Below are 268,971 nucleotides of genomic sequence, written 5' to 3' on the forward strand. Positions count from 1 at the left end.
AGCATGATATATTTGCAAAGCAAGTGGATTCAGCTATGGTGGAAAAAAAAGCTGCTTTAGGGTTTACCCATCTGCACAATAAAAATTATTAAATTATTCACAGAGTATTTAAATCTAACTTTATCTGTACAAAATACATAACCAGTTCCATATTGTCTGCGCCATTGTTTACTAATAGAAACTCATGAAAAGCTAAGTACACCCTGTAACTTAACAGCTTGCATAAACATCTGAAGGAACCTTTCCATCTTTACTTTAATGACCCAGTTTGGCTGAAGCTTCAGCTGGCTTCATTGTACTTTGCAGAGAAGGTCTTCATCTACCTGTTCACAGCAAGTTCTCCAGGAGCTGGGGCTGCTTAAACAAGACCCCACCATCATCCCTCTACCGCCATGCTTTTCAGTTGTTGCGATATACTATATTTGGTGGTCAGCAAACATATTGATGTGCCTTATGGCCAAACATCTCTATCTTGGTCTCATTTGTCTGAATTAATTTTATTTCATGGTTCATTCAGATGCAGCTTTGCAAAAATAATATTTTTTTAAAAAGAAAAGACACTCTCTTGACAAATCTTCCAAATAATCTGTCTTATCAGTTATTCTAGTTGCCATGTCCTCAACTTGTTTAGAATCAGAATTTTTGCTGTTTTTTTTAAGTTTCTCTGAGCTAAATGTGGAGGTCCCCTCCTTAGGTCTGTCTGAAAATGTTTACTAGAAACGTCTTCATATCCTGTCCCTGAAACATTGGCACAAACAATAGCTTTCTCCATTACAGATGTTATTCTGATATCCTGTAGTCAATATCGCACCATAACCGCACACAAACAATAGAGAGTGTTGGCCTAGTGGGTTAGAGCAGTGTGCTTATTCTCTGAGAAGGTTGCAAGTAACTGGTTCGATCCCCACCGCCTCCACTCTGGGTTTCTGTGCTAAACCCTTAACCCCTGATTGCTCCCTGGGTGCTGCACAAAATTTCAAAATGCAGAAAATGAATTTCCCCTATGTGGGATTTATATTAGATTATATAATGCACATCTGCATGGTACAAAACCTATATACTGTAGAGGTAGTAGCAATGATTATGATCAATTAATGAAGTGTGTTCTGATAGAAACACTTGGCTGATAATGTTAAATGTTTATCCGATTTTATAATCTGGTCGTTAAATTCTCCTGCAGTAGAACTGAAAGGTTCCTTCCTCCAGGTGAAGATAATTCGCCTCTTGTATTTTTGCGACACCCCTCAGGACTCACACCGACGTCAACACAGACGATTGCTCACACGTCTTCCACGTCTCCCTTTGTGTTTGTTGCCATAGCAGATCCTCTTTGCGACACCAGGCTGAGGCCCTTCTTTGAAACCAAACATCCGCCTGCAGATCGGTTCTCTGTCCCCGCTGAGCAAACATGCTTAGCTGTGCTGAAGTTACTGTGATCAAGAATGAAGAAAAAAAAACTTGTCATGTTGTTGTTTTGTTATTTTTCCAATGACGCCCAATGACTTTGCTCTTTGTATTGACTTGACAATGTAATCTATTGGTGTTGACTAAAATGCCCTGGTAGCTTGTGGATTGCTAAAGTGGTCAGATAAATGTACTGTATAGCTGTACAAAGAGTGATAAAAGATGTTTTGAACCTTTCTTTTTTCTGTGGGTACAGCACTGTTAAAAAAAAAATCAAAGTGGTTTTAGCCCTTGCCTGTTTTAACTTATCATTTTGTGATGGTCTGTATAACTTCTATTGTTATTTATATTATTTGGGTTGTTGCCTCTCCTGCACTGATAAGAGACTGTAGCTCTGTGCAGGGGTTTGTACTGTAAACCTGTGTGAAGCTTTGTATTTTCCCTCTCTGGTTTTGGACTCAGTGAAAGTGTGATGTTTACATGTACAGTTTTTCAGAATATTTTGCGTTTTCTGTTCGTTTTCATTTTTGCATCCTATTCTTTCCCCCCCCTCCTCTCATCTCTCTCCCCTCCCTGATCTGTGTTCATTCCGTTAGAGATTTTTGCTTTCTGTTGTTTCACTGCAGCGGTTGCAGACGTGACCTCTTTGACTTGGTCACAGGGTCAGAGTGTGCCATGACGACCGGATGCGGTCGCCTTGGTGTTGTGGTGGCTTCCAGCATTTAAAATGGGAATATTTAAGGAAAAAAAAAACAAGGGGGAGCTTCACAACTTCTCAAAGTGGACCAGCAAAGATTTATTAAGGATTAAGATGACTTAAATGGTTTTAAACCCTGTTGTGGCCTAAACAGACTGAGCAGAGAATGAAATGCTCATAATGACTTAGTATCCTGGTGTGTTGTCAGGAAAAACTCCTCGTCCTTAATCCGACTGGTGCCCTGAAAGGTACACTTTGACCTGTTGTAGTATCTCCTGGTAACATAAAAGCCATTCCCCTCTTCTGGCCTTTAAAGGGGAACCCATAAACCTCAGGAAATACTGATTCTCTGACTTTAGTTTTATCCACTACTTTCTTCTGAAGTGAGATTCAAGTCTCTTAGCTTAAAAAAAAAAGAAAAAAAATTACATTTATATGAGATGTCTATTGTTTTGTACATTTATCATTGTGATTTAAAGGTGGAGCTTTTTTCCAGTACCTGTGACTTAATATTTTGTTTTCTTTTCGAGTGTTTATTGGTATTGATATTTATTAATATATGTAAAACTACAAAAAAAAAAGACAAAAGAAAAGGTTGAACCTTTTTTTCATTGGTATGTTTCATGCAAAACTGTCCAGGTGAGATTTTCTCTGCCTCTTACATATCACTAACGAGGGACCTGTGTTCGTTTGGAAATAGCGCTTTTTTCAGTGTTGCATCAACGCTATGAAAAACTAAAAACAAACAAAAAAAAGGATAAAAACAAAAACATAAAAAAAAATTACAGCAAGAAAAACAGTGGTTTACCAACTGCGGAGCTGCAAAGCTCTCGTCTTCTCCTGAGATGTCAGTAATTGAATAAAACAGTGCGATGAGCTATCAAACTGAGATTATGTGTCCTGGTTTTCCTTTTTTTATTGTGTGGAAATATGACTGCCTCTCTGAAGGAAATACAGGTGCTGGTCATAAAATTAGAATATCATGAATAAGTAGATTGATTTCAGTAATTCCATTTAAAAAGTGAAACTTGTATATTATATTCATACATTACATACAAACTCATATATTTCAGATGTTTATTTTGTTTAATTTTGATGATTACAAATGACAACAAATGAAAATCTCAAATTCATCATATCAGAAAATTAGAATATTGTGAAAAGGTTCAAAATTGATGGCCCCTGGTGCCACACTCTAATCAGCTAATTAACTCAAACCACCTGCAAAAGCCTTTAAATGGTCTTTCAGTCTAGTTCTATAGGCTACACAATCATGGGGAAGACTGCTGACTTGACAGTTGTCCAAAAGACGACCATCGACACCTTGCACAAGGAGGGCAAGACACAAAAGGTCATCGCTAAAGAGGCTGGCTGTTCACAGAGCTCAGTGTCCAAGCACATTAATAGAGAGGCGAAGGGAAGGAAAAGATGTGGTCGAAAAAAGTGTACAAGCAAGAGAGATAACCGCACCCTGGAGAGGATTGTGAAACAAAACCCCTTCAAAAATGTGGGGGAGATTCACAAAGAGTGGACTGCAGCTGGAGTGAGTGCTTCAAGAACCACCACACACAGACGTATGAAAGACATGGGTTTCTGCTGTCGCATTCCTTGTGTCAAGCCACTCTTGAACCACAGACAGCGTCAGAAGCGTCTAAAGAGAAACAGGACTGGACTGCTGGTGAGTGGTCCAAAGTCATGTTCTCTGATGAAAGTAAATTTTGCATTTCCTTTGGAAATCAAGGTCCCAGAGTCTGGAGGAAAAGAAGAGAGGCACTTCATCCACGTTGCTTGAAGTCCAGTGTAAAGTTTCCACAGTCAGTGATGGTTTGGGGTGCCATGTCATCTGCTGGTGTTGGTCCATTGTGTTTTCTGAGGTCCAGGGTCAACGCAGCCACATACCAGGAAGTTTTAGAGCACTTCATGCTTCCTGCAGCTGACCAACTTTTTGGAGATGCAGATTTCATTTTCCAACAGGACTTGGCACCTGCACACAGTGCCAAAGCTACCAGTACCTGGTTGAAGGACCATGGTATCCCTGTTCTTAATTGGCCAGCAAACTCTCCTGACCTTAACCCCATAGAAAATCTATGGGGTATTGTGAAGAAGAAGATGCAATACACCAGACCCAACAATTCAGAAGAGCTAAAAGCCACTATTAGAGCAACCTGGGCTATCATAACACCTGAGCAGTGCCACAGACTGATCGACTCCATGCCACGCCGCATTGCTGCAGTAATACAGGCCAAAGGAGGCCCAATTAAATACTGAGTGCTGTACATGCTCATACTTTTCATGTTCATACTTTTCAGTTGGCCAACATTTCTATAAATCCTTTGTTTTTATTGGTCTTCAGTAATATTCTAATTTTCTGATATGATGAATTTGAGATTTTCATTTGTTGTCATTTGTAATCATCAAAATTAAACAAAATAAACATCTGAAATATATGAGTTTGTATGTAATGTATGAATATAATATACAAGTTTCACTTTTTAAATGGAATTACTGAAATCAATCTACTTTTTCATGATATTCTAATTTTATGACCAGCACCTGTACTCTGCTTCCTCAGCGATCATCTACTGTGCAATGCATTCTGTGCTTCATTCACAAGAGGGCGGCAGAGTCACAATTTACAAAATCAAGCAATATCTTTGAGACTTAAATGAACTCATTATTGTCAGGTAACACTTTATATACAGAAAAGTAAAGGGTAAGCCTTTATTTTCTGAAATATTTTTCTTTTTATATCATTTGAAACTTTTTGCATTTTTGTCATGCTAAAAGTACTTCATTTCTTGTAGAGGACTTTTATCTTAGATACCTATGAAATAAAATCCAGTGCAACCACCTGCGTCGAAAAGTCAATTATCTAGTCATTATAATCCCACTTTTTCAATTTAATCTCAGTATTAATCCAGTATTGATCCAGTGGTTTTGTCAAGATTTGTTAGAGAAATCCAGCTAACAAACAGCCAAAGGCGACAAGAGTACCCATTTCTTTTTTCTACAGTTAAAATAGCACTAATTTAATACTTTTCTACTTAAGTAAAAGTTCAGAGTAGTCTTCCAAGAAATTGCTTAAGTAAGAGTAAGAAAGTAGTTGTTAAGATAGCTACTCAAGTACAAATAAACTGTTGGATGTTTAAAATGTCATCAGACAGAGAGTTATGTGAATTTAAAGTATAAATTAGAAGAAGAAATGCTGATAAAATGATTTCAAAATAACAAATTCAGACAGAAAGAAAGCTTTCTGTGTCAAAATTCTCAGCATAAAATTAAAAATACCAAGCTCTGTGGTAGATAGAGCAAAACTTTGTGATGAAAAGAAAAAAAATAAACATTGAGCTACAAAGTCTACTGTTTACTGTATTTCTACCTGACCTTGAATAGCTCAGGTTTCTCCTGGTGGGTAGAGTTACCAGATATTTTACTTAAGAAACAGTAGTGATTCTTTCACAAGAATATCACTTAAGTAAAACAAAAAAGTACAGTGAACTAAACTCCTACTAAAAGTGTTTTTTGGTTTTGTTTTTTTAAGTATGCAAGTAAATGTAGCTGTAAATGTCTCCATGATGCTCTGCAAAGAACACAGCAAATAAGTTGAGGAGAACGGTGTTAAGACGTTTAAGGCAGGTAAATGGCATGTACTTATATAGCACCTTTATTCAAGTTAGGAGACTTGACCAAAGCACTTTACACTACATTCATTCACCCATTCATGGTGGTAAGCTACATTGTAGCCACAGCTGCCCTGGGGCTCACTGACAGAAGCAGGGCTGCCGTACACTGGCGCCACCGGGCCCTCTGACCACCATCAGTAGACAATGCAGGTGAAGTGTCTTGCCCAAGGACACAACAACACTGAAAGTCGGAGTCGGGGCTTGAACCGTCAATCCTTCGGTTTCAGGGCAAACTCCTACATCCAACACCACTGTCGCCCCTAGGCTAAGGTCTAGGTGGACAACGACAAACCTTCATCACTAAGAGGGCAGACAAGTGGAGCATTAAGCAAACATTTAATGCACAACAAAGAATTATAATTGGCAGAATTATGATGTGGGGAGGCAAGGACAGAGAATTTGGTTTCAGTACAATTAAGGATGAATAAACAAAATCACTTAGAATCTAAAAGAAATGGCTTCATACAGGAGATGAGGTTCACGTCAGCCAATGATGGATGGCTTAGATGCAAACAAATTCATGTGTAAAAATAAAAAAATGTCACAGTCCAGACCTTGAGAGATTTATCTAATTTAAATAATGATTAAAAAAAATATCAGTGGCTGGAGTTTGGAACAAGATACCCAGAAGGACTTGCAGTTGTAAAAGCCATGAAAGGAGGTTCAATAAGGGGCTAAAATACGAATGCTTCTCATACTTCTCAGATTTCTATTTGTAAACAAATTATGAAAACCATGCATAATTTTTATCACCTCTTTATAGTTATGATTTTCTGTCTATTGGTCTGTTAGGGTGGGGTTATAAAATGATAAAAAGTACAAGAAGTTACATAGAGTATGAAAACTTACCTGGGATTGATTGGCACACTGTATAGGATGTACCCTGGCTTTGCCTAATGACTACTGCAGATAGACTGATTTTTTTTTTTCAAGTTAACTATGTTGCTGGAAAGGTGTAACTGATGTATCTTGGAAATAATTAGCATCATTACAAAAAAAAGTAATTGTTCTACACCCTGAAAAAAGGAAAAATATCCTGCAATATCAACTTGTTACACTACAGGGATTTTTTGTCGATATGTTTTTCTTTAAAAGTTATAGCAAAGTAGGAAACTCCACGTATTATAGAACATCTAATTCTAGTTTTTCTCTGTTTTATTTCTTCTCGAAAAATGTGTTAATGTGACCAAAACAAAGTCTGGCAGGATTCACATGGGATTCTGCAAACAGAGCTTTGTGTGAAACTGGACATCTTGTTTCCTCAGACTGATGTCAGCTTTCTTGTACCAGCTGTGACCTCAATCATGTATTATGTTTATTTAAGTACACTGTATTCCTATTTCATGTAGTTTTTGCAGTTTGCAGCTTTCGTTTTCAGACTTAAGAGAATAAACAGTGGGATGCTAGTTGGATTCTGACTTTTATGTTATCATTATTAGGCAGAAGTAATAGAAACCGACAATAAAAATGGTTGATTCTGCAACAGATGAATCTAAAATACAAACAAGTTTAATGTTTATTCATCATGTGCAGTGGATTTAAAAATGCAAAACACTCTAAAAATCTTATATATTTAAAGTGCTGTTTTATTATACATTGGTGGATTTTTTTTCCTAGAAAAACTAGATTTACTCTTAGAGTAATTTAACCACATATTATCTATATTTACAAATTACCATTTAGTTACAACGGATTAATGTTAAGTGGTGTCGGAGGAAAAAGGTGAATAAAAAGATGAACAAACACTTTTTAGATTCTTATTCTTTAAAATAAAAAATAAAAAAATGAAGGCCATGTAAAAAATTTTTCCAAACCACATAAAGTCCAAATACAGTTCCCTGTATGTATATTAGTACGATGAAATGCATACAGATTCAGTATTTCATCTTAGGGCAAAAATACAGAATAAACTACCCATTTTTTAGTAGCTAGTCATATACTTATAGTGAAAAATGCAAAAAGATTGGTCATTTGGGAAAAAGGAGCTGTCATTTTAATCATTTATTTTTATTTATAATCCATCCTTTATCCTCTATATTTCAACATTTTCTGAAAAAACAAAACAAAACCTAGATAGATGTTGACCTTAACAAAGCATTAACATTATTTGTAACCTTTTCTTAGCAGAATGATTGTTATCCTTTTTCTTCTTATCTTGCTGCATAACCAAACCTTTTGCTTTAGAATCAGCACAATTTAGCATGTCGCATTAAGTTAGACTTTCAGCTGGATCACATTTTGAGAAATGAGCTTCTGCTATAGTTCTCTTCAATGCTGCAGATTTAGTAATCAGGTGGTGTTGAAATATGTTTTTGGTATATTTTAGACCTTCAAACTTGGCCCTCAGAAGGGAACACAAACAAAAAACACAAACACGCCGGAGTGGTCTGGGAAGATAAAAGGTCCAGGAGGGACTTTACCAGCATGTTATTTTTCATTTTTTTGTTGATGCAGAAAGTCCCTCAGTGACACGTGGTCTCTAAAGTCCAGTGGTCCATGCACCGGGCTCGTGCTGCTGATCAAATACAAACCTAAAACAGGAGTACACTTTAGACCCCGGAAACAGAATGAACCCCTTTACCTAAGCTTAAAATATATAATGAGTCACAGTGTCTGGTAATGCTGTGTACACGTTGTCTCTTTCCTCTCAGCTTATCTTTACTGGCTAAACTTTGGTGTCTTCTGTGTCCTGTATGTTGGATCGATTGGCTGAGTCCGATACCTTTGCCCCAGATTCCCTGTTTCTATTTCAGCCGACTTATGTGCACAACTGGTGCGTGGTCTAACAAGCTGTCCATGCCTGTTACAATAGCAGAGGCAGACAAAGACAAAAGCATGTAAAAAAAAAAAACTAATTAAATTCATTTATATCAGATAATACATTCCAGCTGAAAAGTTTTTATTATAATTTGTTCTCTTCTGCATCCAACATTTTGTTGCAAATTGCAATGAAATGTTTTGTGCAGATTCTCAGTAAATTATAATGAAAATGGAAATGATTATAGCTTAATGGATACATTTATGGCTTAAATGTATCCAGATGAACTAATTTTGGTTACTCTTTGCAAATCGAGTCTTAGAATTTCTGACCAATCACTTCTATTGGTTCCTTTTCACAGGTTTTCACTCAGAACACAGCGGTAGTTTGAACTAGTCTAGAAACCCGTTTCCATTTCAAGTGGGTTTTTTTTTTTCTTTTAGATTTTATGATGTTACAACTACACACATGAACATTTATTGTTGAAGTTTTGTCCATAAGATCAACACAAAGTTAGTCTTAACTCACATGTTTGTCATATATTTCCCATCTTGGGTTTGTAGAAACTGTAGCGTTAGCTGTGGGTCTTTTTGGGTATTTCTTCACATAGTTTGCACAGTTTCAAAATCAGGGTCTTGCCCAATTGTCTTTCCGTATCAGTTTTTGGACATGAAAGTCCAGACCTAAAGTCATTTCAGATTGAGTTTAGATCTGGACTTTAAGTTTGCCACATCAACAAATAAATATGCTTTGCACCTTTGCAACCTTATGAAGTGTTTTGCTCCTTCTACAAGGTTTGTGCCTCATTTAGATCAATCCATTTTACCAACAGGTTTCCCTCTCTTCACTACGGGAAATCGTTCACACAGCAAGTGCACTAAGGCCACAAAGACCAATATCATCTCATCTGACCAGAATATCTGCTTTTTTTTTTCTGTCATGCCCTCCTGGCTTGTTTCAACGTCTTCTGAGTCATATCCTCTTATGCAATGATGACTTTTTTTTTTGCTGATCTTCCATAAAGGGGGTTTTATGTACGCTAACCAAAGATTGGCAGTTTTCCTGTTGCCAGATTCCACCACCAGAGCTGCTGATCTTTGCAGCTCCCCCAGAGATAATAGCGGCATCTCTGATGCTCTGCTGATTCACAGGGAGTTGGGGCTAATTTTAGCACACTGCTAATGTCGTGGGAAAGCTTCAAGTTTCTTAGTCCAAATCCCAATGACTGGGCTCTACAAAGTGGTGGCCCACCACTCTCTGAGGGATAGGTTAGAGGCAGAGCACTAATTTTATGGAAAGGCAATTTTAAATGGTAAAATAAAGGAATTTCATTACTCCTGTTGCCAGTGGCAGTCCTATATGAAATTTACAAAAGGGGTCAGGGTGGGACCATTGTTTTTGATTGGATCACAGGACAGAAGAATAAAACATAGGTGCAAAAAATGGGGAAGAGTACATCTTGCAGTATGTCAAGTCTTAAAATTAATTTGAGCAAGTAAATAAGATAAATAAGATAATTACACATTATGCACATCAAGTTAGATAATAAACTTCATCCATCCATTTTCTAGCACGCTCATCCTGAGTGCGGTCGCGAGGGGTGTTGGTGCCTATCTCCAGCAGTCAACGGGCGAGAGGTGGGGTACACCCTGGACAGGTTGCCAGTCCATCGCAGTAGATAATTGACTTGTTTCTGATTATTATAAAAATTAATCATCTTATTCTATTGGCTAATTTTCTTAACTACCAACTCAAATCGAGTAAACCAGTTATTTCAAACATTGACTGACTTACATTTTCATTTTTTCCCCGTATAATGTCAGAAAAATGGCCATAAAGGGGCACAGTACCACCTCTACTGGGGCACTGGCCCCTGTTGGCCCCTGTAGGCCCCTGTTCAGAACCGCCACCATGCCTGCAACTCTTCCTTCAGAGTCTGCAGATTAAGCACAGATTCATGTCTGGTTGGTTTGCACTAAGGCCGCACAAAATCGTAAAACCTGAGATGGTGATCATACAATCAAAATTGTGATGACATTATGTTTGCCTATTTCCCTTTTTCCTGTCTTTCTCATCTATTCTTCCGTTACACTTTGACCTTTAGCCTTTTGCATCATTTTGGGGCCCGGGACTCTGTCCAGCAGGCTAAATATGACATTACTCTGCATCGCTCAAGTTCATAACACTAAGAATATATTAATCGACAATAATTTCACTCTAAACTGACTTTTTTTTTATATGAGTATTACATGCTGATATTGCAATAATGGTATATTTGTGGAACATTGTGTAGGCCTACTTTGCAATTGTGACTCTTTTTATTGTCTGATAATGCATTGAACAGAGCTCTGTCAATGTTTTAATTACCTAAATCTGCTTTAAACGTCCAAAACAACTTGATCCCTGACCTGTGTGCTGTGTAACAAACCTCTGAGGCCTTCACCTGTAACTATATTTATACTGACACATTGATGGAATATTATTTAGCATTTATTTAGGGGGTGTCAAATAAAGCATGTCCCAATCTGAAGCATTTTACTTATAAAATGGGGTTGTAAGCATTTTCCTTTATCTCTCTTAGCCTGGCACGTGGATGAATGATCTCTCCTACCAGAGCAAGTGCTGTTTGCTTTCCTTGTTTGAGCAGACAGGTTATCGTCCAACTGGACTTGAGTCAGTCTATTCTTAGGTATCAATGTTCGATTCTAGTAAAACATTTACTGTTTGTCTTATTTCTCAGAATCGTATATTCTGATAACCAGTGCTTCCACCAATTTCGTTCGGATGCTAGTTTGACAAGATTACGTTTCTAAGTTTTAGACATTACACAACACTACCTTGTATAACGACATTTGAAGACGGAGTCCAACTGCAACCTCCACAATTTGTCAATCTAACCCTATGGCTTCCAGCGGAACTGGTTGCTTAAGCAATAGTTTTTTTCTGCCAATTCCAGAATAAGTCATTCAATATTTTAGTAACAACAGCGTCTAAAAGTTATAGATATTAAATCAGTTCTTGAATTAGAGATGAGTTTTAGCACAGTCTCACATCTAAATGTATTTTAACAGTTTATCCCAAAATTGTCCAAACCACCAGCATAGGTCATGCCAAGTAGGTTTGCACTTATAAGAATTTTGACTTGGTGTTGATGATGCAGATAAAAAAAAAAAAATTATATATATATATGTATATATATATATATATATATATATATATATATATATATATATATATATATATATATATATATATATATATATATATATATATATATATATATATATATATATATATATAGAATATATAGCTATATACAATATAAACCATACAATATACTAAATGCAATATATAGTACATAGTTACAGTATATACTAAATACACAGTGGGCTGTACACTGTGCGTTAATGTATGTCTGGAGATGCTACGTTCATGTAGATTGTAGGTCCTGAACGGACCTACAGTGTCAGTGTCACAGAGGGCTGTGGGCCTTTGATAAGGCTGGTAGCAGATGGGAAGAAACTGTTCTAGTGGCATGAGGTTTTGGTCCTGATAAACCGCAGCCTCCTGCCAGAGAGAAGCGACTGAACTAGTTTGTGACTGAGATGCAAGGGATCAGCCACAATCTTCTCTGCAGGGGACGGAAACGTTATTTATTAATCTTTTGTTAAAAATTGATAATGTGAAAATTATTATTAACAGAGAAAGCGTTTTGTTGGCATTACATGGATCACAGCCTTTTTTGCAGTCCGACAACATGGCGTTCCTGTTAGGAATCCAGTCTGTGTGGGTTGTGTTTTTGTGTTTTCCCCCTCCACCACCAGGTGGCGCCCTGTGCCCGTTGGTTCTCCCACACACCTGCGGCTGGTTGGCTCATTACTGAGGACTTCTTAATCGGCGGACTGTCACTACTTTGACGCCAGAGTGTTTGCCAGTTTTGGGTACTCTAGGCAAGCTGAGTTTAGCCGAGTCTAACTGAGTCTTTGTTTCTCTGATTCTAACATGATTTTTGTCTTTTGCCTTTCGGCAGGAAGTCATCCTGCATACTGAATGTTTGGCCTTCTCCCCCTGGAAGGATTGTTTGAGCTTCACACTGAGCAGAGGATTAATCTCCCCACGTCCCGTTCAAGTTCTCCAGGAAATCTAAGTGGCAGTCCGCTCCATCGCTCCTCAGGAACCAACCAAACCAAAACCTGTCCGCCCTCCAACGAGCCCCTTTATCTCTGGACAAACCCATACCGACTGGATTCTGGGAAGAAACCTTTCTCCGTAATCGTGAGTCCCATTTATCTCTGTTTTTACAAGACGTTGTTCAAAGTTCCCACAGACCCTTAACTAACCTCTGTGAACTTTCCTTCTCAATTCCAGTTCCGGTTCACCTGCTCTCTGAGTTCCCCTGAATCCAACCCATTTGAACTCCTCAATAAACCTGTTAAACTTTTACTCTGGTTTTCTCTGAGTGGTTTTTCTGCATGTGGGTCAGATCTCTTAAATAAATCATGACAGTTCCCCAAACCGTGTTTGACAGGTGGGGGAGTGTTCTTCTAACTGAAAGCTTAACCTTGACCGTTATTGGGACCTAATGACCAAAAAACATTACTCAAGATAACATTTGGTAGCTGCCATTTTTACCTGAGCTTGAAGGGGAGCATGGGGCTAATTCTTCCTCTCAATGAACCAAAGATCCTGTACAGCAGGGGTGTCAAACTGGTTTCAGAAAGGGCCGTGTGGCTGCTAGTTTTCTTTCCTCCCAAACAGTAGCACACCAGATTCCAGTCATCCCAAAGCAGATTAGAATTATTTCTTTAACCTAAACCTTACTAACCAACTTGAGGTGGATGTATGCAAACTCTACATTGCAAAAGGTACTAACTCACTCTAAACACAGAGGAATTTAAGCATCATCCTCTTTATAATTCGAAGTTTGTTTCACTTCAAATTATTCTTTCAGAATTGCATCTGCAGGGTCAGAACCTAGTGCTGGACAAGACAAAGTGGGTCACAGTTTTTACTGCATGGTTTAGTAAAGATGAATTAGTCACTCGTGATCTTCAACATCGATATGTTTAAGGTTCTCACTCTCTGCATGGGCCCACAGTTGTGTTCGAACAGAAAGGCCTCATCCTCATACTTTCCATACAGAACTGGAAGTTCTGTATGAAACTGGAAGTTGAGCCCAACTCCTGAATAAAAGCCTTCCCACCATATTTCCCAACACAAAGAAGCTGAAATTTAGCAGTCAGCAGGATTTCTTGACAGAGAGGCATGCTTCGCCACTCTAATGGTGTCCTGTGGCAGCTCAATTTAAACCACAGGATCTGCTCCTCTGCATTGCATGGAGAGGTTTATAGCTTGCCCAAGGTCTACACACATTTGGAGACCTGTATGTTTTGACAGTGCAGAAAGCTGAAAACTTCAACAACCCAGTATCCTCTGACCTCTCTCTGTGATTTTGAGTTATCTACCAAATTCAAAAACAGGCCTAAATCAGAGGCGACCGGACTTTCGCTCAGTTTTCAAATGAACCCCTATCCAGGAGTCTTCGTCATTAAAGCAGTTTGAAGTTTAGGTGCTGATGATTTGAATCACCATGGAGGTCCACCCTCCCAAGCACAGGTCAGATGCAAATTAAAGACCCAACCATCGTTTTCCTAGGTCATGGAAGTCGTAATCTTTGGCCATTTTAATCACAATGAGGGCACTTTTGTAACCTTTTCGGTGTGACTTCCAGGACCGAAGTGTAGATTCTGAGAAGCTAAAACCACAATAATCCCCTTATAGTTTAGTGGGGTGAAAGTCTGGTTGCTCCTACATTAACCCGATTTTGTGGTTGCAATCAAAGTGCCATTTCTCAGCTGTTTCTCTGTTGTTACTTTTACTGTTAATCTCTTTCACTGTGGTGTAGAATGTTGAGGTATGTCATTTTCAGTCACAGGCTCCAAAGGAAGGCCAGGAGAGATAATGATAAAGTGGTTGTAGCTCACTCAGCCTCCCTCATGGCATGAACAGGAGGACGACTGTTCTGAGAAGTTCCATCTGCCCAGTGGAAGATGTATTAACCTAACAGGAAATTTCCTTGGTGGGGTGGAGAGTGTGTGTTGGGAATAACCAATATTCACGTGTAAGAAAGTTCTTTATATGCAGGGATGAAAAGCCACCCCAGTCAGCGCTTTTTCTCTCCGTCTGCAGATGTAAAATAAATATGTTCTTCCTTGCAAGAATTGCCTTAGTCTCACTTTTCTACAACTCCACAACTTCTTCAGAAAACCTAAGCTTGTTGACTGTTTCATGGCTGGATTTATTCCACCGGTAGAATCCTAAAACGGTGACGCTGGAATTCATTAGGCTCCTAAAAGCAACCTGTTGATTTATAAATGCTTGTAGAAACATCCTGCAGGCCTAAGTGCTGTTTTTTACCCACTTGCATTCCATAGAAGACAAAACACTATAGGGGAGTAGAGGTTTCTTGGAATAAAGTACGTAAGCCTCCCTGTTTAAATTGAAAGTTTCAAACTTAATCTGTCTTGTTTTCTTTTTTTTTAAGAGCAAGGAGGTCATTGGTGTTATCAACAGTATTATGTGCTTTCATAGCATGACATTAATTAAACATCCATCCGTAATATGATTGTACATGAACCTCTAACCCCGACTGTGAGCCCAATAAGTGGAAACCAAATTAATTGATAACACCTTATTCATTTTAAATGACTAATTCCCTTGACTTCATCCACAGGCTTCTGACCCACATTAAAGTCGAACCAAGACATTACATAAACAGCATTACCACCTGATTAATGGTTTCTAATCACGTCAACGTTATAAAGAGATTAAGTCCATTGTTAAGTCGGCTGTGTTCTCTCTGTAGGTTATATAAAGCTGCAGCTCATCTGGGTTCATCATGTTGATTAAGACAACACTAAATATGGGAAACTGTTTACATAAAACAATGTTGTTGGGTCATAATTATGTCAAGGTTTGAAATGAAGATAAATATGAGCCAAATGTGGTGACTAAATTCATTTTAATAATATCAGTTGTAATTCATTACAACAAATACAAAAAAATTCACATAAATTTTTTTTTATAACTTTTGGTCATGATATAAACACACTATATACAGGCAATAAAACAAATAAGATATTCAACTAAAGGTAATAAAACACCATCACCGCTACCACCATCCTACATCTCCACTGGTGGACTATGTTAGTAGTGGCAGGTGGATGGTGAGTAAGGTGCAAAGGAAGAAAGGGGGGGGTTAGACAATTAGGTACTGAGGACTAGGAAGATGTTGGTGGAGGGGACGTGGGTTCATATTTTCCATTTTCGCTGCTTTCGCTGAGTTGTCTGGTCCTAACCATTTCCTTGGCGATGCAGGTCACCTGCCCATTGGACACTGTTAAGGATCCATTCCTACAATACAAATCAAGCTTTAGTTTAACATCTATCTCAAAGCATAAATATTCCCACATGGTGGTTTTATCCACATGTTAGCCCACTCACCTCTGATCAGAGCCATTTTGCATAGTGAGCTGGTTCTGCTTTGCAAAGAAGAACGAAGTCCACCAGTGACCAGAGTCTTGCCTTGGAAGTGCTACAAGAAACACATGTTATATTAACCTCCTTTGTGATGCAGGGGGATGCAATTTCATTTATATGTTGCAGTAATAAACTTGGCTCCTTTCCATACCTGGATGGTGTGGAATAACCTCCCCAGTGTACTCGGAGCTCCCACAAGAGCTGCTACTGGAGTTGGACCCGAGACGTCCTAAGAGAAAGAAACCGTTATGTTAACATTTTGTAGACTTCTCCAGAAAAAAAAAAAGGTTTCATTTAATAATTATGCCCTATAAGTCGTGCGTTACTTACTTCTATAGTAGTCATGTGTGGCGATAAGAGAGCCACTTGATGGGATTGCGGCCATTTTGTCCTGCGTTTGAAAACCACTCAAAGAGGGTGAATAGTAACCTATGGGAACACCAACATATTAGGATGGTCAGTATAATAAAATAAGATAAATTAAACAACAAAACAAATAAAATACATGAACTAATTTCCCATCTGGTGGTCCATTAAGTCAAAGTCAATACTTCTGTTGAACTCTCTTGCTTGCCAGCCAAGTAGTCCAGAACAAAAATAAAGCCATTATTGTTCTCTTGGCTACTACATGGGGTTAAAATCAGTAGCAGCTGGCTGTCAGTGTCAGGTTTCTCCAAACTTCAATGATAGGAATGCGTTGGGAGAACGTGCCCACATGTGTACCAGGGTGAGGTGCATGCACTGGCTGCATGGCACACTTGAGAACATTTGGTCATCCTCATAATCATAGAGGAAGTGAGATTAGACTCCACTTCCAATATAATATATATATTTTTTAAATATACCTCATGAATCAAATAATGGGTTTCATTTTGTTCTGAGATTTAGGCAACATGCTCTCAGCCTGCAGAACCAGTTTAAAGCTGTTCAGCTTAACTCTAAATAGCAGACGGATTTGGGGATTTCACTGAGACAAACCTGTATAAACACTTTGTGGCCTATAATCTCAGCCAATGCACAAACACACAGTTTGAAAGAATTTAATTTATCTTCAGATACATAAAAAAAAAACAAAAAACAAATCCATGATAACATTTTGTTTATTACCAATTGATGCAAAAAGAATACAGTTAAAGATTATTCAGAATGTTTTTCATGCAAAACTGTTTTAAGGGATTTTGAAAATTGAGATAAAAAAAATAAAAATAAAATTAATCTATGGTTTGTTATTTCTAATCATTTTTGATGGAGCAAAGGCTGTATATCTGACTTACCTACAGAGAGGGTGGATGGTTTGTAGTAGAAGCGAGGGTAGCTGTTGGATGACTATGGTTCGTCTGTGGACCGATAACCTGTAAGGACTGCTGTGGATCACTGCAATGCTGTGGTCACACAGGCTGCCTCACCGGAGGCTTTTATAGCAGAACAGCGGTCGTCTTCAGCTTGTGGGCGGAGCCGTGTGGGGAGCTTCAGAGCAGGAACGTGCTACGTGTGCTCCGTGACATGCATTAAGTGGCCACGGTGACACCAGCTGAGGAGAGCATTTTTAGGAAGCTTACAGGAGCTTTACTTAACCCGGTGGCAAGGAGCCATGAATGTGTCCTGTAGTCTATCAGCCTATCAGATAGTCATTGACAGAGATGGCACATTTTCAGGGAGAAATACCCTGAAAGTGTTTTTTTCAAGAAAACAATGTGACCATCATCCTATCTGGAAACCAAATACATCGCACAGACGACCACAAAAACCAACTGTGTAGCGTTCAAATAAATCGGACTGTGGTGAAAACACAAACTCCCTGGTGGTCTAGTGGTTAGGATTCGGCGCTCTCACCGCCGCGGCCCGGGTTCGATTCCCGGTCAGGGAACATATCTTTTGCCAAGTTTTTCTCAGTTACATGGGATAGATGTGTGTAACACCATATCAACGTAGCATTGTTTGATATTTATATTAATTAAAACTTTATTGTAGTTTGCATAGGCTATGTTGTTCTGAATATCAATAAGACATCTGAAATAAAAACGAAATCTTTGGCGCCATCAAAAGGAACAAATGTGCCTTTGCAAATTCTATACAGCAAAACCGGTATAAATCGGACACAACCAGACTTTCGCTCAATCTTAAACCGGTCCTGCCTGGTTCTGAACTTATCCATTTTGGTTGTGTACGATTTAAAGCTAATTTATGGTTTACAAATATAATCATATGTAACATTTCTCAAATACATGAAATAAATAAAAGGGAGTAGCAGATTTACAGTTAAGATTAATATGAACACTGTTAATGTCAAGTATGAAGTATTGTATGCCAAACATTTTCTGTTTGTATTATTATATATATAACATTTGTATTTGTAATAATATTAAAAAACAGATTAAAATTATGATTACTGTTAGGTAATTTTATTATCCATTTTTTCAAGTCATCAGTAAAAGGAAAACACCTCTATCTCCCTCTTGTTGGATTTTATATGAAATAGAAGAAACTGGGTGTAAATGTGTGTAGTAGGTCACTTTAACAATTTCTATTTTTCTCTTTGTTCTGTAATATGAAGCAGTTACTTGGCAACAATAAGTACATTGGACTGAGCGTATGCTAATGCCTTTACTTGGAAAATCTAATATTACAAAAATACTTTGTAATACTTCAAAAGACAGATAGAAGCACATCAAAAACAGCATGTTAACATGAACACATTTCATCGTAATATGAAACTTTCAAAGTATTAAAATTTTTACACAGTACTTTTATTACTGATATCCAAATAATTTGACTTAAACGCTTAATATTGCACATTCTATCTCTTAATCTGCAAAGAAACTCCAGAGAGCAGTAGAAGACGTCACATTGATGAGGGAAAGTGATAACATTTTGTATTTTGGAGAAGATCAGTTTATTTCAGGTTTGGTTGGTTGTGTAAAGATCTTTTTTCGAATCCAGAGGTCCCTTCATTGCTTGATACCCCTCCAGTCACTTTATCCTTGGGATATAAGATACAATTAATCAGAACCCACATCATAGAAACTGTTGTTTTTTTATTTGTCTTTGTAAAACTCTCACCTTAACACTGCCAACGATTTCTTCAATGGACTTGAATGTAGAGGAATGTCTTCAGATAAACATGAAGATGGCATAAACATTTAGAGTTCCACATTAATTATCATCCATAAAGTGGAAAATAAATAATTTTCTCTTTACTATTTTGAGTTGTTTTACCTCATGGATGGCACACTTATAGTGTGGCTCAGGGTGCTGAGTGAAACAAACATGAGTTTAGTTAATGCTTTTAGGCAGAATGCTAACAAATCTGATATCTTTCTTAATTAAATTCTGAATATTAAGAGTGTAAACAGCTTGGATCTTACCGTGGTGAGCTCGGGAGAGGCAGGGCTCTGTTGAGTTTGCAGCATTAATAAAAAAGGAAAAAAGTAGATATAACATAGGATAAAGGGGGTGGACTCAGGTTTCAGCTCTCAAAAACCAATGCAGTTTCTCTCATTTCAACCTCCCACCCCCATGCAGGGGACAAAACATCTCGCCTGGGCAGCCAAGCAAGCAATTCCCCCTCACAACCCCCTTTCAGAGGCATAGACCAGTACTGAGTATTACAGGTAAACAAAGAACCCAAAACGACTCCCCATCTCCCCTTTCCTCAGGAGCGGACCCATTCTTCTGGTTCAATTTGCATGTTTTCTAAGCTAAAACAAGTTTTTGGGTTACTATATAAAGCTTTGAACTCAACGCTAAATCTGGCATTTTGAACTGAAAAGCGTCCTGGATGGGAAGAAAAACATCTTCAAACTCGGAAACCAAGTCCAGTGGATTGTTTTTTAACTTTTTTGGATAAACATAGGATACGGTACATTTTCTCCTATCCTGATAAAATCCTGATATCCAGCTCCATCTGACAAAAAAACAGAAATCTGGGTACATGATTATATTAGATCTATGGCTTTCTTAATATGTGTCGTTGTTAGAGAAGAGCCTGAATACACAGACATCATCTTTTATTTTTAAAGTACCTTAAGTTTGAACATATTTACTTTTTCCTCAAAACCTGCCACATTTTGTTTGTCTGTTTTTTGAATACTATTTTCCTTAATAAAATCTGTGGCAGCACCTTTAGTCTAAGCTTATTAGTTATCTGGGAAGGTTTTCAGTAAGCCTATCAGTAATTTACACTTAGACAAACTATTAACATTTTGTATACACTCTGTGTGTACAAAAAAAAGCGATGCATACAGCTTTTCAACGAATGAGCAGCTTACAGCATTGAAATGAACATTTCCATTTATAATGTGCAGCAGTGATCAAAATGTAAACAGTGTAGGAGAAAAGGCAAACCAGTCTTAAGGCATGGTGCAAAAGGCATTTATATGGAAGGTTCAGAACATTGCAAAAATGAATAAATAAATATGGTGCGAAATGCAGTAGAACACTAAGATTAGTTCTATTTAAAGGGATTTGAAAATTTGTGCAAATATGGTGTTTACAGTAGAGGCTCGATTTGTGGCTTGATTGGAGCTGTTACAAAACTTGCTGGACCTGCATCGAATGCTGCAAAGCCTCTTCCAAGGGGGGCAGCAGGGAGAACAGTCCATGCTGGGGTTGTGAGGGGTCATTAATGATGTTAAGGGCTCGGGAAATACAGCGCTTCGATGAAATGTCTTTAATGGGATTCTTCCAGTCTGAGGAGCTGCAGCCTCCACAACACACAGTCAGACAACTGATCAGAATGCTCTCTTTGGTGCTTCTGTAGAAGGTTGTGTAATTTAATTTTGTTGTGATCCATTGTGAGCTATGTCCAGACATCCAAAGCCTGGTCCCAAATGAGCCAAACTGCTTTTTTTTTTTACTGCCTTAAGTGTCCATTGTTTGATTGAACTGAAGAAAGCTGACCTTTGTGCTGGCCGTAGCTCACTGGATAATTTAATGGTTGTGAGTGAGACTCAGGTTTCTCCCAACATGTCAAAGTAGTCACAACAAACAACTTTATTACCTATCTGTTTCAATGAGATTTGCAGTGCTAAAAAAAATGTGCGGTAAGATTTGTGTTTTAGATCCACCCACTTACATTCTATGACTTCACTAATCTAAATGTTATTTGATGCTGATGGGTAACTCCACTGTCATTCAAAGCCTTAAAAATATTTTCTTTAAAATTAAACATAGTAAGACAGAACTTCTTTAGGCTTAACATATATTAACACACATTTGATAAATTACTGGTTTTGTTTAGTGTAGATAAAAGCATTTTAATGTTTTTTTTTTTTTCCAGTAATCAGGTTGTAATTCTTAGTGGTAACTGAGGCTAGACTTTACTGCAGGAACACCATGCTGAGTTCAAATTCTTTCTACATGGAGTTTGCATATTCTCCTTATGCATGATGGGATTTCTCTCCAGGTACTCCATTTTCCTCTCACAGTCTAAAAAATGATAAGGGTTTGGTCATTTTGTCTCTCTAAATTGCCATTATTTATGAGTGTGTGCCTGTGCATGGCTGTCTCTGTGTTGCCCTGTGTTGGACTGGCGCCCTCTACAGGTCAAACTCCACCTCTCTCGCCCAATGGCTCCTGGTACACACAATGAACGAATAAGAGTAACTTGTTGAACAGGTATTGTTTTTCTGGAAGGCATTTTATATATATATTTTTTGTCTTTTATTGTTTAATTAACCATTAACCAGATTTTTAATTATGTGTTTCAGTCACATAAAAGAGAAAACTTGTTCTTAAAAAAACAACTTACACAATATATGTCATTTAACGTAAAACAAAATCTATTTATTGTTTATTGTGCAGTGGAAGGAAGCAATTAGCTTAATTAGCAGTAATATATTCTGGCATTTGTATAGATATAGATAAAATTAGTAGCAAAATATGAATATGCCTTTATATTAAATTTGTATGTTTTCTAAGCCAAACAAGGCTTTGTTTTTTGGTCCACTCTATAAAGCCTTGAAATCAACGCTAACTCTGACATTTTGTGTTGAAAAAGCTTCCTGGATGGGAAGCGAAACGTCTTCAAACTTGGAAACAAAGTCCAGTGGATTGCTTTTTAACTTTTTTAGAATATTTTTGCTCAAAGCTTTTTTCCCTGTTTTCATGTGGCCCGATTAAAACTGGAAAACGTGCAGGACAAAGTTGGACCAACTATGGCTGTACCTCATCTGTGCCAGTCTTCTGGTGATGGCCACGCCCACATTGGACAGGGCAGCAGATGTCACCTGGCCTGCTTGAGACAGACCATCTCGTGTCCTCAAAATTCTGCAGATAATAGATAAAATTAAAAAAAGCAGTTAAAGTGGGTGTCTGATCAAACAAAGCTCTGCGCGTTTCTGTGTGTTATGTAACAGAGTCCAGTGAGCACATACAATAGACAAAGGAACAAAATGACATGTAAACAACAATAAGCTTATGTGCGTCAGTCGTCACACTCCATCTGGCTGCAGCAGATCCCTTGCTTACTCTTTGAAACAAACACTTGAGGCTTGTCATGGTGTGACTTTGTAAAGTCACGGCCTCCTGTGCTAAGTCAGTCTGTGGGGCTATTATCAGGGCGCCAATCCTATTTGACATGGAAAATCCCATCACTTGATTCTCAGAAGGGAGCTCACTTTAGGAAACATGAACAGGGAGAAATGTTGACGAGATCCAAATGTTTTTTAAAGTATATACATTTATGCACAAATAATGATTACAAAGACTCACACGTTGGACTTGCTGATGTCCTCCAGAGTCGCAGAGGCTGTGAGATATCTGAAATGACAAAACATGCATAGGTTGACAGATTAGTGAGCTGACCTAAAAGGACAGCCTCGATCATTGTCAGTTTCCCTCTTTTGTTTATGTAACCATATCAAACAATCAAAGTGAGGATAAAATGTTATGTGACATGACAGTACATTAAGTTAAACTGCACCAGTATTTTGCAGAAATCTTTGCATGTGAATGTGTGTATGTGTTTGTGAATGTCTGAGTGCACCCACGGAGCTGAGGTCTGGACTTCCTGCCAACCTTTGGACAGATTCTGTTTCATGCAGCTGAGGGGACTCATTCCAAGCTGCCTCCTGATATCTGCTGCATATTTTTCTTTTGCCAAAAGAACCTGCCTCAACGTCTGAATCTCATCCTCTGTCTATGCGAGTGGAAACAAAACATTGCATTCAGAAGAAAATATCCTTTCAGCTTGCTTTTTAAACACATTGCACCAAACAGAGAACTACCTTTGTAAGCTCAAAGCGTAGACTGTCCAGGTCTTCTTCTCCTAGACTTGTGTGAGAGCATCCATTACCTGTAGTCCTTGTGGAAAAGTTCAGTGACGAAGACGTCCCATTAAATGCTTTGAAACAGAGACAAGAGAAATATTAAATTTAGAAGATGAGATTGACAAACCAGGAGGGAAAAGAAGAGAAAACATTGTAAGGGACATCTATGAGAATTACTGTGTTTTAGCATAAGTATAATTGTTTGACAAGGTTTTTGAGTGATAAAAAAATCTCATTTGGAACCTACATAATACTTAGCTTCTAGGCAGGCTGTCAAATAATAATAGTGAGTAAAAGAGAGATATACTTGTTCTTTACACCATATCCATCTGTATTATTGTTAATAAGTCTTGATTTATATCATTTAGATTAAGATCAGTAGTATACAAATTGCTTAAATAAGTGAAGCAATAAGCTAAAAAATTTGTAAAGCAGATAACCAAACGATAATTATCAGTCAACTTAAACTCTGCAGTTCTAAATCTGTACTATAATTCACTTCTTTTAAAAGAAGTACATTCAAAAAAATCTTAATTAGTATATTTTATTAGTCTTATTCTTGGTATTTAAATGTGCGGTTGAAATCTTAAAATAACTCACAATTAAATTGATTTCTAAATTAACTTGTTTGTTTAGCCCTATTTATCTTTAAAATATTCCGAATTTACTAAACAAGTACAAATGAGAAGGGGGAAAAAAAGACAATCTAAGAAATATGCAAATTTATAAGAACAATAAAACTACAAGTTCAAGGATGAGAAATAACAGAACTTACATAAACAAGTTGTTCAATGCATTTGTTTGTTGTGTTGTTCCTGATTTTATATACAGGTGCTGGTCATAAAATTAGAATATCATGAAAAAGTAGATTGATTTCAGTAATTCCATTTAAAAAGTGAAACTTGTATATTATATTCATACATTACATACAAACTCATATATTTCAGATGTTTATTTTGTTTAATTTTGATGATTACAAATGACAACAAATGAAAATCCCAAATTCATCATATCAGAAAATTAGAATATTACTGAAGACCAATAAAAACAAAGGATTTATAGAAATGTTGGCCAACTGAAAAGTATGAACATGAAAAGTATGAGCATGTACAGCACTCAGTATTTAGTTGGGCCTCCTTTGGCCTGTATTACTGCAGCAATGCGGCGTGGCATGGAGTCGATCAGTCTGTGGCACTGCTCAGGTGTTATGATAGCCCAGGTTGCTCTAATAGTGGCTTTTAGCTCTTCTGAATTGTTGGGTCTGGTGTATTGCATCTTCTTCTTCACAATACCCCATAGATTTTCTATGGGGTTAAGGTCAGGAGAGTTTGCTGGCCAATTAAGAACAGGGATACCATGGTCCTTCAACCAGGTACTGGTAGCTTTGGCACTGTGTGCAGGTGCCAAGTCCTGTTGGAAAATGAAATCTGCATCTCCAAAAAGTTGGTCAGCTGCAGGAAGCATGAAGTGCTCTAAAACTTCCTGGTATGTGGCTGCGTTGACCCTGGACCTCAGAAAACACAATGGACCAACACCAGCAGATGACATGGCACCCCAAACCATCACTGACTGTGGAAACTTACACTGGACTTCAAGCAACGTGGATGAAGTGCCTTTCTTCTTTTCCTCCAGACTCTGGGACCTTGATTTCCAAAGGAAATGCAAAATTTACTTTCATCAGAGAACATGACTTTGGACCACTCACCAGCAGTCCAGTCCTGTTTCTCTTTAGCCCAGGCAAGACGCTTCTGACGCTGTCTGTGGTTCAAGAGTGGCTTGACACAAGGAATGCGACAGCAGAAACCCATGTCTTTCATACGTCTGTGTGTGGTGGTTCTTGAAGCACTCACTCCAGCTGCAGTCCACTCTTTGTGAATCTCCCCCACATTTTTGAATGGGTTTTGTTTCACAATCCTCTCCAGGGTGCGGTTATCTCTTGCTTGTACACTTTTTTCGACCACATCTTTTCCTTCCCTTCGCCTCTCTATTAATGTGCTTGGACACTGAGCTCTGTGAACAGCCAGCCTCTTTAGCGATGACCTTTTGTGTCTTGCCCTCCTTGTGCAAGGTGTCGATGGTCGTCTTTTGGACAACTGTCAAGTCAGCAGTCTTCCCCATGATTGTGTAGCCTATAGAACTAGACTGAAAGACCATTTAAAGGCTTTTGCAGGTGGTTTGAGTTAATTAGCTGATTAGAGTGTGGCACCAGGGGCCATCAATTTTGAACCTTTTCACAATATTCTAATTTTATGATATGATGAATTTGAGATTTTCATTTGTTGTCATTTGTAATCATCAAAATTAAACAAAATAAACATCTGAAATATATGAGTTTGTATGTAATGTATGAATATAATATACAAGTTTCACTTTTTAAATGGAATTACTGAAATCAATCTACTTTTTCATGATATTCTAATTTTATGACCAGCACCTGTATAAGGCTTACATATTTTTGTGCACACACTGTTGAATTAGGTAGTTTCAAACACCTAGGTGTTACCGCTTCGTTCTTTTCACAGTTCAATTTTCTTTGATCACACAAAAAGCAATCTTTTGATGTTACATGAGCGACTGAGTGCTTATTTTAATGTTTAATCAGATTGATACAACGCTGCAAGGCAAAAGAGGCTTTTACAGTTTCAAATATAAATGAAAGATAGAAGAAAAGGAAAACAATAAAACAAAACAACTTAGTTATAAACCTTATTCAGATCAACGCATCAAAAAATCTAAAAAGTTTTGTTTACTTAAAGTATAGAAAATATAAAAAGAAATTATTTTGATTCAATTTGTTTAGTCATAAATTAATAAAACACATAAATAAAAACATACAGATTGTTTTTCATAAATGTAGATAAAATATAATTTTCTGTGTTTATCAACAAAATTTTTCGTCTGTAGTTTAAATGTAAACGTCTGTGGTATGAGAAATTTTAGACTTAAATTTTTAGCTTCATTTCAGCAAACCTGAACTACTTTCTTCTATCAGAAATTAGCATTTAGAAAGGTTAAGACAAACATGTTGAATTGCAACTTCTAATTTCCAATTTTTTTAAAGAAAGCAGAAGAATATTGTCCTGTTTTTCCCCCTGTAATCTGTTGGAGCTGTCCGCGGTCCTGAAGTCATTCCTTCGCAGACTATCAAGCTAACAGGCTAACTTGTTGCGTGCGGTGCAAACGTCAGCATAAAGTCACCAAAACAAGCAAGCAACACAAAAAAAAGTAATTTACCTAAAAAAAAGTAAAGAAATAACTTCGTATATCAAACACACAACAACCTATAAACAATATGAGTTGGTCTTACCTTGTCGGTTCATCGCTGCTTTGTTCACTTGGAAGTGTTTTGATTAGCTAACTGCTGCCAAGTGTCTCCATCCAGTTAGCTGAGCTCAGAATATAGCAGGGAGCAATCTGATCACTGAGGCTATTATTGGGTCCACTCTCTCACACACTCGGTAATCTCAGTAAACGACAACAGCGGGATATAATGAGGAACACAGAGATACTCATGCCAGCTTCAGGCATCTCTATCTTCTTTCTTAATCTTTGCAAGCGTAAATAGTGTGCCCACAAAAATATACACAGCAAGAAATGTCTAAACTGGATAGATGCCTTCAAAAATAAATAAATAAACAGCGAAGAAACAACAACAATAGCCTTTTATTGTGACTGAGTGAGCAGAGCACAGAGAAAACCCAAAAACCAGTCCAGCAGAAAATTATTTTAGAAAAATGACAAACACAGAGAAAAGAGAACAGTAGAATATGGCTTTATCTGAGAGAAAGATAGTTAAATGTTGCAGAGGAAAGCAAATGGGACTAAAGAAAGGAAGAAAAAGCAGTAACTTTAGTTATGTATTCAGTAGAATCATAATAGCCTTCTTAAAAAGAAAGATACATTTCTAGTTTATTTGTATACTGCTTGACTACCAAAATATTGATTGATAAATCTTCTAAATTCAAATATTCTTCTTATCTCATTGTGTGTTGATTCTTATGCTTTTTATTCCCTTTACTTTTAATCTATGTCCTGCTTTTCTTAAGAGTATTCCTAAGTAAATTTAGCTTGGTTCCATAACTTTATGTATAATATGATAGGAAAAGAAAGAAATTGACGCGTACTCGTTGAATTTGGTACAAAAACAAAATTCAGCATTGTGGCAAATAAAATAGAGTCAGACTAGTCAGAGAACTTCACTCTTAATTGAATTGCTGTATATTTGTCTCCACCTGGTGGTAGAAATCAAAACTACGTCCACACGATGAGCAGCCACTTGCGTGTAAAAAATACAGTATTTTTTATTATAATTAACCATAATAATAATAATACTAATAAAAACTGCATGGATAAAATATTACACCTTTATAATCAATTGACTGGTTTCCATAGATTTTTCTACATGTCTAAGTTTTGGTACAATATTCTTCAAAAATAATTATTGAGTACAATAACCTCATCACCACATAAATAAAACCTTGGTCATTAGAAATAAAATATGAAGACAGGAGTCAAAATGTTGAGGAACATTTATTCAACAGCAAATTAGATCAATGATGCACTTGTTTTCTTCCAGACACACAGTTACCATGCTAGAACATAAATGTCAAGGTTTATACTTTATATGGGCCAAGTGTATTTACCGGCAGCTTCAACCATTAAACCATCCTTGGCTGGATTTAATGGTTACATTACGACACCATACCATTTAAAATGACCAGAAATCCAGCTTTAAAACATGACAGAATATGAAATAAAATAAACTCTTCAAAATTCATCATATAACCATTTCACTATAGTTACACAATATAGTATTTTTTTGGAGTCATTTCCTGATCCATTAGATTTTTTTTCAACACATGGTGCATTCAGCTGAGAACGTTTACAGTAGCATTTTTCAGTATTTCGATGAAAAAGCCATGACAGGAACATCTATGTTGCATCGAGGGGTTACAGGAAACATCATACTAGGGCCACAGAGGTCAACATCCATACCATTAATAGCAGAGGGGTGGGCTACGGGGGCTCACCATTTGTAAACCATTTAAACACATCAGTTGCTGTCATGAAGCAGCAAAAATAGCAAAGATGTACACGGGGGAAAAATAAAGTAATATATAGAAAATATTTCTTTCCCTTAGAGATGCAAATGGCATGTTTTAAAAGTCAACGATGATAAACAATCACAGCATCAGACAAAAGATCAGGTTTATTAGATTTAAAATAAAATTCAGGAAGAGAGCGATGTTTAGTCTTCGGGTTTTCTAATAGACAAAAAAAAAAAAAAAAAAAGCTTGCTAGAAGTGCAGCTGAACAATGTTGGGCTCCTTGACTTGATGCAATGAAATAATTAAAACAGCTGGGATGAGATGAAGCTTTAAAGAATTGAGATTATTGATGCAGAATGAAATAAAATAAGATAAACTCATTGTGCTTAATATAACAAAATCAGAAAAATGTTTGCATCATGTGCAGATGGAAAAACTGGAGTTCCTTGGCTTAATGCAGAGTAATAAAAATCAAATTAAACTGAATGAGGTGCAGCTTTGCAAAGACGGACCTACTGCTAAACAAAGAAATAACAGAACAGTTACAACCAGCTCTGATGGGGATGGTTTTAAAATACTTAAGCTTCGTGAAGAAAAAGGTTTTGTTTGAGAGTTTTTCAGATTTTTGCATCCAAGGTTAATGTCACTGTTAAGCTGCTGATATGACAAAATAAGGATGGGATGCAAAATACGGGATTTTTAATGTGAAATGGACCAAATCTATTACAGTAGTTTGCACCAGAATAAAAATGACAGCCTGCTGCGGTGAGGCACAGAAGGCTGTCTGTGCCCTTTCTGCTGTGATTGAACATGAAGCTGATGATAAATAAATATCTAAAGCATAAAGGTTTTCCACGCAGGTATTCATGAACAGCTTAGGGGCAACATAGAAGAGACAAAGAAAATAAATGTCAAAGCTTGCTCTGTGCTGAAAAAAATACCAATCACAAATCAAAAAAGTGCAAATCTGGGGATATATCAGTTCTATAAAGTTTAATGATGGCACTGAGCACCTGAATCTTTATGTATATTTCTTACCAGCACTTCCCTGATGAGCCAGAGCTCCCTGTTCCTCCTGCATAAAAAAAATCTATCACCCTCTACCTCCTCCTTCTGGTAAGCTGTGCTCATTTTAACATCTCTGCACATGTGTCATGAGTCTTGTTAATAAGTAAAACGGTTGCCAAGGAGTAAAAAAAATATAGGAACAATGCTTTTTTTTCACACAGTGCATGCTACACTATGATGCAAACAATAGGAGAGGGGGAAGCAGGGTGGGGGACCTGTGTGGTTAAAGTGCAAAAGAAGAAACCAAAGGTTTTAGTTGTTTCACTTTCCTTCCTGCACATTGGAAAGGTACGATCAGGGAAGGATGGGAGGGGATGTGACTTCATTAGTTCCTCTGAAAAGGCCATGCTGACAAGTCCACTTTCCTCTGCATGGCTGTTCTTCTCACATGGAAGGATGAATTTGCCTTTTTCTTTCATCTCACTGAGGTGGAGCAGGGAAGCAGGCGGGAACCTGGACTGGGACGGGTGGGAGCGGAGGGATTAGTTGAAGCCGGTATCGGTGTGGTAGGAGTAATGCCCATCTGATGTTAGCTGGGTTGTCTCTGTTGCCGATGGCTGCAGCACTATGGGCTCACCAGCAGCCTCTGTTTGGGAAACAGGAACCACATTTCAATACCTGCTCCTATCTCTCTAACAAGACATTTAACTCGTATATTTTGGCTTACCTCTTTCATCAGACTGCAGCTGAGCCTCCAGGTCCTCGGGGGACACATAGAAGTCCTGCTCCTGGCCCTCTCGAGGCCGGGGTTTACATCGTCCACAGCAGCAGTTACAGCAGCAGCACAGGCAGCAGCAGAAGTAGCATCCAGTGGCCAGACCACAGAATACAAACAGTGCCTAGAAACAAGCAGATCCAAACTAAAAATGCATCTGAAAACATGTAATATAATCAACAAATTTAAATTGTTTCAGAAAAGAAATTATAGACTATGTAGAGTCATACACAGTCAGATTTATGACTTCCGGCTAATAATAACCAAGAGTTACATTCAACAAAAAGTTAGAATATTACAAAAGACCAATAAAAATGTTTTTTCTATAGATTTTCTCTAACTTTTATAGCTTATCTGTGGGGTTTAGGTCAGGCCAGTCAGCTACCTGAATCGAACACTGGTTCAATTGTCATTTAATATGTTGCTGATAGTTGGTAGTAGCACTGTGGGCAGGTGCCAATCACTGCTCAATAAGGGAGATCTGCATCTAAATAAAACTCGTAAGCAAGATCAGGGCAGCTTGGAGTATTTTCAACACTAACTTCTAAAACAAAGTGTATTGTGAGTTGATGACACGGCTCCAAAAATCACTGAATGAGGGAAACTTCCCACTGAACTGCAAACAGCTTGCGTTCTGTGCATCTCCAGTTCACCTTCAGACTCTGGGATATTCATTCCAAATTAAAAAATGAAGTTGTATAAGAAAAAAAGGTCAATTTTCTCTTCTTAGCTCAGAGGAAATACATCTGTTTCACAAATGGCTCAATACAGTAATTGTCACAGTTGCAGCCCATATCCTGGATATCTCCATGTGTGATTGCTCTTGAAACCAGAACAGGCTTTTCTACTATCTGAGATTGTTGCTTGTGCATTGTTCTTCTATCAGTCTTTTTTTCATCCACCAAACTTTCCACTGAAATTATTTGACGATCTGTGAACAATTAGCATATTTAGCCATGACCTTTTACTCTAAACAAGTGTCAGCTGGTCAACTGTCAAATCAACCTCTCCCATGATTTAGGAAGCCATAAAATACTGATTAAATCTGTATCCAAGAAACTTTTTATTGGTCCTTTGCAATATATATATGTTAATTTTCCTAAATATAAAGCTATGGTAATTATTTTCTTACCTTTGCCCACCAGCTTGAAAGCACAAAGTAAGTATTAACATTCTCCTCCCCAAACTGCTCAGCCACATACAGTCCCAGAGAGCCGTATTTATCATAAATATTACGCTTTGTGGGGTCATTCAGGATAGCATGGGCGTTGTTGATCTCTTTGAATTTATCTGCTGCCTCTGGATTGTCCGGGTTCTTGTCAGGGTGGAACTTTAGCGCCAGTTTCCTGATGTAAAAGGCAGGTAGAAAATCACTTAATGACAGCAGAGGGGAGCAGCTTCTGTGACTGGACAAAAGCAGAGCTTGGCCTCACCTGTAGGACCTCTTGATGTCATCAGACGTGGCCACCTTTTCAACTCCAAGCACATGATAGAGAGACTCCCCAGCGGTGGACAGAGAACGCTGCCTCTGTTGCTCAGCCATGATGCCTCACAGGCTGGACACAGAAACAAGAACAGAGAATTGGAGATAGATCTATTTCATCAGAACAATCAGAGAAAATACTGAGGCTGGCAGCTCCAAAAGCAGCAGGGAACAGCTGGTAGGATAAACACATGTGTCCCGACACACAGATCTGCACTATATAGAATGAAATTAAAGCTGTTTGGGTCCAGATGATGGACTGATTACTTTCACCTGCATTTATCTTAGTTTTTTCTGCAGGATAATACGTTGTTGGAGCAGATCACTGACAGAATTACATCTTGGCAGGTCCACTGCTCTTAGTAAATTACAAGCTGACATCCCTGCAGGCTAACAAGCTACAATAGAGCAGAATGATAAAAAAAAAAAAAAAATATATATATATATATATATATATATATATATATATATATATATATATATATATATATATATATATATATATATATATATGCCTCACAAAAAAATAAATAAAATGTAATTTTTTGAGTCTTAAAAAAAACAGGCTGCATCCAAATGGGTGTTAACTACACAAATGAATACCTACTGGTCTATATTTGAAGCCTTTTTCATTTTATCTTCGGGTTTTCACGGGAGTCTAATCAATCTGAGAGATGTTTTCTATATATTCTCCCTCTATGAATCGCATCAGTCAGTAAATTTTCGGTAGCGAGGATTATAAACTACGAGTACGATACTGGGGGCATAATCTCTGATCAGGAGTCATCAGCTGCACGGCCACAGCGCGCAGCATCCATGTTGGTTCGCTTCCAGGCCTGTTCTGGAGGCAAAGGCAGGGATGGATCGTCAGGAGGGATTTTTCAAGGGCAAGAGGCAGCGTCACAGAAAAATAAGGAGAACATATTAAAGCAAAAATGATGCTCACCTTTTAGTCGGCTCTGATGCTCTCTAAGAATAGCGATCCGGAAGGGTTCTGGTCTTTACAGGGCGCAGCGTGACTATGGCAGCATCTCGCACGAATCCAGAACCTCTTTGGCTCACACTACCATGGACAGCTGCAGCAACTCGCTGACTCCGCCCCCTTTGGTACCCCACGGAGGACCCTACGTGCGCGTGCACTGATGAAATTCTGACGGAATGGGCGCGTGGTGAGAAAAGCTCATGGATTGCTATTAAATAAAGAAAATTTAATTTTGAGCTATTAGTTACTATTATATCATATGATATTATATGTTATATATGTATATATGTATATATCTGTATGGTATATACATATATATGGTATATAGGCTACGTATATATATATATATATATATATATATATATATATATATATATATATATATATATATATATATATATATATATATATATATATATATATATATATATATATATATATATATATATATATATATGTATATATATATATATATATATATATATATATGTATATATATATATAAATATATATATATATATACATATATACATATATGTATATATGTATCTATATATGTATTTATATATATATATATATAAATAAATATATAGTCTATATATGTGTATTATATACAGAAGTTGCAATATGTTGCAAAATTGCAACATATATATATATATATATATATATATATATATATATATATATATATATATATATATATATATATATATATATATATATATATATATATATATAAATAGATATAAATAGATATATAGTCTATATATGTGTATTATATACAGAAGTTGCAATATGTAAGGAGAGCCTGCCTTAGAAGCCTGCAGTAGAAAAGAAGAAGTTAAAAGAAAAAGACTCAAGGATCCGTTTTCCATTAAGTTGATGTGAAAAGATTTTTTTAAAACTGCTTTAGTCTGGTGGACTGGTGACCTGTCCAGGATCTACCTCATCTGTCACATAGCGAGTGTTGAAGATAGGTTCCAGCCACACCTTAGCCCTGCAAGGAGACGGTTAATGCATGCTGCAGTATTTGCATAAAATAATGCAATTGCAAAGTCCTTCAAGAATTACATTTATTTTTATAAGTAAGTTTTTTACATCTTCATATGTTAATTTGGTTAAAGAGAATTGATCCCTTGTAACTTACCAGTGATTAAACAACAGCACTTTCAAGTGAGTCTCAATAAGATGTAAGGGAAAAGGGTTAAAATGTTAATAATTTACCTTGAGCTGAGGCTAAATAATACCTTTTATTTCTTTGCTTTGTAAAAAGTAGCATTAGTCATACACAAGACAAACAGACATGTTGGTGAACATTTCCCAAGCAATAATCTTTTTGTTTTGCTCTTTATTGATATGATGAAATAAAAAGCCAATTCTTTAAAGAAACAATAAGATGGCTTGTGACTTACATTCTGTGCAGAGAAGGGATAATACTTTTTAAATCATTATAGCTTATCTTAAAGAGAGGGTTAGATTCTAATGTCTCCAAAAGAAAACAAAAAGGTAAAAATTGACATTCCTGCAGATGACAAAAAAAAATCATACATTTAAACTTAGAAAAACATGCTGCTGTTATGTATAAATTACATCAGTGGTTTGCACTGCTGTCTCACAGCAGAAATCTTTGCCCTGAATCTCAGCTTCGACTCCTCCGTGAGCCTTCCTATGCATGCATTTTTTGGTAACATTTTGGGTCCCAGTTAATTGTAGTTTAAACACAACAGACTGCCTGAGTGTAGTCGTTGGCCATCTCCATTCCTTTATGACCGCACTGCCCATCTTCTGATAGCTTTTGTTTAGCAGAATAATAAACCGGTCTCATGCCAGTATGAATGAATGTAGTTCTTAAAGGTACAAAAACCCGTAAACAATTAGATGTGGAACATATTTTTAAATCCCATATTTTATCATTCCCCTTTATTTAAATGCTGGATACACTTTTCTTTACTTTAGCTCAAATAGTAAAATAAATGAAGCTGTATATCTAATCAACACGGAGAAGAGAATTGATACAGATTTGCAATAGTGAGAGCAGATTGACAGGATGGTTAGATAGTTAAGTCAAAAACCAATGCTAATTGAGGTAATATTGGTGTGTTCATAAATCTATTCTGGGAAGAAAAAATATTTAATTAGGCCTAGTAATGTATTTATTTTTTATTTTATTTTATTTTTCACTGTCCTGTCTGGCAATGTGGCAATAAGAATAATTGTCTTGATGCCAAAAAGAGCCCAACAGATTTTACTTTCACAAGTGTAGCAGTAGGGCAATTGCCATATTGCTCCACTTGTTTCATGCATATAAATTGCTTTATTATGCAGGGAGTTTTACAGTTTACATGGACACTGCAATGTAAATATAGCAGAAAAAAAGGAAAAAAGAAAAAAAAAGAGAAAAGATGAAAGAAAGAGAAGACAGAAAGGCTAGAAAGCCTAGTAATTTAACTGCAAACTATAAAACTATTTAAAGAACCATAAAGGTCATAGAGTATATTAGGAAAAAAAAACACAAAGCAATCATGGGATTTAAATGATCTGATCTAGAGGAAAGAGCCACTACATCAACGCATTAATCTACACTTAATAATCATAAATATGAAAATTTCCCAAACTGAAATAAGAAATATAAAAAAAAGAAGAGATGATAAATCGGCTAAAAAGTGAAAAAATAAATAAAATCATAACGTCAAAATACAAAAAGCTATGCATCTATTATTTTATTTTGTATTATTTTCTTTAAATTTATAAGAAATGTACAAGTGTATTGATATTATGCAAAACGTTCCTAAATTTAAAGATACAGCCTTTAGTACAATAAAACTCAAATTTTAAACAAAACATTATATGTTGGTTAATTAATGTACAGGTGCTGGTCATAAAATTAGAATATCATGAAAAAGTAGATTGATTTCAGTAATTCCATTTAAAAAGTGAAACTTGTATATTATATTCATACATTACATACAAACTCATATATTTCAGATGTTTATTTTGTTTAATTTTGATGATTACAAATGACAACAAATGAAAATCCCAAATTCATCATATCAGAAAATTAGAATATTACTGAAGACCAATAAAAACAAAGGATTTATAGAAATGTTGGCCAACTGAAAAGTATGAACATGAAAAGTATGAGCATGTACAGCACTCAGTATTTAGTTGGGCCTCCTTTGGCCTGTATTACTGCAGCAATGCGGCGTGGCATGGAGTCGATCAGTCTGTGGCACTGCTCAGGTGTTATGATAGCCCAGGTTGCTCTAATAGTGGCTTTTAGCTCTTCTGAATTGTTGGGTCTGGTGTATTGCATCTTCTTCTTCACAATACCCCATAGATTTTCTATGGGGTTAAGGTCAGGAGAGTTTGCTGGCCAATTAAGAACAGGGATACCATGGTCCTTCAACCAGGTACTGGTAGCTTTGGCACTGTGTGCAGGTGCCAAGTCCTGTTGGAAAATGAAATCTGCATCTCCAAAAAGTTGGTCAGCTGCAGGAAGCATGAAGTGCTCTAAAACTTCCTGGTATGTGGCTGCGTTGACCCTGGACCTCAGAAAACACAATGGACCAACACCAGCAGATGACATGGCACCCCAAACCATCACTGACTGTGGAAACTTTACACTGGACTTCAAGCAACGTGGATGAAGTGCCTTTCTTCTTTTCCTCCAGACTCTGGGACCTTGATTTCCAAAGGAAATGCAAAATTTACTTTCATCAGAGAACATGACTTTGGACCACTCACCAGCAGTCCAGTCCTGTTTCTCTTTAGCCCAGGCAAGACGCTTCTGACGCTGTCTGTGGTTCAAGAGTGGCTTGACACAAGGAATGCGACAGCAGAAACCCATGTCTTTCATACGTCTGTGTGTGGTGGTTCTTGAAGCACTCACTCCAGCTGCAGTCCACTCTTTGTGAATCTCCCCCACATTTTTGAATGGGTTTTGTTTCACAATCCTCTCCAGGGTGCGGTTATCTCTTGCTTGTACACTTTTTTCGACCACATCTTTTCCTTCCCTTCGCCTCTCTATTAATGTGCTTGGACACTGAGCTCTGTGAACAGCCAGCCTCTTTAGCGATGACCTTTTGTGTCTTGCCCTCCTTGTGCAAGGTGTCGATGGTCGTCTTTTGGACAACTGTCAAGTCAGCAGTCTTCCCCATGATTGTGTAGCCTATAGAACTAGACTGAAAGACCATTTAAAGGCTTTTGCAGGTGGTTTGAGTTAATTAGCTGATTAGAGTGTGGCACCAGGGGCCATCAATTTTGAACCTTTTCACAATATTCTAATTTTCTGATATGATGAATTTGAGATTTTCATTTGTTGTCATTTGTAATCATCAAAATTAAACAAAATAAACATCTGAAATATATGAGTTTGTATGTAATGTATGAATATAATATACAAGTTTCACTTTTTAAATGGAATTACTGAAATCAATCTACTTTTTCATGATATTCTAATTTTATGACCAGCACCTGTAGTTTTTGTTCACTCGCTCAGATGAACCTCCCTGTGCCTCAGCAACCGTGACGTCAAAGACCTGACCAATCGGGGACCTCGCAGTTCTCTCGTACCTATCGCGAGATTATCAAATTAGCCTGGTTAGTTTGCTAGAGGCCGAAGCTGCGCTCTGTGCAAGTGGCTTACGGTTTATTTCCCTAACGGTATCAAGAAGACTTCACTGAGGGGATTTATTAACCGTTTAATTCTCCTGCTTGAGAGGAAACTCGGTGGACCTTGGGTTTCACGGTAAATTGTGAAAGCGCACGTAGCATGCTAATTAGCTTGGGCTCATCCTGTGGAGGAAGCGGGTTTGTTTTGATCGCGTCGGTGAATGTGATTGCATTTTTTATAAATAAGTGTAGGTTTTTATTTACATTTCGAATCGAATAAGTAGAGCTTTATGTGTCTGACACGTCTCGCACTGTGGTTTCCAAATCCCCTTTATGTGTTTGATTTCTAACTGGTTAGATTGTTTATACGTACTTGTTCTTGCAGATACACATTGTGACCAAGCTGTGTCAGTCTTGCTCACGATTCCCCTCATCTTCAGGTTCCCAATGATGAGTTATGCTGAAAAGCCAGATGACATAACAAAAGAGGAGTGGATGGACAAATTAAACAATGTTCACATTCAGAGGGCGGACATGAATCGGCTCATCATGAATTACCTGGTGACAGGTGAGAAATTCTGGTGTTACACAATTTAATGGTGCATCTCACTAAATTAGATAATTGGAAACTTTTTCATTTTAAGTTCTTTAACTTAACAATGGAAACTTATATAGGCACCTTACAAACAGTGATAAATGCCGTGGGGTTTTCTGCTCATAGTGATGGTTATGCCTGACAGCCAGCTGAGTAAAATCCCATAACTAACCTTGTAATGTCAGGTAGACCAGTTGCAGTGATACCATGGTCAAAACCAGACATTGTATGTTTTTTGGGAACTAAAACTTAGCATATCTTTAAAGCTATTTAACAAAGGAAAGCATGAAGTGTATGATTTTCTAGACTTGATAAACCACTCTTTGAACATCAGTAGTAGACCCCCTAGCTCCCAAGTTACCATTGACCATTGGAAGCTACATGCTAAATCTTAAACAGCTTGATTTCTGTTCACCTTCTCTCTTTTTCTCTACCGTCTAAGAACTTCATTTACAAATGAAAGGCAAACCTTATTGACCAGGAGGCTTTAAGGCCAATTTATGCCGCTGGCGCATAGCCTCTGCAACCGTCAAATCTGTCTCTGTCTCAAAAAATCCTGACTATGCGTCAGATGGTCGCAAACCCACACAGACCTCAAGCAGAAGTGCACAGACAAAAAGCAGCTGTGATTTGTCCTTGGTATGCATTTCCAGCTGTCTGTGTGGTCTTGATTCAGTGCCTGGGTGCACAATTTTTAAAAACCGAGGAACAACTACAATGGACAACTACAATGAAAGGTTTATCGAGGAGGTTCCATCCTTGTCCTTTACCGCTTAGCATAGGTTCCACATTCCTAATGCCATTTCTGTCCCAGAAGTGGCTTAGCACCTGGAATGTGACAGTTTTAACCACACTAAATGCAATGTGAATAACCCCCAAACTAAATTGGCTTTGCCTTTGAATCCACTTAATGCTGTGAATATCTTCATGACTCAGGCACCTTTTTCTACAACATCTTTTCCTTTCACTCAACTTTCCCTGCCAAGTTTGCCTGCCAACTTACTGCCGAGTTCTAAATCTATAGTTTTTTCCAGGCTTATCTTTATTGTGGAGGCTGTCAGTGACTATATGCTGTTAAACTGTCAAATCAAATATTTAAAGTAACATTAGACACTAAATATCAAAACAGGTCAAGGGTTTTTTATTATCTGTGAGTAGATATAAATAGATATAAAAAATTAACACTTGAAGTATATAATGTGGGTAACAGATCTGTATTTTACGATTCATAATATTTTCAAGAAAGTACTAAGATACAGAAACATTTTCATGATGTTTTGATTTATTGAGGTGCACCACTGCAATGTATTATTAGTAAATTCTTTGCCTCTGTCTGTCTATATTTGAAGAGGGCTTCAAAGAGGCAGCGGAAAAGTTTCGGATGGAGTCTGGAATTGAGCCCAGTGTGGATTTGGACTCTTTGGATGAAAGAATTAAGATCAGAGAGATGATCCTGAAGGGACAGATACAGGAAGCCATTGCACTCATTAACAGCTTACACCCAGAGTTACTGGACACCAACCGATACTTGTATTTCCATCTGCAGGTACTGTTGAGACACATGAGATTATTTAATTTTGTTGAGTCTCTGATATTTGCTGCCATTACTAAATACAAAGTTAATATAAACAATGTTCTGTATGGTTAAATTTGAATCTTTGTTATGGACTTTAAATATTTGTTGTTATCTATCCTGAAAAATAAACTATATTCCAGTTCATGGTAATGTTTTATATTTTTTGAATAAACCATCTTAAACAGTTATGAACTTTGGCAAGACCTAACTTCCACATCAACGTTACTGACTCTCATGTCTCTCCTGCAGCAGCAGCATTTGATTGAGTTAATCAGGCTAAGAGAGACTGAGTCAGCCCTGGAGTTTGCTCAGACACAGCTTGCAGAACAAGGGGAGGAGAGCCGAGAGTGTCTGACAGAGATGGAGCGAACGCTCGCCCTTTTGGCCTTCGACAACCCGGAGGAGTCACCCTTCGGAGACCTGCTCAACATGATGCAGCGGCAAAAGGTTGGCTCCCCTGATTGTGTTTGTAACATTTGAACCATCGTAAACTGTAATTGTGGTAAATCCCTTTGCAACATGGTTCTTTAAATTTTATCTTGAGGAGAAAAATTTTTGTACTGTTTGAATTAGGGCTGCAACAACGAATCGATAAAATCGATAAAAATCGACTTTTAAAAGCGTTGGCAACGAATTTCATCATCGATTAGTCGTGTCGCGCGATTATTGCGTCATCCGCTGCGCCGTCATCACTGCCTCTTGACTGAAAGAGGAAGGAAAAAAAATACGGCAGAGCGAGTCAGCGCCGCAGGAGCAGTGTTGCCAACTCCGCGACTTTTCAGACCCCTCCAGCGACTATTTTTCAAAAAAGCGACTAGCGACAAATCTGGCGACTTTTTTCGGTGTCACTGGCGGCTTTTGGAGACTCTTACGTGAAAGCATGTATCATTCCTACTCTGCCGTGGGGCGCCTCCCCCACCCCAACCGCGTTTTCCCGCAGGAGTCCCTCTCAGTCAGAGCCTCAGCGCCCAGACTGCAAATGAAGCGCGCATGCACCGGGATTGACGGCGCAAATTGATCACAATAATTAAAATAGCCTGCGCTTTGTAAAGTGAAAAAAGTGATAACATGCAACTTTTTTCAAAAGAAATTAACATGGCACGGAACCACCATGTTTGTTTGGTTTTAAAGTGGGGAAACGTTACGTTAGTTTCTCAGGTAGCTCATCTGATGCTTTCCTTACCTTGTTAGTAGGTTACATACAGTGATAAGGTTGGCTACTTATTTTACTTTAAATTTCATTTGAACTAGCTTAAGCAGCGTTTATATTTACTTTATAAATAAATTAACTTGCAAATTATGAGGGCAAGACTTTTAAAGTTTAAATCTGGCAAAGATAAAGTAAAGAAGATCCTGCAATTTATGGAAGTAAAGCAGAATAAAATCCAGCAAGATCAGTAATATGTCAATTAATTATATGCCACATTCCCATGTAAATATCTGTCTTTGGAGGATGTGTTTTTTAGCACCCCTAGTTCTCTCATTTTTATTCCAAATACAATTTATAATTTGAATCACAGGGCTATTTTTATCTCTATGGTTCAGTATTTTCTCAAGTAGCAACTTTAACTGCTATACTTTCCTGTCTTAAAAGGCAGAACTCTTCTAGTCTAAAAAAAACTCATTTGTTGAAATGGGGGGGCCTATTGTTTGAACCCCTTAGAGGCTTTTAAAAACAAAAATGTCTTTTTTTGCGCTTTATGAAACAAAGTACCCTATATTTTGTGGATGTACATCTACATTTCTCATGTAAGTTTGCGTAGTTTTAACACAAACATTTATTTTTCATATTGCACCAGTACAGTTAATGAGCAACCTGTACTTGTGTGCTTGTTTGTTCTGTCTATAATGTTTATTTTGGAATAAAGAGGTTAATATAAAAAATATTTTTTGTCCGATTCATCGATTAATCGAAAAAATAATCGTCCGATTCATCGATTTTTAAAATAATCGTTAGTTGCAGCCATAGTTTGAATCAACAACAAGATAATCCTAAACCTAAGAGGAATGGAGTCCTCAAGTAGGACTGGGTGATTAATTGCATTTGCAATATAATTGCAATCTACCAAAATACAATTTTCAAATTGTAGAGGCACTCAATTGTAGTCACATTACATATAACAAGAGTAAGACGTTGCATTTCTCTCTCCAGGCTTTAAGGTGGAGGTAATACACTTAAAGTGGGTTTTCCCACCACACAAACAGTAAGAGAGAGTTACAGCTAGCATGCAGATCCATACTTGATGGTAGAAGTCAGAAATTTTTCCTGCTAAGGTTACAGAAAAATCCTGAAGAAATGGACAATGAACGGATATATCTACATGTTTGTGCTTGGTGAAAAGGAAAATTGAAATAACATTGGTTGAAAGTTCTCATGGTATTGTTGTTTTCACCTTTGTTATATTACTACTTCTGAAAGAGAAATATACATCTTTGACTGGCATATAGTGTAAGTTCCTCAGGTTCTAAAAGATATTTTAATACATTTTTTTCATATTGTTTTCGTATGGGTCCAAATTTTCCACAGAACAAAAACCGATCTGCTATATGCTCCAACCAGAACTCCTCAAGGGAAAAATTTTTAGTTTCAGTTTACTTTCTTAAAATGGCTTCTTTTAGGAGCCTTTTGCAATCTGATTATTAATCAATTAATCTAAAAAATTATCAACAGATTCATTGATTTGCAAAAAAAAAATCGTTAGTTGCAGCCCTTCTAGTTCTGCTTTAAAAACTATTTAGAGCGAATTCCCTATTTTTCTTCTAAACACATTATAAATGTATTCTTCCACGCATGTTAAAATGGCAATAGATTTAAAACTGGATTTCAAATCATGTATTTTCAGTGTGGCCTCATGTCGTCATGAGCCTTCAGCATAGGCCGGGCCCTTCTGGTCCAGCAGTATAAAAGCGAACAGTGAAGCTGCTATTTTTGCTTTCGCTGTATAGCCCTGTATGTAGCTATAAGCCCCATTTTAAACCATAAAACTATAACGCAATAAGCTGACCAGCGGAACAAAATGGATTCTTGTGTGTTTGTTTAGCAAGGTTAGCGATTATTTGCACCTGACTTTATTTTAGGGGTGAAATTACACTGCTTTGTATTAGGCATAAAGTCATATAAATATAAAGTCATATTATATGACTATTAGTCATCCGGGGAGGACTCAGAGTAGAGCCGCTGCTCCTCCACATCGAGAGTAGTCAGTTGAGGTGGCTTGGGCATCTGGATGCCTCCTGGACATCTCGCTGCTGAGCTGTTCCAGGCACGTCCCGCTGGGAGGAGACCCAGGACACGTTGGAGGGACTGTGTTTCTCAGCTGGCCTGGGAGCGCCTTGGGCTTCCCCCAGAGGAGCTACCAAGTGGCTGGGGAGAGGGAAGTCTGGGCTTCCCTACTGAAGCTGCTTACCCACGACCTGACCCCGGATAAGCAGAAGAAGATGGAAGGATGGATAAATAATTAAATTCAATTTATTTATATAGCGCCAATTCACGTTATCTCAAGGCACTTTACAGAGACAATTCAATCAGATCATACAGTCAGATTGGTTTAAAGTTTTCTATCTGAGGAAAACCAGTTGATTGCATCGACTCATTGACTGGAAGGCAATCCCTCACACCAAGCATGCTTTTAAAGGCAGAAAATGGTAATTAATAGTAATAGCACCATTTTTAACAAGTAATGATGAAGGTTTGGGTCATGTTTTCATTTTGCATCCACATAATGGGCTGATTAATCATATTAATGTTATGGATCGATGTATTGTACACCTATAAAGTTTATATAAGTTTGATAGTTTTGAGAAAAGGTGTTGGATGTGGCAGTCTGTTTGTAATTGCTTGTTTTTTACATTTTAGAGAGCACAAGACAATAGATCTAAATTAAGAAGGGCTTTTTTCCCCCCAAAGTAACGTCTTATTGTTATTATTATTATTTATTTTGGTTTCATAGATTTCTTTTAATTTTGGCAGGTTTGGAGTGAGGTGAACCAAGCTGTGCTGGACTATGAAAACAGGGAGTCGACACCTAAACTGGCTAAACTCCTGAAGTTACTACTGTGGGCTCAAAATGAGTTGGACCAGAAGAAGGTGAAATATCCTAAAATGACAGACCTCAGCACGGGCACCATCGAGGACCCCAAGTGAACGCTGAAAAGAGAAATCACCAACACATCTACTTGATTTATAACCATTCAGTGACTGCCAGGTTTCATATGCGCGTAAACATATGTACAGTTTTAATCTTTTCACGTCATGTACAAGAGTCGGTTCACCGTGCAAACAAACGTTTCCGTTTAGATACAGATTCTGGGTTTTACAAAAATGAAATTGCTGATATATATTTTGAATATTCAAGCCTTTGCTGTTGTGTTGCAGTGACCACTTTCTGAAAAACCGTTTATTTTGCAGTGAAAGAGGATTGGATGTATGAATGAATAATGCTGACGCCGTGTCTGTTGGGGGTTTCTTTCTTATTAAGAAGACGAGTCAGAATGAGCTGGTTGGTGGTTCCAAAAATTAACAAAATGTGAATATTTTTTCCAAATAAACAGAAAAACTTTATTATTGTAATATAGTTTTAATTAATGCAGTATTTTAAGGTTTTATTTATCTTAATCTGTGGAAGTTTCTTATAAATCGGCCACACACTTTTGAAATGTTGAAGTTTAATGCACATTAGTAGTAAATATATGGGAGGAATTGTCCTTTAAATTCTTTTTTTTTATTTTATTTTTTTTTATGTCCATTGACTGTTGAAACCAGAGAGGGTTTTTCTTTCAGAGCTGAGCCCTATTGGCCTTTTTTTGAGTGAGGGCAAAACTCCCAACATTCTCCATGTGATTACATCTGGTTTTATGTTTCGGGGGTTTGAAGTTAAAGTAAAGTTTTGGAAATTCCCGTGACAGATGTAGAATTTATACGCTGCAGCAGACAAAGAGACGCTTTGATAAATGTAGGTCATTAAAATCCATATGATCTTCAGGCTAAAGCTATATTTATTGTCACAGCCTTTTATTTTATTATTTATTCTGACAACTCCTAACATGTAATTTTTTGGTGCATCTTTTTGTTTTTGTTAGGATTTTTCCCTTTTTCTGCATGTCTGTATTTACCTTTTCCAAGAGGAAGGTGCTTGTTTATTTTATTAGATTTTGTATTAAAGAAAAAACTTGTGACTCATTGTTCTACAGTGGTTCAGCTTAAGGCTCTGTCTTTTTTTTAAATCAATTTATCTTGTTATCAGACTCAAACTACACTGCAAAAAAATCAAAATCTAGACTAGTCAGTTTTTTCTTAAAATAAGCGCATTTGTTCTTGAATTGAGGAGGTAAAAGAAATTCTGCCAATGGAACAAGACAATTTACACTTAAAATAAGAAAACAACACAATTGCATTGTCTTATTTCAAGTGGATATTATCTAATTATCTTATTTTAAGAGTAAAATTACTCATTCCATTGGCCAACTATCTCATTTACCTTCTCAAATTAAGGGTGAATACACTTAATTTAGGAAATTTTTACTTATTTCTAGATCGTTTTTGCAGTATATTTTTCTTTATCTTACATTTGGTATCATACTGTTTTTAAAACATTTTGTAATTTATTCAAACAACTTATTTCCTGGGAGGAGGAGTTATGAGGCTAGGCTATTTTATTGCCTGGTATATTTCGGTGGCTGATTGGTTGGTCCTTCATACAACTGCACCGTGTGTGATGCAATCTCCAAAACATGCAAAAAAAATACAAAAAACAAAGAAAGAAAGAAACAAGCTGCATTGAGGTGCAAACGATGAAACAAGCTGCATAAAGGTGTTCTGCAAACTCCAAAACACTAAAAACAAATCCAGACAATAAAAGCTGTATCCACATATGGAATGCTGTAACCATTGTTTTGGAATTTGCATCACACGTTTTTTGCAGATCATTCTTTAATTACTGCGTGTTCGAACTGTTGACCGTCGTGCACAACAATTCAAAGTGCATACAGGAATTAAACTTTAAAATTTTAAGAAAAGTACATTGCTGCAAATTAAATAAACTCGAGTAGAAAAACTAATTTTACCCGCAAACTTAAACTAATGTTTAATTAGAAGATACACACTGAAGTAGAAATTTTACAATCTAATGTTAAAAGATAAACTTTTCTTTGTCCGTCGGGTAGTTTTCTTTTATTTGGCTTCACTGCATCATGGTGGCCATAGGAGCTACAGATAAAAATAAGTTTTACATCTTATAAGTGCTGCCCATAAGGTGTTTAGTCTGCTTTGATTTCAGACATTTAAAAGCTATTTTTATTTGACTAAATGTTTGATTTGTAATTGCAAATCAGTCTTTCTACCTATTTGTCTTAGTTGATATCAAATTAAAGTTTATAAGTTGACCAATTGTTTGTTTGTACGTTGTGCTGCAGAAAGTATCTCATCCAGGACGCCATTGATTCTAGAGGCGCAAATACAACCGTTACTGTTAGAAAAATGTCTCTTGTTAAGTTGGACATTAAACACTTTTTATTATAAAATTTCACCACTCTTTCTGGCAGGAATGGTAATATTAGTTAATATGGGTTGTTTTCTTGATAAATAACTTTCTTTAGGCTTAAATCACAAACTTTAATGGGGTAGAAGTAAATAAAACTTTGGCCATACTGTAAAGGACCTAGCCAGATAGAAAGTGTCCCACAATTGACTATTACAGCATCCAAAAATCTACAAATAAAAACTGGAAAAAATGATTAGAATGTGAATTTCAATGAAAGCTCAAAGAGTTTCTTTCTTGGTCAGTTTCTTGGTTAAACTTGTTTCACTAGTTCACACATTTTCCATTGCCTTTTTCTGATGAAGGTTGCTTACTTTAAATGGTTGAAACGTTTGGGAAAAGTAATTGTTTCAACAAAGCAGTTATTTCGGTTTTAATGAGGCTGGTTTTGGAAGGGATAAGGAATTTAGCATCTGGAATGGCACAGATCAAAACACTCTCTCCCCAAAGTTTGTGTTCTCATCAACCAGTTTAGATTAAAACTTCTTTCCTATTTCACTGGGGAAATATTTTTTTTAACATGTTTACAAAACTCTAAACACAAAAAGTGTCTAGTTTATCTGGAACTTGCTCAGGAACTATTGAATGTGCACGCATAAAAAAAAAACAATACACTGGACTGTGTTTCAAAGTTTGAATACGTTTTGCTTCCCATCCAGGAAGCTTTTTCAATTCAAAATGTCAGAATTAGCGTTGAGTTCCCAGACCAAATATGAGTGGAGTGGTGTATTTTTTAGTTTTTATTGGAAGGATCCCCATTAGCTACAGCTATGCTGCAGCTATTCTTCAAAGCAAAGAATACAACAAATAAATGAAAGGAAAAGAAAATAAACACATATACAAAGACATATACAATATATACACATATCAACACACATATGTACCCTCATGCTGGCATAAAATATACACAAATGTAAAAACACATTCTACACTTACACCTGTAAACATTATATGCAGTTCAATGCAGTGAGGAATGCTCTGATCCTTATATTAGAGAACCAAAACAATCTTTCTACAGATGCGTGGCCCAACACAGAACAGCGACCTCCTCTGGAAAAGACACTGCAGCACGTCTGGTTTATTATGTTCTAAAAGGTATTGGCATGCATGGTTCATGTTTTCTTTACTCACTGTCTCCAAGGAAGTTATATCAGTTTGTTTTTTGTTTAAAACAAAACTAGAAAGCTTCAGAAGTAACAATTTTGACATAAATGTTAGTAGGTTCATATACAGTCATATTCTTGAATATTTTTTTCTGATTAAGCTTATTGTAGCTCACATTTCTATACTGGCATTTTCTTTTTCTTGGTTTGATTTTGATATTCTAATATTAAATGTTAAATTTCCTTTTCTTTAGTTGATTACTTTATTTGGATACTTTTTTTTCTAGATGTGGATATGTGTGAAACCTACAAGACAACCCAGTAACCTGGTAAAAAAAAAATAAAAAGCACCATTGATACACGCCTTTGTCCTTTCATGGAGAGTCTATATGTAAATTTTCCTCCCTGTGAAACCACCACTTAGACATCTGCTGTCGGGAATGGAAATCACTTCCAGTTGCTGACAGGCACCAGTGTCAACAAGTCTGATCAGTTTAGCCGGTTTAAGCAGAGGATGTGAGGAGGATCATTTGTCAGCACAGAAGAGCTGCACCAACCACAGAGAAGACGCCGGTGTGGGTGAATGGCTGAAAACCACACAGCAGAACAGTTCAGGGACTTAAAGCCTTCTTTGGATCTTAACAACTTTAGACCCGATGAACCAGTGGAGGAGTTGGAGAACCAGAATATATGGCCCAGGTGAGAAACTTTGTTTTTAGCTGAGAAAGGGAGCTGAAGGAGGTTTAATATAGTGCCGGTCTCTAGCATAACTACATTTTCTGATGTGATTTACGCAGGCTAAAGTAGCCTATTATATTTCAATAAAAATATATAAATGTTATTAAAACTCCCAAAGTTTAAAAGACACTTGATTCTATATTAACAAAAATTTTTCACAATTTGAAAGAAGAGGTGTTTTTTTTTTCTTTTTGGCATCTGTTTCTTTGGTGAAACACTTTCATTATCCACATGTCTCCACTTGCTGCACTGCAACTTAGGAGTTATGCAACTATAATTTTCAAGACCCCCCCCCCCCCCCCCCCCCCCGCCCCTAAACTATTTGCTCTAAGGTACGCTTTGACGTGGAAGGAGAAAAAAACATGCTAGGACATTTTTATGATTTACAAAATCACCTCAGCTAACAGGACCGACTTAAAAGAAAAGATTATCAAAAAGAAACTTTTGACACAAGTTGGCTTAACTTGAATTCTCCTTAAAGACCAAAAAACGATATTAAAACAACAAAGCTGTTGAACCATACCAAGGAAATTACAGTCTTCATGGATTACTGGGTTTCACACACCTGCTGCAAAAATCAATTTTTCTTTCTTATTCATATCTTCATTGTGGTAACAACAACAGTGCTGCAGACCTCAAGTCTAACTGTCTTGGTCTAAAGCCTCTGCATGTTAGAGACACGACATGCAATTGAATGTCTAAAAGACCAACAGAGGCGTCTCTACAGTGTGAAGTAGGTAACAGTGGCACGCTAACAGAAAGTGAAGAAGACTGCTCTACATTTGCTGCTTTGTTTGGGATCATTCTCTCGTTGCAAAGCTTGATTTCTGCTGAGGTTTGGCTGTTTTACAGATGATATCACAATGGAATGAAGAATAGCTGGTATACACAGGACTTTATAGGCTAGTGGCTGTGAACAGGCCCAGATCATGACCCCTCTACCATCATGCTTGACAGTTTCTTTGAGATGTTGGTGGCGATATGTTTTATTTTTATTTTTTTACTAAATGTGGCACAGTGTATCTAAAAAAAAACCTCAAGATTAGTGTCTGTCTAAAGTGTCTACGTAAATGCTAAAGGATAATTAAGTCAGGACTTTGTTAACTAAAACTTTAAGCCTTTTTAGACAATCCAACCATATCACACTGTCTGATCCCCATATCAGACAGTTTGATCTTTTTTTTTTTACTTTTAACCATCCATATCATGGAAGAGTTTCTACTGTTTTAAAGGTAAAAAAAAAAAAAACCTGTCTGTGAAATCACGGACTAAAAATAGTCTGAAACTTATTTTCCCATATTGATGCACAGCAGCATAGCTCGTGTTTGTCTATATTTGTGTTTAATTACTAAATTACCGTAGTTAAGGTTTTTAAAGTGCAACCGATAAACCGATCCTACTCCTTATAATCTAAAAATAAGGTGCTTATTAATGTGAAATCTTTTCCTGTCATGTAGACACCAATGAGCTGAGCTTTATCCAAGACTTCACCTCTGAAAGTTGCAGATGCAAATTTGCATCTCATTCAAAATACTGACAAATGTGGAGCTCCACTGTTCTGTTTATGATTGTTAATGGTGTCAAATTTCTAGGCCTTAAATGTCAATGTCTTTTACATAGATGCAGGTTTTCAATAGAGAAGCTATCCATGACATGGATGGTAGAATCCATGACAAGTAGGGAAAATTGAACTTTTTTTTAACCACTCTGAAAAGTGTGGAAAGCATTTGTATTTGGACTGCTTGAGCCAGTGGCGTTTAGAACTGTTCCTAACTAGAAACAGAGATTTTTAGAACATGGCTTTGGAGTTTGTTGTGGCTTCTTACTTGTCTTCTTCCAACATTGCATCATATTTAGATCAATCCATCACCCAATAAAACTAACCAGATGGCCCGCAGCCTAATGCTGCCACCACCGTTTTTCAGAGTTGGGAGGGAGTATTTAAAGATGTCATTTAATACTTCTAAACACATTTGTCATGTTTAACATTTGGACTTGGCTGACCAGAGCACACTCTTCCGTATGGCCACTATACTGCTTCCAACCAGGGCCGGCGATTGCTACAGGCGAGCTAGGCAATTGCCTAGGGCGACAAATGTGTTGGGGGCGCCCTCTATAGTGTCGCCCTTAGGCTTACTTCCCATTGATCATAGAATTAGAAAAAAAAGCGAATTAAACCAGTTATGAAGCGTCCGTCAGTTTGACTTAACCTTACGTATATATAAATAGCAAAATATGAACAAATAAATATACCACCGTTTTTTTATTTATTTTTTCACATTTAAGAGAAAATCGGAAAAGATTCTGATCACTTTTCAAGCGCCCTCCAACCCGGAAGTCGTGACGTCAATCACTGCAGCATGTACACCAATATTTTGGAATGAAATTGTAAGCAAACAGATATTAAAAGTAAAACAAGTGAAGTCTGGCAGACTCGAGAATGGCTGAACGGAAAAGACTCCTCCTCCTCCTCCAGCTGCTGCCGCAGTCGGCCCGTCTTAATCATCCACTCAGAGTACCACTGGTAAGCGCACACAGACTTTGTAGCTTGTCCGGTCAGTTAAAAATATTAATTGTGAAATCCGTCTTGTAATCGGAAGCATACAAGCTAGTTAGCTTGAAAAGTAAATAAAGTTTCAGACGTGCTGCGTGATGATGTGTTCAGATTGGCTCAGTAAAATGACAATTAGGTTATCATGATGCGTTCAAGTGTAACGTAAAGAAAACGGGAAATTTTGTTTTTGGCGAGAAACATGAGTAATACAGTGGTATATTGCTCTATATATAATTAAACTACTGATGCCAACATTTATTAAAAATTACATTTAATTTAAAATACAATTATTTATTTGTTAAATATTTTCCTAATCACTAAAAACATGATGAAAAGTGACAGTAGACAATACATTAACCAACAATTGTGAAAATATATTCTAGTTAGTTTTATGTAATTTCGAAGTGGCCTATTACATTAGCCATGTTTATTGAAGGCTAGAAACGTTTTTGTTATGCTCACTTGTTAAGCAATAGAAGCAATACCAGTTCTGTTAATAAAATTTTGTTGCATCGTCTTTCCACCAAATAACAGAAAAGTATCGATAGTGGTATCGATATCAATACATTTTAACGATCCCCATCCCTAATGTTGACATCATTTTTTTCTCAGAATTATGTGCTATATTATTAGCTTGAGAATGGGTAGAAGATACTAATATAAATAAAATATTTTGTAGTGATTATCTGCATTGAGTATTCAAAAGGGATGTACAAATAATCATCAAAATATATGAAGTTATGGCTGTTCATCATAGAATATGAACAAAAAAAAACAACAACTTCAAACTTTTAATTTTGTAATGGTATTCATAAAAGCACTTTTGTTTGTAGAGGGTTAATCCTTTCTTTAATCACTAATCAATGTCAGAAATCAGGGTAAATATACCTGATATATTTTATTTAGAGGAAAATTTTGTTTATCTCATTTCTATTTATGTTCAAATGATTTAATTGAACTGGAACAGAAAATTTAATTTAATGTTTATCAATTACTTTTTTATGTAGTCCTGTATGTATTTTTTATTGTCATTTGGTAATTTCTGAAATTGATTTATTTAATATTTGTTTAATGTGTGTTAAATTTGTTAATTGTCTGAAATAAATTCATTCAATGATTCAATCCAGTTTTTTTGTTATACTTTACCTAAGTGTCCTTACAGATGGTTAAAAGTGTTTTTGCACAGTCCTAACTTTGAGTGTGTAATAAATTATTTAAAATAATAAAAAAGAAAAGGTACTGAAACCTATTCTGGTATTTGTCTATGCATCACTCCATGCTAAGTTACAGTTTTTTCTGTATGCTTAAACACAACCTTGATTCTTATAGCACAATTTCTAAAACTATTAATACTTATACCAAATCCACTCACTGAGTTCACAAAACTAAAAGAACAAACACTGCTTTGCACTCAATTTGCAATTTTGTAACACACACTTTGCACAACTGTAGGCACAATTCACCGCACAGCACTCTTTGTGGAACTGTAAACACAACTCAATGAAGCACTAAACAGATGCTGAAAACAGTACTGGTATTTCGCACGGCAAAAGTGTGGGGGGGGGCGCAAAACTCAATCTCGCCTAGGGCAACCAAAGGGCTAGAACCGGCCCTGCTTCCAACAAACTATAAAAAATAGCAGTCTGCATTGCTTTCAACAGTTTAATAATCCTGGGACTCTGTGAAGGGCACAAATAGTAGTTGTCCTGTGTCTCAGCAGCTCTCAGCAGTTACCTTATATGTCTAAGATGTGTCCTATGATAAATCCTATCCCAACCAGCCTGTTAGATTGGGTAGACTTACCATAACTGGACAGATTAGCGGTCATGTCACCCTCATGTTAACTGAGTGGTGCCCTATGCAGTTTTATGCAGTAAAATGAAAGGAAATTATTTGGGCTAGCTTTTTTAAGGGGTATCAAAAAAAAAAAAGGAGGTGGACTCCCATGCAAGAAATATTCAACTATGTATGATGTACACATGTATAGAGGTGCAGCTGGTACTGTGTTACCTCAAAGGAAAAAAGTTTAATGTTCGGACCCATATTCTTATTACGCATACATCGTTTCTGTCTGGCTTTTCTGACTTCCTCTTACTGACTGAAAACATTACTGTTAGGGGAATTGGCATTCTAAATTTCCTTTTGGTATGCTTGTATGTGTGTGCATGATTATCTGTCATGTTTCTGTGTGGAGACCTGACCAGGTGTGTACCCAGTGTCTCACAAAATGACTGCTGAGAAGCGGTTTATACAGTTTATACAGTGGATGGATCAATCGTTTACATTCATCCCACAGTCATCCCCTACTTGGTATCAGCTGATCACTTTATAGCTATATTAAATAAACTGAATCAGCATTTGCAAAGGCCATTTTTAGTCACAATAAATGCATTTAACTCAAGTATCATGTTTGAATTTAGGTTTATCTGGTGATGTAATGAATCATGCTTCATGCAAAACCATTTCTTTTTCGCCCCATGCAAATTAAGATGCATGCCATTAAACTGGAGTTACTTGCAGATCACTGGCTCGAAAATGGATGGCGATGCTGTTTTTGGGCACCTGTCTCCTGTACTGTGCCAGGATGACGGCGCCGGTCTGTGCTGTCTCAATGGCAGCCACCTTCCACTGGAGTAAAATCGACTCTGGCCTTGTCCTGGGTGGTTTCTTCTGGGGCTACTGTTTCACCCAGATCCTGGGAGGACACGTCAGTGACAAGTAAGCTATTCATTCAGAGATGTACGCATGGCTTCACTTAAACAATGACTTGGTTAAATTCACATCCTGATATTTTAAAGTAAGGTTTAAAGTTTCAGGATTTCCTCCTGGTAATATTTACTGCTCTGCAGAGTGGGGGGAGAGCGTGTCCTGATCACCTCTGCAGCTTCATGGGCGCTGATCACCGCTGGGACCCCTTTGCTAGCTCACCTGGGCTCTCACACCCTCGCTTTGATGACGTTGGCAAGAATCCTGATGGGACTGCTCCAGGGTAAGAACTGATAGCTGTTAGTCTAATTTAAGAGCTTACAGAAGCCTTCAGGGAATGTATAAAGTTAATATTCAAAGCAAAAGTCATGCATAGGCACTTATTCTCACCATACAGATCTGATACTACTTCACTTTGGGGCAAATGTATCATCTGATCAGTGATAACTGGAAAAGGGATGGTGGGGAAAGTTTGCATAGAGAAACAGAGAGTTTAAAGTATGGCAAAATCTTTTTCTAGGCTCGTAACTTCCCTACAAAACAAACCATGAAAAAGATTTCTCCCTGCTGCAGCTAAAATGCTGAAGCTCATAAAACGAACCGTGACTCCAGCTGTGTGATGTCTCGCAGGTGTTTTTTTCCCGTCTTTGGCCAGCCTCTGCTCACAGCGTGTTGTGGAAGCTGAGAGAGGGTTCTTGATGAGCACCATGCACAGCGGCACTCACCTCGGGTGGGTTCTGCACACATCTATACATTGCTTTACATTCATTACTGAGAGCAACATTAATGTTTCTAGCCTATGTTTTTATTCAGCACGCTGTTGGCGGGTGGAATGGGATCCATGATGCTCGACAGGTACGGCTGGGAAAGCATGTTCTACTGCACTGGGTTCTTAGCTGGACTGTGGGCCGTTACAGTGTGGTATTACTTATCAAGAGGTAAATCTGGCTTCTTTTCATCATGATATCTTAAATACTTTCATGACAGCATTGCCACTGAGTATTTCTGATCTAAAAGTTAATTTTTGTTCTATGTTGGTTTAGTGTACTTCTTGAAGTTATGTTTTTTTTTTGCTTTAGGAATAAAATAATAAAAAGAAAGAATCTCAACAAAGATGACACAAACCAGGATCACTTTTAATTTATCAAATAATAGCATAAGGTGCCTCTCAGCAGGAGAAAGAGAAGTGATACAAAATACCATACAAATATAAAGAGATTAACACATTTTAAGTTTAGTAACTGTTTTGAATGTATTAAGGGATAGAACAAGTGAGAACTGGAGAAAACAGGTGAATTAAAATGAACATAGTTAGAGAGAGAAGAAAAACATATTCTATTACTTATCAAGACTTAGATTTTATTTTATTTATCCCTTGGAAAAACTCCTTCAGGGAAATTCTGGTAATCTTTTATTAAATAATAACTTTGATAGGAAATTGGTAAATTAAAAACTAAAATCAAAACATAAAAAAGACACAGAGAGGAAAAAAGAGCAAAGGAAAGAGTAGAATATTATAAAAATGAAACAATATACAATTACGAAATATAGAAAACAAAGAAATATAATATGTGTAATCCAATAAATATGATATAACGGTCAAAGATAAATTTCAAAACAAAGCCAATTCCATAGAACATCTAATAGCAACACCATACAATAATCTATTGTTTCAAACAGTAAAACGAATAATAAATACTGAAAAGTAAAAGCTGAAAAATGTGTAAAACAAGTTTAAAATGGTGTATTGAATTAAACAAATATGAAATAATAAATAAGACAATAATATTTAGATGAACATAACTGATTTTCAGTAAATAACATGGTAAAATATAATAAAAAGTAAATCAAGTAAAGCAGTTCAAAATGTAAAGCAACCAAGAAAATGGACAGATGTACTATGTTAATTAACAAATGCACAGATAAGCTAAAACAAAATATCAAAAATACCAAATGAGAGATAGTGTTTTTTTTTAATCTCATGAAAATGTATTCCACTATATGTAAAAACATAAAAAAAAAAATTTTAAATGCCATTTCTGAGATGTTTAATGTCTGATTTGTGTTTATAATGAAGCTCAAAACAGATGTTTTGATATAATCTTCAATGTGCTGTTCAGGTGATGTTATAATGCAGCAAACAGGAACGAAGAGCCACCTCCAAGCAAGTTTGTCCCTGAAACGCTGGCTTTACATTTTCAAAAAGCCTCCTGTTTGGTACAGCTATTAAAATTTATCATTTCTGTTTGTTTGACAGTTAAAAGATGAACATTTTGACCCGACTCCCTCTGTTATTTCCTTTCTCAGGGCCATGGTCCTTACTCACATGTGTGCATGCAGCACATCCTACACTCTGTTATCTTGGCTGCCGACATACTTTAAAGAATCATTTCCTCATGCAACGGTAGCTCCTTCACATGTTGATTTTTGTCCTATGAATCTAACTTAATGATTTCATGCTCTAATAAAGACGTCTTTACTATGATTTGAATTTATTCTTGCAGCCTTGGGTGTATAATGTGGTTCCATGGTTAACAGCGATTCCATCAGCTCTTGGTGGAGGATTTGTGTCTGATTTCCTCATTACCAAAGGTAAAAGAAAATGTGCAATGGTTCCTAAAGTTGTCTGTCATCTGGGAAAATCTGATAAACACCTTTTATTTTTATTCTGTAGGATACGGTGTTGCATCTGTGCGAAAAATAATGCAAGTAAGTATAAGATTTTTACTGTGATGTTTAAAAAAACGAAACATTTATAATGTATTATGTGTGCTTTCTGTTTCTAATACCTAATGATTGGAAGCATTTTATTAAGGGAATTTACACTCACCGGCCACTTTATTAGGTACCCCATTCTAGTAACGGGTTGGACCCCCTTTTGCCTTCAGAACTGCCTCAATTCTTCGTGGCATAGATTCAACAAGGTGCTGTAAGCATTCCTCAGGGAGTTTGGTCCATATTGACATGATGGCATCACACAGTTGCCGCAGATTTGTCGGCTGCACATCCATGATGCAAATCTCCCGTTCCACCACATCCCAAAGATGCTCTATTGGATTGAGATCTGGTGACTGTGGAGGCCATTTGAGTACAGTGAACTCATTGTCATGTTCAAGAAACCAGTCTGAGATGATTCCAGCTTTATGACATGGCGCATTATCCTGCTGAAAGTAGCCATCAGAAGTTGGGTACATTGTGGTCATAAAGGGATGGACATGGTCAGCAACAATACTCAGGTAGGCTGTGGCGTTGCAACGATGCTCAATTGGTACCAAGGGGCCCAAAGAGTGCCAAGAAAATATTCCCCACACCATGACACCATCACCACCAGCCTGAACCGTTGATACAAGGCAGGATGGATCCATGCTTTCATGTTGTAGACGCCAAATTCTGACCCTACCATCCGAATGTCGCAGTAGAAATCGAGACTCATCAGACCATGCAACGTTTTTCCAATCTTCTATTGTCCAATTTCGATGAGCTTGTGCAAATTGTAGCCTCAGTTTCCTGTTCTTAGCTGAAAGGAGTGGCACCCGGTGTGGTCTTCTGCTGCTGTAGCCCATCTGCCTCAAAGTTCGACGTACTGTGCGTTCAGAGATGCTCTTCTGCCCACCTTGGTTGTAATGGGTGGTTATTTGAGTCACTGTTGCCCTTCTATCAGCTGGAACCAGTCTGGCCATTCTCCTCTGACCTCTGGCATCAACAAGGCATTTCCGCCCACAGAACTGCCGCTCACTGGATGTTTTTTCTTTTTCGGACCATTCTCTGTAAACCCTAGAGATGGTTGTGCGTGAAAATCCCAGTAGATCAGCAGTTTCTGAAATACTCAGACCAGCCCTTCTGGCACCAACAATCATGCCACGTTCAAAGTCACTCAAATCACCTTTCTTCCCCATACTGATGCTCGGTTTGAACTGCAGGAGATTGTCTTGACCATGTCTACATGCCTAAATGCACTGAGTTGCCGCCATGTGATTGGCTGCTTAGAAATTAAGTGTTAACGAGCAGTTGGACAAGTGTACCTAATAAAGTGGCCAGTGAGCGTATATTGAAAAGTCTGCCTTTAATTTTCTGCAAACTCCACCTCCGGATCTTTTTCTGCAGGTTGGTGCCATGGGCCTTTCCAGCATGTTTATCTTGCCTTTGTCTGGAGCTGTCCACTTTACTTCTGCTGTGGTTTTCCTTTCTGCTGCAGTCGGGTTGACCACCTTCACCGGAGGGTACGTTATTTGAGCTACCATCACTTGCAGTGAGGAAAGTATAAAAATGAAGTCTAATCCATGGAAAGTATAACTTTATCCACCATTACATGAATGTGGTCATGTGTTTATTGCTGTTTTATGCTTTTCAGTGGTGTGTCTGTAAATGTGCAGGATCTCACCCCATCATGTGCTGGTGCCCTCTATGGTGAGGTTCTATTTTTAAAACTCCTTTTTGTCATTCAGATATTTGTTAATTCATTCATAATTTCTTGTTGGGTAATATTTTCCTAATTTCTTCCTTTTTTATTAGGATTTATGAATATGATGGGAGCTTTAATGGGTATGTAACCAGATCTAAAATCTACTGATACTGATGAAAAGTACTTCTCTAAGTTTGGTCACTGATGTGGAGTTTCTGCTGTGTGTTGAGCAGGTCTGGTTCTGGTGTCCTTCTCTGGCTACATAATCGAGGTCACTTTGTCCTGGGCCACAGTTTTCTCCCTCATCACCTTAATAAATATCACAGGCCTTGGGATCTTCCTCATCTTTGGAGATGCTCAACGTGTCGACCTGCAGGAGAATTGCACAATCATTGTGGTTTAATACCGAGAACTTATATTTATTTTTATTCAAATTCTATTAATCCCAAAGGGAAATAAATAAATAAAACTGTGCAAGATTTTTAAAAGAGTTGCAAATTGCGACGCTGTGGGCTTGACAGGTCTTTCTTCGAGGTCAGTATTACAATGGTTCTAAAGAATTGTCTAACTGAAGACACTGTTGCTGTATGACAGTCTGTTGAAGAGGATTCTTGTGACTAATGTTCTTTTTATGAATATTCCTTCTTTGCACAATCATCTGCAGAGAGAGAACAAAGTCAGCACTATTTACCAGCTTTTTAAGCTTTTTAAGTCACTGATTTACATCACTGAAACCTCATAGATGCTTTATATATATCAAAGATAACATATCTGCTAAATTTCCAAAAAGGCAACTGAGGAAATGTATGAATTGATAACAACAGAACTCCAACCTATTTGGTCAACTGAGAGATGAAGATAGTATGAACTTACTGACATCAGACCCTGAGGAAATGCTCTGATTTGGACCCAGTTTGCTACACAGAGAGCAGCAATGCAAATGTAAATGACAGGATTTACATTGAGCTACATTGTTTAACACAAACTCCTGAGAGTATGAGTGCTAAGGTTAGGTGAGGACAATACAACATAATCTGGAAGAGAAGAACACATAGAAACATACGCAAAGGTAAAACACTATGATAGAGGTTTTTATTGACATATTTTGTAGAACAGCTGCAAAAAATTCAACATGATCTTGTAGAAAGCTACCAAGTGTTCCCTAGATTCGGCCAAGTGCTTGTGCGGGTGCACCAATTGATCCACTGGCCAATTAATTGGCCCTAATTTCTTAAATTTTGAGAGCTCTTTGATCAGCTCTGTGATTAGATGAGAAATAAATCTTTTCCTTTGGTCTTATCTACCTCTCTAACGGTCTGGACATCGTACACAGTCAGTGCTCTGAACTTTGATTTATATGACAGCAGTTGTTTACAAAGCTTTTATTTATTTATTGTTCTTTTTAAAGCTCAGGATTGGTGATCGACCAGGAACCTACAATCTGTGCACCCCTACTTGTATTACTGTGTAATGTGTTTAAAAAACATCCCCGCTGACTGTCCCTCACTGTTTAGCTGACTATTGGATGCCTCAGTAACTGCCTGCCTCTCATTTGCAATCTAAATTAATTCACATTTATTTGCCTACCAGATTAAATCAACATTACACTTTTGCCTCTGGTTGCTTCATTTTTGTCTCTGAGTCTACTGTATTATTCCATCCAACTCATAGAATATCATCTTTTACACTGTTCCACTGCTAATTGTCTTCACTGTGGCCAAACATTTAGCTAATAATCTTATCCAGGCATTGATGCATTAATTGCGACCTGCAACAAAAAAACTGTAATTATGTCCTAGCCTGATAGTAAAATAGGATTATTATTCAATAAATATAAATAAAACTTAAACATTTCTAAAAAATTATTATTATTTGTTTTTACATTTAATGGCTGGTTTCCTCCCCAATCATATTTACTGTAAAATTGTTCTCTAGAATTTACAGTTCTAACTCTAGTTTCTTAAATGCTACTCAGGACATTACATTAACATTAGAACCAGTGTCTTTATCTTGATTTGTCTTTGTCACAAGAAGATGTGAAAAAGATTCAATTAGGTGCAAACATGTTTTGTCTGTTTGATGAACTATGGGTTAATTATTTTTGCTGTCAAGTTGTGTGAATCCTTGTTACATTGTATTTAACTATATAAATGTGTGTTTTTTTAATATGGTATTTATTATATGAGGAAGCCAATGGTTCGTGTTTTCCTTTAATTGCTATGGGGTTTTTTTAAACAGTGAAATAAGCTTAAACCACCCTGCATTTTTTTTTTTCTACAACTCCAATTTCAACATCCAATCTTATACGGTACAACTTTTCACATAGGTGTAGTTAGCTATAACATTTAATCTCATAGCTTTTCATTGCAGTTTAAATATCCTAAATCTGAACACGGTATTTGAGGCTCCATATTCAACCAATTCCAAGTCCACTTATCATGAGTCTAGAATGAAAAGATGGAGACTAATTTATGTCTGTTGCAACATTTATAAGAATGCAGCCTCATATTTCTATTATCCACAAATCACCTTTAAACTTGTAAACTGGCAAACTTTAATAATTATGTTTTATAATATGACAGTCATTATTGTACAAGAATAAATAAAAAAACGATAATAATAAGTATAAAGCATTACTTAACTCTGCATCTTTGAAATATATTTTCCAGCTTGCATTGTAAAACCACATTAAAAACATATAAAACGTCCTTCTCTAAGAGAGGGGTTTTTAGAAGCTTCCAGGACCTTAGGGAAAAGTTTGGACTTACACTGCATGAAAAAAAGAAAAATCGCCTAATTTTTATATATATATATATATATATATATATATATATATATATATATATATATATATATATATATATATATATATATATATATATATATATATATATATATATATATATATATATAAATTAGGCGATATTTTGGAAGCTTTACAGAATGCATTTCAGATTGTTTATGAAGACACTCCATACCAAAAAACTATCTCAAAGTTTTATCTGACAAGGTGGAAAACAGGGCAAATTAGTATATTTTTGTGTTTGAAAGATTACATACCCTTCCATTAAAGACTGAAAATAATCAGCTGCCAGTAAAAGAAATTGAAATTGAAAAAAGTAATAATAAATAAAAATGATATAAAATGTATATATATATATATATATATATATATATATATATATATATATATATATATATATATATATATATATATGGGTGTGTGTGTGTGTATTAATAAATAAAACAAGCCCGATGGACCTTAATAACTAAAATTTGGTTGAGCAACACTTTGAGGCAATCACTGAAATCACGTGTTTTCTGTAATAAAGTGTTCTGTACCTGTTGACAGGTATGTTGGTTCACTGTTCCTAAGCAAGGTACTTTAATTTGTATGCAACAGTTTATTTTTAGAATTATTGTTTTAAATGAAAAATCTAAATCAATATTTCATTTCACCAAATTATCATTTAGTAAATTTGTATTTATTATGATTTTTTATTTGAGTTTTGTTTTATTTGAATTGCTAGTGTGAATTTATCATTTTCTTTATGGGAGGGTATGTAAACTTTCAAGCACAACCATATTTAATAGAGGACTTTGACGGAATCTGTAAACAACCGTGATGGACAACATTAGGTGTCACATATTGAAGGAGAGTCAGCTTGAAAAACTTGATTCAAGATATGGGTACTCCAGCTTAGACATCAAAATACTCTGATTTAGACAACTGCTGGAGATAATGTGGTCAAATACACACTGAAAAAATAATGCAACTGGCATTTACTTAATCACATTTAGTTACTTTAACACAAATGTTTCATGTTAGCAGGTAGGGTAGGACATAAAAAAATTGTGTTAAAGTAACTAAATGTGATTAAATGCCTAAATTATTTTATTTTTTTCAGTGCAGGCTGACCGCTTCCATATTTTTTGGAGTAGTCCCTCTGTGGATCCTTTTTGGGGAGAGGTTTTGGAAGAGGTCTTTAAAAGGAAAAATAAGATACAACTGTTGTACAATGTATTTTGTTGGTTTGAAGTAGTGGCTGCAAAAGAATATGTTATAACAAACAATAAAAAAATAAAAATGGTTGAGTTAAAAACACCCTAATAAAATTAGCGGACATTTTCACCGGTTAAAGTGGTCGAAATTCATCAGCAAAAAGGCCCGATTTTGTACTGTTGTTTAGTTTCAAGATGTCTTTGTATTTAACAATAAATAATGAAAAATAAATTACAAGCAAACAAACACGTAAAACAAATCTTTATAACTTAATGAACCAAAGGTATAGTATGGGGCAATCCAACTGAACAGAAGTTGTTATTCACTTGTTCTCTGTTGGAATTCTCAGTTTCAGGACCCTGGTCAGCGCAGCTCAGGTCGGCGCTGATTGAGCAACGCGTCCATCCCATCGTTCCGTCAGCAGGGGGGTTTAGACGGACGACTGAATGCACGTCATGACGTCACAGCTTCAGCTGTGAGGAAAGGCCGGGACGATCTTTAACATGGAGAAACGCATTATATACCGAATTAGGGTTGGACTCAAGATCATCTAATGGTCAAAATGGGAGACAAGCCGATTATCTTCCCAATGGAAACAGGACCGGACATCATCTGCAGGTCTGCTCGCTTCAACAAAACGAACAACCGTCCGGCCTCCCCCCCTTCCCCTCCTCACCTTGACATACATCATCTATTTAAACATTCAGCACACATATACCGACTATGGAGAGGCTCACATAGGCCGCGTTTGGGGACAAGCCGTCCTTTATGATGTCATCTACTCCAACTTTGGTCGGAGATGACCAGGAGCAGGACCAGAGCGATGCGCTGCGGCGCTCAACGTCACACTTGATGGGAAACACAGGCCGCATTAATGTGGCGGTCAGGGATACCGGATTGCCGCTCCTCGTGTTCACGGCGGACCTTGATTTATTACCCATACAATTAAGGCACGCGGTGAATGCCAAGAGAGGAATCACGCGCAGCAGACGGCATCCGTTCTGGAGCCGAGGAGATTTCAAAGACCTGCAGAGAGACAAGTCGCCTGGCAGGTGTTTAAAGGATCCAACACTTTTTAGTAAAATCTAATTTAATGCTTTGATTTTACGGCTCCATTACGTTTAGTTAATTTAAAACCACTTTGCCTTATGATACATTACTGCCAGATATGTGCAGTATTGTTAATGATCCACTGTCTTTATTCAATTGTCTTTTTTTTTTTTTTATTCTGTGTAGTGTCTGATTGCTAGGTCCTTTCTTGTCTTTTTCTTATCAACTTGCCAGGGACTACAGAAGTAAAGTAGCCTTTGAGCTAATTATGTGATATTTATATTTAAATATTCATGAACATGTACTTTCCCTTTTAAATAAACCAACAAGAATGGAAAGAAATGAAAACTGATTTGCTCTGACTATTCGTTTTTTTTTTACACATCTTTATTGACAATTTCAAGTTAAGTTGTTTCACTTTTATCTTTAGTCCTCTATTTGCTGCTAGATCTGATGATTTCAGGGCTGCAAATGGCTCTTTGGTTCACTTAAATTAAATCAAACTTTGTAAAATCAAACTATCATGTTAGGAAGCAATACTGTTTGACAATCTATTTCACATGCTGTAAATGGAATAGACAATCGGTGGAAATTCTTGGCCATTAGCAAGACACACTCAATTAGGGAGTGGCTCTGCAGGTAGGGACCACAGAGACCACTTCTCAGTACTTATGCTTTCTGGTTGATGTCAGCAAAGTGTCCAGAGGCTGGGGGCGTAACAAGGAGATGTGGAAGAGGCTGTAGGAGGGCAACAATCCAGCAGCAGGACCGCTACTTCTGGGTTTGTGCAAAGGGGGAACAGGAGGAGCCCTGTGAGAACTCACTCAACTTACTTCCAGCAGGCCATAAATGTGCATATGTCTGCACAAACGTCTAGAAACCAACTCCATGAGGATGGTATGAGGGCCCGACGTCCACAGATGGGGGTTGTGCTGACAGCCCAACACCATCCAGGATGCTTTGCATTTGCTAGAGAACATGACTGGCAAATTCACCACTGGCACACAGTGCTCTTAACAACCCTCCATGTGCTCACCAGAGGTTGTGACTGCTATCAGGTAGATCCTCAAACCCCTTGTGAGACCATATGCTGGTGCAGTAGTCCCGGAGTTCCCCCTAATGCAGGACATTGCTAGACCTCATGTGGCTGGAGTGTGTGACCAGTTCCTGCAAGATGAAGGCATTGAAGCTATGGACTAACCCTGCCCGTTCCACAGACCTGAATGCGATCGCATAAATCTGGAACATCTTGTCTCGCTCCATCCAAAGTCGTCACATTTCACCACAGACTGTCCAGGAGTTGGTTGATGCTTTCATCTAGGTCTGGGAGATCCCTTAGGAGACCTTCTGTCCGCTCATCAGCAGCCTGCCCAGGCATTGTAGGGAGGTTACACAGAATAGCCTACTTAACCTCATTTTGACCTGTTCTAAGAACATTACAAAGTTAGATCAGCCTGTAATGTGATTTCTACTTTAAGTTTGTGTGACTCTAAATCCAGGGCTCCAAAGGTTAATATATTTGATTTCCACTGATGATTTTATTGATTTTTGTTGTTGGCACATTCAACTTTGTACAGAACAAAGTATTCAAACAGAAAATTTAATTCATTCATTCAGATCTAGAAAGTATTATTTCAGAGTTCCCTTTATTTTTAGCAGTCTGTTTTCCAAATAAGGGGAGTGGATTAATTTGATGTTGGATCTCCAAAATAAAATAAAAAATTCTAGAGATGAAGCTTCAGTGGGTTTTGATGACAGGTATGGGATAGTACAACTAGTTCCCTAACTGGGTTAAAAGCTGTTAAAAGCTGAAAATTTCACCCTGATTAAGCAAAGTGCCATGGTCTCAACACAAGGAAAAATATTTACCAATCAAATAAGGAAAAAGTGCAGAACTATTGGTTAATCAATTTTTATTGGTTAATCAGCTTTTAATGCTGTTTTTGGAGGCGGAATATAGACGTCTACAGGTGCTGGTCATAAAATTAGAATATCATGAAAAAGTAGATTGATTTCAGTAATTCCATTTAAAAAGTGAAACTTGTATATTATATTCATACATTACATACAAACTCATATATTTCAGATGTTTATTTTGTTTAATTTTGATGATTACAAATGACAACAAATGAAAATCTCAAATTCATCATATCAGAAAATTAGAATATTGTGAAAAGGTTCAAAATTGATGGCCCCTGGTGCCACACTCTAATCAGCTAATTAACTCAAACCACCTGCAAAAGCCTTTAAATGGTCTTTCAGTCTAGTTCTATAGGCTACACAATCATGGGGAAGACTGCTGACTTGACAGTTGTCCAAAAGACGACCATCGACACCTTGCACAAGGAGGGCAAGACACAAAAGGTCATCGCTAAAGAGGCTGGCTGTTCACAGAGCTCAGTGTCCAAGCACATTAATAGAGAGGCGAAGGGAAGGAAAAGATGTGGTAGAAAAAAGTGTACAAGCAAGAGAGATAACCGCACCCTGGAGAGGATTGTGAAACAAAACCCATTCAAAAATGTGGGGGAGATTCACAAAGAGTGGACTGCAGCTGGAGTGAGTGCTTCAAGAACCACCACACACAGACGTATGAAAGACATGGGTTTCTGCTGTCGCATTCCTTGTGTCAAGCCACTCTTGAACCACAGACAGCGTCAGAAGCGTCTTGCCTGGGCTAAAGAGAAACAGGACTGGACTGCTGGTGAGTGGTCCAAAGTCATGTTCTCTGATGAAAGTAAATTTTGCATTTCCTTTGGAAATCAAGGTCCCAGAGTCTGGAGGAAAAGAAGAGAGGCACTTCATCCACGTTGCTTGAAGTCCAGTGTAAAGTTTCCACAGTCAGTGATGGTTTGGGGTGCCATGTCATCTGCTGGTGTTGGTCCATTGTGTTTTCTGAGGTCCAGGGTCAACGCAGCCACATACCAGGAAGTTTTAGAGCACTTCATGCTTCCTGCAGCTGACCAACTTTTTGGAGATGCAGATTTCATTTTCCAACAGGACTTGGCACCTGCACACAGTGCCAAAGCTACCAGTACCTGGTTGAAGGACCATGGTATCCCTGTTCTTAATTGGCCAGCAAACTCTCCTGACCTTAACCCCATAGAAAATCTATGGGGTATTGTGAAGAAGAAGATGCAATACACCAGACCCAACAATTCAGAAGAGCTAAAAGCCACTATTAGAGCAACCTGGGCTATCATAACACCTGAGCAGTGCCACAGACTGATCGACTCCATGCCACGCCGCATTGCTGCAGTAATACAGGCCAAAGGAGGCCCAACTAAATACTGAGTGCTGTACATGCTCATACTTTTCATGTTCATACTTTTCAGTTGGCCAACATTTCTATAAATCCTTTGTTTTTATTGGTCTTCAGTAATATTCTAATTTTCTGATATGATGAATTTGAGATTTTCATTTGTTGTCATTTGTAATCATCGAAATTAAACAAAATAAACATCTGAAATATATGAGTTTGTATGTAATGTATGAATATAATATACAAGTTTCACTTTTTAAATGGAATTACTGAAATCAATCTACTTTTTCATGATATTCTAATTTTATGACCAGCACCTGTATATTTTTTAAACTACTTATTTTTGTTCGGTTTCTTAGTCCGTTATGAAAATCTGATGACCTGAACCTTTTAGTACAAAAAAAAAAAAAAAATAGCTCTAAATTTAGGATGACACATTTTCACAGCACAGTGTGCGTTTAACTGCAATGGTTACCATCTTGATCAAAGTATACTGATAGTTTAAAATATTACATTTGGTAAAATAATCTAAAAAAATAACCAAAATTGTAGCATGTCTTCTATTTAGGCATTTTAATTTAGTCAACATAGTTTTTTTTTTTTAAACAGCATTGCCACAACCGTCAATTTCATTGCCCAATAAAACCAACACAAACAACATATAAGTATATCTTTAATAACGATCATGATCAAATCTAAGAATGTGATAGTGACCTCTGATACAATAGATATTTAATCCAAGGGTGAAATAAAATTTTTGCATAAATCTTCTATAATCCATTAACATTATACAGTATAGCTGATTCCCCCTGCTTTCTGCCACACTTGCACACACGCACAATACAGCAAGCAGTATTAAAAAAACAAAAAACAAAAACAAAAAAAAGTCACAAACATTTACCACACAGGCTAGTCTCTGGGTTTCCATACACTTGACAAATAATCGGTCAATAATAATGCTACAGCTTAACATTTTGAGGCGATTTCTGTTAGAAATGTTGGTACATTAAAGCTTCTGAGAATGGAGTGAAAACCTATAAAGATTAAAATGATGTTAAGAGAAAGAAAACTAAATCTGGCTTAAATCGAAGAAGCATATCGAAAAAAAAATAAACGTATTAATTTTTACTAAACTTGTAAATTAGATTGTAAGTTTCATTACTTAAATAACAGATCGGGTTAAACAAAGAAAATATTTCCCTGAATCTCTCTGAAAATGAAACGTTTTTCCCATCTCGCTTTGCTGAACAGAATTATAAGGCTTCATTATACCTCAAACTTTACCCCCCAAAAATGATGCTAAACCTTATAGCAGATTCACTTATAGATATATTTGTTAAGATTTATGGTTTAATTTCCTACAGCCTCCAACATAAACGTCAATGCAAACAGAAACCTTCGATTTTCCTTTGAAGTAAAAATTTCCTACAATGGAAAATGGACTTTTTCTTCCTTGGATATCAACGATGATGATGATATAAACACAAGTGGCCACACACACAGAGCAGTGTTCTCCACTCATTTAGATTAACCAACACGAGCACTTAACATCTCTTCCAACACACAAACCACAATGTGAACAGTCACTGAATATCAGCAGCATGTTGTCGGTCAGACGTGCAGATATATAGTTTATTTCATTTTTTTTTTTTTTTACTTAGCCGAGTAAACTTTGAGGATAAAAAAAAAGTTTACTGATGTTATTAAAATAACTTCTCATGGTGACTTTTTGTTTCATCCCTGCACGTGTTACAAAGTCAAGGGAAACATGGGCCCAAGTTGTTAATAAATAGAAAACAATTATATTTTCTTTCTTTTTTGTTACGTTTGTGTTCTCATTGCCATTTTATTATGTTCGCCCAAGCAAAGTGTTGATCAACCTTTCAGAGGCCAGCTTCTACAGTTCACTTCTGACGATCCTAGAAACAAAGAAAGAAAGCAAAGATTAAGCACCCATGAGTACCTTCATTCAACCTCAAGTTTGAAACAATTTGTTTAAAGGTATAGAGGACGATCTTTTATTTCCGAGTGGATCATCTATACAAGAGGTCTTCTGTACCTTTAAACAAATAGTTTAAAAGGTATAGTGGAGGATGTTCTTTTTCTGGGTGGATCATCTAAATAAGTGGTCCTCCTAATTGTCAATCATTCCGGTGATATGTTTACGTAAGGCCGTCCTACGTTTCCCGTTCTGTTAGTTAACTTTTTCTGCGCATGCGCACTTTCAGGCGTATATTTATGGTGAGCTACGGTTACAGACAGTCATTGAAGTTCACCTTTCTCACCAAGGTTCTTTGAAAATGGCTGTAAGAGAAGAAGTGTATGAGAAGAAAAGAAAGACATCAGAAGAGGCAGATATACTTTGAATGATTTGCGCAGAGAGCTCTCCTCGCAAAGCATTATGGGATTTGCTGTCACAGCTAAGGGCTTAAATCACATCGATCATGGCGATTCCATTCAGTATTAATTTCCTGACCCAACAATTCAATTATTTCCGATACTTAAGAACACAGCACGACACGATTTGATTTATTGGTTAATTTCTTTTTTACCTTACATGCTAGACAATGTTTCAAATTTGAAATAAATCAATGAAAGCTGTAATATCGTTATGTATTTTATTTCAGAAACAGCAAATAACAGAAGTAGCAAAGTTGTACTCCACCTAGGCCTATGAAAACCTCATTCACTGAAAAATAATAATGCCTCTGTGTTATAGATTCTGAAAGGCCTTGCATCAAGAAATACTGCAAGCAGAAAGCGGGTAGTGGCTAAAGGAAGCGAGGTAGAAGGGCAAAATAAGTTTAGCGCCACCGCAGCACGGAAGTCAGAATTACGTCCAGGAGCAAATGGGCAAAAACAGACCGGAGGAAAAAACCCAAAACATGAATCGATACTCTTGCGGACGTGTCAATGCATCGGATCGTTGGCTGTTGGATCGATGCATCGATACAAAACTATTATTACTTACACCCCTAGTCACAGCGGCCAGCTGTCGCTACCAGACAGTGGCAAATAAAAACAACGATGGTACAGGCACAGCGCGGTGGAGGAGGGGCTACTTCACCAACGGGGAGCGAAAACTACTGATCATTTGTCCGAACGGTAAGTTAAGAGTTTGTATAAAGTCCACTATATAGTCCTCGCTCTATATAGTGAGTGAGGGATTTATGGGTTATGGCGGACGTTTGGACACAGTAAGCTTGTATGAGCAACTTTTAAACAGAGCGTGCACGAGCCCATTTCACCTTGTGCACGCTCTGTTTAAAACGTGTTAAATAGGCGTTCCATCTCAGGAGTGGGTACAGGGTTTTTGTATTTGTTTTTTTTTTTAAGTGGAAAGGGCGGGTGTTCAAGAAAAATCCTCCACGATACCTTTAAACATTTTCAGCTTCAAATCTCATCTACATCTAGAACTATACAATCAAAAATAAACAAAATAAATGTGAAAATATTAAGACGACACTAAAAATTACAACTCCTGTCACCTAAATATCAGTCGTATTAATTTAAAATCCCGTTTGAACCAAACAAAGTATAGTAGTGTTGTCTTGACCCCTGCTTTGGAGGATAAAATGGGAGCAGTTCCAGTGCTAAACCAGAGTGGATGCTACGGTCATTTCCTACCTGGTGGTATCTAATCAAAAATATATATTATTTTCTTTATCTGCTTTTTTGTTTTGGGAAAAAAAGTTAAAAGAAAAGGTTAAAGCCTCTATGTGACCGTTCATATCCGCAATGTCATTTCTGAAGGATCCTCTCTCAAAACAAAGTATTTAACGTTTAGGCTATTAAAAGTCTGATATTAAGTAATTTAGGAGGGCAATTCCAATGGACCTTAATATTCAAAATATTTTATTTTGACCTCATATCAGAAAGTGGGCTCAACCTATTAAGAGTACAGAGCAGCTATCCTGTGGCTTTGTTATAATTCAGTTATTTGCTTTTGGAGCACTTTACATCAATTGACTGACTAGACCAGGGGTCTTAAACGTTTTCCAGGACAAGGACCCCAAAACTGATGGCAAGATGGAGCGGGGTCCCCCTAATTATATATATTGAATGAAAATGTGTTATATCAAACTGGCCCTATAGTCACTCTATTACAGATGGAGTAATGTAACTAAAGTAATTTCTCCCTGGGATTATTAAAGTATTTCTGATTCTGATTTGTATTTGATGGAACAGGTGTTGTGAATGAAACGGTGCCCAGCTTAAAAGAGCTCCTGTGTGTCGCTGAATGTGTGCATTGATGACTGGAAGACATCTTCTGCCTCCATTTATCTGTTGAATACAGTGTGTTTAATTTATGTTTATGTGTATTTAAAGACTTTTCAATTAGTGGAAAAATTGCAGGGGGAATATTAAAAAAAGAGTGTTATCAACCAAAACTCTTGCGACCCCCATGGAGTATCTCTGTGGACCCCCTAGGGGTCACGGACCCCCGGTTGAAGACCTACGGACTAGACTATTTTTCTGCATAAGAAAATGAGATAGGCATGTAGGTGAAACCCTGCGGGTGCAAAAAGGAGGCTGCGGTAAATCAATATAAAATATAGTTAATCAGCTAAGGTCCAGCCGTTATGTTTAACCTTTACCTACTGAATAACACCGCATTCGTTGGCTTTCTTAAACCGATACAGGCATTTAATATTATGTATGAAGCTAAATGTTGGTTCATGACCAAATGTGAACAAGAGCAGGTATGCAGCTGAAATGACTATTTATAGAAAGATGTTTCATTAAAAAGGAAAACCTAAGAAGCATTAAAATTAAAATTATATCCTTTATTTAGTGAAGTGGTAAATGCGATTCACAATTATGCTTCCAATTATACCTGGAAACCCCAAAATATACCAAAAGATATTGTTTGAATCTTTTCAATGTGAAACCAACTAATTTATTGCTTTCTTTTTTTTTATTCATATTTTTTAGTTGTGGCAAAGGCAAGCTGCAAATCTGCGTGGCCATGTTTTCATTCCCTTTTGGGGACGATTTCCAAGGATTTTGCTACATTTTGGGGACATAAAAAAAAAATTACTGTATAAATGTTTTTGCTTGTCAAGCTTTCCTTTTTGCAAAGCTCCGTTTTAATGTGTAACTGAACAAAACTTCAGCAGTTCAATAATCAACAAGGAAAAAATATTTTCTGATTTCTTCAAGCCCCGTCTGTAGGGCTGCAACTTGTGATTATTTTGCAAATAGATTCATCTGTTGATTATTTTTTGGATAATCAATTATAATCAGAGAGTAAAATGTTCCTTAGAGATTACTTTTTATGAAATCAAACCAGGTTAAACTAAAACCTTTTCCCCTTGAGGAGTTCAGGATAGAGCATATTTACAGACAAAAACGTTTTATCCTAAATGCAAAAATGTTTACATATTTTTGTTGTTGTTGCAATTATTGGTACAACTGCAATTCTAAATGAGTTTCTCTGTCAGCTAAAGGCATGTTTTAGTCTCAAGATTCCAGTAAACGATTAATCGATACTAAATTAGTTGACGATTATTTAAATAAGTGATAAATGTGAGTAATTGCTTCAGGCCCACCTGTCTGCATTTGAACCAATGTGTCCTGCCCAGCAGGATGGGACACTCTCCACTCCACCTACGGACTAATCTGAGGATGTATATAATTACCCATCGACTTCACGTCCATCTCAGTTGTGCTGTAATAATTTAACATTACAGGCCTTCAGCATAAAAACAAAGTTCAGCCTTTGTCTTTGTGTCATATGAGCGACCTGTGCCTGTAATATTGAGATAAATGACTGAGTGAAACCAGAATTATCAGCAAATCTTATTGCATGGAACATTATGAATGCTTGCTCTCTGACATCTATAGGCCCCCATGTAAAGGACATGCCATATCTGATGCTTTACTGCCTCAGTTCAGATAATCAACATGTTTTGCTACCGAACAAATAAGGTTCATGAAGTAACCCGTCTAACAACAGCTATGAGCCTTTCTGAAAGAAAATCCTGGGAATGAGTTCTGAGCTTTCTGGGGTTATTCTGATTCCACATAAATGTCAGGTTCAAACTGTCTTGCATGTGGAGTTCTTCAAGGGTCTGTTTTAGAAGCAGCCATCTTTTTACTATCAATAATTCTTCTGAGTTAGATGATAAATTTCGAATTATAAACATCTATGATTTTGTTTCTTGTCTACTGGATTACTGCAACACTTTTTACTTGCTTTAACCAGGGTTTATATATAGGAATAAGTAACTGTAATTTAATGATTTTTAATGCTCTTTTAATGCTCTTAGAAACAATTTTAATGCCATTTACAAGTACGCATGACTCTCATATATATGTAAGACACGGCAAAATCCTTCGTCATCTTTACCCTCGACAGACTGCAGCCATGTCACGAATTCCTCGTTTTCCAGCCACTTTTGTTGAAATTTGCATTTTCAGATTCTGTAGCTTTTTCTCCGCCTCAAGCTTCTTTTCCGAACTTACATCTTTAGGAGCAACTAGAAGCTATTCCATGCAAACACGCGGAAACAGTTATATCTGATAGATCTGACAAAATGGTTTTTATAATTTTTTTTTTTTTCCAATAAAGCATTTTTAACGCCAAAATTGAATTAAAATTATCTAGCCTACTTTTTCAGAGCTACTTGATCTCTGCAGGTAAAACTCATGTTTGTGACGATTTGGCTTTTAAGATTGAGTAATTTTTAAATTTGGCTGATGACGGCACCATTCCAGCAGATTTTAGTGCTGCGCTCGTTTCTGGATATAAAGTTATTGCGTAACATCACGTGTCAATCCTGTGCTAGCATGGAATATAACAGTGGGCATGTTAACCTTATTTAGTGGCTGGAATGATTTAATATTTGGTAAATCATCAGCCTCCCAGACTCTTCAGTTTGGACCCAACATCACAGACTGCTGCTAAATTGTTCTCTATTAACAACTTTTGAATCAAATTGGAGAGCATCCATTTTTCCCACAGAAAAAGCCCCAGAAACACAAAAAGAGTCCAGTTTGCTTCATCTAGAGCTGCGTCTGGATGACGGTCCGATTCGGCAGTACCTCACTGTAAATCTACCCATGCAGAAAGCACTGATGCTGTGCAGTGGGCAGCGACAGACTGGGGTCTGTGCTGGAGTTAATCCACTGCCCTCGCCACGGACACAGCGCTCGATCTAAATCCACCTTTAGACTCCCGGCACTCCTGTCAACCTCCTATGAAGACCAAACCAAAACCAAACTCTGATTTCTCTCGTCCAGATGGTCGGAAACCCCGTTGATGGCGAGGCAGATTATATACCGACTTCTATTACCGTATTTTCACGACTATAAGGCGCACTTAAACGTCTTTTTTTCCCCTCAAAATGTGCAGTGCGCCCTATGGTGCGGTGCGCCTTATGTGTGTTGTAACTGCGACTTTTGAGACCACCTCATTTAGGAGATGATGAAAGAGTGGCTGAATGTAAGGAGACCAGGTGTTTTTTTCCACTCATCACCATCGCTGTTAATATGTAACTCCATGCGTGCCCATCTCACAGCTGATGTGAAAAACATGGGGAAACAAATTAACCCTGTGCTCGCTGTTCAACCGCTGGACATCGGTGTGAACCGGACCCAGCAGGTGCAGCAGAAGCAGCGAGTTTACATGCAAAGTCAATGGTTGACGCGCGTATAGGTGCAGCAAAAGGTCCTGCAGCGCGTTTTGAGCTGCAGGTGCAGCGCGTCGGGAGCGCGCCGCCAACGCGCTGCTGCTGCTCGAGATGGAAAAATTGAAGTTTTGCTGCTGGACGCGCCGCATCAACCAATCAGAGAAGCTGATCTGGGAGCTGACAGCGAGACAGACACAGCGCTCTGATGACATATGATATTAACGCAAATGAAACGGGCTGGGGAGATGATGAAAGGCAGGTGTATGTGAGGAGACCAGGTGCTTTTTTCCACGCATCACCATCGCTGCGTGCCCATCTCACAGCCGATGTGAAAAAAAAAGATGAATCAAATGAACGCTGTGCTCGCCGTTATCCCGGGGGGTCTGACAAAGGAACTTCAACCGCTCGACATCGGTGTGAAAGCGGCCGTTCAAAGTAAGGCTGTGAGCGGCGTGGGAGCGATGGATGACAGACGGAGAGCACAGTTTCAGGATAAGTGGAAGGCAGCGCCGGGCAAGTTACGCCACCGTTTGCGGATGGATTGTAGATGCTTGGACTAAAGTGTCTGCTGGCTCTGTTGTTCAAGCTTTCGCAAAAGCCGGCATTATTTCTGAGGAGCCGCGCTGCACGGAAAGTGACTGACAGCGAAGAAGGGGAAACTGGCATGTCTGATTTAGCGCAGCTGTTTTATTCAGAAACAGAGGAGGATGACTTTGATGGGTTTGATTAATACTTTGTAATAAATACATGAATAAAGCACAAACATACTCAGTTTTGCTCCCGCTCTATTTTTCTACCTGAAAACTTAATTCAACAGCAGCCTCTGGGCGCGTCTCCTCCTCTTCAGCGCGGTGGCTGGCAGGTGTTTTTTCATCTAAATAATCTAAATCTTGCAGCTATATTTGCTGTGATCAGTGGGAATAAAGTAGTTTTAATATGTTTTTAAGTGAGAAAGGCCACCTGAAAACTTAATTGCAGTCAGTTCATCCAGATTATCTATTTCTGTTGGAGGCGCTCAGACCCCCACATACCAGCGGTGCACCGACAGTAAATCCCTTCAACAGCAGCCTCACACGGCGGCTGGCAGGTGTTTTTCATCTAAATAATTTACAGTGCAGGCACCAGGATACCGGCAATAAAAGCGAACATATTCCGTCGGCAGGTTTTAGGATTTTAAGTTAATTTAGGAGTAATCACAGCGCTGTGTCATCTGCGATGTGTCTGTCTCATGGCCAGCACGCAGGTTTGATTAATTTGTAATAAATACATGAATAAAGCACAGTCATACTCAGTTTTGGGCCCGCTGTATTTTTAAATACGCAGTAGAGGTATTTAAAGGTAGTAGAGGACATGTACCTGTATATAAAAAACGCGCCCTATAGTCCGGTGTGCCTTATGTGTGTGTTAAATACAGAAATGGGACACATAACTGAGACTGCGCCTTTTAGTACGGTGCGCCTTATGGTCGTGAAAATACGGTACTTATATATCATGTCTAATTTAACAATGCAACATTAGTAAACACAGTTTAAAAATATGATTTAGTGTGAAAAACATCATTCTAAAATAGTGTTTTATGGTGCTGTTAAACGATCTAAACTTGTGAACAATGTTCCAATTTGGAACTCAAGATAAATTTATTGACAACGGTTGGATCTAAATGCATTGGGATCCCAAGATAAAGTCATTTCTAAGTTTAATACCATGCTTCCTTATCAATATCTTGAGGCAACCCAGGCGGAGTCTGAAACAGAATCGGATAGTCTGTGAAAGGAGCAAAAGAATAGACTGAGGTAAGGAGGCCTTCCAAACTTAAAAATATGGAGGTGAGTTGTCAAAATACCAGTAAAAACACGTAAAAAGGGTTTGATGGATGTAATGGAAAGATTTTTGATAAAAAATTAAGGTTAAAAATAATTTAACACACCATTTTGCTAACTCTTTTCTTACAATTGATACCCTTTAATAATAGGCAGGAAGCTTTTTTAGTGAGCATGGCTCTGTGATTCATTTGGTCTCATTCACTAACAGCTAATATTAAAACTGGGATTATGCTTTTTCATTGCTAATCCAACGTTTTTAATATTGAATCTTAATTTAGTCATTTTTTAAAATACTTATTCCATTTCCCCTAGTTTATTATATATCCAATATGTGTACCGATATGAATAAGGGACATAAACCTGGTCAATTACGATGATTATGAGTCTTAATGTATCACATTAGCTTATATTTAATGATCCGTTGTCCTTTATAAGACTAACAGTACACCGATTTGTTTGGTGATGGGGCTCATAGCTAAAAACTGATGATGGGGGGGGGGGGAAATATCACTGATTTAGCACTGGAAGCAGTTTAAATATGAAGAAAAACTCCAAACAAAACAAAATGTTAATAACACTCACTATTAAGTAAACATTCATTATTAATGAGACTAATAGTATTTTCTATAACTGTCCCATAAAACCCAAATTGAATTTACCTGATCAACTCTGGGCCGACTCTGTATTGAGACAGGCTCATAGCTCTGGTTGAGGAAAAAAACAAAAACATAAACCAAAGACAACGGGCAAAATCCTGTAAACAATGCGCTACAATAGAAAAACAGAAAAATCTAAGACATAAGTTATCTTAAATTTCATCTTAGATTCCATATAATCTGATACAGCCTTGCTTTAAAATATGTATTCCTGGTTTCAGGTTTACAATTTATGTGCAGATTTCCAAAAAGGAACAAAAGGCACAGAGGCTCTAAAAGCTTCACAATAACCTGGTTGCATTCATGTGTGGACTATAAAACTAAAGCCTGGTTCAAGGAGATTTTGATTCATGCTCATAATTCAGCCTTTTAAAAAAAAAAATCAGGGATCAAGCCTGCAAAACTTTACCTCCCCTTTACCTCTCAAAAGCTTTTAAACTGAATACCTTGGTGTCGATAGCTCTTTTTAGGTGAATCTGAATGGTTTTAGTGAGGTTTGGTTCATTTCTTATCACAATGCAAAACAATTAGAAGAGCAGAGGTCAGAAGCTACTGTTATTTTGAGTAGTCAAATATGTAATTCAAGCATATAGAATTCACTCCTTTGGATAATGCTTTCACCACCGTGCTTAAAAGGGTTTGTTAATTATTTGTGCCAAACATGCCTTTTGTAAAAATGTCCTTTTTAGTTTTATCCGATCATAATATAACCTACCACAGGGAAATTAGGAGGATCGGATAAAACTGGATTGTTGCATCTCTAACATTAGTTAATCAATTTTTCATTCTTCGATCTTAATTCTTAACTGATAAAGTAGCTCACTGTGTGACAACACTAGCTGAAAACATTTAGTGTGTTGGATTTTCATACAACATGTTTATTTTAAGAGTTCAATTCACAGCTTGAATCCTGCTGCACTTTAAATCAAGGTCTCGTCTCAAAGGGGATGATGGAAACAAAAACTAGTTTTTGAAAGTAATATATTTCAATTATGATTTGTTATTGATATTATCAAAGGGAAAAAAAGATGAATTGTATTTGTTAGAGAAAAAGAAAGAAATACGATTTTTAAGCCATAATTGCCCTGCTCTACTTTGGGTGTTTTGCAACAGTTGTATGAACAACATGAGTTTGTCATACCATGTAAAAAAAAATATATATATATATATAGATCGATCTATCTACCTATCTATCTATGTAGATATATATTTTTTTATTCCTTTTTTTGTCGTTTTTTTTTTACATGAAATACCCTGAAAAAATACATGCTTCAACTTTATGAATCGTTTTATGTTTTTCCTCATCTTATACGCTAAAACTACTGATTGTTTAAGATAGCAACATATTTCCTTTTGCGGTCATTTAACAATTTGTTAATTGTTTGTGTTTTATTAAAAAAGTCATTTAAATGACTGTTACTTAGCTGGATTCTGCAAATGGCTCCATGGATAAGAAAGGTTGCAGACCACCGGACTAGAAGGTAGGTCTGCAACCAACAAGAATTACCAAAATAAAGTTGAATCTAAAAGCTTTCAGCAAAGTATCAGAATCAGGATATGCAACCAGGTTATTGCAGCTTTTTTTTTTTAAACATCCTCCCCAATAAATAGTTTTTCCATTTAATTGGCCAGAATAAATCATCGCTTTATATGCAGTGTTACAATTATTTAACATTAAAATAATTTTAAAATAATCCTCTGCAGTTTGAATGAAAACTACACACGGAAGAAATTGGTAATTGTATAAGCTTAATAAAATACATTTCAATAGTTTTAAATATTGACTGTATCACATGCATAAATGCAAATGTGTCTAAATATAAAAGCTCTAGATTTTCCATAAGCAGCTTTTACTTTAAAGGGTTTAGTTTAAACTCGATAGTTACCTTTTTCACCACGTCCTCTTCCTCCTGCTTCTTCTCATAGTGGGAAAAGTCATCAAAGATGGAGGTGGTGTGTTTGTATTGGGCGATGATCTTGAGCACCTGCTTGGCCTTTTCCAGAGGAACCTCCTGAGTGTCCCGCGAGTTGGTGACTGGCTTGTTGTCGTTGTTCTCCAGGCGGATGTGACGCAGCTGGCTGTTAGGCACGTCTTTAACAAACAACCAGTTCACGTCGAACTTGCCCTTCCACTTGTCCTGGGCCCAAACTCCAGCGCTGGTGCCGTAGTCCACGGGGGAGCGCATCTCTGCGACGCCGCAGAAGTGACCACTGCCGTTGACGCTAAACAACAGGTAGACGGGACCTTTGGAGTTCATGGCTCTGAAGGCCGCGTCCAGCCGCTTGTTCCCATGCTCCGTGCTGCACCAGATGGAGTACTTGATGGAGCGGTGGATGTCGTCCTCGGAGTAGCTCTTGATGATGAACACGCGGCCGTTCTTTAGGTTCCAGTCAAAGTCCTTGGGGTTGTAGCTGTGCGCCGCTCGCAGCTTCTCCAGAAGGGGATGGGGCTCTGATCCCGGATCGGCAGGAATAAATCCCGCCACCCCTCCGTTCCCTACGCTGCCACCGCCGTTGGAGGAGCCGCTGCTGTCCAGGCTTCCGCCACTGTAGCAGAGATTGCGGTTTCGTGGCGCCACCCATCTTGTTTGGGGTGCTGGAGCTTGGTTGTGGTTCTGGTAAGACTGCGGAGGACCTGGTGGGTGAGCTGGCATGGTCATCTGCTGTACGAGGGACTGGACAGACTGCAGGGACTGATGTAGAGGGGGTATGAGGCTGGCAGTATGGGAGTGAAGATGGGGTGGGTGCTGCTGATGGTGGTGGGATAACAGTGGGCCCATCTTGGCAGCGGTGGCTTTATTATCCCATGTATCGATGTCCATACTGTGTTTGATGGGAGGTGGAGGCAGCACTCCTGCAGCAAGAGGGATTCCAGGCTTGTTCTTCGCCTTTTGCTGCTGCTGCTTGGCAGGTTTACTGGCAATAGCCGCCCACGACGTGGGCTTCTGTGGGGGCATTCCTACTGGTGTGCCGCTGTTGCCCGCAGCAACAGCTGCAGCCACACCGCCACCTATCACAGAGGCTGCGCTCTTCACACCTGAGCCACTTCCGGTCACATCGCCCCCTATTTTTAGCCCCAGCATGCCCTGCTCCAGGCTGTTCATGCCTGGAGCTTTGCTAAGGGTGTCGCTATGGAAACCTGTCTGGCCATCAGGGATTAATGTGCCCCCCAAAGAGCTAGGAGGGTAGCTGTAGCTTCCCCCGTAGGCTGAGCTCTGAGTCTGCTGGCCCTGAGAGCCACTGGTGCCCCAGGCTGAGAACGCTGGGTTCTCTGGGAAAAAATTAAACCTGTGAGGGTAAATGCTGCTGCTGAGCCCACCAGGCTGCCCAAACACTGTGTCGGGCATGAAGTGGTGGTCTCCATTACTGAGGGGGGCATAGGGGGCCAGGTAAGGAATCGGTGGGTCACCTCCTGTAGACCAAGGAGCCTCATTGACAGGGTAAGGAAATCCAATAGAGGGGGCATAGTAGCTGGAGAGGTAAGGGTCCGTCATGGATTGATAGCTGTTATTCTATTAGAAAGAAGAAAAAAAAAGAAGATTTTAGATAAATTGTGAGACAAAACAAGTTTTGCAGTTAATTCTTAAAATATCCCTCTGTAATTCATACCTGACTGGACTGGCTAGTGAGATACGGCTCAAAGTCATTATCATGCACAGAGTCCTTCTGGTGGAGGGAACCATTCTGCACTGAAACTGGAAAGGCTGCAATAAAATCAAACTGATGTCAAAACTGCACATCATCATTTACATAAACTTCCAACCAGGCAAATGAGGCCGTGTTTATTATGAGGCCATCCATGGCTGATCATGGTGCATGATGGAAACACAACACTGACTCCTCTTGACATCAACTGCATTAAAGCTCAACACCAGGAAATTTGGACTTCACAATTGAGGATTGCTCAACTATCCACTGTGCAACAACCTCCGTGTTTAAAGATGACCATAAAGAGGCAAAACAAGATGGCAGTTGGAGGAAATAAAAACCTGTTTTTTATCCTGCTTACAAATATTCAGACATCTATGCCTCTAACAATTTAGGAAAGAACAAATGATGAAATGTCAGTGCCATGTGAGGTTCTAGAAGACTAATTCACAAATTGTATTATAAATGAAGCCCTCTGTGGGTGTTTTAAAGGAGACACCTCAAATACACTGCTTCTTTAGTTTGACATCACAAAAAACTCCAAGAAATTTACTAAGATTAAGCACATCCAAAACTCTGTTAAATATGCCATATTTAACAAATATCATTTGTTGTCATTCTTCAACACAACAGCAATGGAAGAGTCACTCCTCATACTGTTCAGGACATGTCATTTTCCCAGAGAGGAGAGGAGTTTGGTTTACAAACCCAGAAAATCTCCACTATCAACAGGGATCACAATTCTAAAGCTAAAATAAAGAAAAAAAAAACAGTTTTTCTCAACACAAATGTACAAATCCTTAGCTTTTATAGAGATACCCAGCAGTGCAATGAAACATAAATCACATTTGACCATAATGACCATCATTATATGTAGATTAAAAGGGGATCTCTGAGAACAGTCTCCCAACTTTGAAGTACAGTGGTGGAGGTATTATTTTGTATGAATATGTTGCTGTAGGAGGGACTGGTGCATTTCAGTAAATAGATGGCATGAGTTTAGAGCAATATGAGATCTGACCTAAGTTTCCTCTGAGAATTATACTGAAGTTTAAAAACATCCGAGCGACTTGACGCCTGTCTACTACAGGCAAGATCATTTTAACTTATAACTAAAAACAAAAGGTGAAGTCTGAAAACATGCATGTATTCATGTCCATCGCTTTAATTCAGTGTCATATTGTGATTTATGTTTTTGGTTTGTTGCCTGTTATAAACTCTTCCCACCTCCTGCTTTCCAAAATATCTGCACAGCCCTGGTCAGGAGGCAGTGTGAATAGTGAATGTGTGAAGTATTTACACTGAGAAACACCTGCAGTGAACATTAATCTCTTACCTTTGCTTGCATCTTGTCCTTTCGATGTCTTCACGATAATATAAGAAAGAAAACACAGACACATATTGTTTTTAGATCATGCCTGCACTTTTTTACAAGCTTCAAATCCACTTAAACGTAATATATCATATGTATTACGAGAGGAATATCAAAGGCAAGAGCGATAAGCTGTCAGATGCCAACTGAAAGCTGGGGTCCAGGCCTTGGTGGGTTCAAAGGAGATGATTTTAGCAGCTAACATCTCCTCTCTCTATGCTAACTAGCTTCCTAGCCGTGGTTCCACAGGGAACCCGCAGTCAGATAACCTTCCCACGCATAAGAGTAAAAAATAAATAAAAAAGTGAGGTTATATTTTCTGTTCTTACCTGAGGGTCAATGCTAGCGGCAGACATCATTCATCCACCAGGTGTTTTATTAGATTAAAGCCCGGACAGGTCGAGCGGTTTGAGAGCTAAGGAGCTTTTTCTCTGTCTTGCTAGCAGCAGCTGTTAGCCGGACTGTTGACTACGCTGGTCTGCGCTGGTTGTGGCCCTGCTGGCAGGTCGCACCGCCCTGTCCACATTAATCCAGCCGGGCTTCAGTTCGCTCCAAGGCGACTCAAAGCTAAATCTGACCAGCTACTGTGGCCTCGCAGCTCATTTGGCCCCTAAAACAGCAGCTTCTTCCAGTGGCTAGAAAGCGGAAATGACGCTACTCAGTCACATGACTGCGCATCGACAAAATCAAAAGAAAAGGGTCAAATATTGTTTTTCTGTTTTGTTTTTATATGTTTATATATATTAATATATATATATATATATATATATATATATATATATATATATATATATATATATATATATATATATTGCCTGAATATTTTGAATGAAAAATGAATATTTTGAATGATTTCCTGAGAATATGGAATGAAACTTGAATATTTTGAATGATTTCCTGAGAATATGGAATGAAAGTGGAATATTTTGAATGATATGCTCTGTGCTCTCTGTATGCACCTTGATGCTCTATCTCTCTGCTTCTTTTTCTTGAAAAGAGAACACTCGGGACAAACTCTTTAAATAACACGGTAACAGGTTCTGATAGAAACTTTAATCTTACTTACTGTAGATCAGAGAAGTTGCTTAGAATGTACAGAAGGCAGCTGCTCACCTCCGGACTCACCTTTCAGGAATTGTGCCCGATTAACAGTTAAAAAGGCATTTTATACATATCCAGTCTGCCACATCCTCTTATTTTACATCATACACGTTAGCAGTTGATTAGATATCCATGGCTTCAGTCGTATCAAAATATTGCACTTCGTTCTTTATTTAACTGTAATTTAACTGTATATCCGGACAGAGGAATTGTCCTAGTTAGATTAAAACAGCAGTTCTGACACGCAACAGGCAGCCAATACCAAGGTGTAATAAACTCATACATCTTCAGTGATAATTATCCTAACAATATATATCTATAATCTATATCTTTATTTTTGCCAAGTTAAATTCCAAGAAAGAAAATGGAGTTAGTGTCTTTGATTTCTATCAAAGCGTACAGTGGGAAGAGGCTAACAAGGGAACTAGTGTCAATTGTAAAACAGGAAATATGTTTTCCTAACTTGCAACTTTAGAAAATCCCAATATTTCCCCCTTAAAATTAATACAGATTACAGAGTTTGCACAGTTTAGTTGGTCCCTGCCATTAATTTCCTTTTCTGATTTGTTTTTTATTTTATTTATAATACATTGACTAATATCTATAATCTATATCTTTGTTTTTGCCAAGTTAAATTCCAAGAAAGAAAACGGAGTTAGTGTCTTTGATTTCTATCAAAGCGTACAGTGGGAAGAGGCTAACAAGGGAACTAGTGTCAATTGTAAAACAGGAAATATGTTTTCCTAACTTGCAACTTTAGAAAATCCCAATATTTCACCTCAAAATGAATACAGATTACAGAGTTTGCACAGTTTAATTGGTCCCTGCCATTAATTTCCTTTTCTGATTTGTTTTTTATTTTATTTATAATACATTGCTTTTGGCATTTCATTTATTATCTCATATATAAATGGGAAAACATGAATATTCTGCATCTCATGTTTAATTTCTCATTTATATTTTTACATAAGGGCTTTTTGTTAAACTTCTTTCTGCATATTTCTTTTGCTTTTTGAAATAATCACTAAAATCGCCCTGTTTTTAAGAGTTCTTTTATCACAAGTTGTCATTCAAAAACAGAACAGAGCTGGAAACCAGTTAGAGCTTTTTTATTATAGTTATAACAGGACTCTTATTACCTTATTGTACAACACTGGATGGATAAATCCCAGCATGAACTTATTTGATTGAGGGGTTTTAGTTTTTACATCTGTAAAAGGCTAAAATAAATAATTTGATGGATGTATTTTAATGCAATTGTTTATGCCTTCAAACGATTCTTTGAAATCTAAGTTTGTTATTATGATGTGAGTGAGAACCATAAATGTGGAACCCAGGAATCTAGATTGTCTTGTAGTTGAAGGGCCTAAAGACTTAAGGAAACCTTTGAAGAACAAAAAACTCCAAACATCTGTAAAAAGCATTCACATGGGCTGGTTGACTTCTCGTTTTATTTGCAGGATTTCAGTGATATAACTTTAAGTCTGACACTAAAACAAATAAAAAAAAAACAAGAATGAGAAACAAATAAGAATACAAAACGTTCAAAATAAGCAAAATAGCACTGAACATATCAGACGTATGTTTTTACCCATTGGGTACAAATTTTATTCGATAACTTCTCTAAAATTTATCAAGGGAATCAAATCTAACCTTCAAAACAATTTAAATCAACATTTTCGTACAGGTTGCTTATAATGTAAACACAATATGACATTCTACATTATTTTGCTGATGCATGGTACATTTTTAGGAAAATTTTCAGACCAGACAAAGACAAAATAGTATTTTATCAGGTCTGTAGTCTGCTTTTACAAAAGCAGAGATAAGCTCATCTCTCGTTTTGTAAAAGCAGGTTACATGTAAATAAAAACTAAAGACGTTGGATTTCAATATGATTTTAATACCAATCTGCACTCAGCAGATTGATATATATATATTTATTTATATATATATATATATATATATATATATATATATATATATATATATATATATATATCCATCCATCCATCCATCTTCCTCCGCTTATCCGGGGTCGGGTCGCGGGGGCAGCAGCTTAAGAAGGGAGGCCCAGACTTCCCTCTCCCCAGCCACTTCTTCCAGCTCTTCAGGAGGAACCCCAAGGCGTTCCCAGGCCAGCCGAGAAACATAGTCTCTCCAGCGTGTCCTGGGTCTTCCCCGGGGCCTCCCCCCGGTGGGACGTGCCCGGAACACCTCACCAGGGAGGCGTCCAGGAGGCATCCTAAACAGATGCCCAAGCCACCTCAACTGGCTCCTCTCGACGTGGAGGAGCAGCGGCTCTACTCCGAGTCCCTCCCGGATGACCGAGCTTCTCACCCTATCTCTAAGGGAGAGCCCAGCCACCCTACGGAGGAAACCCATTTCGGCCGCTTGTATCCACGATCTCGTTCTTTCGGTCATGACTCAGAGTTCATGACCATAGATGAGGGTAGGAACGTAGATCAACCGGTAAATCGAGAGCTTCGCTTTTTGACTCAGCTCTCTCTTCACCACGACGGACCGGTACAGCGCCCGCTTCACGGCAGACGCTGCACCAATCCGCCTGTCGACCTCCCGCTCCCTTCTTCCCTCATTCGTGAACAAGATCCCAAGATACTTAAACTCCTCCACTTGGGGCAGGACACCCCCCCTGACCCGGAGAAGGCACTCTACCCTTTTCCGGCTCAAGACCATGGCCTCGGATTTGGAGGCACTGATCCCCATCCCGGCCGCTTCACACTCGGCTGCGAACCGATCCAGCGAGAGCTGCAGATCACAACCTGATGAAGCCAATAGGACCACATCATCTGCAAAAAGCAGAGACGCAATCCTAAGGCCACCAAAACGGATCCCCTCAACACCTTGGCTGCGCCTAGAAATTCTGTCCATGAAGGTAATGAACAGAATCGGTGACAAAGGGCAGCCCTGGCGGAGTCCAACTCTCACTGGAAACGAGCCCGACTTACTGCCGGAAATGCGGACCAGACTCTGACTCCGGTCATACAGGGACCTGACAGCCCATATCAAAGGGCCCGGCACTCCGTACTCCCGGAGAACCCCCCACAGGGCCCCCCGAGGGACACGGTCGAACGCCTTCTCCAAGTCCACAAAGCACAAGTAGACTGGTTGGGCGAACTCCCATGCACCCTCCAGGACCCTGCTGAGGGTGTAGAGCTGGTCCAGCGTTCCACGACCAGGACGGAAACCACAGTGCTCTTCCTGAATCCGAGGTTCGACTATCCGACGGACCCTCCTCTCCAGCACCCCCGAATAGACCTTGCCAGGGAGGCTTAAGAGTGTGACTCCCCTGTAATTGGAGCACACCCTCCGGTCCCCCTTTTTGAATAGGGGGACCACCACCCCAGTCTGCCAATCCAGGGGGACTGCCCCCGATGTCCATGCAATGTTGAAGAGTCGTGTCAGCCAACACAACCCCACAACATCCAGGACCTTCAGGAACTCCGGGCGGATCTCATCCACCCCCGGGGCCCTGCCACCGAGGAGCTTTTTAACCACCTCGGCAACCTCGCCCACAGAGATTGGAGAGCCCAGTCCAGAGTCCCCAGGCCCAGCTTCCTCAATGGAAGACATGTTGGTGGGATTGAGGAGGTCTTCGAAGTATTCCGCCCACCGACCCACAACGTCCCGAGTCGAGGTCAGCAGCACACCATCCCCACTATAAACAGTGTTGGTGCTGCACCGCTTCCCCCTCCTGAGACGTCGGATGGCGGACCAGAATCGCTTCGGAGCCGTGTGGAAGTCTTTCTCCATGGCCTCCATGTATATATATATATATATATATATATATATACATACATATGTATTAGGGCTGCAGCTGAGGCTGACACTAAAATGTTCCCACTTGTGGAGTTTTGAATAGAGGATATTGATAGACGAAATTTTTTTTTGTTTTTATCTTAAATGCATAATCCTTACATGTATTTTTTTTTAAGTTTTCACATAATTACTGCTCTAAGTAGGTCGCTCTGTCAGCAAAAGGCATGTTTTATAGTCCAGTCTATACTCCATTTAACGATACTAAATTAGTTGACGATTATTTCAATAAAGGTCACGATTAATCTGATGAATTGTTTATATATATATATATATATTTATATGTATGTGTATATATATAAAAACTCTGTCGAGCAAGAAAAAAAATATACGTATATATCTATATATATGTATATATATATATATATAGATATATACGTATATATCTATATATATGTATATATCTATATATATATATATATATATATATATATATATATAGATTTTTTTTTCTTGCTCCGCAGAGTTTTTATAAAAGTACACTACATTTAACATTGGAAGATAAATTTTACTGTTATCTTTTAGTTCATTTTAAATGCTAAACATACATACGAGTATGCATGAAAATAAAGATTGAGACTAATTAATAACAAATTAATTATGCCTTTATCACAAATTCCATCCATAAACAGTGTTCCTTATATGAGTTTAGCACAGACAAACACATGACGATGATGATGATTACAATGATGATGATGATGTTGATGACTGGGTCTTAAAGGGCTCTGGATCCTTTCAGGATTATTGAAGAGGTACTTTGGGTTCATTTGTAATCTGAAAAACAAGACAAAAAAACAAAAAAACAATAACTATCATAGAGACTTTCAACTTTTATTCTCAGGTGGATGCTACAGACTAATTAAATGAGCAGGCAACACAGAGACAGCTTTTTCCCAATCTGAAGAACAGTCAAATTACCCAGTTCCATACCACGCTTATTTGCTTAAAACTACACACATCTACCTCTTTCGAAAAAAATGAATTATAATGGAATTTATAAGTAAAATGTTTTCATTTCCTTTTTTGCATAAGCAAGCAAAGTGGTTCTTAAGGGAAATTCCTTGTTTTATGCACCAATTCTGATTGCGAAGTGTTCATTACAGGTAGCAGACGTAACACAACAAAAACCCAATATGAAAACAAATGGGAATACTCTTCAAACAGTCAAAGGTTCTGTAGCAACTCTAGAGAGATTAACACCTCATCAGTAAGAATCTGTTGAAGGACAACTATTAACTGTGCATGACACAGATCTTATCTTAATGGAAGAGTAGCAAGAAGAAGAAATAGTGTTAGAAGAAAATACATGTATTTGTAATGATAGTTGCAGGGCATGGAGGTGCTGTGGTCAGATGAAACCAAAAGAGAAGATGGGTGGAAATAAAAAGGTTGTGATCATGGAAGAAAAGCTGTTAGAGTTTGTAAAAGACATCCAGAGGAAGACTGCTCACAGTATAAGTTAGAATGGCCTAGTCAAAGCCTAGACCTAAGTCTTTAGAATCTGGAGTAATTTAATGCTTTTGACTGATTAAGTCTACCTGAGCTTGGAAACCATTTTACATGTGTCTAGCTGCAAAATCACAATAAAATATATTGTTTGAAAAACAAATTCAAAAGGAAATCGTATTTTTAGAAATAAAGTCTGCTTTTGTTGATGAGAATACCCCCATGATGGGAAACATACTAAATTGAAGTAATTTAAGATCCATCCTTCTCACGAACAAAATTAATCTTGAAATACTGTAGAAAAAAATAATCAAAACCAAAAAAAAAGAGCAGAACCAGAAACCACCTACAAATTCAAACTCCTGCTCCATTTAAATGACTACCTTTAAAATATTTCAGTAGCTCTTAATTGACCACTTAAGTGTGGTTTTAAGTTTAGCAACTAGCTAACATTGCACGGCCTCACAATAATGTGTGTAGGAGGATTATTTCTATGCTGTACATGCATTCTGCATCAGGACGGGAGGACAGAGCTTCTGACCTTGAAGCATAACTGGTGGGGCTGAAAAGAACCAACCAGAAGCTGACAGCAGCTGCCCAATAAATCCAGAGTCCTGTAAGATGCATGGCAGCGATAGGCCACCCATATGGGTAGGATATGCTATAGATGCACCATATTGCTCAAAGTGTCGCCTCACACTGCCATATACCACAATAGCTCTAATGGTTGCATGTGCACCCTGCTTGGTGTGGAGAAACCTGAGTGGCCTGAGCAGATTTCAACTTAACCTTATATTACATCTGTGGGACAAATTACGGTAAAGCTGCAAACCTGGTTTTCTTATCTAAGTATGAACACTCCAAATTCTTATAGAAGATAGATAGACCTGATAGAATAGATAAAGATGCTATTATTGGGAATAGGGAACATCAACAACAACATCAACAAATTGGACCCTACAGGTTGAGAAAACGATGACATGGTTGCTCATGTGCAAAAAAAAAAGCAGACCAATGCTTCGGGTGATTTCACACATCTAATCTGTTGCCTGATTACATTGGAGACTCCGTGTGTGAAAGAATCAGTTCTAGTAAAAAAAAAAAAAAAAAAAACAAGATAAAAAAAAGATAAATCAAAAACAGAAGAACACAATGACCAGACTTTAGAGATGTCCTTGATGCTGTTTTATCTTCCGTTTCACCAGCAGCAGTTAATACTTAATATGAAAGAACTGCAAAGACAATGTTAAAGGAAACTCACTTTAAAATGAAGAACACAGCAGGTAACAGGAACATATTATACAAACTGCTATTAATTTATGAATTACATATTATAATAATGCTGTTAAAGGTGTTTTTTTACTTACAGCTCTCTTCCCCTGAAAATATGCTGACAACATAGCAGGAATAGACTATTGCCAGGAGCTGTGAGAACAGAAACAAAAGAAACGTTAAAGAACAAATGGCTTTTATTTCCAGAATTTAAAAACTAAAATCACAACTTAAAAGGTTTCCAGAAATTCATACATTTTCTTAATTTCTCTGTGAATTCCAATGTTCTTATCTGAATATGATAAAAACAAAATTGTGCTACACATCTGTTTTGAATTGTGATCTAATATTTGAAGTTATCATCCGATTTAGGTTTATTTGTGCAAGTATTTTTTTCAAAGATCGTTTGTTTGGTTTAATTAAAGCCTTAAAGTTTGCAGTTAGTTGATTTATAACTTTTTATAATTTTTTTTTCTGCACACAAAGATTATCTCTAAGATATCAAATGTTAGGAAGGCACGTTTCATGATGCATCTTTTGAATTTGACTTATACAATTCTAATTTTCAGGTTTCAATCTGTCGACATGATCTTGCATTTGAACTTCTTTTTGTTAGAATTCATCTGATTTTCATCTTTAGTACAGTCAATTAAAATTTTGATATGTTAATTTTTTTACTTTAATTTCACACTCTATAATGTTATATTATCTTTTTTTGACTTATATTGTGTTAAAAAGTTATATAGTGATATATATTTTTAAATACAGTAAAATCATATTTATTATCATATATTGTGCCCTATTATTATTATTATTATTATAACCATGACTATGAATAGCATTATCACGAGTATACTTTGTTTATTTTATTTTTATTAATATTATTATCATCAGTATTATTTTAAAATAATATAGTAATAAACACTGAGCACCTATGGGAAATCTGAAGCTTTTTGTTATCTTTTACAGTCAGGGAACCAATATTTAATATTTATTACATACTCAATATGCTTCTGAGCTTTAATTAAAAAATCTTAGGGGCATTTTACTGTCAGTTTTACCTTTAATAATTTAATGCTTAACAAAAAAAGACTCACAGAGAGAAGGAGCTGTGTGGTACTGTGCAGAACCTCTATGTACTGGTATTGGAGCCAGCAGCTGAGCACTGTGGTCAGCTTGGGGTTCTGGTGATCCTGCCACCCGTCAGAGGGAAGGTTTGGACTTTGACACCCAGGCCCGTTGCTCTTCCACCAGGAGGAATGTGAGGACACTCCCAGGGAGAGGATGTTGCTGCCCTGAGAGGGAGAAAACATGGAGCATTTAAACTAAAGTCCTGAATACATTTATATGCAGATGATGAGTCAAAGAGAAATAGACATAGCTGAAAGGAATGAAAGATCAGTTTTTTATCATGATATAATTCAACCTGTTTATTCCTGGATCATGAAACTTATTTTGTCACCGAGTAAACTGTAGAATATTATGAAATGCAACCTCGTTCTCTCAAAATATGACATTATAAAAACTGTTTTACTGCAGATTATATAAACCAGGGGTCTGCAACCTTTTATCCCTGTTCGGCTATATAAAAGTCACTTAGTGCTGCAAATATAACATGACCTTTTAAGAAAACACAACCTATTATTATTGTTAAATATTCACCATAGGGAATCAGCTTCCATCTTAAATCATCAACTGTTTATTTGTATTTTCAGCTAAAACGACTCATAAAGATGAAGCTTGGATTCTCTTCTATTCTCTTCTGTTCTTCTATATAATAAGAATCTGATGATATATACCAACTTTAAAGCTCTTGTTTTTCACCTTTTAACAATGATTCGTCTTTTGAGAAGTTAGTGACATCATTCCAGTTGAACACTGAGTTAATTAGAGACCCCCAGAGACTGCAGGCATCTCTAATTATCCAGCCTAAATGACCAAGAGCCATACCTTTGAAAGGCCTCCCATATCCAGGTAGAGACAGCTCACAAAGACATTCCAACCAACCCAGATAAACATCCACAGCAGGTACTGAGAAACCAGTGACACAGTGGAAATTATTTATCACACAAACACAAGAAATCAAGCCAAATTGATTAATAAACAAGTTAAACTCTTCACCATGATGACGTAGCGCGATTGGTACTGGACGGCCCCAAACAGGCCCAGGATGACCATGATGATGTGAAAGAAGTTGACCATGATGGGGGCCCACTGGTAGCCCAGGAAGTCAAACACCTGCCTCTCCATGGCGGTTATCTGTTGCATCAGAAGAGGCGGAGATAAGAGACAACGCAGACTTTAATAAAACTAAGTGTGGGGCTGCTACAGCCCATCATCATCACTTTTATGTTGTTGTCAGGGCAACAAGGCCACGGGGGATAAAACATGTAGCGGGTGCAGCGGGAAGTCCTCCGAGGTCGTTGAGGAAGGGGGGCAGGGTGGGAAACAGGGACGAGGGGAGAGAGTGGGGGACAAAGAGGGTGTAGTCCTTTATTGTGTTATTGTGTTCATTGTAGGCAGGTAAACTCTGCAGCAGAAGGAATACGTTTCTAATAAATCGAAAAACTGTCTCCTCAGGAGCATTTTAATCAGATAAAACAAACTCAAACCAATTTAAAAACTTGAATCTTCAACCTGGCTTTTAGATTTGAATTATTTTTATTCTTTTTTTTTTTTTTATCAAAATCTTTATCAATGATTGTAAAAAAAAAAAATGCCTTTCAACATTTTAGGCCTTAAAAACATATACTGCTATCTATATTAAATCACACCTGTTGTTTCTACTTTTAATCTGATTTTCATGTTTTCAGTATAATTTATTTAGTAATGTAAGTTAATTATCTCTGCTTTATACTTAATCTTAACTCAAATGGATCCTTTATTCTATTTTTTTTCTGTCCTTGTTTCTAATCTCTGAAAGAACTATGTTGATTGTGTGAAACAAAGGTCTTAGAAAAAAGATAACAGATTCATGTCTTTTAAAAAAAAACTGCATTTAGAATTATTTGAACGCACTTTGCAAACCAGTAAATATTTTAGGCCCAAACGAACGACAAACAAATCCACATTTGAGCTTAAGTCTTCATATTCATATAGTATCTATAACTAATGCATGAAACTATAGAAACTATAGAGTAAATTCAAAAATCATTTAAACATCAAATTTTTAATTAGCATCTACCGGTAATAGTTTATATGTAATCTAACAGTTTTTGTAACAGTCTAAGCTAAATATATTTTTTCACATAATTAAACAAATTCCAATAGGAGGTTTAGTTGCTTTTGTTTAACATTTTCTCCAGGCTGTGACCTGTCATTAAAGAGTTAAGAGTTGACAATATGATAAGCAAAAAGTGCAACAGGTTTAATATTAGATAGGAATGTATCAGGTTTTAAATATTTGATTAGATAAAATAAACATTCTTGTGTTGAATTGTTTTTTTTTCTGTATATTATATATTTTTTTAGAAAGTAAACAGCTGGTTTGATCTGTTTTTATTGGAGAATAAGAAATGAAAATAACTTACCAACTGCACACAGCACAGCAGGGCCAGCATGCATCTTCCAGAGCAGCACCCCATCTTTCTCTGCTCTAATCAGTTGGATGGTGACAGTGATAACAATAGCAGATTTCCAGTTCTTCTTAAGCAGAAGCAACAACACATTGGCTTGGTAAATCCATGACCAGACATATGAGTGAAGCACACAGTGCAGTTTAACCTCTGGAGGAAAACACAGGAGGCTGTCCCTGCATGAGAACTATGGAGAAGGGGGAGGGGAATCAGATGTATGAGGGCTGATTCATGCCATGGCGAGGAAGAAAATTGGACTAATATCAACCTCAGGTTGTTAGAAGGGAGATATATATTTGAAATATGTTTAAACCCTAAAAAGTTTGAATTAGCATCTATGAAGTTAAGATAATTAGCAGGGTTAATGCTTCGAAAAATTATTTCCACCCCTTTACAGCTCAATCTCAAATACATAAAGTGGATCACTTATGGTGATAAATCAACCTTAATTTTGAAGTTGAAGAAAAAGAATGCAAATTTTATAAATAAAAAACTGAAAAGTGTGGCCTGCGTTTGCATTTAGTCCTTCTGAAGGAACATTTTGGGATATCAGCTTTTCCTGCAGTTACAGCTGTGGGAATTTTGACCTCTGTTTCTGTCAGCTTTTTGCATTAAGAGATTGAAATTTCTGCAATTTCTTGCTTGCAGTTCCAGCTGAAGAGCATGTGTGAAGATACTATGGGTTTTTAAGTCATGCTACTAGATGCAGGTCCAGACTGCTTGGATTTAACACATAAACATCCTTTTTCTAAACCCTTTCACTCTTGCACTAGCTGTGTGTATGACATTTTTTTTTCCAAAAGTGCTGCTCCATCTATTTGCCCTTCAATGTTTCACATGCAGGTCTAAAAGTTTTTACTTTTTACTTCTTGTTTTTAGGTGTCCTTTCATCCACTGTTATAAGATTTTATCAATCCAAACCGCTTCTATAGGTTTGGGCTGTGGTCTTACCCTAAAGGGCTAGTATAAGATTGTGACTTAAAAGTCCAAATTGGTCAATTAAAAGGATAAATTGATCATTGAAGAATAACAGCACCTTAGAAATAAACTGCTGAAATAAACATTTTCTGCAGGGTGACTCTGCATAGAGAAAATTTTTATTATCAACAGGATATTTTAGGTAGACTAGACAACTTTGCTGCATTAACCAGTCTCAGGAAACAACTCAAGGAATATTTAGAAAAAATATGATTTACGGTAGGAAACAGAAAGCTTCCAATGCTACAATTAATGAACATAACTTGTAGGGTGATTTATTTTGCAGCAGATGTAAGCAGATCTATATGTATGCAGAGCACAAACTGTAGGTTAAGTACTTTCTTGGCAGGACAATGGATTCCAGACCTTCAAAAGACCTCTCCATCATTATCTCTGTTTCCTTTGGAGGTGGCATGGATCAACCCTCATACAGCAACACGGTCCTCTGCTTCTGATAGGTGGCTGCTCATCTTCAGTGCTCTGAAGGCTCCAGCAGGTGGTGGCAGTGGTGGAGCGAAATAATGTTTAAAGGTGTTAAAAACTAAACTAAACCAAAGGAAAATACACCTCAGGTCAAAAAGAAGCTGTTAAGTTTCTCTGGTTAAACAATGGGTGTGAGTAAAATAAAATAAAAAGGGGGGGGGGGTGTTGTTCTATAACAGTTCATTTTAGCAGTTCAAAAACTCACTATATATTTTTCACATTCGCTTATCACTGAGGTTTACACAGAATTCAAAGAAAAAATACAGAAAATATCAAATTAAAGGCAATCCAAACAGATTATGAGTCCCCTTTGTCATGTATCAACAGAATAGATAGTGATGTAAAATGAGGCAGGGAATATTTTTTGCCTCACTTTAGGCCCTGTACCAGCAGATCAGTGTTAGAATATCACTAAGATGCTGAGCATGTTTATTCCTCCTGATAGCTACATCCAATTGGATCATACAAAAGCTCAGATCATCTGAAAATAATTTCTTTAACATGTTCCCTGCAATCGAGTAGGCGCTGCAGTCGATAAAATTTAAACCAACAGAACACTTGTGGATGTGATAAAAGGAGATTTCATTTATGCACATTGAGCTGATCGATATTTAGCAACTCTATGATGCTGTCACGCAAATGAGACATCTGCCACCAAGAATAAAGGAATTCTAAAGGTAAGGATGTTGATGAGTTTAATTATTGGTTTTTGTGTCAATAACCATGCAATACAGGCCTCACTATGACTTGCATGTTATTAACAGGAGAGCAAGGTCTGCTTTGTTCTTTAGCTTTAGCCTCTGGAGCCCTGACCTACAATACAAGGTTTATTCTACATGAAGAATAAAAGGAGTTATGTTCTTGAGCTAAGCTATTAACTGAGCTATCTCTACAGTTATGCTGCTATAGGCTCAGACTTCTGGAGGACATAGGGACCTCTATTTCATCATTTTGCTTCATACTATCTCTATTCCTCCACTATGCAGAATCTGTTACTTTGATCTCTAACTTTATGCTCTCTCTGTCTTTTCTCATAGTAGCTTAGCCTTATCTGTTCCTGGTTGGCTGTGCCAACACCATCCTGGAGAGAAATATGAGCTGTGCTGCTGCCATCAACACCTTTGTTTATAGATGTTGGAGATCGGCCTGTTTTTCCAGTGTAGTCCTGTTTCTCTGACTGTGACTTGCTGGATGTGCTCTCTTTATCCTCTGACAAGGGAGCTGGCTCGGAGCTCATGTGCCTGGCTGTGTGTTTCCTGGACCGGGCCGCCTTTTACAGTTGCTTTTTCTATGTCTTCTTCTGTCTGCTTGAACCCCAGTCAGCCTCAGTAGATGGCCGCTCACACTGAGCCTGGTTCTGCTGGAGGTTTCTTCCTGTTAAAAGGGAGTTTTTTCTCTCCACTGTTGCTGCAAGCATGCTTAGTGTGAGGGATTGCATCCGAATTAATGAGGCGATGCAATCAACTGGTTTTCCTTAGATAGAAAACTTTGAATCAGTTTGAGTGGATGATCTGGTGAACTGTAAAGCGCTTTGAGATGATGTGTGTTGTGAATTGGCTCTATAGAAATAAACTGAATTGAACTGAAGTGTTTATCTATCCATCCATCCATTTTCTGAACTGTTTATAATATCTTAATATAGGCTCCTTCTGAACTTTTAAAGATTGAGTCAACCCTTGGTCCTCTAATTGCACTTCCATAAATTTCCGGGGGGTGGCGCTGGAAACGAAAAGGCAGGTTAATAATTTGGGGTCTCCAGCTCTGCCTGTGTCACATGGAAGCAAGGCAGCTGAGCTGAGGGGATGTGAGCAGAGATGGAGGGGGCTTAAGGGACCGAGGCAGCCGCAGATCATTTTGGAGACGCATCAGGATCTTTATTTTTTATCATCATCAGTAGCCGGATAAAGAAAAAAAGGGGCAGGTTGAGCTCTTCCCAGCCTCTCCTCTTGGCTGGGGGTGCGCGGACAGGGCGCATGAAGGATGCCACATGAACTATGCTGCATCCTCATCCTACAGTGAAGAAGCCCAGCTGTTGGTTTTGCTGTGATTATGTTCGCATGGAGCTTTTGGTCTGATGGGAAGCAGAAACTGAAGGAAGCGACAGGAGCCGATGCTGCGCCTCCCCAGACCTCTGAGCTGAGTGAGTACAGGGGGGCTGCTATAGCGCAAAGCTGAGTGTGACAGGCTGGAGGGAGGCAGAGAGGGGGAGGAGGAGGAGGAAGAGGAGGAGGGGGTCATTCATGACTATATAGATTCAGCTCGATAAGCATCTTTTATTCTTCTAGGAAACGCAAGCTGTGTCTCTTTGTGCTGCTTTGTGTTTTCTCCATCTGCTCAAACATCCAACACAAACGCACGTGCGCAGTCCCCTCAGCATCACCGCATCGCCTTTATTTTGGGATTTAATCCGCATTCATCAGATAATAATAACTCCATTGTGTTTTGATGAGAAGGGGACAATTAGGGCACTTTTTTGTTTGTAAATTTGATATAAATAATAATAATAATAAATAACACATTAACCTTCACTTAAAAAAATGTCCCCTCACGCCTCCCTCACCCCCATCGCGGCTGATTAATTGGGGGTGTGGAGAGGATCTGGCTTTGTCGCGTTAGTTAGCAGCTGACCTCGGGGACACAGCATCCCATCCTCACTTTGATCTGGAAATGAATCGGAAACGCTTTGATGATTAGGAGGAGGCAGTGAAAGGACCTGGGCTGCAGGCTCCAGAAAGCAAATCCCTGAAAATAAGCCACTGCATCAGAGTCTGTGTCTTTCTACGTTTTTTTATTGTAACGCCTAAAGCACCCAGAGAGCAGGAAGACCCCCCCGCCCCGCACGGAGGCCGGTGTCAGTCGGCATCAGAGGAGTCGTGGTTTGTAACCTGTTGTCAGCAGCATTGCTGCAGCTTGAGCCCAGAGGCGCGGCGAGCCGCGGCCAGCCAGCAGTCTGAGTGTGATTGATGCGTGCTGAGCTGTTACCATCATGAGCCAGCCTCCCTGGACACGCACACACACAGAAGCCCTTCATGCATGAATATCTTTATTTTAGCAAATGAAAAAAAAAAAGGGAACTCTGTAAAACCATGGTGCTGATCAGGGGCGTTGGTAGAGCAAAGAGGACAGTGGAAGCACAAGTTTGGATTAATTAGTGCATTTTCTGCAACAAATCAGCTAAATACCACAACAATCAATCAGTGATGTTGGTGAAAATGATTTAGCATAACTAGAAAAAAATGCCTTGTTGATGTCAAAGGTCAGGGAATATTAGGAAGACTATTTCCGTTTCTTAGAACAGGGCAGAATAGCAGCTCTGAAAGGACATGCTGAACCTTGAAGCAGATTGGCCACTATAGCAGGAGACGACACCAGGATTCACTACTGTCAGCTCAAAGCAGGAAAGTGAGGCTCAGCAAATTATATTAACAGATTGAAAAATCATTTTCTGGTTGGATGCAGGGATACTTTTAGAAAATGTATAGCGGTGGCCAGGCAGGGGCCAATTTGTGCTGAGAGGTGACTGGGAACTGCTAGGTGCCTGCAGTTCAGCGTGAATCTATACTGATCACAATGAAGCAACAGGAAAATTAATGAAGCAGCTATATTTTCCAAACCACTGGATTTTCATGAGACAATAGCTACTAAAGCAATGCACATATAATGCTGGATAAATACCTTTATCTTTCTACAATATTTTTATATTTAAATGGGTTGAGCAGGTGTTCTTTATCTTTAACTACTTGGAAGACTCCTAGATGTATGCAGGGAAAACATTTACCCCAAAAATCATAAAAACATATTCTTAGTTCTCTTTAATTGTAAGATATTGTTACGAAAAAGTAAATGCGGTATTTTCATAATTAAGTTTAAAATGTCATAGTAGGACATTCCATGTGGTATCACTTCTGCCACCCTCTGATTTAGAAGAGAACTGCTTGTTCCAGAGGTGGTGAATTGCATCCCAGTGGGAACAACAAATCACCTGTGTGGCCAATGAATGGGTAGGGGGTGGCTTTAGCATCCCCCACTCCCCTGATCTGCCCCACGGTTGGATCAGACATAGATCCATTCTGTTTTGGATCAGACTGTTGGTCGTTAAATACTGTGGATATATCAGCACCACTCTTTGGGCGTATTAGTACCAGCCAAAAGCCAGAGCTATAGGTGATGACCATGCAGATTAATTTACCATGTTCTGATGGTTAACAGTGCACCATGTTATAAAGCTTATATAATCTCAAACTGGTTTCTTGGAAGATGAAAATAATGCAAGAGTAGTCTGAGGGGCTCCAGATATTAATCCAATGAAAAAAGCAAGTCCAGCTCTTTGCACGTTCCCACTGGTATTTAGGGATTTATTTGCTGATCTCTGAGGTTGGAAGGCCATCTTCTTAGAACCCTAATCTTTAGCTCCCTCAGGTCCTTTGGTTTATCTGTTTCTTGGATTGCACTCTTCTGGAAACAGCTCTCACAGGTTGTCCTTACAATCTGCTGTAGTCACTCCTCCAGTTTCAGGATCAATTGATGACAACTTCCATCACCGAGGCTAAACCCACAGCGGTGGGTAGTTACTAGTTACATTTGCCTGAATAAAATCTTGAAATAAGTGTATTTTTAGGAGAACTTTACTTCTTACTTTTACATTAGTAATATATTCGAGAAACATGGCTACTCCGTCTTTGAACACCAGGTGAATATACGGTAAAGAGTCAATGTTACCCGTAGAAGTTCGTTATTCTCATCTAAAGAATTACTTTAATATGAAAATTCTTTTCTGCTTAAGTTTTTCATTTTTTTAATCTTTCTTTATTGTATTTTTCATTTATTTGAATCACTAAAAGACCAGAATGTGTACATAATCCTTTCTTGCTTTATTTTTAATCATTAAATTTAGAGATATCGCCCAGTATTCAACTCGTCTTTTTACCAAATACTCTTTTACTGTTATCTGAGTAATTCTACTTTTTTAATAAAATAAGAAACCGTTGAATCAGTGCTACTCTTACTTGAGTACAACTCTTGGGCATTTTACCCACCTCTGCTGACCACAACATCTCTTTTTCCTCTTTGTGCCTGTAGTACTTTTGAGCTTCTGTGTCTCTTCTTGATGTTGCTATCACTTGAAAACACAGCTCCTCTATATCCACCACTTTGATGTCCAGTTTTTCGGTCTGGAAATATACTGAAGGATAATTCTCAACCACTCTTGGTGATGTTTTCACACTTTGCTTTTGGGACATTCAGCCAGTGCACAGGTGTGTTTATGCTATTCTAGGGTTTAGACTTAGGAACATCCGTCCACAGCCTGCATATTTTGTCCTCTTTGAAACGATAGACCTCAGCCACTACTGCTCTTGCACCAGGAGCCCTTTCCTCTGCGGCTGCGCTATCCACGTACCCACCTTCTCTGGGTATTGATAGGACATTGTGACTAGTACACACCCTACCGATGCTCTTCCTGGTCTTTTTCTTACATTCTGGGTTCCTCCTGGCAGAGACATTTAGCAGTTTATGACTTGAGCTCATATTGGAGATGTATTGCTAAATCTTTGCTGTTTCTTTCCAAGTTGGGCTTCGGTACTCTCTGGACATTGGCCTTCTTCCCTCTGCATGGTATAGATGGCCGGATGCCTCTGTGCATTGTGAGGGGCGTCCTTGTCCGAATCGATGCATAATTCACCAGTTAGGATTGTCCTTTTAAAACAAGCAGGACAGCTGCTATTAAAGGTATACTATGCAACCGGTGTTGATTTTCCAGCGAGGCTCCCCCCAGAGGGCGAAAGTAAAAGTGCACTTTCGTAAATATGCTCAGCTGTTCTCCTGGTTTCTCCGTCAAGCCAGGCGCGGTTGTTTTGAGCTTAGCAGATATGCGAACGCAACAAATCCCCGTGTCTACTGCGGTAAGTGACTATTTTGTTCCAATTTTCGAGTTTGAAAATTTCGCTGTTTTCTCGCTGGTTCCGCCATGATAACTGCACAAATATCGCCACTGCGCTAGCAACGAGCATGCCTTTCACTGGGCGCGTCTAGCAGTTCTCGCCGTAAAGTAAGATCAACTCTCGCGATGCACAAGACTTCTGAGCCTGTGGGTGCGGGCCGAGGGCTCCTGCAATTGCAAGTACGGTATTTCCCCTACAGACCACTAGCCTGACGTAGTCCGACTCAATTCTAGTTCGAATATGAGTCTGATACTGCTCCATAGAGCTGTGATTATGGGGAGTGTTTCGAACGAACCAGGAAAAAAAATAATAATAAGAGCAACGGAGTGCGTGACGTATGTTAAGTGAGGAATAGTTGTTGTCCACAAAAATCAAAGTGTGCAGTTGCACGCCTATAATAAGAAGATGAGACTTGATCGCGTTTCTCTGTTCCTCTTTTAAAATTAATTTGCTGTCGATATCTTCTAGAACAGACCTAATAGCAGAATCTACTCACCTAAACTCTCCAGCGGCAGCCATTATTGTTGTCACCCAAGCGCGCATTGGTCACGTGGTTGATTACGTTACTGTTGGTCATCTGTCCATCATCGTATAAAGTCCGCCCTGACAATTTGATTGGATCGCCTGACAGTGGGCGATAATACTCGCGCTACTATGGAGCAGAGCCAGACCGAACTTCCCAACCTCAAACTTTGTGGGCGGGACTAAGTTCGGAATGGCACCCAGGCTAACAGACCACCAGGGCGGCCGAGAAAACCTTTGTTCGACCTGAAATGACTCATTTAATCATCCAAAACGTTATGGAACACATTAATTAACTGAAAAATGTTTTGCATAGTATTGTCCTGTGTGTCTCTGTGTTGCCCTGCGATGGACTGGCGACCTGTCCAGAGTGTACCCCGCCTCTCGCCCATTGACTGCTGGAGATAGGCACCAGGACCCCTCGCGACCCCACTCGGGACAAGCGTGTAAGAAAATGGATGGATGGATGGATGGATGTTGCATAGTATGCCTTTAAGGAGTTTGGCACCCTTGGTACAGGCTCCTAAGGATGTTCTGTTGGCTTGGGATTGGGTGACTTTGTAGGCCAAGGAGTACAGTGTACCCATTATTCATAAACCAGTTTGGGCTTGTACTTCTAGTAGATTCAAAGTGGGGCTAACTGGGAGCACTGGGTCTATGATTAGTCCATTTTTTAAAAAATCAAAATTTAGTTACTTAAAATTTCTCTAGTGGAAATATTATTTGGATTTCTGTTTGTTTCTTTTGGATATCATTGATAGTTCCTGTATCTTCCTGAAAACAACGTAGTGTTTTCACAAGCAATAGAAACACATTGATATGGCATTAAAAAAATTAAAATGCCATCACAAACTCCTATCACACAAATTTTGGGAAGTCATTGGAAGCAGATTTTTTTTAAAGTGTAGTTTCTTTGAGGCGGGTTTAAATAATGATTTACCCCCAATAAAAATAGAAAATCCAACTGTGAAACGTTGTTCTGTAATGGAAAGAAAACTCTATCACTCTATAGGTCAGTGTGATGGATATAACATAAAATATCTTACTTGTAGCTTTAATTTCTAAGAGGCCTACACATATGTTTTTCTTTGTGCTGATGATGTTTATTTGAGCAGAAGCGTTGTAAATACTAGACCCTCTTTACACATTTAGGCTTCAGCTTTCTTCCTCACAGGGGCATGGTTAATCTTTGCAAGCAAAACATTTGACCTAATTCACATTCTCACACAATAGCATACTCCCCTCACTCTCTCTCCCTTCCTCCACCTAGTACACACACACACACAGACACACACACACCCAAACGTGTTCCTGTTATTTGTGTCACATGGAGGGTGAGGATTTTGCTCCACATGAACTCCCAGGTGGTTTATCAAAACCTGAGCAGACTGACATAGCTGGGCCACTCCTGGCTGGTGCGCCCTGATTCCAAAGGGACTCTAGTTTTATCAATAATGAAAACACATGTGAATGCACGACCTGTTCCTGGAAAATTAAACTTTCACTGACTGTAATCAGGACTAGCTGTGTTCCCAGAAGTGTCTTTTCCATGAAGCTTACACCCTAAATGCTCGTCTGCCTTTTAGACCTTGCTTGTTATTTTGCACAAAAACATTAAACATTCAGCTAAAGGAGATTATGGTGACCTTTAAATGTGATATAAAATGTTTGCAGTCAAGCAAATGTGCTGTCTGGCATGCTTCAGACTTCTTCCTTAGGCTCTCAGATGCTGAAACAGATCCAAGTCTACAGGTGAACCGGAAAAAATAGATTCCTTTATGATTAAAGGATTAAATTTCAAAGTCGATACACTGCAAAGAAATCTCACACATACTTTATTCTGGTGTTTGATTTCCTCTTTCTGTTTAGAAAAATCCAATACATTAATTTCTTGCAATATGACTGGAATAAAATGTCAAACTTTTGTAACATTTTAATGGAAATACGTTTTTTGTGTTGTTAATTTAAACATCAATAAATCTTATTGTTTTTTTCAATGTGTGAAAGACCAACATGATTAAGTTTCTTAATGTAAAGTAGAAGAATATGGCTTAATTTTGTTTTTTCATGAATGAACATCTGAAAAGTTGCATGCATTTGAGTAAAGCTGTTTGAGTCCTTCTACATGATTTGGTCATCAAGAAAATGGTAATTTTTACCCATTCTTCTTTGTAAATGGTCCCCGTTCTAACTCAGATGATTGTCTGTCAATGTCAAAGTTCATATCTTGACACAGATTCTCAATGAAATTTAGATCTTAGTCATTTTGAAGTGACAATATTTAGATCTAAAGCCTTCTATTGTAGCTCTGATTGTATTTTTAGGATCTGTAATCAGTTTCCTTTGCTGCCTCTAATGGGATGTCTTCCAGGATTGTCCCATATTTAGCTCGATCCAGCGACTCTGACCATCTGACCCTGCTAAACAATCATCTCTCCACAACATAATGCTGTCATCACCTTGTTTTAGTGTCAAAGTAGTGTTTTTCAGAATGATATTTCAAGTTGGTAAACTGTTTTGGATGTGGACCAAAAGCTTTGCAGCGTCTTTAACATGACTTGTCATTGGCATGAAAGTTGCTTTCAAAAAGGACATCCTTCCTGTCAGTTTACCACAAATTCTTCACTTGTAGAGTGCAAGGCTAACATGCATTCACTGCAGCTCCACTAGAGTTATGATGGACATCATGGCTGTACTTTTAAATGTGTTGTGGATGATTTTTAAAAAGACCCGCCCTCTCCTCTTAAAAAAAAAAGTTCAAGAGCATGCACGGGCCCATTCATCCTCGTGCACGCTCTGTTTCAAATGTGCTGTTCTCTTAGCTCATACAAGCTTACTGTGTCCACATACAGCGGGGACTATATAGTGGACTTTATAGCAACCACAGTTAACTGACTGTTCGGGCAGATGATCACTGCTTTTTTCTCTGTTGTGGTGCCTGCACCACCTTTGTTATTAGTCGTCACTGTCTGGTAGCGACAGCCTATGGCGACAGCGGGCCGCTGTGACAGCAAATCCCATAATGCTTTGCGAGGAGAGCTCTCTGCACAAAGCATCCTTGGATATATCTGCCTCTTCTGAGGCCTTTCTTTTCTTCTCATACACTTCGTAGACACTTTTTCTCTTACGACCCTCGGCCATTTTCACAGAACCGCTTTGAGAAAGGTGAGCTTCAATGAATGTCTGAAACCGTAGCTCACCACACATATGTGGCAGAAAGTGCGCATGTGCAGAAAAAGATAACGGGGCGAGCACGTAGAACGGCGTTACATTAACGTACCACCAGAATGATTGACAATTAGTAGGACCACTTATTTAGATGATCCACCAAGCAATGAAAGTTATACCTTTAATTGTAGGCTGGCCTGTCAGCTTTTAGTCTAGCATGTGTTACTTTTCCCCCCCCTTTTTGAGATGATAAATTTAACAGAGCTGTTTGAGATTTGCAATTGTTTTTTTAGCTCTACAAACTCAGCTTAAGTCTCCTCCATCATTGTTCCTCAAAGCTGTCTGTTCTATCTTGATATTTGTTCACTTATTCTCTAACAAATGTCTTAGACCTTCAAAGATGAGCTGGATGTTTAACAACCGAAAAATTTAGGGGTTTTAGAGTATAGAAAAGTCGTTACAGTTGGAAGTCCAACTTTTTTAGATTTTTATTAGTAATATGTACTGAAAACCTTACATCCTCTTCCTTCTGCTTCAGGATTATGCACTACTCACTGTTGTTCTGTCACATAAACCTTACCTATTACATAAATTTGCTGTAGACAGGCCCTACAAAATGCAATAAAGAAACAGGAGATATTTTTTTTTAGAATTAAAAGACCAAACATTGAATTAATTGTAAAAGAAAAAAAGTGTTCAAATTCCTGAGTAGTTGAAGATACAGAAAAAGAGCAGAGAATTTATTGATATGATGAAAATAAACTCTCAAAGGTATCTTTTCTGTGGACTTGGGAGGCTTAAATACCAATAAAAAACTAAAAATTTAAGATGAAGTTTAAGACCAATGGTAGTGATCAGTGATGCTCTACTTTCTGCACCACATGCAGCTTTGGCCTCAGTGAATAGTACCTTGTTAATCTGAACCACAGGGGGAGCAATGATAGTTTGTGCTGAGCACACAGAGCTCTACATGCAGAAATGGGGGCTCTCTGTGTTTAGTAGAAAGGTAAGACAGAGGAGAGCTATTTCCTCCGACTGTTGTTAGCACTCTGTCCAATTGGTTGGTACAGATGGACGAAGGAACTCTAAGGCCGGAGATTAGACCGCAGTGCTGAGGCGACACTCTGATTAAACACCGCTGGCTCAGGTAGGGGGATAGAGGGAGAATAAGAGAATAATGCTGGAGAAGGTGTGTAAGTTATGGACTTTGACTTGGGAAAACACAGGTACAGGAAATATGGGGTGCAAAGAAAAAAGGAAATATGATTGGAAAAGGAAAAAAATGAAAGGAAAAGAAAGAACTGGGAAGTAACGCAAGGTCAATGTAGAAAAATAAAAAGGAATGTAAAAAAAAAGAAGAAAGGATGGGAAATTAAAGAAACAAAGGAAAAGTGATAAGGGGAGTATTGAAAAGGAGGATCCAAAGGAATGAAAAGAAACCAGAAAGTTATTTAAAGAAGAAAAAAGGAAAGTGAAGAACATAAAATTAAAGGAAAAAAAGGAAAGGAATCCTGTTTGGAAATGTGACATCTTGTTCTCATCATCTTCTTTCCGCATCTTCAAACACCTGCCACACAACTCCCACGCGTGTCTTCCTTCCTCCTCTCTTCTTTCTTTTCCTCCACACCTACACCTTTCCCCTTTCTTCTCTCTCATTACGCTCTCTATCTCTGCCGCTCAGCTCTGTTGTCAAATGAGCAAAGATACAATTATCCTGACACAGTGGCAGTCGAGAAAAGATGCATATTGTTCTTCAGATCCATCCTGATATTTCACATTTTTCATGATCCTTGGATGATGGATTCTTTCCTGTGACATTTAAAGCAGGCCACAGACAGCTACAGCTATTAAAACAAGTTTGATAGACACACCAGGGAAACATATTCACTGCTGCACTTTAACTAGACATCCTAAAAGAAGAAATTATAATTATAATGCTGCAGAAAAGCCACATATTCATGGTCATGGATGTTAATACTATTAGAATCTGAGCGATTTAAAACAGATGACAAAGCTGTTGTGTTAGCATTGTCAGGACTCCCCAAACAAAGCAATGTTCCTCAAACCAGGGTACAAAGAATAACTGAAAAGGCCCGAATGTAACATTTGGTGCAAATTAGATGTCATGCTGGTAACAGTTGGGTTCTTGTCTGGATGTCTACTGAAGGAAATGCAAATTACCAAAAAGTCTGCAAAACTTTAACAGCAGGATGCAGAGCAAACTTCCGCCATCTCTTTAATGCATTTAATATGTTACCATAAAACTGCTTTTGTTATATGATCCATGAGTTCTGATGAAATACATGCAAAGAAACAATACTGTGTAAAGCTACATCCGAAAAACTGATGTGGTGTTTCTTCTTACCTGTGCTGCTAATAAAAAGGTATGTGAGGACAGATTTATCATTTGAATACTACATATTTTATTAGCTGCTCTAGTAATAACATCTCCAGCTTGATATCCACGCTTGCATGTTGCCTGCATCCTCTGGAATAAATAACTCCCTGCTCAGTCACTGGGAGACATTTATTCCAAAATGGTTCTGTGTGATGCTGGCTGCTCCAGTTCAGGCTGAAATACAATCACAATTCATTATTTAAATGTTACACTTACTGTACACCATTGGGTGAACATTGCTACAATAAGAAAATAGATGGTTACAATCTGAATTATAGAAGACGGGACTAGGTCTTCATAAAGCATTAGAATATGAAGTTTTGATCTGAGAATGTCTTAAAATCTATCTGAACCCCTGTGTATTGTTTGGGTCTGTGGGACATGGATACCTTTTTATAAAAAGAAAATGTATGGAATAATTTTTTTCTTGGTGCATTTTCTGTCAAAATAAAATAAAAACAATGCATCAATCAGGAAAAAAAAATGTGATAAACACCCAGTGTGTACATTCCCAAGCAAATTTATGTTACATCCAGGATGTTTAGGTGTTTGGACCAGCCCATATATAGGTGTGAACACTCATTCTTTCCTTCTACCTCAACTCAACTCAAACTTTATTTATAAAGCACATTTAAAACAACTGGGGTTGACCAAAGTGCTGGACAGGAATCACAGTTAAAGCTACAGTGTGTAATTTTCAGCGACATCTAACGTCCAGACTGCAGACCGCAGCAACATGAACATCTCCCCCCAACCGCTTCTCCCCCCCAACAGTACGGCGAGCGTTACGGGACAAAATGTCTTCCACGACGTCGCATCAGCTACCTTCTCAAGTGATGAGGTTTGTTTACATAGATGATTTTAATACTGCCATCTATTGTTCAGTACCGTCTCAGTTCATCTCTCTCAACTTGCCGTAGTTACTTTCGAGCGTAATGGGCGATCTCGCAATCACTAGTTTGTTGACTCTGCGCTGCCGTAGCGCAAAGATGTCTGCCTCCATAGCTGCGAGACCCGCTCCTATGTAATTATAAATAACGAATTCTAAGCCATCGCAAATATTAAGGTTAAGAGGCTGAGCTCGTAGATGATGATAAATAACATAGTTATGTCTAAGATATTACATTTCTTACTGTATATCCCTGTAATTATTACACATTGTAGCTTTAATGCCTCCAACTGAGTCTCCTGGAGTTTCTTATGTGCACCAGGTATAAAAAAGCTGCCACTTTTCCTTCTTGTTATTTAAAGATTTATTTTTCTCAGAAAATTTCCTGACAAGGCAACAAAAACATTTGTTAGTAAGATTTGCATTTTAAATGGCCAAAACGTGTTAGATAGACAGTTTGGGGCAGAGCCACTTTTAGGCCTTTCCAGAGACGTTTAATTGGCTTTAGATCCAGATTGTACAGTAGGTGGACTCACAGAAATCTCCTAAATCTCTACTTTGTCATATTAGCTGGGTACTTTATGTACATGTTGTATTAGACCATGGCTAAACACTGAATTGGAATCAACTTTAATGGCCAAGTTTGTGTGCACAAATAAGGATTTGAGCTCAGTTTTCTATTGCTCACTGCATAATCAAACGTACAAGCTACAGTCACACACTATACTGTGTATAAAGTTTGTCGATATACGCTATAGTCAGAATTCTAGTCCGGTATGGAGCTAGTTTTCTTAAGAAATCCCCCATATTGGGTTGTAGTTATAGTACCCTGTATGTTGTCTAGATGACCAGTTCCTGCCGAAGAACAACACCTCCACAGCTTGATGCTGCCACCACCATGCTCAACAGAAGGGATGTTTTCACAAAGGTCAAGAGTAGTGCACATGGGTATTACAGTTTTTTTGGTTTCATCAGAGCAAAACTGAATCTTAAAGGCCTTACTGGTGAATTGCGTTTATCTTCTAGATGGTCTTCCTCTATGGAAATGTTAGAGCTACACTATGACTGTTGTTTTTTTGTATCTCTGACCAAGTTTCTTTACTTTATTATTTTTTAGCAAAATAGGCAGATCCAGGGATTTCAAACTTCTTCTATTTTTCAAATTCTTAAGGCTGTAGTATTTTTGGCTGATTTAATGCTGCCTGAAATTAATGTCATTTTTATCCTGCTGCAGATTTGTGCTTTGACAAAGAGGCTACAGACAATTCCTTCAACTTAATTGCTTGGTTGTTGCTCTAATAGCCACCATCATCTGTGAGACCTTACTCAGAAAACATGTTTCCTTTCAGACACTGTTCTGTCAGACAAACAACACAGGTTGCCTCCAGTTAATTTAAAACATGGATATTAACTTAGAGCAGTTAGAATTGGATGTACCACAATTTCTAGCTGTCAAACAAAATAACATGATTTCACTCTAGGAACTAAAAGCATCCCTTACGGCAGTGGTTCTCAAACTTTTTCTGTCATTCCCCACTTTGGACAAGGGGGAATTTTCAAGCCCCACCTGTCCCCATCGCCCCAACACAATGGTAATGAAATATGCAACAATCTTAAAATGTTCCAATTCTATTGAACAAGTAGTATCTAAATACAAACTATCTACATCAAAAGCCAGCAAGCTCAAAAATAAAGAAAATAAAAATGCAGCTGTGTCAAAATTTGTATCAAGCTCAAAGATAGAAAAAATTAAAGTTCCACTCTGCAATCTGTTAATAAAAGAAAAGAAGTGAAATCCATCTGGCAAGACAGGTCTATTTATCCCTGCATTAGTGGCTGCAATGAGCCTGTTTTGCATTGCACAGTTTCTCAAAACGGGGTTGCAGGCTTGATACTGCCACTCTCAAGTCATGCTCAATGTTCAGCTGAGATCTGTATTTTGTTTTCAGTGAAGCAACAGCTGAAAAGCCCATCTCACAGAGATATGATGTGGCAAAGGGAAGAAGAATGCACACAGCTCTCTGCCCGATGAGTGGATACTCCCTCTCCACTCCAAACCAGAATTCACTATGAGTCTGAGCATTAAACCTGAGCCTCAGGGTGGAGTCAGACGTCATTTCAATAAACTGGTCCTATTTATTTAAGATAAAATATTTCAAATTCAGTTAATTATGATCAACCTGCGCCGTCAATCCCGGCGCCTGTGCGCTTTATTTGCAGTCTGGACGCTGTGGTGTGTCTGACTGCAGCGCTGAGAGGGACTCCTGCGATAGCGGGGGAGAATGGGGTGGGGATGGGGGAGGCGCCCCACGGCAGCACCTGCCGCTGGAGGACAAGAAAAGGAACGATACGTGCTTTCACGTAAGAGTCTCCAAAAGTCGCTAGATTTGTCGCTAGTCGCTTTTTTGAAAAAGAGTCGCTGGAGGGATCTGAAATATAGCGACAAAGTTGGCAACACTGGGGCGCGAAAGTTTATTCCGTTACAAATAATATGCCGACGTCACGTCAATCATTATTTTGGCACTTCAGTTCCAGGTGAAATTTTTCTCATATCTAATGTTCTTTTAATTAGACTGCATGTAGGCTAGTAAGGATTACTTTGTGGGTTTGATTGGTCTAAAAAGCGGCAACATACAGCTATAAGGACAGTTTGCTCTCACAAGTTCTACATTTATAGTCACACGACACACACACACACACCGGAACTTGGCGCGCCCCACCTGTCACGTCTCAATTCCCCACCAGTGGGTCGCGCCACACACTTTGAGAACCGCGGCCTTACGGGGTGCCTCCACATGCCACCATGTTGAGTATTCCATAAAATGTTCTGGTAATAAAATATTTGGAGAAGACTATCATTATCTTTCTATGTCATCTGTATATGGCATATATGATATATACGAATTCAAAGCCTTTCCATTATTGTTAATGTGAAAGTGCTGCATGTAAATGAAGACAGCCTTGATAATGACACAGACATGATTAGAATTACCTCAAATAATCGTGATTAAATGGTTATTTGCAACCGTAGCAGGCCTGGGAGGAAATGAGGAGGTGTTACTGGTTGTCAGACAACATCAAACACCAGCAGAGAGTTTTGTCCGGTTTAGTCTGGAAAATCTTTAATTTTGATTAAAAAAAATGTTTCTCATCTGATAAATGGGAATACAGAAAGTAAGCATGAACTAATATTTGAATTTACAGAGTTAAGTCCAAATCCCCATTTACTAATGGGGACATCTGTCCACCTATCCATAGTATTTACCTCATACTTTGTATTAAAGCTGCACTTTATATCTCAGATTTATCCCCATCATATCATATTATAGAAAGTTTGGACAGCAGTTATTATTAGCTAGTATATTCCATCTGTAATGAACTTATATTTTACAGAGTAATGGAATATTTAGCCAGTTGGACAGAGTTTTATGGCAGCTGATGCAGAAACTCACAAATGACTTTGCGAAAACCCTAAAGCAGGGGTAACCAATTAAAAACCAGCTGGGTCCAAATAAAGAATATCAACAACCAGTAAAAGTCCAGAGACATTTTAATTAATTATAATCTTTTACTTTAAACAGAATTTAACACTGAAATAAAATGAGGTGTTTATGCATCCATGTTATACATTGACTAGTTCAGTATTTAGATATATTCCTGATTCACATATTTTATAAAACACCTGAATAGACCGTTTGTTTTTTTTTGTTTTTTTTTTATGGCTTAATGAGAGCAGTGGGCTTTAGGCTGCCCTGCAAGGCTTTAAACCAGGGTTTGAATGGAGCAAATCCAATCTCAAGCACATATCAAGGTGCTCATTTTGAGCCTGGATCCATATTTATTTTTGATTCTGTTCATGGTGGAGAATCCTGCTTCACAGCAGCAGGTTGAGCCAAACATATTCAAAATGTTCAGGGTCATGTTTGAACACGCCATTTCACTTTTCTGTCACCGGTTCATCACAGTTCTTTCCAGCAGTCCACACTTTCTTTCACTTTTTTTCATCGTCTTCTCCTTCTTTCCCATTGCCCGGCTCGCCACAGGTTTGCCTGCTGTGTCTAAAAGTAGCAGCAGCAGCAACCCAGACTGACAGCAGCTCATTGGCTGATTTATGTCATGTGTAGCCTGGTGCCGGTCGCTTTGGAGTGCTTTACCGTACAAACAGGAGAAGCGGCGCAAATTAGAAACTGCTCTCGGACAACTTGCAGTAATTTATTAATGTTTTAGATCACGTTGGGATTTGCCAGCAGGTGGGTGCGGATCAGGACCGCAATCTGCTAATCCGTGACCTCTGCCCTTAAGGTTACAGAGTTCCAAGGCACAAATCAGTAAGAGAGCAAAATAGAAAAAAAAAAACATATAGTGCAAGTGAATTTGCTCATTGCAAATGTTTTGTATTGTGCATCACTACTTTGCAATTCTTTAAGTCTAATGGACTTATGTCGTCTCCTGACAAGTATCACATGTTGAAGCATGCAGTGAGCGGACTCTTTATCTAAGTAGAAATTAGCCTTGGGGACTTTCTTATGTTCTCTTTAGATTATTCCACAGATTCAGGTTTGGGAAATGAGAAATAAGTTAACTTTCTAAATGGTGAATCATATCTTTGTTGACTTGGATATTTGGATGTTTGCTTTGTTTACTAACCAAATGCTCCTGGCAGAGCACCCGAATTGTTTTTAAGATTTCCTAGTAGTTGACATGCCCATTCAACAAGGACGGAAAAGGGGGACAAGAGTTTATGTTTAAACTACAGGATTCTACCTGGAAAGGTCTATGGTAGAATCAGAGATGGAAGAGTCTGGCTGATTGTTGAACCTTGTCTTCAGGACAATCAGTGTGGTTTTCATCGCAGCTCTGGAACAGTGGACTAGCTCTTGTAGTGTGCTTAAGGGTTCATTAGTGTTTACCCAAACGGACCTGTGGACCTGGAGAAGGGATTTGACTTGTCCCTCGTGGTGCTCTGAGGCTGACACTCCAGGAGTAAGGAGTTAAGGGCCATCTACTAGAGGGTGAAGACTAGAAGGGGTCTGGTCTGTATTACCAAAGTAGACCTGTTTCCTTTGCATGTTGGACTCGGACAGGGCTTGGCTCTGTCACTGATGCTTTTCATGGCTTTTATGGACAGATTTTCTAGGTGCAGCTCAGGGGGCCTGGTTAGGAGAACAGTGGATTGCGTCTATGAATTTTTGCAGATGACTTTGTTCTGTTGGCCTCCTCTGGCCAAGTAAAGCATGTGCTTGGGCATTATTGAGATCAGCTTCTCTAAGTGTGAGTCCATGGTTCTCAAACAGGAAAAGGTGGCTTGGCCTCTTCAGATACGTTTGTTTTTAAGATGGATAGTGAAACGGATTATTTAATATCAGTTTAACTATTCCCCAATATGTGCTCAGGATATTTTTGAGCCAAATCTGGAAGCTGCCATGCTTTCTTCCTCAACTTACATGATAAATAATATACAATAATACAAAAGGCATCAGGCATCATAGGCTAGAAATGTCTTAAAAGCATAATCAAAAAAATGCCTCTATGTGATTGGTTTAAAAAATGCTTTAGCATTAACATTTTGTCCTTTTCTTTTTTTAAATCTAAATATATTGTTCAGATTAAAAAAACAACAACTTATTATTTATCTTCAGTTTAAATAAAATACGTTTTTAAACAAACTTTATGAATCTAACTTAGCTCAACAGAACATTTAGAGAAGCGACAAAGCAAGCACTGCACATGATCTCAATGCATGGCAATGCACTAATGAATCGACCAACGCGTGCATGTATAAACTGATACTGCTACCAAAAATAACCTGCTAACATCGGCTAAAAATACCGCCTGGACCATTGAGCAAGGAATATGTCTCTCAGCTGACCCAGGAATGACTAAGCCTTCTCCCAGAGGAGCTACAGGAGATGTCTGGGGAAAGTCTGGGCATCTTTGCTGAGACTTCTGTCCCTGCGACACGTATGAGACCTAGTGTTTCAGAGAATATATCCCACCATGCAGTCTGGCAAAGTTTTGCATCCTGTTAAAAGGAAAACATCTGCAAATCACAAATGTTACCCATTTATAACAGTGGGCATGGGGAGCTTTTTCACATAATCTTTTATTAACTCCAGACACTCCTGCATTTGTTGCAGATAAGGCTTCATCTCATCCCATCTAGGGCTCAAATTAAAGTCTCTAAAAACTTTAACAAACTTTAGATGTTTAAGTTTGTGATGACAGGACAAAAAAAGGACCTTTGCTGGCATCACTGTAAATAAAAACAATTCCCTCTTAAATGCTGTCGTGACTCTAGATTTCAACAACAGTCTGCTATATACTTCTCTAGGACCCATTACCCGACTGTTCAAAAGTTACAAATGTTCTTTAGTTTAATGGCCTCTTTTCTTATAATCTGCATGTTGAAGAACTTTTTTGAAAAGCTTACATACCTTTCCATTAAAAACAGAGAAAATCAGCTAACAGTGAAATAAATTGAAATTGACCGAAGTCATAAATAAAAATTATGAAAAATGGAAATAGTGACATTGATTTTAAATCTGAATGTATATAAAACAAGTAAACATGCCTGATGCAGCTCCTGAGCTAACATTTTGTTGAGCAACACTTTGAGGAAACCACTGAAATTAGCTGTTCTATGTAATGTTCCTGAGATGTGCAGTCAGACTTCTGCAGGTGTTGACAAGTATGTTGGTGCACTGTTCATGAGCAAGATCCTTTAATTTTTGTGGGACATGTTTTTTCTTTTTCTTTTTTGATGTTAGTTACAGTTAGAGAACCAGGACTACACTGGAAAACAGGCTATTCTTGAACATCGGTAAACAAAGGTGTTGATTGCAGCTGCACAGCCGACACCCCTCTCTCGGATGATGTCACAGCCAAACAGTAACAGACCAGATGCAGCTACTATAAGATCGAGCAGAGAGATTTAACAAAAAAAATACTGCAGAATGGGAAAATATAGATAGAATGAAGCTGAAAAAATGTAAAGTGGTCCCTATGTCCTCCAGCAGTCTGATGCTTGGTTTATACTCATTGAACAGGGCAAGAAGATGCGGGCATCCTCACCCGGAGCACAGACCTTGCGCACACCCTCCGCGCTGGGCTGTGCACATCCTTACAGTTTGAAGTCACAAATACTGCAGAATGGGAGAATAGAGATAGAATGAAAGAGAATGATATAAAGGGGTCCCTATGTCCTCCAGAAGTCGAATCCTATAGCAGCATAACTATAGAGATAGCTCAGGATGACATGGGCTATTCTAACTATTACCTTTATTAAAAAGGAAAGTTTTAAGCCTAGCCTTAAAAGTAGACAGGGAGTCTGCCTTACTGACTAAATGGGTAGTTGTTCCACTATAAATGATTTTGATAGAAGTTTGGTGGAAAAGGACAAAAGGCAAATTTAAATTCACAACAGAAATATTCAAAAGATAAAGAAGCCAAGCAATTCAGTCTGAAGCAAAATAAGGAGAAAACAGTCCTCATGGAGAGCACAGCCGTCTTGGCTGAGACGGACAAGTGAGAAATACATGAAAACACAGTGTCATGGTAGACAGATGGCATGATTTGACAGAGATCAGACTTGTTTGCTTGGTATTTTGCTGCATCTCTGCGTTTTTTGTTGTTTATTTATGACATATTATGCTGCCAGAAGAAATTATGTGGCAGGGGGCGATGAGGAAAAGGGGGGGGGGGGGGGGGGTATGTTTTTTGTATGCTCATTTTGCTTTCACACTCGTTAGTGTTTCAGGTTCCTCTGCCTGCTGGCATGTTCAGCTCAGCTCTGACTCACTGCGGCTCCAAAGCATGTTTGTTGGTTCTACAGTGGGGAGAATGTGAAAAAAAAAAATGAAATAGCCATACGAATCAACAGTTGTGTGACAAACAGATCTACTCTCCAATCCTTTTCTTGCACTGATCTACAGTAAGCAATAAAAAGTAATGTTAATGTTGTGAGGAGTTGTGCTGTTGATGCATGTGTAAACATGACACATTCATCCTTAAACATGCTAAAGCAGAAGCAGGAGCTTCAGGCAGGGTGTCTGGTCATACTGCTCCTGTGCTGGATGGAAATCAAGACCGTTCTCCTCCTTCCTTCAGCAGTGGGGAATATTCGTCTTCCAGTTCTGCAGCTTTTTAACCTTTTGAATATTTCAGAAAGGTTAGATAATGTTGTAATTAAGCTCTTCTTTGTGTCTGCAGATTCCAGTGAGACCGTGGCACCTCCCTGCGTGCATGAGTGTAAGGGTGTGAGTGTGTGTGTGTGTGAGAGCAAGTGAGCGCCAGCGCTCCCACATGGCCTCCATGCAGGACGGGCTGAACTTCACGGCTCCTCCCTACGGCAAGGTCCTGCTGCTGGGTGCTATCGCTGCTGCCTCAGCCTTTGTTGTTACCATCCTTATAGTGGTGCTCTGTGTGGGCTGCCAGAGGTGAGAGCAACACTGCATGCGCCACAGAACATCTTTCTGCATTTGAACTTTTGAGGGTATATTCTCTTTTTTGCAAAAAGAAAAAAAAAGTACAGATGGTGGGAAAAGTTGTCAAAATCTTGAAAAGATGTAGTTGTAGTGACTTTTTAAAATAGTATATCTAGAGTGTTTAAAAATTAAGATTTTTTTTATCTTTTCTTTTATTTATCACTGAAAATATTTTAGAAGAAAAAATTTATTTTTTAAACAATGATTTCACCTATTAGCGAAACCCAAAAGGGTTCAATGTCAAATCATGACTAAATGTGATAAGTAGCGTTGGTTCGGTTTACTTAAAGCAGCCACAGGCAGGCCAGACACCTCTAACAATTTCAGAATAAGAAGTCACCCAAACAGAACCTTTCTAACGATGTGAAGTTGGCTCGCAGGTCTCAAAAAGGCAACATATTATTTCTCAAACTAAATAATTAATATCGAGAAAAAAAAAACTTGCTCATAGAGGTCTATTAGCATGGAAAGAGTCTCAAAGCTGTATAAGGGTTTGGAACTCCAGTAAACTAAACTACTAATTTGCATACATAAAATCATACCCCATGCTAGTACAGGGGAACCGTTTAAGAGAACGTTTATGAATGTTGTCAGACTGAACCCGCACAGGAACAGAAAGCCAACTCCATACAAAAAGACTGAGATTTAAACCCAGGAGAGAAAGGGGACAGTGAAACCACTTGCAAAATTGTTCAGTCCAGAAATTAAAAACAAGATGGATTTATCAATCAAGACTTGTTCTCCGTTTTACAGCCAAGCGCAGGTGTGGAGGTTGATGAGTGACGCTATGCAAGCAATTTAAATAAGTCCATCGTTTATTAAAAAAGCACAAAATTTATTTATTAAATATATAAATAACTATTTAGTGGTGTTGCACCGATACCGATACCAGTATCGGACGGGGCCCCGATACTGCCCTAAAATGGTGGTATCGATATCGGCGAGTACCAACAAATAGGGCACAGATACCATTCTGAGAGCCATAAGTTATTTCAACTATTGTCACCCACTCCTGGTAGGCAATAAAAAGTTCTACTGGATTCACTTAGTATTAGATTTTTTTCCTGCTTCACAAAAGTAGGTAGCAGCTTGACAAAGCCATGATGGCAATTATTTTACATTATTATGGTATCGGTATCGGCCGATACTGCATAGCCAGGTATCGGGTATCGGGGCCAAAAAATGGCATTGGTGCAAAACTACTATTTAGTACTAGTTGAATATATTTAGTTAATTTTAAGAAGTGAATATATTTATTTCATGATTTAATAAATCCTTTCATGTTCCGGCGCTGAAACACACCATTAATTAATTTAAACTGTCACAAATCCATCAAAGTAGAAGAGGCGGGACTATGAGGCGCTTCCCTAGAACCCCCTAAAATCTGATTGGGTGCTTCTCACTGACCAAAATACGAAATCTTCTTTCTCATTTTGTTTTACTCTAATGTAAACACTTGGGTGAGCAATTGGGTAAGCAACTTCAGCCTCTATATATATAGTTTGATCTCTAAAAAGTTAATAAGACAATGTGAGCTGGTGTTAGCTAGTGGGCGGGGCTAACTTTGAATCTGCTGAAGGTTCTGGAAGCTTATTAGATTTACTTTAGACCAAATTATGGATATAGAGGCTGCATTTATTCACTCATTGCGCTGTTAATAAATTTAAACACCTTTCTGAAGTAATTTTAGCCTTTTCCAGAGATAATATCGACTTTAGAGTAACAGAAAATCAGGAAGAATTTGTTATCTTGTGTCGGGTTCATAAAATGTAGGTTTTTTCTTAAGAAAAACTGAAATACCCGATTTATCGATATAATTCCTGCAGGAAGGAGAGACAGTTGAACCCCAGACTCAAACGCACTGTCTCCCACTGGACCCCCTCTGCAGAGCGTTTATTAACAGAACATGACGCATGGTTACAAACAGAGTATTGTTCTGACAGAACTGATCAGTTCATGAAGACAGAATCCATCAGAATGACAAGGCAGGATGGTCTCCTGACTGGATCATGAGACAGGAGTGGAGCATCCCCTTTCAAAAATGTTTCATAAGCACACATTAATTTTGTAATCATCATTGAATAATCCTGACATCTTGCCTAAATAGAAGCGACTAATCAGATATCAGGGATTCTGTGGGAGCAGCCTTAGTCCCGCCTCCTTGACCTTGATGGTTGTGTGACAGTTTGAATTAATTCATGGAATGCTTCAGGCACATCTAATAATTTATTGAATCATAAAATAATTATTTTTACTTCATTAAACAAATTACAAAATTTAACTGAGGCCTGTATCATTAATCATATATTTATTAAATAAATTCTGTATTTACTCCCAATTTTGATAAATTAATAACAAATCTAGATGATAATTTCATCATAGATATTTATTTATTGAATTGTGGCATATATCAGGATCTTAAAGGATCTTAAATCGGTTTTAGAAAATAAGGCTTTCACAAAACTAAACTTCTCACAAAAAATTATATTTGAGCTTTATTCTGATGATCCAAGGTAAATCCTTCTAAGTTTGCCCTTTAAGTTTATGATTATTTAATATTTGTTTTATTATTACGATATTTAACCTAAGTGGTATGAGGTGGTAATGATGGAGTAATAAGAAATAGAAAAAAAAAACAGAGTAAAGAAGATGCAAGTTAGGGTGTGTTTGAGTCACCTGCCAGGGCTATAGTTAACTACCGTAAAAAGAAAAATAAAGTAATACTGATTTAAAGGAATATTTTTTGTTAACTAAAAAGAAAACCTCCAGAACATGGTCCTCTCATGCTCCTGCATGCTCCTGCATGCTCCTGCATAAAACAAATATTGCTGTGGAGGGCAGCCAAGCATGTCCGGTTATTATATATGGAGAATCAAGTCAGGTTAACACAAAAACAAACAAAGCTGCTCAGAAAAGTTATGCTTACCAGACTGATAATGAAATAGAGCTGTATCATTCATGTGAGAACACGTTTCTTAAAATCTTTTCCTTTGCTGCTGTTTAATTTATTACAAGTCCAAAAATATTAACTATTTATTGTCTTACAAATCCTAACTTTCTCTGTAAAGTTTAATTTATTTCTCCGTACTGTAAATGAAATGTCACTTTACTCAACGACAGAAATATTTTTGTGAGTTAACAGTCATTTCGTCTTTGCACATGCATTCAGTTCTTGGCATTAATGCACCACAAGCAGGCAGATGTGCAAACACGAATCAGTGTTGTTCCCTTGTATGCAGTCACACAATGACTCAGCTTTGTACAAAAAGTGACTCAGGCACAAACGCTGCACAGTATCAGTGCATCAGGTTTGCATCCTATATGACGGCCTGCTGTGTGTTTTATCGCAGGAAGGGGAAGACACACAATGTCCCCGGTGAAGGTGGAAAACACCGCCTCATGGACGTGGTAGGTATCAAGAAATCAAACATGTTAATATCTTGATTTGACCTAAACCAACCATTGAAGTGTATCACAAAAAATATGGACAATTTGTATCCATTGTTTCTTTATTGTAGAAAATAAATGCTTCTCACTAAAAGCATATTGTCTTTAAATGGTGCCACAGTTGTGAAAAAAATGCATTTCTCAGCTTAACCTCACAGTTGGGTATGTTGGTTGTACCCATAAAACAAATTAGCTAGATCCTTTCTTTTAACTCCTAGCAGCTTATTTAGCTGTTTTATACTTTTGGTTTTAATGAAATAATAAAAAAGACATGTTGACCATTTAGAAAAATGATTAACAGGGACAAACAGGGAAATCCGTATTGCTTCATTTGCATCTTATTACTGTAGGTAGAATCTTGACTAATTGCTGGACAAAATGCTGCAAATAGCTCTGCGCTGGTTGTGCTTTAACTCTTGGCAGCCTTCCAAGCCTGGTTCTGATTAGTTTGTTCTGAGTTTTCTGGGCCGAGCTGATAGCTTCTCCAAACCTTTATCTGTAGAGGGCTGCCTCAGTGCTGACAGGGTTGGGGGGACGGTATTGTGGTGCGATGTTCCTGTGATATTATATTCGCTCCCTGTCTAAAGTCTCAATTGAAGCTTTGATATTTAAGGTAGCAGCATCCAGGCTCTAACAATGTGCTACCTTTGGACATCTGACCATCAGTACTTCGGGTTCTACATGTTCAGAACAAGACGAAGCTGTTGAGTTTTTCATCATTGTAATAAAGGTCCTTGAAATCCTTTTTAACAACCCGAGTAAAGATTAAACAAACTCGGTCGTAAAAAATATATGTTCTTTATTAAACAAAAAAAATATTTTCCTCTCTTTCTACAACACTGATGGATTAAGGTAGACAATATAATATTTGAACTCAAACCCGCACTACCAGAGGTACAGTAAGGTTTCACAACAATAAGGTGAAAAACAACCACTGAACACTGCAAACGATCAGATATAATATTGTCTACCAGCTCACAGTATGCTTGGCGGAGTGACCAAGGAAAAAAAAAAAACAAATCAATGGAAAAAAGATAAGAAAAAAACAAACAGTTAGTCCTCCCTCACAAGCGAACAATGGGACCAAAGACACCAAATAGGGGCGGACTAACTAAAAAACAACAACACATAAACTGAAGGAGAGCAGGAGCAACAAAAAACATCTCTGTAAACAAACAGAAAACATCAAATAAAATAAAAAAAATGCAATCAATGTATAGTTTTAATTACTACCTTAAAAGCACTAAAAAAAATACCTGCGTATCGTGTACATCACCCTCATCTGCCCGCATACACAGCCTGGTCTAAAAAACCTGCAGGGCCTCCTAATCAAGGAAACAAAAACGGTTAAAATATACATTTGTCCTAATAAAAATTCATATATTCTTGACGAATGTATAACATGCGTGGAACCAAGAGGCGTCCTGGCATCCCACAGATACCTTCCAAGAAATGCTCACAGCTTCCGCTTTTATACTGCCTGGACAACGCCCACCATACCACCTGTAACACCTTGAAGGATTTTGTGAATTTGAAAAAAAAAACCTTCAAGGTCCTGGATGGTTTGTACACAGCCTTAAATCATCACCTCCCTTAAATGTCCTTGTTCACGTTTTATCATTTTTGGTTTGTGTGTTTTTTTCCCTTGTATGTAGTCAGGGTAGTGAACATGTGCCTAAACAGCAGTGGAGTTTACATTCTTTTTTCAGGTGAATTGAGGAACCACGTTGTCATGGAGTCATTGTGATCTAGTGCCATGTAGCGGTTCCCAAACTTTCCTTGCTGGGCCGCTTTTGTTCACAAAGAAGTTTACGGGCCGCCTAAATCTTTAATGTGGTCTCAACCTTTTCAACAATTAAATAGAGAAAAGTCAAAAGCAGTAAATAAAAAAATTGCAATAAAATAAACTACAGTCTCTTTAAAAAGCGCTTAACTAGACTCACTGCAAAAAATGTAAATCTAAATAAGTAATTATTTCTTAAAATAAGTGCATTTTATCCTGATTTCAGTAGATAAATGAGACACTTTGCCAATGGAACAAGACAATTTACATTTGAAATAAGAAAAAACAATAGCATTGTCTTATTTCAAGTGCATTTTATCTAATTATCTTATTTTAGGTGTAAAAATACTCATCCCATTGGCAAACTATCTTATTTACCTGCTCAAATTAAGGGTAAATACACTTGATTTAAGATTTTTTTTACTTGATTTCAGATTGTTTTTGCAGTGCTTATGTTAAAATTATTTGTTAACTGTTTATTGTAGTGTGTAACAGAATACACTGGAAAAAATTTAAATCTAGATAAGTCGTTATTTCTTAAAATAAGTGCAATTTTTCTTGGATTGAGGAGGAAAAAGATCCACTTTGCCAATGGAACAAGACAAATTACATTTAAAATAAGAAAACACGTTCGCATCGTCTTATTTCAAGTGCATTTTATTTAAATATCTTATTTTAAGAGTAAAAGCATTCATTCCATTGGCAAACTATCTCACTTACCTACTCAAATTAAGGTTAAATGCACGTAGTTTGAAAAATTTTGACTTATTTCTGGGTTGTTTTTCCAGTGTATAACACAGACACACGCATTTGTTCTGCTATATGTAGAGAGGACCATGTGTTAACTCCCATTGTCTTCCATTAATTTTCAATCATTTACAACCCATTCTGTGCCCTAACCCTAAAACTAACCATTAGCAAAATAGCTTGTGAGGACCAGCAAAATGTCCTTACTTTACAACAACCGGTCCTCATTGTCATGGTGAAATAAGAGAAAATAAATGTAAAGACGCCTGTCAAACTAGGTCATGTATTTAATTCATTTCTACCACACCCATGCAGGGTCATGGTTTGCATAGGGACCATAGGGACATGTCCCAACCACAATTTTGTGAATAACATGCTTATAATTTACAATCCAGCGTTGTTACAGCAGTCCCTTCTTTTCTCACAACTTGTATATTGAAGTCGATATTTTAAATGCTCAGTGTCAGTTCCTCTTATAGTTCCCACACCCATGTAAATACAATAACTATATTTGCAGTCCCTTCAATATGTTATTTTGCTTTTTTTTTACAATACAGAGAATATCAGTATATCAGATTTAAAAAAAAAACATAAGAGTGGGTTTTACCTCTGTATATTACCTGTAGAAAACACCGGATAAATACAACAGAAATATTTAGACTATATTTGGTTAAAAAGGCACATATTTACCCTCCGTCTTAGTCCCTGGTAAGTCCAAATGTAACCTTATTCAGAGTGTAAGGTTGTCTCAATTTTACACACTGGAAAAAAATAGAAATCTAGAGAAGTAATTTTTTCTTAAAATAAGTTAATTTGTTCTTGGATTGAGGAGGTAAAAGATACATTTTGCCAATGGAACAAGAAAATTTACATTTAAAATAAGGAAACAAAATTGCATTGTCTTATTTCAAGTGCATGTTATCTAATTATCTTATTTTAAGAGTAAAAATACTCATTCCTTTGGCAAACTCTTTCATTTACCTTCTCAAATTAAGGGCAAATACACTTAATTTAGGACATTTTTACTTATTTCTAGATCATTTTTCCGAGCCACTGTTGCTTCAAACATTGATAAACAGCATCGTGTGTGTATTCCTTATAACATTTGTATAAATGTAGCAAAAAATGCTGTTTTATCTTTAAACGAAATGTGCCCTGATGCTTACGTAGAGCATAAAAAAAAAAAAAAATAGGAGCATGCATAATGCGTAGGACCAATGACATCAAACCAATTCAACTTAAGACCAATAGTGTCCCTACCAAAGTTGAGATCCAACCTACGCCCTTGTACAGGGTGCAACCGGCAATTTAGAAACCATTCTAAGCTGTAGGAGTAGTTAAATGCCTCTCCTGAGGAAACTGGTCCTGGAAAGTCCTTGAAAGGTCCTGATATTTGAAGTTAAGCAGGGTTTGTGAAAGCTGAATGCATTCTTTTTACAAATGTGGTACAACTTAGTGGAAATCTAAAGGTAGTTTCATGGTATAAATGTTACAAAATAAAATAATCAACCCAACAAAAGTGTCATTATTTTGTCTTTAATTTAATCTGACTTGTTTAAACACAAAGCAAGATAGTCATGTAATAACCATTAACAATCATCTAAGTCACTTCCTTATTAATACATGTGTGCGTTTTCAGGGTATACTCAAACAGTCAAAGCTGCGGTCCATCAGTAAATCTGATACCGAGATGAACAAGATGAACTGCAATGGCAAAAGTGAGTGCTTCCTTTGCATTTAAGTCTTGTTGTGTGCTCCTGTAAAGTGTACCTCGTGGTCGTCATGGAGAAACTGTTGTTGTTCTTTTCACTGCATGACAAAATAATTTCTGTGTCATTCAAGTTGATTTTTGGGACATGAACGCAAAGCATCGGGGTATGATCTGTAAGTATGATTTACTTGTAAGCATAAAAAAAAAAGCAAAGCTTGAGTTTGAAGGTCATTGCAGTGTTTACTGGACACATTAATATATGTTCGGGACCAAATTATCTCAAAATGAGATGAAATCTGAGGACATAAGATGACAAATTAAACCGCAAACAGAATTCACATCATATTGAAGATTTAGCTTTATTTAATTAAGTCTTTTCAAAAACCTAATTTATGAGCATGGATCTCTTTCTCTAAGAGACACCAATCAGAGTGCCAAGACGACTCCTGGAGCGCCTTCACTCAGAGTCACCAGAGAGCTGCGTTTCTGGGCACGGAGACAGTCACCCAGGAGGTTTTGAAAAATAGAAACATATGTCCTGCCTCATACTTGTCCCGCTTCCACTGCAATGTGTTGAAGCCAGTTTGGATCCAAATCCTCAAACATCTATGTCAGTTCCCAATTCCCTGTCACTTTCAGATTTTCCTTCATCCCACGTTCAGAAACTCTTAGTTAAATGAGGGATGTGAATTCTGTTTCCTGAAGGGCATCAGCTGTAGAGGGAGTATAACAACAGGCAGTTGCCATGCAGAGGCATAAAATAAGATACGTCCAGCCAGCATGGACCTTCTGCTGCTGCCCAGCCGCTGGTCTAACTCTGACCTTCGTTCTCAAGGCAGGCAGCTTCCCCAGATCCCCTCTGGGACTGGAGAGGACAGCGAGCACACTTATTCAGAAGTGGGCCAACGTTCCTCCACTACACGTACTGACGATGCCCTCTACGCCATGGTAGGCAGGGCCGGGCAGACGGACACTCCGGCCCCTCCGGCCGTTCCAGCCAACACCCCGGCGCCCCCTGACCCAGATGGCGAGGTGGACGGAGGGCTCCCTGAACCCGAGGCGCCGGTCATGTCTCCCCCGCACCCTCCAGAGACGGCGGAGTACGCCTGCGTCAGGAAACTGAGGAAGGCTGAAAAGGCGCCTCAGAAGAGGGACAGTGGGACGGATATGGCGGAGCCACCAGCGCCGCCTCTACGCCACGGGCCGCCTTCGCATCCTGCCCCTCCACCGCCACACCCCCACAGCACAAAGTTGCCTCGTAGAAACATTGAGGCCTTCAATGTCCCATCATTTCCAAAGGTTCGTACAATTTAATATTTTGTCATATCTTTTTAGTCTGTATTTGGAAAACAGACATTTATAAAGTTAAAAACTGCAGATATCTTAAGATGCCTTCCTGCAGACAACAATATAAAAGTTCCTCACAAAAGTAAACCCAGCCTTTATATTTTTATGTATATTTCTTCATGGAAAAGTTGCTGTAACTATGAACATGGCGTTTATTAAAGTTTTTTTTTCCACTAGAATAATCTTTCCTCCCTCATGATGAAACTCGTAGGATTGGTGGGTGTTAGAGACATCACACTCCTAGTGTTAATGTTTAAAGACTTGCTTAGCACCTTTACTTTCAGTTACGTTAGTAATTAAATTCAATTCAGTTTGTTTATATAGCGGCAACTCACAACACATCCTCTCAAGGCACTTTACAGTTCAACCAGATCATACAGTCAAATTGATTCAAAGTTTTCTATCTAAGGAAAACCAGTTGATTGCATCGACTCATTGACTCAAATACAATCCCTCACACTAAGCATGCTTGTAGCGACAGTGGAGAGGACAAACTCCCTTTTAACAGGAAGAAAACCTCCAGCAGAACCAGGCTTAGTGTGAGCGGCCATCTGCCGAGGCCGACTGGGGTTCAAGGAGACAGAAGCGGAGACACAAAAAGCAGCTCCGAGCCAGCTCCCATGCCAGAGGACGAAGAGAGCACATCCAGCCAGTCACAGTCAGAGAAACAGGACTACACTGGAAAACAGGCAGATCTCCAGCATCTATAAACAAGGGTGTTGATGGAAGCAGCACAGCTGATGTTTCTTTCCAGGATGGCGTCACAGCCAAACAGGAACAGACGAGGCAAAGCTAATCTGAGGAAAAGCAGAGAGAGCAGAACGTTAGAGATTAAACTAACAGATTCTGCAGAATAGGAGAATAGAGAGAGAATGAAGCAGAATGATGAAATAGGGGTCCCTATGTCCTCCAAAAGTCAAAGCCTATAGCAGCATAACTATAGAGATAGCTCAGGATAACCTGAGCCACTCTAACCATAAGCTTTATCAAAAAGGAAAGTTTTAAGCCTAGCCTTAAAACTAGACAGTGTTCATCTGGTCAGTGTTTTATTTCGGTCATTGTTGTGCTGGAATATTGCCTTCTGGCCCACTTTCCTAAAGGGACAGGATCCTGGTCCGAGCACATGGTTCAGCCCTGGTTCATTCATGGTTCAGATATTACAACCACCATTCTTCACTGTAGGCATTTGCTTCACGCCGTCTTGCCACTACGAACACTTCACACCATTTAAACCATCTGAATCACCAGCTGCTTCTTTTTTTACTTTAATTTGTCAGGCAGATGGATTTTGATGTGCTGTTTTTTTCTAGTGACCATGAAAAACCGCAATAGCTGATGTTTTAAACACTCTTACTGTTCTCTTGAAAAAGGAATTGTACATTTTGACATATGTGATGGCAGCAAATACACGTGCATCCTCCTGCAAGAATTTATCTCGCAGGGAATAATACGAACACGTAGGTAGATTTGAAAGCTTCTTTAGTTCTTCATAAATCAAATCAACAACAGGAAATTAGATTTTGTATTTAGTCATCTTATATTTGTTTGGTTTCAGTAGATGATGATTTATCTTAAACATTTAAGAGCACTAAAAAGCAAAAGGATGCAAGCAAATTTACTCCTAGTGCCACATGTTCATCTCACCGTTCCCCGCTCCTCTTTAACCCTCTTTTACTTTGCCTTTTTCTTGACGTCTTTAGCCCCAAGCACCTTATCTGATTAAGCGGGTGAAGATTCTCAGTCATCCAGGTCATAGTTATTCCAGGCTAACAAAATAAGCCAAACAACCCCGTTTCTATTTTCATGTTTTCAAAACAAAAACAAGGTTTTGATGGGTTACTGTAAAAAACCTCGAACTCAACACTATTCCTGACATTTTGAATTGAAAATCTTCCTGGATGGGAAGCGAAACATCTTCAAACTTGGAAACAAACTCTTCTTTTTTTGGCTTATCTGATTAACATACCTGCCTCTCCAGGTTTTTGACTTCCAGCTTCCTACTTTCCCCACAGATCAGAGCCACATCTGCAAGTATCATAATAAACGGAAACTGCTGCCTGACCTGAATGGCAACTTCCAACAAGGATCTTAGAGATTACCATGTTTCAGGGGGATCTGTAAATGAGAAAAACGCAAAACATTTTAACAGTGCTGCACAAATTAAATGAAAACAAGCATTTAATAAATCCGTTGTGATAACCTTGTTACTGAAGTTTACACCATCCTAAACACTCGGTTTGAATTGAGAAAGCTTCCTGGAGAGGTGGCTAAACGTCTTCAAATCTTGGAAACCAAGTCCAGTGGATATTTTTTGAATTTTTACGGAATGACTATGACCTGGATGACTGGGAACCTTCATCAGCACACTCGGTAGAAGCAGCTCCTTCTTGGCCCAGTTTTATGTGTGCAGCATCTCTAGCTTTCCTGCAAACACTTCAGCGTTTTACAACTTTTAATCATTTTAAAATAAACCCAGAGTATGATGCTGCCACCACCATATCTCATCGTGGGCATGGTTTTATTTTGGTCTTGAACATTGAATCAGAAAATGGCTTCATTTGACCATTCTTCCACAAGGTTTAACATATTTTAGTCAGATTAGTTAGTTTTCTTCAGAGGAAACTGATTCCTTCATGAAACCCTATAGTCTAGGAGAATATGATTCACAGGTAGGAAACCATAATTACTTAAGTCCTCAATTAGTTTATGTCTATCGATGGCTATAGCCATATGATGCAAGTAAGCGAAACTCAAGGAGCACAAATTCAGTGTTAATAAATTCACTATAATTAATAGGTGTGAGCTCCAAAAGACCACATGCTGTGAGTAAATTGAAATGGGCTTTACAGCAATATAATAAGGATATGCACATTTATCCATTACTTTTATGGAGTGCATATGATTATTTTTTTGTCTTTTTACCTTCCTAACAAATGTTTTTGTTTTTTAAGGGAGGTTGAAATGTAGAGAAGGTTTGCAACACATATACATTTATAATTTCCTATGGTTAAAAGGCATTTTAACGGGGGTGCAGAAAGCAAAACAAGGTTAAAAATCAATGATCACCTCTTTTAATTTTGTGTGAGAAATGCTTTTTTTTCTTTGGAGTTTGAAGCGCATCAATCAATTTCTGGAGTCTCTGTGAGATTTTTCTCTAAATTCTGTGGAGGACCTGCAGGGCTGTAATTCTGCCAGTGATAGTTTCCCTTGGCCCTCGGCTGTTCGGATGCGCTGGCACTTCTGTAAAAATCTCTTTGAAGTCCAGGCAAGGAGCTTGTTTATTGGTCATAAGGTTTTTACTGATTGTTGGGATGTTTCTGCCTTCAACTGTGTCACCTCCTCCATATGTTTGCAGCAGCTGGACTGCAGGTTGTCTGACTCTTTGCTCCCCTCCAGATGACACCATTTGTTGCCCCATTTGAGGTCAGGAAGGTTACGCTATCTGCTGTGACCAGGGTTCATTTACACGCACAGTTCACAGGCTTACATGAGAACGCCGTCTGATCAAAGGTCTGTTTGCCACAGATTTTCTTGTGGATGATGCAACTCAGTGAAATAGAGTCATCTACAATAGAGGCACCTGCTTCTTCACAGGCTCCACCTTTTAGGGAAAATCTCTTCAGCGCTCTATGAAATCCATTTAACACGACTCCAGCAATGTACCTATTCTTAAGAAGGGTTAATTTGTCATCCATGAGCCCGTTTCAAATTGCACTTTTTACAGTCAAAGAGGTCCTCCCATCTCTGCAGCCACATTCCTTAACATGCGAGAAACTTTGTCCTAACGTATGATTAAATGCTTTGTTAACAGGAAGTGATGTTTATGGGAAACGGAGAGCAGTACATCTGGAAGCCTCCAGAGGAGGATGACATGCTGATGCTCCAGAATAAAGCTCTGGGTCCACTGGGAGCTCATACAATGGAGAATTTACAACCATCTGCAGCAGTGGTGAGTGACGAAGACTTATAATGGGATTAAAACAGTCTGTCATGCCCAGAATACAATATAAAATTTTTAAATCTTAGTTTATTTGCATTCATCTAAAAGAAAGTATTCATTCCCCTCAACCTTTTCCAGATATTTCCCCACCAGAAAAACTGGTTTGTCCCCTAAAACGAATGGCCACATTTAAGTATTGTCAAATTTTGAAGTAGAATAAGTGGGTTCAGAGTTTGTATCGAGTTTCCAATATCTTGTAAGAACACTTTCTGTTGCAATGAAATGTGTAAGTCTGGAGGTGCATGTCTTTTTTTTTTTTTTGCATGTCTTTAAGCGTGGATGGAAAGTGACATTGAGTCCGAAGCTAAATATCTGTTTTCCAACATATTTAGATCTGGGGGAGGGGGGTGGGCTTGTAGAACAAATTTTATCTTTTTAATCAACCTATTGATAGCAATTTTGAATCTTGTTACATGTTAAGATAAACAGGTGAAAAATAAACAGCTCACTTACTAAAATATGTAATTTACTAAAGTTGACTTTGTTCGTTCAACTGGTTTACTGTTGTATAAGCTGGAGTTGGTCCTAGAGAGAAATATTAGGGAATTAATGTCTTAATATTTCTATTGTTTAATAAAGAGGATTAAGGCCACTGAAAAAAAAAAGTAAACTTTTTTTTAAAATTTCATTTCAGTATAATATGAGAAAATATGACTTTTTCCCTCAGAATTCTGACTTTAATCTCAGAATTCTGACTGAATATTGACAGCTAACAAACATGTTAGCATCAAGCTGTAGCCATGTCTGTTTTAGAAATTAAACTAGCTCTCGTTTTAATCACCTTCTGCTCCTCCATTAATGAAATAGCATCACCGGGGATGCCTCGGACACGTAAAAAGTTGCCTAATTCCGCCATTTTCCACCAATGTGTTACTCTCCTCCCAAACAACTCACATCTTTGTCAGTGAAGCTGAGCGCTCCCACATCTCTTCCTACATGGTGCCCATCTACATTAAGATCCAACATTCCGAGATTTAAGTCAGAATTCTGAGATTAAAGTCAGAATTCTGACCTTTTCCCATATTAATCTGAAATAATATTTAAAAATCAGTTCCCCTTTTTTTTCCAGTGGCCCTAATCCTCTTCCATTCAGCCCTAAGATTGAGAAAGGAGTTTTTTATGTATAATAATATATGGAAAGTTATACAATCACAGTTAAAATATCTAACTTCTAAGTATATGTTTCATAAATCTTAATAAAACAAATACTGATACTATAAATACAACTACAAAAACAGTTTTACCTTAAGCCCTTATAAACGCTACTAAAATAGATCAAGTTTGTTTCAAGGTGTTTGTAAAGGTTTTGGACTCTGATGAAAACACAGTTGGTATAAAAACCTTTGTTTCTGTGGTGTATTTCAAATAAAGCTGAAAACAAATCAGGGAGGTCCTTCCTTTTCTGCCTTTACTTGATTAAATGTTTATTTGGTTGCTACTAGTGATACGATTTAAAGTGAGGATGTTTCTTCGTTTCCTAAGCTTGTGATTACTTTTAATGAAGGTCATATCTGTGCAGTGTTTTATTTTAGCTCCCTGAAGCACTTTTCACTTCATTGCTCAGTAGACGGATTGAATAACATTTGTACTATTGTGCAGAAAGAAAAACAAACTTCTATATATACCAAACACTTTGCTTCACGACCTGGATTAAAAACAACTCTACAGTGCACATCTAGCAGGCAGCATTTCATCAAGCAATAATTTGATGGTCTTCTTCAGTCAGATGTTCTGATCTGGTCTACAACATGCCTGTCAGCTTTCATGTATTTTCATTGCTCCCAGTTGCTCTTTAGGCATTGGTTATTCTAGTTTTCACAGTGCGGAGATGATCGTTTGCTGCTGATTGCATAATTAGTTAGATGATATAAGAGGAGATACCAAAAAGTACCTGAGATTCATGGGGGGATAAAACACAGAGCAAAAAGCTCATAATCCAGTCACTACATTATTATCCCCAAGCAAAAGACACCTATTTACTGTCAAATACCAATATCAAGCAATCATTTCTGTGCCACGCTCCGCTGATGCATTCAGTCTAGTTTATCTTATGTAATATGCTGATTGTCTTAGAAACTAATATTTGTAATTTCTATTATTTGTTTGCCATAATCATCTAAATTAAATATGTTTAGGTTTGAAGAAAGAAGTTCCTTATTCTGCAATTAATCTATGTAATATTTATGTTTCCCTTTCTGAAATGATTGACAACAGATATTCGAAGAATTTTATGATATCCGCTATTTAAATGTACCTGTAATCAAGCAAGTACTGTCTAGATTGTAGTTATCTAGATAATAATTTTCTAGTTTTGAGATCAGCTAAGTATAAGTTTGTAACTTGAATTTTTAGTTGCTTTTCCATCTTTTCTTTAGTACTTATCGTTTTAAATCTAGCTGGTCTTTTAAGGTTTAAAATTGTTAGTCATTGAACAATCAAGAAATAATCTTCAGCAAGAGCAATGAACAAAGAGATCAGGGTTAAAAAGTGTTAGGTCATCAAAACAATAAACTCGTCTTTTCATACCTCACGTAACTGTTTAATCGATCATTCTGAAAGCAGAGAGAGGGGCACAGCACAAAACCTACAAAGACATTGCAATCTACTTAATGTTTACCTCCAGGCTAGGATAACATTAATCATGTTACCTCTGGAGGAGCTGCAGAAATCAAACCTCAGGATTTCAGGAAAAAATTGATTTTAATCTGTGCCAGGAAAAAAAAAGTTGTTAAAAGAAAAACTGTGAAGTAAAACTAATGCTGAAAATAAATCTGAAAACGTCACCGTCTTCATGAAACATACAAGAGGCGCTTCAGAGGGAATGTTTCGATCAAAGAACATTTAAGTGATAGAATGGTTTAAAGTCAAGACCTGAAATCTAAGAGGATCTTTGACCTGAAAATCTTTATAAAAGAATTAAAAGCTATTAGGGTTGTATAAATGCAAATTTTTTTGAAAGAGGACTTTGTCAGCAGTAAAGAGAGATCATTTAAACAAAATTAACAGTTTTAAGGTAAGACTAGCCTAACAAGTGTCCATCTTTAAAGGACAAAATCCCTAAACAAGTTTTTAAGTCTCTGAATAAAGAAATTCAACATTTTTTCTGTGTTTCCAGGTGGCTGAGATGTACTCCAAAGTCTGCAAACCTGGCAAGAAGAAGAGAGCGATACCAGGGTCTCCACCAGCCAACCTTGGCTTCCGGACCTTAGGTCGAGGCGACTGGGACCGGGATCGAGACGGTGGATTCAGTGTGGTGGTCAAACCTCAGACATGGGCCCCTCAAGAAGGCAAAGCAGCTGGGGGATCCCTGGACGACCACTGCTACGAGTCCATCGGCACGGAGGAGTGCGATCAAGCGTACGATAACCTGGAAGGTGGAGGCGCATGGAAAAGGGAGAGGCCTCCGAACACATGTGCCACCCTTCGACCAAGGAGGAAGAAAGCCCAGCAGCCACTGCAGCAGCAGCATCCTCCTCCGCCGCCGCCCACGCAGCAGACCCCCAAGTTACAACACCTGCCTGCCAAAGCCCTGCTGCTGCCGGGAGAGAACCTGTATGAGAGCATCGGTGACCTGAAGCAGGGCTCCGCCACATCCAGCACCACCACCATCTTCACCTTTAACGACGGCATGGAGATGTATGTTACAGGGCTCTGAGGCAGCGGCTGCACTGTGACCCCCATCGACACCTCGAGGAGTGACTGCTGGGTCCCTGTCATGCTCACCCACACATACTGTTTACATTTAAGTAACATCAGGCCTTTCACAGGCTCCAGAGGCCTTGGGTGGTAATGTTGATCTGTTATGACCTGGGCTGAATACAAAGTCCTGTCTGCAAACCTTAAAAGAATCCAAAGGTAGTAAATAATAAATGAGCACAAGACCATCACAGAGCAATCTGTAGGCAAACAGTAGCACTTCAGTTTTACTGATACGTCTGTGCAAAGCACAATAAAGTTAGAAGCCTAAATTCTTCCTCAATTGTTGCGGGTAAAAATAGTCCTTTATTCGGTCCGAGCCGGACCTCTAATTGGGGAATTATTTTAGTAGCACTTCCCTGTATATTTGACCAGATGTGATTTAGGATAGAATTTAAATGAAACATAAATAAAAAACTCTTGAAAGCTCAGGGATCAAGAATTATATAACCAAGTATTTTAATAAAAAAATTAATTGCACACATATTGCATTCCTCCTAAACGCTTTGACAAATTAAGACCATTTCACCTTAACAAAAAAAAACAAAACAAAAGCCAATCAGATACTTCCCTCCATGAAGTTTCACCCGACATGGATTGAACACTGTCTCCACTGCTGTCTGTATATGAGGTGTTTTACTTTGTTGATCCTGTTCTTGCACTTTGCCTGCTACGAGATGCATGCCTAAAAAAAAAAAGAGAAAAACAAAAAAAAAATAATTGAAAAAAACTAAAAAAAAACAAGCTCTGTATGTGGTTTCTCTATATAAATGTTTTTATTTTCATCCGTAGTTGTTTACCTTTTTTTTTTTCCTGTTTTTTTTAACCGTGTTGCTTTATTACTCTGTGGAGCCGGTTTGATGAAGGATGTGTTTGGCTTAGTGGAGATCTGAGCAGCCGAGGAGAGCGTCTAAATCCTCTGCTGTGCCTACGATAAACACACGAGCTCAAATGAATCCAGGAGAACTGTTCGAGTCCTAAACGTGGAGACCACCCACCCCCTCCAACCGCCCCTTCCTTAACACGCCCCTGTCTGCTCAGTCACATCTGTGGATCATCAGAAAATTGTGTTAGCAATTGTCATGTCTCAACATCACTCCATTGAGGAAAACTCTGTTATCGGTGTTAAAATATATCGCAGGAAAGAAAAAAAAAAAGACATAGCAAAAGAGCATCAACCGCCCCCTTTTTGGATAAAACCGTTAAGTTTACATCCAAAACCTGAATAATAACAGAAACGTCACTCAACCAAATATTCCCAAAACAAACAATGTGATACTGTATGTTGATGCAACGTGTATGTACATGACAAAAAGAAAAAGAATAATAAATATAACATCAGTGTCAAGAAATCTATCTTTTTCTATTATGTTCAGTTGTGTTTTTTGGAATGACTTATATTGTGACACAAAACTACAAAACAGCTGCATTGTAAAAAAAAAAAAAAATTATTCCGTGTTAATCTCTCTGTTTGTTGTTTTATCGAAGCCATGAAGCTCTGTTGTGTTCTTGGAAAAAGCCCTGCTAAGTTTTAAATGTGGCAGCTAATGTTGTGTGTTTGCTATCCAGACTACAGGGTCTTGTATTCGAAAAAGCGTGTAATTTAAGTGCTAAAGTGCAAAAGATTGTAATGTTTTATATCAAGAATACTATTCATGAAATGTCAAGTCAAGTTTATACTTTTGTAATAAAGTGGCACTTTAAAAAGAAAAAGTTTTATCTCATAGTTTCGCTCATTAAAGTTGAGGGAAATAAGCAAGAAGCTTTTCTGATGTTAGAAGCTGCCTGAGGATTTTTATTTTTAGCCTAAAAATAAAAGAAAGAAAAGTATTTGCATACTTTTCTGTCTCTATTTCTGGCTTCATTTTAGATCTGAAGCTTGTGGTAGTTCAGGAGTTTTGAAGGAAGGTTCTGTTTAAAGGTTATATGCAGTCAATATCTTACTCTATATTTATGCCTCGTTTGATTTGTGAACAGATGTCGGATCTCAGGATGAAATCTCACCCATGCTGAGCTTGTTATATAAGCATGTCAGAAAAACTGGGGGATTTGCTAATTGTTTTGGCGGCAACTATTATTAGCAAAACAGGCGGAAAGGAATGATTCCCCTCTTTTTAATGAACTAAAAAGGAAGTAGCACACAGACAGAAATGGCAGGGCTGCATTTAGTAATTGAGTGACAGAGGGGGTAAGATGTGGTCGTCTGTTTCGCTCATTAGGGAATTTGTAATCCGTCCCCTCTACAACGATCCCTCTGCCAACCAGGCATGTCGGGGGGCTCTACAGGAGTCTTTGTACTGGGTGGTCGTATTGCTAGGGGCACTTGATCCGGGGCTTGACCTTCGCGGCTGGATTTGGAGGTGTTGCTAAGTTAGGTGGGGTTCAGTACCCATCCCACCCTGTGCATGGGTAGGACCCATCATTTCTATGCTTCAATGATGACCTTCCTCAGTGTGGGACGCATGCTGCCCTATAGTGATGCCTTGTGTCTGTCTGAGTGTAATTGATCCAGTTTAAACACAAGTCACTATTGCATCCATGCAACCTGCCAACTTTGAGGCAGGATCATCTCCTGATTAAATTAATTTAACATTTTATTAGGATATCGTCAACAGATTTTATTTTTTCAGTGGAACAAACTTCCTTGATACTTGCATAAAACAGGCATCTTAATATGGTTTATTAAAAAGGCTTATTAGTCCCAGAGGGTTAAGTTAACAGCTGGTGTAAGCGGGGCTATGACCAAAAGAAAACTTTAAACAGAGATCACATATTTAGGAAGGAAGTAAAAGCAGGAGGCAGCTCTGCACCATTAGTCCTCTTCCTGTGTAAAACCTGCTTTGTAAACAAAACCACAAAAACTATATCTAATTAGAGCCACTTCTGAATAGAAAAGTAAGGCTGTATGATATTTAGGCTTCCCTGTAGCTTTGTTACCAGTCTCAGTACGCGTTTCAGGATTATCCTTAGATGCGCACTAACTCTATTCCAATTCATAAAAATATATGTGCAATAAGCATTTAAAACATGCAGCTGAAACCAGGAATACTTTCCCCCCCATGTAACATGTAAAAAAAGCAGAAATATATATCTTCCCTGCAGGTTAATAAAAGAACATGTTTTAAAAAAGATTGTTCAATACAATTAGATTCGTTACATTCACTTCATTTTCAATGAGACACAATTTTTCTACGTGAAACACATACAGAGAAAAAAAAAACAGGCACAATAAATGATTTCAAGCAAAGTAACCTCCTGGTACAGCGATGCATTAAAACTGAAAGTCATTGGTTGAGCTACAGTAAACTTTTGAACCGACCAGCTGAGAGGATCTACCAAAACATCTCAGAAAAGAAAGTGAGGATGGGAAAGGTTTCACAGACCAATTTTAGAAACTAGTAAATGGCTCCAAGAAGTTTTCTACTGATTAAATGTTACCCAGTTAGCAGAGGTGTCATAACCTGACTCCGCCAGATGGATTTGCTACGCATATCCATCTGGAAACCTTCCGTTGAAGTAATTTTGGGAAGGGGCGGAAATACTGGTTAGTTGATTGGCCTATGTTGGTGATAGACGGGCCAAATAAACCAATCAGATCAACGAAGCATATGACGTAACAGAGCGACGACGAAGAGGAGCCAATTGATCGATCAAACTCTTGCCGAAACCAGTCGGGAGAAGAGCAAAAACATCTTTTCCTCTGAGAAAAGCCTCCAGAGCAGTGTTTTGCTCTTCTTTTAGTGAAGAAATACTCTGTAATTTCGATAAAACTTGCTCGATAGCCACGCTAACGCTAGTTTCATCGGCTGAAGCCGGCATGTTCTTTAGACTGAACTGTCGCGCTTCTCGTTGCGTCACACCTCAACCCGCCTCAAAGCCAACGCTGATTGGACGTTCGTTTGGTGAACGGCTCCAAATTTTCTTTAACGGAGAGTCTCCAGACTGATTAGCGAGTGAAATCTTGAAAGCTTGCGAGATCAGGATGGTCTCACGAGGCTAGAGGTGTCAAGTAACGAAATACAAATACGTTTTTTACTGTACTTAAATACACTTTTTAGGCATCTATACTCCATTATCTATTTATCTTCCTACTTGTGACTACTTTTTCACACTAGTATCTGTACTTTCTATTCCTTTCATTTTAAAAACAAGCGCTACTCGTTACTCTTGGCTTCGGTTTAATGTTTATAAATATTTATTTCATGTCATGTGCGCCATCCAATGCAGATCATTGGCGCCATCCACATATAGTGAAAACTAGTGTGATTGGATGAGTCATATAACGCAAACACCCATTGGTTAGCTAAAGGAAATCATCAGAAGCAAGCAGGTGTTCTTCAAACTGCAAACGTGAATTGTCTATGCCATGCTACGATGTTGGATTCAGAAAAAGATGTTGAAATGTCTGAAAGACCTCCCTTATCCTTGGTCCTATCTCAAAGAATGTTTTGAAATAGTCGAAAAATTGAGCTTTCAGTTCATATAGTGGCATCTGGCTGTTTTTTTAAAGGTTACTTTATACTTTTATACTTTAAGTAGTTTTTGGAGCACATACTTTTTCACTTTTGCTTGAGTAAAGAGGTCAAGTTGATGCTTCAACTTTTACCAGAGTGTTTTTAAGCTCTACTCAAGTAACAAATGTGTGTACTTTTGACACCGCTGCCAGTTGGGTTAAGGCTGGATATTAGGGAGATGTCAGCAAGATAACATATTTTCTTCTCTTTAAAGGAAAGTAAAGGAAAAAAGTTCAGAAATCACTGAAATACGAGATTCAAAACAGATATAAGAACATTTGTTAATATAGATCTAATTGTTTCATAGCGGTGACCCAATTTTTTCAAATTACTTTATAACCTTTTTTTTTTTTAAGCTTCAAACATCTCAACCCATCCCTTAAACCCAACAATTCACAACAATCTGTTTGAGTAGAGCTCCTTTGTGATTTATTTTTCTATATCTATGAACATACACGTGTGTTAGTAGTGGGGTCTGCGTCTGTGTATGGCTGCGGATGAAGGGGGGAGGAAGGAGAAAAAAAAATAGGTCACCCCTTAAAACAAAAAGCTTCCTGTCAACATCGTAACCGTCTGCTGACTTCTCATTGGCTGGCCTGTCTCCATGGTAACAGGTTAAACTTGAGGCAGTGGTCACATGGGCGAGCAAGTCTTCTGCTGTCTTGGAGGATACAGAATACGTCGTGTGACATCCCTGATCGTGGTGCCAGCCAGTCACGGTGGGTTGGAGAAAAGAAAAACACACACACACACTCACAGGCCAAATAAAACAAAACACGCAGGGAGCCCATCAAACCGGAGGTGTGAAGATGACACAACATTCACAGCTCGAGTGATGTGCTATAATCTCACTGTGTGCAGTGTGAATGGCTGAATGGATACATGAATGAGGAGCAGAGACCTCAATGGAGGTGCGAGAGGGGATCACAGACAGACAGAGAGGGGAGATCATGCTTTAAACTGGGAGATTACACCATAATGGGGGAGAATCACCAGGGTGGGTTTGATCAAGAGGCGTGAAAAACAGTGGTTAAAAACAAAACCCCTAACATCCTTTAAATCAAACATTTTTACAGTCAGTGAAGAAACACAGAACATTTTAAATCTTCAAACTAATTCAACCAAATAAGGCTACATTTGTAAATAAACGACCAAATGTTTAGATGTAATAAAGGTGATCCAGTGTATCTCAAAATATCAGGCAGAGCAGGGGGAATCTCTCTGGAAAGGAGGCTTAATGTGAGAGACACTGACCTCTGCAGGCCACACAGGGTAACACAGGCGGGGAGAGCTCAGCGGCCTGTGTGTGAACCCTGAGAGTCTGAGAAGCGTTTGAAATATTCAGCTGCCAGCCTGTGACCGTCCATGACCTCAGATAGGTGCTTCTGAATTCAAGCAGTGGCTTCAAGTAATGCGTGTGCAGAGAAAACTGAATTCAGACTCACCTCTCTCTCTTAGATCCTAACAGAATAAAAGATCAAATCATATTTGGAGTACCGCATATTTTTTATTCATTACCGAATGAAATTATGATATTTAAAGTATGTAAAATATAAAGAGAGAAATATTATATAAATAGTAATAACTACACCCTAATGTAAGTTTTTTCTACCATGAAACAGGAAACCACAACTTGCAATTTCTTTTAAATAATCTAATTAACCCACACTTACCTCACTAATTGCTTTTTTTTTTTTACATAACTTTTATGTTTTTCAAAACTGATGTCACTGGCTTTATGGTCTCCAAAATTTGTAAATAAATTTGGGGATGAAGGCAAGTGGAAATCCATCACAAATGGAAGCATATGGGTCCTGAAATATGTATATAACCCAAAATATAATACATAAAAGCAATCCAATGTGAGTCAGATATTATACTTTTGTTTCTCTTGTACTCATTGATTTTAACTTTCTTTTTTTCTAGACGGACCTAATTCTATTTTAAATGGACAGAAACTTCATAAGTTTGCCTGTTCTTGCCATTTCTGAATGGAAATCTTCAGGCAGATGGAGGACTACTACTAACATGTAAGACAGGCTCCACACTGGAAAAACAATCTACAGGTGCTGGTCATAAAATTAGAATATCATGAAAAAGTAGATTGATTTCAGTAATTCCATTTAAAAAGTGAAACTTGTATATTATATTCATACATTACATACAAACTCATATATTTCAGATGTTTATTTTGTTTAATTTTGATGATTACAAATGACAACAAATGAAAATCTCAAATTCATCATATCAGAAAATTAGAATATTACTGAAGACCAATAAAAACAAAGGATTTATAGAAATGTTGGCCAACTGAAAAGTATGAACATGAAAAGTATGAGCATGTACAGCACTCAGTATTTAGTTGGGCCTCCTTTGGCCTGTATTACTGCAGCAATGCGGCGTGGCATGGAGTCGATCAGTCTGTGGCACTGCTCAGGTGTTATGATAGCCCAGGTTGCTCTAATAGTGGCTTTTAGCTCTTCTGAATTGTTGGGTCTGGTGTATTGCATCTTCTTCTTCACAATACCCCATAGATTTTCTATGGGGTTAAGGTCAGGAGAGTTTGCTGGCCAATTAAGAACAGGGATACCATGGTCCTTCAACCAGGTACTGGTAGCTTTGGCACTGTGTGCAGGTGCCAAGTCCTGTTGGAAAATGAAATCTGCATCTCCAAAAAGTTGGTCAGCTGCAGGAAGCATGAAGTGCTCTAAAACTTCCTGGTATGTGGCTGCGTTGACCCTGGACCTCAGAAAACACAATGGACCAACACCAGCAGATGACATGGCACCCCAAACCATCACTGACTGTGGAAACTTTACACTGGACTTCAAGCAACGTGGATGAAGTGCCTCTCTTCTTTTCCTCCAGACTCTGGGACCTTGATTTCCAAAGGAAATGCAAAATTTACTTTCATCAGAGAACATGACTTTGGACAACTCACCAGCAGTCCAGTCCTGTTTCTCTTTAGCCCAGGCAAGACGCTTCTGACGCTGTCTGTGGTTCAAGAGTGGCTTGACACAAGGAATGCGACAGCAGAAACCCATGTCTTTCATACGTCTGTGTGTGGTGGTTCTTGAAGCACTCACTCCAGCTGCAGTCCACTCTTTGTGAATCTCCCCCACATTTTTGAATGGGTTTTGTTTCACAATCCTCTCCAGGGTGCGGTTATCTCTCTTGCTTGTACACTTTTTTCGACCACATCTTTTCCTTCCCTTCGCCTCTCTATTAATGTGCTTGGACACTGAGCTCTGTGAACAGCCAGCCTCTTTAGCGATGACCTTTTGTGTCTTGCCCTCCTTGTGCAAGGTGTCGATGGTCGTCTTTTGGACAACTGTCAAGTCAGCAGTCTTCCCCATGATTGTGTAGCCTATACAACTAGACTGAAAGACCATTTAAAGGCTTTTGCAGGTGGTTTGAGTTAATTAGCTGATTAGAGTGTGGCACCAGGGGCCATCAATTTTGAACCTTTTCACAATATTCTAATTTTCTGATATGATGAATTTGAGATTTTCATTTGTTGTCATTTGTAATCATCAAAATTAAACAAAATAAACATCTGAAATATATGAGTTTGTATGTAATGTATGAATATAATATACAAGTTACACTTTTTAAATGGAATTACTGAAATCAATCTACTTTTTCATGATATTCTAATTTTATGACCAGCACCTGTAGAAATAAGTCAAAATTTTTCAAATTACGTGCATTTACCCTTAATTTGAGTAGGTAAGTGAGATAGTTTGCCAATGGAAAGAATGCTTTTACTCTTAAAATAAGATATTTAGATAAAATGCACTTGAAATAAGACGATGCAATTGTGTTTTCTTATTTTAAATGTAATTTGTCTTGTTCCATGGCAAAGTGGATCTTTTTCCTCCTCAATCCAAGAAAAATTGCACTTATTTTAAGAAATAATGACTTATCTAGGTTTAGATTTTTTCAAGTGCAGCAGCACCTTCCCACCTGATCTCAAAGAAATTAAGAGGGAAGAAATCAGATGGATAATTTGTCTGAGCTTAAAGGAATAGTACACCCAAAACATGATTAGCCTTCATTTTCTACTCACCCCCATGCTGAACAACACTCTGGAGTACTTTTTTGATATCTCAAATGCATCTGGAGATCTGGGAGGCTTCTTGCTGTCTGCTGACATTCAAATAATGGAGGTCTATGGTGCCCGAGACAGAAAGGTCCATAAAAGTCCACAAAAAACGTGTCAATATTCCTCCATACTGCTCGTCCAATGTATTCCAAGTGTCCTGAGTGGGTAGCATCCAGAATTTACTCGAAACGAAGTTATTTAGAATGTTTTTAGAGCATAAACAGTAGTGTATAGGATTTCCTGAAAGCGCGCACATGCGCGTTCACGAGCCTACGGAAGCCGGCAGACCAAACCAGCGCATTCAGCTCGGCAAAGAACTCATGCTCTTCCTCAACACTGAAGTCCTCAGACATTTTTCTTTCGTTGTTTCTTTCTTTGCACAGGTAAACAGCACATTTCTTCTTCTACGCTTGCATTATTGGCAGAGCAGACACTGAATGCGCACTTTCATCTGGTTTGGTCTGCCGGCTTCCGTAGGCTCGTGAACGCGCATGTGCGCGCTTTCAGGAAATCCTATACACTACTGTTTATGCTCTAAAAACATTCTAAATGACTTCGTTTCGAGTAAATTCTGGATGCTACCCACTCAGGACACTTGGAATACATTGGACGAGCAGTGTGGAGGAATATTGACACGTTTTTTGTGGACTTTTATGGAGCTTTCTGTCTCGGACACCATAGACCTCCATTATTTGAATGACAGCAGACAGCAAGAAGGCTCCCAGATCTCCAGATGCATTTGAGATATCAAAAAAGTACTCCAGAGTGTTGTTCAGCATGGGGGTGGGTAGAAAATGAAGGCTAATCATGTTTTGGGTGTACTATTCCTTTAAAGAGCAGGGAGGCAATTCTGGCCATGACGGTAATTATTCATTTTAGGCAAAAATTGTATTCCTTATGTAATTAGCCTGATTTTTCAACTATATGACATGTTTATTGCTTCAATTTAGATCATTTAGCCCAGATAACTGTCGTAAGCCAAGAGCTACTTCGCTAAAGGTCAAAATATAGATGTTTTTTCTTTATCATTTAAGTAAAAATAATATTTAAAAAAATAATTCTCCAAATGTGTTCACTGTAATTGTTGTCTGATAAATTTGATGAACATAAATTTGAGGACATTTACAGACAAGGGATCTGCAACCTGTTCCTATGGGGCCACATGTGGCTCCTCAGGCACTTCAGTATAGCTTCTAGATTTTTTCCCCGCACATAATAGTAATAAAAAGGGATATTCTCTATCGAAATTATGCAATATCTCCGTAGATATTTCACAACAGAAATACACTAAGAGCCATTTTGTGTTTGATCTTATTTACACTATATTTCTTTCTGGATTAAAGGGAGAAAGTATTATTTCATCCCAGGTTTGACTAATATAATTGCTGTGCTTCCAAAGAAACTATAAAAAAAATAATTTTATAATTTCTTCTAAAAACAGAATAAAGGTTTCAAAAACTACAAATGATGTTTTATGGAATCTCCGATCAGTGTAGAATGATCTGGTTTAACTCTGACGAGTCTAAACATGGAAGATCTTGAACAAGAAAAGTTCCTTTTAATCAAGAATCCTGAAAAGAAACATCAAAATGCCCCACTAAATGAAAGCAGCACCATAAGAATATGAATCAGTTTACCAAATCCTGGTGTAAAGAAGTAATTTATTGCAAGTCATACAAAGTGGCCACCACCAGGAGAAAACCTGGCTTTAATAATGCCTCATGGTTTAAGGCTTATTTACACCCACCTAATTTTAAGTAATCCTTGCCAAATATAGAAGAAAATAACTAAGGAACTGTAAGCCCAAATTACATGTGTGATACATAATTTGAAAGCTAACACACATAAACGCTAGTTTATGAAAATATAAATGGAAATAGTGTGACTAAAATTAAGCCCAAACTGCAGAAGATAAAACATGACTAAAAGTTGTCTTGTTCTTCCAAAAAATAATAGACCTTCCTTGAATAGCAGTAACAAATACATGTTTGACAATAGGCATGTTTCATTGTATTACATTTATTCTGCATTATGTCAACCACAGCTGTGGAAAATCTCCGATCTCTAGGTATAACAGTTCCAGAGCTATGAGACTTTTAACCTCTAGAGTCACCAGCGTCTCCAAACCTCTCCAAATGTGCCAAATTATTCCAAATTGTCCTTATTGCTTTTACACAACAATGTTACCCCATAAATCACACTGAAGCATTTTGATGGCTACAAAGTTTTTTTGAAAGAAATATTTTTCAATTTTCCATCTAATTTTCTAACAGATTGCAATGATCCAGTCACTAGTCTGCCTGTGTGCCGTTTATGCCTTGCAATATCTCTGGGCTGCACAATTCAAATTAGCCATGCTTACCCTTGTTTTAAAGGTAATTTAATTAGCTCTAGTGCCAAACATTGCCTGTAGACTTAACCAATAGCAACCGGACTTTATGAGGATAATATGAGGGGAAGCATGCGTAAAGAAGGCGACTAAGAGGGAGCGCTTGTTACACTTCGAGGGCTGCCCCGGCATCAAATCTAAAAAAATAATTGACAGGGACACTTTTTATTTGAAGGCTGAAAGGTGATAACAACAAACATACCAAAGATCAACCAAGAAATGTTTTTGAGAAGCTACGGTAATTAGCAAGATGGTTAGCATTAGTTATAAGGATATAACTTTTCTAAAGGAAAAAAAATGATTTTATGTGTCCATTTTCTCATCATGAAATGTTTTTATTACTAATATACTGGTTTAGTATGTATTGGTGGACTTTAACGGAAAAATTGAATATAAACAATCTGCGATTGGATTAATAACACGGCCTGAGGATAACTTCAAAGGTAGAATGAAGAAGGTTTGCTTTAAAAATTCTGATTTATCAATCTGCTATATCTTTCTTAATTGTGCTTTTATGCTCATGGTGTCTATAAAATTAATTTGGCAGTTGAATTGTGGAGAATCTGAGCTTTCTGAAGATGTATAACAGGTCTATAATGGTAAAAGTTTAACCAGTGTTATTTTCAAGCACAATGCTGCATTTAATGTAAATATACAAAACAGGTCGCCGGCGACCAGGTTGATGTTATTAATGTTTTAAAGAGTAACTACTCTGAAAGGAACCGCACTGTTCATTCTGGAGCCTTATCTGCAGGAGAGGATTGTCATTTGCTTAATTTCAGCTTTGAGCAGAAACTGAAAGGCTGTTATCATAGATGATTTCATGATTGAAATGCTGCAAGGATCAGACTTTCATTGTTTTTGTGTCCTTGGGCCAGACTTTTTTACCTAAATTGCCTACTGATAGTGGTCAGAGGGCCTAGTAGCGCCAGTGTACAGCAGCCTTGCTTCTTTCTGTCAGTGAGTCTCAGGGCAGCTGTGGCTACAATCTAGCTTGCCACCATCAGTGTATGTGTGAATGGGTGAATGAAAAGCGCTTTGGTCATGTCCTCTGACTTGAAAAAGGGCTATATAAGTACATGCAATTTACAATTTACATTTACTTTCATCAAAGTTAAACTGCTGTGGAAAGGATCCACGCCTGTGCAGAACAGAATTAAGGAAGAGAAACAATAAATGTGAAAAATATTGTCTATTCTGCACTGAACCCGATTGATTCTGAGAAAGATTCAGTGCGAACAACATTTTTATTCACTCTGATGTAAAACTGGAGCTTTTTTAAAAGAAAAGATGTCAAACATTAAACCCCACGGCCAGATTTAGCTAACAATATTGTCAGGGTGTCATTTACTTTTGATATCGTAAAAACTTCCAAAGGCTTTGTTTTTTGCATAGATTTTTAAATGTGAAAAAAATTCTATTTTTTTTTAAAAGGCAGCTGCAGCATTTCTTAGAACAGAAGGCTTTTATCAGCCTAAGATGCTAAATAAAATAACAGATGAATGTCACAGTGTCTCTATATCTCAACCTGTTAATTTAAGACAAAGAAAAATTTAAGAAAAAAAATAAATAAATAAACAGTCCAAGTTAATGCACAGCTGAATTTCAAGGTGATGGCACTGTGTCTCCTCTATCACAAGTCCTTAGACAAAGTAAATCATAATTACTATATTTTTATAGTACGAAACATGGTTTATAGAGTATAAAACAAATATAAGAACATGTTTGCAGTCTATGTCTGAATCAGAGTTCTCTGGTACCATGTTTTTCACATGATTTTGAGTCACAATGAAAGCTGTTCCTGGTCCTCATCATCACAGCAGCTGATTGACCCATCTGTCCCAAAGTACCGGTCCCCAAAGTCTCCTGTAAACACACAACAATAAACTCATGGCAGCCAGAGTTACTGATAATGTCAATAAGGAGAGGTATTTAATGAATAACAGGATATCAGAAGAGGCAGAGCACAGAGGCAATTTAAAATAAATAGATATACTAATGATTTGGATTGCTCTAAATTAAAAGAGACTACCAAAGCAAAGGTCTTTATGATGTTCTAACATAGTAATAATCTTGAAAAAATATCCTGGTTTTACTTTATGAGTTGACATTCATGAAAATACCTATCTTTACCAAATGTGGTATAAAAACAGCATTATGTTAAAAAAGAAAAAAGCAACAGGCAGGGCTCCTTTAATTTCCTTAATCTGACCACTTTTTGCAACTGGGAATAGTTAATAATAATAATAATTCATTTAATTTATACTGCACTTTTCACCAAAAGGCCTCAACGTGCTACAAAAAAAGCATTTAAAAAATAAATACATAGAAATAAAAGAAATAAAATAATAAATAATAATCAAAGCTGTTTTAAAAGAGAAAAAAAGAAACATCTAAGTTTCATCTTTCATGAGCAAGTAAAAGAGTCAGTAGCCTGCTTTTAGTTAACAGACCATCAGTGTGCAAAATGCTTTGAATTTGATTAAAATAGTTATCTCTTAATATTAGGAATGTTTCAAATATTTCAAGATTTAGTCGACAACGACTGAAGGTCTCACACTGCAAAAAAAAAATAAAAAATCTAATTAAGTCAATTTTTTCTTCAAATAAGAGCATTTCTTCTGGAATTCAGCAGGTAAGTAAGACACTTTGCCAATGGAATAAGGCAATTTACATTTAGAATAAGAAAAACTAAGTGCAGTCTCTTGTTTTAATTGCATAATATCTGATTTATCTTATTTTAAGGGTAAAAGTACTCATTCTATGGATGGATCCAACCATCTCAAGTTAAATAGGCTAGTTTTAGACTTAAAAGAATTATTATTCAAAGCCTTAAAAATATGTATTAAAATGATAATTTAATGCCAAGTATGAAACAAGGTGGTATTACATTATTACCCAAACAAGGTAAAGACAAAAGATATATCGATAATCCAAGGCCAATAACTTTAAAGAATGTAGATTATTATTATTATGTATTATTCACCCTTATCTTCTCCAATCTATAGGAAACTGCTCATTTTGAAAAGGAAAAAATGTATTTCACATATTAAAAATACCTTATTCAGACAAACTAATAAATATCTGAATGGCCTGCCATAGCCTGTATTTATCACCATAACATTACAGGGGAAATCTATTTCACTGGTTGAGGATAAAGGATTTCTCATTAAGTGAAATCTCAGAGAAGCGCATCTGTCAGCAGGTGAAGATGAAGCACAAAAAAAGGTAGGACCTGTGTATCTTCTCATGGGGTTCCTCCTCAACTGATTTCCTTCTTCCATTACACAGTAAATACTAAGTGGCTGTATCACTGCCCAGTTGTTTCCATAATGCTATTATCACACTGTGCCCAAATTTCACATCAATGTTCACTCACAGATATCAAGTTCTGATATTTTCTGAATATACAGCACACTATACGCAGTCTGAGAACCCTCTCTATATTTAATTATATATGAATTAATGCAGTTCATTGTTTGATTGGATACTCAAAAGGACATGCTTTCAACACCTTATGTCTTTAACGGACCTACTGACTGATTTTCTTTTTATTGTTTGCTCAAAATTAGAATAGGACTCAGCTGACTAAATTAGAAAATAAAACAATCTTTGGTTTTAAGGAGGGCGAAGACCGAGGATGCAGAGTTTATTGAGGAAAACCTGCTGCTGAGCAAGTTAGCTGATGGAGAATGTTACTACGGTAACAGAAACAGGGGTCCAGGAAACTATCTTTGTGAAACGAAAAACTCAGAGTTTTCCTGATTTGAGGTTTAGAAAACTTAGAGTTTTCAGAAAACCTGCTCCTGGAAACGGGTCTCAGCATATGTTCTACATATTCAGGATGGCTTGATGGTTAGTGTCCTCTATTTTGCTAATGTTACAGATTCAATGCTGTATGTGCCCTGCTTTTTAGATCAGCTTTACTCAAACCATGAGATTTGCAGGTGTTGTGCAAGCAAACCCTGATTAAATCAGGTTTTTTTTTAAGGGTTTATACATAAATGAGTAACTCTTATTTAATTTATTTTTAATGCTCTTAGAAATAATCTTAATGCCATCAACAAGTACCCATGACTTAAATATATATATATATATATATATATATAGTATACGAAGCCATATAAGTGCCAGTTTGTTCAATGAGTCAAAAGTGAGATCTAGTTGTGGCCCCTGCTGTTGTCCGAAATTGCTTTTAAAATTGCTTAAAAAAATTATTAAAATAGCATTTTCAATATGTTTCTTTTTTTCAGTATCTATTGTTGCAAGGCTCTGAAATGCATAGATTTCTGACTTTTAAAGGGAAACAACCAACTTCAGCTCCATTATTCTGACTGAAAGCTGAACCCTTAATCAACTACAAATGTTGTCGATTGACATTACAACTAATGTCGAAGCCACATTTTGATTTAATCCTTGAATCTTGCCTTAATTAATATTGCGCTTCATATTGGTAACGGTAACTGATATGACAAAAACTTACTTTCCCTTACTTTCATTTTTGAGATAATGTTAGGTTGAAAAATGTTTATTTTTTATTTGGGTATTGAACACATACTATGTGCTGTTTTAGCTTGTTCGTATCCTATTCAGAGAGTGTAACACATAACAAGGGAAAAATGAATGAAAAACAGCCTTTTGACCTCTTTTGCTAGATGTAAATTATGTGTACTGTATATACGTCATTCTAAACAAGCCTAAAAAGAAATTGTTTTTTTTTAAGGGTTTATACATAAATGAGTAACTCTTATTTAATTTATTTTTAATGCTCTTTTAATGCTCTTAGAAATAATCTTAATGCCATCAACAAGTACCCATGACTTAAATATATATATATATATATATATACGGCAAAATCCTTCATCATCTTCACCGTGGACAGGCTGCAGCCATGTCCCGAGTTCCTCATTTTCCCGCCACTTTGGTTCAAATTTGCATTTTTCCCATTCTCTAGCCTTTTCTCCCCCTCAAGCTTATTTTACGAAGCCATTTTAATGCCACGATTATCAAATTTAATGAATTTTAATGCCAATTAAATCCTTAATTTAAAAAAGAATAATTTAATGACTTTTAATGATTTTTAATGACCCACTGTTTTTGCAAGTCTCACATTTCACAATATAATCAGTCTGGGTTTTACTTAAAGGAATAGTACACCAAAAACAGGATTAGCCTTCATTTTCTACTCACCCACATGCTGAACAACACTCTGGAGTACTTTTTTGATATCTCAAATGCATCTGGAGATCTGGGAGGCTTCTTGCTGTCTGCTGACATTCAAATAATGGAGGTCCATAGCGCCCGAGGCAGAAAGGTCCATAAAAGTCCACAAAAAACGTGTCAATGTCCTGAGTGGGTAGCGTCCATAATTTACTCGAAACAAAGTCATTTAGCATGTTTTTAGAGCATAAAGAGTAGTGTATAGGATTTCCTGAAAGCGCGCGCCTGCGCGTTCAGGACTCTACGGAAACAGCGGCAGACCAAACCAGATCAAAGTGCGCATTCAGTTGGCAAAGAACTCATGCTCTTCCTCAACACTGAAGTCCTCAGACATTTTTCTTTCGTTGTTTCTTTCTTTGCACAGGTAAACAGCACATTTCTTCTTCTACGCTTGCATTATTGGCAGAGCAGACGCTGAATGCGCACTTTCATCTGGTTTGGTCTGCCGCGGTTTCCGTAGACTCGTGAACGCGCTTTTAGGAAATCCTATACACTACTGTTTATGCTCTAAAAACATTCTAAATGACTTTGTTTCGAGTAAATTATGGACGCTACCCACTTAGGACACTTGGAATACATTGGACGAGCAGTATGGAGGAATATTGACATGTTTTTTGTGGACTTTTATGGACCTTTCTGTCTCGGGCGCTATGGACCTCCATTATTTGAATGTCAGCATACAGCAAGAAGCCTCCCAGATCTCCAGATTCATTTGAGATATCAAAAAAGTACTCCAGAGTGTTGTTCAGCATGGGGGTGAGTAGAAAATGAAGGCTAATCATGCTTTGGGTATACTATTCCATTACTTAAGAGAGTTAAACTAAAGTGCCATGATGCCTCGCATCCTCAATGAGTCCATTTATAGTTAAGCTTTGTCACAAAATCTTGCTTTGCATGAATAATTAACTAAGATCTAAGACACAGGGTGGATGAAGGGAAATGCAGGAACATTGTATCTGCTGTCAAATGCTTTATTTGGCTCAGGAAGAAAGAAACGGCAGCAGCTGAAGCCAATTAGTGCAGCTTAACATACAGAGCTGACATTCAGAAGGTGCTATTTTTTATTTAACGTAATAAATGTTCATCAGCAGATTCTTTATATAGATATAAAAGAGAAAATGCTTTAGAAGAAAAGCTTTTCTTACCTGATAAACTTCATACATGAGTAAATATCTGTATTTACTTTATTGTGTTACTAAAAAAAAAATCAAACAAAAAACTTAATGCTGACAAACAACACCCACAGTCACCTCTGTGGTCTGGCTGTTGACTTCTATCTATTCAATGTGTGGCATTAACTGCTGTATGAGACCTCACCCCTTTTAAGCTTTAGTTTATTACACTTAATGCAGGATTCTCTATATTTTCACAATCTTGGGGCAGAAAAATATGTTTTACTGCAAGGGGAGCCTTGTTTTTCACACATATTATTGTTGCAATTTAAGTGCCAGTTTGTTCAATGAGTCAAAAGTGAGATCTAGTTGTGGCCCCTGCTGTTGTCCGAAATTGCTTTTAAAATTGCTTAAAAAAATTATTAAAATAGCATTTTCAATATGTTTCTTTTTTTCAGTATCTATTGTTGCAAGGCTCTGAAATGCATAGATTTCTGACTTTTAAAGGGAAACAACCAACTTCAGCTCCATTATTCTGACTGAAAGCTGAACCCTTAATCAACTACAAATGTTGTCGATTGACATTACAACTAATGTCGAAGCCACATTTTGATTTAATCCTTGAATCTTGCCTTAATTAATATTGCGCTTCATATTGGTAACGGTAACTGATATGACAAAAACTTACTTTCCCTTACTTTCATTTTTGAGATAATGTTAGGTTGAAAAATGTTTATTTTTTATTTGGGTATTGAACACATACTATGTGCTGTTTTAGCTTGTTCGTATCCTATTCAGAGAGTGTAACACATAACAAGGGAAAAATGAATGAAAAACAGCCTTTTGACCTCTTTTGCTAGATGTAAATTATGTGTACTGTATATACATCATTCTAAACAAGCCTAAAAAGAAATTGTTTGACTTTATCTGAGATCATTAGGGTGAAGATACCTCACCTGGCAGAAATATGTATACTTGGTATATATCCAAAGAACTGTACTGTCACTCCAAACAAGTCAACTTTAATTGATTTTTTTACTCCTGCATAAGGAGGATGATAGCTCTGTCCTAGAGAAAAATGGATGTGCCCTAGATGCATATGTGGATAAAGGAGATGGCATCATGTGTTATGTTGAAAAGACTGACTTATATAACCAGGGGAAGAGTTTGAGACTGTATACAATTAATAAAGTTTTTTTAAACGTCAAAGTGCTCAGACAACTCAAAACTGCTGCACTGATATGCTTTGTTGACAGCTTGTGTTTTATTAAGTTTTATTTACTTTGTTAAATGTGTGAAGTATGTGAATATTTTCTGGAAATTGTTTCTGTTCATTTAATGGATGTTATTGCTTTGATTACTGTCTCTTTGTACAAGTAAAATATATTTATAAAACTCAATAAAAATATAGTTGAAAAAAAACAGCCTAAAACTAGAAATAAATATATGAACAGAGCAGTAATTAAAAGTGTAGTTGCTTACCGATACCAGGAATGACGTGGAAGAATTGGTCCAGGTCCTTGTCCACAGCAGTGGTAATGATCTTAACCTTCGGGAAGGCGTACGCCACAGAGTGCACCCCAAGTTCAGCCATCAGCAGGGACACCAACATGATGTTGTCTTCCTGTACCTCGTGATCCTGCTCAGCCACACGCATTACAGATATATAATGTCAGTGGCTTATTTGTAATTATTATTAAAGACCCTTCTAGTGAGGAATATCTGATATTATATTTCTAAAATTCATCAAGTAAGAATAAAAACACTTAATAATTGCACAGAAAAGCAATAATTTAGGTCTCACTGCTGCCTAAATCAGGGAGGACAAAGCAAAGCTTATCTTCACCCACCAACAGGACTCGCACCGCCATCATGGCTGCGGCGCCCGTGGAGACTGTGCTGTCCATTAGGATGACGTGATCCTCGCTGATGTCTTTAGGCAAGCGCAAGTAGTGCAACTGGCCGGGCCAGACCAGAGGAGGCCGGTTACCATGGTTACAGGCACAGGACAGGTAGTTTCCACGGAGACAAGCATCACGAGGAAGAACATTTTTTAAGAACAATGGTGGAGGTCATTTTGAGACACTGTGTTGAATAGCAAAGAGGGCCAGGTTGGGTCGAGGCGTCTGATACCTCTGGCTCGCCTGAGTCCAGGTTGGTCTGAATGAGGATTTTCCCGATGCGGACGTCCTTGCACACGGCCCTCAGCGCCGGCTCCATGGTCTCTCCTGCCCTTAGGATGGACACGCCGGTAATCTGTGGAGACGAGGGGAGGGAGTGATTGTAATGAGAGGTAACAGTCAACATGGGGCTAACAGAACATTACTCACTCCTTTCCCATTGTAGCTGCGGCCCTCGTACTCTGAGCCCTGTGGAGTCTGAACCACACAAGGCTGCAAAAAAAAAGAAAACATATGTAATTTTTTTGGCTGACACTAGTAATGTTCAGACATTTATTATGTACCCCAAGTAAGCCTCTAAAGTGGTTTTTTACTCAAGATGTCTTCCAGTTTTTTAAAGATCTTTCACAATTTCTGGGGGCTTCGATGCCTTTTCTTTTTTGTGTGGAAAATTCGACAAAACAGACTTACTTTAACTTGATGCAACAGGTCTTATCCATGAATGACATCCACACTGACTAGGTCTCGGTAAAAAAATCGATTTAATTGATTTTGATTCGAAAATGGATTTCTAGGGAATTAGACTAGAATTATGAGCAGGAAAGATGCTCTCAAGATGACTTCAAGCCAGACATCTGCAAATATAGCCATTAGGTTGACTGAAGACATTAACAAATGGGTGCTGACCAGAAAACACCCTGTAGTTGTTACAGAAAACGCAGCAAATATTGTTTGTGCAGTGGAGATAATGCAGCTCATGCATGTCTGCTGTGTCCCCGCTGTGTCACGTCTGCTTGCTTGATTGAGGCTTCCGTTTTTCACTCTTCACAAACAAGTTTGCATTTCAGAAACAGTTTTGTTCACATCACAAGTTTGCACTTTGTGTTTTATGTGACAGGGAAAAAAATTAAAAACATGAGCATTTTGAAACACAGTTGTACCACTTTCATTATTGTAAAAACAGTTCGAATCACATTAATCGATTTAGAACTGTATGAATCAAAATCGAGTCGATTCAGGACTTTGGCGAAAATACCCAGCCCTAACGCTGACAGGACTGGACTTGCTGAAGAAAAGAATATTCATCACTTTTCTTTGTTTATGCACTTTCTTTAGGTCTGCTCGCAATATTTAAGCTCATTTCGACCTGCTGCTGTTCTTCAGATCAGTACTCTGTTGATGACCAAATTTGGGTCAAGATTCAGCTGACGAACAGATCCAAAAAAATTAAGTTTACAAAAATCAACTTGCTGAAAAGAAGGTATTAAAGGAATAGTACACCCAAAACATGATTAGCCTTCATTTTCTACTCACCCCCATGCTGAACAACACTCTGGAGTACTTTTTTGATATCTCAAATGCATCTGGAGATCTGGGAGGCTTCTTGCTGTCTGCTGACATTCAAATATTGGAGGTCCATAGCGCCCTAGGCAGAAAGGTCCATAAAAGTCCACAAAAAACGTGTCAATATTCCTCCATACTACTCGTCCAATGTATTCCAATTGTCCTGAGTGGGTAGCATCCAGAATTTACTCGAAACGAAGTCATTTAGAATGTTTTTAGAGCATAAACAGTAGTGTATAGGATTTCCTGAAAGCGCGCACCTGCGAGTTCACGACTCTATGGAAACCGCGGCAGACCAAACCAGACGAAAGTGCGCATTCAGCGTCTGCTCTGCCGATAATGCAAGCGTAGAAGAAGAAATGTGCTCTTTACCTGTGCAAAGAAAGAAACAACGAAAGAAAAATGTCTGAGGACTTCAGTGTTGAGGAAGATGATGAGTTCTTTGCCGAGCTGAATGCGCACTTTCATCTGGTTTGGTCTGCCGCTGTTTCCGTAGAGTCGTGAACTCGCAGGCGCGCGTTTTAGGAAATCCTACACACTACTGTTTAGGCTCTGAAAAAAACATTCTAAATGACTTCGGTTCGAGTAAATTATGGACTCTACCCACTCAGGACACTTGGAATACATTGGACGAGCAGTATGGAGGAATATTGACACGTTTTTTGTGGACTTTTATGGACCTTTCTGCCACGGGCGCTATGGACCTCCAATATTTGAATGTCAGCAGACAGCAAGAAGCCTCCCAGATCTCCAGATGCATTTGAGATATCAAAAAAGTACTCCAGAGTTTTGTTCAGCATGGGGGTGAGTAGAAAATGAAGGCTAATCATGTTTTGGGTGTACTATTCCTTTAAGAGGTAGTCAACTTTGACTTACCTGAGAAGGTAGAAATGTCAGCGCATACTCGATAAGAAGACGCATTAATCTCTTTGAGTAGAAGATGAATTCATCACGGCTGGTCTCCTTGTTCCTGCGGTGGAGCAACATTAAATGTCTTTAGACCTTTACAGGCACAGTAGGAAGGATTTCAGGCTTCATATGACTGCATGTTTTACTACCTGATGATGGTGTGAAGGCCTCGGACCTGTGGCGTGCTTTCCAGCACACTAAGAGTCTGAGGCAGCGGCTGAGTCTGTTGAACAGAGGCCAGTAGTGCTCTGAGAGGGAAAAAAAGGTAATGTTAGACAATCCAACTCCAGCTACAGGTTTGGGCTTCAATATGGCTTCTTAGTGATTGATTTCTTGATTTTTTTCCAAGGGTGAAAAGATCAATCAAGATCAATGAACCTTTAAGGCATGAAACTGGCGTTAAAAGAACTCTTTTGTTTTCTGAATAATACAAGCACAATTTGCAAAATGCTCACAGGATTCGGACCAGGACTTTAGAAAGGCCATTCCAGAAAGTTAACAGCAGCATTTTAAAATTAGTTTTTAAACTACTACTATTTGCAAATTTATAGGTATAATATATCTTGAAGAGGTTCCAGCTGTCTGAAGGAGATTGAGTTGGATGTTCAGAAGCAACCAAGTCCCTCAGAAGAAAAACATTAAGGGTCGGACAAAATAAAAACTGTGATATTTATAGATGCTGGAGATCGGCCTGTTTTCCAGTGTAGTCCTGTTTCTCTGACCGTAACTGGCTGGATGTGCTCTCTTCATCCTCTGGCATGGGAGCCGGCTCGGAGCTCGACTGCCTGGCTGTGTGTCTCCTGGATGGGGCCGCCTTTTACAGCTGCTTTTTGTGTCTCTGCTTCTGTCTCCTTGAACCCCAGTCGGCCTCAGCAGATGGTCGCTCACACTGAGCCTGGTTCTGCTGGAGGTTTCTTCCTGTTCAAAGGGAGTTTTTCCTCTCCACTGTCGCTACAAGCATGCTTAGTGTGAGGGATTGCTGAAGAGTCAATGAGTCGATGCAATCAACTGGTTTTCCTTAGATAGAAAACTTTGTATCAATTTGACTGTATGATCTGGTTGAACTGTAAAGTGCCTTGAGATGACATGTGTTGTGAATTTGGCTCTATATAAATAAACTGAATTGAATATTGGGTGAAACTTTCAAATTTAAAAACAACATCATTACAAACAATATAGCAGCTTTTAAATATGGAAGCATTTGCATCAATCAGGAGGACTGTAAGGGAAGAAGAAAAAAGGACTGACCAAGAAGTAGGAATAAAAGACTCTTAAAACCTGGTTTTAGAGAATAAAAGCGACATCAAGTTTCTGCAAGGGCCTTTTCTTAGTCCTACCATCAATACTACTGAAAGTTTAGAAACTATGCATAAAGTCTGTGCCTTTAAAATCGATACATTTAAATAAGCGTTAAAAATTCTGATATTACAGGATGAAGGCACAACTTGCAAAGGGGAATTTAAGAAAATACTACTATACAGAGAATAATACTATAATACAGAGAGGAGTCAAGTTTTGGGTTGTTGGGGATTTTAAAATAGGTATCAGCGTACCTGACACTGAGCTCACGCTGCACAAAGAGAAAAGAAATCAATTGAAAAGAACAAGAAAGTTGAGAAAGGGAAGAAAAGACTTTGTTAGGCCTTTTTATGTTTCCTTCCCTCAAAAATCCATAGTTAATACATACCTTTATAAGACGCCTAAAGACATGTTGAATATATTAAAAAGAACAAGTCTAATTCTGATGAAGGGAAACTTTCTCAGTCTAAACTTCAGATTGTTTGTATTCATACTAATAAAGGAAAATTCTGTCAGTTCTAAATAGTTTTGTTTTTATTTATATAGAGAAAGCTAAACCATCATTTGAATATTTTTTGTTGAATATATTCTGTTTTTCTCTTAATTCATTTACTGACATGAAAACTCTTTCATTTAATTAGCAGCAAGCTTTAGTATTTTTAAAGCGTAAAACAATAAAGTACAAAAAATATATAGACAGGTCCTGAACTTTTAGGAAAACCCATCTGAAAGTTGAAGGTGATCTTTTTTATTTTGCATACTTGTACATAATATCAATTGCTGATATAGTCTAATGAACTATAAATGTTTGATACATAAACTACTGTATATATGTATAGTACATAAATATAATCCTGTGATCTGGATCACCACAAAACAGGCTTACATCAAAGGCAACAAGGCCTTCACTCAGTTTTTCCTGAAAACGTTTCGACACCTATCCTGAAAAAAAATAAATAAAATTTATGTAAACTGAGTTCAAATCTGTTTTGTGGTTACATAAATAAATATCTATTTAATTTTTGTTATTATATAAAGTAGTCTGTGTTAATTCTGCTTATTTGCCACTGATTCATAATTTACATTTTCTGTTCTAGAGTGACGCTTTCCATTCGCTTCTATTAAAATCCCTCAAAAAAAATCTAAGTTTAATTGCTTCATGTGTAAAAAAAATAATAATTTCCATCTAGTCCATAGCAAAATCTACAAATTTCCACTTTCACAATGAAGAAAAAAAATCAACTATTTAAATGTCATTTTAATCATTTTGATTTTACTTTACACAGAAATAAAAGTTTAAAAACAGAATTTCTGCCAAATTTATGAACAGAATTCGATAATACACCCATTTAAATAAAAGAAATGACATAAAAAGGATTTGCAAAAATCAAAACTAGCCTTTTAGAAGCTCTGTAAATAAATATTTCTAGAGGTTGCTAAGGACTGAAGTTAATAATAGTAAAACATAAGTTGATACTCAATAACTAAATGGGAATATTTAAAATAACTTTTTTTTTTTCCATTTTAGAGTCACATGTTATAAAAGTGAAATAAATAATATAAAATTATATATAAGCCTGTAAATTACATCTATTGAACACAAGGTGGGGCCACATACTAACCTCCTCCAGCTGGCTGTGGACGTGCTGAACTATCAGATCAATGGCCACCATGTTCCCACCACCTTTAGATAGAGCAAATTAAGATAAATATGGCATCAAGGTGTTTCCTGCTCAGAGGGTCTGCAGCGTTGCTCACCTCGAGGTACGACGATGTCAGCCAGCCTCATGGTCGGCTCGATGTACTGCTCAAAGGCAGGCTTCACAAACTTATTGTACTGCTTGATGACGCCTTCAATGTCCCGGCCGCGCTCTGTGATGTCCCTGCGGAGCCGGCGGACGAGTCGAATGTCTGAGTCTGTGTCGACAAAGATTTTCATATCCAAGAGCTGCAGACGGGGGGAGAACAAGAACCCAATGAGGGCTTCAATCAAGTCAAGTTCAGCAGAGCGGCTGCACTACACAACAGCTTCTGATTACTTCAAAAAAATCTTCAGATGTGGAGGAATGAAAGATCTGCTGCCGTACCTGAAGAAGCTCTTTGTCTGCAAAAGACATAATTCCCTCAAATATGATAACACTGGCCCCATACACATTTTTCTGAAGAAAGAGAAGAAGAAAAAAGTCTGAGGAAAAGATAAAAGCAGCAGTGGGTCTCTGTAGGAAAGCTAGTAATTTCAATTTACTTCTTTAATATTCATTTTGATATTTTAGCCTTCCACCCAGCAGGCTCTACTTTATTTCTCTTAAACCCATAAAAAGCATACTAAATCTAGTTGTTATACCCAAAATTATGCTTTAACGAGTAATCAAGGCTAACATGTACCCAGTCTTTCTGTCTCCTGTGTGTGGTGAAATCGTACACTGGAATCTTCACGCTCTTTCCCTGCTTGAGCTTTCGCAGGGTGGACACCAGCAGCTCGAAGTCGAACGCCCCAGGGTGGTCAAAGTTGTAGTCGTTCTTTGCTGCCAGGAGCTGCTTCTCTGGAGATAAGACCTGGAGCGGACACAGCATGTGGCATCAGAAAAATTTCTGACTCAGAGGAGGCTTTTATCATACGCTGTGAGGTCTCATAACGATAAGTAGCTGCTTTAATTTGTAAATAACTTCTTGCTTTTGGATAAATTCAGCATCTCAGCCTTTTCTGTCATGGCCTCTCAGTAGAGCGTTGGTTAATTATTTATAAATCTCGAACCTTTCTGCATTGTCACAAAATGGATTTGGATCGGATCTCATGTCATAAATCAACACTAAATAATGTACATTAAGGGGCAGAAGAAAAATGTAACGCTGTGGAAAAACCTTTCAATGCAACAAGTCACATAGTATATTTGTAGCATATCTCCAGTAGTTCTAGCCCATTATTATTTTCAAAATTCCTGAAACAAAGTAGCGAAAAAATCATCTGCAAACAGCATTTGTCAAATTTTGTCATGAATAATGTTGGGATTTAGGTCTGAACTTTGACTTGGCCATTCTAACACAAAAGCATGCCTGGATTCAATCTAGGGCGGAAACAATCAATCAGATTAATCGTGATTAATCGATTATTGAAATAATCATCAATTAATTAAGTAATCGATGGAATGGAATATAGACAATCTAAAAAATGCCTTTTGCTGACAGAGCAACCCATTTAGAGCACTAATTATACCAAAACGTACAAAATTTGCATTTGCATTTAAAATAAAACATTTTCATCTGTCAGTATGCTCTATCCAGGACTCCACACATGGAAAAGTTTTACTTTCACCTGATTTAATTTCTTAAGCAGTCTTCTTTAAGGAACCTTTGGCTGTCATAGTACTGATCGATTCATCCAAAAAATTATCAACAGATTAATCAGTCTGCAAAATAACCGTTAGTTGCAGCCCTAATCCAAACCATTCCTCTTTTTCTCTGGCAGTATATGTTTCGTCGCTCTGTTATAAATTGAACTTCTGCTAATGTTTGGAGTCTTTTTCTTCTTTCATTATTTAGCCTCATCTGTATTCCAGTCAACCGTGACAAACTTTGCTGTTTGTTTAGAAGATAAGCACCCCCACAGGGTAATGCTACCACTACCATGTTAATAGCTGTGCATTTTGGCCAGCAATACTCAAACTGAATCAGACTGTCATTGTGTTTAACTGAAAAGGAGATTTCTAATGAGTTATACTTTTCATTCTTCCTTATGGCCCAGATTACTGATTGATTGATTGATTGATTGATTGATTGATTGATTGATTGATTGATTGATTGATTGATTGATTGATCTCACAGTGGAGAAATTTACTCATTACATCAGCTCAAATAGTCAAAGGAGAAGAATGTGCAAAAGGAAGAAAGATGGATGGGATATGTTGGAGCCGTTTTGCATCTCTTTAGATTTTTTTCTTCTGAATTTATTATGAACTTATTCGCATTCTAATTCTCCTGATTTAGTTTTGAATCTTTAGTTGGAAATATGTCTGTTTTCGTTCTGATTTGTTTATTTGCTCTCTTCCTGTCTGTGGGCGTGACGTTGAGCTGATTTGATTAATAGGTGCTGTCACCTGCCGCTCAGGTAGAGTGGAAGGGACAAACAGTTTTTCAACCGCGTGATGCGGGAGCGCTTTTGTTTTGTACGTTAGTGAAAGACAAATAAATGCCTCAATTTTTCGAAGACGCGCGTTGGATCTGATCTATATTTCCACTCTGAAGCGGTGGCTCCGAAGTTGCCACTACAGGATATATATACAGTATATACAGTGCATCCATATATGACAACCTTTTTTTTATTATAGTAAGATAATTATATAGTTTTATTGCAAAGGGTGTTAACATGGGATTTTATTGTATATAGATGGATGTCAAATATAGAGAAACAGGTTATTGGACAGGGTATCAAATAGTAATTGCACATTATACATTGCAAAAGTTATTTATTTTTTTAGTGTTGTATTACAGAGTCTGGATTAAATGCAAATTAAGTCTCTAATTTAGTCTGGATCTAGATTAGAGTCTCATCACCACACAGATGGTCTAATTAGGTGACTTCTGGAAGAGGTTGGTATCCATGGATTTTATTTTTGGATATTACTTTAAAAGCAGCTGATAACCGGTGCATACTTTTCAGAGCAAAATACTTTTAAAACCTCTTCACAATTTAGCATGACTTTGTGTTGATCTATCACACAAAAAAAAAAGAAACAATAGTATGGATGGTTTTCTAATTCTCATGTTCAGACAGCCCTCACACCTAAATGAACATGTTTTTTTTTTATTTTTGCAATCTCTACTAGAGTAATAATGAACGATAGCAGAATGGTATTCATCTGTATTTATTGAGCCCCTTTAGAGTTCATAAACTATTTATAGTTAATTGGTTTCAGCTACATTAAAACTGTACAGAAGAAAAGAAAATCATGACATAGGTTTAATGGTTTGTTCCTGTCTAAATTTCAAAAGGAGGATTGTCTTGTTTTGTGCTCAAAAGCTGGAAGATTAATAAAATGTCTCCTTATAGAAATTATAGAAATTAAAAGCAAAAGAAAAAATAAGCGTGCATGGTAAACTCACCTTGTAGAAAGAGTCCATAGACAGCAGCACAACCCAAGGCACATCCAGGGCCTCAATGATTTTATTGGCTACGGTGGTTTTCCCTGAGGCACTTCCCCCACACAGCCCTGCAGACAGAAATTCAAATACATAGAATCTGTGTACCTAGAGTAGAGTATCCAATGTCTGGTGGTACTGTATGCATGAGTGAATGTTTTTAAGTGTTCATGATATAAAGAGGGAAGGTACAAAGAGATGGATCCTGCAGATCAGAGCAACAACATGACCTGAATATAGAGAAAACAAACATTGTCATACCAATGACAAAGGCCTCCTTTGACTGAGCTCCATGCTCGTCATACCAGGGAGGGCGGCCGGCGGTGTAAATGGTGCGCGTGCCTGTGCGGAGCAGAGGGGGCTCTGTTTTACTCAGCGTGGTGGTGCTCTTCCTGCGGGGGGCCCCGGCATGAGGCAGGAGCCGGTCCAACGAGTCCTCCCCACTCCCACTGCAACACAGCAAACCGCCGGGCAGGTCACAGCCTGATGCAGACATGATGCACAAGGAGCTGAAACACTCCTGTTTACCAGATCAAATCAGCACCAGGGCTAACATCTTCACAATCGATGGGAGAATTTATGAAATGTGTTATGAGAGGTTTGCTTCTGCACAGCTTTGACTTTTTTTTTTAACATTTTACTTCATCCAAACATTTCATGAAATTATAAAGTGAGCTTTTATCATTTCTATGGCTCCTGATATGGGGACATCGCAGCTAGAATAGAAATTATCAGATCCAGATGCTTTTATCAGGGAAATCAAGGATGGAGGAGTTTGCAGGATATAACTGCTACTCAGGGTAAAAGAGTCAAAGCCTATAAAAAAAAATGATTCAACTAATTTGCTTCCCAAAGCAGACAGAGACACCAGCATTCCTTTATAGGCCTGTAATTTCTCTCCTAGCTGCTGTGACATCATTTTATCTAATTTCCTCTTCAGTTTCCTGCAATAGATGTTTCTGTTTTCACATAAGAAGATCTTCTCTAATGACTTCTGCTCGTTGTAACCCCAGCTTGTTATTTGCATCATGTCAGAATTATTTTTTTTTTCAGAAATAGACCAATCCACACAGAATCCAATAGAGACTGAAATTAAGACTTTTAAGCTGCTTGTTCTTCCTATGAGCTTCATAAAATGCTTTTTAATTGATGCCTCTTTAAAAAGAAAAGCTTATATCTATGTATGATATTTGCATAAAACAGATCCTTAGACTTATTTTCTATTCTGGTAAGAAGGATTTTACAAATACAAATATTTTTTTCCACGATTATCCAAACCTGGAAATGCTGCAGTAAATTTCCAGTCGGAACTCTGCGCTCTACATAGATAGATTTGAGGACTCCTCGGGTCGCAGCTACACATTCTATATGTGCATACAGAATGAGGCAAGACGTGAATGGAAATGAGGACTAATGACTGTTTTCAATCAGTAACTCTGATGCAGAGCCAAATTATAGCAGCTCTCTCACCCAAATCCCTGCAAACCAAACCAGATCCTGCACTTCCCCTGACCTCTGAACACACCCCGCTTAGAAACTATTTAAAGCCCACATGCATACACAACCACAGTGGGTATATAAAAAAAAAAAAAACTCAGGGAAGCATTCCTCCCACCTGTGATGAGTAACAGCAATGATCAGTCAGATCTTACCTGCGGTCAGTTCTCAGTGACCAACACCCGGAAATTCTGGCTCCAGTGCAATCAAGCAGAGTCATATCTGATCCGCATGACATCCTGCTACCTTTTCGCTTGGCCAGTAACCGTGGTAACCTTTCTGAAACAACAATAGGTGGACCCAATGCTGTGGTGGAACTGGTATACTCTGTGTGTGAGCTACAGGTCTGTTTGTTGCCGGCTTTCACTCATGTGTATCTGTGAAGCCTGAACTATCACCTGTAAGCCTGCTCCACGCTGCTGCCAAAGCGTGGGACACTAAGAGGATCACACCATCGGCAAAGAGCCGCTTGGCTGGTATTAATAGAGACACCTGTAGACACAAGGACGACGAGATGCACTTTACCCATTGATCCGCACTCTGTGCTCAATAATCTGTTGCACAGAAAACTTCATTACAAAGGCAAATTTTCAAAAACCGCTCCGCATCTCAACAATGGAGCTGGAGTAATTTGGTTTTTAATTTCACAGTGCAAACAATCCAGCAACCTCTCTATAATTTACACTTGGAGATTATAGAAAGGCTCTCCACAACTTTCCTCCCAGGAACCAAAGCACAAAACCCTCAGAATATGCTTCCTCTCAATAACAAGCTAAAACACAAGCCATTGTATGAAGAAGGAACACAAACAGTAGAGCAGTGACGCGTACAAATATAGATTGTTTTAAGAGGTTTGTTTACAAATATAGATGCAGAGCTGTTAAAGAATAATTCTGAAAATAAACAACAGCCACACTTCTCGATGTAGCTACATATAGTTGTGTCTACTATATCATGATCTGAATGGTATACACATATTTATATATAAGCTTATGTCAAAATCCACCAGCAGAACATGTATTTTATTTCACCTATTAACCACAACACCCTGTGTGATGCTACCTCCACTGTTTATATGTAACAAACTGCAAAGCTTACAGATTTCTACCATTTACTTTGTTAAATATCAACTCCTTAATCACTTCCGTGTCCAAACATACCTTGTTTTAACATGTTCACCATATGATGTCCTAAACAATAGGTCTGCAACTTTTAAAATCTAAAAAACTATTTCTGCCTTCGGTCCAGCTGAGAAAATGAGTTTGGGGCTGTTACTGTTTATTTGCTTCAACACCTTTTTTTTATCTTCACTTGATTTTATTCTGCTTTTTATCTTCCTTCTATGTATTTTTAGCACTTTGAAATGCACTGAATTGGGCTGTATGAATAAACTTACCTTGCCATTAAGAAAGCACACATGAAAGATAGGTCTAATAAAATATTACTTTTATTTTGGCAATCATTGGAGGACATAGGGACCCCTATTTCATCACTCTGCTTTATTCTATCTCTATTCTCCCACTCTGCAGAATCTATTAGTTCAATCTCTAACGTTATGCTCTCTCTGCTTTTTCTCATAGTAGCTTCACCTCGTCTATTCCTGTTTAGCTGTGACTCCACCCTGGAGAGAAATATCAGCTGTGCTGCTGCCATAGACACCTTCGTTTATACATATTCGAGATAGGCCTGTTTTTCAGTGTAGTCCTGTTTCTCTGTCTGTGACTGCCTGGATGTGCTCTCTTCATCCTCTGACATGGGAGCTGGCTCAGAGCTCATCTGTGTGACTCTTTGTTTCCTGGCCTTTTACAGTTGCCTTTTTGTATCTCTGCTTCTGTCTCCTCGAACCCCCGTCACTGAGCCTGGTTCTGCTGAAAGTTTCTTCCTGTTAAAAGGGAGGTTTTCCTCTCCACTGTCGCTGCAAGCATGCTTAGTGTGAGGGATTGCTGAAGAGTCGATGCAATCAACTGGTTTTCCTTAGACAGAAAACTTTTATTAAATTTGACTGTATGATCTGGTGAACTGTAAAGGGCCTTGATATGACATGTGTTGTAAACTGGCGCTATAGAAATAAACTGAATTGATTTGTGGCAATTTAATGCAATTTTTCCTTTTAATAATAAAATACTATATGTAAAAACTGCTAAAATCAGAAATGGCTATTTAAAAAAAGGCTGTTTCTTCTTTTTCAATAAAAAATGTAGGTTTGAAAACCGTGAAAGCTGAAATAGTCAGCTAAAGCCTCTTAGAGCGATCTAGAGGTTTCCTAATAATCTATGTGCTGATGAAGGTTCTCAACAAAACAATCCCTTAAAGCACTGCAGAAATATGCAATATGAACAGAAATATTTTTCATAATCTTGGAGATGTTCCACTATATTAGTCCATGCAACATACTATGAAGATTTTTATTATAGGAAAAAAAAACTTTTAGCTGACTAAAAATTTATTATGAGAACATTCAACTAAACAGAAATGTTTCCTATGCGGACCTTCAAACCAAAAGAACAAAGTATCTTCCTATCCCATCTTCTGGTAATCTGTTTTTATGCAGGAAGATGCAGTAGAAACTGAATTATAAGGGCAGGGTGTGAAGAAAACTGCTCTGTTTTAAGAAAAGGGTTCCTGAATTGTAAATGTGCCTTTACATGATCTCTTTAATTTAATAATCTATGACGTAGACGGTGACGCCATACATCACCTACTTTTGATTAACTACATGCTTAACACATAATTGCGCTGTTAAACGAACCCAAAATGATACACTTATTTATTTACAGCAATAATTACGTTTAGGGAAATATTTGTATTTACTTTGTTTAGATACAGAGCAGTTAGCGAGCACGTCACGAGCGCTCAGGGTTATATGACTGGGTAAACAGCCCGCTGCGGCATGGGTCCAAATAATAAACAACCAACGCTTTTTTTTCTGCCTACGCAGTTTAAAAACAGGTAAAAACACTGGTAGTATGGAGTACCTGTCCGAACGGGACGTCATTATTTGCAACCCCTCTGCATCCGCCGGAGTCCTGCATCGGCTGTAGTCTTGAATGGAGTCTTGCTCTGACCCGTAGGGGATTGTGGGTAATGTAGTCATTATGTCTGCCCCCTTCCAGATCTCTCCAAACTCTCACAAAAAAGGCGCTTATATTTCAATAGTTTAATTTAATAATTAAATGTTGACATAAAAAAATGTTTAGACAGTCACGAAATAACATTTTGACATGAATATAACAACCAAGCAGATAAACAGTACAATGCTGAATAAGATTGTCATGAGGCATTTTCATCACAGTCTGTAAAGGTTTTGTTTCCTTCATGTGTTGTCGATGGTCCTGATAAATAACATTATTCTGGATTCACTGCGAGATGGATGGATTTATTCCACAAGTTTGATTCAGCTTCAATGAGCTTCGATGGTCCAGAAAGTCCAGTTCTTTTCTGTTAAGATATCCTTCCAAATGTACCTAAAGTGGAAAAACAGAAATAAACTAAATTTAGAACAGTCAGGTTTTGTTTATCTTTCAAGCATCAAATAAGACCAACATCCCTCTGTCTCCCAGACAGCTGCTCCTTATTTCTTCCAGGCAGAATGACTGGAAACAGCTGGGATGGCTTCATGCACAAAGGAATATCCAAAAGAACAAGGCTTTTAACATGTTAGAGCTCGCTGGGAAAAAAAAAAAACTGTGTCAAAACAAAAGAATAAAAACAACAATTTGCTGTCATCGAAAAAGAGAGCCGGCTTCTCGGGAGTTGCCAGGGAACAGACAGAAGACAATTCAGCTCATTATCTTTATTAAGAGATTCAATAAAGCCAGAGAATGAAAAGTGAGCTCTATTAACTGTTCTCTTTTTACAAAATTGGCTTGTTTTCATTGTACTAGTTATATCCAGCTAAGCTAAACTGACCAAGTATTTTTAATCAAAAGAGTGTTCAGGTTGTGTTGTTTTCCTGGCTAGTCCATGCATTAAAGAGATCATGTAAAGGCACATTTACAATTCAGGAACCCTTTTCTTAAAACAGAGCAGTTTTCTTCACACCCTGCCCTTATAATTCAGTTTCTACTGCATCTTCCTGCATAAAAACAGATTACCAGAAGATGGGATAGGAAGATACTTTGTTCTTTTGGTTTGAAGGTCCGCATAGGAAACATTTCTGTTTAGTTGAATGTTCTCATAATAAATTTTTAGTCAGCTAAAAGTTTTTTTTTCCTATAATAAAAATCTTCATAGTATGTTGCATGGACTAATATAGTGGAACATCTCCAAGATTATGAAAAATATTTCTGTTCATATTGCATATTTCTGCAGTGCTTTAAGGGATTGTTTTGTTTCAGAATTTAGCTTCTATGCAGGAAAGAAAAAACTCTATCATAGGGTAGTGGGCTGTAAAGAAGATATGCTCTTAACCAAAGATTGGAATTAACGAAGTACAAATACTTCGTTACTGTACTCAAGTAGATTTTTCTGATATTTTACTTTACTTTACTACTTATTTTTATGGCGACTTTTTACTTCTACTCCTTACATTTTAACACAAATATCTGTACTTTCTACTCCTTACATTTAAAAAAAAACTTGGCTCGTTACTTTAGTTTTGAATAATTTCAATGGAGTTACCGTTATTATTTTTCACGTCATCAATACCAAATTCAATCTAATTGGATGGGAATCTACGTTGCATTTGACGCACCACTACAAGATGAATCGACAGATTCGGCGGTATTCATTCATGGCAAATCATTGCAGCTTGGTGGCGGTGGCGTTAGCATCGTAGTATGGACGACGAGATGATTGAAAATGAACACAACGGAGATCTAGTCCTATTGGCAGACATCCATTTAAAATGTAGGCAACGGCATGAAAAAAGTGGTTTTTACTTTTACTTTAAGTAAATTTACAAGCCTGTACTTTGTTACTTTTACTTGAGTAAAGAAGTTTAATCAGTACTTCCACTTTTACCAAAGTATTTTTTAACCCAAGTATCTGTACTTTTACTCAAGTACGGAAAGTGAGTACTTTTGCCATCTCTGCTCTTAACTCTTCAGCTGCATTCACTTTGCACTAAATAAAACACAGTGGATCAACATCAGAAAGTCATCACCAACAGTGGAAATAGACTTAATCTGAAAAAACATAGCATTTCAGAGAACTTTGGGATAGACAAGACATAGCATGATTTTTTTTTATGAGTGCCTTTATACAAAGAGCAGAGCAGTTGCAGCCTGAATATATGGCTCTGGTACCTCAGACAGTTCCCGTTTTAACCCTTTTAAGCCTGATCCAAGAAAAACACAAAATAGAAAATTACTTTTTTTTTGTTTGAATTCCTTATTTGGCCTTTTAACAAAATATATAAAAAGAAAAAACAGAGATAAATTTTTGATAGTAATAATTTATTACTATGCGATAAGTCAAGATTATTTTTTGTGTAGTCTTCTACTGGCTGTTATCAGATATATCTGATTGTGTACAATAGGATTTTGGGCAAAGTTTTTACCATTAAATTATGCAAAAGGTGTCAGACCGAAACATTTCAGAAACCGTATGTATCAAATATGATACATTTGGCATTATGGGGTTAATTTTGCCTAATATCTGGAATGGGCTTTGTTATTTTTGTTATTTCCATAACTGTGCTTGGCTTAAAAACACAGATAAAAGCCATTTAAGCAGCAACCTTTTTTTGGCCCATATTCCTTGCAGAGTGTGACTCTGTAATAAAAGGATTCTTTAAGTTTATTGTGTAAACAACAGCTTAATTACAACATTTCTGCAAAAAAAGTATGTTTCTATGACTCTAATGTAATATAATACCATTTTTATGAAAAACCATAATATTAAAAATTTACAGAACAAATCTTTATATATCTTTATCAGAGGTTTCAAGCAACAAAATACAAATACTTTGTTACCTTACTTAATTAGAATTTTGGCCATCTATGCTTTACTGGAGCAATTATTTTTTACACTACTTTTTATTTCTACTCCTTACATTTCTTTGCAATTGTCTCTACTTTCTACTACTTACATTTCAAACATTTCCGTTATGGCCTTTAGGTATTTAAGGAAATTTAAAAAAACATCAAAATAAGTTGTTTCATCCAGACAATTAATTTCTTTGTGCTTGGACTCTGTGCTGCACCAACTTGTTGTTCTCCACATACCAAAATATCTTTTTCAAGATTCTGCATAATTAAATGTGATACTTACCATTAGTTGTAAAAAAAAAAAAAAAGTATAATGAAGTTATCATCCTGAATTATAGAAACATTTTCCTTTAAAAGGGTTGTGCAGTAAAGCATATTTTCCTGCATGTTTTAAAAATGGTACTTTTACACTTTTAGCTCAGTAAAAAGCTCAACTTGATACTCTAACTTCCACAAAAGTATATTTAAACAGTAAGATTTATAGTTCTACTTGAGTAATAAAGATTAATACTTTTGACACCTTTGTTTTTTAGAAACAAAACGTAATAACAAATCTCAACATCAAGATGTTAAGACATACCTGCAGTTTTAGGCTGTTTTGAATTCTAGGGATAGACATTTTTTCCTGTTCTCTCTTCAAAACTTGGCAGTGCTGTTCAAGTCTTACTGGAAAAAGGCAGACTTGGAAAATGAGGGGGATATAGGTTCAATAAACTAAATGTTTTTTGTCATATTAAAAGTTTGAACAAACAAAAATAAAAAGCATTCTGTCAAAAAATTCATCATTTTAAAAACGTTGAGCACAATGTAAACGCAATTCAAAGGAGATGATGTGTTTAAAGTGCGGTGTGCATCTGGTAAAATAAGAAGATATCATTAAAGCCCATTAGACTTTCAACACCTTCAAACAATTCAAAACACGTCAGCTTTGTTGACTGAGTCAGATAAGATGGGAAAAAGAAAGTCAAAATGTACAAAGAGTAAAGATGAGAAAAAAGATCAGAGTCTGGAGTTATTTTTTCAGGTTTTGTCAGGATTTTTCTTCAGTCGCTGTTTAGTCTTGTTCTTCACAGCAGGGGTCTGTGGTGAAGCTGAGCTCTCACCGCCGGAGACCATATTGGATAGCTTAAGGGGGAGTTATCCAGAAGGGGGAGGTAAAGTCAACGGAAAGACAAATGAAGTCAAAATTCCTTTTTTATTGTAGAAAATGCCTAAAATAGACAGCCTAATGATAATTGTATCTTCTTATTAAATGCTTGTTTAGATACTAAATCACACAGTATCCGATTGTGTGATGTTCTTGTGATTTTAACCAAGAATCTGTCTGTAGATCCACCCCTCTCTTGGATAACCAAAAGTGTTGTGAATACAGTTGTAAATCACTCTGAAGCCCAGCCTGCTTACCTCTGCTGAGTAGCTGCAGGTTACGTCCCTCCTCCTGCAACTGGAGCTGCAGCACTTGTTGCAGCAGCTCCTGCCGAAGCGTCTCCTGCACCAAACCCATCCTCTCCAGCTTCTCCCTATTTAGACGCAACAATGCACGACCTGCAAGATGAAAGCGCAGAAACATAGAAATATGATTTTAGTCCACATTTGCCTTAGATATTTGAAATGTCCAGCTAAAACCATGTATCTAAATACACCATTTGAAGACAACTATTAAAAGTATATCATTTAACGCTTTTCACACATTCAATAATAATAAGAATCTTAGTGTATGTCAACTTCTGAATTTTCTAAAGCCAATAGAAATATTTGCAGCAATTCTAACATATATATATATATATATATATATATATATATATATATATATATATATATATATATATATATATATAAACATAGATGTTTAAATGGGAGGGTGGGGTCAACCTGTAATGGCGTGCTGCGAGAATGCTTCTACGTAGGTCAGGTAGTTGTGCGGACAATGTTTCTTCAGCCATTTACAGACGTCCTGCTGTGACCACAACACAACGGGGCGGATCAGACTGGGCTGCGTCGGGCTTGTGTGATATATACCGTAATTATCACTGGAGCGGTACTGCAGAAAAAAGACAACAAGGAAAACTTTTAGGACAAAAAACAATTATAAAAGGTAAATTAAAGCAACTGCTACATGTTTTGCTTTGGTCTTTCGCTTTGTTAAAAAAAACCATTGCAGTTTTCCTGAGCTCCAGACTTTAACCAACCAGAAATATAATATATGTTATTTGCATTAAAAAAATGCCCACTGACTGAAAAAGGAGTTCTAGATAAAGTAAGAACTTTCCTATTCAGGTTTCCACAAAATAAACTTTTTTTTTTTCAAAGGAAAAACAGCTAATTCTTTTTAGTGTATATTTTGGTCAATGAAATCATGAGAGGTAGAAATTGAGTCAATCAGCTTGGATCAGTAAATACAATGACAGATTTCTTTTTTGTCAGCAATAAAAATACCGAAGGGTTACTTTTCATTAGTAAATTCTTGCTGTATTAAAAAAAAAATAATATTAATTAATTTAGTAAATTCTTATAAAACAGAAAAGTGTAGTTATTAAAGACATTTTCTCTGTGTTGTAGCCAACAGCTTTCCTTGTAAATATATTTTATGTGTATTTTTGGCCTCTATCTGAGTGAACCTCCTGTTGCAGCAGGACTAATAAGTATATTTCTCTAATTGCAGTCAGGTCACACAGAATTAGTGCAGTGACTGTAAAGTGTGCACACGCCGCCCTTTGAGCATCTCTAGCTTTTGGCTTTGAAACAGAGTTTAACTCTGATGACCTTTTATAGCAGATTTGCATTAGTAATTCCTAAAAAAGTGAAATAGGACCATTCCAGTCTTCTCTGGTCTTCTTTATAAAACATTTCCTGTGTGTTTTATTATCCAACATATTGCTGCTGCCATGCCCTTAAGTATACAGTATATGATGCAAGAACTTAATTAGCAAAAGTCAATATAAAGGGAAAAACAACAAACTATATTTAAACAAAACTCAAGACAATAGTTTTGTTATGCCCTATGTTTTTCACCAGGGAAATGTGCCTGCAGAGGCTTGCTTCCAAAAAATAAAACAAAAGCAAAACTGATGATAAGACTTTTTTTGTTTTTTTTTATCCCCAAACAACTTCTAAAATATGTTTGAGTGAGTTTGCACTCAAACCTATTTTACCAGCTAAGTCTGGTAGCTTCAAAGATGTACTGGGTGTAAAACTGAAGAACAGCAACTCTGTTTTAAAGGTTTTAAATGTCAGCTTTTCTCCAACTCAGATTTTCTGATGCCTGATACAAAGATCGTACCTACTATTGCAGGGGATTTTCTCTATATTCTCTATATGACCTCCATGGAAAAAAAACCTTCTGTTAAATAATACAACAACTAACATAGATAAACTATTGGAACAGATGCAAGTGGGGGAAAAAAACAAGTTTAACAGGAAGGTTACTCCACTGTATGTTAATTTAAGTGCAATTAGAGGGAGGGGGGTATAAAAAATAAATTTTACTTCTTCATACACATTTTCAGACAATTTACATTAATCGATGTCACTTCTCTGGCTTTATATACTGACAGGTTTATTTGGTGGAGGGTTTTGTTTCTATTGATGTTCAGGTGAATTTAGTTAGTTTGGAATTTTTTTGAGGGGGGGGGAGTATTCGGTTGATTCATTTATTGTTGTTTGTGAAATTGTCTGTCTGAAATTGTCTGAAATAAATTCCTATTCATTCATTCATTCATTCAAGTGTGAATACTCTTGTTATGTTTGTTTTGTAATTCAACCTGCTGCTTTATCTAATGCGCTGGAACATTACGGTTCATTTTCCATTCATAGGGCTGGTATTGTTAGCACTGATCCCAAACTGGGTTGCTTTTAACTGACTTTTAGTCCATTTAGTTAATATTTGTATACATTTCTTTTCTTCATAATCTATTATTAAGGAACTCAAACCAAGATTATTTTCAGTTAATTTGTTAGTTATCAGAAGCAGCTTTTGCAGAAATCAGGAGGTACTGAAGAGATAAAATTGAGAAAGTTGCTTAATACTAAATTAAATAAACTACATAATTTTTTTCTCCTTTTATTGAAGAAAACAGAGTCGCTGTTTTCCCTTTGTCCCCATTTTTTGTAGTCTATATCCCTGTTTGGGTTAGCTAATTCTTTTAAAATGTAACAGACGTTGACCTATTTGCTTTTACTAGAGTCATTTTTTTTAAAAGCAAAAATCGAGCAGAACTCACCCATTAAATGAAACCATTGTTTATTTAAGAAGATATAAGATGTCCCCCTTATGGGTACAAACTGAAACATGCTCAGCAGAATGATTAAAAGCCAATTTAAAAACAACTAAAGTGTCAAAGGTGATCCTTGTAGACAAGACCTTTACTGCAAAACTGAGCATGTAAAGCAGCAAAATAACTGATCTGAATTAAAGTAAGTTTGCGTAACTAATAGATTTAACCTCTTGCATTATTTTGTGTGAACATACAGGTTTCAAATCAAAGGATCAGCCTTTATAGACCTAAAACTACAGTATCTGGTCTTTTCATCCTAAATATCTACAGACTCTTATGGATCCCATCCATCTGTTAATGTAAAAATGCGTTTTTTTAGGTTTGTGAAACAGAGCTCACATGATATTTCTAAGATTTAATCTATTTTTATCAAAACAGAGCTTCAGTTTTCTCTGAGCCACATGATACATAGCTATTAGCTCTGTTAGCATCCATGCAACTACGACAACACAGATCCTAACCTTACGATATAACCTTTCTCCATAAATCTGGATTTTTACATTTTTTTTTTTAGTATTTACAAACAACAGAACAGCTAAGCTGTACTTTGAGATTATGAGACCCATCAACAGTAATTTAATAAAATGTTTTTCTCCTGAGTAAGAGCTGTTTTCTTTGTGTGTGTTTGAGGAATGTTGTAACACGGCATGCATTTGGGATAATGTAAAAGATCCCCTCAGGCTGCTCTCTGGTGCAGCAAGGTTCAGAAATATATGCATGTTAGGTTAAATGGCCACTCTACTGTAGATTGCCCTTAGGGGTTAGTGGGCCCGGGCACAGTGGTTTGTCCTGTCTCTGTTGTTCTGTGACGGACTGGCAGCCTGTTCAGGGTGTACCCAACTACTCGATCAATGAATGCTGGAGATGCGCACCAACCCCCATCACTGGGAAAAAAAAACTAATAGATAAAAAAGATTGATAGACATTTTATTTTTCACTCCTGATGGAAGGAGCTCCAGTGTGAAGAGTATTTGGGGATGTTTTTTTCCCATGTTTCTTTTGCCCAAATGAAACATGTAAGTGTGTTCCATACTTTAAATCACAATAAGCATTTCTGTTAATATAACTGCATCATTTATGATGACTGCAAAGTGATATTTTGTTAAACTTTTACTTTTACTGTATAGACTATTCTTTTTTATCTGTGTGAACCAATCTGTGTGAATTTCCACACAAAGGGACATGGAAATTTCTATTCTATTCTATCAAGCCTCAAACAAATAAATATATTTGTTATAAATCAAAGGTTTTATTTTTTGGAAGTAACTCTATAGTGCTCCTCTCTACAGAGGTTTAGCTCACCCAAAAAGAAAAGCCCTGGATTTACCAGTCTGTCTACATACTGTACCTCTGATCCTGAGATATAGATCAGACTGAAGGTACAAGATTCTAAGCACATGTGGCTTAAATGTTCTTCCTCTGCAACATGGCTCAACTCCAACATACCTCTTTAAGTGTGCAGTCAGGTACAACAGAGCCCTGTTAATGTCCTGATTATTGGGTTCCAGAACAACTCTCTAACAAGCTTCCATGGTTTTTGAAAGAGGAGAAATCCCACAGCATCACAGTTCCTCCACCATACTTATCAGTGGGAAAGTGGTGTTTTTGCATAAACAGTAGTTTTGATACTTTGTTTTAGGTCGAACACCCGCAGAGTTTCTTGCAAAAAAGCTGTCTGGTGAAGATGGTTCAATAGCACCAAATACATGAGTTTAAACCATCCCATTATGTGCTTTAGGGATTTTTTCAAAACATTTATTTGTTAATAAGTTTAGTTTTAGTTAATGTCTACTAACTAAATATAAGAACCTGATAATTGATGGACAGACATTGACATCCTTATCAATTAGGATAAAATTGAAGGTAAAACCTTTTGTTGCTTTAAGAGAAGCAACAAAAGACAAACTGCTGCATGCAGGATGAGTTAATGAAAGTAGTGTAGAAGCAGCAGCAGCACTGTGCCCAGAGCAGCGCAACCACACAGCAACGAGTAAGTTAACGTTCCCGAAGACAAAAATAAAGCAGCCAATGCATTGTGTGTTGCAAAAGAGAGGAGGCAAACAAAGCAATGCATACAACTCTGTTATCAGCCCAGCCCAGTTCTGTTTGCAGCTTTAGCTTCAGCTCCTAAAGGCCTTTTAAGCAGCCTTTCATGAGCTGAAAACAAAGCCATGGGCTCCCCGACTTGTAACCAAGGGCTTAAAATGAGTCCAGTTCACTGCATAAATGGACCGTCTCTGCTGACAACACTGACCGTGTGAGGAGACAAAGCTGCATCAGATAACAAGGAACTTTAATTTAAGCTGGAGCTGCTGGACACGGTTGTGATGAAGCTTCACAAAGAAGCATGATGGAAAGGAGGCTGACCGCTAATGGCTGACTGGTTATTATCTGGCACAGAGAAACACACTGATTTCTGTTTCTTTCTCCTCTCAATAAACACACACAGTGGTGCAGCGGCAAAGTGTGAGTGCTGGAAGACCTGTACTATTTAAAGCAGAGCTAAAATGCTGTAAGAGCCCACTATCCCACTGGGGAGAGAACAGCTTCCATTCTCTGTTAACAAAGTGCCCATTAGTCAAAAAGCAGGATGACCAGCTGCATTGGTTAGACTTTTTTTATTCTAGTCATACTTTTCTGTGCAAAGAAAGTGTGGCTGACCACCATGGAGGACGGTTTTACTCATACCAATAAGATATCGGTCTCCCAACACAGGTTTATGTGTTAAATTCTGTGTTCAAGGTCAAAAGTCTTAATTTTCATTTAGAAAATTAAATGTAGCACTATGAGATTGGGCCGTAGTTCTCAGGTATATTCAGAGCAGGAAGACGGGTAAGAAGGAGGATATTCAGCAAGTGAGTTTCAACATCACACTTTTCAGAAAAAACAAAGAATATTCAAACAAACAGTAACTATTTCTAAGTGAGCTGTATTTTTATGGAGAAAGAAAAGGCAATGTTGATGTCAGAGGAGTTTGGGGATGAAAAGGCAACGATAACCAAGGCGGCAGCATACCGTCGCTTTCTGTGCAAAACATAAAACCAGAGAGTAGATGGGCTACAGCAGCTGACGACCACAGCGGCTAACGCTCCAGTCAGATAAGTACAGTAAATAGAGGCAGCAGTTATCGCAGGCTCTCCAAAATCAGACAAGAACAGATTTGTGCAACGTTGTCAGAGTTTCAATTTCAGATTGTCATAGTGCAAACAATAGAAAAAGCAAGACTCCATCCAGCTTTTTACCATCAGCACACACTGGTGCTGCTGGTGGAACAAAAGTATGGAAGATATTTTTATGCTTAACTTTGAGCTTTAATAAAAAAAAAGGCTATGACTAAAAACCTTAGACTACATGAATGTTGTTGATTAAGTCTCTTTATGATCACAGTGTTTCAGTCAGCTAGGATAATGCATCATCACAAAGTTCAAATCATCTCAATCTTGTTTGCAGACATACTGAACTTTCTGCACCCAAACATCACGTTTCAAGTCAACAGCATATTTCTGGGACATGATGGAAAAGGAGATTTAGATCATAGATGTCAAGCCAACAAATCTGCATGATTGTGTCGTTATAGTGTCTTTATGGAAACAAATCTCATTTCTAACACCTTGATTAATCAATATAGTACATAATTAAGGCAGTGATAAAAAAAAAACTTTGTCTGGCTCCTTCTGATTTACTGGTGTTAGTAAAATTTTCCCGAACAAAATGAATTTCCTCAACTCTAATGTTGAATTGAAGTTATTAAGTATGAAATTACACAGCTGGTGTCTGGTTAGGTACACAGTTCACGTTTTTGCCCAAAAAACAAATGAAATCCAGCACAACGAAAGAGCTATTGGCCTTGTAGCTGCAGCGATTAGAGTTGAGATTTTGAGGTAAAATAAATGCCAGGATAAAAAAGACAAAAAACATCCCAAAGCAGCTGCAGTGTAATTACTATAATGAGCTAAATGTCCGCAGCCAAGCAAAAAAAAAATTACTTGTGAGTGGTGGGCTCAGATGAATAAGTTCTGACAACATAATGGGAGGAATGAATGGGCTTGTGTTTGTGTTTCCATCCTGGCAACAAAGTTTTACATAAAAGCCTTCAGCACGCTGCTAAACAGGCTGAAGTCGGAGCTGTTGTTTTTCAAATACACCTGTGCAGCTTCTGTCTACAACCTTAAGAGTGGAGGTCATTATATTTCATTTGGTTCAAAATCCTTCAGCTGTACTGGTTCAACTTTTCAAGGACCATTTTAAATAGATGGTGTTGGTCATTGCATATAAATGGTACATCCAATTCTACTGAGGAATTCATGTTTGCATCTCTTGGCACAGAAATAACCCAAATTATAACACAGAAAGAGAAGAAACAGCACAGAAAAAACTATTTTTATCTTTAAGTAAGATGAAAATTAAATAATATATAATCCATCCCATAACATCAATCCATCATGTTTCTGACACAGCTGGCAGGGTCATGAGGGGTTCTGGTGATCTCCAGCTGGCAATGGGCGAGAGGCTGGGTTCAATAGTCAGTCTATCGCAGGGCAATACAGAGACAAACAACCATTCCCACACAAACTCACACCTAAGGATAATTTAGAGAAGCCAATGCACCTAACAGTCATGTTTTTGGACTGTGGAACGAAGCCATAGAACCCACGCATGCACGGGGAGAACATTTAAACTCCATGCAGAAAGACCACGGTCTGGGAATTGAACCCTTAACCCTCTTGCTGCAAGGAAGCAGCACTACCCACTGTTTCCCTGTGCAACCCTCATTAAAACAGATTCCACTGTTTAATAATTTCAAATTCAAGTTTCTCTTACTTTCTTTTATAGATTTGTTTGACGACACAGTCATTAATGTTAAACCCATTAAAATACATTCAGTGACACTCAGCATAGATATGAAAAAAGATTAATATGCAAATTATCAGGATTAGTGGATGCTTGTTGATGAGCCAAAGGCAGAGATGAAGAGGCAGAGATAAATTCTTGCAAAATTTAATGAAAAAGTAATTTGTGGGGGGGGGGGGGGGGGGGGGGGGGTAATAAAACTACGAAATAGAATGATTAAGACAATCCAGCAAACAGTAACTGCAGAGGTGGAGTATATATGCCAAACAGAACAAATAATGGAGTAATCAACTGATTGGGAGCAGGTGTGGCTAGAAGGACCTAGAAGGGAGCTATTGGAAAGGAGACAAGGGAGCAACAGAGAGTAAAGAAGAAATACAACAGATCTAGAAAATGACTTGTATGACATAGAAATGTTAATAATTTCAACATAAAAAATTCTTACTTCCTGACTGTCATGGGAAAGTAATTACACTCTCTTTCAATTTTGGGGTTTTACATGTCAGGAGGGACGCTGAGTGGTGGAGCAGTTGTTATGGAACATGCCAGTCTGGTCTCTTTCTGCATGGCATTTTCTGTATGTCCTTCCTCTTTATAGCTTCTTTCCACAGTCCCAAACCATGACTTAGTTGAAGTGAGTGACGTATGAGTGCACTCTTTTAGGTATGTTGCTAAATAAATAAATAATATATGTGGGAAAAGTGTGTCTTATGACTTAATGATTAGAGCCACCTTTAAAACTCAGTAGCCATTTGTATTTGACTCTATATTACTGACATATGAGGCCTATTCATAGTAAACAATACAACGACATAAATAAGTAAAACAATGAGACATTTAGTGGCTTAATTCCCCTTTAAGTTGGCTGCCAACCACCGCTAAACCCAAAATTAAAATTTAAGGGGGCTGTGAAAAGATACCAAGATCAAGAGTGAAGGAGGAGCCAAAGCTGCAAAAGCTTTCAGATTTGATCCAAAGTTAATGGAGTAATAAAACCAGAGCCTTACTGTACTTAAGCTGATACTAGTGATAGACTTTTTATTGTTAGGCTCTTAGCTATGAAAATATTTCTACTTTTTAGGCTCAAAACTATCAATATATTGTTTTAATAGAAAATAAAAATAAGTTTTTATTGTCATAGCATGTGTCTAAGCCCCTTTAGGACCAAATCAGTGCATTTCAAGAAGGTTAAGGTCCAGAGTTTTCCACTACGAAATGTTGACTTTATTTTCTTCCATATACAGTGGAGCCAAAAAGTATTTGGTCAGCCACTGATTGTGCTCCGACTTAGAAATGTGAAAGGTCTGTGCTTTTAATAATGGGTACACTACAACTATGAGAGACAAATTAGAAAAAAAATCTAGGAATTCAAGTCGTAGCATTTCTGAATAAATAATTTCTATGTTATGGTGGAGAATACGTATTTGTAAGTAAGATGCCTGGCCCTCACAGACCTGTAACTTCTTCTTTAAGAAGCGTTTTTTGTCCTCCACTTGTTACCTGTAATAATAACACCTGTCCAAACATCTGTAAGAAAGATGGCGGTCCCATTCTCAAACTGTTAGATTTAAAATTCATCCATTGGCCAAAACCAAAGAGCTGTAGAAGGACACCAGGAAGAAAACTGTAGAACTGCACCAGGCTGGAAAGAGAGAATCTACAATAGGCAAAAGGATTGGTGTGAATAGATACTGTACACTAATGAAGCGTTTGTAAGAAATAGAATTTGTACAAAACCATGATATTCTTCCATGATATGGCCCCCCATGTAAAACTATCATGAGAATGGAGGAAAAAAAGAGAGAGAACTACATGGAGGGACCTGATGAGTGACCTGCAGAGACCTGGAACCAAAGGAGAAAAGGCTACCATCAGTAACACATTACGCCGAGAGGGACTCTAATCTTGCAGTGTCCCCCTGCTTAAGACAGAGCATGCCCGGGCTGAAGTCTGAAGTCAATGAGAGAGCATATGGATGATCCAGAAGAGGACTGAGAGAACACCATGTGTGGTCAGATGAAACCAAAACTTTTTGGCACAAACTCAACTCGTCATGCTTGGAGGAAGAAGAATGTTGAGTGCATCCAAGAACACCATACATCATGCTTTGGGGCTGTTTTTCTGCAAAGCGGACAGGATGTCTGTCAACTGTGGAAAAATTAACGAAGCCATGAAACGTGTGATTTAAAGCCTATATCTCATCCTGTCAGGGGGAGCATTGAAGATGAAACATAGCTGGGTCTTCTAGCACGACAATGCTCGCAAACACACCGCTGGGGCAATGAAGGAGTGTTCTACTCAGTGGCGGCCGGCCCATAGGGGGCGCTGGGGCACCGCCCTCCCTGATAAGAAGAGAGAAACGTAAAATATATTTTTAGAAATTAACTCATAAATGTCAGTTTTACTCTCTAGACTGTGTACCTATAAGCAAAACAAATTATATAAACTACATTTCCCTATCTACTGTCATTAATTTGTGGATTTCCACAGACAGACTCCTACCGTCTCTGTTCTGGGGGCGCTGATCAGACTGACCCACATTTGCAGAGAATCTGTCAATCATGTACTATAGCTAGGTGAATTTAATGGCCAATCAGCGTCTCGGAACTTTATGGTATTGGGGCGCTGAAAATACTGCGCTTTAACAGGCTTCTGAACCCAAGCGCAGGTGCAGACAGTTAGAGGGAAGATGGCGAATGTAACGACCGAGATGCAGCTTCCACCAAATTCGGTGAGATCCTTATTTATCTACCCGTTTGCCAGAAGAATATCCCTGTTGTAGGATATGAACATTTCATGTCATGGTTATTGTGACTGTGACGAATCCACCTCGTCGCTTAAAACAACCTCTCTAACTTTGCGCACCACACACACATTCCTGTTATACTGTGTTTGTGAGGACCAATACACTCGCGCTGAGACCAGTAGCTCCATGAACTTAAAACACACAAGCTGTTCCTGGTTACCTGCTGGCATATTGAGGGTGCACACTTAATATTTCAGTGGGGTTAGCCTTGTGTGTGTGTGTGTGTGTGTGTGTGGGGGGGGGGGGGGGGTGTACGTGTTTATGCTACGGGGACTTGTCATCTTCAGTCTGGCTGCGTCTTTGCTGGGTTCAAACCCCGTTTGGTGTAATTGAATAAGTCAATGAATCTGTGTAAAAGAATTAAGTTGTAAAAATTATTTGTTTTGTTTTACATCAATTGTTTGTGGAGGTAATATATGGACAAAACTTATTAATGAGAAGAAATCAGAAATAAGAGAGCCTGATGTGAGGGGCTTAAACTATTTAATGAGGGCTGTGGGAAGAAAAGCGGCAATTTTTGTTTTCTGTTTCTTTGTTACATTGCTGGTAACTGGAGGGAGGCTGAGGCCCAGAGTATCTTGTATGTTTAGTTTCTTTTGCACCCTGTTTTGAGTTTTTGAGCTCAATAAATCACCAACACCGGTAACCCGACTGAGACTGGATTCTTGGAGGCCAAAGAACCCCGTCACAGTGACCCAAATCATCACTGTTACTGTTATTATATAGTAAATTAAATCATTACTGTTAAATTGTACGTATTGTCCAATTGTTTATTTGAATTCTTATTCCGGATTAGTTGGAGACATACACTAGGCTATATCAGCCCCACCAAAAATATTTTTCACCAGCCGCCACTGGTTCTACTCTCCCATCCCTCTAAGGAGGAGAGCTTGTACAGTCAGTGACTGCCCCCATTTGCTTCTTTATTTTGGATAACTGTCCTGTTGATTACCCAGATTGGGTTTACTTGTCAGACAGATGGCCTCAGATCTGTTTTTATTTTCAAATTAAGAGCATATTCTTGATTTAAAGACTAGAAGGTTCCAAGTCCCGAGCCTGTAAAACAAGTCAGAGTAATTATTCGTCGACCTCTATGCTTGACAGTTATTATCAGTGTTTGTTTTATTATTTTACTTTTGGCTTTTCCCAAACATGTTAGTATGAAGTATGTCCCAAATTCTCTTCTTCAAATATCTCTATTGCAGTTGCATTTTTCTATTAATTCAACATGCAGGTACACACTTATACCCTTTAGGGCAGTGGTCTCCAACCCTGGTCCTCAAGATCTACTGTCCTACAGATTTTAGATGCATCCCTGCTTCAACACAGCTGAATCAAATGATTGATTACTTTTTCAGGCCATTCATTTGATTCAGCTGTGTTGAAGCAGGGATACATCTAAAATCTGTAGGACAGTAGATCTTGAGGACCAGAGTTGGAGACCACTGCTTTAGGGTATAAATACAAGTTGATCAGAGACACACCTTCATAGAAAGCCATCCCATCCTCCTCCAAGTCGAACTGCTTGCTTAAAGGCACTGACCTAATCAGGCATAACCTGACTGCACACTCTACAAAGCCTCCCTCAAACCACAGCATCAAATAATCCTCCACTAAAAGCAATCGGTACATGAGGTAACTGCCAGTATTCCTTAGGTTCAATCAGGCTGGGCTAGGCTAGGCTGCTATTTTGTCCTGCGCTGACCACAGCCTTGCTAAACCTCACTAATCAGCCCTGCCTCAAAAGGTCTAATGGTCTCATCCACTTCTTTGTTTTGTCTATACATTCACATGGGGTTTGTTAAACCCTAAACACTTAACATAACAAATGTCCCCTCCCGGAGACATTCAATTCTGTATGAATAATTCTCACTTATGGATAAACTAGAATGATCAACTTCAAGATGATCATTCTTGGATCGATGCATAGCGACAATGCTTCTCTACGGTCAGCGCTGTTGTATTTTCATCTTGCACTGATATTTTAGAAGCCTAAATTTTATTTAATTTCTTTGAAATTACTTAAGTTTATATTTCTGTTATCAATAATCTCTATTTATGCCACATTTAAGATAAGGAAATTAGCATTTACTGTTTAAAATACACAAGATAAGAAGTTAAATATTAAAAATGTAGATGTGCAATGATTGTTGATACTATTTTATGCACCTTATGGAACCTGCATAAAACTGCTCATTATTTTTTGGAGTGATTTTAACATTAGTATGTCAGGTAATTGGAATGGAGCCAATGGATCTAGTTTACAAGACTCCTCTCATTCATTTAATATTTGGTGGATATTTCATGTTGTCTTCGGCTTATCCTTGAAAAGGTCCCTAGGACATCCGTCTCAGCAGAGACTACAAGACTTCCGATTCCTCAGAAACCTCCTGCAGGGGGAAGTCGAAAGACATTGACACCAGGAGGTGGCCAGGGGGCATACAGGGAGATGTCTGAGACACCTCTATGGAGGATTTTTTCCTGTCAAAAACCAACAGCACACATTTTCAATTTCAGAGCAAGATTTCCTCTGCTTGTCCTCATCTCAAAACTTGTAATACTCGCATTCAAAACTTAATTTCTCTCAATTCTCTTCTCCATTGTACTCTCAGATCTACCGCCTAATGCAACCTTTCCAGCCAATAGAATGACAGCCTCAGAAAGGGTGTGCTTGTTTTCTTCTACTGTGTTTGCCTGTTACTGCTTACAGATAATGAAAGTGCTTTTCGATATAAAATCTAATAAAATAAGAAGCTGAAAACAGAAACAGTTAGGGAAAAAAAATAAAGACCTAAAAATTATAAAAGGTGATTTTAAAATCACCAGTGAATTTTTTTTCTTTTGGGAGAAGCTAGCCTGACTAGCATACTCTGAAGTGGGAGTTTTGTGTATTCAGACCTGTACTGTTGATGGGTCAACTCCAAGCCTATCAATTACATAGCCTACTTTTCTCAAGGCTAAGGCCCCTTCCAAACGAAGTCAAACCCCGGCCTAAACGCCCAAATTTTTCACCAAACCAGCCTGTCATCCATACGAAGCCGGCGTTTCGGGGGTCTGTAAACGGTCTTTTTTTTATTAAGAATGGTTGCTGCTCATGCTACTCACCCTGCTGTTGGGCTTACAACAGAATCTTCTTCTTCTGGAATATCTCCAGGAAGAACAGAGCAATATCGACGACATAGTTCAGCACCTGAATTTCACTGAACCACGAAAATGGACCCGCAGGGCAACCATGTATAAATATTAGTGCGCATGCCCAACATTTCATCGCCTATTTTTGCTTTGGCACCACAGCGCCACTTACAGGCCTGGCATACATTTTGCAGCGTTTTCATGCATTCGTGTGGACGATCACATTTATTTTACGTCTCCGTCTTTACGACAAACGTTCTGCAAAATATTAGCGTTTCGTTTTCGTTTTGACTTCGTGTGGACGGGGCCTAAAATGGTTCATAAATCTATGGAAGAGGATAAGGGCCACAGAAAAAAAAAAAAAGTTAACTGATTTTTAAATTTTATTTCCGTTTAACATGGGAAAAAAGTCAGAATTCTGACTTTAATCTCAGAATTCTGAAAAAAAAGTCAGAATTCTGAGAAAAAAAGTCAGAATTCTGACTTTTTTCCCATGTTAAACTGAAATAAAATTTAAAAATCAGTTAACTTTTTTTTTTCAGTGGCCCTAATCCTCTTCCGTATAAATCTGTTCAGTTTTGTCTCTGAGTTCATAGATTTGATTTGGCATATCAAAAACCATTGCACACAATTAGGTTAGAAGAAAACATTCTAAAAGATATTTTAGCATTGGTAAGTGATAACAGGCAATCCCTGAAGAGAAAAAAACAAGCGCACCCTTTCTGGGGCTGCGGTTCTATTGACTGGTAAGATTGCTAGGCAACGATCTGACTGCGGCCTGAGAGTGAAAAAAAAATCCACAAGCACAGCCAACGAGTTTGCGAGGGTATCTGTGATTCAAGCAGAGACTGATTTGGAAGCAAACGAGAGAAGAAAACATCTGTGCAAGAAGCATTAGATCTCAGAGCATAAACAAAGATTTGATGGAGAAGAGAAAATATTTGAGAAGGAGGAGAAGTTTTGAATGTGAGCAATATAAAGTTTTTTTTGTGCAAGTAGAGGGAATCCTGCTCTCAAATTAAAATTAAATAGGCAGGAAAATCCCCCAGACACCTCAGCTGATTCCTCTCAGTGTGGAGGAAAATGTGCGATACTCTTCCTGGATGGCCGGGCTCTTCATGTTATCTCTAAAGACGTACCTAGGTACCCAGTGGAGAGAGCTTAATTCAGGGGTTTGTATCCAGGATGTTGTTCTTTTGGGCATGATCCAGATTTCTGGACCAAAGGAGATGGTAGGAACATAGACCAATCAGTTAATCAAGAGTTTTGCCTGTTGGCTCCATTCTGGCTTCACCACAACAGACTGGTGCACGGTCCGTCTGTCGATCTCCCACTTATTGAACTGAGGGTGCCATCTTTTCTTCCTAGGGTCTTTCTGGGGTTTGTTTATTCTTCCTCTGCATTTATGGAATCTCTGTGGGTGCTCTGGCTTCTCTAAATTGCCCTTAGGTGTGTGTGAGTGCATGTTTGTATGTCTCTGTTTCCCTGTGACAGACTGACTAACCTGCCTTTAATCCATGGGTTGGTGGAGATGCACATCATCCCCACGATGACCCTGACTGATAAGCAGATCAAGAGGGATGAATTGTTGCTTTACATATTTGATGTCAAATTATTTCAGGACTAAAACCTCAGAGTTATCTGTTCTTTCCTGTGATGCTTAATAAAGACACAAGTTTACTCTGAATTCATGCCAAAAAGTTTTAAAAATGGTAACTCATGGATGGATGGATGGACGGACGGACGGATATGGCACTCCCAATTCCATCTTTCCTGATTTCTGCAACAGCCTTCTTGCCTGTCTAATAAATACTAACAGCATTGATGAAATATGAATATTTCATATTTTTGTAAGGATGAGTTTAGATTTAATTCACTTTTCTCTTTTGGCAAAGATCATATATTACTTGGTCTGCATCTCCAATATAGATAAAAGACAAGCAGGTGTGCTGCTCTGACATTATAAAGTGGGCTTTCAGTACCTGCAAGAACTCAGTGCCAGGCTGCTGTAGAAGCTTCACGGTTCTTCCCCCTGCTGTTGTCTGTCCTCGGCCATCATGCCAAGTTAGGTTCCCACCTGTCCGTCGACTCAGCTGGTGTTTGAAGTCCTCAGGCAGAGCCCTATACTCCACAGCGGGCCTGCAAAAACTGAAACTGGAAGCAGCTAGAGAGAGGGGAGGGGCAAGAGAGAGGGAAACCATCAGATAACATTTAAAACTCTGCGTGACTTCTAAACAAAAGCCAGCACACACTATTATGGGTTGACGTCATTATACAATACCTCCTTTGACCCAGGCTATTTACTCTAAGCATGCCTTTGATATCCAGTGCTCAGGTGGTTTAATTACCTATAGCAAAGGGTTGGTAGACAGATGTCAGAGCTGAGAGACGAGCCAATTTCTCATCATTACCAGGAGGCCTGCAGGCAGAGATCCAAGCCCCCTCAACAGCAGGTGGCTTCTCCACATCCAGTAATTAAAAGAGCGTGGAACTACAGTAAACATGCTGTAACTGGCACAGATCCTGGCACAAAGCCGGGGGGTCATTAGGGATTCATGAGCCAGATTGGACGAATTTCCTCACTTTGAAAAATATGTGTGCAGTTGTGTGAGTGCATTTGTGCGAGTTTGCGGTATATAAAGTTGACCGAACCAATGTAAAAGAATCGCAGAAGAAGTGCTGGGCTCTGAGCAGATGAAAGAGTGACTTGGCGAGATTTTTTTGGGGTCTGTCTCTCCTCTCTGTCATCCAGGATCTCCTGCTGTGCAGCAGGGCTGACCAAGTTGGTCATTAAGGGCATCCCTGCATCTTCAGGTTGTTGTAAAGAAAACTGCGTGTGATTTCTGTCTCTTTGAAGCTTTGCTAAAATTCATGTTCTAGCTCAAGGTGATTCTCAGTCAGACTGCTCTTGTTAACCTTAATATTCCCCTTTCACCACTGTAAAACATAATTAAAACCATTTGTTACCTTTTTTCTCCCTTTTGATACCCCCCTTATTTTTTTTCTCTCTGTCTCTGTAAAAGGAAAAGATCCTCATTAACCAAGCAGTCAAACAGCCTGTTCAGAGAGCAAACATTTTCCATGCAGCCTGTCTGCTATTTGTTTTTCATGTAGTGAGTTTAAATCTGCTCCTGCTTAACTTTGACATTAAAAACAGTTTCAACATCTCAGATATCTTAGATCGGCATTTTTTCTTTTTATCTGGAGGTGGTTGAGGAGTATAAATACCTTGATGTTAACTCGGACAGCAAACTAGACTGGTAACATAACTTAAGGGTACAGTGGAGGATTTTTTATTTTTTTAGGTGGATTATCTAAATAAGTGGTCCTCCTAATTGTCAATCATTCTGATATGTTTACGTAAGGCCGTCCTACGCGCTCGTCCCCATTTTCACTTACCGATGGTGAGTCTAACATTGTGGAAAAATTGCTAATCTTCTTTTGGAAAGCTTGTATGAGCATTGCAAATAGCAACTTTTAAACAGAGCGTGCACCAGTGTTAATTTCGTCAACCGGAACGATGGGGAAAATATTTCATCAACGCCCCATTTTCCCGTGACGAAGACGAGCCGATGACCCACAAAAAATTGTTTCCAGAAAATAAAAATATGAAGAGCATAAAAAAGTATTTTCGTTAATGAGACTAAGACTAGACGAAATTTACAAGCCATGGACGAATGGACGAAAAAAATTTAATTGTTGATTAATAATTCATTTGGAATTGTTAATATAAGTGTTTCTTGAACTTCATAGAAGATTAGGCGTTGTTGCCATGTTTGTCCCTACATGGCGCCTGTGCCACAGTGCCTCGTGCCGCTCAATCAGTACTAGCAGGGGGCTTAAGGGCAGATTATACTTCTACAACCGCACACATCAAATGTTGCTAGCGAACCAGTTTTGCTGGTATTCTTCTGCAACATCGGTCTAGAATTTCTAAGGACGCACTGCAGTTTCCCGCCAAAGCGCCAGAGGGAGCCTATTCGAGAACTTGGGCAGATGGACACGGGAACTTCTTCGGCAGCGCTGGCGGGACTGTTTATTTTCCAAAACAACATGTCTGAGGCATCTTACAAGTGGTTGAACTTCCGGAACCTCCTCGATCAACCTTTCGTCGTGGTTATCCCTTGTTGTTATTACTCCTCGGTTTTTAAATTAACTCCTCCGCACCGAATCGAGAAGGACGACCACACAGACAGCTGGAAAGGCATACCAAGGACCAATCACAGCTGCTTTTTGTCTGCGCACTTCCGCTTGAGGCCTGCGTGGGATTGCGAGCATCCGACGTGTAGTCTGGATGTTTTTTTAGGTTGCAGAGCCTTTGCGCGGGAGGCGTGGTCGCGCATAGAGACAGATTTTACGGTTGCAGAGGCTATGCGTCAGAAGTAGAATTTGGCCTTTATACTCCTAAAATCACTGGAAGTAGTTAACCATAGCTAGCTCAACTTCGCAGTAACGGCGTCAGGCTCGGATGCCTAGATGTATGGAGCCATTTTGTTTACAACGCGAAGGACAACAAAAACAACCTGCATGATAATGATTAATCATGCCGTCGATGCAGGTGGTGGCCAAGACTAAAATGAGACAACGGCTCTGTTCGAATTCATGGGCTGCATCCTCCAAGGACGTGGTCTACCTAGACTGGATCCTTCGAAGTCCGTGAAAATAAGGAGACAGAAAGAGTTTTGGCTGTGAATTCAAACAGGTCTACCCTTTGGCGGGTTTTACCGCCGTAGGCTATGTTGCTTAGCAACCGTGACAGTTGACACACAAAGCAGAAAAAGAATGAATACTTAAGTTTTCGAAACTGTTTGTTTATTTCTCTCTTTTTTATCGAGTGGAATAAAGGTTCCAACTACCAGGAGCAGGAACAAATAAAAGCAAATGTAATGATAGAAACACGCTGCTCTTATTTTGCACATCTCTAAAGTTGCTGCTATTTTCAAATATCCATTACTCTTAAAAATGTTAATAGCTGGATAATGGTTATTTATTCTCCAGGTGCAGTTTTATATTGTTAAAACACTTTACAGTATTTTATTGTTTATATTTTAACTCTTCCCTATTATGTTATTCTTATACATTTTTCTAAGGTCCACATTTGTGTGACCATTTTCAATAATCTTTCTGCTGCTGTAAATTTGCCCATTGTGGGACAATAAAGGGATTTTCTATTCTATTCTATAAAAGGGGTAGAAATATATAAGTAAATCTAAACAATGTATGAAGAATATATCTGCAAAATCTCTAATATTCAACAAAAAAAAATTCTTAGTGAAGCATATCGTGCAAAACAGTCATAAAAATTAAACTACTATCAGATTTATAGTCCCCACACTGCAGATAATTTAGAATCTGTCAAATTACAGCCAAACCCATTTACACAGTTACAGATAAAAATCTTTAGATAAACCAATCATTACCGCCACATATCTGACTCAATAACCATTAAAACAACTATTTTCATTCATTTCAGATTGAACTATTCACATACTTGTATCATATTAAACTGCACTTCCAATATTCACCACTGTTCGGCGCCAAGTAACCTTCCTCTGATCACGGAGCATTGCTTGGTCTCGCAATGAATCCTGGGATATCCAAGGATACATCGGACCCGTCCTTCAAATCGGGCAAAAAGAAGGACGCATTTTAAGGCCGCATAATGAGGACTCTTGGAATCCGACCAGACCTCGGCGTCAGGCTATGACGTCATCGTCCTTCGGATCTGGCCTTCTAAGGATGCAGCCTATGAGTTCGAACGGGGCCAACGACTAAAACTGATTTTCATCATTTAGACTAAGACTAAATTTGGAAGGCCATGACTAAATATGAATAAGACTAAAATTGATTTTCGTCATTGCGACTAAGACTAAAGTCTACATAAAAATAAAAAAACTGACAAAATGAACACCGGTGTGCACAAGGAGTAATGGGCTCGTGCATGCTCTCGCACTAGTTTAATAGACGTTAGCTCTCGGGAGCGGATATAGGGTTTTGCATGTGCATTTTTTCCAAAATTTGTGAAAATCCACCACTATACCTTTAAGTCGTCAACAAGAAGGGACAGAGCAGACTGTACTTCCTAGTGAAGCTTAAGTCCTTCAGCATTTGCAACAAGATGCTGCAGATCTTCTTTAAATTTGTTATTAAGAGTGAGCCCCCTTCCTCCATCATCTGCTGGGGTAACAGCATCAGAGCTTTACTTTAAAAAAGCTCAACAAGTTAAAGAAGGTCAGCTCTGAGTTAGGAACTCCTCTAGAAACTCAGGAGATGACTTCATAAAGGAGATTTCTTCATAAAGTGAGAAACATAATGGATTACAATGAGCATCCTCTTCACAAAATTTTAAAACAAGAAAGTGTCTACAGTCAGATGCTTCTCCATATCCGGTGCAAGACAGACCACTACAGAAAATCCTTCCTGCCTACAGATACCAGTACTTAAAAGAACTTGAAGAAAAACTCAAAAACCCTATGATTTAGTGCAAGTTTTAATTTCACTTAAGGATTAATAAAGTATTTTTGAATTGGATTGAATTAAATTGAAAACTGACTATGGCTTTAATGATGTTGCAGATGATGATCTATGTGTTTCATCGCCCTGTCTCTTTCCATCAGCAGATTGTATCCTGCTTTAATTCTAGCATGAAGTGCCCCTTTATGTAAGCTACCCTATAGATTCAGAATAACCCAGTTTCTGGCTGATAATGGAGTGTTTTGACCTCAGTGGGAGTACTGGTGTCTATCCGTGTCTATCCGAGAGCGCACAGGAGGCGCTTTGTTACCATCTGCCTGCGTTTACCTGACTAAACTGGTTAGACAAGTGCTTCAACCGGTGATCGTACATTCTGTGTTCTGGTTAAATGCAGATTATTGTGAAATGATCTAAAGAATAATCAGCAGATATATTCAGCGCTTCTTACCGTCCACAGCCATTAGGAGTCCCAGCCGGATTGGATCTAGTGACTGTCCCCCATGGTCTCCCAGGAGCGACACTGTTCTCCTCCTCTCCAAGTAAAAGTTTCAGTGATCTGAGAGCGGAGGAGCAGCGAGGCTCCACATCCTCCTGCTCTGCTGGTTGAATCCCTCTAAACCAGCTGAGCGCGGCTGTGGGTGCGAAGACTGAGCTGATGAACTCACTGAACACGCGCTGGAATGTTTCCCCAGAGCGGCACCACGAGCTCCCTGCGCGTGCGCTTCTTCTTTCTATGTTGTTGGGTTTTTTTTCCGTTATTATTTTCTCGTGAGAATCACGCGCGTGGTTGTTTCTCAAGAGCACCCGCGAGCTCAAAGAGCGGCCCCGGGCCCTGTAATTAACGCAGCTTGTAGAGAGTGGAAAACAGCGCGGATGAAAAGGCTTCTCATCTCTGCAGCATCCACCAGAGGGAATTCCCCCTTTTTGCCTTTCCTTGCAGAAAGGCAGCTCTGTGCGACCCTCTGTCCCTCTCTGTCTGATGGACCCTTTTAGTGCTGTAGAGCTGCAGGAAAGATGGCCTATCACTGAGCACTTTGTCTGCTTCCACCTGACCTGACTTGTTATGACTGCATGGGGTCATACAGTAAAGGATGGTTAGGTGACCTATAAGCTGCTGTCAGGAATCATCACCATCATTATTACAAGATTATCTTCGCTTGCAAACCGCTTTTCAAATAAAAAGTGTATCCTGCAATGTTTTGGAGCAAATGTATATAGATTCAAATAATGTTTAAGTTTTTATTATAGAAGAACCCGATCCCAGTATGGATGGATTGAATGAAACAGGCAGCAAAAACTCAAAGAATTATTAATAAAAAGATTTTTGAATTTTTTTACCGTCTTCTTCTAGATTATATATACATCACCATATATCACTCTCCTTATCATTTACTCAAAACTGTATTGGACTTAATATTTTCTCCTTATAAACTCATTGTAATTCATTTATTGTAGAGCATCTTTTTAACTCCTCATCAATTTTTTTTTACATAATCTTAGTCCATACTTTACTTTTCAAGTCACACTTTCCCTTCACTTGAGTCCAAAACAAAGAATTTAGTGTAAATTAATTGCTTATAGTTTCTTAATAGCTCAAGAAATAACTAATATCATTTAAAAACTAAAACTTATTAATTAACAAATTTTATGATATTTGATTCAATAAGCAGTTTATTTGTATGTTCTCAATCATTGAGAGTGTATATAAGTCTATTTTTTGCAACAAACTTGGTTTTGTACGTTGTACATTCTATATATGTTGCCCCATACCTCAATAAGTCAATGTTGACAGTTCTAAATTTTTTTTTTTTATCATAATTCTAATACTTACACAGTTTTTAGCTTTAAATATTTCAAATGTGAATATCAATTAAGTTTGTAATTCAGAAAACTCCCAAAATTGTAACTTTTGTTACTAAATTTCCATCTTTAGTCGTTGTAGTGGAATAATTCGTTTCATTCCAGTTATCAGTAACCTGGCAACAAAGATTGCTTCTAAATAAATCCACAATTAAGATCATTTTCAAAGTAAGCGACACCTAGTATTATCAAATCTAAATAGGCAAAAGGATAAGATAGTATCCACCAGCTGCCTGTGCAGTACCTGCATTTTATGTTATTGTTTTTTTTTATATAATTGCAGATAAAGCAATGAAATGTCTTCTTAATAATCAAATGATGTTAATAAATGTCAAGCAAAGAAAAGAATATTGAATAAGTAAATTAAGAAGATGTAAAGCAGATACTCAAATGTCACTTTTTCTTATCTTCAAATGAATACACTAATATTGTAATGTGCTGCCCTCTTGTGGTGACCAGTGATTTTGAATCGGTTTCCTATCTTCATTAGGTGACCTGATGATAGTGAGGCTTCTGCAAACATCAGAGGTTGATTCAGGGTTTTTGGCATAGGGAAAAAAGTGCTGAAAGGATTCAGGAAATAAACCTAATTACTACCCAGCTCAGAAGTTTAATGTTTTTACTTGAAACAGTGAGAGTAGAAGATGGGAAATACCCAAAAGTTGGAATATTTACCAGTGGTATTGATGACAGATATAGAATATAGACAAAAGAGTCAGAACATTTCTAAAACTGCAGATCTTGTAAGGTGTTCCTACAGTAAACCAGCCTGTGACAATTGAAGGTGGTCCAACAAAGAAACATCAGTGAATCAGCAACAGAGTCAAAGCAATGATGCACTGAAGCCAATCCTAACAAACATTAAGTTTTGTCCATTTAGAGCTGCAAAAGCGGTGCTCCATCAGAGACTCACACCTTCTACCCTCTGAAACCAACAGGAATGGAAGCATGGGCATCAGAACTGGACCACAGAGTAAATAAAGATGGTTGTCTGCTCATTTTGCGGATAGGAGACACCTAATACCAGGAGGCATTGCGAGGACAAAGCACTCATTTAGGGCAGGGGCCAGTGTTATGATTGAACAAGGTTCTTCTGGAAAACCTTGGGTCCTGTTTGTACCCAAATCATCAAGGCTTTGGAGCATGAGGGTTCTTCGAAGTATCTTAGCTCTCCCTAGAACTGTGCATTTCTGGACTGACACCTCTGATGTTTCTCCAGGTACTGTATGTATTGAAGGCACTTTTCCAGTGTAGGGGTTATTGTCCTCATTCCCCTTTTGACCACAGGCACTACAGTTGCCTTCACCTTTTCAGGCTCACTCAAGTTCTTCCTTGAGCCTTTGGTATTTCTGCAATTTTTCATGTTGTTTATTCTGGATATTTCCATCATTTTCAGATGGCCATGACAATCACTACGGCCGTCCTCTACTGCCTGCAGTGATCACATTGTCTGCTCGGTTGGCCATAACTATTTTGCCTTAGCATTTAGCTCCTATGCATAAGTGCTGAAAGTTAAAAGAGTTCTTTTAAGTCAAAGTTAAAACCCCATTTGTTTAGAGCTGAAAAAATAAACTGTTAACTGATGTATTATTAGTTTAAGGTTGTGGTCCAAACGTTTTATTTGTTTTACTTATGCTTTTTTATCTTTATTAGCACCTATTTTGCTTTTATTTTTATTATTCTATTTTAATATCTAATTCATATAAAGCACTTTGAATTTGTGCTGAATTGGGTTATATAAATCAACTTGAGTTGCCTTCTCTGTCTCTATCTTGAAGTCCCACAGGACCTCAGCTCTGTCATTCTCCACCAACATGGGAGGTGGCTCCCATTTTGACCTTGGGGTCTCCAGTTTGTATCCTGGTGGATTTATTATATCTGAGGCCATAGCGTGGGTTCTTGACTATTTTATATATATATATATATATATATATATATATATATATATATATATATATATATATATACATATATATATATATATATATATATACATATATATATATATATATATATATACATATATATATATATATATATATACATATATATATATATATATATATATATATATATATATATATATATATATATATATATAAATATGAGCAAATGTGCTTTAATGTCCCATTATACTAACCGTGTGTGCGTTCTAATGTGGTGGGCCAACCGTGTGGCACTTAACGAGGTGGGCCAGGGTCCAACACATTAAGTGCCATCCCATGGTATGTTTTGGGTAAGGCCTTAAATAACGAGTCTGCGTGAAGTGCGGGCTCACTGGCAGCAGGTGTTACAGTGGCTAATGTTTGAAGGAAATGTGTGCATTTACATGTAAGTTTCACCGGTTTGCTGCATCTTCGTCACACTGACAAAAAAACACAAGTTAGGCAAAATAACAAAACGTAATTAACAACTGAGGCTACATGCTGTGTACTACTGAGATGTTAAAGCCAGAATTTGGCATGAAGAAGAAAACAGGTATCCTTTCAGCTTTGTATCAATTGTCCAGACTTGTAATGGTGATGTATAATGAGGAAGGCTCTGTTCTTGAAGCATCTCATAATATCTGTCTAAGAACATCCAAAGACTGGATGCTTTGGCTTTTTTTTATGTTTTTTTACACTCTAGCCTGGTATGGATTGAATGAAACAGGCAGCAAAAACTCAAAGAATTATTAATAAAAAGATTTTTGAATTTTTTTACCGTCTTCTTCTAGATTATATATACATCACCATATATCACTCTCCTTATCATTTACTCAAAACTGTATTGGACTTAATATTTTCTCCTTATAAACTCATTGTAATTCATTTATTGTAGAGCATCTTTTTAACTCCTCATCAAATTTTTTACATAATCTTAGTCCATACTTTACTTTTCAAGTCACACTTTCCCTTCACTTGAGTTCAAAACAAAGAATTTAGTGTAAATTAATTGCTAATAGTTTCTTAATAGCTCAAGACATAACTAATGTCATTTAAAAACTAAAACGTATTAATTAATTAACTAATTTTATGATATTTGATTCAATAAGCAGTTTATTTGTAGGTTCTCAATCATTGAGAGTGTATATAAGTCTATTTTTTGCAACAAACTTGGTTTTGTACGTTGTACATTCTATATATGTTGCCCCATACCTCAATAAGTCAATGTTGACAGTTCTAAAAAGTTTTTTTTTTATTATAATTCTAATACTTACACAGTTTTTAGCTTTAAATATTTCAAATGTGAATACCAATTAAGTTTGTAATTCAGAAAACCCCCAAAATTTTAACTTTTGTTACTAAATTTCCATCTCTAGTCGTTGTAGCCTGGTAAGAAATTAGTTTCCTATGCAATAGAATTTAAAATAGGCTGGTCGCATATTCTGAAATTGATCTGAATTGATTAGACTTTATTAAATTTCAATTGTTTATGTTTTTTACATATAAATACTGAAGTTACACAGACCTTCTTTTTTACTGGAATAGTTACCCGTTTAATTTTATTGCAAAAGTTTTCTTTTATGTAAATTGCTTGAAATGCTTGAGAATTATTTTTTTTAAGCCAATTAAATTCCATGACTCTGGAATAACAAGATGTTCTAAATAATTTCTCTTAACTGTTCTTCTATTATAAACAAAAATAACATCTACATATTTATATTGCAACATCATTGTCCAACCGTACACAAAAATGCTGCAATTATTATTTAATGTTTTCATATTTAGAATTCTTTTTTTGATTGTTTAATTCATTTATTAATATAACATGATTTTCATCATTTAACTTCTAGTTGTATTCAAAGTTCTGATGGCAGGATGATTATCAAAACTTTTCTACATTTTAGCTCATAAAAAGCAACAGGAAGTTACTTTGATCAGTCAATATTTATTTTCATTGTGCAGTAATTGAGTTACTAACACTGTTTCCTTTTTAGGAAAAAGATGAATGTTATGTTACTTTTTAATATCTTCCCACACTTGTCATTATTCTCTTTCATTGCATCTATAATTACAATTTAATGTCAAATACTGCCCAGTTTTTTTATGTTTAAATGTGTTTCCCTCCACTTTCTTCATTTAATGGGAAAGCATGTCACTGGCACTTGAAATCTGACAGGAGATCAACTAATGATCTAGAGACCATATTACAATTTTTAAGGTTGTACATATATACTCCCAGGTAAAGTTATTGTTTCTGTTATGTAGTGGAAAGGTTTAAAGCCTCAACCAGTTTTAGATATTTGGGTTTGAAAATGCCGTCCCTGAGTAAAAGTACCTGCTTAGGGTCAACTATGGAGAATGCTTAAGTCTCGCCTCAGCTAAAGACAAAAAAGGCTTGACTGCTGCGAAGTTGTCCAAAGTTATGTGCTATGATGAAAGGACATTTTGCATTTCTTTTGGAAATCAGGGTCCTGGAGGAAGAGAGGAGAGGCACAGATTCATGATGCGTGTGGTCTAGTGTCACATTTCCACAGTCAGTGATGGTTTGGAGTGCCTTGTCAGGCAGTGGGGAAGAAGCTATTTCAGAATCTGCTGGGCCTGCATCGGATGCTGCGAAGCCTCTTTCAAGAGGGCAGCAGAGCGAACAGTCCATGGTGGGGGTGAGAGGGGTTATTTATAATGTTACGGGCTTGAGAAATGCAGCGCTCGGAAGAAATGTCTTTTATGGAGGGAAGAGGAGCCCCGATGACCATCTTTGTAGTTCTCAACACTCTTCTAACCTTCTTCCAGTCTGAGATGCTGCAGCCTCCACGCCACACATTGAGACAGCTGGTCAGAACGCTCTCTATTGTGCTTCTGTAGAAGGTCTGGAGGATGGGTGGAGGCATCCTTCGGAGGAAGTACATGCACTTTTGTGCCCTTTTTCTCAGTTTTTACAGCACATTTTTTTTAGACAGTAGGCTGACAGGAAAGGGGGAATAAGAGAGGGAGAGAGACATGGGGCAAAGGACCAAAAGTCAGATTCAAACCCGGGTCGGCTGCATCGAGGACTAAGGCCTCCGTACATGGGTCTTGCACGCCAACCACTGCGCCACCTGCTGGTCCGCTTATGTGCCCTTTTGACCCGTGAGGTGGCGTTCATAGGCCAGTTGAGGTTGTCTGTGATGTTCACCCCCAGGAATTTGGTGCTGCTGACCACCTCTACAGCTGAGCTGTTGATGCACAGTGGAGCACGGTTAGGCCGGTTCTTCTTGAAGTCGACGATGATCTCCTTTGTTTTCTCCACATTCAGGATTAGGCTGCTGTTTCTGCACCAGTCCACCATCCAATGTTTTATGCAATTGTTTTAAATATTTTTCTAAGCCTCTGAGATACGGAATTAGGAGTATTTATTAGTTGTCATTTATAATAATCTAGATAAATGATATTAACACTTGAATTGAGAGTAATGAATGGATATGAGAGACAAGTTTCCAAATTAAATAAATAAACCTTTTCATGATATTCAAATTAAATGACTATTGTATATTTGAATATTGTATCTAGTTTCATATGTAAATTATGTTATGTATAAGATGTTATAATAAAAAAAAATCATATCTGTTGAATTAATAACTTACTCTCAGCCATATGGAGGATTTTAAGATTATTTTATGTTGCAGAACATCCATGAAATCATTTGAATATGAACTGAAGAAAGCATTTCAATTCAAACTGTTTAGCAATGCATTAACAGCAATGGAAAGACTTCCTACCGTAATAAATCATTCAAACCCTTATTAATGCTATTCTAATCCATAACTGCTGACTTTTTGGTTTAGTAGTGGTTACAGATATGTTTCTTGTTTTCAAGTTTTAAGTAAAAGCTGCTTTTGATACTTTAAACCTGCTGCATTGGCAGCTTCTCTTGATACTTCAGAGGAGCATCAGCACCAGGTTCTTAAACTTTAAGCATGGGCACATTCAGCCTCACAAGAGTGCAAAGAAGATGAAAGGGAGCGCTTGAGTTAATAGTTTCCGCTGTAGAGAACATCAAAGAGCATCCATTATGAATGCTATACATCTGAGGTTCACGCTGAGCTGCTGCCTTTTGTTGTAAAGTTTAACCAAGATTTTTCTTTTAACGGTAATTTCTTTTTCAGGCAGGAAGTCTGCGCCTGTCTATTAAACGTATGACAAATAATCCCTGTGAATACAAGGCTGGGCAAATGATTTTCTTACTGAGCAATAATGCTGCTCATCAGCAGAAGGTGTCAGTGAAGAGAAGTGGTCACCTGAGGGTCACCTACCACCAGGGGGCAGTCTTATTCAGTGTCCAGCTCTGCTCTCCCTGCTGATTTTGAGATATCTGTTGATTTTTGCTGTAGATTTCCTCCCAAATCCAGATTGCGTAGAAGTGTCTAATTAAACCAGCTGTGCATATATTACTTATTTAATAATAAACTGAGTTTATTCACAGGTGGTCTTAAGTATCTGCATTACAAGTAACACAGCTGCCTGAAATATGAATATCAGTTTATTCCTGCCTGCTGTGTTAAAGCTGAGACTTCAACTTGACAAAGGGTCTGAGGATTGCTTTACATTTGCATTTTCCCACACAAAAAGTGAAAATATTTCGTAGGTTGCTTACATTTTACGCTACTTTATCTAAATTAAGTGGGTTTGATTTGCTACAGAAGACGAGGAAACTGCATTATGAGGTTTTAAACTTTTATCATTGCTTTTAAACATCTAAGAGAATAGGAGCTGAAATGGTATAATAACAGTTATTTTCTAAAGGATTTTGAGAGAAATGTCAGTGTTTTTAAGTCAGGGGTATTTAGCACAGAGAAGGTGGGGTTAAACCGGCTGCCATTAATGTAACAATTACAATTCTGAAAGAAAATCCCTAAAAGGAGCAAGACGTGGGGAATCTCAAACCAAGCTTTAAAAGGGAGAAGACAGGGATTTAAAGTGGTTGTAATATGGCATGGATATTACCTCTTGGGGTTACAGATGATGTTTAATGAGAAAATATCCAGCGTGCAACAGTTTAATGGGGAAAAATATCTATTCGGATTTAGAATGGAACAGAAGTGGGCAAATAGGCTTTAAGACCTACTTTACCTAGAATTAGACTTAGACAAACTTTATTGTCATTTTGTATACAAAAGTGTGTATACAAAAAGAAATTTTGTTTTGTACAACTCTCCAGACATTTCCATTTAAGTGCAGAAGTGATCAAATGTCAACATAGGATTGTGATGTGATTTACAGTTTCCCAACATTCAGCTTTTTTTCAACATTCAGCAGTCTGATGGCAGACTGTGTAATGCCATCATGACAATGTGGAGAAAAATATGAGGGATGTTTTTGATACCTTTCCGTGTAATAGAGATATAAGGCATTTTCTGAAAACTAAAGTGGGTCCAACCTGGTGCTGTTAAGATGTGTCTAATACAGTAAGGAGCGGCAGTTTTAGATCAACATTTTAAGCGGGGGAAGAGTGTTTTGTTTTTTCTTTATCGGTCACCAAACAAAAGAATGAAACCAAAAAATAAAAAATTAAATAAAATACAGGGCAAAAAGTTAATCTGTTGATATATTACAGTTTTTCTCGATTGTTTACACACAAATATTGGTACTTGAAACACAATGACCACAAAATGTAACTCATGCACCAACCCCCTGAACCAATTCTGCTAAACTACAAGCACAATTCCTGCTTTACACTCAAATTGCAGTTCTAAAACACACTTTTTCCAAAACTCTACACACAATTGTCATAAAGAAAATCTTTTGTTTTCACAAGGAACACACTGTTATTCAAAACTCTAAAGTTAATTTCCCTACTATGCACACTGACTCCTCACATGGGCAAACACCTAACACACATGTTTCCACTCAGCAATCAGAGCTTTAGCATAGAAGGGCAACAGGTGAGCTCTTCTGTTTTGGAGCAATGGAGGCCAATGTTGTAAACAGAGGCAGAGCCAGAGCCAGAGGAGTGAGAGTAAGAGGAGGACGATGGGGAGGACGAGGACGAGGAAGGCCAAGGACAATCATTTCTGATGAGATCCGAGCAACTTTGGTTGACCATGTGGTCAACCATGGCCTAACAATGAGGGAGGCTGGGCAAAGAGTACAGCCAAATTTGAGCAGGTACACTGTAGCATCCATCATCCGGACTTTCCGCAATGAGAATAGGTAAGAAATCTACTCTCACTACAAAACTGCAGTACTGCATATCAATACAGTACTCAATGAGTACAGTAGTACAGTATTACCTGTGGACTGTTCTGTAGGACATTGTGTTTCGAGTATTTGGGAAATGTATTCCTACACAGTATTTACAGTATTGCACTCTTTGTATTGCAGAACTGAAAGATTACCAACAAGAGGTGGACGGGGCCGTCTTCTGTCTCCTGAACAGGAAACAGAGATCATGAACATGGTTCTTGAAAATAATGCCATTACCTTACGGCAAATACAAAGAAAAATAATAGAAAACAATGAGATATTTCAAAATATTGATAGGGTAAGTTTATCAACGCTGGACCGTGTCTTGCACAGAAATAAACTGAGGATGAAGCAGGTCTACAGGGTGCCATTTGAGCGCAATTCAGAAAGGGTCAAAGAATTGCGATATAACTATGTGCAAGTACGTCCTATACAGTACATTCCCACCTTTGATGCATACTGTCAACATTGTATAAATCATACATATTTCTTTCTATTATATTGTAATCATAATGATTGTGCTTCACAATAGAGACCGCTCCATGTCTACTTCTGATATTGTTATGTGTGTTTCAGAGAGTCCTTGAGCTGGAGGTGGATGCAGTGGAGCACCAGTTCTTCTTCATTGATGAGGTTGGATTCAACCTCACAAAAAGACGAAGGAGGGGAAGGAATATAATCGGCCAGCGTGCCATTGTTGAAGTCCCTGGCCAGCGCGGAGGGAACATCACAATGTGTGCAGCGATGACCGACCATGGCATCATCCATCACCATGCTACCCTTGGCCCCTACAACACTGCCCATCTGATCACATTCCTGGACACCCTACACAACACACTCATTCCACCAGATCAGATAGACGGCCCAGAGCAGCTCAGGTACGTTGTCATTTGGGACAACGTAAGCTTCCACCGGGCTGCTCTGGTTCATAACTGGTTCACTGACCACCCACGCTTTTCAGATGTTTATCTCCCTCCATATTCTCCATTCCTCAATCCTATTGAGGAATTTTTTTCTGCCTGGAGATGGAAAGTGTACGACCTAAATTCAGAAACGCGTATACCCCTTTTCCAAGCTATGGAAGACGCATGTGGAGATATAGCAGTTGATGCTTTTCATGGCTGGATTCGCCATGCTAGGCGATATTTCCCCCGCTGCTTGGCCAGGGAAAACATTGCTTGTGATGTAGATGAGGTGCTGTGGCCAGACCGAAACAGAAGAGAGGATGCAGCATAGTTTATTTTGTTTTGTTTTTTTATTATTACGGTAACTGTATACAGTAAAATCTTCTGCACTGTATGTGCAACTTTGTGTCAGTTGGGATGTACACTGTGTACATTGTTTTGTGGGAAAAATAAAAGATGTTTGTTACAGTATATTTGTGTGTTCTGAGTATAAAAACAATATTCTAAAATATTTTACAACGCACTTATGTATTTAATGTCTGTAGTAAGTGTAACACTGAACAAAAAGTCATTATGATGAATGGAGAATGGTGTTTTACACTGAGCACATCAGTGTTTAAATGCTTTTTTTAATTGTCTGTTCATATGATAGTTTGTGTGTGTCATCTGAACACAAAATGGCCTTTTGTGAAGAGATAAAACTGTTTTGAATGTAAAGTTTCATTTTGCAGGAGAATTGAAGGGTTTTGCCCATTGTGTGTGTGTTTGTTGGATTTGTGTGTAGAGTTCTGAGAATACGAGGCATGTTTTCAGAAATGTGTGTAAACAATCCAGAAAAACTGTAAAAAAGCACTAAGAAACTTTCAGTTTTGGTCGATTTTGGTCTCAAAGTGGCATGTTAGAATAATAACACAGGTGCAAAGCATGAAGTCTTATAACTATACTGACAACCTTGTTAAATAAATGATGCTAATGCTTAAAACATCTGACTCAAAGTCATATCATCATGATAGTGTGGTTTTCTGTATATAATTTGCATGCTTTGCATAGATTCTGCAGATTTTTCTATTTGCAGAATCGCCTTGCAGAAAAAAATAAATAAAAAATGTGGAGACTTCTGCTACAAAAAGCACCAATGAGCCATCACAGAGCCTTTTGATAGGAATTAACAAAAACAGATGGCCAGATAAATACAAGAATAGTTCAAGAGACATAAAAATAAAAAGTTTCTCCCGACTTTAAGACCTTAATCCAACAGAAAAGTGGGCTGGGCTATAGAGAGATTGTTCAAACATTAAAGGAATAGTACACCCAAAACATGATTAGCCTTCATTTTCTACTCACCCCCATGCTGAACAACACTCTGGAGTACTTTTTTGATATCTCAAATGCATCTGGAGATCTGGGAGGCTTCTTGCTGTCTGCTGACATTCAAATAATGGAGGTCTATGGTGACCGAGACAGAAAGGTCCATAAAAGTCCACAAAAAACGTTTCAATATTCCTCCATACTGCTCGTCCAATGTATTCCAAGTCTCCTGAGTGGGTAGCATCCAGAATTTACTCGAAACGAAGTCATTTAGAATGTTTTTAGAGCATAAACAGTAGTGTATAGGATTTCCTGAAAGCGCGCGCGGGCGCGTTCATGACGCTACGGAAGCCGGCAGACCAAGCCAGATGAAAGTGCGCATTCAGCGTCTGCTCTGCCAATAATGCAAGCGTAGAAGAAGAAATGTGCTCTTTACCTGTGCAAAGAAAGAAACAACGAAAGAAAAATGTCTGAGGACTTCAGTGTTGAGGAAGAGCATGAGTTCTTTGCCGAGCTGAATGCGCTGGTTTGGTCTGCCGGCTTCCGTAGCGTCGGGAGCGCGCATGTGCGCGCTTTCAGGAAATCCTATACACTACTGTTTATGCTCTAAAAACATTCTAAATGACTTCGTTTCGAGTAAATTCTGGATGCTACCCACTCAGGACACTTGGAATACATTGGACGAGCAGTATGGAGGAATATTGACACGTTTTTTGTGGACTTTTATGGACCTTTCTGTCTCGGGCACCATAGACCTCCATTATTTGAATGTCAGCAGACAGCAAGAAGCCTCCCAGATCTCCAGATGCATTTGAGATATCAAAAAAGTACTCCAGAGTGTTGTTCAGCATGGGGGTGAGTAGAAAATGAAGGCTAATCATGTTTTGGGTGTACTATTCCTTTAATGGTCAGTTACAGTGGCGGCCGGCCCATAGGGGGCGCTGGGGCACCGCCCTCCCTGATACAAAGAGAGAAACGTAAAATATATTTTTACAAATTAACTCATAAATGTCAGTTTTACTCTCTAGAGTGTGTACCTATAAGCAAAACAAATTATATAAACTACATTTCCCTATCTACTGTCATTCATTTGTGGATTTCCACAGACAGACTCCTACCGTCTCTGTCTTGGGGCGCTGATCAGACTGCCCCACATTTGCAGAGAATCTGCCAATCATGTACTATTGCTAGGCCAATTTAATAATTTAATGGCCAGTCAGCGTCTCGGGATTTTATGGTCTTGGGGCGTTAAAAATACTGCCCTTTAACAGGCTTCTGCACCCACTGCGCAGGTGCAGACAATTAGAGGGACAATGGCGAATGTAACGAGCGAGATGCAGCTTCCACCAAATTCGGTGAGATCCTTATTTATCTACCCGTTTGCCAGAAGAACATCCCTGTTGTAGGATATGAACATTTCATGTCATGGTTATTGTGACCAAAATCATCACTGTTACTTTTATTATATAGTTAATTAAATCATTACTGTTAAATTGTATTTATTGTCCAATTGTTTATTTGAATTCTTATTCCGGATTAGTTGGAGACATACACTAGGCTGTATCAGCCCCACCAAAAATATTTTTCACCAGCCGCCACTGGTCAGATATATCTCTCTTATTCTGTGTGCGTGCTAAAACCTCTTGAATTTCTACATTTGATTACTTAATGCTTTGTTTTCAAAAATGAAGTAAAACTTAAAAAAAGCAAAATTTTTGTACTAATGTGAGGTTTTGAATACTTGCACATTTGAAATTTTACTTGTTTTGTTTTTCAAATATTGAAGTGTGATGTTAACTAGAGAATCTGCTGCTGCTGCTGCTGCAAAAAAAAAAAAAGAAGAATAGGAATGTTAAAGCCCCACTAAAGAGGAAGGAATTTCCTCTGTGGTGCCTCTAAACTTCCGTATGTGTGAGTTTTGGTGTTATTGCTAACTCTGTCCAGATGTGTACACACTGCTGCTGCCATCTGTCTGCCAGCAACTACCTCCCAGCAAGAGTGTGAAGTGTGCTGTGGCCCCCTTGACTCCACAAACAGAAGTCATTAAGGCTAATATTGCTCTTCTCTAATGACTTGCTGTCATTAGAGAATTTATCCTTTTGTAAACAATAAAAGTCCCAGTTTTATAAAGGGAATCAAGAAACAACCTTCAGGTTTCTTTCTGTTTTGTTTTTTTGAGTTTAATTTTGTTTTTATTGCTTAACCAAAAATAAAATTATTTTAACTGGCTTGTCATAATTTTGCCCTTTTTGGTTCTGTTTAAGTTATTTTTTTATTTTTTTTATTTTGTTTATGCATTTTCAGAGTTTTCAGAGGGCAAGACAAAAAAGAGAAAAAAAAAATACAGCAAAACAGTAAAACAAGTACAACAAAAACAAAAAAAACAAGACAAAACAGTGTCAGCAAACTGAAGAACTGATAAGAGAATAATTATATTATTATTATATTAATAGAGCATATTAAAGCACGAGGCAGAGTCAGAGAGGACAACAAATAATTCTGCAGACATTGTATCAAGCGGATCAACATAAAACATGGGATATCAATAAAAAGAAGAGTGCAATAAAGGATGACAGTATTGAGATAATAATAAATAATAATAAAAAAAAGAATAAAAAAAAAAGAAAAAAGGTCCAGAAAATATTAATTTTAACCCATTATTTTGAATATGTCTAAAAGGACCCCACACATCTAGGAACTTATCATGATTGTCTGACAAAGAGTATCGAATTTCTTCGAGATAGATACAGGACACCATATCATTGAGCCATTTTTTAAAGCATGGAGGTGTAGAGAATTTCCATTCCCTCAAAATAACCCGTTTTGCAATCACCAAACCAAACATTAGAGCCTGCTGCAGAGACATGTGAAGAGAAACAGAGAATTTAGAGCAACCCAGAATTATCAAATGGTTTTCCGGATATAGAACTTTGCCATAAGCGTTACTATAAAATTTGAATATTCTGTACCAAAAGTCCATAAGCTTAGGGCAGGGGCAAAACATATGACCCAAAGTCCCATTGTCTGATTTACATTTGTCACATATAGGAGAGACACTAGGAAACAGCTTTTCTGTTTCTGTTTTCATTGAAAGGATGTAAACGTGCTAAGGTCAGTCATAAAAAATAATGCAGTAATCCTGCTAATAAAAACAGCGATGTTTCATTTCTGTTTCTGTCTGGAAGGCACCTTCATCGATTAAAATGCTTCTGAAATCAACAAGCACTATTTAGATATATGAAACCTTAACAGAAGAGAGAAAAAGAAGTTCTTTCCTCTTTGGTTTGGGCAGACAATACTGTCTGGTAGGTTCAGACACTATTGGAATAAACTGCAAACCAAAGACACGGCTTTGGTGATTAACAGGCGGGTTGGGAATCTGGAGCATGATTGTTAAAATCAAACTAAAATAAAGAGCGGACAAACAAAAACACAGCCATACATCTGCTGCACAGACTCCTTTTCACATGTCCACAGCCTCTCACTCACACTCGGCCTCACCCTGTTCATGAAGTGGCTGAACTCAGAAGTCTATGAACTGCAATGGAGAGTGTGACGTGCAGGTGAGGCTAAAACAGTCGGGACTGTGTGATGCCACTGAAGAGAAAGTGAGGGTGGGGCCGCCACAGTGCTGCAGAATAAGGGTGCACTTGTTGCACAGCAGCAGCAGAGCACCGGCCCTAACATGGCCGCTGTGGAATGTTTCACGTCATACAATGGAAGCTTGTTTATGGGTGAAGAGGGCCAGAGCATGAAGAATATGTAGTAAACACATGCTGTTTTGTTTCTGAGCTGTTTCGGGTGTTCCCAAGTCGAATAGGTGTGACCTGGAAGAAACAGGGATGCAGGAAGCTGGTTGACTTCAGAAGATTTCAGCTAAATAAGGAAGATGTGTAACTTGTATTGAACAGAGGAAATGACACAAAAGTGTCAGCAAAAATACATAAAACTAGAAGTTACACACTTTTTCCTTTATTTTTTCTATGTGTGGTTTAAATCCCAATGTTTTATTATTATTATTTATTATTATTATTTATTGATCGTTCATTTTGTCTGCTTTTCAGCAGCTTGAGCTGTTGGTGTAATAATATGGGAGAGTTATTTTCAGAGATGGCAAAAGTACTCACTTTCCGTACTTGAGTAAAAGTACAGATACTTGTGTTAAAAAATACTCTGGTAAAAGTGGAAGTACTGATTAAACTTCTTTACTCAAGTAAAAGCTCAAGTAATTATGCTGATGATACCCAGCTATATCTGTCTATAAATCCAGATGAAGCTAACCCATTACATAGATTACAAGCATGTCTTGAAGACATAAAAACCTGGATGACTCTTAACTTTCTGCTTCTGAATGCAGACAAAACAGAAGTTATAGTCTTTGGACCAGAGTCTCTGAAAAAGAAGCTGATTAGCCAGTCACTTCATTTGGATGGGATTAAACTGATTTCAGATAATAAAGTAAAAAATCTTGGTGTTATTTTTGATCGGGACCTGTCATTTAAATCCCAGATCAAAGAGGTTTCTATAATTTCCTTCTTTCATCTGAGGAACTTTGCAAAAATTAGAAATCTCCTGTCCAGGGGTGATGCTGAGAAACTAGTCCATGCATTTGTTACTTCAAGGCTGGACTATTGTAATTCTTTACTATCAGGAAGTCCAGAAACTGTAGTTAAAAGCCTTCAGCTGATCCAAAATGCTGCAGCCAGAGTTCTGATGAAAATTAAAAAGAGAGATCATATCTCTCCTATCCTGGCTTCTCTTCATTGGCTTCCTGTTAAATCAAGAATAGAATTTAAAATCCTCCTTCTCACATATAAAGGCTTAAATGGCCAAGCTCCATCTTATATCAGAGATCTGATTGTTCCTTATGTTCCTAACAGAGCACTTCGCTCTCAATCTGCAGGTTTACTAGTGGTTCCTAGAATTTCTAAAAGTAGAATGGGAGGCAGATCTTTTAGTTATCAGGCTCCTCTCCTGTGGAACCAACTACCAGTTTTAGTCCGTGAGGCAGACACTCTGTCTACTTTTAAGACTAGGCTTAAAACTTTCCTTTTTGATAAAGCTTATAGTTAGGGTGGCTCAGGTTATCCTGAGCTCTCTCTCTATATTTATGCTGCTATAGGCTTAGACTTTTGGAGGACATAGGGACCCCCATTTCATCATTCTGCTTCATTCTCTCTCTGTTCTCCTATTCTGCAGAATCTGTTTGTTCAATCTCTAACCTTCTGCTCTCTCTGCTTTTCCTCAGAGTAGCTTTGCCTCGTCTGTTCCTGTTTGGCTGTGACGTCATCCAGGAAAGAAACATCAGCTGTGCTGCTTCCATCAACACCCTTGTTTGTAGATGTTGGAGATCGGCCTGTCTTCAGGTGTGGTCCTGTTTCTCTGGCCGTGGCTGGGTGGATGTGCTCTCTTCATCCTCTGGCATGGGAGCTGCCTTGGAGCTCGTCTGCCTGGCTGTGTGTTTCCTGGACGGGGCCGCCTTTTACAGCTGCTTATATCTCTGCTTCTGTCTCCTTGAACCCCAGTCGGCCTCGGCAGATGGCCGCTCACACTGAGCCTGGTTCTGCTGGAGGTTTCTTCCTGTTAAAAGGGAGTTTTTCCTCTCCACTGTCGCTACAAGCATGCTTAGTGTGAGGGATTGTATTTGAGTCAATGAGTCAATGCAATCAACTGGTTTTCCTTAGATAGAAAACTTTGTATCAATTTGACTGTATGATCTGGTTGAACTGTAAAGTGCCTTGAGATGACATGTGTTGTGAATTTGGCGCTATATAAATAAACTGAATTGAATTGAATTAAAAGTAACAAAGTACAGGCTTGTAAATTTACTTAAAGTATAAAAGTAAAAGTAAAAACCACTTTTTTCATGGCGTTGCCTACATTTTAAATGGATGTCTGCCAATAGGACTAGATCTCCGTTGTGTTCATTTTCAATCATCTCGTCGTCCATACTACTATGCTAACGCCACCGCCACCAAGCTGCAATGATTTGCCGCGAATGAATACCGCCGAATCTGTCGATTCATCTTGTAGTGGCGCGTCAAATGCAACGTAGATTCCCATCCAATTAGATTGAATTTGGTATTGATGACGTGAAAAATAATAACGGTAACTCCACTGAAATGATTCAAAACTAAAGTAACGAGCCAATTTTTTAAAATGTAAGGAGTAGAAAGTACAGATATTTGTGTAAAAATGTAAGGAGTAGAAGTAAAAAGTCGCCATAAAAATAAGTAGTAAAGTAAAGTAAAAATATCAGAAAAATCTACTTGAGTACAGTAACGAAGAATTTCTACTTCGTTACTTCCCATCTCTGGTTATTTTCTTGGTGAATTTTTGGAATATAATTGAATATTGTTTAAACACTGCAGCCTACCTGAGTATTGCTACTGATTCTATCCTAACAACACTGTACGCCTTTTCTAATAGCCAATTAAAACAGGATAACCAACCATTCTCCGTAGCATAATTTATAAAAAAGAATAGATATATAGAGGTTCAAGAAGAGTGAGGACCGGCCATCAAATGCACTGATGGTCTGATGCGCTCATGTCAACTCGGACCTGTTTTCAGATGAATGGGTCAGACAACTTTTTGAATTTTTGAAGGCAATTGTGAGGGCCAGAAATATGTAAAATTATTCGTCTAAAAATTTAAGTGTAATTCCACACAATAACAAATTTTGTTCTGATTTTGGATTTATTTGATCAAAACATAAAAAAGCAGGTTGGTTGTTTTTAGCTTTATGATTTACTACTTTAAATCACATCACTTTCAAATAGACAACATTTAGTCAGGTTTTTAATTAATGTATTTAAACCTTTTAGGCTAACTAGGGAAAAAAAAAGTTAATCAATCAAATTAGGTGTTATTTATTACCTTGCATCCAACATGTATCAGTAATGATGTTCAGTGCTCTTCAGTAGTGTTTCTTTTTTTCTGTTTTGCTAGGAATAACTGAACAAATACTATAATAACTAGGAGAATATGAAACGTAACTCATTTTACAATATTTTTTTTGCTAAATCTTAAAACATGCCACCCCAATCACACTTAAAAACTGGCAGTTTTTCTAGCTAATTAAATATATAATGTTCAAAATGTCTGCCAGATTGTGTTTCATGGATTCCAGCAGAGGTGATAAAATGAGGAACTACTGAATAATCTTTAGATGTCAGTTAAGAAGAATATATATTAGATAACATCAATCATCCATTGCTTGTCTATATCTTGTTGGCGGAAAATTTTTCATCTCTATTCTATTATATATTAATTTATCCTATTTACTCACTATAAAAGTTTTCACTCAGTCTGTTTCTCTCTCAAGGCCACACCATTCTCTGCAGGATGGTGTTTGTAGACATAGCTTCTTCCCATAACAAATCAGGTTATTTCTCAAGGTTTATTCATAACATTTTACTTTTTAACCTAATTGTTTGTAATTTGTTTTGACTCTGAACACTTTCCATTGTTGTAACGGGGGGACGAACGCAGCCCAGAGCAGAACAAGGCAGAATGCTGTGCCATAAGGGCTGTATGATGAACTGTTCTCTCTTTGCAAAGATATGAATAAATGTGCCTACTGAGTGAAATCCATCGATCTCCGTTTATTTAACGAGCTTGAATAATTGAATGCTTTTTTCCCACAACAATCCATAGCCACTTGTCCTATTGTCCTTATTTTATCCATAGCCAGCAGGTAAAAGGCTGGAAACATTATTCCTGGAAAGATCACCAGTCCATCACAGGACAACACATACAGTAAGCACACAGAACAAACAACTATCCACAAATTAACATCTCCAAAAGAGGAATATAGAAAGGCCAATCAGGTTAACACTCCTGTTTCTGGACTGTGGAAGGAAGCTAGAAAGAAGTGACACATGCATAGACATAGAACATACAGAAACTCTATAGAAAGACTTCAGTTCATTTGTTGTTCATTTTTAGGATAGCCCCGATTTCCTTAGTTTTGGGTAATCTCTAATTTGCTCTTACTTAAAGTAGATTTAAAGTCAAAGTAATCCACCAATCTTTTCTTAATTACCTTTGCAAAAGTCAGAAAAATCAGCCACTGTCACTCCTCTAAACCTTTAATTTCTATACCTCAGCATTACATCATGCACAGTTAAAATAAGTTCCTGTTTCAGGAAGGTTTTCTATCACCAATCACCTTAGAAAAATGTCAAACAATCAGAGCATCACTAATAGGATTAAAAGTTATGTAAGACCAATAAAAACTATTTTAGTGCAGAAAATTTGGATTGATTTAATTTATGTGTGATACCTGCTTGAAGGTTATTTCATACAAGGTAAACCTTGCAAACAAGCCTCATCAGAACAGAACTTATTTATTGAATAGGATTATAAAAACTGCACTCAAGGTTTATGGTAAAAAGCAATAACCTCCATGCATTTACAAATTAGATTAAAAAATACCATGATATTGGATTATTTTATGATTCATTAAATAAAGGTTCCAATTAATTGGAAGATTTAATTAAACAATTTAATTGATTATATCCTTGAAGTGCTTATATTATGACTGGCTCATAAAGAGAACAAACTAGATGTTGATAAATTACAGGATCAAATTAAGGGGAAACAAAAAAAAAATCTAATGGAATACAGATGAGGACCATAAAATAAGGAAATAAATATATTAATTAATGATGAAGAGATTAGCCCAGGGCAGTTTCCACATAAAAAGTGTTTGTGTTCCTCCTTGTTTAATTGACTGAGCAAATTATGAGCTGCAGATGTTATTTGGGTTTTTTTGGTTTGTTTTTGGTGCAGCTTATTGGTCCAGGGATTAGTTTTATGAAGCTAATTGAATTTCATTAACAACTGCTTAACTCTAGAATGTTGCTTAAATTTGGGCCCGCCGGCTCCTTCCACCACAGCATGTAGAGAAAACATCTAATCTATTAGTACCTCATATTCCCTAATGTGATGTAAAACACAGGAATACATCTATAACCTGCTTTTATTAAAAAAGTTAAATGAAAAAAAGTAAAATCTCTAGAAAAATGTGACCTTGGTTGAAAAAAAAACTGACCTTAAAGAAATAAAGATTCATATGCTGTCAAACATTGGAAAGTGGTTATAATAACAAGCTTGTAATGACTGTAAAGTGTGTCTAATTTTAACTGGCTTCTAGGTAAAAAGGGACCTTTTTGTGAAACAAATGGGCAACCAGGCCTGGTTTCTATATTCAGGGCGGAGAAGTTAAACGTGTACAAAGACTTGTGTTGTGAATGAATGTGTGGCCTTACAGCCAAAGCACTCAGGCCTGGGTGTGCACTGTCATGGTCTTAAACACAGAGTGTTTGTTTGTGTTTGCTCCGGAGGTTTGCTGTTAAGTTCGGTTTAGAGCCCTGAGGGTGTGTCAAAGTTAGAAAGATGTTCCTTAAATTCTTCAAGAGAGCGTGTGCAAAACAAACAGAGCAAACATTATACAGATAATAAGGTTATGAAACCTTTTTAAATTTCAAACATCTTCAGGCTAAAACCATAGTTTCTCTTAGATTCCTGTCCCTTCAAACTTTTGTCAGCAAAATCAAACAGACAGAATGAAAGAAACTAAAATATTAGCATAAAGTCTTATGATTTAAGTTTAAATTGCTCCACCTGGATTCCTACAGCCTTTTTTTATTTAAATCTCATAAATATTAATACTTTGTAGATTTACAATGAATGTGCATAACTCCAGCTTTGAAAGGTAGAAGCACAATGACTTTTCTGTTTTGTTTTTATAGTAACCTAATCCGACTGGGAGAACTTGGAGAAGAAATCTAGCTCAAAAATCATTTTTAATCCCAAATAGAAGCTGAATAAATGTATATGAAGCTTCCAGGGAAGGAAGAAAAAAAAAGAGAAAAAGACTGCAGAGAAGGTTCCTGAAAGGCTGATGGAGGTCGGTGTGATGAAAGCAGAGGTTAGAGACAGGAAGAGATGGAGGCAGACAGTTTGCTGTTAGCAGGCCTGATGGGAAAACCCAAAGAAGATGGATTAGATTCAGAGAGTGACCTTTAAGTGTGGAAAAAAAAAAAAAAGCTTTGGGGAACTCATTATAGCACAAAATGAAAAATACCTTCAGCTCCTTTCAGACTTATATTCAGTAGATTAATAAGATGGTAATGAATATAACAAAGTAGTAATAGTAATAACTGACTCAGCGAATTCACATGTGGCACAGTTTTTGGCACTGCTACTTGGTACTAGTCCTGCATAAAAACTTTGAGCAGGTCGGATCACCAGAGAGAGCTTTGGCCATTTTTGTTTTTTTGTTGTTTATTACACACTATATCATCCAGACCTTCTACTACTTGTACTCTCTTTTGCACAACTTACTCCACTCGTTATTCGTAGGACTCTCGAAACAGAGAGGACCCCAAATTAATTGTGATTTTTTTGTTTATCCGGTGAACCAATTAGGTGTTGCATTGGGAATATTTTATAGATTATAACCCAACTGATGAATGATAAAAATCTGAGGTAAAATAAAGATCAAACAAATTACTCGGTAAATCATCTTTAAAAGCAATGAAAGAACTGGATGCTGGAGATCGGCCTGTTTTCCAGTGTGGTCCTGTTTCTCTGACCGTGACTGGGTGGATGTGCTCTCTTTGTCCTCTGGCATGGGAACTGGCTTGGAGCTTGTCTGCCTGGCTGTGGGTTTCCTGGACGGGGCTGCCTTTTACAGCTGCTTTCTGTATCTCTGCTTCTGTCTCCTTGAACCCCAATCGGCCTCAGCAGATGAGCCTGGTTCTGCTGGAGGTTCCTTCCTGTTAAAAGGGAGTTTTTCCTCTCCACTGTCGCTACAAGCATGCTTAGTGTGAGTGATTGCTGAAGAGTCATTGAGTTAATGCAATCAACTGGTTTTCCTTAGATAGAAAACTTTGTATCAATTTGACTGGATGATCTGGTTGAACTGTAAAGTGCCTTGAGATGACGTGTGTTGTGAATTTGGCGCTATAGAAATAAACTGAATTGAAATTGAATTGAAACTGAGAGGATCATTGAGCAGTCATCTAGTCAATGTATTGAAAACGACTGAGTGTATTAAAGTATTCATGATGCCATGTACTTTAACAAGGTTTCCAGGAACTTTATCATTTTCACAAAGCGATCAATATTACCTCCTTCTGACATCTGATGATGGTAAGCTATATTGTAGCCACAGCTGCCCTGGGGCATTTTTAATGCAACATTTTTGGCATAAAAGTTCTAGAAATAAAGGATACATTTAACAAAACACCTTGATTTTCCACTTAATTTTATGCCTTTTTTCTACTCTTTTATATTGGAGCTATCATATTGCTTGGGTGCATTACTTAAATTCCTGACATAATGATCAATTCTTAAATAAACTACACATTGAAGCATATTTCTGTGTATAAATAAGGTTTACAAGGTTTGTTTGTTTAGTAAAGAGCAACATTTCTGGTTTATGTAAAAAGCTTATAACTGCAATATTGACATACAGTATAACTTTTAAGAGATGCAGAGGTGAAGAGCTGCAGATTTATCTGAAATCAAAATACGTGTTATTTAGTCATCTTCATTTTCCTCCTGTACCTTTAGCCAAGGTGGGTATGTTTTAGGAGAGTTTGTATGCCTTTGTCTGTCCGTCTGTGTAAAGGATAATTTGAAAGGTTATGAACATATTTTAATTAAAAACTTTTACCCAAGGTGTACTTAGTCCAAGAAACAATCCATTACACTTTGGTGATGATCCGGACAACTATTAGGATTGTGGACATTTTTCTGTTAATACAGGTATTAACTAAGTCACAAAATTTAGGGAGAAATCAGCCACTTGATGGAAGTCTACACTCTCAAACTGCTTTTCTGCTTTAAATATAAAAAAGAAAAGAAAAATTATGTTTATGTGGCATAAGCCAAAAATAGTTATAAATTACTTATTTTAAGACAAGGTCTCGTGTTGTGCTCTGAGGATGTGGTGTGTTATTTTTTCCTACTGACATCACCATGAGAAAAAAAAGCTCATATGGGTTTAGCTACAGTTTTAAGGAGCAGTCAGTTTGAGTCTTTAATCAAAACTGGATTTTCTACTAATTTGAGTGGAAGCAGCTTAACACACAGGTGAATAACTAAAGATTTGGCATTTTTTCCTTCTTTTATGTGGTTCATTGTCACTCTGGTGTTACATCTGAGGAGGGTCAGTGGGAGGAGATATGCAGATGATGCCAGAGGGACCCTATTAGTGACGTCTGAAGTCCTTCAGACCCACAGTGGACTGTTGTCATACGAACAGAGTCCACCTCAAACAGGATCTGGTTCAGCAGTGCTTTCTTCTTTTTTAAAGCTGCCAATATTACCGTTGCTTATTTTTTCTTACTTTGTATATGTTGACAGATTTAAGACATTTGAAAATCTTTTTTGTTCTTGGAGTAGAAAATCTTTTATTTTTAATAGATCTTCTTGGAGGAATAGTCCTTGTCTTGTTTATACCGACTACACTTCCTTTTTTCTAGGCTGATTTACATTTTGTCAATGATGCATTTCGCTGTTTTGATCGGTTTGTTTTTGCCACTGGCCGAAGCCAAGTACCACAATTCATTTCCGGTTCATCAAGAGCTCGGTACGTACCAGGAGCAGATGAAACCCACCAGCAAACACAGGTAAGTTCAGATCCAGCATTACGATATAAACTACAGCACATTTCAGGAAAAGCTGTTAGACCTTTAAAGTAGAGTTTCTAATTTCTTTCTTTTCTCATGTTTTATGTCTCCCCTTAAAAAGCAACCACTGCGCCTATGTAGTTGAGAAGTTGGTGTCTTTTACCGTCCAGGATGGGGCAGCGCCATATGTAAAGGCTGAATACAACAAGTGCTCCTGGGCCAAAAAATGTCCAACTCTCTTGTAAGTGAAGACAACAGCTTATATAACATATGAATCATCAGAGCTTTGATAAGTGACTCATGACTGATTGTGTTTTATAGGTATCGCCTGCTCTATAAGCCGATGTACAAAGTAGCACATAAAACAGTGACAGAACTGGAATGGCGCTGTTGTCCTGGATTCTCTGGTTATAACTGCATGGAAGTGCAACAGATTTACCAACATCCAATGAAAATGATGCCACCATTCAATGGTCAACAAACAAAAGGTCCACAGTTTAGGGGGCCACAACACCAAGGGCCCATGTTTAAAGGTCCGATGTTCAATGGGCCACCTCTTAATCCTGCTGTTAAACCCAAACCCTGGAATCAACCAAAGCAACCTTCAATCAACAGTTTTAGCCCCTACCCATTGCCTCACTTTGGTTCATCAAAGTCCTCCTTTTATCCTGACACCTCCTTCGAGCCTTATCCAGCAGAAACTCAGCCAGACCCAGAATACCAGGAGGAACATCGTACGGACAATGACCAAGAACACGAGGAGGAATATAGCCAAAGACCAGAGGATGTTACACCAGGGGAAGTCCCAGCACCAGCACCGCCACCATCTGGAGAAGAACATCCAGAGGAGAAGATTACAGGTAACTCTCATAGATGACTAAGCAGGTGTACTCATACATTAAAGCTGAAATCTTTTTTTTTTCTGCTTTTCAGGCCAAGCTCTGGACAGTGAGACAGAGGAAAGGATTTTTCGAATAGAGGAAGACATTCGCCATGTGAGCCATGGCCTGGAGACGCTCCGGGGAACAGTGTCGGGACTAGAAGCCTCTCTGAGAGCCTCTCTGAGAGAAGATGCCAACAGGATGCTGTCAGCTTTGCTCTCTGCTGCTCCAAGTCCTCTTGTTGCTCCAGCTACAGCATCTAATCCACCCACTATAGGGTTTGTGGAAATTCCTGCAAGAGATCCTGAAATTGAGGGTTCAGATGACAGCCACGTCTTTACAGCACTGAGTGAAAAGGTAGAAGAGTTGAAGAGAGAGCTGCAGGTCAAAGCAGCAGAGCTGCAGGAGCTCACAGCAACAGTGCAGGGACATGATGGAGTCCTGAAGATTATTTCAAATGGAGCCGAACTGCCAACAAACATCACTGGCAATTCCAGGGGAGATGCTGAGAGTTTGATGGATGCTAAACTACAGGAAGTCAAGGTGGAAATTCTTGATGGGTTTAAGAAACGTGTGGAAAGTGCAGAGGAACGCTGCAAGGAGAAAGTTGGTGATGAGCGCCGTCAGTGCCAGAGGAATCCCCGTAAACAGCAAGAGCAGACGAGAGACGCTTTGGAGGAAAGTACCTCAAAGCTAAGAACTGAGATGGGGATTATCCAGTCACAGATCCATAGCTTTTCAGGCACAGAGGGCTGCTGCAGTAGCATTAGTGGACTGGCAGAAAGGGTTCAGCATCTGGAAACATCTGTGGCAAGTCTAAACCAGTCTCAGGGGCTCCTGAGAGTGGACCTTAGTGGTCACAGAGACCACATAGAGGGAATGCTGGAGGGCCGTCTTGGATATGTTGAAGCCAAGCTCAACCTAACTGGGCAGATTAAAAATGATGGTCCTGAAATGAAGATAGCTGGTTCCTATGATGGTGTAACGGGCATGGATCTGGAGTCAAGAATGGAGGGTAAGCTTAGAGACCTAGAGGGGCGCTTACTGACAGCTTTGGAGGAGCTTAGTAACGCCACTGCCCCTGCACTGCTGGAAGGCCATGCTGTTCCAACCCTGGAGACGGAGCTGGAGTCCCTACGAGGGAGACTCGAACTAGATGTGGACAGAGTACAAAAACATCTCAACGACCTGGAGCTTCTCTGCTCCACTTCTTGTTCCTCGTCAAAGACGTCTGCCACTCAGGGAGACTCTGCTGAGCCAAGTGAAAACCAAAAACTCCAGCAGAACGTAAAGCAGGTATTAGACCTACAGGATGACCGTTTGACCAGTCTGAACTTTACACTGCAGAAGATCTTAGAGAACATGGCCCTCATGGAGAGGCAGATAGAAGCAGAAAGTGTTCCTCCCTTTCAGGCAGAGTTAACAGTACTTAAGTTCAATGTTCGTTCTGTCAATCACACCCTAATGAGTCTCCAAGACTCCCTGGGCACAGTGGTCCATCAGGTGGGAGAAGCCAACAGCTCCTGGCATGAAAGGGAGGTTCGCCTAGCCAAGCAAATGAAGGGAGTGGTCCAGCTGGTGGGACATCAGGCTTCAATGCTTGGAGCCAGCGAGCGCAGACTGACCAGACTTAAAGGTGAGCTGCTGGAGATGAAGAGGCGCCTTGCTGAGGAGGTCAGAGGATGCCAGAGCACAGCCATGGTGGTCAAACAGGAGGTAACAGAGGTTGGAGGCCTTGTTGCCAGTGTGGAGGATCAATGTAAAGGCCTAAATGACCTCGCAGATGACCTGGAGAGAATAAGGGAGGAGCTGGAGAAACAGTCCAACACTCTTCTTCTGCAAGTTAATGGGACTCTCTCCAGCCATGCTCAGCAGCTGTATGAGCTTAAAGACGAGCTAAGAAACTGCACCTCAAGGGCAGAGCCGACGAAGAGTCTGGAGATGGCTACACCGGCGAAACGAGGGGACACTTTCACTCAGAAATAGGCCAGTTTGTAGGGAGAGCTGATTTTTAAGTGGTAAATATGTTTTTCAGCTGAAACCTTTAAACCTGCACTGAAATCGAAGGGTTTTGCCATATTATGACAAACAGCATAAAGACAGAAGGCAGCTAACTGTGATGTGATGGAAATGATAAAATATTGAGATTGATTCATTAAGTTGCTATGACAAATTATTTTTTTGTAAACAATTATTTAGTGTGACTGAATGAAGAATGAAATGTGAATTTTGTTGAGTGTAAGGCTAACCATGTTTCTATGTTTTTATACTGTATTTTCTGATGCCTAGGAAATGAATATGCAAGATTTTATTGTTTTTATTGTGTAAATGTTCTTTTCTCAGTCATGTGTGGTTTAATTTCAATGGTCATTACTTTTCTCCAATAAAAAAAGTCTCTGGAGGATTTCTGTTCCTTTAAATCATGTCTCATACTGTAGATTAAATAAACTCTAATACAGTCACGGTAAAACAAACATGCACTTTCTCTTAAGTTATCGAACATCTAATGTATCATCGTTATCCACCTCCGAGTGTAGAAAAAACATATCCTAAATCCCACCAGTGAGGGACTGCCTGGTAGATCTAATTCTTATCAGAAAAATAGCCCAAGCTGTATTACTCTGAGGAACATAGATTCTCATTTCATACATTTAACAGCGTGGCACTTTGCCTCCGGGTCAAGCATCTCTGTTTTGTTTTATTATGTTCAATAGACAGTCCTGGGGCTTATTCTGGTGTAAATTTGTAAAAGTACTTGATGCTGCATCATTCTTTCTAGAAATAGCTTTTTCAAACAGGCCCTGATTATTCAGGATTCCTGTAATTGTTTAGCCATCTAACATACTAGCTATACCCCACAGAGTCTGAGATAGAGCACTTGGGTTGTGAGCAGTTTATTTGAACAATGCACACTTTAACCTCGGGCTGAAACGGGAAATACAATCTATACAATATTCAAATCTGCACTAAATAGCTTCCACAGAAGAATGAGCTTCTCACTGGAAAAATGAGGCTTTGCGTCTTTTATCCTGTCTTAGATTGCAGGATAGAAACCGTTGCTCCTCTGAAGACATTTCAGGTTCTATCTTGCTTTATTTTGTGTTAGCAGCCACCTTTATGAACCAATCTAGAATAATAACAAGTCTTTGGCTGGTATTGAGGCAATCTTTCAACAATCAGACATGTTCTTTATCTGGAAACACCTGGCAGCTTCATCCCCACCTAATTCCTAAGGAAAAAGAAAGGACACAGTTTTTCCACAAGTAGCCGTATTCAGTTTGTGGCTTTATATTTTATTTTATTTCATTTTGCACAGAATAGAATAGAATAGAATAGAATAGAACAAAATAGAATAGAATATGTTAGAGGTTCTCCAAAGGCGGTACTTGTAATAATACTAAGACCAAAAATCTTAAAGGTTTCATAATAGATTTTACAGCAAAGAAATTAAACTTCTCAGAATAGAAAAAAAATGAATGAATTTAAAGAACATGGCATGCCGAGATCAGGTTAAAAAAAGTTTAAGGTAAGAAAAAGTCAGACAGTTTACAGATACAATTTAAAAATAAATAATGACAGCATGAATAAAATAGTCCCAGAGCAGGTGCAATCTGACAATTTCAATTGCTAAATGAGGAAAACCTAAAATCAGACATGTTTATCTGTGTATCTGATGCTGGCATATTAAATTAATTAGAATATAATTTTAATGAGGCTAAAAATTATTTTTGGAAAATAGCCCTTGAGCAGGTTGCAGACGCTCTTCATGAAGCCAAAATTTCTGTATCAAAATATAGTTTTTGTTTGTCTGATGGTATATTAAAATAATAAATGTTGTTTTTTTTTTCATTCCTCGTAAGCATATTATAATAATATTTCACAGAAGCAAAAGGGTTTTAAGAAAGGACTCAGTGCAGGAAGCGGGAAACAAAAGGATCTAAGGAACTAAGTTAACATGTTTGTTGGATAATGTCTCCCACTCCATGCATAAAGCTGTTGCAAAACTGGAGAGCTCCTTCAGTGACAGACTGCTGCACCCTAAATGCACCAGGGAGCGTTATCACAGATCCTTCTTCCCAGCAGCTGTAAGACTCTATAAACACCACAATAAGTTATTGCATTCATGCTTATTTTGCACATTTTTTACTTTAGTCAGTTAAATAACATGCTGTTGTCATTCTGCACATCTCTGATGATGCTGCTGTTTTCAAATATCCATTACTGTAAAAATGTCCATAGCTGTTTATTGGTTATTTATTCTCCAGGTGGACAGTTTTTATATTGTTTAAACACAGTACAGCATTTTATTGTTTATCTTTTAATTCTTCACCATTATGTTATCCGTATACATTTTTCTAAGGTCCACATTTGCGTGACCATTTTTTTTCTTTAACCTTTTTGCTGTAAACACCAGAATTACCCCGATTGTGGGACAATAAAGGGGTTTTCTATATTATTCTATTCTATTCTATTCTATTCTATTAAAACATTGGTTTGTGTGTAGTTGTTTTTTCCACTTACTGAACTGAGTTACAGAAATAAATGGAAAGTTCTATATGTTGATTTTTTCATTTAATCATGTTAAACACAAAAGCTTAAAAGTGCAAAAGGTTTTTTTTTTTTTTTTTGCTGCGCTATGCCTCTACAGTATGTTGGTGACACGTACAGTCCTCTGGCATTAGTGTCACTTCAGTTTTGATACTGAAACGTTGAGGAACCACTAGAGGGCAGTAGAGACGTATCAGAATGGTTGGCTGCAGTGGAGTTAAGATGTATAGTGAAATTAATCCTCTGCCTTCCAAGAATTAAGTGGACAGGGACACAGCTTGCTTGCCAAAAGAATACCAGAAATTTGCATTATTGCAAAGGTGATGAAGAGAGAAAAAACATCAGGAGCCAGTATCTCAATTCTATCTTCAGTTTAAAAAACCTACAATTGAACACTGCCGTAATGATAAAACATAACCTTCCAAATAACCCTGTCCTGTTAGCTTGTGCTCTGCAATCAGGTGTTAAAATGACAGCTTTGTGGGAAATTAGTCTGCTGCTGCGTGAAAACATTTGAGCCCAAGACATGGGCTGAATATTAACTGAGGAAAGGTAATGACAGAGAGTGAAAAGGGAAGGAATAGGAACGACATACGACACACACCTCAGTTATGATGCCCCTTCACAGAAAGATGGGGAGGAAAAGAAATGTAACCAACAGTGTCCAACTGTCCTCTGTTAACACTTCACCTGCCAGGTAAGTCTCACCTTGTTGTAAAAGAGGAGCCAAGATATCTGTCTAATTAGTTAAGTTCCCTTCTTTGTATTCCCCAAATGTCTCCATTACTGTCACACTACAACCAGACCAGACAACACCCCCATTAATCTTAATTTCAAACAAGATACTAGGACAGAAAGGGCAGACACGGCTCTAGTGAATTTGTCTCCTCACGCTCTCCTAAACGCTCCCTCATAGATGATCTACGCTTCCTGCACGACATGCAGAGCATCACTGACCACAACCTCCACCAAATAAAAGCACTGCTGGCAGAAAGGAGAAGGATATTGGAGTAAACACTGGACGGCACCTTTCGAAAATGTGAGCAGCGTCCTCTGCAGAAGCTTAAGGTTAAAGTACTGTGGAGCTTTTTGTCCTTATTACAGTGATGGCCAGAGAACAGACAGAGTTGATTACAGTTGGCTCACAAACAAGGAAGCCCCTGAGAGAATTACGTTAAATCAAGGACTCTGGGCTTCTCTGAGATTTGACTTTTTTTTTTCAAGGAGCTGTTATGTATAAAGCTGAGATAAGGCATTTATCCTTCACTGAAGGAGAACATAACATTCAGAGTTAAAAACCAAAACAAAAAAACATTTCGAGTTTTAGAAGATAATCCTGCAAAACCAATTAATAGATACATTTCGAGAAGTCTTTCTATAAAAAAGGAAAGAAGAAGGAAATTGACTTGGGAGATAAAACGTATTAGATTGTATCATCTTAATAAAATTGTAACAATATAAACAAGATAAGAATATTTCCGTTAATAACAGCTTTACTTTGCTTCTGTCTTTCTTCCAGGGCTATAAGCAAAGTCCTAAAGGTTTTTATTTATTTATTTATCAAGCAATACGCCCACTTCTTTGAGGATAATAAGACCTTCTAATAAACACAAACTATGACTCAGCTCACAAAACTGGCTGCTTAGACATTCAATTTGAAGAAAGCCGGATGATTCATTTTCTATAATCACAGTTAGCATTAGATGTTCGGATAGACGAGAGAGACAGAAACTATTTCTTTGACATCTTCATACTTGCACTGGGTTGAAGAAAAAATAAGTAGACTGAATGAGCTACCTAAAGCCAGTTATTCTGATGCCATCAACACAGAGAAAATGTTGCAATGCACTTTGAAACCATCTTGCACAAACACACAGTAACACTGAAATACCGTCAGATATTGAAAGTTAAAACTGTCTTAGAAAAAAAAAAGCAATGACTCACTGCTCAAGCAAAGTAATTCCAGGTGATGTATTTATAAATCTGGTTTAAAGGGCAAATATCAGAACAGACTTACAGAGGGGAAACATTAGCTTTGGATGCACGTCGCTTTAACAACTTACATTTCCTGTACAGTGAACTCTTGATCACCAGTCGTTTACCAGTATCCTCTTCTACTTCCCTCTGTTCCTGTGCTCTCCCAGAGGAACTTTTTCAGACCCGGTTATCCCCATTATTATTTGTTGTTTAACACATTTATTGAACTGCTTCGCTGGTCTTCTGGGAAGCATCTCTCATGTGGGTTAATTATAAAACCAACTATGACAGATAGAGCTATTTGAGGAAAAGAAAGGGCGTCAATCCTGGTCAGAACTGGAGCAGAAACATCCTGACATTTTATTTGAATAATCATTTTTGTCTTGGGCTGGTTGAGTTATAGAGCAGAGTTATTTTAGGTGTCATGCCATCTTACTGGATCAACACAGCTGTGACAAATGTAAAAAAAATAAATAAAATAAAAAACTAATATCCATGTTAAGAGATACAGGTGCTGGTCATAAAATTAGAATATCATGAAAAAGTAGATTGATTTCAGTAATTCCACTTAAAAAGTGAAACTTGTATATTATATTCATACATTACATACAAACTCATATATTTCAGATGTTTATTTTGTTTAATTTTGATGATTACAAATGACAACAAATGAAAATCTCAAATTCATCATATCAGAAAATTAGAATATTGTGAAAAGGTTCAAAATTGATGGCCCCTGGTGCCACACTCTAATCAGCTAATTAACTCAAACCACCTGCAAAAGCCTTTAAATGGTCTTTCAGTCTAGTTCTATAGGCTACACAATCATGGGGAAGACTGCTGACTTGACAGTTGTCCAAAAGACGACCATCGACACCTTGCACAAGGAGGGCAAGACACAAAAGGTCATCGCTAAAGAGGCTGGCTGTTCACAGAGCTCAGTGTCCAAGCACATTAATAGAGAGGCGAAGGGAAGGAAAAGATGTGGTCGAAAAAAGTGTACAAGCAAGAGAGATAACCGCACCCTGGAGAGGATTGTGAAACAAAACCCATTCAAAAATGTGGGGGAGATTCACAAAGAGTGGACTGCAGCTGGAGTGAGTGCTTCAAGAACCACCACACACAGACGTATGAAAGACATGGGTTTCTGCTGTCGCATTCCTTGTGTCAAGCCACTCTTGAACCACAGACAGCGTCAGAAGCGTCTTGCCTGGGCTAAAGAGAAACAGGACTGGACTGCTGGTGAGTGGTCCAAAGTCATGTTCTCTGATGAAAGTAAATTTTGCATTTCCTTTGGAAATCAAGGTCCCAGAGTCTGGAGGAAAAGAAGAGAGGCACTTCATCCACGTTGCTTGAAGTCCAGTGTAAAGTTTCCACAGTCAGTGATGGTTTGGGGTGCCATGTCATCTGCTGGTGTTGGTCCATTGTGTTTTCTCAGGTCCAGGGTCAACGCAGCCACATACCAGGAAGTTTTAGAGCACTTCATGCTTCCTGCAGCTGACCAACTTTTTGGAGATGCAGATTTCATTTTCCAACAGGACTTGGCACCTGCACACAGTGCCAAAGCTACCAGTACCTGGTTGAAGGACCATGGTATCCCTGTTCTTAATTGGCCAGCAAACTCTCCTGACCTTAACCCCATAGAAAATCTATGAGGTATTGTGAAGAAGAAGATGCAATACACCAGACCCAACAATTCAGAAGAGCTAAAAGCCACTATTAGAGCAACCTGGGCTATCATAACACCTGAGCAGTGCCACAGACTGATCGACTCCATGCCACGCCGCATTGCTGCAGTAATACAGGCCAAAGGAGGCCCAACTAAATACTGAGTGCTGTACATGCTCATACTTTTCATGTTCATACTTTTCAGTTGGCCAACATTTCTATAAATCCTTTGTTTTTATTGGTCTTCAGTAATATTCTAATTTTCTGATATGATGAATTTGAGATTTTCATTTGTTGTCATTTGTAATCATCAAAATTAAACAAAATAAACATCTGAAATATATGAGTTTGTATGTAATGTATGAATATAATATACAAGTTTCACTTTTTAAATGGAATTACTGAAATCAATCTACTTTTTCATGATATTCTAATTTTATGACCAGCACCTGTAGATCCACTGATGCTTTTCTCTTCTTAGCTTGTTTTGTTACTTAAAGGTATAGTGGAGGATGTTCTTATCTTGAAAATACGTGGTCATCATAATTGTTAATCATTCTGGTGATATGTTTACATAAAGCCGTCCTACGTACTTTTCCCCATTTTTACGTTCCGGTGTTCAGTCTGACATAGTGGAAAAATAGCAAATCTTCTTTATGAAATGTAAGCGTATATGAGCGATGCAAACAGACACTTTTAAACTGAGCGTGCACAAGGAGAAATGGGCTTGTGCGTACTCTAACACGCGTTTAATAGGCGTTTGCGCGCGGGAGCGGGTACAGGGTTGTGTATAGGGATGTAAATCACATCCATCATGGCGATTCGATTCAGTATTGATTTCCCAACCCAACGATTCGATTATTTTCGATTCTCAAGAATACACCACGATACGATTCGATTTGATTGATTGGTTAATTTTTTTTTTTTTTTAACACCTTACAGGCTAGACAATGTTTCAAATTTGAAATAAATCAATGAAAGCTGTAATATCCTTCTGCATTTTTGTTTTTGAAACAACAGCAAATAACAGAAGTAGAAAAGTTGCATCAAAAAATACTGCAACAATATTGCACAAAATCGGTGCAATGAGTGCAATTCAATACCTCAGCTCCAAACGTCCCGCCCCCTCCACAAACGCTCCGCTGCACCTCTCCCAAATTGTAGCTCACCGCAAACAGTGCCGCAGACAGGAGGCCGGCTAGAAGAGCGAGGTGCGCAAGAACGCTGGGACCCTTTTTTCACCTGGATCTCCGCTCTTTTTGGCCCTTATGTCCCTCCGTTGTCGGACTAAACTCGCCCCCACTTCCCGTATCTAGACCCACAGTGTGTAGCACAGACCACCATATTGAGCATAAATCAAAAATGTCTGTGTCAAGCTCACTGCAACACACTGCTGTAAGAGTATAACCAGGAAGCGAGGTAGGAGGGCAAATTAGGTTTAGCGCCACCACAGCATGGGGGGGAGAATTACGTCCAGGAGCAAATGGATAAAAATAGACCCAAGGAAAAAAAAAACATGGCTCGATACTCTTGCGGACGTATCGATGCATCGAATTGTCGGCTGTTGGATCGATACATCGATACAAAACGATTATTATTTACACCCCTAGTTGTGTATGTGCATTTTTGATTAAATTTTTCAGTGGGGAGGGTGTGTCATTTTTAAATATTTTAATATTTATTTTTATATCTTAGGTTTTTTTATTTTTATGCTATGGTTCATTATATATATATATATATATATATATATATATATATATATATATATATATATTTTTTTTTTTTTTTTTTTTATTATGCACCATGGGGTTGAGAGGACTGAAATTTCATATGTGTTGTATGTTTACCATGTAGCACATTTGACAATAAAGTTGAGTTGAGTCATTTAAAAAATGCGCGAAAAAATTCCACCACACCTTTAATTGTTGACTGTAAACATTAATACTACAAAATTATGACATATGCATTTCTGCCAAATTTTTTAAACTATGAAATTAATAAATTTTGTCTACATAATATGACTTGAAGCACTTTGAAGAAGAGGAAAAGAGGATTTTAATCTCAGTGGGTCGTTCCTCGCTAAATCAAGACATTTCCATGCACTCAGAACAGGTAGGAATATCATACTTAGTGTCTCTTACTGACTAATTTGTTCCTGGTTTGTTGTGTTTTTTTTAGGGATGCTCTAAACGTTTATTGATCTTTGGATGCATATGTTTCTTGGTTTTCTCTTTCTAAAATGCAGCTTATTTTCCACTGACAATAAAAGCTTTAAAAAGGTGATGATTCATCCATGCAGGCTCACATTGTTCCCTTAGAAAAGCACAGAGGGAAACTAGAGAGTTAAACCCACGGTCTGTAAATCTCCAGTGTTTTCTTTATTCATTACCTTATTTTTGTGTGAGGTTGAAGTTTTTTGTTTTTGTTATTTCTTATTATTAATTTTCCACTTGAGAGGTTCCAGCGTAATCCACTAAGAGTGCTATGACCTGGACTAAGTGGTCTTTTTCTCTATTTCTAAATGTCTCTAAAGCACAATTTTTTTGAAAGCAAACACTTGTTTACGCCATAAATATTGTACAACATTATTAGAGCAATAGGGGACTCCTCTATATCACATTATGTCTATTTTCTTTAGTGCAGCTCATATTTTATTAATAATTATTGGCTTAATTATTCAGAGTTTAAGTTTTTCTAAAACATTTGTTTAATTGCATCTATACTATGCTATCTTTTATTTTTAGTTGAAAGCCAGACTTCCAACCCTTAGCTAATTTGACATTTATGTTACTGGTAGTTCTCTTATTCCACCTCGGTTTCAGGCAGGATACAAGTTTAATTAATTGGATTAAAAGAAACCAGAAAGAAGGAGAATGCTTTAAATCTGTAGATGACATTTAAAGTCAAATTATCTACGGTTAGGACGTAGAACAAAGTTTCCAGCAGAACTGCTTAATCATATTGCAGTGTCATGTCGGATTAATCCTGTACAGCTTGAAGTTTTGTAATCCTTTTACTGTGGAGGCCCCTGCTCCTCTGAACTGAAACATAAATATGATAATACCCAATGATTTTGATGTCTTTAAACTATTTATAGGAGGGTAGCACAGTGCTATGAATTATTAGAGAAACAGAAAAATTATAACCACTGGATTCAAGATTTTTCCAACACTTAAATTTACAGATTCGTCAGTGAGTTTTTTCTGCTTTGCATCAATAAATACAGAAAAATAACAATTAACGAACGGTGCCATTTAAAAAGCAGGAAAGAATGCTGTGATTGCGACCACAATTAAAAGTGTTGTTAATTTTTTTGAACTAATGGAACTGCCTATAAATATACAGATGAAGTTCAGGAACATCTGTCATAGAGAAGGTAAAATGTGAAATAACCGCAAAATGAATATTCAATCACAGATAGAGAAAGGAGCCTTTAAATTCTGTAACATAAGACGAAATTGACGAGAGTGTTTATGCACGTGCATCTAATTTATTTAAAGTAGTTTTTAAGTGACACTAATATCATCATCTTTCAAAATGTCATAAAAATGGCCATTGATAAAGAGATAATTCAATTTTCAATTCAATTTAGTTTATTTCTATACAGGGGTTGACGTTAAGGATTTTTACATTTCATTTGCCCAGAAACAATTTTTACTTGCCCAGTATAATGTTTGATAAATATAGTTCCTAATATAGTTCCTAATATTGATTTTATATATATATCAATGTATATATAAATTGTATATAAAAATGTTTGTTTTTATATACAATTTTATTTGTATATAAAATTCAGTAAGTTTACAGGTTCCTGGTATGTATATGCATGCATCATATAAGATAATGAACTCAAGCCTACATTACTGTGTTAACATGCTTTTTAATCCTTCCTGCACATTCTTTTCAAACTAAACTTTGCTTTAAACTGTTGTGTGCTTGGAAAAATACAAATTTTAATGGTAAAAATCTAAAAAACAAACTTGACAGGTTAAAAACTTACACTACTACTACTCACCAATTTAACATGCTTAGCTCTATAACATTTAAATGCACCACTACAATGTCTAAAAGAAAAAAATTTAATTAACATTTTTTGATTTATGACCACTGTAAAGAAGACTGCCAATTATTATTATTATTTTCCTAATCCCTGACTGATCATTTTTAATCTAGCGTGTATTATAGTATAGATTAAATTCATCATCCAGCTGCTGCTCTGCAAAATTCTCTCCCCAAGGAGAGAAAAATGACGCCATCTAGCGGAAAATCACGCAGCTTTTTCAAATCACGCGAGAATGTGTACAAAACAACAAAAATGGCGCCGGCGACGCTTGTAGGTCGTTTTCAGCGAATGTCGGTGATTTTAAAGTAATTTTGAGGCGGGCAAATGCCATGAAATTTGTACTCTCCCGACAAGAAAAACTACTTGCCCCGGGCGATTGGGCGATGGTTAACATCGAGCCCTGCTATAGCTCCAATTCACAACACATGTCATCTCAAGGCACTTTACAGTTCACCAGATCATCCAGTCAGATTGATTCAAAGTTTTCTATCTAAGGAAAACCAGTTGATTGCATCGACTCATTGACGCGGATGCAATCCTTCACACTAAGCATGTTTGTAGCGACAGTGGAGAGGAAACACTTCCTTTTAACAGGAAGAAATATCCAGCAGAACCAGGCTCAGAGTGAGCGGCCATCTGCTGAGGCCGACTGGGGTTCAAGGAGACAGAAGCAGAGACACAAAAAGCAAGTATAAAAAGAATGTATACAAACTATAGTTACTGCCATTGCTAACGATAATAAACAGATGTCATTATTACTATTATTATTTTCTGCCTTTAATATTTATTTAGTTATTTAATTGTTTTAATGGAATAGCAAAAATAACAAAATTAAAAATAAATACAAGATCTATAAACAAAGATCCTAAGATATCCTGTGACTCAATAACAGCCCTGTTCGGTGTTTTAGGGTTAAAGTAGTATTCTGGTATTTGGTATTTTGCTGTATGTTTTCTTCTACACTGTTAAAGGACACATAAAATGTAAAAATAAATAACTCTAGAAGTACTAAATGGAAATATAGACACTTTTGGGTAACAGAGTTCATGTTTAGCATTTAGGTTTATTTTTGTGGCTTAAATAAGAAATTCCAATACTATACAATGAATTTATCCCTATAAATATATGTCTATTTAAACATAGAGATCTACCAAACCTTCCTCTCATCCTGATCATTTCCCACCATATCCAATAATCCCCTGAATCAGCTTCATGCTTTTGCTGACAATTGGCTGTGACACTGAAATCATCTAAATATGTTCAAGCAACTGACCATGTCAGTGACCAAATAAGGACCAGGCTGAGGTCTTAATATGACAGCATTGCTCTTTGCAGCACTGACAACCCTGCAACCTCGGCACAGCTCATGCACTGAGGCCACGCTCCCTTAAGCAGCTTTCCATGACTGTCAGTCTGCGAGCTGCTCCCAGCAAACTGCATGGACGAGGATGATAAAGAAGGATGACACAGCGCTTTAGGTGCAGCCCCAGCCTTTTCTCAAAGGTCTGTATTTACTTTTTGACCGCATATGACACTTCATTTCTCAACTGAATGTCACACTGGTATTGGGCAGTTAAATTAAAGCAGCATCTAATTGAAAGTCAAATACCAATTGCACAGAGTCAATACCCTTTCACTAATCAATATTCAGAAGTGTTGCTGACGCTTGATTAGCTGGATTGCTACTTCATATTTTGCTTTTCATAGTTTAATGAGCCAGTTCTACTGGTTCTGCCACACCTTAATTGAGCATTTTTGTTATATGCATTGAGAGCATTTCTATCATGTAGCATCATATGGATCCACCACCCACACGCTGATATACACAGCGGAGAAATAAGACTATAACCATCAGCCTTCCAATTAGTGGATGAACAACCAAACATCCTGAGGCACAGCTACTCATTTCTTCATTATTAACAAGTGGAAACGCGATGAAAGACGGCCATTTTAGTCACTGGCTGTCAATCCTTTTAACATTTCTTAAAGATTAAATAGAGCACAAATCACAGACTTATTTATTTATTTAATTTTTTTGTGACTTTCCCTGCTACGTCCAACGCTAACAAATCGGAGGGATGTGCAGACACAAACAGCAGGGAAAAACAGACAGTGGTGATTTAATTCAGCTCTAAGGGAAGCCTGCTGTGGATAGAAATTACGTGAGATTCCTACACTAGTGGTGCATTTCTTCTAATGCCACAGATAATCTCAATCCAAATAAGTTAAACAAAGAGAGGCAATTCAGCACATATGGAGGTTTGTAACCAGTGTTGTGCCTGAACGCGTTCATTGAACGAAAGTTCATGAACTCGTTCATATTTTGGCCGAACGTGAACTGAACGTACGGCATTACTGCCTGATGAACGTTATTGTGAACTCGTTCATTCTGGTGTCTGTGAACGGCACGCTCTCTCAGTTCAACTTCGTTCAATAGGTTGCCAGATTTCTATTGAGTCCTCCAGGCAAAACCCCGGCTAAATCACACCGTAAACAGGCCTTAATATGTAGCGGGAAAAACACCCAATCTGGCAACACCAGCTACCAGTGTCGTAGCCTACAGCCGCGTGCGTCATCAAAACAAAATGCAGCGTGGAAGCCACAGCAGCATGGAGGCGACCGTGGATGCGACAAAGCAGCAGTATGATCACTTAAAACAGTTTTATGACCAGGTGGTCGGTGAGGACGATGGCAACAATCTGACATTTCTCTGCAAACTTTGCCCGCCGGCTTTCAGTAAAAAAATCCGCACTTCAGTAACCTTAAATTCCTACCTCAGCCTGGTCCCTCAGTTTGTGTTAGTAAAATGTTCTTGAGGGTTTTACTATTCATGTAACTTGTTTGTTAAACCTGCCTGGTATAATTTTCCAGGATTCCAGTATTCCTTTTTAGTATGTACTGAAATGGAATTTTAAATTGAAAAAAAAAAATTAAAAAAACATTTGCACCTTAAAGACTACTTTCCTGTTTTTCTTTTAATAATTCCTCATAAAAAAGACCATTCAAGCAGCACATTTTCCTGATGTTTTTGAGAATATACTGTAGGGGTGAAAGCTGCAGCTGCTACTAGTGTGAAGTGAATGGACAGCAACAAAGCGTTAAAGCAACAATGGGGAAATGCTGTCCCCTCAATGCTAATGTAAACCCTGGTTGGATAAGGATTCAAAACTGGATATGAAGATGAAATCTGACGCACAGTTTCAGTGTTACAACTGATAAAATAATTGCTGTCTGTGATTCTACAGTAGGCTCTGGTGTAATTGTACGGAGCGCCTCTGATGACATGGTAAAAAAATTTTTTTAATTGTGGCCACGAAGTAGTATTTCGTGCGCACAAAATACTACTTCGTGGCCACGCAATAAGTATAACGTGCGCACGAAATACTACTTCGTGGCCACAATTAAACATTTTTTTTTTGACCATGTCATCAGAGGGGCTCCGTATAATTGAGCAATATATGAAAAAAAAAAAAAAAAGAACTATGAACTAGTTCATTTTTTGGAACTGTGAACTTAGTTCAAAATTTTGAATTATGAACTATGAACTGAACTAGTTCATTTTAAAATGTGTGAAGTGAACTTTGAACTAGTTCACGTAGAAAGAGAACTTTCCCAACGCTGTTTGTAACGTTGCATGTGCTTTAAAGGCAGAAACCTCTGGTAGCCAGACAGAGACTAAGTTACTGTTTACTGACCCTCTGATGATCTTTTTATTACACATGTTGGGATGATATCGTATTGTACGGAAGAGGATTAGAGCCACTGGAAAAAAGAAAAAAATGTTGACTGATTTTTAAATTTTATTTCAGTTTAACATAGGAAAAAAGTCAGAATTCTGACCTTTTTCTCAGAATTCTGACTTTAATCTCAGAATTCTGACCTTTTTCTCAGAATTCTGACTTTAATCTCAGAATTCTGACTTTTTTCTCAGAATTCTGACTTTAATCTCAGATTCTGACTTTATTCTCAGAATTCTGACCTTTTTCTCAGAATTCTGACTTTTTTCCCCATAATAAACTGAAATAAAATTTAAAAATCAGTTTCCAGTGGCCCTAATCCTCTTCCGTACATTTGTGTCACTGTGAAATTTGAAGGCACAACATCATGGTCCCTGCCATCCAGTTTGGAAAAAGTATTTATATTTCGTCAACTTTTCTAAATTCATCATGATGCAATCTAAAATATCTATGTTTGTTATTGGGTTTAACTTTACTTTTAATGTGAAATAAAAACGATATATGAACCATTTAAACATACAGTAGTAGCCATTCTAAACTTTCCCACTTTCCTTGATGGGCCCTTTGCTGGTCCTTAACTGGTCCTCTAGAATTCCATTACATCCATAACATCACTCTTTGTACTAAAATATTCTGTCATGATGCACGCCCTGGAGAAGGCCAGTGGCTGGAAGTTGGAGGGGTGTGAAGAACAGAGATGAAAAACATGAGGAGTCACAGGAATTACAGTTTTTTCTGATTGCTTAAGCACATTTTTTGTAACTATTGGCTATTTTTGCAAAACTCTACACACAAATAAGAAAACCTTTCACCCAATTATCAAAACATTGCAGTTCTCTTGCAAAAGCGAACACAGCTATATTAACTCTTCACACCTTTGTAAAAATGGTGTTTTCGTATCAAACAGTAAACACAAGCCATCATCTACTAAGCACACAATGTGCCAACTACACACTGATGGTATGAATACAAAACACATCTGGCTTTCCCTTTCTCTGTGTACAGATGTCAATTTGAGGTCATACTTTTGTCATAGTGTCATGTAAACATACAAGGATCCAAATTTCAAGTATTGCTGTTTATTCACACTCATCAAAACCAAGACAAATTCAGAACACAAAATAGTAATTTTACAAAAAACAAAAAAACAGTCAGCCTACATCATGTCGTCTTTCTGGGTCCGGCCACAAAATTCCGTCCACATCGCATGACATCCTCCAGTCCAAGGCACCGGGGAAAATATCTCCTTGAATGCCGTATGCAGGCCTGACATGATGCCTGGTCAATATCTCAACATGCCTCCTCCATTGCCTGTAAAAGGGCTACCTGTTGATGAGGATGACGGTCGTACACTTTCCAGCGCCAGGCAGAGAAGAACTCCTCAATGGGATTTAAGAATGGAGAGTATGGAGGCAGGTTGAGTGCCATGAAGCAACATATTCTCATTATCAGTGCGTATGAAATCATACGAAAAGTTATGCACACTATTTTGTACGTTTTGGATGTTTATCCTCAAAAAACCACATCAGTGCGCATGCGCTGGCAGACAGAAAAAAATCAGATCCGCGGACGGACGGAAAACTGGGAAAAACAGTGCAATCAGCACTTATTCATGTCTCTAACTACGTTGCTTGCTGTTTTATATCTTAGGGTTAGGGTCAGGGTTAGGGCTAATTGTAATTTATATTCTATATTTGTGAATGGTGCGTCAGATGCGCATGTGACAAAAAAAAACCGTCCAAAACGTACGAAATTACGGTGCATAACTTTTCGTACGATTTCATACGCACTCATAATGAGAATAGGTTGCATGAAGAATGGGTGGTCTGTAAACCAGTTGCAGACCAAAGCAGCCCTATGGAAATTAACATTGTCCCATATGATGACATATCGGGTATGCTCTGGTCTCTGAACAGTGAGCATGTCATGTAAGGTGTCCAGGAATGAGATAACGTGTGCAGTGTTGTATGGGCCTATGGTTGTATGATGGTGAACAACAACATTTTGGCTTATAGCTGCACACATGGTTATGTTATGTATTGGTTATGACCAATAATGTTCCTGTCACGTCTCCTGGTTTTACTGAGGTTAAAACCCGCTTCATCTACAAAAAGTAGCTCATGTCCCATTGCATCTGCTTCTAGTTCCATCACTCTCTGGACAAGACAAAACAAATGCATCACATCAGGCCCATGCACAGCACTACAGTATGCACTTCCAAATTCAGAACCAATGACACTATAGCTTACCTGCACATAGTCATATCGCAGTTGCTTTACATGTTCTGTGTTTCTCTCCGATGGAACTCTGTAAATTTGTTTCATTCTTATTCTGTGGCGTGCAAGTACTCGACTTCATGAAGAAATGCGTATTGCCTATTTTGAAAGATGGTGTCATTATCAATTATTATTATTTATAGTGCTTAGGCTGATTGCAAAGTGAACTAATTATCTAAAACAGTTTTCACATGTGAAAGTGTGCCAGACAGTTGGCAAAATAGTGTTAATGATAGCCATACATGTGTATAATTTTACTAGGAGTGTGTTGGAAATTTGGTAATAAAGTGTTGTGCAGTGAATTGTGCCTACAGTTTTGCAAAATGTGTGGTACAAAATTGCAAACTGAGTGCAATGCAGTGTTTGTGCTTCTAGTTTTGCAAACTCAGTGAGTGGTTTTGCTATACGTATTAATAGTTTTAGAAATTGTGCTACAAGAATCACGATTAGCGCTTAAGCATTCAGAAAAAACTGTAAAACCAGCTTCATCTACAAAAAGTAGCTCATGTCCCATGGCATCTGCTTCTAGTTCCATCACTCTCTGGACAAGACAAAACAAATGCATCACATCAGGCCCATGCACAGCACTACAGTATGCACTTCCAAATTCAGAACCATTGACACTATAGCTTACCTGCACATAGTCATATCACAGTTGCTTTACATGTTCTGTGTTTCTCTCGAAAGAAACTCTGTAAATTTGTTCCATTCTTATTCTGTGGCGTGCAAGTACACGACTTCATGAAGAAATGCTTATTGCCTATTTTGAAAGATGGTGTCATAGATATCCATAATGATATCCATACATATGTATAATTTTGCTAGGAGTGTGTTGGAAATTTGGTAATAGAGTGTTGTGCAGAATTGTGCCTACAGTTTTGCAAAATGTGTGTTACAAAATTGCAAACTGAGTGCAATGCAGTGTTTGTGCTTTTAGTTTCGCAAACTCAGTGAGTGGTTTTGTTATACGTATCAATAGTTTTAGAAATTGTGCTACAAGAATCACGATTAGCGCTTAAGCATTCAGAAAAAACTGTAATACTGAAATGAAGGCTTAATAAAAAGTATATGTCACACCTCCTAAAAGGTTGTCTTATGAGAACGGCAATTATAATTAAAACTTTACCTTAAGGAACCTCTCTTCTCTTGACCAGTGACTTGGTCAATTATATTATCTAATCTTCCTTTCTTTTTAGAGCCTATAATAGCACTAAAACAGCACTGACACAGCACTTCTAATGGCCTCATATAATGGACTTAGATCTCAGTGTTGCATTTTTCAAAAATAAAATAATTAAATTTTCTTTTAGAATTAAGGGAACTGCACTAGGCTGGTTGGTATCTTATTTGTCTGACAGATTTTGGGTTGTTCATGTTATTGATGAATCTTCCTAATAATCCAGTGCTATCCGGGGAGTACCACAGGGATCAGTGCTAGGGCCAATTCTCTTTGCTGTATGCCGCAAATTGGTAGAATTATTAGACAGCATGGGATTAATTGGGAGTGTTGGCCTAGTGGTTAGAGCATTGCTCTTGTGGAGGTTCTGAGAAGGCTGCAAGTACCCAGTTCACTGCTCCCCAGGTGCCACACAATGGCAGCCCACTGCTCCCCAAGGGGATGGGTCAAATGTAAAGAAGTGTAAAGTGATTTTCCCCATTGTGGGATAATAAATGGATTTCTATATTACATTAATTCTAACTTTTATGCTGAAGACACAACTATCCCAACTATCCCATTACATAGATTACAGACATGTCTTGAAGACATAAAAACCTAGATGACTATTTTTCTGCTTTTGAATGCAGAAGTTATTGGAAAAGGAGCCGATTAATCAGTCACTTCATCTGGATGGGATTATATTGGTCCTGACTATAATGGAAAAACCTTCATTATATTTTCAATCAGGACATAAATCACATTAAGCAGGTCTCTAGAATTTCATTTTTTTTATTGTGTGGAATTTTGCAAGAATTATAAATATCTTGTCCAGACGTGTTGCTGAGAAACTAATCTATGCACTTGTTATTTCAAGACTGGACTATTGTAATTTTTTACTATCAGGATTTCCACAAACTGTAGTTAAAAACCTTCAGCTAATCCAAAATGGTATTGTCAGAGTTCTGATGAAAAATAAAAAGACAGGCCATATTTCTCCTTTCTTAGCTTCCCCTCATTGGCTTCCTGTCCTGAGTTAGAACATAATTTAAATTTCTCTTCTCACATATAAAGCCCTGAATCTTATATCTTATATCAGAGATCTGATTGTGCCTTATGTTTCTAACAAAGTTAGATTACCCTGAGCAATCTCTATAGTTATGCTGCTGTAGGCTTAGTCTGCTGGAGGACATAGGGACCCCTTCTCATCATTCTGCTTCATTCAGTCTCCGTTCTCCCATTCTGCTTTATATGTGAGTAACTATTACTTTCCATTTTGTCTGCTCTTGTTCTTCAAAGTAGCTTCATCTGGCCTGGTTCTTTTTGGCTATGAAACCATCCTGGAGAGAAATATCAGCTGGGGCAGCAGCCATCAATACCTTTGATTATAGATGGTAGAGTCCAACTCTATCATCTATAATCAAAGGTATAGAGTTACATCTGTTATTCATTGGACCCATTATTTGTCCTTAGTCCTGTTTCTCTACAAGACAAAGCTGTGAGCCCAGCTTTTACTGATTAACTCTTTTACTGATGTTCCCTTTTGGCTTTAAAAACAGGCAAAAAGCTTGCCTACCTAACTGCGTTTTTCATAGGCAATCCTTATCTAACACACAAATTATGGATCAGTGCTTCTATGTTTCTTTTTTCTGTGTCTGTTTCTGTCTCCTAAAACCCTAGTCAGCCTCGGCAGATGGCCACTTACACTGAGCCTAGTTCCGCTGGAGGTTTTTTCCTGTAAAAGAAGGGAGGTTTTCCTCTCCACTTTCGTTGCATACATGCTCGTTTTGAGGGATTGCTGTAGTGTCAATGACACAGTGCAGGATAATATATGCTCTCACCTCATACTTATCCAGGAGGAGTAGATTCAGCAAAGTCCATGACTAGATCTTATGCTAGGGCAGCTGTGTGTTACTGACAGTTACTGTACCTTTGTATCTGACAGTCAGGTAAAGAATATTCAAGGCCATTAATATTAAGAGAGCCTCATAGAAGGCATAAACAGCAATACCAGCTCCTTGTCCTTGTCCTCCTGTCCTTATCCAGACAGTTCATGTTTAAGGTTTGCATTTAAAAAGTATTCAAACCTATTAAAAACGTTCATTTTTTGTAATAACTATCAATATGTTTAATTGGAATTTATTGTAGTTGATCAACACTAAGTACTGTAGCACATAACTCTTAAGTTATGTCAGGCTTTGAGATGTAAAGCAAAGTGTGGTGCCCATTAATCACAGGCAGTTTATTTGTTTAACACCATCGACAAACAAGGTGATTTAAGAGACTTTACTGGAAAACAAAAGAACAGAGATGAAGCCCTGAATTTCATACCTTTAAAAAAGCTTAAAGCCTCAAAGCTTTATTTGAGATGTTCAAAGGACAAACAGCATCATGCAGAACAAGGAAGACAGCAGGCAGGTTGGGGATAATGTTGTAGAGAAGTTTAGAGCAGAGATTTAATTAAATAACAAAAAAACAACAGGATATTCAAGCTTTTAATATCTCACAGGGGCCTGTTCAACCCATTATGAGAATAGTGTTTCCACAACAATCTCTCAAAACAGGAAAAGCATTTGTCCAAAGAAATGTCTTCATTGCGGATGGCAAAAAGGAAGCTATTGTAGATAGAAAGCATTCAGATATCCTGTTAAGAACTTGCCTCTGGCCAAAAAGGAAACAAGAAACAGCCAGAACAGAGTCATCTGGTTAGACAGGTGTGTGTTGGGGAAAACTTTCTACACTTTCCTTGATGAGCCCTTGGCTGGTCCCCTAGAATTCCTTTTTAAACACCAATCCTTGTACTAAAATATTATTCCTTTCATGATTTGTGGACATTAAAGGAATAGTACACCCAAAACATGATTAGCCTTCAGCGTCTGCTCTGCCGATAATGCAAGCGTAGAAGAAGAAATGTGCTGTTTACCTGTGCAAAGAAAGAAACAACGAAAGAAAAATGTCTGAGGACTTCAGTGTTGAGGAAGAGCATGAGTTCTTTGCCGAGCTGAATGCGCACTTTCATCTGGTTTGGTCTGACGCGGTTTCCGTAGCGTCGTGAACTCGCAGGCGCGCGCTTTCAGGAAATCCTATACACTACTGTTTATGCTCTAAAAACATTCTAAATGACTTCGTTTCGAGTAAATTCTGGATGCTACCCACTCAGGACACTTGGAATACATTGGACGAGCAGTATGGAGGAATATTGACACGTTTTTTGTGGACTTTTATGGACCTTTCTGCCTCGGGCGCCATAGACCTCCATTATTTGAATGTCAGCAAGAAGCCTCCCAGATCTCCAGATGCATTTGAGATATCAAAAAAGTACTCCAGAGTGTTGTTCAGCCCGGGGGTGAGTAGAAAATGAAGGCTAATCATGTTTTGGGTGTACTATTCCTTTAAGATCTAAAGAGAAGGACCATCTCCTGGTCAGACCCTGTAATTCAGTGAAAGAGTGGAGCTAGGGTAAAAAAAATGTTGAGTTCATGGGGATTTTGCTGGGAGTTGCAGGGGAGTAAGCTGCCAGTCAGGTGGTGTTTGACTGGGAAGGGCTATTTTGAAAGGCTGCTACTGTATGCTACATGTCATCATGACTATGGACGCCTCTATGGTGGTGTATGTTGGAGCTGCTTTATTACAGCCAGGGCCATGATGAAATAATTTACACTATAGCACATCCATACAGTAGCCAGTGTTGGGCACGTTACTTTGAAAAAGTAATTATTTGTAGTTACTAGTTACTTCTCCCAAAAAGTAACTGAGTTATCAACTGAGTTACTCCACAATAAAAGTAACTAGTTAGTAGTAAATGTAACTATTTCGTTACTTTTGTGAGTGCATCCATCGATCCATCGATCCATCCATCCATCCATCCATCCATCCATCCATCCATCCATCCATCCATCCATCCATCCATCCATCCATCCATATTTCTCTCTTTCTCCATATAAGCTAATGATCGTTCACGCTCTCCGCAGTTCCCCTGTTGCGCGAGCACAAGGCGGCTGTTACGCGCCTGTAGCGAGCATGCGCGTTTCCTGTCGCTTGCGCAGTGAATCGTGCCGCCTGCGCTGTGCGGAGATGCAGGGGAAACCGTATCTGCTGGGGAAACGCAGCTCGACGTAACACCAGTATTTCCATCTGGAAAGCGCTGTTTTGCCGCTGGAGTCCTCCTCACTCTCCATCCTCCCCTCTCTCATGACAAGGCGCGCACGAGACCTATCATGAAAAAAGGTTAATTGTGCGACCTGAGTAACGTGCAGTAACGGGGTGTCGGCAATTGTAACTGCGTTATAGTTACAGTAAGAGTAATAATTTTGATTACTCCTTACTAAAAAAGGTAGCGGCGTTAGTAACGCCGTTACTTTCAACGCCGTTACTCCCATCACTGACAGTAGCAGCCATCCAAAATCGCCCTTCCCAGTCAAACACCTGCCTAATGCCAGACTACTCTCCTGCGACTTCCAGCCAGATCCCCTTGTGATTGCCAAACCCATGGCCACACCTTAAGTCTGGACTATACATGCACCTTTATTTATTTAATCCATACACATATTTTAGTTTGCAATAAAACTTTATTCTTAGTTCAAATACATATGTTCTATATGTAAGCGTGCACACTGTATTTGTTTGCACTCATTCATATTTCTTTCTGTTTTTGTCACTAATCTGTTTCTTACCTATTGTGCCTAGGAATTTGGCCAGACAAAAGATGGCAGTCAGGGTTCAGATCTGCTAATTGCAGGAGGGGAAATTGGACTGTTCCATGAATTGCAGCTTAAAGGGGGAATTAAAATTTTCCTTTTCTAATATTTTGCATTTTTCACTTAGGATTTGTTTTGCTGTTGGTGTGTTTTCATTTTTCTAAGATATAGATTAGTTTTTTGCCAAACCTAACTGTACTGCCAATGTTTGTAATTTGTGTTTGTTTGTTTAGTTTGAATTACCCCTATTGTGTTAATGGTCTGATCAGCCAGTGTATATATATATATATATATATATATATATATATATATAGTTACAGTATGTTTGTTTATGCAGCCAGTTAGTTTGGGCACAGTTTGTGTGAGTTAAATTTTCTCTTTTTCGTTCGTCTCTTTTATAACTTGAACCCATGTATTTTTTGTAAGTGTCTTTTTTGTGTTAAAAATAAAATACACTATTTTTGTATTACTGTAAATGTTTTCCATTAGCCTTGCTTTTCTGTATGTTCAAAATCTTCACAAATTAAAGAGAAAAGGCACCTTTATGTTTTGAAAATCATAGCAGCTTTATGGTCTTAATTTATGCAACTGGTATCTGTTTAAATACATGTTTTAAGCCCAAGTTCTCCACTTGGGCTTAATAGTAAAAATTACCCAATAAGATGAGGATAAAAAACAGCAATTGTAGCCCCTAAACCAGAGGTGCAAAGAGAACAAAAAAATTGTAATTGAGGAAAAGTATCTTTACTTTGAGTAAAGGTAAAATTACCCATCTCAAAATTTACTCAAGTAAAGTACAAAATTACTTCATTTAAAATGTAATTTGAGTAAAAGTTACTTAGTTACTTTGAGTTATTTAATACAAAAAAGGATGAGTCATGAATTGAATTAAGCACAAGGTGTTTTAATCGATTTCAAGGCGTATTTCAGTGGACATCCACTCTTGCAAAAGATCAGCTGGGCTAAAGAACATACTTCCTCACAGCACAAGGAAAGTGACAACCTGTACCATAAAGTGCAAACAATTTTCAACCCTACTGTTCAACAGACAACACCATGATAGGAATAAAGAAATTTAAACTACGTTTTAAAATTTTCAAAATGCACACAAAATTAAATGCCCAATAGATACCAGAAATCAAACTAAAACGCAACAGGATCCCACTGTTATTAACAAGTTCCTCATTTAATGATTTTAACTGACACTTGTTTTACTTTAATAGTGATTTTTAACTGACACTTGTGTTTACATCAATTGTTTATATGTTTGAATTGTGTAAATAAAGTGCTGTTAAAAGTCAAAAGTCTTCTTCTATTTTTTAATGGCGATTAAGTGTAGGTTCCGTGACACAGGGGTTTAAATTTCCAGCCGTATTTCATTTTTTCACCATCAGTATTTTTTCTTTTTTTTTTTACTCAGTAACGTGAGGGGGTTTTAAATGTAGCGAAGTAAAACTACTTAGGTTAAAATTTACTCGAGTAAAAGTAAAAATTACATATTTCAAAAACTACTCAGAAAATTACAAATTACTCATAAAAAAGTACTCAATTACAGTAACGTGAGTAAATGTAATTCGTTACTTTCCACCCCTGCCCTGAACTAAGGAGAAACATGGATAAAAAGCAAATTATTTTTAATAAAAAATTCTTTTATAACACGATTAAAGATCTGATTTGAAAGATTATGCAGGGTTACTGTAGTCAGCTAAAGTAATCAGTTTAGGAGGTATGACTTTTTAGAAGAAAAGGAATATCGGTGCTTTAACTTTAATTAATACTAAAAAAAGAAGAAAGGGAAGTAAATAGGGGAAAGTAGTGGATATGCACAGGGATGAATGAGATGGGGTGGGGAGTGGCACTTTGAGTCATCAGTGACACTCAGATCTTCACAGTATTATGTTGATCCCTCTCCCTCCCCCCTTTCTCTCCTCCCTCTCCACCCTCCCTCTCTGACCAACAGTCACTATGAGCTTCTCATTGCACATCAGCTAGACCCCGGTGCATGTCCACAAGGATGAGGAGCGCATACGCCGTGTGACGGAGCGAGCGCTCATCCACCTGGCCGCTCACATGCACGTGTGTGTCAGTGTTCGGGAGGAGGATACCCTTAGTGGACCCCTCAGCATCAGCCTGACACTGGTGCCGTGCTCCCTCCTCTCTTTGACTGCCTCTGTCTTTCCCTCCTCTCTGTTTTCCTCCCAGATGCTGGCCAGGCTCATCTCCTCGGCGTCTGGCTCTACACCTGGCCTCCATGAGTTTAATTGAGGACAAGCCATTCCTCCCTGGAAGGTAAGCAGCACAGCATCGGGGGGTCTGTCTCCACAGGAAAACAAGGACTTTAGAAATCAGGGATGAAGATTCATTTCAAGATTCCTGAGTTTGCTCATGTCGCTTTATTGGTTAAAAGAAACCAAATTGATGGAGAAAATCATATAGCTGGAAAAGTGTATTATCTGAATCTGTTTTGTAGGATTTTGTTGCAAAAAGCTCTGAGATCTGTTGTGTTAAAAGAGTATCTCATGAAGGGCATACTGTGAAGGTTCACTCACTGTTTCAGTAAAGCGTAAGCGGATGGCTTTGCCTGTAACGATGATGATTAAATGAAGGCAGAGACCTTACAGAAGACTGTGTGGGACCCCGTGCAGGATTAGTGATGAGATGTACTGATTGCACCTCTCTGTGACAAACAGCTGCTTCTGTTTATCTCTCACTCCATGAGGAAACAGTCACTATGGTAGACTAGTTCCAATGCAGCCAGTCGACCTGATTTCAAGCAGCATGTTTTACACTGAAGTGTTTGTTACAATGTTTGCCTGCATGAAAAAGCTGCCTGATGTTGTTGTTGCTATCTGCACAAACACATGGTGGTGGGTTTCACTTCAGCTGGGTTGAAGAAAATCAATATCTTGAGACAAAGCATGATTATGAGGATGAAGTGCACCTTTAAGCCTAAAACAACTTAAGTTAACAAAGTGATTAACATGAAAAGATCCCAGTGGAAGGAAAAAAACATAAAGCAGGATACCGTATTTAAAAGACTATTTGACAAGGTTTCCACTTTCTCTCTGCTGCTCTTTGCTTTTGAAAACAAATACATTTGTGTAATTTAGTAAACTTATTCCTGTATGCTTTGATGGAAATGGATACAAGTACTGACCTTTATAGCTACCTCTGATGTATTTAAGATGATGCTTTAAATACTGTAGCCTCACAACTTGCACAGCTCCAATCTAAGGCTCAGTAACACCGAATGTCACTGTAAAATCTGGGATTTTAACTTTGAATTTAATCGTCCCCTGTCCACTGTCGAATGATTGTATAACATGCAGTGTCAGCAAATTTGAAAACAAGAATTGGGTCAACAAGTTTTAATCAATTTTGGTTTAAAAAAATTATACATACACAATTGAACATATGGTCCTTTCGCTCTAGCTCCACTTGGCCTGGTTCTACGTTAACCCACCTGTTTTCTAACATTTCCAGTTGTGCATTTTTTATCAATGTTGAGAAAAAATTACAATCGCAGAGCTTAATAATGCAGGTACCAATACTGACAAAGCAGACATGGAAACAAGAAAATTGAAAAGGTGAATTAGAGCCACATGCACTTTATAGATATGCATACAGAAAATATTCACAGCACTGACCTTTTCCCACATCGTACCCCACAATGTGACAATAGATTTGTCACAAATTTATTTGTTTCATATAAAAAACAAAGAAATCACATTTCCTCAAGTATTCACAGCTTTTGCCATGAAGGTCATAAATGAGTTAAGATGCAAACTGTTACTAATGATCATCCTCCAGATGTTTCTACAGCCTTAGCTGTGTCCAGCTAGGTACAATTCAATTGATTGGACAAGATTAGGAAAGGTGCACGCCTGTCTATATAAGGTCCCGCAGCTGAGAGTGCATGACCAAGAGCAGAAACACCAAGCATAGAGTCAAAGAATTTGACTTTAGACATCTGAGACAGGATTGTCTTGAGGCACAAATCTGGGGTAGGATAAAGAAATATATCCGCCGATTAAAAGGTCCCGATGAGCACAGTGGCCTTCACAGCGAGAGCTGGCCTAAACGGATCAACCAAGAACCCAATGGTTATGCTGTTGGAGCTCCAGCATTCATGTGGTGAGAATCTTCAAGAGGAACAATCATCTTGGCCATAATCCAACAATCAAGTCTTCATGGTAGGGTGGCCAGATGAACATTTTTCCTCTATAAGAGCCAAATGGCAAGTTAGTCTGCAGTTTGTCAAAAGATCCCTAAGGGACTCTCATAAACAACTAAATTATCTGTTCAGACACGACACAGATAGAAATCTTTGGTGTGAAGGGAGGGGTCATTATTGGAGGACCCCTGGCACCACTCATCATCAGGCCAATAACATCCCTAAAGCGAAGCATGGTGGTCGTAGACACATGCCATGAGGATGTTTTTCAAATGAAGGAACTGTCGGACTGTTCTGGATAAAGAAAAGGATGAATGAAGCAATGCACAGAAAAATCCTGGACGAAGACCTGCTACAGAGAAGTCTCAACCTCGGACTGGGTGGCAAGACCCAAAGCACCCATCTAAGATCTTTAAGGACTGGTTTCAGAACCAATCTGTGAATGTCCTGGAGTGGACAAGCAAGAGACACATCTATTGAGATATCTAAACATAGCAGTCCACAGATGTCTCCCGTTAAGCCCAAAGTTCTTAAGACATAGAGCAAAGTGAAATGGACCAACCTGCCTTAAAACAGTTGCAGTAGGCTTGTGGCATTACAAAGATTTTAGGTTGTAATTGCTGCCAAAGGAGGATCAACAAAGAAATACATACAAGTATTTCCTTTTTTTTTTCTTTTTGTATCAATTGTGAAAATTAAAATGAGCCATTTTCCAAATTTTCATAAAGATCCAATGAAACGTGAATTCAAATTTCTGACCTGCTGTGTTTTCCTACCATCTCAAGCTCAGGCGCAGCAACAGAAAAACATAGAGTAGGCGTGAATTGATAGTCGGGGCTACTAGTTTTGTTTTGAACATGGCATAAATCAACGTCCAAACCTGAATTAACTCCTGCTGAGAACTCATTTACAGTCTCATTAAATCATGTCAAGCTTCTGCATCTTAAACACATTAGATGCATGCTGCATCATGTGTTCACTCTCCAGTCATTATATAATTTATGTCGCAGCATGCTTGGCGATGTTAGAAGGAGTTGGCCCTGTCATGCTGCTGAAGCTTTGTGTGATTATTATACAGTTATGGCATTTGCTTGTCACTGACAGTCCCTCTCAGTTGAAGAGGCAACCAGGGTGAAAACAGTCAACTTTCATCTCTCAAAGGTCTCAGCAGACCCCGGGGGATATGCCACAAAGAAACTATATATGTATCATCACTGTTTTCCTTTTGAATTTTTCATATAGCTGAGAATTGAAAGCCTTCCATATACAATAATATTCAACAGAGTAAGATTTAAATTAGGGCTGCGATTATTTATTGAATTAAAACAGTCTCATTGTGAAATCACCCTTTTTTTGTCACCAAATTTTAAACACTGAATTTTATTAGCACCTAATTTTGAACACACTGAATTTTTTTACACATTGATTTCCTTACACTGAATTTTTATCTGATGAAATTTCAGTTGCAAAAAAATTGACTGTAAATGTTTTGACCTTTTAGTAAACTCAAACCAAAGCATTCCACACTTGAAGCAGTTGAGCAGCTTCTAGCCAATGAAATTAGCTAATTTTGTCATAAAAAAAAAAAAGGTTGAAACTGGCCGCTTCTTCTGGATCAAACCAAGAGCCTTGCCAGACAGGGGTGCCGCACTAGCTGTGATTCGCTCAGTTATTTCACCCAGTCCGATTAGGTGAAGAATTCTAATGGCTGTCAATTAGTAGCTACCCGACGTTTTGTAATCATATCTATTTACCAAGAAAAACTCCTCATCAGCTTCATTCAGCCTGGAACAAAGCTACGCCCAACTGTTGTGTCAGTGAGTAACCAAATGAGCTAATTTCATTGGCTAAAAGCTGCTCGACTGCATCGAGTGTCGATTGCTTTGGCTTAAGTTCACCAAAAGGTCAACACATTTGCTGTTGAATATTTTGCAGCCACATTTTTTGCAGCTGAATTTTGTCGTAATGGGCTTTAAAGATCTGACCCACATGCAGAGAACCACTAAGAGACCAAGGGTAAAGGTTTAACAGGTTTATTGTAGGTTAGCAAACACTGATGGAGATTGAAAATCTGTGGGGAAACAATGCTGAAACTCAGCGGACTGGTGAACCTGAACTGGAAACTCTGAAGGGGAGATCACAGTGATCGGTTCAGGGACAGTGGGAAAATAGACTGAGGCTTGAATATTGCTGGAGAGGCACTCACTTTTGGGGGGCTCTTGGTTTATCCTTGGATCCAGTTTGTGGGGGTGTAATCCAGAGAAGAGGGAACTCGTTGGAGAACGGACAGACAGACATATGTTGGATCCAGAGGAGTAAAGGAGCAGACTGTCGTTTGGTTTTCCAGGAAGGGACTTGAACGGATGGAGGTTTTCCCCTTGCACGGTGAGACTCAGTAAATCCTTCCAGGGGTAGAAGGTCCAGGCTTATCCAGTAACACAGGAAGTCTTCCTGCCGAAGAACAAAGACAAAAAACAAGTTCAGACTTAGAGAAACAATGCTAAGGTTGGACTTTGCTAATCTCAGTTTGGCTAGAGTACCCAATACTGGCAAACACTCTGGCGTCGAGGTGGTGACAGCCCGCTGCTCAAGTACTCCTCTGGTAATGACCCAACGAGCCACAGGTGTGCAGGGAGGCCCAACGAGGACAGGGCACAAAAAACAACCCACACAAACTGGAATCCTAACAAATTTTAACCAGATATAAATTCACAGTAAGGAATTCACTGTGTAAAAAGATTCAGTGTTAAAAATTTGGTGTTAAAAAAATTCAGTGTTTAAAATTCAGTGTACAAAAAAAGGCAGATTCCACTGAGATTGTTTTTCTTCCATAATTATTTGTCATTGTTGGTTGAATACAGTTGTCCCAAATAAAACAGCAAGCCTTCAGCTAAATTCAGATGAAAAATGAATTAGAATTCCTGCTTTTGTTATCTTTAAAGGATTGTGAAAAGTAACACAGAAAGCCTAAACATGTCAGTTGCAATCTCAAATGCACTGATGAAAACATTGTAAATGCCCCGGGGGCATGGTAGCCCAATTAAACCATGCGTAAAAGATGCAGTGTGACACTTAACATCCTAAAATACAAACTTAAGATATGTCAAAGGCACAGCCACTGACAGCAGGCCATGAACATACAGTACCATTACAATTATTATGTAATAACTTCTGTTATTCATACAATAGTTGATATTGTTGCTGACACAGCTCCAAGAACATAGAGGTAAAACAGAACGCAGGTAGTGTTTAGATTGTAATGCAACTCATGGATGACGATTGACTCCCAGTTTCTGTAAATTGCGCAGACGCCCTGACACTACTACAGTACCAGATCACGTGGCCTCTTACTGTTACGCTCCCTGACTGTCAGCCATTAAATGGCTGCTCATTTCAGCTCTCTCCACACCTCTAATGGTTATGAGTGACAGTCCTATTTTCAGTGGCATTATAAATGTCACAGTATCGATGACATGCAGCGCTGAAACTTGTTGCAAACTCACGCAGAGCACGCTGCTTGTCATTCCGACAACAGTCGTAAATTATATAGGAAAGATTTAAGACGTTTACCTCAGGATCTTCTGAGGATTAGGGGTGCCGGGACAGAGGAGCATGAGAGACAAATGTCAGTCAAATATAAAACTGATAGGTATTTATGGGCGATCAGCAGGCAGTACATGGTTTATATTTAGTGTCTGTGTTTGGAGGTTGAAGTTCTTGTCCTCTTCTTCACACAAGAAATCCAATTAAAAGAACAATCATAGCAGCACTGTCACACCTCAGCCAGTCATAAAATGTGTTTCAGCAGAAATATTTTCTATTTTCACCTCTCCTTTTCACTGCCAAACTCCTAAATTTGATCTTCACTCTGCAGTCAAATCTAAATACTAGGAAAATACAGTGTTAAACTACATCAACAAGCTTCACAAGATCTCAGAGATTCACACTTGAATCTGTTTATTATTATAGAAATACTTAAATATCAAAGTATATATGAAATATAAATATAAAAATTCATATAGACTAAAAGATCCCAAAAAGTAACACATATTCCCCTTATATAAGTAATCCAGGATTACTGTGGAATATGCAAGAATTAAAACAACTCTTCGAAGAAAAGAGATGGAGGGTCACCATCAAAGCAAATATTAGTGAATAACTAGTGAATGTCAGTCGCTTATGGTACTGTAGAAGTTGGTGCAAAGGATTGCTCAAAAGGTTATTAGATTGATCGAATAACTTTTTACATATGGCTAAGTTGGTTTGGATTGAGGGGAGTTTTCCTCTCTACTGTCGCTGTATGCATGCTTGGTGTAAGGGACTGTTATCAAGTCAATGAGTCCATGCTATCAACTGGTTTTTCCTTAGATGGAAAACTTTGAACCAATCTGACTGTCTGATCTGTTTGAATGTCTCTGTTAAGTGAAATGGCGCTATTAAAGAAACTGAATTGAGATTGAAATGTCCCATAATATATTACCATAAAATAAAGCATTAACTTAATTTTTATTTTTTTATTATTATTTTTTTTTTATTGATGTTCATATTGTCTTATCAGAAACATTTGTCAAGCAAAAATTGCAGAAGTCTATAAAGGTTAAAATGCTTACAGTACTGTATTACTACATTCTCCTAATCCTGCAAAAAAAAAAAACAGTCAGGAGGGTAATTTATTTTTATCTAGTTTAAGACTCAAGGAGATTTCTTTCCCATTGCATAGGTTAATATTTTTTTATAGTAGCCTAATATTTTTGATTAACTGAAGTTGATTCACTTCAGTTGATCAAAATATTAAAATTGTAAACAAATATAAAAAGCAACTTGATCTGATATTGTTGAACTAAAAAAATGACAAATTATGCATGTACTTTGGCGGTGCAGTGGTTAGCACGCATGACGTATGTACATATGCCTTATTCATTGACGTGGCTGACCTGGGTTCGAATCTGGCCTGCTGTCCTTTGCTGCATGACTCACCCCCTTTCCTGCCAGCCTACTTTGCAATAATGAGCTGCTACTGCTGCAAAAACCTGAAAAAAAAAATTATATTAATATTATTGCTGATGTGATCAAATGATAATAAAACAGGAGTAAATATACAAAAACATGTTCCAGCCCAAGGTTCATATTAAGAAAATAAAAACTCATAAACACTAAAATAAACTAGAAAACACTGAATATAATTTAAAAAAAATTATTAAAGACACTATCCCATCAAATGCAGTCTGCACTTGGAGCAGCATTAATAAAAACTTTGTAGAAACTTACAGAAAGACTTGAGAAATGTATTACACGAAGCTTATGATGTATCTATAACTAAACCTAAATAAAGGCATCAGTCCTGGGTTTGATTCAGCTGCTGAGACTGAGTTCTGGGTTTTCTTAGTCTCCCCAAACATTATAGCACCTAACAGTTCTTATAGATCTACTGTGTTTGTATACAAGACAGGTTAATGGTAAAACACAGGGTGTTACACAGGTCAAACATGCTCTACTGTTTCAGTTTGAAATACACTTCTCTATGATCTACAGGTAAAGTAGAAACATTTACTTGCATTTAATAAATATTATAGAAAATCCTGCTTACTCAGGCCTTATTGAAGCACTAGAGATTAAGCTGGGAAGATTTAGGAGAAAAGATTCCAGAAACTAAGATCAAAACAAAACTTTCAATTCATTAAATGAGGAGTGTTTATCTAAGGAGTGTTTGGGTGAGATAAAGTGCCTGAAGGACAGCGCTTAGCACAATGTTTCTAGCTTTTATTTAATGGTTTCAATGCCTCAATAAAGCAATTCACCTAAATATTTACAGTAAATACATAAATTATTATTGTCTTTGAACAGCTCCCATTTTTATGCTGTATTCTTTGTTTTTTTTTTTAACAAAAATAATTCAAACTAAAGGCAATGACAGCTTTGTGAAAAAGTCTAAATATTTTATTTTATGTAAAATAATAAAATAATAATAAATGGCTGAAATGTCACATTTATTATGTATAGTGGGTAGCACGGCTGCCTTGCAGCAAGATTCCCAGCCAGGGGTCTTTCTGCATGGAGCTTGCATGTTCTCTCTTAGCATGTGTGTGTTCTCTATGGGTACTTCCTTCCACAGTTAAAACAATGATTCTCCTTAGGTGTGAGTGTGTGTGTGTGAATGGTTGTTTGTCCTGTTTGTCTCTATGTTGCCCTGTGATTGACTGGCGACCTGTCCGCCTCTCACCCATAGACAGCTGGAGATAGGCACCAGCACCCCTCGCAAACCCAGCTGGGATAAAACATGATGGTTGAATGGATGACTTTATAAATATCATTCAATATTTATATAATGAGATTAAGTGTTCAAAATGAAGCTAGCAGTTTAAATCAGCTTCTATCCATCTATCTACTGTCCTTGCAGAATCACTGGTGCATATCTCCTTCAGTCATTGGGGGCACGTAGCAGGGTTGGATTTAGAGTTCCTGAAATGTTTTGCTTGGTAAAGTTTTGGACCTATAGGTGCCATGGCATATTTCTAGTGCATTTTTAAAGAGGAATCGTTCTGCTTTAAAAGCAATTAATACTGGCTTAGAGGAGTGGTTCTTCTATAAATTTCTTTAATTTTTAAGGAACTCTAAATCTAAATTAAATGTTTTTATTTTTTTGGCATATAGACAAAGAAATGAATCTGACTAGTCAACATTTTAGAGCTTTTTCTGTGGGTTTCTCTGTCTTTTGTCATTTTTAAATTTGCTTCAAAAGCAACTGAGTTGGAAAAGCAGGGAGCCTAGTGCGGACCGCTAAAGTGGGGGAAATATTAATTTGATCCCATGCAAAGTTTATAAATTTGTTCACTCACAAAGTAATTAACAAACTCATGTTTTTATGGCTGAATATTGATTGTGGCAGTTGGCAGATTTTCAATCTGATATGCATGGAAAACAACGCTTCATTGTCATGAGCGCGGACAGATGGACCCAGTATTCAAAGAGAGACAGTCAGTAGAAAAGTTCAAATCGTTTATTAAATAAACAAACAAAACAAAAACTGAGCTGTGGCTCATGGACACTTCAGGCGGGGGGGCAGGGCACCGCCCAATGTCAGACAGTCTGTAGTGGGAGAAACACAGGTAAGTGACCACGATCATCTGACAGAAGATTATCTGAGTTGGTCACTTACCTGGTTTAATAGTCCAGACCACGAATGTCCCCAGTGCTGCAGTCCCAGAGGACATGCTGGAAGTCGATCCTAGTCAGGGATCCAGAACAGACAGGAACAAACAGAACAGGCAGAATCCAGATCAGGCAGGAACAGAAACAGGTGGCAGGATCCAGACTTCCAGGCATCCACAGGCTCCCAGGAGGGTTCAGAGTCTGACTGGGACCAGAAGCATGACCAGGTGGTCACGCACAGGAGCAGACAGGATCAGGTGCAGACAGGCAGACTCAGTGGAAGAGGGTAGCCGAGACAGGACATAGAACCGGAACTTGAAGCAGGACTTTAAACTGGTCTCCTCCCTGGAGCCAGGCTTACTGGATAAAAACTGAACCTCCCCACATATTGAGCCAAAAACCCAGAGCACTCCGCAGGGGAGGAATAGTGGACGATCAGGAGACGAGACAAACACAAAAACCCTCTTTCCACTGGCTGCTAGGATCCAGGACACGAACCATGAACTAAAACTGAAACGACAGACTGACAGAAAAACAAGACATGATCTGGCACTGAATGCTCAGGCTGAACTGAATTTAAACCAGAGGAAACAGATGAGGGGAATAAATTGTAATTGAGGCAGGGAGGGAAAACGGCAGGTGAGAGGAATTACTAATTAAGGGAGAGCAAACAGGCCAGATTGTGACATTGATATAAAGTATGAAAATGTGTTTAGTGAAATGATCATTTCGGTTCATTCCATTATCCTCTGAAATCAAATTTTAAGAGTTGCAGCTACCTAATTACCAACGTAAATGTATTCCAGCTTTCTGCATGTAGATCCTTATATTCTCTATGGTAAAGATGGACACTGTTACAACCATAACAATGACAAAATTGCCGTTTTACGTTGTAATCTGTGCAAACAAATAGCATTGGAACATGTCGAACTTAAAGTAGTACCTTAAAAACTGATTTAAAGGGATATTGTGTGACAATTACTGACATCCAGCGGTGAAATGCCAGTATGTCACTCAAACCAACACTACCCTAGCACGACACGGCCTTAAATACGTATTGCGGTAGAGGTCTCAGCCAGTGTGTGAAGAGGCCTCGATAACGCAGATGTAACAATATCACCGAAGTGAAGTCTCTACAAGTTGGCATTTAATGTAACAAAAAGCCAAGCGCTCACTGTGACTTTGAAAACTTCTAAACCAACGTAAACCTACAATTATGTGCCAACAAGATTGGTATATATTTGCTGGATCTACTGTTATGGTTTCTATGGTAACAAGCAAAACTGTCTTATTAAACTGAATAGAAAAATGTAGCTTTAGACTAATTTAGGCATTGCAGTTCAATTACTTGTCAAGAACCATGGCAACTTCAGTCTCTTGCAAAATCTTTCTCCTTAATTTCCTCCTTCCACCTGGAGAAGGCTTGTCTGATGTTTATCCGCTTTTTTATGTCTCCAGTTTCAGTGTCATTTAAGTTTGCTCTTTTTTGCTCTTTTGGGTATGGTGGAACTGTTTGTTGTGCTGCTGCGTTTGCATGATCCTGCATTGTGCTGCAATAGTGCAGAACTTTAGTTGTTGAGTTGGAGTCTCCAAATGATCTTCACCTCTCAGTCACACTGAACTGCCAGCAAAGGGAAACATGTTGTTATTCCACTTGTTAGTACTGTTTTATCCCTCCCTGGTGTATGTACTTTCATGATGAAAGACTGCCATGGCATTTCGCAAACAGGTGACCAGCCTTATTTTTAAATGAATATAAAATTCTTGGGTTCTAAAATCGAATGTGATTATTAGTGGAGGTAATAATACACCAATTATAACACATATGTAAATCATACATGAATTTCAGACTGTAATAAAGAGAAACTGTCATAATGCTAGCTCTTGGACTCTTAAGTAGGCACACGCACAGAGAGAAGCAGATTTAAACTTTTTATGAGTATGGAAAGAACTGAGGGAGCAGGGACTGGGAGAGGCACTGGAAGGGAAAACAAGTTGTTTAATGGTGATGGATGGATTATGGAAGGTTGTTTTAAGTAGTTTAAGTCAGCTTACATTGAGTAGGAGTCCATGAAGCCCGGTCTTGCTGGTTAGAAGTAGATGTTGGGGGTTTGAGAGTGGACACACTGGTCTTTCAGTTTGTTTGGAGATGAGGGTGGACAGGTTTGAGCCAGGGGTTCTGAAGGCCAAGTTGGTGAGCCTGAGGAAGGAGCAGAATGGAAGCCTTGGTGGAGGTAGATCCGACAGGAGTCTTTTCCAAATGGGATCCACTCTGAGTACAATAACCATCTGCCGTGTGCTTGAGGGACACTAATCCTTCTTAAAGGCCACCACTGATTGAGGTAATGGAACCCAGCTGGACTCAATTACCCTGCCACCCTGTGAGAGAAAAAAGGGAAAAAACATACAGCCACTCCACCCAGATCTGGAAACCTTGCTGCATATATAGAGAACTGCTACAGATAAAGTGGGAAAGTGTACCAACTGTTGATGTGAGGCGCATCCACCTTGAATGTGGTAACATCGTGTTGCACTGACTTTGCAACTTTTGGGGCAATCCAATGGAAATTCAAGACTTGGCATTTGGAAATCTTAACTTTTGAGGACAAATCTAAGCACCATTAGATCCCCAAGAATAACCCAGAATCTGAGTCCCACAGATTGACTAGTTCCCATTTGACATACAGCTGTGCTAGGTCAACTAACTACCAACACCTGTTTCTTGCACATTAGTCACTTTTGCACCACAGGCAAGATCTAAGAGCTGTCAAAAGATGTCAGGGACAAAATTGTGGACGTGAAGAAGGCTGGAATGGCTTACAAAACCATAAGCAAAAGGCTTGGGAAGAAGATGCCAAATTGTGATGCCATTGAAGGAAGCAGAGGTCACGCAAGAAAAACCCGTAACCCTCCAGGATCTATCCATAAGCTGTTGATATAAGGAAGAAGATGCCAAATTGTGATGCCATTAAAGGAAGCAGAGGTCATGCAAGAAAAACCCGTAACCCTCCAGGATCTATCCATAATCTCTTCACATAAAATATCAGCTTTTGCAATGAGGATGATGGTGAGAGAGATGAAGGAGGAACCTAAAAGTGCAAGGCAGGATCTTATTAATGACCTAAAGGTAATTAGGCCTTTAGTGACAAAAAAAAGCATTCAGTAAAATACTGCTGAAAACCATCTGCTTAAGAAGAAGGTGCATGTACAGGCCAGCCAAATGTTTGAAGTGAGCATTCAAATGATTCAGAAATTACTTCTGGGAATGTGCTGCAGTCAGAAGAAACAGATCGGCATGATTTTAAACCATTTTCTGGAGGATGAGTAAATGTGAATATGAAAGATAGAACACTATCCCATTAGTTGAGCATGGAGGTAGAAGCATTATACTATGGGACGGTTTATATTTGTTGATTAAATAGGACTCTGTGCTGAAAAATGTTGGATGAAAAAAACTCCTTTGCTCAGTAAGAACACTGAAGATGGAGCACGGGTGGAGCATTCACCATGACAACCAAAGGAGTGGCACAGCAAGGCGCATATTAAGGTCATGCAAAGGCCTGGTCAGTCTCCTGACCTCAACCCGACTGAAAACCCTTGGGTGGAGCTAAAGGTTAGCGTTTCCAACAGATGCAGAGAAACTTAAAGGATTTAGAAATACTGAAAAGAGGAATTGCCGAAAATCCCTTCCAAGCTGTGCAAAAATCTGGTACTCAACTGAAAGAAATGTCTTATAGCTGTGCTGCTAACAAGGGTGACTCTGCCCAGCAACAAGTTGTGTTTTACTATGGGATCAAACACAACATTTTATCACACATTTTATTACATGGTGTAAAAATAAAAATGAATTCTAAATTCAGCAGATAATGAAATCATTATTTCCCCGTATGTAAATTAAAAATTCTGCATAACTGCTTTTAAAAACTCTAAATCATATCACAGACCCTACATCAAACTGACAACACCAAACCAAAACACTGCATAATTGCACCATATATATTTTAAAGCTCTGAACTTTTAATATCAATGCCGTTTTTTTCACCATGTTCTTTTTTTCCCTCACTGTTTACATTTGATCACTGCTGCACTTAAAGAAATGGAAATGTCATACAAAATGACAATGTCTAAGTCTAAAAACTGATAATAAACAAGAATTAAAGACATTAGGAAGGAAGAAAGGAGAATAGAACATATAAGGGAGCATACACTGAAAAAAAACAGCTCATAAGATTTACTTAAAAAATATATTGTAAGTATTTGCACTCAAATGATTTAAGTAAAATTTAATGCTGCAATATCAAGTAACACTCACTCGCCAGTATCAAGTGAATTTTACTTTCCATTAAACATAACAGTTGTGAAGATATTAAGTAACATATACTTAATTAAATCCAAGTTGTAAGTTAGATTTATTTTAAAAATTAAGCAAAGTGAACTTGCATTTTACTCAAAATTTTAAGTAAATGTTATATCCCTGTAGAATTTGCTGTTATGAAGTAATGAAGTAGACATTAATTATTTTCTCTGATTGACATTTACTTTGCTTCATTATGTTACATTACTCACTAATATTAGGTAACCATTGCCATTTTTCTTTTGATAAATGTTACCAAATAAATTCAAATAAAAGTCTATACATTTTATATACATTAAACTATTTTTCATTTTAAACAGTTTAACAAAGTAATTACACTATTGTTTTAAATTGTCCAATCATTCATGGGCCAGCCAGAAATTTGACAGTATGTAAGTAAAACCCTCTAAAACTCAGAGACTTTTAAGAAATCCTGTATATGAAAGATCCTTTATGAAATGTTGCAAATAAGCGGATGAGATGTTTTATTGCAGAATCTCATTTTTTAACCTAAACTATTCTAACCGCAAACCCCAAAAGATGAGCACAACTTTTGGTAGTGTAGTAAGTTTTTGTTCATCTTTTTAAACAATGTAAAAGCATACCCTGTTTCTCCTACTGACGCTGATTTCACTGGATCGGTTGGTTAAATTCCTGCATGCAGCAGGACGATAGCTTAAAGTTAGGGTAAACAGAGCTGGACAGGACACATGGATTACAGACCAGCCAGTCTTTAAATACGCTCAGACAGAAGACACGTCAAGCAACTCTCAAAGTTAGGAGGATTAAACAAGAAAATCTCACTTCAAATATAAACTGAGCTGTCTCCTCAGACACTGCGTTAACCAGTGAAAGTTGGAGAATCACTGTTGTCCAGCACTCACTTTCTCCATGGCTGTGCAGAGGAGAGTCAAGCTCTTGGCACAGAAACTGGACATAACTATAAATCTCTCTCAGTCTCCTCCTTTCAGACTCACTGGACATGTTGTCATAGACGAGTCGACTGACTGGCATAACAATTAGTATGATTCTTTATCCTGCATGCCTTCCTAGCTCCTTTCTGATAGACAACAGAGTATGTTTTTCCACACTGGTTGTTCCTCTGTGCTTGTCCTCAAAGGTTTACTTTTACCTCATCAGTCTCCCATTAAACTAAGAGATCCTCAGAATAACAGTCATCAGCAAGTTAAAAACAGTCCTGAAAGGAGATACAGATGCCTCAAATTGGAGTCTGACTCATAAGTGGGAGCTTAAGTGTCTAAGACGTGCTTCAAGAGATGTTGAGAAGACATTAGACAAAGGATTCTTCTAACACCATATAAAGTTAATTTACTAACTCCCTGAAATCCTTGTGCAATAAGCTCTCCATCACGGCAAAGTCTCCTTGGTTCTTTCTTTGATCACTGAATCCTATTTACATGGTCAATATATTTGAGTCCTTACATTCAAATGATTAAAAAACTGAGAACCCTCAGAGTTTTCAGCAGAAACTTGATCAAAACAGTGACAAATTTGTCTTCATCCCCATATATACCTGCTGCAAATTCTAAAAGGCGCAGGTTTCATCATTCTTCCTATCTCTCAATCCTGCAAAGTACATTTGGATTTAAAACGAAAAGGGTTTTCATCTTTTGCAAGGGATTATTTATTTTTGTCATTATTCAAATCTTTTTTCTTTTTTTTTTCTCTCCACATCTGACTGCCTGGTCTGTAAATATTGAGTAAAAAACAGCAGGAGAACAGATTGTGGTCCACAGAGAGGCCGAAGTCAGAGTTAAGCTGAGCAAGGTTACACTGATGTGGTTATAAATCTGTAGCTACTAACTCAATTTCAGAGTACCCTGGTTTATTTAAGCAGAAATACAATTTACATATGACAAAATAAAAAGGTAGTGTTCATTACCAGGTGTAAACATGATCAAATGTAATCTCATGTAGAGCACAGAACAAAGCTCACACTGCTATAGTGTGATTAACACGTGGGAAAGTTGACCCTTTTATAGCATCAAAGTGAGAAAATTGAAGTCAAGTGCTAGAAATCAAAGGCACTTAATCAGCAGACCACTATCAGTGTCCCACCAGTTTAAAAACAGAAGAATTTTGGCCTTAAATCTGTAAATGATTGTTAACACAATATCAAGATTGAATGGCACCTTCAATAAACTCAGAGAACCAATTTGTAGTTGAACATCATCTGGTGAGGCTTATAAACTGTTTCCAAACAATTTAAAGTACCTAATTCTGTAGTGAAAATGATCACAAATGAACCGTATCCTCAAGACATCCCAGGAACTACACCTCAAGGTTAGACTACCTCGTCTCTTTAAATATGAACTCACAACTTAGGTTTGCAAGATTTATTGTTCAACTCTGTAGAAATGAGGCCAAAGTAGAAGGTTTTGGCAAAAGACACCCGATGGGGTCATTCAAGTAGCCTTGTGAGACCATCCTGATCTCGCGAGCTTTCAAGGTTTCACTCGCTAATCAGTCTGGAGACTCTCCATTAAAGAAAATTTAGAGCCGTTCACCAAACGAACGTCCAATCAGCGTTGGCTTTGAGGCGGGTTGAGGTGTGACGCAACGAGAAGCGCGACAGTTCAGTCTAAAGAACATGGCGGCTTCAGCCGATGAAACTAGCATTAGCGTGGCTATCGAGCAAGTTTTGGCGGAATTACAGAGTATTTCTTCACTGAAAGAAGAGCAAAACACTGCTCTGGAGGCTTTTCTAAGAGGAAAAGATGTTTTTGCTCTTCTCCCGACTGGTTTCGGCAAAAGTTTGATCTATCAATTGGCTCCACTTCGTCGTCGCTCTGTTACGTCATATGCTTCGTTGATCTGATTGGTTTATTTGGCCCGTCTATCACCAACATAGGCCAATCAGCTAACCAGTATTTTCACCCCTTCCCAAAATTACTTCTATGGAAGGTTTCCAGATGGATATGCGGAGCAAATCCATCTGGCGGAGTCAGGTTATCATTCAAGTAGAGCGATGAAGGGTTGGTGATTTTGGGTTGTTTTGTAAATACATTATATTAAAGTAAGACATCAGTCCTTGAGTGCTAATTTCCTGCAGCTTTTACGTATATCTTTTGTCCAACACACCTGAAACAAATGACTGGTTAATGGTCAGGCCTCTGCTGAACTCACCGACATGCGAAGGACGTAATTTGGCCTTTTGTTTTAGGTGTGTCGAAGAAGGGACATGTGCAAAAGCTGCAGGATAGTGGCACTAAAGAACTGACGGATGCCTACCCCTGCTTCAGATCCTATCTAAAAAAAAATGTGTTTTACACTAGTGCTACGATAACAATGCTGAAAGCAGAACGCTATCTCAGATATAGACCATATTAGGGAGAAACAACAATTACAATAAAGTGTTAAAAAGAACTAATTAAAAGCCAGAAAATTAAACTCTTCAACTAACTTTTAAAGACCTCTACAGACTAAGTGCTGCGTATTTTACTGACAGGTCGCTCTGCAGAATTGGGGCCCCTACTGTGAATGTTCGGTTGCCTTTATTTTTAATCCTCATTCTAGGAGCACTTAGTAGAACAAGGACAGCTGAATGCAGAAGTCTGACCAGATCGGTTAAATACATTGAAACCAAACTATTTAAGACTCTTAAAGGGAACAGAAAGGTTTTTAATTACATAGAAACAGGGAAATGGAGAAGGGAAATTTAAAGAGAGGTAATGTCACTTCCTTTGAATAAAAAAAGATGTTAACAGTTTTAATGCTGGTGGACTTAAAAACAGCTTGACAGGTAGAGTGTAAAATTCTCTGTTTTCCAGAGTCAAATGTGAGACCATCTGGCTGACAGCTGAAGTCTGGCCCAGATTTGTCGATACAACCAATAAACCCTTGCTGTGTAAATAATGTGGTCTAAAATGTAAAAGGCTGATAAGGTCGTACAGAAGACAATCTGTGCTGCTACAACTGGTTTTATTGAATGTTCAAGTGTGTTTACACCCAGCTTTTTTTAACTTTGGCTTCACAATTTATCACCAATAATGACAATTTTAAATGTGTGGGGTTTATATACACTAGAAGTTGTACTGAAATCTTTTTATAACTGGATATATGTCATTTTTTAAAATGGGGATATTCTTAATTTTTATTGTGATACAATCAAGCCTTCAATGTTAGTGTCAGAGTTGGTGGATGTTGTGTAGACCCACATGCAGAGTAGAGGAGGCATGGTTCTTGCAGTTTTAATGGTGAGGTAGATGGCACAACAAAATGAATCCAGATGCAACAGGCTGGGAACTCAGGAACCAAAAACTACAGAAGCTCAGGAGAAACTTACAAGATGGAAATGAAGATAAATCACCACTGAGGAAGTGCAGAGGAGGAGTATATATGGGAGACAGAACCAAAAGTGAAGTAATCAGTTAATTGGGAGCAGGTGCGGACAGAAGCCGCTAGAAAGGAGCTAAGGGGATAGGAAATGGACACTAGGGGGCAACAAAGAGTAACCAGGGAAAACAGCTGTAACTAGAAAAGAACTTAAATAAGGCTAAAGGAAATTAATGCTAATGACTACAAAATAAACAATAACCAAGGGGAAACTAGAGGTTAAGAGAAGGAACTGGAGAGATCTACTGCCATGGAAAACCTAAGCTAAGGATAAGAGAAATTATAACTAGTTTTATCTTCTAAAACCAATGAACAAATAATAGCAAAGATGCTGCAAAGAGATAACAAGGAAGATTAAAACTAAGAATTCAAAAATGATATAAATCTATAAAATACACAATAACATAAAATAAAGCATAATTAAGGACCCAAAATGAAAACGTACAGATGGTAGATCTGTATGGTAGATCAGTTATATTACTTTAGAGGTTCTGTGAATAAATTCTACCTTCATGTAAAGAGTTGTTCCTGATATTCTGATTTGTATATTTTGTGTAAATATTTTAGATGGGAAATGCTTCAGACACAGCCTCTTTGTTTACCTCGAGCATCTCTAAGGAGCATGACATTCTCATGGGTACCGCCTACAGCTTGTTTTGTGAGTACACTCATTGAACCGATATTTTTTCCTGACATTTAGTCTCTTTGCCAATCCAGTCTTGTTTTTCCGAAGGTATACTGTCCCTAATAGGCAACTGCCTACTACTGCTTGTGGCTCATCACAAGAGATCAACTTTGAAACCAGCAGAGTTCTTCATCATCAACCTCTCCATCAGCGACCTCGGGATGACGCTCTCCTTATTTCCGCTGGCAATACCGTCAGCCTTTTTGCACAGGTACCTATTTCACTTGTCTTGTTTCTTTCAGTAAACAAACATAGTCATTTTATTTTGAAAATGATTGAAACAGAAAGCTATAATTCCTGCTTTTAATTCCCCTTTTTAATAAAAAGCAACAAGCCTGGAGAACTGTATAGATCAGTCATCTGGTTGGAACTGCTTTGCAGCTGAAGGCCTATATCTGTTTTGTTGTTCATGTGTGCAGATGGCTTTTTGGAGAAATTACTTGCCAGCTTTATGCAATGTGTGGAGTGCTGTTTGGTCTCTGCAGTCTGACAAACCTCACAGCCCTCTCCTCTGTATGTTGCCTTAAAGTCTGCTTCCCTACCTATGGTGAGGGGATAATGATGCAACTACAAAAAATGCTGTTAATTCTACATGTACATAAAAAAACGTCATAACAGTAACTCCTCTTTTAAATGTCCTCTAACAGGGAACAAGTTCTCCCCCTCACACGCCCGCCTCCTGGTGGCAGGAGTGTGGTGCTACGCATCTGTGTTTGCCGTGGGGCCCCTGGCACAGTGGGGGCATTACGCCGCTGAACCTTATGGCACGGCCTGCTGCATTGACTGGCACGCACCCAACCAGGAGTTTTTAGCGTTGACATACATAGTCTGCCTTTTTGTCTTTTGCTATGCACTGCCCTGCGCCATCATCTTCCTCTCCTACAGCTTCATTCTGCTGACCGTGCGCGGGTCACGTCAGGCCGTTCAGCAGCATGTGTCACCACAGGCCAAGACCACCAATGCACATGCCCTCATTGTGAAGGTCAGAGGATGTGACTGCCACTGATGCAGAAGCAGCAAAAAGTTCAGCTTTTACAACTGACAGGATTCATGAATGTATTAATAGTTTTTTTTAAATAACACAAAAATAGATCCTCACTTGCTAAATCTTTTTTTGTATAATGAATATTTCAATTGCAGCAAGCAGGGATAGAATCTTCTGATAAGTTGCTTTAAAAGTAATTAGACATTTAGCATTTTGTCACATTAAAACTACAAACATATACTGTATATTCTGATGGGATTTAACGTAATACACCTAAGAGCTATATGTTGCATAACTATAAAGTGGTGGAATAGGAGTACATGCCAGTTCCTTTACCTTGATAACAAATATGTCCTATCAATGCTCTTTAAGAAACAATACAGTCTGATTTGTTAAACGTTTCTATCAGGGAAACTAGCTGATTGCAATGAGTCATTGACTTGCAAGATATTGTCCTTCTAGATGAATTTGGAGCAAAGATATTTGCGTGCATTTTGTCGTTGACTCTTCACCAATCCCTTACACCAAGCATGCATGTAGCTACAGTAGAGAGGAAAACTCCCTTTTAACAGGAAGAAACCTCCAGCAGAACCAAGCTCAGTGTGAGCGGCCATCTGCTGAGGCCGTTTTTGTTCAAGGAGACAAAAGCAGACATACAAAAAGAAGCAGATATACAAAAGGTAACTGTAGCTTCACAGGTGACCCCGTCCAAGAAAGACCCAGTCAGGCAGACAAGCTACTTCCCATGTCAAAGGGTGAAAGAGGACACATACAGTTGTTGATGCCCGCTTTACAGCTGATATTTCTAACCAGAAGATGGAGTCATAGTCAAATAGAAGCAGACCAGTGGAAGCTACTATGAGAAAAAAAAAAAGCACCTAACAAATACTTCACAATTAGAGAATAGAGATAGAATGAAGCAGAATACTGAAAAGTGGCCCCTATGTCCTCCATCAGCCTAAACTTATAGCAGCATAAATGTTGAAAAAGCTCAACCTAACTTCGTTATTTTGGATGAGAAAAAAGAAAGGTAGAGCCAGTTTGCCCAATTACCTTCAGGAGTCATTTAGTTACAAAAACAAAATCCACACATAGAATCCACAGCAATTCAGAACCTTGAAGATTAAAACCCGAAAAAAAATTTTTTTGCTACAACATTGTGCTTTTTCATAGGCGTTAAAACCCTAATAAAAGACCTTGAAGTTTGTGGTTATGAGGTGACAAAATGTGGACAAGTTCTGGGGTATAAATATTTATGGAAATTTATGATGACACTAACTATTATTTTTGTATTTTTTGATATTTTTCTATGTTTCTCTGCTTATGTTGATGTGTCCTCCACAGCTGTCCATAGCAGTGTGCATAGGTTTCCTTGGAGCCTGGACCCCCTATGCTATCACAGCGATGTGGGCTGCTTTTGGAGATGCAAGAAATGTCCCTCCGGCTGCTTTCGCCCTGGCAGCAGTGTTTGCCAAGTCTTCCACCATCTACAATCCTATGGTCTATCTGCTGTGCAAGCCTAACTTCCGGGAGTGTTTGTGTGGAGACACGTCTAAGCTGCGGAAGATGGTCTACAGGAGTAGTTCACAGCCTCGAGAACGTTTTAGCTTTTCTCCACAGCGCAACAAGGACACGAGTGCCTCCACAAGATTTTCAAATGGACAACAAGAGAGTTATGGGGCCTGTTTGAACTGTACAGAAAATGCAGCACTGTGTCGTGTGACCGCTCCGCAAATGACCGCCTGCATCCTGACAGGATCCACCTACACAGAGGTGACAGTTGGCCAGCTTTCAATCAAACCGCAAAGCAGTTTGATCTAAAATAAAAGTGACTCGTCGGTTCCACAAAGCGGTTGACTCTGAGTGGAAACATTCTCAAACACGAGAAAAGATAAGCTCTGACCTGTGTTTCTCTGAATCCCATTGCAGCTCCACAGGTGCACAGCGGGCTTTTAGACTCCTAAGACTGAAGGGACAAATCTACACTCATCTAAGTCAGTCTGAAAAGAATTCTCACAAACATTTGTATTGTACTAGAACTGTTTACTTCCCACTGCCTGTAAGATTGCTGGCAGTTTTTATTCTAACAAACACACATTAAGCATGTTTTCAAAAGTGTAAAAAAACTAAAACTCTGTTCCTCTTGTCAGATCAGGGACATGCTGTCTGTTCTGCAGTAAGTTAAAACAAAGAGACACGGAATATTATACGATAAGAAGCGATAATGTGCAGTCTCTCAACCTAAACCACCACTATCAGTTGACTTGGACTCCTTTGTGAGCGTTCATTCTCATCGTTTTTGGGACCTATTTAACAACAAGCATAAAAATAAAGCTAAAATCTGCCTTTTTTGGGTAACACTAATCACAGGGGAGGATAATTGTCCATTCAACCCTTTTGTGAGGTAATGTTCTGACCGCTCGTTTTGGATTGAGCCAGTATGATTCAGCCAATCTGGATCAATTTCTCACTAGTTTTCATTAGTTAAAAGGTCAGAGCTACCAGCCTGTAGCTGTTGAGATACTTTGGATGCGTGGTCTTTGGCACTGGTGCTACACACATCTGTGTTACTTCCCCCTGCTTCAGGCTTATGATGAACATGTATCCACACTGCAAAAAATCTAAATCTAGACACCGGTAAGTCATTTTTTTCTTAAAATAAGTGCATTTGTTCCTGGATTGAGGAGGTAAAAGAGACATTTTGCCAATGGAATAAGACAATTTACACTTAAAATAAGAAAACACAATTGCATTGTCTTATTTCAAGTGCATATTAACTAATTATCTTATTTTAAGAGTAAAATTACCCATTCCATTGCAAACTATCTCATTTACCTACTGAAATTTAGGGTGAATACACTTAATTTAAGAAATATTTACTTAATTCTAGATCGTTTTTGCAGTGCAATGACACTACACAGGCGATCTGCACAAAACCACAGGAGCCTGCAGCTGATGCCATCAGGACCGGCAGCTGTTTGCTGTTGCAGCTCGTTGCAGTTCTTGAAGTCATAAAAAGGACAGGATGGAGTTAGAGGAGGGGGCATGAGAGTGGAAATGATAAAAAGATGATTGACAACTGCAATATTTCTCTATTGATTAGAGAGAGGGTACGGATAATTTGACAGGACATTTTTCTACAATGTAAATAAAAAAACTTGCAATTGGTTTCCAAAACTGATCCAACTTTCTTCATTTAATATCCAGTGTCTTAGCTGAATGAAAAGAATGTGAAATATGCCAATGGTTAAACTAGATGTGGGCTTAACTGTATGTGGTATGTGGCTGGATTTTCAACAAGTGCAAAGAAGCAGTTAACTTATGATTAAATTTTCTATGATAGAGTGTCAAAAACATGGTAAGGCTGCTCAGGAAAATGAAACCAAAGGTAGAAACAGTGTAAGGCTATGAAATAATGATTAGCACATGAAAGAGGAAAAAAATATCCATGAAGCATGTCAATAAGGGAGTTCTTTGAGTTTGAATTCATTTAATTAATAGTAGAAAAATAAAGCCTGACCGGCCAATCACTGATTAGAGCCAATTAAGGGGAAATATGCTGATTCCATTCTTTGGCTTATCAATCAGCGCATCTCTACTTTCAGGCTAACTACAGTCAAAGTATATAATTAGATATTGGTAGAATTGTGTTAATGGAGATCCAGTAATAAGATAAGTAGGAATCTAATAACAACTGCAGCGTAGTACATGATAACCAGAAATATTTTATATATTTTTTATATTTTATGTAAGTGAAAAACAAAAGTTTTAAATCTGGAAAGGGATTTCCAAAACAGATCAAAACTGCAGCTGTAGCCTAATGGTTGCTCAAATGTTTTTACTGATCCCCATACATCAGGGCCAATTATCTGCTATGGAAAAAAGATCAAACTACACCTTTCATTGCTTATGTGAAAAGCCTTGAACTAAAATAAATGAGAACCTAGATTTATTTAAATTGACGCATTATCTTTTTGATGTCCTGCATGCTGCTTTCAATATGTGCTTTGCCAGAAATTTACAAACTCAACACTCTGCTATATTTAAATGTGCTCCATTCCTTTTTTAAACACTGTGTGTCTTATTGTGCATGTACAAATGAACATAATGAATGCTCTTATTGACAATTAACAAAAAAAAACTTGTAGAACTTATTTAATAAAGGTTTTAAAACTTCAGCATTTGTTAGTCTCATATTTCTCCTGAATTAGGAATATGCATTCACCTTATAAATATACTGGATGATAAAGGATCCATCTAAACACTGAAATTTTTTTTTTTTTTTTTTTTTTTTTTTTTTTTGTAAAATCAAGTCAAAACAGACATGTCCTGCTGTTAAAACTATATCCTTGACCTGTATTGACTCATGGATGAAGTATAGCCGCTTGCCTGCTTTATTTGGTCAGTAGACGTCCAAACCAAAGAACAGAAAACAAGCACCTGCAGATGGGACAACTTCCAAAGTTAGCACACGCTGTGGAAACTACACGCTGACTTCAAGGACTCGGAACCCCTCCCGTCTTCCTTCAGACTTTTATCTTCTAATTAAATGCAATTCTTCTTTCATCTGAAAGGAAGACTTTTAAACCACAGAGTAACAATCAGGTTCTTAGCCAAGGTAAAACACGTCTTAACCTTGAACAAGACTATGGCTGCTGTGGTCCACTTTTTCCTTCCACTAAACTTTATATTATAATCATTTATAACTGAACTTTATTGATCTCACTTTGTAGGAATTTATCTCTGCATTTAACTCATCTCCTTAGGGAGCAGTGGGCTGCCATTGTGCGGCGCCCCGGGAGAAGTGTGGGGTTAAGTGTCTTGCTCAGAGACACAGAGTGCGGGATGTGGGGATCGAACCGGGTTTTGGCAACCTTCCTAGAGCACAAGCACACTGCTTTGACCACTATGTCAACAGTCCCCTTATTACAAACCCTGCACAGCAGGTCAATGCCGTGTGTGCCCTGCACTCTTTACTTAGAGCATCAGTGACTGTCTGCTGGATGACCATAAAATCAGCAGTCTTTCCTATGATTTAGCAGCAAAAAAAAAAATACTAAGCATTTCTGCACTAAAGCCCCTTTATTGGCTTCACCTGATATTTGGTTTTTCAGAAAAACTAAGATTTGATTTTTCATCATCTATAAACCATAAGAATCAAAAATAAAAGGAACATTATAATGGAATAGTATATTAGACATGTAATGTTCCTTTTATTTTTGATTCCTATGGTTTAAAGATGATGAAAAATCAAAGAAACATTATAATGGATTAGTATATTAGACATGAGGGCTTCCTCCCACAGTCCAAAAACATGACTGTTAGGTTAATTGGCTTCCCTAAACTGAGTGAATGGTTGTTTGTCCTGTTTGTCTCTGTGTTGCCCTGCGATGGACTGGCGACCTGTCCAGGGTGTACCCCTCCTCTCGCCCATTGACAGCTGGAGATAGGCACCAGCACCCCTCGTGACCTCTATTGGGACAAGCGTGTCAGATAATGGATGGATGGATGGATGGATGGATGGATGGATGGATGGATGGATGGATGGATGGATGGATGGATGGATGGATGGATGGATGGATGGATGGATGGATGGATGGATGGATGGATGGATGGATGGATGGATGGATGGATAGTATATTAGTCATGAGAGCTGCTCAGTGGAGTGGTTAGCACTGCTGCCTTGCAGCAAGAAGGTTCTGGGTTCAGTTCTCAGCCTGGGGTCTTTCTGCATGGAGTTTGCATGTTCTCCCTGAGCATGTGTGGGTTTTTCCCCCGGGTACTCCAGCTTCCTCCCACAGTCCAAAAAAAAGAAAAACATGACTGTTAGGTTAATTGCCTTATCTAAATTGGATGTGGATGTGTGCATGAATGGTTGTTTGTTCTGTTTGTCTCTGTGTTGCCCTGTGATGGACTGGCAAACTGTCCAACCCGCCTCTTGCTCATTGACAGCTGGAGATAGGTTCCAGCACCCCTCGTGACCTCACTTAGTATTAAAGCTACAGTGTGTAATAATTACAGGGATATACAGTCAGAAATGTAATATATTATACATAACTATGTTATTTATCATCATGTACGAGCTCAGCCTCTTCATTTCATTTCATTTCATTTATTTTGAAACATGACATGATTTTACAATGTTTGCATAGAATGCTACCTAAACATACAGTATGTTTCAAAAAGGAGCAGGATGAAGCATAAGCTTATTAAACCCTACCCCTCAGTTACATAAGTCATGGTGGTAAAGGACGATTACAGTAAGACAAACAGTATAACTTTTTGTGCATTATTCTTTTTTGTATTCATCAAAAATACTTTTCTTATATTGTTTTTTGAATTGCTGGATGCTTTTACAATGTTTAATGTTTTCAGGCAAGCTGTTCCAGAGCTTCACTCCACTAACTGATAAACTGAAGGTTCTTTTTGTTGTTCGAACACACTTAGTTTTGAAATGTAATTTTCCTCTTAGATTATATTTTCCATCTCTATCTGTAAACAATTTTTGTATGTGTGCAGGAAGTAATTTATTTCTTGCATTATAAAGAATTTGAGCAGTTTTGAAATCGATCAGGTCTACAAATTTAAGAACTCTTGAATCTAGGAATAAGCAGTGAGTGTGATCTCTATAATGTTTGTTATTCGTTACTCGTATTGCTTTCTTCTGCATAATAATCAGTGGTTGAATGTTTGTTTTGTAAGTGTGGCCCCACACTTCAACACAATAGGTTAAATAGGGCTGAAACAATGAGAAATATAATGTGTTTAAAGCTTGTTTGGTCAGAAGATGCCGGGCTTTATTTATAACAGCCAAACATCTGGCCAGCTTTGACCGGATGTGCTGTATATGTCCCTTCCAACTAATTTTATTATCTAAAATGACACCTAAAAATTTTATTTCATCAACTAATCCTAATTGTACATCATCAATACTTAACTTTATTTCACTACTTTTTTTAATGTTTCCAAATATCATGAACTTAGTTTTTTTCAAATTTAACGATAGTTTATTTATATTACACCATCTCTTTATTTTCATTAATTCTTGTGTGACTAATGCAAGTATCTGTTTAAGATTTTCACCAGATGCAAATACATTTGTATCATCTGCAAATGATACAATTTTCATGTTCAGGATGTTGTTCAAGTCATTTGTATACATTAAAAACAAAATCTTAACCTTAATATTTGCGTTGCCTTAGAATTCGTTATTTATAATTACATAGGAGCGGGTCTCGCAGCTATGGAGGCAGACATCTTTGCGCTACGGCAGCGCAGAGCCAACAAACTAGCGATTGCGAGATCGCCCATTACGCTCGAAAGTAACTACGGCAAGTTGAGAGAGATGAACTGAGACGGTACTGAAATCTATACCCTACACAGACTAATGAAATACTATCTATGTTAACAAACCTCATCACTTGAGAAGGTAGGTGATGCGGACGTCGTGGAAGACATTTTGTCCCGTAACGCTCGCCATACTGTTGGGGGGGGAGAAGCGGTGGGGGGGAGGTGTTCATGTTGCTGCGGTCTGCAGTCTGAACGTTAGATGTCGCTGAAAATTACACACTGTAGCTTTAAGCGTGTAAAGAAAATGGATGGATGGATGGATGGATGGATGGATGGATGGATGGATGGATGGATGGATGGATGGATGGATGGATGGATGGATGGATATTAGTCATGTAGCGACTATCAGCCATCTTTCAATTGCTTCTGGGTGCAGGTGATCTTGTTATTAACGCACTTACAGAATGTTTTCCAGACCGGGAGATACGTCATGGGTTTTTTCCATTTATTGAAGTCAGTTTGTACATGAACAAACTATCCGAGTGGCGGTCTTGTACAACAAGTGAGATGGACAGGTACTTATGTAGAGTGTGGATATGACAGAGCTTAACCATAGGATGCAGAATATTGTGAGCCAAAGAAAGCAGTAAAAACTGTATGAACTCCTGTCACCCAAACCCTTTCTGCCCTCTCACGTTTATAGCTTTCCCCTCCACACCGCCACCAGTGGCAGAGCAAAACACGGGTCAGGGTGTCAACCTAAACAAAACATCACCAACCAAACAAAATAACACAGAATCAAACCAAATCTAAACACCAACAACTATAAATGGCTCCTACAAGACACATACAGCATATTACATTATGTAGTTAATCTATCCTTTTAACTGAATTACTATTCTAATTTGAGACGCACTGGTATGATGATCATTTGGTTGAGAGGTTTTTGAGATTCTTAAGCACAAATTTAACCTGAAACATTAAAGCTTGTTTACCCAGGGAGACCTTCCCTTATATAAGCTCCAAAACTTTCATTTTAACACACTGAAAATGCTCTATTTCAGTTCAGTTCTATAATGCTGGTTTGATACACTCTGACTTGTTTCAATTTTATTTGGAATTTCAACAAAATAATTGCTGCTTCTAGGAAGCCATATCCTATGAAGTTATGTCGTGCATAAATTTAAATATAACACACAAGGCCTTCCATAAACGGAAGGAGAACGTCGCAAATTTCAACCATAATTACGTAAGACGAGGCCATCT

At 38.0% G+C, this 268,971-nt stretch overlaps 13 protein-coding genes, 1 long non-coding RNA gene and 1 other non-coding gene across 25 annotated transcripts; 8 read left to right on the forward strand and 7 right to left on the reverse strand.

The window, feature by feature from the left end:
* Positions 1–12,554: 12,554 nt before the first annotated feature.
* Positions 12,555–12,985, forward strand: LOC119799342. The gene is made up of 2 exons (XR_005282843.1): positions 12,555–12,817; positions 12,911–12,985. It is a non-coding gene; the product is annotated as an uncharacterized LOC119799342 (long non-coding RNA).
* A 2,566-nt stretch (positions 12,986–15,551) lies between these two features.
* Positions 15,552–17,493, reverse strand: ppdpfa (pancreatic progenitor cell differentiation and proliferation factor a). 2 transcript variants are annotated; one of them, XM_038309354.1, is made up of 5 exons: positions 17,356–17,493; positions 16,412–16,510; positions 16,233–16,310; positions 16,046–16,136; positions 15,552–15,955 (listed from the first exon to the last, which is right to left on the reverse strand). In XM_038309354.1, exons 2-5 carry the CDS (start codon positions 16,464–16,466, stop codon positions 15,823–15,825), a joined length of 357 nt encoding a protein of 118 aa, XP_038165282.1. In that variant the 5' UTR covers positions 16,467–16,510; positions 17,356–17,493; the 3' UTR covers positions 15,552–15,822. The 2 variants fall into 2 exon arrangements, with proteins under 2 accessions (XP_038165282.1, XP_038165281.1); XM_038309353.1 differs by having other exon boundaries at positions 17,360–17,478.
* A 383-nt stretch (positions 17,494–17,876) lies between these two features.
* Positions 17,877–17,948, forward strand: trnae-cuc. Its single transcript has one exon. It is a non-coding gene; the product is annotated as a tRNA-Glu (tRNA).
* A 718-nt stretch (positions 17,949–18,666) lies between these two features.
* On the reverse strand, positions 18,667–26,792 carry LOC119799374 (tumor protein D54-like). Its single transcript, XM_038309219.1, has 9 exons — positions 26,657–26,792; positions 23,308–23,423; positions 23,071–23,219; positions 22,793–22,840; positions 22,247–22,348; positions 19,447–19,473; positions 19,298–19,333; positions 19,142–19,190; positions 18,667–19,061 (listed from the first exon to the last, which is right to left on the reverse strand). Exons 1-9 carry the CDS (start codon positions 26,667–26,669, stop codon positions 18,975–18,977), a joined length of 627 nt encoding a protein of 208 aa, XP_038165147.1. The 5' UTR covers positions 26,670–26,792; the 3' UTR covers positions 18,667–18,974.
* Positions 26,793–27,860: 1,068 nt separating this feature from the next.
* Positions 27,861–32,768, reverse strand: dnajc5aa (DnaJ (Hsp40) homolog, subfamily C, member 5aa). Its single transcript, XM_038309384.1, has 5 exons — positions 32,610–32,768; positions 31,614–31,736; positions 31,313–31,526; positions 30,133–30,304; positions 27,861–30,051 (listed from the first exon to the last, which is right to left on the reverse strand). Exons 2-5 carry the CDS (start codon positions 31,721–31,723, stop codon positions 29,948–29,950), a joined length of 600 nt encoding a protein of 199 aa, XP_038165312.1. The 5' UTR covers positions 31,724–31,736; positions 32,610–32,768; the 3' UTR covers positions 27,861–29,947.
* A 4,443-nt stretch (positions 32,769–37,211) lies between these two features.
* Positions 37,212–43,986, forward strand: LOC119799518 (glucose-induced degradation protein 8-B homolog). 2 transcript variants are annotated; one of them, XM_038309456.1, is made up of 5 exons: positions 37,212–37,504; positions 37,697–37,824; positions 39,201–39,397; positions 39,677–39,874; positions 43,398–43,986. In XM_038309456.1, exons 2-5 carry the CDS (start codon positions 37,704–37,706, stop codon positions 43,569–43,571), a joined length of 690 nt encoding a protein of 229 aa, XP_038165384.1. In that variant the 5' UTR covers positions 37,212–37,504; positions 37,697–37,703; the 3' UTR covers positions 43,572–43,986. The 2 variants fall into 2 exon arrangements, with proteins under 2 accessions (XP_038165384.1, XP_038165383.1); XM_038309455.1 differs by having other exon boundaries at positions 37,213–37,392.
* A 3,523-nt stretch (positions 43,987–47,509) lies between these two features.
* On the forward strand, positions 47,510–58,041 carry LOC119799340 (solute carrier family 17 member 9-like). Of its 2 annotated transcripts, XM_038309183.1 has the most exons (14): positions 47,607–47,765; positions 48,429–48,537; positions 52,879–53,076; positions 53,208–53,347; positions 53,695–53,794; positions 53,878–54,002; positions 55,185–55,281; positions 55,372–55,468; positions 55,569–55,656; positions 55,739–55,773; positions 57,169–57,284; positions 57,416–57,471; positions 57,577–57,606; positions 57,700–58,041. In XM_038309183.1, exons 2-14 carry the CDS (start codon positions 48,473–48,475, stop codon positions 57,867–57,869), a joined length of 1,317 nt encoding a protein of 438 aa, XP_038165111.1. In that variant the 5' UTR covers positions 47,607–47,765; positions 48,429–48,472; the 3' UTR covers positions 57,870–58,041. The 2 variants fall into 2 exon arrangements, with proteins under 2 accessions (XP_038165110.1, XP_038165111.1); XM_038309182.1 differs by lacking the exon at positions 48,429–48,537 and having other exon boundaries at positions 47,510–47,765.
* An 8,393-nt stretch (positions 58,042–66,434) lies between these two features.
* Positions 66,435–81,560, reverse strand: LOC119799394 (YTH domain-containing family protein 1-like). Of its 2 annotated transcripts, XM_038309247.1 has the most exons (6): positions 81,241–81,560; positions 80,876–80,903; positions 79,501–79,595; positions 77,778–79,403; positions 75,895–75,939; positions 66,435–67,697 (listed from the first exon to the last, which is right to left on the reverse strand). In XM_038309247.1, exons 1-6 carry the CDS (start codon positions 81,268–81,270, stop codon positions 67,683–67,685), a joined length of 1,839 nt encoding a protein of 612 aa, XP_038165175.1. In that variant the 5' UTR covers positions 81,271–81,560; the 3' UTR covers positions 66,435–67,682. The 2 variants fall into 2 exon arrangements, with proteins under 2 accessions (XP_038165175.1, XP_038165176.1); XM_038309248.1 differs by lacking the exon at positions 79,501–79,595.
* Positions 81,561–86,436: 4,876 nt separating this feature from the next.
* Positions 86,437–92,312, reverse strand: zgc:100920 (uncharacterized protein LOC445241 homolog). 2 transcript variants are annotated; one of them, XR_005282848.1, is made up of 7 exons: positions 92,098–92,312; positions 90,689–90,826; positions 90,518–90,598; positions 89,665–89,862; positions 88,663–88,720; positions 88,458–88,527; positions 86,437–86,623 (listed from the first exon to the last, which is right to left on the reverse strand). XR_005282848.1 is itself a non-coding variant. In XM_038309249.1 (6 exons), exons 1-6 carry the CDS (start codon positions 92,149–92,151, stop codon positions 86,613–86,615), a joined length of 540 nt encoding a protein of 179 aa, XP_038165177.1. In that variant the 5' UTR covers positions 92,152–92,311; the 3' UTR covers positions 86,437–86,612. The 2 variants fall into 2 exon arrangements, 1 of the variants encoding a protein (XP_038165177.1); XM_038309249.1 differs by lacking the exon at positions 88,458–88,527 and having other exon boundaries at positions 92,098–92,311.
* Positions 92,313–95,360: 3,048 nt separating this feature from the next.
* On the forward strand, positions 95,361–132,965 carry si:dkey-70p6.1 (uncharacterized protein LOC570575 homolog). 2 transcript variants are annotated; one of them, XM_038309320.1, is made up of 7 exons: positions 95,361–95,743; positions 114,728–114,954; positions 118,353–118,410; positions 122,619–122,697; positions 123,526–123,989; positions 127,849–127,986; positions 131,153–132,965. In XM_038309320.1, the coding sequence occupies exons 2-7, from the start codon at positions 114,821–114,823 to the stop codon at positions 131,690–131,692; spliced, it is 1,413 nt and encodes a 470-aa protein (XP_038165248.1). In that variant the 5' UTR covers positions 95,361–95,743; positions 114,728–114,820; the 3' UTR covers positions 131,693–132,965. The 2 variants fall into 2 exon arrangements, with proteins under 2 accessions (XP_038165248.1, XP_038165250.1); XM_038309322.1 differs by having other exon boundaries at positions 123,643–123,989.
* An 11,429-nt stretch (positions 132,966–144,394) lies between these two features.
* On the reverse strand, positions 144,395–164,499 carry uckl1a (uridine-cytidine kinase 1-like 1a). 3 transcript variants are annotated; one of them, XM_038309152.1, is made up of 15 exons: positions 164,354–164,499; positions 160,143–160,330; positions 159,846–159,952; positions 157,131–157,301; positions 156,833–156,904; positions 156,504–156,693; positions 156,368–156,429; positions 155,000–155,016; positions 153,596–153,694; positions 153,414–153,507; positions 151,404–151,466; positions 151,207–151,329; positions 150,924–151,031; positions 150,556–150,712; positions 144,395–144,607 (listed from the first exon to the last, which is right to left on the reverse strand). In XM_038309152.1, the coding sequence occupies exons 1-15, from the start codon at positions 164,470–164,472 to the stop codon at positions 144,525–144,527; spliced, it is 1,653 nt and encodes a 550-aa protein (XP_038165080.1). In that variant the 5' UTR covers positions 164,473–164,499; the 3' UTR covers positions 144,395–144,524. The 3 variants fall into 3 exon arrangements, with proteins under 3 accessions (XP_038165080.1, XP_038165081.1, XP_038165082.1); XM_038309153.1 differs by lacking the exon at positions 164,354–164,499 and adding an exon at positions 161,534–161,739; XM_038309154.1 differs by lacking the exons at positions 159,846–159,952; positions 160,143–160,330; positions 164,354–164,499 and having other exon boundaries at positions 157,168–157,301.
* Positions 164,500–164,525: 26 nt separating this feature from the next.
* samd10a (sterile alpha motif domain containing 10a) lies at positions 164,526–189,569 on the reverse strand. The gene is made up of 5 exons (XM_038309155.1): positions 189,294–189,569; positions 184,354–184,535; positions 169,181–169,349; positions 168,713–168,853; positions 164,526–164,842 (listed from the first exon to the last, which is right to left on the reverse strand). The coding sequence occupies exons 1-5, from the start codon at positions 189,304–189,306 to the stop codon at positions 164,820–164,822; spliced, it is 528 nt and encodes a 175-aa protein (XP_038165083.1). The 5' UTR covers positions 189,307–189,569; the 3' UTR covers positions 164,526–164,819.
* An 8,987-nt stretch (positions 189,570–198,556) lies between these two features.
* On the forward strand, positions 198,557–200,085 carry LOC119799353. The gene is made up of 3 exons (XM_038309194.1): positions 198,557–198,816; positions 198,988–199,270; positions 199,426–200,085. Exons 1-3 carry the CDS (start codon positions 198,572–198,574, stop codon positions 200,083–200,085), a joined length of 1,188 nt encoding a protein of 395 aa, XP_038165122.1. The 5' UTR covers positions 198,557–198,571.
* A 13,499-nt stretch (positions 200,086–213,584) lies between these two features.
* Positions 213,585–217,012, forward strand: LOC119799354 (EMILIN-3-like). Its single transcript, XM_038309195.1, has 4 exons — positions 213,585–213,709; positions 213,831–213,950; positions 214,031–214,569; positions 214,643–217,012. Exons 1-4 carry the CDS (start codon positions 213,585–213,587, stop codon positions 216,574–216,576), a joined length of 2,718 nt encoding a protein of 905 aa, XP_038165123.1. The 3' UTR covers positions 216,577–217,012.
* A 3,011-nt stretch (positions 217,013–220,023) lies between these two features.
* On the forward strand, positions 220,024–263,059 carry opn7d (opsin 7, group member d). 3 transcript variants are annotated; one of them, XM_038309241.1, is made up of 7 exons: positions 220,024–220,177; positions 240,915–241,001; positions 259,313–259,403; positions 259,479–259,641; positions 259,850–259,977; positions 260,078–260,412; positions 261,760–263,059. In XM_038309241.1, exons 3-7 carry the CDS (start codon positions 259,313–259,315, stop codon positions 262,234–262,236), a joined length of 1,194 nt encoding a protein of 397 aa, XP_038165169.1. In that variant the 5' UTR covers positions 220,024–220,177; positions 240,915–241,001; the 3' UTR covers positions 262,237–263,059. The 3 variants fall into 3 exon arrangements, with proteins under 3 accessions (XP_038165169.1, XP_038165168.1, XP_038165166.1); XM_038309240.1 differs by lacking the exon at positions 220,024–220,177 and adding an exon at positions 240,673–240,788; XM_038309238.1 differs by lacking the exon at positions 220,024–220,177 and having other exon boundaries at positions 240,673–241,001.
* Positions 263,060–268,971: the final 5,912 nt, after the last annotated feature.

The sequence above is a fragment of the Cyprinodon tularosa genome, unplaced genomic scaffold (genome assembly GCF_016077235.1).
Source record: "Cyprinodon tularosa strain WSP-4 unplaced genomic scaffold, ASM1607723v1 ctg66, whole genome shotgun sequence".
In the NCBI taxonomy this organism is placed as follows: domain Eukaryota; kingdom Metazoa; phylum Chordata; class Actinopteri; order Cyprinodontiformes; family Cyprinodontidae; genus Cyprinodon; species Cyprinodon tularosa.

What these genes read in the sequence shown, in the direction of transcription:
- ppdpfa (XM_038309354.1), bottom strand. Translation starts at nt 16,466, where the DNA reads ATGGCCGCAATCCCATCAAGTGGCTCTCTTATCGCCACACATGACTAC. An exon ending in GGTTATTCCACACCATCCAG is followed by an intron (nt 16,137 to 16,232) that starts GTATGGAAAGGA and finishes TGTTTCTTGTAG; the next exon opens with CACTTCCAAGGCAAGACTCT. An exon ending in CAAAATGGCTCTGATCAGAG is followed by an intron (nt 15,956 to 16,045) that starts GTGAGTGGGCTA and finishes TTTGTATTGTAG; the next exon opens with GAATGGATCCTTAACAGTGT.
- LOC119799374 (XM_038309219.1), bottom strand. An exon ending in CCTCTCCCGAGCTCACCACG is followed by an intron (nt 19,334 to 19,446) that starts GTAAGATCCAAG and finishes TGTTTCACTCAG; the next exon opens with CACCCTGAGCCACACTATAA. An exon ending in ATAAGTGTGCCATCCATGAG is followed by an intron (nt 19,191 to 19,297) that starts GTAAAACAACTC and finishes GTTTATCTGAAG; the next exon opens with ACATTCCTCTACATTCAAGT.
- dnajc5aa (XM_038309384.1), bottom strand. Translation starts at nt 31,723, where the DNA reads ATGGCTGAGCAACAGAGGCAGCGTTCTCTGTCCACCGCTGGGGAGTCT. An exon ending in GACATCAAGAGGTCCTACAG is followed by an intron (nt 31,527 to 31,613) that starts GTGAGGCCAAGC and finishes CTTTTACATCAG; the next exon opens with GAAACTGGCGCTAAAGTTCC. An exon ending in TTTCAAGCTGGTGGGCAAAG is followed by an intron (nt 30,305 to 31,312) that starts GTAAGAAAATAA and finishes GCTTGTTTCTAG; the next exon opens with GCACTGTTTGTATTCTGTGG.
- LOC119799518 (XM_038309456.1), top strand. Translation starts at nt 37,704, where the DNA reads ATGATGAGTTATGCTGAAAAGCCAGATGACATAACAAAAGAGGAGTGG. An exon ending in ACTTGTATTTCCATCTGCAG is followed by an intron (nt 39,398 to 39,676) that starts GTACTGTTGAGA and finishes TCTCTCCTGCAG; the next exon opens with CAGCAGCATTTGATTGAGTT. An exon ending in ACATGATGCAGCGGCAAAAG is followed by an intron (nt 39,875 to 43,397) that starts GTTGGCTCCCCT and finishes TAATTTTGGCAG; the next exon opens with GTTTGGAGTGAGGTGAACCA.
- LOC119799340 (XM_038309182.1), top strand. Translation starts at nt 47,650, where the DNA reads ATGGCTGAAAACCACACAGCAGAACAGTTCAGGGACTTAAAGCCTTCT. An exon ending in AACCAGAATATATGGCCCAG is followed by an intron (nt 47,766 to 52,878) that starts GTGAGAAACTTT and finishes AGTTACTTGCAG; the next exon opens with ATCACTGGCTCGAAAATGGA. An exon ending in ATGTGCTGGTGCCCTCTATG is followed by an intron (nt 57,472 to 57,576) that starts GTGAGGTTCTAT and finishes CTTTTTTATTAG; the next exon opens with GATTTATGAATATGATGGGA.
- LOC119799394 (XM_038309247.1), bottom strand. Translation starts at nt 81,270, where the DNA reads ATGATGTCTGCCGCTAGCATTGACCCTCAG. An exon ending in AGGACAAGATGCAAGCAAAG is followed by an intron (nt 79,596 to 80,875) that starts GTAAGAGATTAA and finishes ATTTTATTGCAG; the next exon opens with CCTTTCCAGTTTCAGTGCAG. An exon ending in TCACTAGCCAGTCCAGTCAG is followed by an intron (nt 79,404 to 79,500) that starts GTATGAATTACA and finishes TCTTTCTAATAG; the next exon opens with AATAACAGCTATCAATCCAT.
- zgc:100920 (XM_038309249.1), bottom strand. Translation starts at nt 92,151, where the DNA reads ATGGGGTGCTGCTCTGGAAGATGCATGCTGGCCCTGCTGTGCTGTGTG. An exon ending in TGCTGTGCTGTGTGCAGTTG is followed by an intron (nt 90,827 to 92,097) that starts GTAAGTTATTTT and finishes CTGATGCAACAG; the next exon opens with ATAACCGCCATGGAGAGGCA. An exon ending in AATCGCGCTACGTCATCATG is followed by an intron (nt 90,599 to 90,688) that starts GTGAAGAGTTTA and finishes CTGGTTTCTCAG; the next exon opens with TACCTGCTGTGGATGTTTAT.
- si:dkey-70p6.1 (XM_038309320.1), top strand. Translation starts at nt 114,821, where the DNA reads ATGGCCTCCATGCAGGACGGGCTGAACTTCACGGCTCCTCCCTACGGC. An exon ending in CTCTGTGTGGGCTGCCAGAG is followed by an intron (nt 114,955 to 118,352) that starts GTGAGAGCAACA and finishes GTTTTATCGCAG; the next exon opens with GAAGGGGAAGACACACAATG. An exon ending in ATGTCCCATCATTTCCAAAG is followed by an intron (nt 123,990 to 127,848) that starts GTTCGTACAATT and finishes CTTTGTTAACAG; the next exon opens with GAAGTGATGTTTATGGGAAA.
- uckl1a (XM_038309152.1), bottom strand. Translation starts at nt 164,472, where the DNA reads ATGACTACATTACCCACAATCCCCTACGGGTCAGAGCAAGACTCCATT. An exon ending in AAAGGAGGCCTTTGTCATTG is followed by an intron (nt 159,953 to 160,142) that starts GTATGACAATGT and finishes TTCTGTCTGCAG; the next exon opens with GGCTGTGTGGGGGAAGTGCC. An exon ending in GGCCTTCACACCATCATCAG is followed by an intron (nt 153,508 to 153,595) that starts GTAGTAAAACAT and finishes GCTCCACCGCAG; the next exon opens with GAACAAGGAGACCAGCCGTG.
- samd10a (XM_038309155.1), bottom strand. An exon ending in CTCGCAGCACGCCATTACAG is followed by an intron (nt 168,854 to 169,180) that starts GTTGACCCCACC and finishes TTCATCTTGCAG; the next exon opens with GTCGTGCATTGTTGCGTCTA. An exon ending in CCTGCAGCTACTCAGCAGAG is followed by an intron (nt 164,843 to 168,712) that starts GTAAGCAGGCTG and finishes TTTCCACTTTAG; the next exon opens with GTACATTTGGAAGGATATCT.
- LOC119799353 (XM_038309194.1), top strand. Translation starts at nt 198,572, where the DNA reads ATGGAGGCCAATGTTGTAAACAGAGGCAGAGCCAGAGCCAGAGGAGTG. An exon ending in ACTTTCCGCAATGAGAATAG is followed by an intron (nt 198,817 to 198,987) that starts GTAAGAAATCTA and finishes TTTGTATTGCAG; the next exon opens with AACTGAAAGATTACCAACAA. An exon ending in TGCGATATAACTATGTGCAA is followed by an intron (nt 199,271 to 199,425) that starts GTACGTCCTATA and finishes TGTGTGTTTCAG; the next exon opens with AGAGTCCTTGAGCTGGAGGT.
- LOC119799354 (XM_038309195.1), top strand. Translation starts at nt 213,585, where the DNA reads ATGCATTTCGCTGTTTTGATCGGTTTGTTTTTGCCACTGGCCGAAGCC. An exon ending in AAAAAATGTCCAACTCTCTT is followed by an intron (nt 213,951 to 214,030) that starts GTAAGTGAAGAC and finishes TGTGTTTTATAG; the next exon opens with GTATCGCCTGCTCTATAAGC. An exon ending in TCCAGAGGAGAAGATTACAG is followed by an intron (nt 214,570 to 214,642) that starts GTAACTCTCATA and finishes TCTGCTTTTCAG; the next exon opens with GCCAAGCTCTGGACAGTGAG.
- opn7d (XM_038309241.1), top strand. Translation starts at nt 259,313, where the DNA reads ATGGGAAATGCTTCAGACACAGCCTCTTTGTTTACCTCGAGCATCTCT. An exon ending in TACCGCCTACAGCTTGTTTT is followed by an intron (nt 259,404 to 259,478) that starts GTGAGTACACTC and finishes GTTTTTCCGAAG; the next exon opens with GTATACTGTCCCTAATAGGC. An exon ending in AGTCTGCTTCCCTACCTATG is followed by an intron (nt 259,978 to 260,077) that starts GTGAGGGGATAA and finishes GTCCTCTAACAG; the next exon opens with GGAACAAGTTCTCCCCCTCA.